Consider the following 288,358-nt stretch of genomic DNA (forward strand, 5'->3'; position numbering starts at 1 on the left):
GGGCTTGAGTCTCCATGTGTCTGTGAAGTTTCAGATTTTTCCAAGCTTGGAAAGCTGAGTTATAAAGATTTGTTTCACATGTGGAAAAGTAATCATCAAAGGCATAATATGAAGGCCCGCCCCCACCATATTTGATTGCGGATCGTCACAAAAATTTGAACAATTGTGCCTCACAGTCAGATAAAACATCACAGCAAATTTGAAGGCGATCGGGTCAAGCGTTTGGGAGAAAAAAGGAGCAGTTCGGGACCTGCAAATGAGCAAAAACGGGCTAAAGGTGCACCTTCAAAAATGCATAACTCTCTTTCTGTACATCTGAGCACATGGCTCGCGCTGACTTTTTTGTAGAGGTCGAGGTCCTACATAAGGCTACAAATTTTTGGAGCTCTAGGTCAAACGGGCCGGGAGTGAGAGGCTATTTTCCACTCATAAGGCCATTTTGGGGCCAATTACAGCCACTTTTTTCATTTTGGCGAGTCATCTGACTTTGAGGTGGCGTGCAGACTACGCCCATTATCGAAAAGTCGAAAATTTTAAAACCTTAATATTCCATGTCTTAATGATATTCTGACCAATTTTCATTTGTTTTACTCAAACAGACTGAGCACAATACATGAAAGTGTAAAAAATAACATTTTAATCAACCACTAGGCGGCGCTAGTAGGTATTTAAAAAAACTTTTTTCAAACGTGTTAAAGACATAAGTTTCCATGTATCTATGAAGTTTTAGATTTTTTTAAGCTAGTACAACAAAGTTATTAAGGTTTATGTCACTCTTGGCGAAGGAAAAATTGAACACATAATTTGAAGCCACGCCCCTATCATATATGTCAGCGGATCTGCACCAAATTTTGCCCACTTGTGCCCCTATGTGTGAATATGGACCACAGCAAATTTGAAGGTGATTGAGTAAAGCGTTTAGGAGAAACAAGGAGCAGTTTGGGACCTGCAAACGTGCAAAAATGGGCCAAAAATGCACATTCAAAAATTCATAACTCTTTTTCTGTACATCTGAGCACATGGCTCGCGCTGACTTTTTTGTAGGTCTCTAGGTCCTACATATGCCTAAAAATTTTCGTAGCTCTAGGTCAAACGGGCCGGGACCAGGTGCACTTTTTCAACCTTAGGTGGCGCTGCAGAGCCATTTTTTTTGCATTGTTTTGGGAAACACGAAAATATCCAATTTTTCACCGGGCCCGACAAATGTGCAAATTTTGGTGACTTTTCGTGCATGTTTAGGCCCTCAAAAATGGAAAAGCGCTGCACATTAAATAATAATAATAATAATAATAATAATAATAATAATAAGAATAATAATCTGGAGAAAAACAAGAGGGCTCTCGCAGCGGTAGCTGCTCGGGCCCTAATAATCTGGAGAAAAACAAGAGGGCTCTCGCAGCGGTAGCTGCTCGGGCCCTAATAATCCGGAGAAAAACAAGAGGGCTCTCGCAGCGGTAGCTGCTCGGGCCCTAATAATAATAAGAATAAGAATAATAATCTGGAGAAAAACAAGAGGGCTCTCGCAGCGGTAGCTGCTCGGGCCCTAATAATAATAATAATAATAATAATAATCCGGAGAAAAACAAGAGGGCTCTCGCAGCGGTAGCTGCTCGGGCCCTAATAATAATAATAATCCGGAGAAAAACAAGAGGGCTCTCGCAGCGGTAGCTGCTCGGGCCCTAATAACCTCCCACTTCAAGGACAGCAAGAATGCACACAGCCTATGGCAGAGCATTCAGGGTATCACAGATTACAAAACTGCCCCACAAAGCTGTGAGAGCAACATCACCCTGCGCAACATCCTAAACAGTTTCTTTCCAGGCTTTGAGGAACAGAACAACACTCGCCCACAGAAAACAGCACCACCTTCGCACGAACAGTCTCTTCGCCTGTCTGCTGCCAGGGTGAGGAGGACACTCTCCGCCATCAACACCCGGAAAGCAGCAGGTCCAGACAACATCCCTGGCAGGGTGCTGAAAGACTGTGCAGAGGAGCTGAAAGATGTTTTTACAAACATCTTCACCACCTGAGGCAAGCCATTGTGCCATCAGGCTTCAAAGCTGCCACCATCATACCCTGAGGCAAGCCATTGTGCCATCAGGCTTCAAAGCTGCCACCATCATACCTGTGCCAAAGATATCCTCCCCATCCTGCTTCAACGACTATCGTCCAGCACTGACGCCCATCATCATGAAGTGCTTTGAACGACTAATCCTGTCACACATAAAATCCATCCTGCCCCCCAGCTTGGACCTGTACCAGTTTGCTTACAAGGCAAAGCGATCCCACCTGGAAAAGAAATACTCATATGTGAGAATGCTGTTCATAGACTTCAGCTCAGCGTTTAACACCATAATACCACAACAACTCACCTGCAAACTGGACAAACTGGGCCTCAGCACCTCATTCTGCAACTGGCTGCTGGGTTTCTTCAGCCAGAGGCCTCAAGCGGTGCGTGTTGGCAACAACATTTCAGGCAGAACAACCCTGAGCACGGGGGGCTGTGTGCTCAGCCCCCTCCTCTTCACCCTATTGACACATGACTGCACAGCAACCCACAGCTCCAACAACCTCGTGAAGTTTACTGACGACACAACACTGGTGGGTCTCATCTCCAACGGCGACGAGACGTACTACAGGAAAGAAGTGGAGCTTCTGACCAGATGGTGCAAAGACAACCTCCTCCTGCTAAACATCAGCAAGACCAAAGAAATGTTCATCAGCTTCCAGAGAGGCCACACCCAACACCCCCCACTGACCATTGACGGTGCTGCAGTGGAGAGGGTGAGCAGCACCAAGTTCCTGTGGGTGCACATCAGCAATGACCTCTCCTGGACCACCAACACTGCATCTCTGGCCAAGAAAGCACAGCGGCGTCTCTACTTTCTGCGCAAACTGAAGCGGGCAAGTGTGGCGCCACCCATCATGACCACATTCTACAAAGGAACCATTGAAAGCATCAACACCAGCTTCATCACCGTGTGGGGCGGGAGCTGCACTGACTATAACAGGAAGGCTCTACAAGGCATCGTGTGGACCGCTGAGGGGCTTATTGGTGCTTCACTCCCCTCCCTGCAAGATCTGTACACCATCCACCTCAGCCGCAAAGCCATCACAATTATCACCGATACAAGCCACCCAGCACACAGTCTGTTCAGCCTCCTGCCCTCCGGAAAGAGGTACAGGAGCCTCCGCTCCCGCACCACCCGACTCAGGAACAGCTTCATCCACCAGGCCGTGAGACTCTCCCCTTTCCCACCCGTGAAACTGATGAACTCTCTCTCTCTCTCCCCTCCCACATTCAGCCCCTGCCAGAAGAAACACCTAGCTGGCAGACGAAGTTTAGGTCATTGGACTCCCCGCACCTAAACTCAAACTTTGCTCATGCACTTGCAAAATTTGCACAGACTTGCTGCTGCCATATTTATCTATAATTATACTTCTATTGCACTACTGATTACACTTAGAACTTTAACAACTACCTCAAATGCACACAGCTGGGACAACCACAGTCAGAGTTGTATTACGTTGTCTCGTCCTGTTGGATTGTCTTGTCATACGCTGCTACTTATGTCTTGTCTTGGGGTACTCTTGCCATACCTGGTTGTCGTTGAAATTCTTCAAAGCTTTTTTTTTTTTTTTTTTTTTTAATCGCCAGACTGCTCATCTCTGTGTGCGCGGTCACCAGAAGTTGTTTACGTAATCACCGAAGAACTCCTTCGCCAATGTTTTCTGCCCGAAACTTAATTAAGACCCTTGCGTTTGCCCCCTGGTGGTAGGATGACTGAAATTGCCTGATTTGACATATACTGTACAGTACTACGTAGCCGCTTTTTAAATGTTATTATCGCCGATTATCATCTTAAATAAAAGTGGCAGCCAATATCGCGATCACGATTAAAATTCAATCATTCGTGCAGCCCTAAGGTGTGACACGCAGGGTGCACATCTCCAGACAGGAAAGCGCTGCAGGGAATGATAAACATCACCGGCCTACCTTAGCAGAGCTATCACCAAGGACTCCTCCCTCCCCAGCAGCCACCTTTTTGAACTCTTACCCTCGGGCCAACGCTATAGGACAAACCGACTGAGGGATAGCGTCCCAAGAGCTGCACTAAATACATCTTAAACCCAAGACTGCTGTAGCAACTTGAAACGTGCAATTGAAAAAAAAGATGCAATATCCCGAAATGTACAATCTTCCGACAGTGAATGGGCACTGTCTCGACCGTGTATGTTCCCCAATCAATAGCATTTCAGTATTTTGTTTCAAATTGGCACTTAATACTTTAGCTCACTCTCACACCTCTCATTTCACTGTTTTAATACAGTAACATTAAAGGTGATTCTGATGTTCTTTTACTACTTTCACGACTGTCGTTTTTATATTCTTTTTTTCTGTATCACCCTTGAGCTGGAAACACGGACCGACAAATCAAAGTTGCCGCAACCATCACCAGGGAAAACTAATATCGTGTGCGGGCACATCTAATGTTCGTCAAAATTTACAACATTTCATCGGTCTTTACCTTTAAAGTCCACAGTCGCCTTACATGCAATAAATAAGTAGACATAGCGACCTTTCCCTTCCTTACGTCCTTTATCCTCCTTAAAAAAAAAAACTCCTCCTCCTTCTTCTTCTTCTTCTTCTTCTTCTTCTTCTTCTTCTTCTTCTTCTTCTTCTTCTTCTTCTTCTTCTTCTTCTTCTTCTTCTTCTTCTTCTTCTTCTTCTTCTTCTTCTTCTTCTTCTTCTTCTTCTTCTTCTTCTTCTTCTTCTTCTTCTTCTTCTTCTTCTTCTGCGTCTGTGTCTTCTTCATCTGAAGGTGGCAATGTGGCGGATCGTTTTTTTCTGTAGTTTTAACGTACAAAAAAGTACAAAATGTATACCAAACAAACAAACATTAGTATAGCATCTCAAAGAACAATACAGAGACAATAAATTCAATATAAAATAAATTGGAGACCAAAAACAACAAAATAGACAAAATTTATTAATAAATAAATAACTCTATAACTATGCTAGGGGTACAAAAAAACTATTTACATACGTTTACTTTTTACAAATCTCTATTGTGTTTGAGCCTTTTGATTATCTAATTAGAAGAATGTTTTGTTTAACCTCGTTACAGAACACATTAAAATGGCGTTATATTTGTTCCACAATTGCGAGCACGCAAAAACATTTTTGGGCGAAGAAAATAAAACTGAGCGAGAGAAAACAGATTTTGAGCACAGGAAAAAAAATTGAAAAGAAGTTGCTCGCTCAAAATTCCCTTCTGCTCGCTCACGATAGCCCACTTTCGCTCAACATCTCGCTCTCGCTTGCGACAGTGCGTCAACACCGACTTGGGCGGGAGAAGGTAGACTTCTTTGGGAACAATGTATGTTCATTACTTTTAATATTATTTTTATTGCTGTATCATATCATTTGACAGAACTATCTTGTGTAGTTTTTGTACTTTAATGATATAAACCCACTTCCTCCTGCCCAAGTCGATGTGACGCACACTCGTTTCCTCGTTCCGGGTGAACACAGCAAGCAATCTCATTGGATACCAAGCCGTCAATCAATGTGCTTTTATAAGATCTGATTGGCTATCTTTGTGGCACAAACGTAACGTGTGAGCAGAACTGAGCGCATGCAGAGGATGTTATGGGTGGTATTTTGTAGTACCACCCATTGGATGTTTAGTATGACTGCACGTTGCCGCTATACTGTGAGCTGAGCCGCAACAGTAAACCGATGCATAAACAAGCTATAAGTATGTTGTGCATTATTAATACAACACACACAAACATGGTGTCAGAAGTGGACGTACTTCGGCGCTAACGGCTGCATGACACTGGCGAGTGAGTTTATCGTGCTCGACTGTGAATGTCTGATACACCGGAGCAGAACCAGGAAATAGGCATGGCCGCAAACATACCCCCATCAACTCCGATGACACTCAACGGCAATCTGAGTGCGAATTGGGACATTTTCCGAGCGGAATATGAGGATTATGCTTTAGCAACGGGGCTGGAAAAGCAAGCCCGAGGAGGTCCAGGCGGCGACTTTGAGGAGCATTATGGGAGCGGAGTGCCGGCATGTCTACAAATACAACCTGACGCTGACTAACGCGGAGCAGGCGGACGTGTCTGTCATCCTGGATTCGCTACATGTTCGGCTGCTGTAAACAGGAGGAAGGTGAGCCAATAGACTGTTTTGTGACTCGACTCAGAGAGAAAGCTGCTACCTGTGATTACGGCGCCTTGAGGGATGAGTTGATCAGAGACAAAATAGTTATCGGCATTGCTAATGAGAGCACACGCAGACGGCTGCTACGGGAGAAGGACTTGACGCACACCAGCGCTATTGAAGCATGTCAAGCAGCTGAGTTGAGTGACCTGCAGTTGAGAGCTATGAAGCAGGAAAGATCTCACTTGGACAGTGTCAACGCCGTAGGAAAACATCCCTTCAAAAGACAATCTAGCACTGCAGAGAGAATGAGTGCTCATCCCAGATTACAGGATGAGAGCCCCTCCACATCTAAGTACTGTGGCACATTGCATGGGTGGGGAAAGGAACACTGCCCAGCATATGGCAAGAATTGTAATGCTTGTGGAACAGCGAATCATTTCGCAAGAGTTTGCAACAAAACTAAGAGAAAGGAAGGAAAACTACACATAGCTGAAGGACTGAACATTGACAAAGATAATTCTGTGATGGAAACAAATGATGTGTATGCTGTGGAAAGCATTGGAGCTGTGAGGACAAAAGGCAGAAAATGGTTTGTCAATCTTCGGCTGAACGGAGCATTACAGAAATGCCAGATTGATTCGGGAGCTACTTGCAACGTCATGAGTCTCAGAGATAAAAAGAGACTGGCTCCAAAAGAAAAACTGAAGCGGAGCAACACCACCCTCAAGCTGTATTCAGACCATGAACTTCCATCATTAGGAGTTTCTACTATGGACTGTGAGGTGCAGGGCCGCACATACAACCTGGAGTTTGAGATTGTCCGGTGGAGGCACTCCCCGGAGAAGTTCACTTTGATCTGGATCCAGCGATTCAGCCAGTGCAGTGCGCGCCACGCAATGTCCCTGTGGCTTTGAAGGACGCTGTGAAAGCTCAGTTGGACAGATATGAAGCAGAGGGCCAAGGGTCAAGTCTGTCAGTGAACCGACGGACTGGATCAGCAACATGGTCATTGTCAGAAGACCAGAAAAGTTGCGTACATGTTTACAGCCGCATCACCTCAACCGCACACTCAAGCGATCGCATTATATCATGCCCACGTTGGAGGATGTGCTTTACAAGCTACCTAAAGCCAGAGTTTTCACACTGGTGGACGCAAGAGATGCCTTTCTGCAGTGTAAGCTGGATGAAGCCAGCAGCTTCATGACCACTTTCTGGACTCCTTGGGGCCGGAAGAGGTGGTTGAAACTTCCATTTGGCGTGTCGGTGGCTCCGGAGGTCTACCAAAGGAGGCAGCATGAGCTGTTGGCAGGGCTTCAAGGAGTGGAGCCTATAACGAATGACATCCTGGTGGTGGGCTGCGGTGACAGCGAAGAGGAGACAGGCAGAGATCATGATGCGAAGCTAGTAGCCCTTCCTGACCGCTGCCGTCAGGTCAAGTTGCGGCTTAGTGTCAGGAAGCTTCAATTCACGGTGTCTGAAGTGCGTTTCCACGGCCACATATTGTCAGCGGTGGGTCTCAAGGCCGACCCAGAGAAAGTAAGGGCTGTTTTGGATATGCCAGCCCCAACACATGTCAAGAGTGTGCAGAGACTCATTGGATTTGTTACGTACCTGGCCAAGTTTCTTCCACAGCTATCAGAGGTTTGTGAGGCTCTGAGGAGACTCACTGACAAGGACACAGTGTGGCACTGGTTGTCAAAACATGATGCAGCTGTCAAAGAAATAAAGATACTTTTGACTATGACTCCAGTGTTGCGTTACTACGATGTCACGAAACCCGTCACAGTGCAGAGTGACTCCAGTCAACATGGCCTGGGCTGCTGTCTGATGCAGGAGGGGCAACCCATTGCATTTGCGTCAAGGGCGCGTACACCCACGGAACAGAACTATGCACAAATGGAGAAGGAGTGCCTCAGCATTGTGTTCGCCTGTCAGCGTTTTCATCATTATCTTTATGGTCGAGATATGGTCACGGGGGAGACAGATCACAAGCCCCTTATACCCATCTTTGGCAAGCCCCTTCTGAATGCCCCCAAGCGCTAGCAGAGCATGCTTCTTGCTCTCCAAGGCTACAACTTGCAAGTTGTTTACAAGCCAAGGCCGGACATGTTTGTGAGTGACACGCTGAGCAGGGCTGTTGCGTCCAGCTCTCATCCCAGGGTTTTGCAGGCGGAGCACAAGGTACGCAGTATAGTGGATGAGCGGCGTGCGATTGAGCACATAAATATGGTTGACTACCTCAACGTCACTGACAAAAGACTGGTGCAGATACAGCGGCACACAGACAAGGACGCACAGCTGCAAGCCGTGAAGGCTATCATTCTGAATGGCTGGCCAGCCATTAAGGACGACACTGAGATGGCAGTGAGAGAATACTGGCCCATCAAAGAGGAGTTGAGTGTTCAAAATGGGGTGTTGTTCAGAGGGCAGAGAGTTGTGATCCCTAAATCACTGTGAGCTGAAATGCTAGCCAGAGTGCACTGCAGTCACATTGGCTGCGACGCCTGCTACATACAGGCACGGGAGACTTTATACTGGCCTGGCATGCAATTTGACATTAAAGACTTTGTTATTATGTGCACAATATGCAATGAGTACGCTGTAGAGCAACAGAAAGAGACAATGCTGAGCCATTAACTGCCTACGCGCCCCTGGCAGATTGTGAGCCTGGATCTGTTTCAGCACGGTGGGAAAGAATTTCTGCTGGGGGTTGAAGAAATCTAGAAAAAGCTTCTTGTCTTAAACTAGTTCCTAGCGTGTTCGTTTTTGTTGAAAGATCGCCCATACCACAACATAGTGAAACAATTGATTTAATCCAGACAGAGTGGGAAAGTACACGAGGCCTCGGGCCAGTCCTGCCACGGGTCTGAGCAGAAAATGGCAACGTTTCACCTTCAACAGTTCTTATACCCTTTTGGGGCAGTGTGGACTGCAAGTGTGTGTGCGTGTGCGTGCACGTGCGTGCGTGCGTGCATGTCGGGGTGTGCGTGTGTGCGTGGGGGTCTGTTTGCGTGGGGATAGTGTTTTCAAAAGTCTTTGTTCTGCCGGCCATTCTTTGAAGCGGGAGGAAGTCTGAGCACCATAAACCCTGACTGATATCTTCTCTTGAAGGCCACACCTAGCCTTTTGCTCCTGGTGGAATGTTGTGTCAGGGGATGCCATCTGTTCCTTTTGGAGGTGCCGACTTGTCTTTATTTCTCCTGGGCCAAGACTATATCTGCTTTATACTGACACTACGTCATCTCAACTTTTGTAAGAATAACACAGTTCCATTTACACACTATTTTACTGATACATTGAATTTGAAAAATATGATTTTCCTTCATGGTTGATCATTAATCAGACTACTGGGAAATTGATGTACTGCCGGACCTCAGTGCGGAGACGACGATTAAGCGATGCAAGGCTCAGTTTGCCCGGTATGGTCAACCCGACAGGGTCATCACTGATATCGGGCCTCAGTTTGCCTGTTCTCAGTTCCGACAGTTCTCAGTGGAGTGGGAGTTTCAGCATGTCACCTCCTCGCTGAGACATCCCAAGGCCAATGGGAAGGCAGAGGCAGCTGTTAAAATCGCTAAGAATCTATGCAAGAAAGCCCTTCGTGAAGGCAAGGATGCCTTGAAAGCAATATTACAGTGGAGAAACACCCCGACAGAGGCGATGGACAGCAGTCCTGCCCAGCGTCTAATGGCACAGCGCCTGAAGTCGGCTTTGCCGGTGGCTTCTGCTCTGCTCAAACCGCGGGTCATTGTGGGCGTGGTTGACAAGTTGCGCCACAGGAAACAAGTCTCCAAACTCATATATGACAGGTCTGCAAAGGACTTGCCTGAGCTCTCAGTGGGTGAGGCGGTTCGATTGAAGCCACTGCCGGGTGACAGAACGGGCATTTGGCACAGGGGGGTGTGTCTGCGGAAAGTCGCTCCACGGTCCTATCTGGTGGAGGTTGAGGGTGCTCTCTATCGCTGCAACCGGGTCGACTTACGTATGGCGGAGCCGTTGTCATCGCAACACCCGGTAACTGGCTTAGAGGAGTCTGGCTTAGAGCAGTCTGCATCTGGAGGCATTGGGGTTCAGAGGGGGGGATGGAAGGGGCGCTGTTTTACTGTTACAATGAAGTTTATTACTTGTCTGGTTCTTTAATGTTATTATAAAAGAGTTTTGAGTTTTGGGTTACTTAAAGAAAAGAGAGATGTTATGGGTGGTATTATAGTACCACCTATTGGATGTTTAGTATAACTACACGTGATGTTAGTCGGGCAACCTCCCGACATGCTTTGCGGTAGCGCCATTGCCGCTATACTGTGAGCTGAGCCGCAACAGTAATCCGATGCATAAACAAGCTATAAGTGTGTTGTGCATTATTAATACAACACACACAAACAGAGGATGACTCGAGCGAACGAGAACTCGATGTTTCGCAAACGCGATGTTGAGCGAGGAAGGGAGGAATATTGCGAGCAAGAGCGAGATGTTGAGCGAGAGAGGGCTATCGTGAGGGAGCAACAAGGAATTTTGAGGGTTTTTTTCCTGCGTTCAAACTCTGTTTTCGCCCACTCAGTTTTATTTTCTTCGCTCAAATTTTTTTTGCGCGCTCGCAATTGTGGCACAAATATAACGCCATATAAAACATGGTTTTCTTCCAATAAATTTGGTGCAATTAATGTGGTATTTTGACAAAAACATTAATTTTATAATATATAAATAGAATAAATTTTCTTAATTATTTTCAACAAAGCCAAACAAAACATTATGCCAAAATAAACTTACAAACAATATCAAAATAAATGTAATAAATAACAGTTTCTGGGGATTTATGACAAAAAGTACGGATCACATCTGTTCTGTCCTCCCAATATGTTAAGGAGGCTTTCATCAAGGTAGACAGACAGTGAACAAAAAATGAGTGCAACCTCTTTTCTTCTGTGTGGTTCTCACTCATTTATATTTTGTAAATCTGCAAAGAAGAATATCCACCAAACATAAGTACACATATGGGAAAATCACATCTTACTAAATGTAGACAACTGTGCAAATTAAATCAACATGGAAATGAAAATATGAAAATGCTAATGAGCTACCACGAAAATGCTAACACGAAAATGCTAACAAGCCATACAAAGGCAGCACTGTATAAACTGCTGATATAAACTAACATTAGCCAGCTTATTATCTCAAATAACACAAATGACCAAGCATGGGCATATTAACGTAAGTAATATTCCATTAAAGAAAACGACTTACAGACAGTCGTGGGCCAGCTCTCATAAGTACAGACAACATCGTGTGGCATCGACATAACTGCTCACAACTGGAACACCCCTCCTCCTCTTTAGAAATGCACCACCAACAGTGACCACAGGTGGCGTCAAAAAACATAAACCAAGGCATAAGTCTAATGCCGCTCAGATGGAACGCGACAACGCGTGTAGTTTACGCTCAACGGGAAGTGCTTCGTCGCAAGGTCAAGATGAAGATCACTTTTGTCACGCGAGACATTGTCACGCTAGGGGAGGGGCTTTGCTGACGCAACAATCCAGCCAGGGCCGCCAGCCATATTGCCATATTAAAAAACAGCTATGGAGGACGACGTTGTTGATACCTTTGCACTATACTGGATTTGGCAGAAACGTGCCAAAGGCCGTCGTGTTTGGATTCATTAAACCATCCAGATGCGGGAACAACTCTGGGAATACCATCGTCTGGTCCTTGAATTGCGTCTGGATGACTACCGTTTCCAGCGCTATATGAGGTTGACAGTTGCCCAATTCGACGACCTGTTGGCTTGCATTTGTTCAAGAGTCACCCGCATGGACATCAATTTCAGGCGTCCCATTTGCACTGCGGAACGCCTGTCTATTTGTCTCGGGTGAGTGGCAAGGTTTTTTTTTTTGTGGAGTCGGACCAATCCTGTTTACAGCGCTAGCTAAAGTAGCTAAACTATGTTGAAACGCATAAACGCCATGATGCTATGATGAACAAACAAAAGTCAATGAAATGGGCAAAATATTTGATCAAACTATGACATCATGGTGATAAAATAATTCAGTCAACGAATGGTGATAGTTGTCAAGTTCAATGTAAGTGGTACATTTACTGTTTTATGTATTGCAGATACCTTGCCACAGGTGACTCCTACTGCACCATTGCCAACAGTTTCCGTGTAGGGGTTTCTACTGTGTCCATGATTGTCCCTGATGTGGCAATAGCAATTTGGGACTGCCTTGTTGGTGAATTCATGGCTGTTCTCACTACAGAGGAGTGGAGGTCCGTTGCAGAAAGATTTGAGGAGCGATGGAATTTTCCTCTTTGCTGTGGAGAACTGGATGGAAAGCATGTTTTCCTCAAAGCCCCTGCCAACTCGGGCTCCCAGTTCTGTAATTACAAAGGAACCTATTCATTGGTTCTTTTGGCTGTTGTAGATGCTGAAAAATGCTTCCGGGTGATTGATGTTGGGGGTTATGGAAGAACCAGCGATGGCGGGATATTGGCCAACTCAGCCTTTGGTCAGGCACTGTGCACTGGAACTCTGCACCTGCCGGCTATTACCAGGAGCTGATGACCTAGGAGTTCACTCACATGTTTTTTGTTGCAGATGAGGCATTTCCACTGCAGCAACATTTAATGAGGCCATTCCCAGGGCGCATCCTCCCGGCACCATGCCGGGCGTTCAATTACAGTCTCTCCAGAGCTTGTCTGGTGGTAGAGAATGCCTTTGACATCCTCTCCGCACAGTGGAGGATGTACAGGCGTGCCATGGAGGAGCGTGTAGAAGTTGCAGAGAAGAGTGTAAAGGCTACATGTCTTCGGCACAACTTTTTGCGGAAAACTGCCCAGGCATCTGCACGAGGCATCCAGGCTGAGGAGGAAGAATCACTGCCATCTTTTGGAAGAGTAGCTTCGAACAACCCATCAAAAGAAGCTATGAGGGTCAGGGAGGCCTTCACCTCTTCTCAGCAGAGGGAATGGTCCCATGGCAGAGCCACCCACATATATTAAGGAGCAAGATTTCAGCAATTCTATGCACCAGATTTATCTTTATATATGAAAATATGCATACAATTAAATGTTATGTATATAAAACATATTAAAATGCTCAAATTCCATGAGGGAACCCTGGATGGATTAATAAAGTATATTTGAATAGAATAAAAAATATATATTATCTGTGCATGTATGATACCATATTATTTGTATTCATATTTTCCCCCTTGATAAGATTATAGGTTTGAATACTATTACATTGTGAGGTACAATGCATTTAGCAAGTAAATAATAGTGATAAATGAATAAATGCTGAATTTAATGACTCCCCTGATCTTAGAACATGACTAGAATGTCAAGTGAGGCATAAAGTAAGGCGCACACACATCCATAATGATATTACCTCAACTGTTTCAATGTAAAGGACAACAAAAAAAAACTAAGAACAAAAAAATATATACAGTATATGTTGTATATATGCAGTATATGTTGTCCTGTTGACATTGAACCCTGATTCTTGCCCTGAAAAGATTGCTACCCAGAGTATTTACTCTGGAATTTGTTCTAAATGTAAAGTAAAACTTTGTGAATCGTATATTAATTTGTGGATTTGCAATTTAATTGATTGTTTATGGTCTTGTGGCAATCTTTTCAAGGCAGGAACCAGGCTTCTCATGAAGAGCTCATCTTCATCATTGGATGGCGGATGGAGCTGGCAGAAAATTAACTCTCTGCTTCAAATATTGAAGCATTGTGTCATTGATGTCTTGTTCAGTTCTTCCGGTGGATCGTTTCCTTTTCTTTCCTGAATACAAACAACATATAAGGGGTTTTGTAACATTTGTACCAAATTACAATCATATCAGCATAAAATGTGCAGTAGTCACAATGACAAGTAAAAAACAATTGTGTGCAGTGTACACAAGTACTATTTAAAGTAGCTTTATTTTGTGGATGTGTACATACTGTATATTGCACCTGCTTAATAAAATGCATCAAACTCATCAGGATATTTGGAGGAAAGAGTGGAAAATATGCCTTTGCACCTCCGCATCTTGTGGAACATAATTACTGTACATACCTCCTGGCATCAACTCTTAAGTACAGGCAAGAGAGTCAGAAGTTCCCTCCTTTTCCAACTGTGCTTGTGGATCATCTGTAATAATTTGAGATTGGAATAAATGCAGTATGCGTGTGTAAAATCCCAGTTGTGTGGGAACAGTGACGTACCTGCCCTCCCACTTGATGCTGGCGATGGTGCAGTGGAACAGAAATCACTAGCGGCAGCTGTATCGCTATACTCTGCGGTTCTGTCTTCGTCACCTTGCTCCATGTTGGTACTAGTATTCCTTGGGGACAAGTAGGGCTCGAGAAAAGACAGAACCGCAGAGTACTTCCATGGTTTTGTCTGAATAGCTCCAGCTCTGCTTTTTTTATTTTCCATTCCTTTCTTTTTCTCGCATGAATATGTGTCCCAAAATGACTTCCATTTCTTTCGGCATTGGTCTGCTGATGAGAAAAACAATTTCAACATCGCAATAAAGTTGCCGACACTATCTATTGAACCTGTGCTACCGTAGCTACGATACGTGCCTATAAATTGTGCTAAAATGATCATTCAGTACATATCAGGTACACCAGTCTCCTCACTGACTACACGCCAAGTCTGCTCCCGCTTGCTTCGGTCTCTGTACAGCTAGCTAAATGTATTGTATAGCTCTGGGTGCTCCAAGACGGCTATTATTAGCTTCTCCTCCATGTTGTTTTGTTTGAGCAGGGAGCTGAATGCGTAACATAGGACTGTCCCGAAGCTGATTGGCTGTCGCGACGCGACACGCGCCAAAAGTTCAGATTTTTTTAACTTCACGCGACAGGCGAAATTACACGCCACGCGGCATCTCACGTCGCTCAATCGCGTCCATTGCGTCGCCGGACGCATCATCGCGCCTGGTCGCGCAAACTCCATTGACTACAATACAAAACCATCCGCTTTTTTGCCTCCATTCCGCTCCATCTGAATGCGGCATAACTGTTTTAACAGTTCCAAAACAACATCTGTTTTAAATCTTTTACTTAAATAACTTTTAGCTGGGTAGAATTTGTGTAATAATTTAAAAGACAAACCTTTTTCAAAAGGAAATAACTTTGGGTAAAGTTGCAATATCTTTTCTTATGAATCTCTCTTGTTATTTACAGGATGATTAATTAAACACACTCTTCCTATAGTTGGAACTATTGAAGTTAATGAAACAGTTGTATATATATCCAAATGTTTTTGATGCTTGAAAAACATGCATACACCAGAAGGAATGACTCCAAATACCTTCACAAAATTTCCAGGTGTCACTGATAGATGATATTTCTTTAAAAACTCCTCATACCAAAATAACAGCCCTTCAACCCATAGAATTTTCTTTTGAAACATTTGAAGAAAAATGTATTTTTATGTGTATGGCTCTATGATCTGTGAGAGGGGTAGGGTGTACAGGTATGTCCACTTCAATATTGTTTTGTCAAAAGTCTTCGATATCAACCAAAAATCAATTCTTGATTCGTTTAACACCGTTTTGTTACTCCATGTAAATGTTCTGTAATTGGGATATTTAACTCTTCATATGTCGTCAACGTTAATTTTTTTTCCTAAATGAAATTAAGTCAGCATTTTCTCTATTTGAAGGACCAGATGGCGATTTATCCATGTGTCATGCTCTTTTGGTTTTTGGGTGTTGGGTATATTTTGAGGGGTTCTGTTCTTTTCTTTTTGCATAGTTCCTGTCATGGTTTGTTGCATTTTGGGTTGTGGGTTTATTTTGAGGGGTTCTGTTTCTTTCTGTTTATGTATATAGTTCCTGTTTCTGCTCCTCTCGTGTCTCCCTGCGTTAGTTTTGATTTAGTCCACCTGTCCGCGTTACCTGCCCCTCGTGTCCTCCAATCCGCTCCCTTTGCCTGTTGTCCCTGCCCAGCTGCCGTGTGTTTGTCTGATTAGAGTTGAATGTATTTAAACCTGGTTTTCGTTACAGCCCGTGTCGGATCATTGTCATTGTCATGTCATGTCATATTGTCTCTGTCGCGTTTTCGTAGTCCCATCTCGCCCTCCGTCCCTCAACTCTGTGTTTACCTGCCAGCCTGCCCGTAGTGTTTGCTTTCGGTTTTGCCAGCCTGCCTGTGCCCTTAGTTCGAGTTTTTTGCTGCCCTGTTTTTCCTGCTTTTGTTTCCGTTCGTTGTGTTAATATGGATTTCATCAACCCCCTGTCCCGACGCTCCCCTGCTTTTGGGTCCTCCTCCTCCGCAACCACGGCGGCCTTCACACCCGCCGCGCACCCCCGTGACAGTTCCTGCTTCTGTTCATCTCGTGACACTTTAAGGAAATGCATATTTTTTTTTTTATGCAATGTGTCAAATAATAAAGTGTGTTCGTGGAACTGTGTTGTTTTAATAAATATTTAGATGACGTAATGTCAGTGTGAATCAGATATAGTCTTGGCCCAGGAGAAATCAAGGCTAGTCGTCACCTTCAAAAGGAACAAAAGGCAACAAATGTACTTTCCCATTCCCTATTGTTCTTCTCCGGATTATTGTGTGAAGGAGGAACCTTCACACTTATGTTTTTCTCCACCTTTATTGTGTGAAGGTGAAACCTTCACACTTATGTTTTTCTCCACCTTTATTATTATTATTATGTGAAGGTGAAACCTTCACACTTATGTTTTTCTCCACCTTTATTATTGTGTGAAGGTGAAACCTTCACACTTATGTTTTTCTCCACCTTTATTGTGTGAAGGTGAAACCTTCACACTTATGTTTTTCTCCACCTTTATTGTGTGAAGGTGAAACCTTCACACTTATGTTTTTCTCCACCTTTATTATTATTATTTTTATTTTTTTTATTCCGACCGTTTTTTAGGTACATTTCAACTCCTTCCCAGTTCATCCAATTCATGCCGTTCAAACTTCATATCATTCCACATATTCATGTTTAGTGCGGGTCTATTTTTCAAGTTTCAACTTTTCATCGTTTTCCTACAATTTAAGTTTTTGTACCGTAAAAATGGCCTAATGTTAAGTGAATGGGCTGGTCTTCGTGCTTTATTTTTAAACTTTAACGTTTTCGATATTTCCCATGTCTCCGCAGCTCATGGGATTTGTGTATCGCATTCGCACTTCATGTTCGTGGGTTCAATCCCAGGCTGCGTCATTTTTTAGTTGTGTGAGTCTTTTTTAGTTAGTGCGGGTCTATTTTTCAAGTTTCAACTTTTCATCGTTTTCCTACAATTTAAGTTTTTGTACCGTAAAAACGGCCTAATGTTAAGTGATTGGAGCGTTCTTCCTACTTCCTTTTAAAGCGTTCACGGTTTCGTCATTTCCCGTGGCTCAGACGTTCTGATGACGTATATCTACTACATGTTCGTGCGTTCGATCCCCGCTGTGTCTTTTCACACATTCAGTGTTTTTTTTCAGTTAATTCAGTATTTTTTTTTTTTTTGGTTTCAATTCCTTCCCAGTTCATCCAATTCATGCCGTTCGAACTTCATATCATTCCACATATTCACGTGAAGTGCTTTTTTATTTTTCAAGGTTCAACTATTCATCGTTTTCCTACAATTTACGTTTTTTATACTATTCATATTTAAAGAATTTAGCCTTTTCAAACTGTTCTTACTTTCATTTCATCTTACTTTTCATTCCACAGTTGAACTTTTTTCAGTTTTTGAACTTTGTATTATTCGTAGTTCTTCATAGATTCACGTTCAAAAATACTTCATTCCCTATATTTCAAGCTTTCCCAGTGTGGTCTTACACTGCCCCCCAGTGGCCCAGTGGTAGAGTTGTCATCTTCAACATGTCCGTGTCCCGGTTCGGGCAAATCGCGTTTCACGTTTACAGTTCAACTTTCAGCTACAATTCAAGTTTTTGTACCGTAAAAATTGTCTAAAGTTACGTGAATGGTGTTGTTAAGAAGTTTCTGATTATACTTAACGATTTCGTGTTTGAATCGTTCTGTTATTACTATTTACGTCTGGACATGTTTCTCCTGTGGTCATGTGATCTTCCTAGCAACCGCCTAGCAACTAATCACAAGTTGTGTTTCATTCCTGCACTACCAATCAGGACTCTGTTTACACTATCATAGGTTGTTTTGCTCTTTCACCGGTAGTCGGCAGGTATCGTTGTAACGGACAGTCATTTTTTCTGCTTTCAATCATTCTGTGTATTATCTCATTCCTTTCATTATTATTCCGTGCGTCCATGAGAATGTAAGTACAGTTTGAATATGTTGTCCGTTCGTGGTTTTGGATACATGTTTACGTTTGCACTGCTTCACTTTGTCCATTAATGTCTAAGTTGTTATTGCACCTAAGTTTGGTATAATTGCTAAAGGCAAATATACCGTACTTTTCATACTTCACTTTTAGTATTCACGTTAAAGTTTCATCCACAAAATGTGCATGTTTGTCGCATGTTTGCCGTGTGTGCCAATGTGATTCTTCCGGCGTAAGGGAGTGACGTCACCGCCCACTCAAATCTATTCGGCTCCATTAACCCTTTCCTACCTAACGCACATTTTGGAACGATTGGGTTGAATTCATTCTTCCTATTGTCATGTGATGAGGGCAATGGCGACACATAGTGGTGAACGCAGGTAGTGCAGCGATGTAATGGAATAATGCGCCATGTTGATGTAACATTGAGCCAAATTGATGTAAAATTACCATGTAAATTATTGGCTTAAGATACCAGTCAGATTTGACCTCGACTGGAATAAAACAAATAAATGAATATAATATAAATATAAATATATTATAAATAAATATATCATAAACAGCAGACACCAAATCATCTCTGAAGACAACCAACATTAAAGAAGTCCATGAAGTCAACTCACAATGAAGACGCATTGTGAGGCCATAAGATCAAAGCAAGCTTTTAGCAATAAGTCATGCTCAATATTACTCTGTAACTGCCATTGGAAAAAGTGTCAATTGATCACAAATGTTAAGACCTATGTTCATGTTTATTCTGTAAATGTGCACATATGATATGTTATTGCCTTTTTTAGCCTGATTTGAAATATGCAATTTGTTATTACCATTTTAAACTGTATCTTTGATCAAGATACAGCTGAATCATATTGGAATGTTCGTGTGTTCAAGTGGAAAGTTACTAAACGGCCAGCACAGACACTGAGCTGCCAGGTCAGCATACCAAAAGAGGAACAAATGCCCATGTATGCTTATTTTTGGTGGAAAGGCTGCTGCCTGGCCTTGAGTTGATATTAGTCATGTCCGATCGTTCGATTAAAAGTGCTCAAAGTGTCACAGTGACACTTTCACTTCCTCCATTTAAGGCTAAGATCGTTCATTAAGGCTAAGATCGTTCAAAGTCCTCCATTTAAGGCTAAGATCGTTCAAAGTATGTTCCATTACGCGTACATCGAGTCATGGGATTGAGGTCCTATAAAAAGGCCAACACCCAAAACTCGTAGCTTCCTTTTTTGCCTTTGCCTGCCAAAAGCGTGAGGATCCTCTCCAGGCTTCGGGTGTAAACCACCAAGTCGGAGTAGGACTCTGTCACTCTCAGAATTGGACACTTTTTAAATTCTTGCGACGTTGTTAGCCTTCGGAGGATTTCAAGCAGCAAACCGGTAAGGAAGTCATTCTAAATTCTAAATCCATCCGATAGCCCAACTAATAATGTCATTAATTCGCAATGTAGGAGAATTGAAACTGATCACTTTGATTCTCTTCCAAAATTGGTATTAGACTTTTTAGAAACTTTCCACTCCTTTCATTATGTTTTAAATTCTTTATTTCATTATACTTGTTTTTGTGCATGGTTTTTCATAGCCTTGGACGAAGTTTTATCTTAATCATTTATTAGCTGAAAGACAAAATGTATTGAATGTGTTTTTGTGTTTTATGTATTAAGAGGGCATGGTAGGCCCAGCCATGTACTTTTTGATACTGTGAATAATTATTTGCTTTGCTTTCGCTAAATAAATACTTCAAAATTTCAATTTTTATTCTATCTCTGTCATTTTTATAGACCAAAATTAGAGAACCTCCTAGTCTTTTGTAAGTGAAATAATGATATTGCCTTTACATCGGCAGGGCCATTCTTGATTAAAGTTTAGTTACTCAGAGTTGGTTGAAGTTAAAACAAACGTACCCGAGTGGTCGTATAAGACTGCTAAACCCTATTCTGGTCTTAACAAGTGCAAATGATCTTTTAGAGTGAGGAGCAGCCAAATATATATATAATTTGCGTGTTTTTTCTACCTTCTCGTCTCAACGGTTACTCGACGAGTCGGCGGATTAAAGTAAGATGGGTAGACGCTTAAAAACTTAAAGGCTGTGAGCACCAGAACGTATCCTCCTCGACACCGGCTTACGCAGATGTCCGTCGCCTGGCGATACAGCGTTAGAGCTGTGCTGGACTAACGGGACGTCTTAACCCTTTACACGGAGAGTCGGTCAGGACTGTTAGTTGTCCTCAGATAGCTGACAGGACTGCGGTAAGAGCAGATCAGTCACTATCATTGTACGGTATGTTTGCCTGTGTTGTTTATGTTATTCTAAGCTAATATAGAGTCATGTGAGCATATGATGTAACATATTGTACAATGTTAGTTATGTTAGTTATCAATGTTTAGTGAATGTTCTCTGCTCTCCTTTGCAGAGACCACACACCCACAATCAAACATAGAACACACACAGAACACACAAACACAGAAACACACACACACCAACCCAGATAAATAAATAGAACATTATATACAAATAAAGAGTGGCATGAGAGTGTGCATCGTCTTTATGTTCTGGCCGGACAACCTGATAAGATTGAGGATCCTCTGAATCAGTCAAGTACAGTCCTTTCAAGGAGGTCACAAGTTTGGACGCTACTCCGACACCTCCATTACAGGTGTGATTCAAAAACATGCAGGATACAAGCCCTCGAGGACTGGAGTTTGACACCTATAGTTTAGTTACACAAAGTAATCCATTTCCCATGTTGCCATCGGGCGGCCATCTTAGACCACTGAAGACTCCAACTCCAATCTGCCCTCATGGGCGGCCATCTTGGATATTTTATTAGACGTCTCATTACCTCTCACTACTGCTTCCACCTAGTACGGCATCTGGCTTGGTTAACTCAGCTTGATTAATACGTTTAAGTTTTTTTCAGTTTTTCAACTCTGTATTATTCACATTTCTTCACTGTTTCACATCAATCCACAATCCACCTCATTCAATCCACCTCATTCAAATGATAAGCTCATTAACAGGAGTTTAAAACTCCAGTCCTCGAGGGCTGATATCCTGCATGTTTTTGAATCACATCATTCACTTAACATTAGGCCTAATGTCACAGATTCACATTATTCCAGTTCAACTGTTCTCAGTTTGTTAACTTTGTAGGATTCATAATTTTTCACAGATTCAAATCATTCTACAGTTCAACTTTTTTTCAGTTTTTCATTCATCTTCAAATTCCACAGTTCAACTTTTTTTCAGTTTTTCAACTTTGTATTCATATTTCTTCACAGATACACACCATTCAATTGTTTCACATCATTCCACTTTTCAACTCCCAAACCTTCAACGGTTTCACCTTCACACGCAATTTCTTCAGAAATTGCACATTTTCTAGTTATTATTATTTTTTTTATTCCGACCGTTTTTTAGGTACGTTTCAACTCATTCCCAGTTCATCCAATTCATGCCGTTCAAACTTCATATCATTCTACATATTCATGTTTAGTGCGGGTCTATTTTTCAAGTTTCAACTTTTCATCGTTTTCCTACAATTTAAGTTTTTGTACCGTAAAAATGGCCTAATGTTAAGTGAATGGGCTGGTCTTCGTGCTTTATTTTTAAACTTTAACGTTTTCGTTATTTCCTATGTTTCCGTGGCTCATGGGATTTGTGTACCGCATTCGCACTTCATGTTCGTGGGTTCAATCCCAGGCTGCGTCATTTTTTAGTTGTGTGAGTCTTTTTTAGTTAGTGCGGGTCTATTTTTCAAGTTTCAACTTTTAATCGTTTTCCTACAATTTAAGTTTTTGTACCGTAAAAACGGCCTAATGTTAAGTGATTATAGCGTTCTTCCTAGTTCCTTTTAAAGCGTTCACGGTTTCGTCATTTCCCGTGGCTCAGACGTTCTGTTGACGTATATCTACTACATGTTCGTGCGTTCGATCCCCGCTGTGTCTTTTCACACATTCAGTGTTTTTTTTCAGTTAATTCAGTATTTTTTTTTGGTTTCAATTCCTTCCCAGTTCATCCAATTCATGCCGTTCGAACTTCATATCATTCCACATATTCACGTGAAGTGCTTTTTTTTTTTTCAAGGTTCAACTATTCATCGTTTTCCTACAATTTACGTTTTTTATACTATTCATATTTAAAGAATTTAGCCTTTTCAGACTGTTCTTACTTTCATTTCATCTTTTCATTCCACAGTTGAACTATTTTCAGTTTTTTAACTTTGTATTATTCGTAGTTCTTCATAGATTCACGTTCAAAAATACTTCATTCCCTATATTTCTAGCTTTCACAGTGTGGTCTTACACTGCCCCCCAGTGGCCCAGTGGTAGAGTTGTCATCTTCAACATGTCCGTGTCCCGGTTCGGGCAAATCGCGTTTCACGTTTACAGTTCAACTTTCAGCTACAATTCAAGTTTTTGTACCGTAAAAATTGTCTAATGTTAAGTGAATGGTGTTGTTAAGAAGTTTCTGATTATACTTAACGATTTCGTGTTTGAATCGTTCTGTTATTACTATTTACGTCTGGACATGTTTCTCCTGTGGTCATGTGATCTTCCTAGCAACCGCCTAGCAACTAATCACAAGTTATGTTTCATTCCTCCACTACCAATCAGGACTCTGTTTACACTATCATAGGTTGTTTTGCTCTTTCACGGGTCAGTCGGCAGGTATCGTTGTAACGGACAGTCATTTTTTCTGCTTTCAATCATTCTGTGGATTATCTCATTCCTTTCATTATTATTCCGTGCGTCCATGAGAATGTAAGTACAGTTTGAATATGTTGTCCGTTCGTGGTTTTGGATACATGTTTACGTTTGCACTGCTTCACTTTGTCCATTAATGTCTTAAGTTGTTATTGCACCTAAGTTTGGTATAATTGCAAAGGCAAATATACCGTACTTTTCATACTTCACTTTTAGTATTCACGTTAAAGTTTCATCCACAAAATGTGCGTGACGTCACCGCCCACTCAAATCTATTGGGCTCCATTAACCCTTTCCTACCTAACATGTTAACATGATACATGTTTACTTTGCACTGCTTCACTTTGTCCATTGATGTCTAAGTTGTTATTGCACCTAAATTTGGTATAATTGCTAATGGCAAATATACCGTACTTTTCATACTTCACTTTTAGTATTCACGTTAAAGTTTCATCCACAAAATGTGCATGTTTGTCGCATGTTTGCCGTGTGTGCCAATGTGATTCTTACTCCAAACTTCACACATTTCACATTCTCAATATTACTCATATTTACATCTTTTGTGTCCGCATTCGTGGAAATGCCTTTTACGAATGACAGTTCAAACCCAGCGAACTACTTCGTGTGTCCTCCACCTGTGTCAATCCAGTCGTACGGGACGGTTCAGGAAGCGTGGAACACCACACTTTTTATTACCGATGCACGCTCATAACAACATTTAGGGCTCGATTGATTTACTTTTTCAGGTGTTTGTTCATTTTGCCCATCACGTCTGTCAACACATCTAAATAATATATTGTTACAAATGTTTTTGCGTAGGTAAACTGCAGCAAAGGGAAAATAAATCCGAATGTCAGTGAAGGTAACATAAATCTAAATGTGCGCGTACTTCCGCTTGCGGATTATTGCCCTTGCGAAGTGTGAGCGGTAAGTCCGGTGCTCTCAAGGTATTTCGATATTAATATTTGTAAATACTTTATCTACACTGCTCTAACAAACTGAAAACAGTAACGTTTTTGTTTTATAAGCACTTTGTTCTTACCGCAATGAGTCATTATCAATTAACTTGGTTCGCTTTAGTTCTCATGCGATAATATACTACTATGCTAAAACCACGTGTGCTAATTTGGTGAAGCGTTTCGACTCGTCGCTGCACTGCCCGTTTTTCATTGGCGTGCACTTTGCAATTCACTTTGCTGTGGTGCGTTTGTGTGCCTAGTTATTTGTTTTAAATACAATTTACATTTTATTATTGTTATTTTCAAGTGTCAAGTCTGGACAACTTGTTTATATCCTGCTGGAATAAAATAAAACCGAATAAATACACGTTGGACGCAAAACGAGTACTGGTGATTTAGAATCTTGAATTGAATCTTGACCAAAATCTTCGTGATCAATATTTTGGGCATAATTGTGAGTGTTTGATATTAGATTTTTTTGGGGAAAATGTGTAATTCATACTGCAAAAGTTTTTGAAAGGTGCATAACAGTATATATATATATATATATATATATATATATATATATATATATATATATATATATATATATATATATATATAACTGTGTTGTGAGTCAAATATTACCAAATGATTATCTTTGCGTCTACAGATTCTGCTGTAGGACTGTTCTTCTGATCCTGAGGTATGTGCAAATTGCCAACCGATTTACTTAGCCTCATTTAATTTTAAAGAATTGTGGCAATTTTGAGATGACATGTCATTGAAAAGCTTCTGCTTTATTAAAAGTAGATTTTGCTCCTACGTTGAATGAGTGTTCAGTATAAAGTACAGATCGGTTTGATGACACCTCGTAAAAGTATGTGTGGTCTCTATTGTATTGATTTGGAAACCGTCAATTATGCAAAGCCTTATGAAATAGCCACACTCGGGACATCTTTTGGTCAAATACAGTCATAGCTTCTAGAATCCTCAAAATAAAATCAAAGTAGTTTTCTACGCGTCAGAATAATTGTGCATTAAAATTATTCTAACAACACTATGGGGTAATGGGGTTGACCATCCATTTAGTTAAGTATATATTATATTTTTTAATAATTGCAGTAAATGTGAAATAAAAATTCACATTTTAAAAATGCTCTTAGTAGCACTTTACATGTGCCACTTTCAATTTTTTTTTAACTCTCATCCTTCATGTAGTACTGGAGTACATATAAAACTATTGGAGAAATAGGAAGCCAAGCATGGTTTGAAAGTTTGGTGCATCATGCATCATCTTTATTTGGACAAGATCAATTAGAGGGTGGATCTGTGCAGTGGTAGAGTGTTTCCTTATCATGGTGATTATGATGAAGCATGCTTGAGCAATACCGTAGCTCCCAACTCCCCCTCACATTTTACAGGATACAAATTACTGGCAAAAAACTATATCAACGTGTACATTTTGTTATTTGTTGTTAGCTGCCTAGTTTAATGTTTTCATGATAATAAAAGCATACAATTGTACATATGAAACTGTATGCATTGAGGACATTGTGACATATATTGTTCACTCCTAGACCCGAGTAAAAAAATCTACATTTGGGTTTTGAGTTGAAATGTTCACTTCATTTCGGTGTTGCTTTTTGTGCCTACAGATCCTGTTGTTGAATCCCGCATCTCTACAAACTTGAGGTGTGTGAAAATTACTTACACATTTTCAAAATAGGCGCATGCCATTTGGAAGAATTGTGGCAACTATGGTGACGTGCCATATAAAGGACCAGCGGTATTCAAAAAAGACATTGGTCATCTCGAATGAGAGTTATGAATGTACTCACTGAGCATAGTTTGGAATGAGCAACATTTGGTGTAGAAAGTGCATTTCTATTACTCCACTTTATTCACTGTTCAATAAACCTCCTGTGTTCAAATGCCTTGCAATAACAATCAGTGTTCACACACTTGAAACCTCCAACCATTTCTGTAGCTGCTTATCCTCACGAGTTTGGGACGCTTGAAACAATGCATATTAATATCCCACCAATGAGTTTGTGCCCGCCACGTGCTGATAATAGATTCTAAGGGTATGTATACATGAGACAATAAAATCTATGAGTCTTTGATAAACCTTGCGCAAAAATATCACAGTATCGAAATTACAGCTGGCATACAATGGAAAAATTACAATCGTATTTGATTTTCCCAAAAGTGTATTGTATATTCAGTACATTGAGAAATGTGTACCATGTTTAATACACAAAAATAAATGCATAAACATTTTAACATACCTGTGTTTGTTCATAGTTTCCCATCAACGGTAAGTTGCACCACACTGCCATTAATGTCCACTCGAAGGCACACTAGTTAAAAAATCGTTCCGTAAAATGAGATTTGTTTTCTAAAAAAAACTGTTGTTACCTATAACACTTCAAATTATACAGAATGCCATTTTGTTTTATTGTCTTGATCATAAATTTGTGGTTTGGATCAAATGTGATCATTTTTGTTTGAGTTTGGGAGGCATCTGAATAAGACGCCCAAACTACCTAAATTGCGTAAAAGTTCAAAATTCAGCATATTTATTGATTACACACACAAATGTGCCATGACCTCCAACGTGCTGTTTGTTTCCTCGTTATCTTCAGTGCTTGTTAACAAGGTCAAACAAAAACTGTTGATTGCCATCAAAGGCGACGTGTTGAGACAACTCTGCAAAAAGCCAATCGTATTCTGCACTGTTTGGGTAAAGATTAACAAACGCTAATTATTGGTAATAGATTGCATTTGCCATTATTGAAACCTCAACTTTTTAACACCGCAGTAAACCTGTCAACATGGTGTTTGGCCCATGCCTACTCGCGCTACTATTATCAGCTGCATTACTGTGTGATTCGGTGCCTGCCTTATGTCCTGTTGTCACACTCTGCAGCACATTGTGAAAGCGGCTGAAGGGATCATCGATGTGTGTCTTTGTGTCTCTCTCCTACTCTGCTGGACATTCACAACACACGTCTCACCCGAAGATGTTAGGATTGGGGGGGGGGGGGGGGGGTGTTCCCCTCTTACCTTTCCCAAAGCCTCTTTCGCCTGCTGCCAATCGTGAAGAAGATCGCATGGTCCCTGGCAGTGTCTGATTTTGTAAATGCAACCCAAATAGTTTAATACATTTTTGAAGCAAACGTAATAGTAATACAAATAATAGAAAATAAATATACAAAGAAATAATAGCAATAGTATATAACTGAAAAACAAGACTACAAGAAAAAAAATGTGGGATATTTCAATAGAAAATTCAACAAAAATAGTTAGAACCGTTATTCAAGTCCCATGCACTTAACTGTTTATTTAAATCACTTACGAGAATTGACAAATGAACAAGATAGTTTTGTCATTATTTTTCATTTTTGTAAATCTGACTGTTACTGTTTTAACGTACTGATAGTTCTGCCATCTTTCAGGATATTAAACTTATCCATCTCCTGACTGTTAATTTCTTAAAGTTTGGCGGCCTGGAATAAAAGCCTAAGCCATGTGGCCCCCGGGCCATAGTTTGCCCACGCCTGATTTAGAACGCTGAACTTTGAATGTTTTACCTAGTTGTTTGGGTTTCATTATTCCGGCACTTTAAATTGTCTCGTAAATGAAATGCACTATGCACATAAACTTGCCTTCAATATTATTAAAACGTGTGTATTTTATTTTCAGAAGACCTTCTCCACCTCACCCCAAACACCCCTCTTTTTTGCTGCTCTACCTTTTTGTCTCTTCCTATTTTCTACCTAATCCCGTCAGTTTAAAAGCATGCCGAGGAAGAACAAAAAATCTTTAGCGGCAAAGTCTTGCTGGCAGCGACGCCGTGGCTCCCAAGCAACTCTTGCACGCTCTGATGATTTTTGTTCTAACGAGGCACCAATATCAGAGATTGATTCATGCCTGGGTGTTTCACCCATTTCAGAGATTGATACATGCCTGGGTGTGTCACCCATATCAGAGATCAATACCTGCCTGAATGAGGCAATTTCAGAGATTGATACATGCCTGGGTGTGTCACCCATATCAGAGATTGTTATCTGCCCAAATGAGGCACCCATATCAGAGATGGCAACATGCCCGACTGAGGCACCCGTGTTCAAGATTGATGACAACTGTGCCGATGAAGCACACGGTGAGTATGGTGGCGGAATGGCTCTCGTGCAACATATGGTAACGTATGTGTTGGCTTCTCACAGCCAAGCGCATTGGAGATATGGTAAATGGAAAAACAGCCAGTGTGTGACCAACTCTGTTATATTTCTGGCATTCCTGCAGGAGTTAGATCACCTGACCAGCTCTCAGCTTGATCTTGTTCTCAAACAAGGCCATGAACTATATGTAAGTATTATAACTACGTTGCAAGCAGAAGGGCGCTTTGTTCACCGTTTCCTGACAATTGATGAGGTTCCAGGCATTGTAAGCGGGTTTGCAAAGCAGCACATGTTGATAAAGGGTCTTCCTTCGTGTGGTATGTTGACCTCTTTCCTTGGTGAAGTGTATTATCTAAATCTTCGAGATAGACTTCAGTGCTTGACTTCAGGTGTAAACTTTGCTCTTTTGATTATGCAATCACTGTGCATAGCTGTTTTTCGAAACCGTGATGGCAGATTTGGGTTTTTTGATCCTCACAGCCGAGGACGTGACGGACTACCTGTTCAAAACGGCACAGCCGTTGTATTGCTTTTTACATGCTTGAATGACCTGACAGATACATTGATTAAATCTTTCACCATGTCAAACGCCAATTGTGATTCTCAGTATGAGATTATACCCCTTAGCTTTGCATCTGTGGATGTTACTGCTGATGACCATGAGATGGTGCCATGTGCAGAGCGTCCTCCATTGACGTTGCAGTTTGAACGCGTCGACACAAGCCGAGCCGTTGCTGAGACCACGACAAGTTCACGTTCAAACGAATCTGTGCCCCACGTCGCAAAACGCCGTCATGATCTGACGGATAACACTGATGGGTTGATTTTCCCAATGTCTAAACCTCTACCAGACTTGTCAAAAATGAGTAAAGCGAGAAGAAGAAAATTTAAAAGACGGATGCATGCACAAGAAAAGATGGCCGTTGATTCCGGAGACAAACCCAGCAAAAGGGAACTGAAGCGAATACGCAAAAACGTAAAAGGTAAAGAAAATTACTGTCAGAACGTAGACTTACGACAAAGGAAAAGGTACTATATAACTACTCGTTACAGACAAGACATAGGTTTTCGTTTGAAACAAAGGTCCTATGTTATACATCGTTACTTGGTCGATGAGGGCTTTAAGAAGAAAATCCTTTCCCGTTTATCACATCTCTATAAGACAGATGATAGCTTTAAGTTGAGACGGCGCTACTACATGACAAAGCGATATCAGAATGATTTTGCTTTTCAGGATAAACAGCGCTTTTACATGAAACGAAGATATCGAGAGGATCCAGAGTTTCAAGCTCGGCAGCGCTCTTACGTCAAACAAAGATATCGGGATGGCCTCGAGTTTCGAGACCGACAGCACCTTTACATTAAGCAAAGGTATCGGAACGACATCGGCTTTAAAGCCCGACAGTGCTTCTACATCACAAACCGTTACCGAAATGATCCTGGATTCAGATCCAAACATAAGGAAATCATGAGACGGGCAATGAAAACAAAGTACGACTCATCGAGAACAAACGTGTTGCGTTGCGCAAATAAAATTTTGAAAAAATACAAAGTGATAAAGCAACTATCGAATGACAGAATCAATTGTGAAATCACTAAAGCTGTGGAGCTCTTCAAAAGGCAAATTACATTTGGACCCACTTTTGTCTGCACTGTTTGTCACCGAGCATTATTCGCGAACCAAGTGCGCATTTGTCGGCGTCGCTCTTTTGAGAAAAACAAACATGTTGTTGAAAGCTGCCTCACGGGAAAATTTCTTCATATTTGTCACCGTGAATGTGATCCATCGTGCAAAGTACCAGAGGAAAGAAAACAAGAGTGGATTTGTCACACTTGCTTCGCACATCTCAAAAGTGGCAAAATGCCAGCGCTAGCAGTCGCTAACAATCTCCAACTGGCAGATATTCCGAATGAACTTTGCGGGTTGAACATATTGGAGAGGCATCTCATATCAAAGTATGTAGTTTTCGCCAAAATTTTTCCTCTTCCAAAAGGTCAGCAACGAGCCATTCGTGGAAATGTTGTGTGTGTTCCATCGGAAGTACAAGAGACAGTCAACGTCTTGCCACGACCCAGGAGAGAATCCCATGTTTTGCGAGTGAAGCTGAAGCGACGGCTTTGCTACAAAGGTCACCAGGTATTTCAAACTGTCACTTGGCCTAACCTAATACGTGCTCTGATTAAACTGAAGCAGGTCCATCCACAATACAGCGACATAATCATTCGCGACGACCCTGACTTTTGTGACCCGACACGCACCGACGATGAAAGTAGCTCTTCTGAAGACGGAATGAATACGAGTGACTTTGATGAGGAAGATCTGGTCCAGATAAACAAATTTGAGAGTGATGCTCTCCGCGAAACAAACGATGACAAAGACAATGGTGAGCGTGACGAACCGCAGCAACGTGCCCAAAATGTGCAAGAAGCAGATGAACCCAGTGGTGGCGTAATATTTGAATCATGTCTCCAACCTAACGATGTATCGGAGGAAATTATGAGTTTCACTGAGGGAATTTACTCCGTTGCTCCCGCAGAAAGGAATAGCCCGGTAAGCTTTTTCAAGACTCCCAAACTTGAGGCCATGGCTTTTCCGGTCCAGTTCCCGACCGGGGAAAACACTCTCGATGAAGAGAGGAAGATTAAACTCACGCCGAGCAAGTATTTCAAAGCCCGACTGTCCTGCGTGGATGAACGTTTTGCCAGAGATGCTAACTACTTGTTCTTTGCTCAGTTTGTGAATGAAATCTACCAGGCCACATCAAGCATAAGAATACAGCTACGCAAAGGTAAACCTTTTACAAGAGACGGTCGACGAATAAACAATGCTATGTTGCAGGATAAACGGGAAGTTGAAAAACTGATACACAGCAAAGACGCCGTCTGCTTCATGGTGCCGTTAAGGGGCACCCCGGCCTATTGGGAGAAATGTCTCAAGGACCTTTTTGCCATGATTCGGCAGCTAGGCACACCCACGTTCTTCTGCACGTTCTCGGCTGCCGAAATGCGTTGGGAAAAAGTCATCACCGCCATCAAAGCGCAGCAAGGTGAACGGGTGATTTTCGCCGACCTCGACTGGGCCGCAAAGTGCGAAATTCTCCGCAGCAATCCGGTGACGACGATGCGCATGTTTGACAAACGTGTGGAAGCTCTGTTTAGAGACCTGCTCCTTTCTCCGGCGCGACCTGTTGGAAAAGTGGTCGATTACTTTTAAGATTGGAGTTTCAGCACAGAGGAAGTCCACACATCCATTGCCTCATTTGGGTTGAAGGCGCCCCCGTTTTTGAGGAGGCCTCAGACCAAGAGATCTGCGATTTCGTGTCGCGCTACGTTTCCTCCGAGCTGCCCGATCCGGAAAAGGAACCCGAACTCCATCGGAAAGTCACAGAGGTTCAGATGCACAGTAAGTCTCATTCAAAGACGTGCGTCAAAGCACCCGGCGCGCAGTGCCGTTTCGGTTTCCCCAAACTGCCGTGCGAGAGAACCATGATCATGAGACGTGAAGAGTGCGATGGAGAAAATCCAGAGACGGAGAAGCGGTCGGCGCCAAATCCCAAGCTTGCAGATTTGCAAAATTTGCTGAACGAACCGGAAACGGCCTCTCTGACTTTGCCGCAGCTACTGGCTAAGTGCCAGCTCACCGATGACGAGTACATGGAATGTTTGTACTCGATTGCCGCAAAGACCTCTGTCGTGCTCAAGCGAGAGCCCAAAGACTGCTGGGTGAACAACTACAATCGACATCTGCTTCTTGCTTGGGACGCGAATATGGACATTCAGTACATTCTGAACGCTTATTCCTGCGTTACCTACATCTGCAGCTACATCAGCAAAGCTGAACACGGCCTGAGCCAGTACCTGAAATCGGTGATCGAGAACTCCCGCTGCGATGTCAACGAGAGCGACGAGATGAAACAAATCATGCAAGCGTACTCCAAGAAAAGAGAGGTGAGCGCGCAAGAGTGCGTTGCGCGCGTATGCGCCCTACACATGAAGCAAGCGTCCCGCAGTGTGGTTTTTGTACAAACCAGTGACAATGCGCTGAAAATGAGTTATCCCCTCTCATACCTCGAGGGCAAAACGCACGAGTCCGTCGAAGTGTGGATGAGCGGCTTGCCGGAAAAGTATAAATGCAGACCTCAAACGGAGGAATTCGAAGCAATGTGCTTGGCTGATTTTGCCTCAACCTGCGGAATCGTGTACGGCAAGCAAGCTAAAGGCGGAAATGTTTTCCCCCTGCTGAACGACATGGGGTATGTCCAAAAAAGAACAGGTAAACACGCCGTCATCAAATACTGTAAATTTTCACAGGAAAAAAATCCATTCTCAAGCTCTATCTGCCTCATCGTGCCGACTGCCAGTTGAAGTCCAGAACCAAAGAGGTAAGAGGTTTTTGAGTTTTGCACATGAGCGCTGCAGAGGTGTTGAAAGGTTCATGCAGTCCTACATACAAGTTGTTTCAAGACCATGCCTTTGTACAGTTGCCGGCTGCTGAGCATCCAGAGGCCGTTGTGCAAATTGTCGACCGGAAGAGAAAGAACGATGAGAAGCACAGCAAAGATGTTGACAACGCCATCCGAGAGGTGGAGGAAAGCGGAATAGTCTTCAACGAGTGGTGTCAGCTAGCGCCCGAAAGAGAACTGCAAAGACTCGAGTGCATCGAGGAAATCAATGCGAGGGATGATCCCGGTGACGCAGAGATGTTGACAACGCCATCCGAGAGGTGGATGAAAGCGGAATAGTCTTCAACGAGTGGTGTCAGCTAGCGCCTGAAAGCGAACTGCAAAGACTCGAGTGCATCGAGGAAATTAATGCGAGGGATGATCCTGGTGACGCGGAGGAAAACGTACCAGACTACAATGTCAGGTCCGAGGTAACGGAAATGTCCATCGCGACGGAAGCCGCCGCATCGATCCGGCTGTTTTGCGCGACATATATCGGACCCTTAACCGAACGCAAGCGTGTGCCTTCTACCTGGTCAGAGATTGGTGCATACGACGTGTGTGTGGCTTAAAACCACGGCAGTTCTTCTATTACATCAATGGTGGCGCCGGAATGGGGAAGTCACATTTAATCAAATGTATTCACGCAGAGGCTACAAAAATACTGCGCAGACTGGCTGAGGAAGCGGACATTTCCAAACAAACGGTCATTCTTGCAGCCTTCACTGGCACCGCGGCCTTCAACATTTCAGGTATGACTTTTTACACTGCCTACTGAAACTGCCAAGAAGCCTCAAACCCCCGTATCATGGCCTGGGCAACAAACTGGACGAAGTGAGAGCGGAGCTATCGCTCGCTGAAATTCTCATCATCGACGAGACTTCCATGGTGTCGAAAGACCTCTTTGCATATGTCGACGCCCGGTTGAAGCAAATCAAAGGAATCAATTTACCATTTGGTGGCATGTCCGTTATCGCTGTCGGGGATTTCTATCAGCTACCTCCTGTGAGACAGTCCAAACCTTTAGGTGTTTACGATCCCACCAGACTGGACCACTGGCGCGACAACTTTGAAATGATCACGCTGACCGAAATCATGAGGCAGAAGGATGACGTTCCGTTCGCCAAACTACTGAACCGACTTCGCGTCAAAAAGAAGTCCCATGAGCTGTCGGAAGTGGACAGAGCTTTGCTGGCTATGACTTACACCGCTGCCCGAAGGAAGTTCTTCATGTTTTTGCCACAAACAAACAGGTAAATGAGCATAACTCTCATATGCTGAATCTGCTTCATGAGGAAATTGTGACCATCGATGCCGACAACTACAAGAAAGACCAAAGGACTGGCACAATGGCGAGACAAGCCGCCCCTGTCCAAGGGGCAAAGAACAAGTTGGCAACGAAATGTGGCAGCGGTGTAGGTATTTGGGTGAAAGAACACATTCCGGCACACAAAACAATCTACATCCAGGGTGTCACTGATATTGAATTTGTTGTGGTCAAACTTGAAGCTCCCATCAATATGTTCATTGCAGCTGTGTACCGGCCTCCGGGACAGAGTCTGCGCTCTTTTTTGCCAAAGTTGGAAAGGTTGTTGTACGCTCTGGAAGTGATGGATCATCATCGGATCTTGGTATGTGGAGATTTCAATGAAGATGCACTCTCAGACTCATACAAGCCCAATATGGAACTGTTAGTCTCTAAGGGTTACACACAGCTCATAAATACAGGTACCACTGACAAGAACACACTGCTTGACCTCATTTTTGTCTCCCGACCTCAGTGTGCTGTTCATTCAGGTGTACTGCGAACATAATATAGCTATCACAACCCTGTCTTCTGTGTTTTACACACTGAAAGGTGAGTCCTATCCAAGTCGCAAATTACGAGTTGTCCCTGTTGTGTGAAGGAGCCCAAATGTTGAGATGTGATGGGATTAAATCAGGGGTGAAGATGATGTAGTGTGTGTGCGATAAGGTGAGTGGGAGGTGAGGAGGTGAGAGTCAAAATTCAGGAAAAAGTAAAAAAAAAAAAAAATGGAGGAATGGAGGGGTCAAGTCGATGGGAGGGAGTGGTGGGATTATATGTTGACATTTGATAGGATGAAATCTGCTGCGAAGACGGTTTAACGTGTGTGTAAGGTGAGTGGAAGGTGAGGAGGAGAGACAATGTACAGAGAAAGTATAAAAATCTTTGGGGAGGGAGGGTCTAGTGGAATTATTTTTGTTCACAATTTTGACAGTGTAATAATCGTCAGCGTGAAATGACAGCAGAAAACAGACCAAGTAAGTCTCTATAAAATATTTTTTTGTCAACTGTAAGTGTTGTCATTTTACTCTCCTCTACTTTAAACAGGTTAGTTGTTCTGAAGAGATGGTAGATTCATCTCATAATAGAGAGCATAGATATGTGTGTACATAATCTTAATGTGCTACCATTGTAGAAAATGAAATGGTTATACTTAAATGTTGGAAAGAGCCAAGCCCATCTCGCCTTTGCAGCATGCGAATTTCTACTCGACACTATTGTATTCCCCTTTTTCTCACAGGGTAGAAGAATGGGTGCCCAAATACATACATCAAGGAGCACTGACTTGTGAACCAAGGTGGCAGCCAAGCAGGACTTCTCTTCATTCCTGTCACGAATAACCCGCGGATCCCAAATGGGAATGGACCCCAACTAGGCACGAGAGGTGAAGTTACTGAGTTTATTAACAAAAGGAGCACGCAAGGCGTGAGAAAAACACAAAAACAGTCCGAAGGCAAAGTAGCAAACCAAAGTCACAAAGTACCAACACAAAGCGAGACGAGAACGTCTGGATCTAAAGTCCACGGGGAAGAAGGGCAGCAAGGAGGACGTGAGTCCACGGGGGATGGCTGCAAACAAAGTAGCAACAGAAATCGTTCACAAGCCGTAAAACATAACACGCACAAAGTACAAACCAAGAAGACTCGAGAAGGTGGGACGTGAGGTCAAGAGCGCTGGGATTCACGGGACGGCAAGCGAGCTTGACGAGGGGATAACCCGGCAAAGGCTTGTTTGTAAGTGCCGGCCAGCTTATAAAGCCCTCTGACGAGATGCGCAACAGGTGTGAGTGTCCGATGGCCCCGCCCAATGCGGAGGAAGGAGACAGTCTGCAAATCAACACAAACTAAAAAGACAAGAAACGTGACAATTCCAGTGTAAGTTACTGTGAACTACTGTATGTCAGTTAAAACCAATTGTAGGTCTGCCTATCTTTTGGAGCAGTCGTCCTCACCACCATCTATTTTGATTATATTTTGTAGATCTGGATTAAACCAAGTCTGTTTTCTGCTCTCTTCAGACTGTCTTCTTTTATTCGTAGGAAAAGGTAAGTCGCTCATCATTCAACCTGTCTTCCTTTGTAAAGCCAGTAAAATAATTTTTGGCCCGTGTATTTTATCAGGATATTTGTTCAGAGGAAATAGACGTCAATACTAGAACAGAAGCCACTTGTGTGCGTTTTTCATGTCACTTTCTGATTGCACGTGCATATGACTGGACATTACGCATGACATATGAATTTAAACGGCATGCCATTGTAGAGATATAAATGGAAAGGATATTTACATATTGTTGGGTTTGAAGTGGGCTTGATACCCCACAAATGACCCGAGGAGAGGTGTAAATAACAACACAGGAGTCAGAGATTAAGTTTTACCACTGCAGTGGGGAGAGCTCGAAAAAGAGCGTGACCATGTCAGCCTCGTTGCAAAGTCTCTCTTCCCTCTCTCTCTCCGAGCTTTCGGACTGCAGTCTTTTTATTAAAAAACTGTTACTGAGGTGTGGGGGTCTCACAATTCAACCGTCACACAACATGAGCATTGTGCACCGTGGCAGAACTTGCAGATAACTTGCGATTCAGGCCTTGACCTTGACATTGTTTTTAACACACACACACATATGAGACAAAGAGGCGCTGTGGTGTCTGAAAAAGTAAGTTAGAATACATGAAGCAAAGCTGTTGTACTAATGAATCAGCCAGAAAAATAGCAATTAGAATACATAAAGCAAAGCTGTTGCACTATTAAATCAGTCAGTTTATCTTACACATATATTGTAAGACAAAGCCAAGTCTGTTTTACTTTTGTATATATATTTATTTATTATTTATATATGTTATATATTTGTACTCAATGGTTCTGAATTCCTTTTTTTTCCCCCCAGATTAAAATGATCGGTGCCCATAAATATACATCGTGGAGCACTGACTTGAAAACCAGGGTGGCAGACAAGCAAGGACTTCTCTTCATTCCAGTGTAAGTTGCCGTGAACTGTGTCAGTTAATGCTTTCAGTGCCATGGACAAGAATTCTACCCTTTAATAATAGTAATCACAATAATAACTAAATAATAAAGTTATAAGTATGTTCTTATGGAGAATACACTCATAATGAGAATACACTCTTGACTACTAATGCTTATCTAAAATAAGTTCTGTAAGCTCTGTTGTGATAAAATGTGACCACTAGATAACAGTGTTTTTACATATAAAACATAACTATTGTCAACTGAACATGCATTCAAAGGAATGGTAGTCAATCTTTCATGTGATATATTCATATTTTCATTTTTTTTTTACATTTACATATTTACATAGACATAGTATCCAATATTCTGTTGGCCGTGAAAGATGATTGAAAATGCAAAATACACTGGCTCTCTCGAGGTTTCCTTTTCCGATAACGCTTGGCACTAAAAGAGTTAAAACAAACTATAGGTTCGCCTCTCTTTTGCAGTTTGTCCTCACCCCCTGAATGTGTTTCTTGTTTGCAGGCCTATGTGTTCCCCATGTTGCCTGTGGCTCCACACATTGCATTCATCCAAAGAAAAGATCACCACCGTGTGCAAGAGTTTGATGACACATCATCAGGCTTGTCCATTGGCAGTTTCCCTCTGGATTAAAACAAGTCTGTTTTTTCCTTCTTTAATTGGTTGGAAAAGCTAAGTAGCTCATCATCTTCTTTTGTAACGACAGTAACTTTTGTCCCATCTACTTCTAACGGGTTCTTTGTTCAGGAGAAAGAGCCAGCAATCAAGCAGGAGTTGTCCTCATTCTGGTGTAAATTGCTGTGATTTATTTCAGTTAAAACTAAAAATGTGCATATCTCTATCAGCTTTTGTTGTCACCTCCTCAGTGTATTTTGTTTCTTTTTTGGAGACCGATGTTTTCCACTTGTTGCCTGTGGCTCCACATGTTGCATTCATCCAAAGAACGAGTGGAAGATCACCACCGCGTCAAAGGCTTTGATGACACATCATCAGGCTTGTCCAGTGGCAGTTCCCCTCTGGATTAAAACACGTCTGTTTTGTGCTTTCTACAGACCATTTTCTTTCTATTGGTAGGAAAAGGTAAGTAGCTCATCATAAGTAATTTTTGTCCCATCTACAGTATTTCTAACAGGTCCTTTGTTCAGGAGAAAGGAGAGAGTTGCCGTAATTTATGTCAATTACAGCTAAAAAAATGTGGATATCTTTCTCAGCTTTTGTTTTCACCCCCTTAACGGATTTGTTTCGTTATTGTAGACTGATGCTGTCCACTTGTTTCCTGTGGCTCCACATTTCATTCATCCAAACAACAGCTGGACGTTTGCCACCAAGTAGAAGATTTTGATGAGCCATTGTACTGCTTGCTCAAGGACCTGTTGTCATCTGGAACATCTCCTCTCTTCAAGGTAAACTGCTAATCATTAAGCCTATCTTTTTTCCTAAAGCCATTAAATGTTGTAAAAATATTTCCTTTCTTTTTTAACAGGCTCTTTGTTCGGGTGCACAAGCAGTTTATAGCAGAATCACAGTAACAAATATGTGAGTGTATTCATGTCACTGGATACTTGATTGGGCATGAGTGTGATATACTAATTTACTGTATTGTAGAAAATGAAAGATGATGTCAGCATCATGGAAGTTTTGCCGTGTGTTCTCCTTTTTCCCCAAGAGACAAAAAAAAAAGTAAAAATGAAGAAGAAAAAGAAAACAAGTGCCAACAACATGAAGACCACGGACAACCAAGCACCACTTCTGCCGATTCATTTGTAAATCGCCAATAGGAGTAGCCAAATTGCTATTAAGTGGTGTTTTAAATGCAGCGTTATCTTTTTACAGCTTTAGTCTTCACCACCTCCTTCATCTTTTCATCATGCGACCTTGCTGAGGAGTTTACAAGGACCATGACGCCATCCTATCCTTAGAATGCAATCTCTTTTCCTGTTCTTACGCTGTTGTCCCTGCATTGAAAAGAACAGTCCTAGTCCCCCAATCCAACCTACATGATCTGTATCCATAGATACATTTTTGCCATCATCTGTGTGCTCTGCAAAGGTTGCTCTATGAAATACCTTTTCACTCATGCATTTGTTTAAATACATTTGTATGTACCATACTCATGATTCCGTTAAATCTCTGAGATCAAACAAGCATTCTGGGAGGCACATCTACCTCAATTTGTTATTGCCTGTGTTAACTTTTACCCTCGCAAATTATATCCATCCATCTATTTGTCGGCGCATAGCCTCACGCGGACCGCTCACTTGCTGGTGTCTATGCCAGCTGTCTTCGGCAGTGGGTGAGGGACACTCTCAACTGGTTGCCAGCCAATCGCAGCCCTAGCAAATTATGGAATGAGAACAAATCAGCTCCAAAATCTAACCACTGCCGTTGATACAGACAATGTTTCATGTAACATCTTAATATTCCATAACATAAATACAATCTCTCACTCTTGACACATGAAGCTATAATGTACTGCTTCACATCACACAACTACAGTGGACCCCCGTGTTACGAACTTAATCCGTTCAGCAGCTATGCTCGTAACTCGAATTGCTCGTATGACGGGAAATCCAAACCTATGTTAATTAGTGAATGCGTGCAACGCGTGCAAAAACCTTAGGTAAAAACATCATGACTTTATACACATATTAAAAAATAGTAACAATCTGCTGTACAGTTAAATTAAACAAATATACAAAGGAAAAATGACATTTACCTTTGGGGCGACGTGACTTGAGCTGGGTGGAGGCGGAGGGGAGCAGAGACCAACCCGCAGAATTTATTTATTTTCTTAAATGAAAACTTTTCTCAAACGAGAACATATCACAGGCGATTTCCTTCACTTTAATCCATAATAGAAGAAGCCTCTCCATTTTGTTGTTGACCGAGGTCCGTCCCCTGGCAAGGAAAGTCTTGCCCTTAGAAGAATGCCGAGCGGTTTCGGCCATACTCACGAGCAAGGTTAACTATGCGTGCGCCTCCGTATTTTTTTATTATCTCCTGCTTCGTTTCTATTGTCATCATCCTCTTATTTCTTCCTTTACCACCACTCGCAATTTTAGAAGCCATGTCTAACAGATAAAGTTTGCAAAGTCTTCACAACACACCGACCGGCTGTGCCATCAAGCTAGATGAAGGCGTTCGGCCAATAGCACATTGGCATTTCTCTGATTGACGTGACGCTGGCCAATAGCATATCCGCATCTCCGTGACTGAGACCAGGACTGTGACCTTAATCGACCAATAGCATATCAGCATCTCCGTGACTGACACCGTGACTGACACAGTGACTGTAACATTGTAAGAGCAATAGCATATCAGCGTTACCGTGACATGTGAGAACAGTTGATTTTGTTGATGCAGCAAAGCGAAAAAAATAGTACGGACACATTGACCGGCATGTTGGGGCATGTTGGATTGTTCGTAAAACGAAAGGTTTGTGCGTAAGAGGGGGACAAAAAACGCCGCGGTCCACGTTCGTAAAATGAAAAGTTTGTAAAAGAGGGAGTTCGTAAACCATTGTATTTGTATTTGTTGGTCTCCTTTTTCAATGGTTTGCACTTAAAATTTTTGACAAGCTTGTTTGATCTTAGAGATTTGTTTCTATTCCTTTAATCCATTTTTTTACATAAGTCTTTGTGCATCTTTTCATCCACTATTTTATCATTACGTCTTCATTAAGAAATCTTAAAGCAGTTATTATGAGATTAAATTCTGTCTTTCCACTGTATGAAAACCCCTCAGCTAAAACAGTGTGATGGACTGATGCAGCACTTCTGTTTTTGGTGTAAGGTGACATTCGAATGTACAGTCATGAAATGAGAAGCCTGTTATAAAAAAAAAAATATATATATATATATATATATATATATATATATATATATATATATATATATATTATATATATATATATATAATGTGTGTGTGTGTGTGTGTACATACACACACACGCACACACCCTCTGCTGTTTTTAAGCCTATTGTATCAACCAATTTCCTCCGAATTGTCTTAGTAACTACTTTTCAGCTGTTGTAACCAACATTCAGTTCAGCATCATTCAGTGTTTCATCAGTTACCGGTTAATGCTGCCAGCATACTTGAGTCCGTTACAGTAATAAAATGAATGAGTCAGACAGTGGAAACACCTTTGATGCTATTTTTTTTGTGCATCAATTCATCTGTTTTATCATTAATTCTTCATTAAGAAATTTTACAGCAGTTAGAATGAGGACTTTCCACTGTTTGATACTGCCTTTACTAAAACACTGTACTTCTTCATATTTAAATGTATAGTTACCCTTTACAGTAAAAAAAAATGGAAGTGCCTTAAAGTGGAAACACCTTTGATGCGATTGGACCAGATTTGTTCCCATTATTTTTTTTTTTTTGTACTACTCTGTGCATCTATTCATCTCCTATTTTATCATTAATTCTCCATTAAGAAATACTATTGTAGTTACAATGAGGACTTTCCACTGTATGATACCCCCTCGACTAAAACAACATTTGTTCATATTTAAATGTTTATTCACCCAATGGGAAACATGTTCAAACTACAGGAAAACAAGACATTGCTCAACCTCTTCCACCGTCTTTTAGCCTATTCTACCATGCAACTTCCTTTGAACTTTGAATTCCGTGTCATTGAATAATACATTGCTTGAGAGTTTATGCTACCAGCATAATTGAATTACCTAAAGCAGGGGTCATCCACGTAGTGGCCGCCAGGCACTGGGTCGCCCCCAAAAATCACATGAATAACCAGCAGACCTGGTCTGCTATAATAGTTATAATAGTTCAAGTGATAGACCATTGTAATTTTCCAGGAATTTTACTAACGATTATGCAAATCACATATACATGACATATTACACTTGATTTACTACAGCTGATCCTTAATTCTTTTGAGAAATCAATCACATGATCAAGGTCTTCACATAAACTGGTTATGCCGGCTTTGTCCAAAAAAAGGGAGAGACACCAAGGTTCTTCGTACTAATGCTTTACTGACTGCACTTGTTTGCAACAGTTCACACCGTAGAACTGACACATACAAAAGAGATGTCAGCTACGGACAACATAATATGCATTTAAACATAAACCAAACTCATACATACCACTTTGGGCCGCTAAACATAGACAAAGCTGGAACACTTTACGTCTTCGGATATACGCGTGCCGTCGCGTCTGACTTGATGACAGCAGCGTGAATGATTTTCCCGGAAGCCCCTTTCGCGACCCTTAATAAACTCTGCTAGCTGACGGATTGAAAATCATCCATAAATTAACACTATTGCTCCAGTGGACTTAGAAATAATATGGAGCCATTTCAACCGAAATACAAAATATAGAAATCGAACAGAACAAAATTAGGTTACGTTTCAATACAACATTGCCCTCTTCCGGCGAATGCACGGTATTTCTTTGCCAACCGCCACCACTGGTAGTCCTTCGTATTACTCAGTACCAAAGAATTGCTCTCGGTTTCAAAAAGTTTGGTGATCCCTGCCCTAAAGTTTGAATAAGAAAAAAAAGTCAATTGGAAATTCTTTGCTGCTGGAACAGATTTGTTTCTATTCCCTTTTTTTTTTTTTTTACATTTCTTATTGTGCAGCTATTCAACTATCTTATCTTGATTTATTTAATAAGACATTAAAAAAAACACTCTCCACTGTTCAGGCATACTCTACCAACTAATTTTGTTCTTAACTTCTTAGGAATTACTTTTCGCGTTTGTTTCTCGCATTCAGTTTAACACCATTCAGTGTTGCATCGATTATGCTGCCAGCATACTTGAGTGCTTAACAGTAAAATTGTGTCATACAGTGGAAACCCCTTTGATGCAAATTAGCCAGATTGTTAAATGCCACAAAATACATTTAATTCTCTGCATATTATAATCATTATAATATCCAGAGAATTAAATGTTTATAATTAAACATTATAATATAATGATATTCAATTTCAGAGAGGTTTTTCTTTTGTGCTTTTACTTGATGCATTTTAGACAAGCTGCTTGTATTTCTCAGTAACTTTATTCCAACAAAATGCTGTATCAAAAGGAATCACACTTTGTCCACATTACCATCTTCAAACCTCATGAGACAACCTGGACAACACCCAGACTGCTCACACTTGTCTACCACAAGAATTTTGGCCGAAGCAGTCAGTCCAGCACAGAAAAACATTTTGCTCGCTCCAAATCCTTCGCTCACGCTTGAGTTGTGTCCTTACGTGCTCAGCGAAAACGCAAAGGTCGCAAACACAGAAAATCAATATATTTTTATGTGCTCAAAAACTGTTCTTGCTCGGTCAAAGTCTTTCGGTCTTAACCATTTCATTTATAAATGGAGGTACTGTGCGGGCCCGTATTGGTGAGTGCAAATACTTTATTTCTTATGTAGTCACGTTTATTAGTTAATAATCAATGGCTGCAAAAATAAAAAGTAAAAGAAAAACTATTGGTTTTGAATGCTCTGGAAATTGAGGGTTGCTTCATTAAATTATTAAGGGTGATGTTATGAATGGTGTGCATTCTCAAGCCCCTGTGTACCTCTAGATGTTATGCTTATTAAGTAGTAATAAATAGGCACATAGTCGGTATGCACAGCCGATTTGAAGCCCGCTACAACTTTAATAAATCACCCCTCTTTTTTTTTCAAGATGACGTACATTACCAAAATCGAATGTTTTTTCCGCTTTCTGCCACTTAGGGGTGGGGCTACTTGGAATAAAAATTCACTTGACATTGACGACGACAGAGAGAGGTAGGCCATTATTTCTCCAACGCGATAGTGGGATGGGTCTATGCTATTTGGAATAAAAAGTCCACCTCACATTGACGACGACAGAGAGAGGTAGGCTATTATTTCCTCTTAAATTCAAACCGAATGTAACACCTTCCCAAAATTATTGTTCTGCGTGTTTCAGTTTTTTCGAGTGAATGTACTTCTGTGACATGTTTTTTTTTATATATATATATTTGGAATATATAAATACTGCAAATTACATTTTGCCGACTGACCCGACTCAAAATGTAAGAAAGTGACAAAAAAACTCGAAAATATTTAATATATAAGGCATGGTTATACACTTCAAAATGTATAGTGTTAGGTTTATTTTCCGTAACGTTGTTTTATGTTCTGTAAATGCCGTTAGAAATCGGTGCAAACCAGTGTGAAAAAAAATTCGGCCTTCTGCCACATATATTAAAAAAAAACCTCTTGGCTAGCAGGTGGAGGAAACATTACCTTGCATTGTGTAACACGTTTTGTGTAAAACTACAAACAGTCGATGAACCATTGGAAATGTCTTTATTTTATGCTCTTCTATTATAGACAGTACATTTCATTATTTCATCGTCAACGTTTTCCCCTTTTTTTTTCTCCAACGCAATAGTGGGGTGGGGTGGGGGGTAAAACTCGATTTAATTATATACACTGCTTTGTCGCCGCTCGTCACAATAAATCCCTCCAGAGTGCTGGAATATGTTAGGGATTTTTATTTTGTTAATGTGCAAAGAAAGTGTCAACTGAAATTTCGTAGTTTGTTTTCCATCACAATGTATATGTGGACGCTTCTGCTAGCACACAGACTCGCCACGTGCGGCTTTAAGCTAGCTTGACCTGTTGCTTTTGTTGCTCAACACTGACACCTGATGGATCTTTAAAATCATTGCTCTCAACTTCATCCACTGACTCATGACATTTTATTTCGTTACAAATACAGGAATTGTTGCATTATTTGGTTTTGTTGTACATAATACTATCTTTAAATGCAGTCAATAAATGTAATATAATGCTGGTGTGAAAATTTATTTCTTTTTCATGATATTACGCTGACGTTAGAAAAGGCAGACGTTCCTATTTAATTGACATGAAATTATTTAATTGAAATTAAATTGATGCTTTGTGGTTATCCCCTCAACAATTCACTCTTGTGGAAATTGCGTGTCATTATACCACTAAACTTTAAATGATGTTGTGCATATACTAGGTTCGGTACAACTGTACCGTTTTGGCAACTATTTAGAATTTATTTGATGAAATATCACGGTCCTAATAGTGTGGCAACACAGATGCTCATCGCGAAAGCAATAAAAGTAGAAACATGCATCACGGCCAAAAACTGGATTTTTTGCCCTAACGACCGCTAGAGTTGGACGGATTTCATGAAAACAAAGTTGTTGCCCTCTGTGACGGGCAAAGCGTGTACAAACTTGTTCTATTTCCAGATTTGGCTGCCAAAGTCACAGAGGGCAACAACTTTGTCTTTTGTAATTGTGTGGATAGCCGGACCCCAAATGTCCTGCTAAGCAGGAGGGGGATGAAGATTTATTCTGGTCCCCAACTCACCATCTCCCCTGACCTGGAGGCCCAAGCCAAGCTCCTTCTGTGCCCCCCATCGCCACCATCACCCCTCAGGCAATCAAAAATCAGGCGCCTGAGGGCATGGTTTCCCTTGAAGGGCAAGTAACTCATGTAAGTTTATTAGGTCACATATGCACCTATAAGCACTGTCACACACATGCTTGTACATACACTCATCAAAGATAACGTGTGAAAAAAAATCATTTATTCATTAATTATTTTTCTATTATTCTATTTCCATCATGTGTATTACGCCCATTTTTTGTGTTCTAACACGATTACTTGCTTTCTCTTGCAATACTGTATTTGGAATACCTTTCGTTTTTCATTAAGTGTCAACTTGTTTTACGTTCAAAATGTGATTGACTAAAACTCACTATTACTTTGGTTTGTCGAGAGGTTGCCCCAGAAGGACATGAATGCATTTGAAATACAGTTACGTGCAGGTTAACACAATTATTGCAATGAACTGGTTAATACAAGGACACCCGAATGACTTTTTTTTTTCCCTTTCAGTTTCATGGTTGTTTATACACACACATTCTAGGCACGAGCACGCGCGCACACATAATTATGCCTTTGACTTTTATGTTTACCTTGGTCCACTTTAGATGCAGTCAATGCGGATGGTGAGGCAGAGGGGCACCCGGGATGCGCCCATGTGCATAATCACAATTCAAAAAGTAAGTACACAGTTAGTGATTTTCAGTTGTCGAACTTCAAACAACACATACAGAGCATTTTTAAACTACTACAGGATGAAGCATCTGTGAAGATCACCCTCTGGAGGGAGGCCACCCTCAATAATGTTTCTGTGGGGATCAACTATCGCTTCACCCATTTGAGTGTACGAGGCAATGACTACGGTGTCACCATGCACACAACGCAGTACACCAAAGTAGATGTGAGTAATTAATTGCTTCTATGTCAGTGGTACTCAAAAATTGCCTGTGTTCAAGGTATTTTAATATTTATCAAGCAACATCAAGACAAAAACAATGCAGTACTCAAAGTACTTCTGTCTCAGTCACGCTCTTGCTGCCATTTATAGCATGTGAACTACAATCTCACAACACATTTCAGTCAAGACAGAACCATTGACGTAGCTTGGCTATTCTGATTGAACCATACACGTGACACGTGTGTTTGGATTAATAAAATGAATACAACACACCTGTGAATCCAAATGAAAGTCAACTTAGGTTTGGCCTCTTAATTCCAATTGAGGTGTTAATATGAAGCATTTTCATAACTATGAGTCATTCATATCTATTCTAATTGGAATAAATGGTATTAATTAAACACATGAGTCAACCCAGTCACCATCCCTCTGGCTGTGTGGGAAGCCACATTTGATGAGCGCCCACTTATACCTGCCGGTGGCCTGTGCCTCACACTTTTGTTCATGAGTCATTCATATCTATTCTAATTGGAATAAATGGAATAAATTAGACACTCAGCCATGGTTGAACTTAAAATTGCACAAATCCTGTGAATTCCGACTTTTAATGGTAATTACTATAAGAGTTCTGTAGTCCTCTTTCATTAAACGCAAAATGATAAGGTTTTGTGTTAAAAACTGAAAGTTAAGTATAATGATGACCATCTCGCGCGTGCGTGTGCCTGGAATGTGTGTATGTAAACAACCAGTAATTTTGTTTTGAATTTCATCCATTATGACACTTCATTTTATCATTCCACTCAACAGATCTGCGAGTCAAGCAAAAACATCACCATCGTGTTGATTACTTGGTGGACATAGTGGAGGTGGTGGAGGACTCGAGGAACCCAGTCACTATCCCCCTGGCCATGTGGGAAGCCACATTTGATGAGCGCCCACTTATACCTGCCGGTGGCCTGCGCCTCCCACTTTTGTTCAGCACAGAGGGGGAAGTCATGAGACTCCATACAGAATAGTTTTTTACATCGTTTCTTTTTTTCTTTCTAATGTTAATAATCCAGCCTGTTGGCATAAGTTTCATTTTTTTATACTCGTTTTTTATTTTGTAATGAGTGAGTGGCAACAACACACTATAGCTTCCTACTTTTACTTTCAGTTTTGCGTTGGAGTTGTGGAGAAGAAATTTAGCACTAAATCGGTCTAGTAAATACTGTATTTTTTATTTATTTCATTTTGCAGATGCAAGAGCGGATTTGATGTGGCAACGTTACCTGTCCAGATGTAAATTAATTATGTTTAAAAAGAATTACGAGACTGACCGTTCATAATACGTCACAGAATAAAGGCGATGTCTGGTGAGAGCCCTGGTGGGGACCCTCGGCCAATGTTAATCTCTTCTAGGGCGATCGAAGTATTTTTCTATTCTGCACTGACTAAAGGAACGACGAAGCTAAGATGCTAATGTAAACTGAAAGCCATGTCGTTTTCCGCCGAATGCCATTGCATTGCTCGCAAAAAAGTATTCTTGTATGTTCTAAAACTATCTCGTTGCATATTGCAATGCTTGTTAGGCACGATAATTTTTGTTCATTTACAATGAGCTCATTCGTTATTTTGAATACGTTATAATAAATTTATAGTACTGTAGTTCTTAATTTAAAATGATTATTTAATAATTTACATAAATTCTTTTTATACTATATAAGTATCTCTTATTTACCTAATTTTAAAATATATGTGATGCCTTAAATGCAGTCCAAATATGAAATATGAAATGTAATGTAATAATAATACAAAACTATTTATTATACTATTTATTTTAGTGCAAAAGTGACATTTGAAATGGAAGCCTTCCTTGCTGCTTAAATGGGTGCTTTGCGGCTGTGCTTCACCTGATGGCTAAATTTCACATTGAGGTTGTGTAGATACGAGCTTCTGTTGTACTTTATGCAGTTTCAGTGACTCTCTTGAAACAATTAGAATATATCAAATCAAAAACCGTGTTTTTGGCTTTCTCTTTCAGAATGGCAACAGCATTGCTCCATTGTTAAGGTGGTTGCAGAACACATAAGTGTCAAGGCAAAACCTGTGTCCTCACCTTGCGTCCAAAGACACAAGAGCATCGATTTTGTGTTTGTCAATGAGCAGAAGGGCCACAAAAATTCATGTCGAGCCCCAACTACAATTACCAGAGGAAAAGGAGGCCCAAACCAGAGAGCTGCTCTGTGCCTCATCTGTGCCATCAACACCAGCCCACGTAAAACAAAAGCTGCCTGAGGGTACGGTGACTGTGGATGGACAATTCATCCATGTAAGTTTGTTGAGTCACAAACGTATACACACACACTCACAACAGGGCTCCATCCAGAATATTTATTTTACTAGGAGCATGGTATCTGCTAATCAGAAATTTAAGAGGTTATTCAAAGTAATATGCAAATATATGAAAATAAATATTCATTATTTTGAGATTTTTCTAAATATTTATGTATTTTTTGCACTGGTTCATCTGCAATATTTATATTTTTCACAAATTACATACATACTGTACAAACATACATACAAATACACATACATGCGCACCACATATTATACATACCTACTGTACTGTACACACTCATGCGTACAGTGTACATACATGCATACACAATGTACATACTGTACAGTACATACTATACATACATACATACATACATACATACATACATACATACCTACCTAAAATAGGTACCTAAAATATATTTTCATATGCCTGCAACTCCAAAAAATAGGAACCAATGTGACAGAAATTATTTTATTTTTGAAAAAAAAAATATGTAAAACACATAAATACCGATTCCAGTGTTTGAAGCATTTTATATACCTATTCATCCATCCATTTTCTATCTATATATATTATATACCTATCCATCCATTGATCCATCCATTTTCTGTCTTCCAGCAAGCCAGCGATCCTTGTGAGGACAAGGATCGCAGGCTTGCTGGTACCTATCCCACCTTACTTCAGGCAGTAGATGAAGCACGCCCTGAACTGGTTGCCAACCAACTGCAACAAGGTACCATCACAGTATCTTGTTGCACAAGTATTTCTTTTTTTTTGTTTTCTAAGAATGTTACAATAGTTTCTTGTATTTTTATTATACATTGCCCAAATGTCAAATGGAAATGCAATGTGGTTTTATCAAAAATATGTCACCATACTGAATTGTGTCAAATGCTTTGAAACTCTGACCCATTTTGACACAACTGTCCCATTGATGCAGTGTTTCAGGAAGCAGTCGTGATGCTCAACATGGATTCATGTGAGTGCGTCGCGATACTGACCCATTTCAACACAGTTGCTTCAGACGGATTCAGTGGATCAAAAAGCTTTGATTTCTACAACACTAGATTTCATTTGACCCGGCAAAAATTTCAGTCCGTCGAAAAAAGCGAGTCTGTAGTTCATCTCTATCAAAAGTTTTGATTTTTAAAAGAAATCAAAACAAATGCTCCCTTCCGCATTGTTACTTCCGCAAATATGAAAAAATCCCTCACGTCCAGTGTATTAAAAATAAAATTAATCTGGTTTCATGCAAAAGACGATTAATATTAATATGATATAACTTAATCTTACTGGCCATGCGCTGCTATAACGTTTTATTTTTTGTTTCAAAGTAGTATGACAATCAAGGCCAAAAAACTAAATAATCATAGCTTCCACTTCGGTTTGTTAGTGTGGTGAGTTGGTTCAGGAGTAAAATTGCATTCAGTCAACTGTTAAAATAAAGCCGTTGTTAACACATTCACCACCAAACACAAAAACATATTTTTTTCTAATGCAATCGTTTGTGAATATATGTGTTTTGCTTAGAACAGATCTCTTGTCATCCGTGATTACGATAGGTATGTAGGATAGGCTACAAATGTAGGCTAATGATAAAACATAGTTCTGGGAAACAAAGCTAGAGTTGACATTTTTTTACTGATCCACCTGAGAACAGAAGGTGTAGATCCGGCCCCAGAGCCAAAATGAGTTTTGACATATATCGAATACAAAAAAAAAAACAACGTCAATAGTTTTTGCTTTTCTCTTTCAGAATGGATACAACATTGTTCATCGCTAAGGTGGTTGCAGAACACATGACTCTAAGTAAAAACTGCATCCAAAGTCTAAAAGAGGGCAGCAGTTTCGTGTTTGTCAATAAGTAGAAGGGCCACAAAATTGCTGTCGGGCCCCAACTGCAATTACCAGAGGAAAAGGAGGCCCCAGCCAGAGAGAGCTCCTCTATGCCTCATCTGTGCCGTCAATGCTATCCGTCATGAAACAAAAACTGCATGAGGAGACGGTGACCGTGGATGGACAATTCATCCATGTAAGTGACGAACGAATACACACACTCATGCGCACACACAACAGGGCTCCATCCAGAATTTTTATTTTACTAGGAGAATGGTAACTACGAACCAGAAAATTGAGAGTTTACTAAAAATATTATGAAGAAAATAGTGTTAAAGAACTATTCATCATTTTCAGTATTTCCTTGTATCTTCTACATTATTTGACTCATTCAAAATGTTCCAACTTTAATCGATTTCCCCGAAGCCCGCTGTTCCATGAATTCCATTTTCCTCTTCACACAATTCAAAATGTTCCCACAATTCCTAATGTTTTGTTTTTTTCTTTTATCTTCTACAAAGATAGGCCTATTTAAAACAATGCCAACTTTGTATATTTCACATGATGTCACAGGTTCAAGCACTTCAACATTCAACATAACTCCAGCATGCAACACCTCTCCCTTCAACTGTTTGCCCTTCACACGCAATTTTTTGAGGAATTGTACATAATCTAGTTGTAGAATGATGTTTGCCAAGAAGGGTCAAAATGTGCTTCACTCGGGCTGAAAACGCTGTTTTGGCCATTTCATTAATGTTGTCTGTAAAATAAAAACTAAATATATTTCAACAGAAAAGATTAATGTTATCCTAAATATTCTTGCTTCTAAAGCATAACCAAGCAGAAATTTCATTGTAGAATGATGTCTGCCAAATAGGGTCAAAATGTCCTCCACTCGGGCTGAAAACACTGTTTTGGTCATTTCATTAACGTTGGCTGTAAAACATAAACTAAACGTAGTTCAGCAAAAATGATGAATGTTATCCTGAATATTCTTGCTTCTAAAAAGCATAACCAAGCAGAAATTTCATTTTCGAATAATGTCAAGTGTTTTAACTTTTTTGCTGTGCTTCTCCCACACTTGAAGGGTTAGTACCAAAACTGAGCTTCTAACTGGGTTCCACTCAATGACCAGACTCTTGTTTTTCCTTTTTTATTTCCTTTTTTATTTTGATTTTCTTCAATCCTTGTTATGTTGGTCACAGGTAAAAAACCCTAAACAAAAAACATTAACTCTTTTCACATTCCTTATAAAACCCGATACACAATATTACATAATCAAAATACACAGTACGTGTTTGACATTAAACTAGCAGTGCCTTAAAATTAGACTACCTACTTTTAAATTACGCGAATACAACAAAGAATAAATTTCAGCAAGCCATTAACTACAATACACACGCCGAATGATTTAGGCCAACCCCTAAACCACCTCGGTAATGCTGTCCAGCCCGTAGCAAACAAGCTGGTGGGATCTCAGGGTTCCTCTTGGAGTTGAAACCCGGATCTTTAGCAGGTACCGCTTGGTCTCCACAGTCACTTGCATCCCGCCGACTCCATGGACTACAAGAGTCACATCCTCACTCCTCAAGTTCAGCTTACTCATGAGTTATGTAGTTTGTGTCAGAGGCCAAGTCTATCAGAGTCCCAATCTTCTGGCCAGCATTTGCGGTGACTTCCAGGATCATCATAATGACAGGGAACTCTTCAAGGCCTTTCTCTGCCAGCAGACTCCTCTTCGGCACAGTCTACTTGCCCATATATCTTCTTTTGATTTTTAAGGAACTTAATGAGCATGTCGAACCTGTCCTCAGGGGAGGGATCTTCCTCTTCTGACACATGGACTAGCCACTCTTTCTTTAAATCCTTCGGCAGCTTACTTTCCAGGGACTTTGTGACGAGTGGATTTTTCAGGGCACCGGTGTTCCCTAGTCCACTGAGGTCATACTGAGGTGGAATAGGGCCTATTCCACAATTTGTATTAAGTCCACAATCTTCCTGGGATGGTGACTTTTAACTGGTGGCAGTGCCTGTAGCTCCTCCATGATTTCCAGCACAATTGCCATTTTGTTTCCGAACATGTTTTCGAGGACCCGAAAGATCTCATCCGCCGTCCCGTATGTTGACAGGCGAAGGTCCCTCACGACTTTGTCCTCCAGGCTACCCAGCAGTTGGATCTTTTTGACCTCCCTGGACCCGGTCGGTTCCCCTTGCCTTTGGAGTGCCTCCCACTCTTTCCTCCAGGGGTAGAAGTCTCGTTTGTTGCCGTAGAACTGTGGTAGTGCCTTTGGTTTGAGTGTAATGGCAGGTGACTGGTGTAGCACTTCCTCTGAGGAACTACTTTCCAGCTTTACTAGCAGTAGGGTAGCTTTTTCTGAGGTTAACTCCAGTAGCGAGCCCTCCACATTCCTGATGTCAGGCCGTTCCTCTTCTGGGACCCATCGAGTCCACTGGTGCAAGGATTCCTTTGCCTTTTTCACCAACCCTTCAAGGTTGCTGAGCATTAGTTCATACACCTCCAGCTTAAGGCCGGATTTCCTTGCCAGGCGCCTACAGTCTTTTTCGGCTGCCTCCACAGCAAATGAGAGTTCGGAGCAGCCAAAACTTCGCCACAGCACCTCCTGTACAATAGTTTCCACTTCCTCAAGCTTCTGTTCGCAGTCTTCTGTCGTCTTCCTCAGATCCACATTGATGTTCTCTTTAGCAGTAGTGATGTCCTCTTAAGCAGTAGATTCAAGCTCCGCTTCCTCAATGAAAGCTTCCACTTCCTCATTTGCCTCCAATATCTTCTCAGCCTCGAATGTCACCTTGCTGAAGGCTCCCATTAGTTCTTCTGCCGACATTTTCTTGCAAGACTTTAGCAGTGACTTTGCTTGTCGGGTAAACCGCTGTTTGGCGGTCAATCTCTCTCTCTTCAACTGTTGCAGAGACTTCGACTCGGCCATCCTGGGCTTTGGTAACAACGTTAGCTTACTGAGCTTGGCGGGAGCGGGCAAGATGTGGGCTCAGCAGCAGGAGCGGGCTGGCCTGGACGCAATGCTGGTTTGGTATGCTTCTTCAACCAGCAACTGCTCAGTTTTTTACTGTCAAGTGTTTTTTTTTTTGCTGTGCTTCTCTCACACTTGAAGGGGTAGTACAAGAGCTGAGCTTCTAACTGGGTTCCACTCAATGACCAGATTCTTGTTTTTCCTTTTTTTTTTTCTCCTTTTTTATTTTGATTTTCTTCAATCCTTGTTATGTTGGTCACAGGTAAAAAACAAACAAAAAACATTAACTCTTTTCACATTCCTTATAAAACCAGATACACAATATTACATAATCAAAATACACAGTACGCGTTTGACATAAACTAGCAGTGCCTTAAAATTAGACTACCTACTTTTAAATTAATTAACGCGCGAATACAACAAAGAATAAACTTCAGCAAGCCACTAAATACAATGCACACACCGAATGATGTAGCCCCCCCCCCCTCCGTGCCTATTTCCGCCACCGCACAACCATCGCATGCGCAACGCGGAGGAACAAACGGGGCTTACCGGCTGTCTGCTCAATTCTTCCTTCGGATCCACAGCTATAGTAATTTAATGTCTGCGCCTAAAATCACCTTGCAGAAATGATGAATGTAGTCCTCTTAATTCTTGCTTCTAAAGCATACCCAAGCATAAATTTTATTGTACAATGATGGTTTTTAAAAAGGGTCAAAATGTGCTCCACTCGGGCTGAAAACGCTGTTTTGGCCATTTCATTAATGTTGACTAAAAATCCTAAATTAAGCATTTTTCAGCAGAAATGATGAATGTAGTCCTCTTAATTCTTGCTGCTAAAGCATACGCAAGCAGAAATTTCATTGTACAATGATGTTTTTTAAAAAGGGTCAAAATGTGCTCCACTCGGGCTGAAAACGATGTTTTGGCCATTTCATTAATGTTGACTATAAATCTTAAATTAAGGTTTTTTCAGAAAAAATGATGACTAGTCCTCCTAATTCTTGCTTCTAAAGCATATGCAAGCAGAAATTTTATTGTACAATGATGGTTTTTAAAAAGGGTCAAAATGTGCTCCACTCGGGCTGAAAACGCTGTTTTGGCCATTTCTTAATGTTGACTATAAATCTTAAATTAAGCATTTTTCAACAAAAACGATGAATGTAGTCCTCCTAATTCTTGCTTCTAAAGCATACGCAAGCAGAAATTTTATTGTACAATGATGGTTTTTAAAAAGGGTCAAAATGTGCTCCACTCGGGCTGAAAACGCTGTTTTGGCCATTTCATTAATGTTGACTATAAATCTTAAATTAAGCATTTTTCAACAAAAACGATGAATGTAGTCCTCTTAATTCTTGCTTCTAAAGCATACTCAAGCAGAAATTTTATCGTACAATGATGGTTTTTAAAAAGGGTCAAAATGTGCTCCACTCGGGCTGAAAACGCTGTTGGGGACATTTCATTAATGTTGACTATAAATCATAAACTAAGCATTTTTCAGCTGAAATAATGAATGTAGTCCTCTTAATTCTTGCTTCTAAAGCATTAGCAAGCAGAAATTTCAATGTACAATGATGTTTTTAAAAAAACAGTCAAAATGTGCTCCACTCGGGCTGAAAACGCTTGTTTGGGACATTACATTAATGTTGACTATAAATCATAAACTAAGCATTTTTCAGCTGAAATAATGAATGTAGTCCTCTTAATTCTTGCTTCTAAAGCATACGCAAACAGAAATTTCAATGTACAATGATGTTTTTAAAAAAACGGTCAAAATGTGCTCCACTCGAGCTGAAAACGCTTGTTTGGGACATTACATTAATGTTGACTATAAATCATAAACTAAGCATTTTTCAGCTGAAATAATGAATGTAGTCCTCTTAATTCTTGCTTCTAAAGAATACGCAAGCAGAAATTTCAATGTACAATGATGTTTTTAAAAAAACGGTCAAAATGTGCTCCACTCGGGCTGAAAACGCTTGTTTGGGACATTTCATTAATGTTGACTATAAATCATAAACTAAGCATTTTTCAGCTGAAATAATGAATGCAGTCCTCTTAATTCTTGCTTCTAAAGCATACGCAAGCAGAAATTTCAATGTACAATGATGTTTTTAAAAAGACAGTCAAAATGTGCTCCACTTCGGGCTGAAATCGCTGTTGGGAACATTTCATTAATGTTGACTATAAATCATAAACTAAGCATTTTTCAGCTGAAATAATGAATGTAGTCCTCCTAATTCTTGCTTCTAAAGCATACGCAAACAGAAATTTCAATGTACAATGATTTTTTTAAAAAAACGGTCAAAATGTGCTCCACTCGGGCTGAAAACGCTTGTTTGGGACATTACATTAATGTTGACTATAAATCATAAACTAAGCATTTTTCAGCTGAAATAATGAATGTAGTCCTCTTAATTCTTGCTTCTAAAGAATACGCAAGCAGAAATTTCAATGTACAATGATGTTTTTAAAAAAACGGTCAAAATGTGCTCCACTCGGGCTGAAAACGCTTGTTTGGGACATTTCATTAATGTTGACTATAAATCATAAACTAAGCATTTTTCAGCTGAAATAATGAATGTAGTCCTCCTAATTCTTGCTTCTAAAGCATACGCAAGTAGAAATTTCAATGTACAATGATGTTTTTAAAAAAACGGTCAAAATGTGCTCCACTCGGGCTGAAAACGCTTGTTTGGGACATTACATTAATGTTGACTATAAATCATAAACTAAGCATTTTTCAGCTGAAATAATGAACGTAGTCCTCTTAATTCTTGCTTCTAAAGCATACGCAAGCAGAAATTTCAATGTACAATGATGTTTTTAAAAAAACAGTCAAAATGTGCTCCACTCGGGCTGAAAACGCTGTTGGGGACATTTCATTAATGTTGACTATAAATCATAAACTAAGCATCTTTCAGCTGAAATAATGAATGTAGTCCTCTTAATTCTTGCTTCTAAAGCATACGCAAACAGAAATTTCAATGTACAATGATGTTTTTAAAAAAACAGTCAAAATGTGCTCCACTCGGGCTGAAAACGCTGTTGGGGACATTTCATTAATGTTGACTATAAATCATAAACTAAGCATTTTTCAGCTGAAATAATGAATGCAGTCCTCTTAATTCTTGCTTCTAAAGCATACGCAAGCAGAAATTTCAATGTACAATGATGTTTTAAAAAAACAGTCAAAATGTGCTCCACTTCGGGCTGAAAACGCTGTTTGGAACATTTCATTAATGTTGACTATAAATCATAAATTAAGCATTTTTCAGCTGAAATAATGAATGTAGTCCTCTTAATTCTTGCTTCTAAAGCATACGCAAGCAGAAATTTCAATGTACAATGATGTTTTTAAAAAAACAGTCAAAATGTGCTCCACTCGGGCTGAAAACGCTGTTGGGGACATTTCATTAATGTTGACTATAAATCAAAAACTAAGCATTTTTCAGCTGAAATAATGAATGTAGTCCTCTTAATTCTTGCTTCTAAAGCATACGCAAGCAGAAATTTCAATGTACAATGATGTTTTTAAAAAAACAGTCAAAATGTGCTCCACTCGGGCTGAAAACGCTGTTGGGGACATTTCATTAATGTTGACTATAAATCAAAAACTAAGCATTTTTCAGCTGAAATAATGAATGTAGTCCTCTTAATTCTTGCTTCTAAAGCATACGCAAGCAGAAATTTCAATGTACAATGATGTTTTTAAAAAAACAGTCAAAATGTGCTCCACTCGGGCTGAAAACGCTTGTTTGGAACATTTCATTAATGTTGACTATAATTCATAAACTAAGCATTTTTCAGCTGAAATAATGAATGTAGTCCTCTTAATTCTTGCTTCTAAAGCATACGCAAGCAGAAATTTCAATGTACAATGATGTTTTTAAAAAAAACAGTCAAAATGTGCTCCACTCGGGCTGAAAACGCTGTTGGGGACATTTCATTAATGTTGACTATAAATCAAAAACCAAGCATTTTTCAGCTGAAATAATGAATGTAGTCCTCTTAATTCTTGCTTCTAAAGCATACGCAAGCAGAAATTTCAATGTACAATGATGTTTTTAAAGAAACAGTCAAAATGTGCTCCACTCGGCCTGAAAACGCTGTTGGGGACATTTCATTAATGTTGACTATAAATCATAAACTAAGCATTTTTCAGCTGAAATAATGAATGTAGTCCTCTTAATTCTTGCTTCTAAAGCATACGCAAACAGAAATTTCAATGTACAATGATGTTTTTAAAAAAACGGTCAAAATGTGCTCCACTCGGGCTGAAAACGCTTGTTTGGGACATTTCATTAATGTTGACTATAAATCATAAACTAAGCATTTTTCAGCTGAAATAATGAATGTAGTCCTCTTAATTCTTGCTTCTAAAGCATACGCAAGCAGAAATTTCAATGTACAATGATGTTTTTAAAAAAACAGTCAAAATGTGCTCCACTCGGGCTGAAAACGCTTGTTTGGGACATTACATTAATGTTGACTATAAATCATAAACTAAGCATTTTTCAGCTGAAATAATGAATGTAGTCCTCTTAATTCTTGCTTCTAAAGCATACGCAAACAGAAATTTCAATGTACAATGATGTTTTTAAAAAAACGGTCAAAATGTGCTCCACTCGGGCTGAAAACGCTTGTTTGGGACATTTCATTAATGTTGACTATAAATCATAAACTAAGCATTTTTCAGCTGAAATAATGAATGTAGTCCTCCTAATTCTTGCTTCTAAAGCATACGCAAGTAGAAATTTCAATGTACAATGATGTTTTTAAAAAAACGGTCAAAATGTGCTCCACTCGGGCTGAAAACGCTTGTTTGGGACATTACATTAATGTTGACTATAAATCATAAACTAAGCATTTTTCAGCTGAAATAATGAACGTAGTCCTCTTAATTCTTGCTTCTAAAGCATACGCAAGCAGAAATTTCAATGTACAATGATGTTTTTAAAAAAACAGTCAAAATGTGCTCCACTCGGGCTGAAAACGCTGTTGGGGACATTTCATTAATGTTGACTATAAATCATAAACTAAGCATCTTTCAGCTGAAATAATGAATGTAGTCCTCTTAATTCTTGCTTCTAAAGCATACGCAAACAGAAATTTCAATGTACAATGATGTTTTTAAAAAAACAGTCAAAATGTGCTCCACTCGGGCTGAAAACGCTGTTGGGGACATTTCATTAATGTTGACTATAAATCATAAACTAAGCATTTTTCAGCTGAAATAATGAATGCAGTCCTCTTAATTCTTGCTTCTAAAGCATACGCAAGCAGAAATTTCAATGTACAATGATGTTTTAAAAAAACAGTCAAAATGTGCTCCACTTCGGGCTGAAAACGCTGTTTGGAACATTTCATTAATGTTGACTATAAATCATAAATTAAGCATTTTTCAGCTGAAATAATGAATGTAGTCCTCTTAATTCTTGCTTCTAAAGCATACGCAAGCAGAAATTTCAATGTACAATGATGTTTTTAAAAAAACAGTCAAAATGTGCTCCACTCGGGCTGAAAACGCTGTTGGGGACATTTCATTAATGTTGACTATAAATCAAAAACTAAGCATTTTTCAGCTGAAATAATGAATGTAGTCCTCTTAATTCTTGCTTCTAAAGCATACGCAAGCAGAAATTTCAATGTACAATGATGTTTTTAAAAAAACAGTCAAAATGTGCTCCACTCGGGCTGAAAACGCTGTTGGGGACATTTCATTAATGTTGACTATAAATCAAAAACTAAGCATTTTTCAGCTGAAATAATGAATGTAGTCCTCTTAATTCTTGCTTCTAAAGCATACGCAAGCAGAAATTTCAATGTACAATGATGTTTTTAAAAAAACAGTCAAAATGTGCTCCACTCGGGCTGAAAACGCTTGTTTGGAACATTTCATTAATGTTGACTATAATTCATAAACTAAGCATTTTTCAGCTGAAATAATGAATGTAGTCCTCTTAATTCTTGCTTCTAAAGCATACGCAAGCAGAAATTTCAATGTACAATGATGTTTTTAAAAAAAACAGTCAAAATGTGCTCCACTCGGGCTGAAAACGCTGTTGGGGACATTTCATTAATGTTGACTATAAATCAAAAACCAAGCATTTTTCAGCTGAAATAATGAATGTAGTCCTCTTAATTCTTGCTTCTAAAGCATACGCAAGCAGAAATTTCAATGTACAATGATGTTTTTAAAGAAACAGTCAAAATGTGCTCCACTCGGCCTGAAAACGCTGTTGGGGACATTTCATTAATGTTGACTATAAATCATAAACTAAGCATTTTTCAGCTGAAATAATGAATGTAGTCCTCTTAATTCTTGCTTCTAAAGCATACGCAAACAGAAATTTCAATGTACAATGATGTTTTTAAAAAAACGGTCAAAATGTGCTCCACTCGGGCTGAAAACGCTTGTTTGGGACATTTCATTAATGTTGACTATAAATCATAAACTAAGCATTTTTCAGCTGAAATAATGAATGTAGTCCTCTTAATTCTTGCTTCTAAAGCATACGCAAGCAGAAATTTCAATGTACAATGATGTTTTTAAAAAAACAGTCAAAATGTGCTCCACTCGGGCTGAAAACGCTTGTTTGGGACATTACATTAATGTTGACTATAAATCATAAACTAAGCATTTTTCAGCTGAAATAATGAATGTAGTCCTCTTAATTCTTGCTTCTAAAGCATACGCAAACAGAAATTTCAATGTACAATGATGTTTTTAAAAAAACGGTCAAAATGTGCTCCACTCGGGCTGAAAACGCTTGTTTGGGACATTACATTAATGTTGACTATAAATCATAAACTAAGCATTTTTCAGCTGAAATAATGAATGTAGTCCTCTTAATTCTTGCTTCTAAAGCATACGCAAACAGAAATTTCAATGTACAATGATGTTTTTAAAAAAACGGTCAAAATGTGCTCCACTCGGGCTGAAAACGCTTGTTTGGAACATTTCATTAATGTTGACTATAAATCATAAACTAAGCATTTTTCAGCTGAAATAATGAATGTAGTCCTCTTAATTCTTGCTTCTAAAGCATACGCAAGCAGAAATTTCAATGTACAATGATGTTTTTAAAAAAACAGTCAAAATGTGCTCCACTCGGGCTGAAAACGCTGTTGGGGACATTTCATTAATGTTGACTATAAATCAAAAACTAAGCATTTTTCAGCTGAAATAATGAATGTAGTCCTCTTAATTCTTGCTTCTAAAGCATACGCAAGCAGAAATTTCAATGTACAATGATGTTTTTAAAAAAACAGTCAAAATGTGCTCCACTCGGGCTGAAAACGCTTGTTTGGAACATTTCATTAATGTTGACTATAATTCATAAACTAAGCATTTTTCAGCTGAAATAATGAATGTAGTCCTCTTAATTCTTGCTTCTAAAGCATACGCAAGCAGAAATTTTAATGTACAATGATGTTTTTAAAAAAAACAGTCAAAATGTGCTCCACTCGGGCTGAAAACGCTGTTGGGGACATTTCATTAATGTTGACTATAAATCAAAAACTAAGCATTTTTCAGCTGAAATAATGAATGTAGTCCTCTTAATTCTTGCTTCTAAAGCATACGCAAGCAGAAATTTCAATGTACAATGATGTTTTTAAAAAAACAGTCAAAATGTGCTCCACTCGGGCTGAAAACGCTGTTGGGGACATTTCATTAATGTTGACTATAAATCAAAAACTAAGCATTTTTCAGCTGAAATAATGAATGTAGTCCTCTTAATTCTTGCTTCTAAAGCATACGCAAGCAGAAATTTCAATGTACAATGATGTTTTTAAAAATAAACAGTCAAAATGTGCTCCACTCGGGCTGAAAACGCTGTTGGGGACATTTCATTAATGTTGACTATAAATCATAAACTAAGCATTTTTCAGCTGAAATAATGAATGTAGTCCTCTTAATTCTTGCTTCTAAAGCATACGCAAACAGAAATTTCAATGTACAATGATGTTTTTAAAAAAACAGTCAAAATGTGCTCCACTCGGGCTGAAAACGCTTGTTTGGAACATTTCATTAATGTTGACTATAATTCATAAACTAAGCATTTTTCAGCTGAAATAATGAATGTAGTCCTCTTAATTCTTGCTTCTAAAGCATACGCAAGCAGAAATTTCAATGTACAATGATGTTTTTAAAAAAAACAGTCAAAATGTGCTCCACTCGGGCTGAAAACGCTGTTGGGGACATTTCATTAATGTTGACTATAAATCAAAAACTAAGCATTTTTCAGCTGAAATAATGAATGTAGTCCTCTTAATTCTTGCTTCTAAAGCATACGCAAGCAGAAATTTTAATGTACAATGATGTTTTTAAAAAAAACAGTCAAAATGTGCTCCACTCGGGCTGAAAACGCTGTTGGGGACATTTCATTAATGTTGACTATAAATCAAAAACTAAGCATTTTTCAGCTGAAATAATGAATGTAGTCCTCTTAATTCTTGCTTCTAAAGCATACGCAAGCAGAAATTTCAATGTACAATGATGTTTTTAAAAAAACAGTCAAAATGTGCTCCACTCGGGCTGAAAACGCTGTTGGGGACATTTCATTAATTTTGACTATAAATCATAAACTAAGCATTTTTCAGCTGAAATAATGAATGTAGTCCTCTTAATTCTTGCTTCTAAAGCATACGCAAGCAGAAATTTCAATGTACAATGATGTTTTTAAAAATAAACAGTCAAAATGTGCTCCACTCGGGCTGAAAACGCTGTTGGGGACATTTCATTAATGTTGACTATAAATCATAAACTAAGCATTTTTCAGCTGAAATAATGAATGTAGTCCTCTTAATTCTTGCTTCTAAAGCATACGCAAACAGAAATTTCAATGTACAATGATGTTTTTAAAAAAACGGTCAAAATGTGCTCCACTCGGGCTGAAAACGCTTGTTTGGAACATTTCATTAATGTTGACTATAATTCATAAACTAAGCATTTTTCAGCTGAAATAATGAATGTAGTCCTCTTAATTCTTGCTTCTAAAGCATACGCAAGCAGAAATTTCAATGTACAATGATGTTTTTAAAAAAAACAGTCAAAATGTGCTCCACTCGGGCTGAAAACGCTGTAGGGGACATTTCATTAATGTTGACTATAAATCAAAAACTAAGCATTTTTCAGCTGAAATAATGAATGTAGTCCTCTTAATTCTTGCTTCTAAAGCATACGCAAGCAGAAATTTCAATGTACAATGATGTTTTTAAAAAAACAGTCAAAATGTGCTCCACTCGGGCTGAAAACGCTGTTGGGGACATTTCATTAATGTTGACTATAAATCATAAACTAAGCATTTTTCAGCTGAAATAATGAATGTAGTCCTCTTAATTCTTGCTTCTAAAGCATACGCAAGCAGAAATTTCAATGTACAATGATGTTTTTAAAAATAAACAGTCAAAATGTGCTCCACTCGGGCTGAAAACGCTGTTGGGGACATTTCATTATTGTTGACTATAAATCATAAACTAAGCATTTTTCAGCTGAAATAATGAATGTAGTCCTCTTAATTCTTGCTTCTAAAGCATACGCAAGCAGAAATTTCAATGTACAATGATGTTTTTAAAAAAACAGTCAAAATGTGCTCCACTCGGGCTGAAAACGCTTGTTTGGAACATTTCATTAATGTTGACTATAAATCATAAACTAAGCATTTTTCAGCTGAAATAATGAATGTAGTCCTCTTAATTCTTGCTTCTAAAGCATACGCAAGCAGAAATTTCAATGTACAGTGATGTTTTTAAAAAAACAGTCAAAATGTGCTCCACTCGGGCTGAAAATGCTGTTGGGGACATTTCATTAATGTTGACTATAAATCAAAAACTAAGCATTTTTCAGCTGAAATAATGAATGTAGTCCTCTTAATTCTTGCTTCTAAAGCATACGCAAGCAGAAATTTCAATGTACAATGATGTTTTTAAAAAAACAGTCAAAATGTGCTCCACTCGGGCTGAAAACGCTGTTGGGGACATTTCATTAATGTTGACTATAAATCATAAACTAAGCATTTTTCAGCTAAAATAATGAATGTAGTCCTCTTAATTCTTGCTTCTAAAGCATACGCAAGCAGAAATTTCAATGTACAATGATGTTTTTAAAAAAACAGTCAAAATGTGCTCCACTCGGGCTGAAAACGCTTGTTTGGGACATTACATTATGTTGACTATAAATCATAAACTAAGCATTTTTCAGCTGAAATAATGAATGTAGTCCTCTTAATTCTTGCTTCTAAAGCATACGCAAACAGAAATTTCAATGTACAATGATGTTTTTAAAAAAACGGTCAAAATGTGCTCCACTCGGGCTGAAAACGCTTGTTTGGAACATTTCATTAATGTTGACTATAATTCATAAACTAAGCATTTTTCAGCTGAAATAATGAATGTAGTCCTCTTAATTCTTGCTTCTAAAGCATACGCAAGCAGAAATTTCAATGTACTATGATGTTTTTAAAAAAAACAGTCAAAATGTGCTCCACTCGGGCTGAAAACGCTGTTGGGGACATTTCATTAATGTTGACTATAAATCAAAAACTAAGCATTTTTCAGCTGAAATAATGAATGTAGTCCTCTCAATTCTTGCTTCTAAAGCATACGCAAGCAGAAATTTAAATGTACAATGATGTTTTTAAAAAAACAGTCAAAATGTGCTCCACTCGGGCTGAAAACGCTTGTTTGGAACATTTCATTAATGTTGACTATAATTCATAAACTAAGCATTTTTCAGCTGAAATAATGAATGTAGTCCTCTTAATTCTTGCTTCTAAAGCATACGCAAGCAGAAATTTCAATGTACAATGATGTTTTTAAAAAAAACAGTCAAAATGTGCTCCACTCGGGCTAAAAACGCTGTTGGGGACATTTCATTAATGTTGACTATAAATCAAAAACTAAGCATTTTTCAGCTGAAATAATGAATGTAGTCCTCTTAATTCTTGCTTCTAAAGCATACGCAAGCAGAAATTTCAATGTACAATGATGCTTTTAAAAAAACAGTCAAAATGTGCTCCACTCGGGCTGAAAACGCTGTTGGGGACATTTCATTAATGTTGACTATAAATCAAAAACTAAGCATTTTTCAGCTGAAATAATGAATGTAGTCCTCTTAATTCTTGCTTCTAAAGCATACGCAAGCAGAAATTTCAATGTACAATGATGTTTTTAAAAAAACAGTCAAAATGTGCTCCACTCGGGCTGAAAACGCTTGTTGGGGACATTACATTAATCTTGACTATAAATCATAAACTAAGCATTTTTCAGCTGAAATAATAAATGTAGTCCTCTTAATTCTTGCTTCTAAAGCATACGCAAACAGAAATTTCAATGTACAATGATGTTTTTAAAAAAACGGTCAAAATGTGCTCCACTCGGGCTGAAAACGCTTGTTTGGAACATTTCATTAATGTTGACTATAATTCATAAACTAAGCATTTTTCAGCTGAAATAATGAATGTAGTCCTCTTAATTCTTGCTTCTAAAGCATACGCAAGCAGAAATTTCAATGTACAATGATGTTTTTAAAAAAACAGTCAAAATGTGCTCCACTCGGGCTGAAAACGCTGTTGGGGACATTTCATTAATGTTGACTATAAATCAAAAACTAAGCATTTTTCAGCTGAAATAATGAATGTAGTCCTCTTAATTCTTGCTTCTAAAGCATACGCAAGCAGAAATTTCAATGTACAATGATGTTTTTAAAAAAACAGTCAAAATGTGCTCCACTCGGGCTGAAAACGCTTGTTTGGGACATTACATTAATGGTGACTATAAATCATAAACTAAGCATTTTTCAGCTGAAATAATGAATGTAGTCCTCTTAATTCTTGCTTCTAAAGCATACGCAAACAGAAATTTCAATGTACAATGATGTTTTTAAAAAAACGGTCAAAATGTGCTCCACTCGGGCTGAAAACGCTTGTTTGGAACATTTCATTAATGTTGACTATAATTCATAAACTAAGCATTTTTCAGCTGAAATAATGAATGTAGTCCTCTTAATTCTTGCTTCTAAAGCATACGCAAGCAGAAATTTCAATGTACAATGATGTTTTTAAAAAAAAACAGTCAAAATGTGCTCCACTCGGGCTGAAAACGCTGTTGGGGACATTTCATTAATGTTGACTATAAATCAAAAACTAAGCATTTTTCAGCTGAAATAATGAATGTAGTCCTCTTAATTCTTGCTTCTAAAGCATACGCAAGCAGAAATTTCAATGTACAATGATGTTTTTAAAAAAACAGTCAAAATGTGCTCCACTCGGGCTGAAAACGCTTGTTTGGAACATTTCATTAATGTTGACTATAATTCAAAAACTAAGCATTTTTCAGCTGAAATAATGAATGTAGTCCTCTTAATTCTTGCTTCTAAAGCATACGCAAACAGAAATTTCAATGTACAATGATGTTTTTAAAAAAACGGTCAAAATGTGCTCCACTCGGGCTGAAAACGCTTGTTTGGAACATTTCATTAATGTTGACTATAATTCATAAACTAAGCATTTTTCAGCTGAAATAATGAATGTAGTCCTCTTAATTCTTGCTTCTAAAGCATACGCAAACAGAAATTTCAATGTACAATGATGTTTTTAAAAAAACGGTCAAAATGTGCTCCACTCGGGCTGAAAACGCTTGTTTGGAACATTTCATTAATGTTGACTATAAATCTTAAACTAAGCATTTTTCAGCTGAAATAATGAATGTAGTCCTCTTAATTCTTGCTTCTAAAGCATACGCAAGCAGAAATTTCAATGTACAATGATGTTTTTAAAAAAACAGTCAAAATGTGCTCCACTCGGGCTGAAAACGCTGTTGGGGACATTTCATTAATGTTGACTATAAATCAAAAACTAAGCATTTTTCAGCTGAAATAATGAATGTAGTCCTCTTAATTCTTGCTTCTAAAGCATACACAAGCAGAAATTTCAATATACAATGATGTTTTTAAAAAAACAGTCAAAATGTGCTCCACTCGGGCTGAAAACGCTGTTGGGGACATTTTATTAATGTTGACTATAAATCATTAACTAAGCATTTTTCAGCTGAAATAATGAATGTAGTCCTCTTAATTCTTGCTTCTAAAGCATACGCAAGCAGAAATTTCAATGTACAATGATGTTTTTAAAAAAACGGTCAAAATGTGCTCCACTCGGGCTGAAAATGCTTGTTTGGGACATTACATTAATGTTGACTATAAATCATAAACTAAGCATTTTTCAGCTGAAATAATGAATGTAGTCCTCTTAATTCTTGCTTCTAAAGCATACGCAAACAGAAATTTCAATGTACAATGATGTTTTTAAAAAAACGGTCAAAATGTGCTCCACTCGGGCTGAAAACGCTTGTTTGGAACATTTCATTAATGTTGACTATAATTCATAAACTAAGCATTTTTCAGCTGAAATAATGAATGTAGTCCTCTTAATTCTTGCTTCTAAAGCATACGCAAGCAGAAATTTCAATGTACAATGATGTTTTTAAAAAAAAACAGTCAAAATGTGCTCCACTCGGGCTGAAAACGCTGTTGGGGACATTTCATTAATGTTGACTATAAATCAAAAACTAAGCATTTTTCAGCTGAAATAATGAATGTAGTCCTCTTAATTCTTGCTTCTAAAGCATACGCAAGCAGAAATTTCAATGTACAATGATGTTTTTAAAAAAACAGTCAAAATGTGCTCCACTCGGGCTGAAAACGCTTGTTTGGAACATTTCATTAATGTTGACTATAATTCAAAAACTAAGCATTTTTCAGCTGAAATAATGAATGTAGTCCTCTTAATTCTTGCTTCTAAAGCATACGCAAACAGAAATTTCAATGTACAATGATGTTTTTAAAAAAACGGTCAAAATGTGCTCCACTCGGGCTGAAAACGCTTGTTTGGAACATTTCATTAATGTTGACTATAATTCATAAACTAAGCATTTTTCAGCTGAAATAATGAATGTAGTCCTCTTAATTCTTGCTTCTAAAGCATACGCAAACAGAAATTTCAATGTACAATGATGTTTTTAAAAAAACGGTCAAAATGTGCTCCACTCGGGCTGAAAACGCTTGTTTGGAACATTTCATTAATGTTGACTATAAATCTTAAACTAAGCATTTTTCAGCTGAAATAATGAATGTAGTCCTCTTAATTCTTGCTTCTAAAGCATACGCAAGCAGAAATTTCAATGTACAATGATGTTTTTAAAAAAACAGTCAAAATGTGCTCCACTCGGGCTGAAAACGCTGTTGGGGACATTTCATTAATGTTGACTATAAATCAAAAACTAAGCATTTTTCAGCTGAAATAATGAATGTAGTCCTCTTAATTCTTGCTTCTAAAGCATACACAAGCAGAAATTTCAATATACAATGATGTTTTTAAAAAAACAGTCAAAATGTGCTCCACTCGGGCTGAAAACGCTGTTGGGGACATTTTATTAATGTTGACTATAAATCATTAACTAAGCATTTTTCAGCTGAAATAATGAATGTAGTCCTCTTAATTCTTGCTTCTAAAGCATACGCAAGCAGAAATTTCAATGTACAATGATGTTTTTAAAAAAACAGTCAAAATGTGCTCCACTCGGGCTGAAAACGCTTGTTTGGAACATTTCATTAATGTTGACTATAATTCATAAACTAAGCATTTTTCAGCTGAAATAATGAATGTAGTCCTCTTAATTCTTGCTTCTAAAGCATACGCAAGCAGAAATTTCAATGTACAATGATGTTTTTAAAAAAACAGTCAAAATGTGCTCCACTCGGGCTGAAAACGCTGTTGGGGACATTTCATTAATGTTGACTATAAATCAAAAACTAAGCATTTTTCAGCTGAAATAATGAATGTAGTCCTCTTAATTCTTGCTTCTAAAGCATACGCAAGCAGAAATTTCAATGTACAATGATGTTTTTAAAAAAACAGTCAAAATGTGCTCCACTCGGGCTGAAAACGCTGTTGGGGACATTTCATTAATGTTGACTATAAATCATAAACTAAGCATTTTTCAGCTGAAATAATGAATGTAGTCCTCTTAATTCTTGCTTCTAAAGCATACGCAAGCAGAAATTTCAATGTACAATGATGTTTTTAAAAATAAACAGTCAAAATGTGCTCCACTCGGGCTGAAAACGCTGTTGGGGACATTTCATTATTGTTGACTATAAATCATAAACTAAGCATTTTTCAGCTGAAATAATGAATGTAGTCCTCTTAATTCTTGCTTCTAAAGCATACGCAAGCAGAAATTTCAATGTACAATGATGTTTTTAAAAAAACAGTCAAAATGTGCTCCACTCGGGCTGAAAACGCTTGTTTGGGACATTACATTAATGTTGACTATAAATCATAAACTAAGCATTTTTCAGCTGAAATAATGAATGTAGTCCTCTTAATTCTTGCTTCTAAAGCATACGCAAACAGAAATTTCAATGTACAATGATGTTTTTAAAAAAACATTCAAAATGTGCTCCACTCGGGCTGAAAACGCTTGTTTGGAACATTTCATTAATGTTGACTATAAATCATAAACTAAGCATTTTTCAGCTGAAATAATGAATGTAGTCCTCTTAATTCTTGCTTCTAAAGCATACGCAAGCAGAAATTTCAATGTACAATGATGTTTTTAAAAAAAACAGTCAAAATGTGCTCCACTCGGGCTAAAAATGCTGTTGGGGACATTTCATTAATGTTGACTATAAATCAAAAACTAAGCATTTTTCAGCTGAAATAATGAATGTAGTCCTCTTAATTCTTGCTTCTAAAGCATACGCAAGCAGAAATTTCAATGTACAATGATGCTTTTAAAAAAACAGTCAAAATGTGCTCCACTCGGGCTGAAAACGCTGTTGGGGACATTTCATTAATGTTGACTATAAATCAAAAACTAAGCATTTTTCAGCTGAAATAATGAATGTAGTCCTCTTAATTCTTGCTTCTAAAGCATACGCAAGCAGAAATTTCAATGTACAATGATGTTTTTAAAAAAACAGTCAAAATGTGCTCCACTCGGGCTGAAAACGCTTGTTGGGGACATTACATTAATCTTGACTATAAATCATAAACTAAGCATTTTTCAGCTGAAATAATAAATGTAGTCCTCTTAATTCTTGCTTCTAAAGCATACGCAAACAGAAATTTCAATGTACAATGATGTTTTTAAAAAAACGGTCAAAATGTGCTCCACTCGGGCTGAAAACGCTTGTTTGGAACATTTCATTAATGTTGACTATAATTCATAAACTAAGCATTTTTCAGCTGAAATAATGAATGTAGTCCTCTTAATTCTTGCTTCTAAAGCATACGCAAGCAGAAATTTCAATGTACAATGATGTTTTTAAAAAAACAGTCAAAATGTGCTCCACTCGGGCTGAAAACGCTGTTGGGGACATTTCATTAATGTTGACTATAAATCAAAAACTAAGCATTTTTCAGCTGAAATAATGAATGTAGTCCTCTTAATTCTTGCTTCTAAAGCATACGCAAGCAGAAATTTCAATGTACAATGATGTTTTTAAAAAAACAGTCAAAATGTGCTCCACTCGGGCTGAAAACGCTTGTTTGGGACATTACATTAATGGTGACTATAAATCATAAACTAAGCATTTTTCAGCTGAAATAATGAATGTAGTCCTCTTAATTCTTGCTTCTAAAGCATACGCAAACAGAAATTTCAATGTACAATGATGTTTTTAAAAAAACGGTCAAAATGTGCTCCACTCAGGCTGAAAACGCTTGTTTGGAACATTTCATTAATGTTGACTATAATTCATAAACTAAGCATTTTTCAGCTGAAATAATGAATGTAGTCCTCTTAATTCTTGCTTCTAAAGCATACGCAAGCAGAAATTTCAATGTACAATGATGTTTTTAAAAAAAAACAGTCAAAATGTGCTCCACTCGGGCTGAAAACGCTGTTGGGGACATTTCATTAATGTTGACTATAAATCAAAAACTAAGCATTTTTCAGCTGAAATAATGAATGTAGTCCTCTTAATTCTTGCTTCTAAAGCATACGCAAGCAGAAATTTCAATGTACAATGATGTTTTTAAAAAAACAGTCAAAATGTGCTCCACTCGGGCTGAAAACGCTTGTTTGGAACATTTCATTAATGTTGACTATAATTCAAAAACTAAGCATTTTTCAGCTGAAATAATGAATGTAGTCCTCTTAATTCTTGCTTCTAAAGCATACGCAAACAGAAATTTCAATGTACAATGATGTTTTTAAAAAAAACGGTCAAAATGTGCTCCACTCGGGCTGAAAACGCTTGTTTGGAACATTTCATTAATGTTGACTATAATTCATAAACTAAGCATTTTTCAGCTGAAATAATGAATGTAGTCCTCTTAATTCTTGCTTCTAAAGCATACGCAAACAGAAATTTCAATGTACAATGATGTTTTTAAAAAAACGGTCAAAATGTGCTCCACTCGGGCTGAAAACGCTTGTTTGGAACATTTCATTAATGTTGACTATAAATCTTAAACTAAGCATTTTTCAGCTGAAATAATGAATGTAGTCCTCTTAATTCTTGCTTCTAAAGCTTACGCAAGCAGAAATTTCAATGTACAATGATGTTTTTAAAAAAACAGTCAAAATGTGCTCCACTCGGGCTGAAAACGCTGTTGGGGACATTTCATTAATGTTGACTATAAATCAAAAACTAAGCATTTTTCAGCTGAAATAATGAATGTAGTCCTCTTAATTCTTGCTTCTAAAGCATACACAAGCAGAAATTTCAATATACAATGATGTTTTTAAAAAAACAGTCAAAATGTGCTCCACTCGGGCTGAAAACGCTGTTGGGGACATTTTATTAATGTTGACTATAAATCATTAACTAAGCATTTTTCAGCTGAAATAATGAATGTAGTCCTCTTAATTCTTGCTTCTAAAGCATACGCAAGCAGAAATTTCAATGTACAATGATGTTTTTAAAAAAACGGTCAAAATGTGCTCCACTCGGGCTGAAAATGCTTGTTTGGGACATTACATTAATGTTGACTATAAATCATAAACTAAGCATTTTTCAGCTGAAATAATGAATGTAGTCCTCTTAATTCTTGCTTCTAAAGCATACGCAAACAGAAATTTCAATGTACAATGATGTTTTTAAAAAAACGGTCAAAATGTGCTCCACTCGGGCTGAAAACGCTTGTTTGGAACATTTCATTAATGTTGACTATAATTCATAAACTAAGCATTTTTCAGCTGAAATAATGAATGTAGTCCTCTTAATTCTTGCTTCTAAAGCATACGCAAGCAGAAATTTCAATGTACAATGATGTTTTTAAAAAAAAACAGTCAAAATGTGCTCCACTCGGGCTGAAAACGCTGTTGGGGACATTTCATTAATGTTGACTATAAATCAAAAACTAAGCATTTTTCAGCTGAAATAATGAATGTAGTCCTCTTAATTCTTGCTTCTAAAGCATACGCAAGCAGAAATTTCAATGTACAATGATGTTTTTAAAAAAACAGTCAAAATGTGCTCCACTCGGGCTGAAAACGCTTGTTTGGAACATTTCATTAATGTTGACTATAATTCAAAAACTAAGCATTTTTCAGCTGAAATAATGAATGTAGTCCTCTTAATTCTTGCTTCTAAAGCATACGCAAACAGAAATTTCAATGTACAATGATGTTTTTAAAAAAACGGTCAAAATGTGCTCCACTCGGGCTGAAAACGCTTGTTTGGAACATTTCATTAATGTTGACTATAATTCATAAACTAAGCATTTTTCAGCTGAAATAATGAATGTAGTCCTCTTAATTCTTGCTTCTAAAGCATACGCAAACAGAAATTTCAATGTACAATGATGTTTTTAAAAAAACGGTCAAAATGTGCTCCACTCGGGCTGAAAACGCTTGTTTGGAACATTTCATTAATGTTGACTATAAATCTTAAACTAAGCATTTTTCAGCTGAAATAATGAATGTAGTCCTCTTAATTCTTGCTTCTAAAGCATACGCAAACAGAAATTTCAATGTACAATGATGTTTTTAAAAAAACGGTCAAAATGTGCTCCACTCGGGCTGAAAACGCTTGTTTGGAACATTTCATTAATGTTGACTATAAATCATAAACTAAGCATTTTTCAGCTGAAATAATGAATGTAGTCCTCTTAATTCTTGCTTCTAAAGCATACGCAAGCAGAAATTTCAATGTACAATGATGTTTTTAAAAAAACAGTCAAAATGTGCTCCACTCGGGCTGAAAACGCTGTTGGGGACATTTCATTAATGTTGACTATAAATCAAAAACTAAGCATTTTTCAGCTGAAATAATGAATGTAGTCCTCTTAATTCTTGCTTCTAAAGCATACGCAAGCAGAAATTTCAATGTACAATGATGTTTTTAAAAAAACGGTCAAAATGTGCTCCACTCGGGCTGAAAACGCTTGTTTGGAACATTTCATTAATGTTGACTATAATTCATAAACTAAGCATTTTTCAGCTGAAATAATGAATGTAGTCCTCTTAATTCTTGCTTCTAAAGCATACGCAAGCAGAAATTTCAATGTACAATGATGTTTTTAAAAAAACAGTCAAAATGTGCTCCACTCGGGCTGAAAACGCTGTTGGGGACATTTCATTAATGTTGACTATAAATCAAAAACTAAGCATTTTTCAGCTGAAATAATGAATGTAGTCCTCTTAATTCTTGCTTCTAAAGCATACGCAAGCAGAAATTTCAATGTACAATGATGTTTTTAAAAAAACAGTCAAAATGTGCTCCACTCGGGCTGAAAACGCTTGTTTGGGACATTACATTAATGGTGACTATAAATCATAAACTAAGCATTTTTCAGCTGAAATAATGAATGTAGTCCTCTTAATTCTTGCTTCTAAAGCATACGCAAACAGAAATTTCAATGTACAATGATGTTTTTAAAAAAACGGTCAAAATGTGCTCCACTCGGGCTGAAAACGCTTGTTTGGAACATTTCATTAATGTTGACTATAAATCATAAACTAAGCATTTTTCAGCTGAAATAATGAATGTAGTCCTCTTAATTCTTGCTTCTAAAGCATACACAAGCAGAAATTTCAATGTACAATGATGTTTTTAAAAAAAACAGTCAAAATGTGCTCCACTCGGGCTGAAAACGCTGTTGGGGACATTTCATTAATGTTGACTATAAATCATAAACTAAGCATTTTTCAGCTGAAATAATGAATGTAGTCCTCTTAATTCTTGCTTCTAAAGCATACGCAAGCAGAAATTTCAATGTACAATGATGTTTTTAAAAAAACAGTCAAAATGTGCTCCACTCGGGCTGAAAACGCTTGTTTGGGACATTACATTAATGTTGACTATAAATCATAAACTAAGCATTTTTCAGCTGAAATAATGAATGTAGTCCTCTTAATTCTTGCTTCTAAAGCATACGCAAACAGAAATTTCAATGTACAATGATGTTTTTAAAAAAACGGTCAAAATGTGCTCCACTCGGGCTGAAAACGCTTGTTTGGAACATTTCATTAATGTTGACTATAAATCATAAACTAAGCATTTTTCAGCTGAAATAATGAATGTAGTCCTCTTAATTCTTGCTACTAAAGCATACGCAAGCAGACATTTCAATGTACAATGATGTTTTTAAAAAAACAGTCAAAATGTGCTCCACTCGGGCTGAAAACGCTGTTGGGGACATTTCATTAATGTTGACTATAAATCATAAACTAAGCATTTTTCAGCTGAAATAATGAATGTAGTCCTCTTAATTCTTGCTTCTAAAGCATACGCAAGCAGAAATTTCAATGTACAATGATGTTTTTAAAAAAAACAGTCAAAATGTGCTCCACTCGGGCTGAAAACGCTTGTTTGGGACATTACATTAATGTTGACTATAAATCATAAACTAAGCATTTTTCAGCTGAAATAATGAATGTAGTCCTCTTAATATCTTGCTTTTAAAGCATACGCAAGTAGAAATTTCAATGTACAATGATGTTTTTAAAAAAACAGTCAAAATGTGCTCCACTCGGGCTGAAAACGCTGTTGGGGACATTTCATTAATGTTGACTATAAATCATAAACTAAGCATTTTTCAGCTGAAATAATGAATGTAGTCCTCTTAATTCTTGCTTCTAAAGCATACGCAAGCAGAAATTTCAATGTACAATGATGTTTTTAAAAAAACAGTCAAAATGTGCTCCACTCGGGCTGAAAACGCTGTTGGGGACATTTCATTAATGTTGACTATAAATCATAAACTAAGCATTTTTCAGCCGAAATAATGAATGTAGTCCTCTTAATTCTTGCTTCTAAAGCATACGCAAGCAGAAATTTCAATGTACAATGATGTTTTTAAAAAAACAGTCAAAATGTGCTCTACTCGGGCTGAAAACTCTTGTTTGGGACATTACATTAATGTTGACTATAAATCATAAACTAAGCATTTTTCAGCTGAAATAATGAATGTAGTCCTCTTAATTCTTGCTTCTAAAGCATACGCAAACAGAAATTTCAATGTACAATGATGTTTTTAAAAAAACGGTCAAAATGTGCTCCACTCGGGCTGAAAACGCTTGTTTGGGACATTTCATTAATGTTGACTATAAATCATAAACTAAGCATTTTTCAGCTGAAATAATGAATGTAGTCCTCTTAATTCTTGCTTCTAAAGCATACGCAAGCAGAAATTTCAATGTACAATGATGTTTTTAAAAAAACAGTCAAAATGTGCTCCACTCGGGCTGAAAACGCTTGTTTGGGACATTACATTAATGTTGACTATAAATCATAAACTAAGCATTTTTCAGCTGAAATAATGAATGTAGTCCTCTTAATTCTTGCTTCTAAAGCATACGCAAACAGAAATTTCAATGTACAATGATGTTTTTAAAAAAACGGTCAAAATGTGCTCCACTCGGGCTGAAAACGCTTGTTTGGGACATTACATTAATGTTGACTATAAATCATAAACTAAGCATTTTTCAGCTGAAATAATGAATGTAGTCCTCTTAATTCTTGCTTCTAAAGCATACGCAAACAGAAATTTCAATGTACAATGATGTTTTTAAAAAAACGGTCAAAATGTGCTCCACTCGGGCTGAAAACGCTTGTTTGGAACATTTCATTAATGTTGACTATAAATCATAAACTAAGCATTTTTCAGCTGAAATAATGAATGTAGTCCTCTTAATTCTTGCTTCTAAAGCATACGCAAGCAGAAATTTCAATGTACAATGATGTTTTTAAAAAAACAGTCAAAATGTGCTCCACTCGGGCTGAAAACGCTGTTGGGGACATTTCATTAATGTTGACTATAAATCAAAAACTAAGCATTTTTCAGCTGAAATAATGAATGTAGTCCTCTTAATTCTTGCTTCTAAAGCATACGCAAGCAGAAATTTCAATGTACAATGATGTTTTTAAAAAAACAGTCAAAATGTGCTCCACTCGGGCTGAAAACGCTTGTTTGGAACATTTCATTAATGTTGACTATAATTCATAAACTAAGCATTTTTCAGCTGAAATAATGAATGTAGTCCTCTTAATTCTTGCTTCTAAAGCATACGCAAGCAGAAATTTTAATGTACAATGATGTTTTTAAAAAAAACAGTCAAAATGTGCTCCACTCGGGCTGAAAACGCTGTTGGGGACATTTCATTAATGTTGACTATAAATCAAAAACTAAGCATTTTTCAGCTGAAATAATGAATGTAGTCCTCTTAATTCTTGCTTCTAAAGCATACGCAAGCAGAAATTTCAATGTACAATGATGTTTTTAAAAAAACAGTCAAAATGTGCTCCACTCGGGCTGAAAACGCTGTTGGGGACATTTCATTAATGTTGACTATAAATCAAAAACTAAGCATTTTTCAGCTGAAATAATGAATGTAGTCCTCTTAATTCTTGCTTCTAAAGCATACGCAAGCAGAAATTTCAATGTACAATGATGTTTTTAAAAAAACAGTCAAAATGTGCTCCACTCGGGCTGAAAACGCTTGTTTGGAACATTTCATTAATGTTGACTATAATTCATAAACTAAGCATTTTTCAGCTGAAATAATGAATGTAGTCCTCTTAATTCTTGCTTCTAAAGCATACGCAAGCAGAAATTTTAATGTACAATGATGTTTTTAAAAAAAACAGTCAAAATGTGCTCCACTCGGGCTGAAAACGCTGTTGGGGACATTTCATTAATGTTGACTATAAATCAAAAACTAAGCATTTTTCAGCTGAAATAATGAATGTAGTCCTCTTAATTCTTGCTTCTAAAGCATACGCAAGCAGAAATTTCAATGTACAATGATGTTTTTAAAAAAACAGTCAAAATGTGCTCCACTCGGGCTGAAAACGCTGTTGGGGACATTTCATTAATGTTGACTATAAATCAAAAACTAAGCATTTTTCAGCTGAAATAATGAATGTAGTCCTCTTAATTCTTGCTTCTAAAGCATACGCAAGCAGAAATTTCAATGTACAATGATGTTTTTAAAAATAAACAGTCAAAATGTGCTCCACTCGGGCTGAAAACGCTGTTGGGGACATTTCATTAATGTTGACTATAAATCATAAACTAAGCATTTTTCAGCTGAAATAATGAATGTAGTCCTCTTAATTCTTGCTTCTAAAGCATACGCAAACAGAAATTTCAATGTACAATGATGTTTTTAAAAAAACAGTCAAAATGTGCTCCACTCGGGCTGAAAACGCTGTTGGGGACATTTCATTAATGTTGACTATAAATCATAAACTAAGCATTTTTCAGCTGAAATAATGAATGTAGTCCTCTTAATTCTTGCTTCTAAAGCATACGCAAGCAGAAATTTCAATGTACAATGATGTTTTTAAAAAAACAGTCAAAATGTGCTCCACTCGGGCTGAAAACGCTTGTTTGGGACATTACATTAATGTTGACTATAAATCATAAACTAAGCATTTTTCAGCTGAAATAATGAATGTAGTCCTCTTAATATCTTGCTTTTAAAGCATACGCAAGTAGAAATTTCAATGTACAATGATGTTTTTAAAAAAACAGTCAAAATGTGCTCCACTCGGGCTGAAAACGCTGTTGGGGACATTTCATTAATGTTGACTATAAATCATAAACTAAGCATTTTTCAGCTGAAATAATGAATGTAGTCCTCTTAATTCTTGCTTCTAAAGCATACGCAAGCAGAAATTTCAATGTACAATGATGTTTTTAAAAAAACAGTCAAAATGTGCTCCACTCGGGCTGAAAACGCTGTTGGGGACATTTCATTAATGTTGACTATAAATCATAAACTAAGCATTTTTCAGCCGAAAAAATGAATGTAGTCCTCTTAATTCTTGCTTCTAAAGCATACGCAAGCAGAAATTTCAATGTACAATGATGTTTTTAAAAAAACAGTCAAAATGTGCTCTACTCGGGCTGAAAACTCTTGTTTGGGACATTACATTAATGTTGACTATAAATCATAAACTAAGCATTTTTCAGCTGAAATAATGAATGTAGTCCTCTTAATTCTTGCTTCTAAAGCATACGCAAACAGAAATTTCAATGTACAATGATGTTTTTAAAAAAACGGTCAAAATGTGCTCCACTCGGGCTGAAAACGCTTGTTTGGAACATTTCATTAATGTTGACTATAAATCATAAACTAAGCATTTTTCAGCTGAAATAATGAATGTAGTCCTCTTAATTCTTGCTTCTAAAGCATACGCAAGCAGAAATTTCAATGTACAATGATGTTTTTAAAAAAACAGTCAAAATGTGCTCCACTCGGGCTGAAAACGCTGTTGGGGACATTTCATTAATGTTGACTATAAATCAAAAACTAAGCATTTTTCAGCTGAAATAATGAATGTAGTCCTCTTAATTCTTGCTTCTAAAGCATACGCAAGCAGAAATTTCAATGTACAATGATGTTTTTAAAAAAACAGTCAAAATGTGCTCCACTCGGGCTGAAAACGCTTGTTTGGAACATTTCATTAATGTTGACTATAATTCATAAACTAAGCATTTTTCAGCTGAAATAATGAATGTAGTCCTCTTAATTCTTGCTTCTAAAGCATACGCAAGCAGAAATTTTAATGTACAATGATGTTTTTAAAAAAAACAGTCAAAATGTGCTCCACTCGGGCTGAAAACGCTGTTGGGGACATTTCATTAATGTTGACTATAAATCAAAAACTAAGCATTTTTCAGCTGAAATAATGAATGTAGTCCTCTTAATTCTTGCTTCTAAAGCATACGCAAGCAGAAATTTCAATGTACAATGATGTTTTTAAAAAAACAGTCAAAATGTGCTCCACTCGGGCTGAAAACGCTGTTGGGGACATTTCATTAATGTTGACTATAAATCAAAAACTAAGCATTTTTCAGCTGAAATAATGAATGTAGTCCTCTTAATTCTTGCTTCTAAAGCATACGCAAGCAGAAATTTCAATGTACAATGATGTTTTTAAAAAAACAGTCAAAATGTGCTCCACTCGGGCTGAAAACGCTTGTTTGGAACATTTCATTAATGTTGACTATAATTCATAAACTAAGCATTTTTCAGCTGAAATAATGAATGTAGTCCTCTTAATTCTTGCTTCTAAAGCATACGCAAGCAGAAATTTTAATGTACAATGATGTTTTTAAAAAAAACAGTCAAAATGTGCTCCACTCGGGCTGAAAACGCTGTTGGGGACATTTCATTAATGTTGACTATAAATCAAAAACTAAGCATTTTTCAGCTGAAATAATGAATGTAGTCCTCTTAATTCTTGCTTCTAAAGCATACGCAAGCAGAAATTTCAATGTACAATGATGTTTTTAAAAAAACAGTCAAAATGTGCTCCACTCGGGCTGAAAACGCTGTTGGGGACATTTCATTAATGTTGACTATAAATCAAAAACTAAGCATTTTTCAGCTGAAATAATGAATGTAGTCCTCTTAATTCTTGCTTCTAAAGCATACGCAAGCAGAAATTTCAATGTACAATGATGTTTTTAAAAATAAACAGTCAAAATGTGCTCCACTCGGGCTGAAAACGCTGTTGGGGACATTTCATTAATGTTGACTATAAATCATAAACTAAGCATTTTTCAGCTGAAATAATGAATGTAGTCCTCTTAATTCTTGCTTCTAAAGCATACGCAAACAGAAATTTCAATGTACAATGATGTTTTTAAAAAAACAGTCAAAATGTGCTCCACTCGGGCTGAAAACGCTTGTTTGGAACATTTCATTAATGTTGACTATAATTCATAAACTAAGCATTTTTCAGCTGAAATAATGAATGTAGTCCTCTTAATTCTTGCTTCTAAAGCATACGCAAGCAGAAATTTCAATGTACAATGATGTTTTTAAAAAAAACAGTCAAAATGTGCTCCACTCGGGCTGAAAACGCTGTTGGGGACATTTCATTAATGTTGACTATAAATCAAAAACTAAGCATTTTTCAGCTGAAATAATGAATGTAGTCCTCTTAATTCTTGCTTCTAAAGCATACGCAAGCAGAAATTTTAATGTACAATGATGTTTTTAAAAAAAACAGTCAAAATGTGCTCCACTCGGGCTGAAAACGCTGTTGGGGACATTTCATTAATGTTGACTATAAATCAAAAACTAAGCATTTTTCAGCTGAAATAATGAATGTAGTCCTCTTAATTCTTGCTTCTAAAGCATACGCAAGCAGAAATTTCAATGTACAATGATGTTTTTAAAAAAACAGTCAAAATGTGCTCCACTCGGGCTGAAAACGCTGTTGGGGACATTTCATTAATTTTGACTATAAATCATAAACTAAGCATTTTTCAGCTGAAATAATGAATGTAGTCCTCTTAATTCTTGCTTCTAAAGCATACGCAAGCAGAAATTTCAATGTACAATGATGTTTTTAAAAATAAACAGTCAAAATGTGCTCCACTCGGGCTGAAAACGCTGTTGGGGACATTTCATTAATGTTGACTATAAATCATAAACTAAGCATTTTTCAGCTGAAATAATGAATGTAGTCCTCTTAATTCTTGCTTCTAAAGCATACGCAAACAGAAATTTCAATGTACAATGATGTTTTTAAAAAAACGGTCAAAATGTGCTCCACTCGGGCTGAAAACGCTTGTTTGGAACATTTCATTAATGTTGACTATAATTCATAAACTAAGCATTTTTCAGCTGAAATAATGAATGTAGTCCTCTTAATTCTTGCTTCTAAAGCATACGCAAGCAGAAATTTCAATGTACAATGATGTTTTTAAAAAAAACAGTCAAAATGTGCTCCACTCGGGCTGAAAACGCTGTAGGGGACATTTCATTAATGTTGACTATAAATCAAAAACTAAGCATTTTTCAGCTGAAATAATGAATGTAGTCCTCTTAATTCTTGCTTCTAAAGCATACGCAAGCAGAAATTTCAATGTACAATGATGTTTTTAAAAAAACAGTCAAAATGTGCTCCACTCGGGCTGAAAACGCTGTTGGGGACATTTCATTAATGTTGACTATAAATCATAAACTAAGCATTTTTCAGCTGAAATAATGAATGTAGTCCTCTTAATTCTTGCTTCTAAAGCATACGCAAGCAGAAATTTCAATGTACAATGATGTTTTTAAAAATAAACAGTCAAAATGTGCTCCACTCGGGCTGAAAACGCTGTTGGGGACATTTCATTATTGTTGACTATAAATCATAAACTAAGCATTTTTCAGCTGAAATAATGAATGTAGTCCTCTTAATTCTTGCTTCTAAAGCATACGCAAGCAGAAATTTCAATGTACAATGATGTTTTTAAAAAAACAGTCAAAATGTGCTCCACTCGGGCTGAAAACGCTTGTTTGGGACATTACATTAATGTTGACTATAAATAATAAACTAAGCATTTTTCAGCTGAAATAATGAATGTAGTCCTCTTAATTCTTGCTTCTAAAGCATACGCAAACAGAAATTTCAATGTACAATGATGTTTTTAAAAAAACAGTCAAAATGTGCTCCACTCGGGCTGAAAACGCTTGTTTGGAACATTTCATTAATGTTGACTATAAATCATAAACTAAGCATTTTTCAGCTGAAATAATGAATGTAGTCCTCTTAATTCTTGCTTCTAAAGCATACGCAAGCAGAAATTTCAATGTACAATGATGTTTTTAAAAAAACAGTCAAAATGTGCTCCACTCGGGCTGAAAATGCTGTTGGGGACATTTCATTAATGTTGACTATAAATCAAAAACTAAGCATTTTTCAGCTGAAATAATGAATGTAGTCCTCTTAATTCTTGCTTCTAAAGCATACGCAAGCAGAAATTTCAATGTACAATGATGTTTTTAAAAAAACAGTCAAAATGTGCTCCACTCGGGCTGAAAACGCTGTTGGGGACATTTCATTAATGTTGACTATAAATCATAAACTAAGCATTTTTCAGCTGAAATAATGAATGTAGTCCTCTTAATTCTTGCTTCTAAAGCATACGCAAGCAGAAATTTCAATGTACAATGATGTTTTTAAAAAAACAGTCAAAATGTGCTCCACTCGGGCTGAAAACGCTTGTTTGGGACATTACATTATGTTGACTATAAATCATAAACTAAGCATTTTTCAGCTGAAATAATGAATGTAGTCCTCTTAATTCTTGCTTCTAAAGCATACGCAAACAGAAATTTCAATGTACAATGATGTTTTTAAAAAAACGGTCAAAATGTGCTCCACTCGGGCTGAAAACGCTTGTTTGGAACATTTCATTAATGTTGACTATAATTCATAAACTAAGCATTTTTCAGCTGAAATAATGAATGTAGTCCTCTTAATTCTTGCTTCTAAAGCATACGCAAGCAGAAATTTCAATGTACTATGATGTTTTTAAAAAAAACAGTCAAAATGTGCTCCACTCGGGCTGAAAACGCTGTTGGGGACATTTCATTAATGTTGACTATAAATCAAAAACTAAGCATTTTTCAGCTGAAATAATGAATGTAGTCCTCTTAATTCTTGCTTCTAAAGCATACGCAAGCAGAAATTTAAATGTACAATGATGTTTTTAAAAAAACAGTCAAAATGTGCTCCACTCGGGCTGAAAACGCTTGTTTGGAACATTTCATTAATGTTGACTATAATTCATAAACTAAGCATTTTTCAGCTGAAATAATGAATGTAGTCCTCTTAATTCTTGCTTCTAAAGCATACGCAAGCAGAAATTTCAATGTACAATGATGTTTTTAAAAAAAACAGTCAAAATGTGCTCCACTCGGGCTAAAAACGCTGTTGGGGACATTTCATTAATGTTGACTATAAATCAAAAACTAAGCATTTTTCAGCTGAAATAATGAATGTAGTCCTCTTAATTCTTGCTTCTAAAGCATACGCAAGCAGAAATTTCAATGTACAATGATGCTTTTAAAAAAACAGTCAAAATGTGCTCCACTCGGGCTGAAAACGCTGTTGGGGACATTTCATTAATGTTGACTATAAATCAAAAACTAAGCATTTTTCAGCTGAAATAATGAATGTAGTCCTCTTAATTCTTGCTTCTAAAGCATACGCAAGCAGAAATTTCAATGTACAATGATGTTTTTAAAAAAACAGTCAAAATGTGCTCCACTCGGGCTGAAAACGCTTGTTGGGGACATTACATTAATGTTGACTATAAATCATAAACTAAGCATTTTTCAGCTGAAATAATAAATGTAGTCCTCTTAATTCTTGCTTCTAAAGCATACGCAAACAGAAATTTCAATGTACAATGATGTTTTTAAAAAAACGGTCAAAATGTGCTCCACTCGGGCTGAAAACGCTTGTTTGGAACATTTCATTAATGTTGACTATAATTCATAAACTAAGCATTTTTCAGCTGAAATAATGAATGTAGTCCTCTTAATTCTTGCTTCTAAAGCATACGCAAGCAGAAATTTCAATGTACAATGATGTTTTTAAAAAAACAGTCAAAATGTGCTCCACTCGGGCTGAAAACGCTGTTGGGGACATTTCATTAATGTTGACTATAAATCAAAAACTAAGCATTTTTCAGCTGAAATAATGAATGTAGTCCTCTTAATTCTTGCTTCTAAAGCATACGCAAGCAGAAATTTAAATGTACAATGATGTTTTTAAAAAAACAGTCAAAATGTGCTCCACTCGGGCTGAAAACGCTTGTTTGGAACATTTCATTAATGTTGACTATAATTCATAAACTAAGCATTTTTCAGCTGAAATAATGAATGTAGTCCTCTTAATTCTTGCTTCTAAAGCATACGCAAGCAGAAATTTCAATGTACAATGATGTTTTTAAAAAAACAGTCAAAATGTGCTCCACTCGGGCTAAAAACGCTGTTGGGGACATTTCATTAATGTTGACTATAAATCAAAAACTAAGCATTTTTCAGCTGAAATAATAAATGTAGTCCTCTTAATTCTTGCTTCTAAAGCATACGCAAACAGAAATTTCAATGTACAATGATGTTTTTAAAAAAACGGTCAAAATGTGCTCCACTCGGGCTGAAAACGCTTGTTTGGAACATTTCATTAATGTTGACTATAATTCATAAACTAAGCATTTTTCAGCTGAAATAATGAATGTAGTCCTCTTAATTCTTGCTTCTAAAGCATACGCAAGCAGAAATTTCAATGTACAATGATGTTTTTAAAAAAACAGTCAAAATGTGCTCCACTCGGGCTGAAAACGCTGTTGGGGACATTTCATTAATGTTGACTATAAATCAAAAACTAAGCATTTTTCAGCTGAAATAATGAATGTAGTCCTCTTAATTCTTGCTTCTAAAGCATACGCAAGCAGAAATTTCAATGTACAATGATGTTTTTAAAAAAACAGTCAAAATGTGCTCCACTCGGGCTGAAAACGCTTGTTTGGGACATTACATTAATGGTGACTATAAATCATAAACTAAGCATTTTTCAGCTGAAATAATGAATGTAGTCCTCTTAATTCTTGCTTCTAAAGCATACGCAAACAGAAATTTCAATGTACAATGATGTTTTTAAAAAAACGGTCAAAATGTGCTCCACTCGGGCTGAAAACGCTTGTTTGGAACATTTCATTAATGTTGACTATAAATCATAAACTAAGCATTTTTCAGCTGAAATAATGAATGTAGTCCTCTTAATTCTTGCTTCTAAAGCATACGCAAGCAGAAATTTCAATGTACAATGATGTTTTTAAAAAAACAGTCAAAATGTGCTCCACTCGGGCTGAAAACGCTGTTGGGGACATTTCATTAATGTTGACTATAAATCAAAAACTAAGCATTTTTCAGCTGAAATAATGAATGTAGTCCTCTTAATTCTTGCTTCTAAAGCATACGCAAGCAGAAATTTCAATGTACAATGATGTTTTTAAAAAAACAGTCAAAATGTGCTCCACTCGGGCTGAAAACGCTGTTGGGGACATTTCATTAATGTTGACTATAAATCATAAACTAAGCATTTTTCAGCTGAAATAATGAATGTAGTCCTCTTAATTCTTGCTTCTAAAGCATACGCTAGCAGAAATTTCAATGTACAATGATGTTTTTAAAAAAACAGTCAAAATGTGCTCCACTCGGGCTGAAAACGCTTGTTTGGGACATTACATTAATGTTGACTATAAATCATAAACTAAGCATTTTTCAGCTGAAATAATGAATGTAGTCCTCTTAATTCTTGCTTCTAAAGCATACGCAAACAGAAATTTCAATGTACAATGATGTTTTTAAAAAAACGGTCAAAATGTGCTCCACTCGGGCTGAAAACGCTTGTTTGGAACATTTCATTAATGTTGACTATAATTCATAAACTAAGCATTTTTCAGCTGAAATAATGAATGTAGTCCTCTTAATTCTTGCTTCTAAAGCATACGCAAGCAGAAATTTCAATGTACAATGATGTTTTTAAAAAAAAACAGTCAAAATGTGCTCCACTCGGGCTGAAAACGCTGTTGGGGAAATTTCATTAATGTTGACTATAAATCAAAAACTAAGCATTTTTCAGCTGAAATAATGAATGTAGTCCTCTTAATTCTTGCTTCTAAAGCATACGCAAGCAGAAATTTCAATGTACAATGATGTTTTTAAAAAAACAGTCAAAATGTGCTCCACTCGGGCTGAAAACGCTTGTTTGGAACATTTCATTAATGTTGACTATAATTCATAAACTAAGCATTTTTCAGCTGAAATAATGAATGTAGTCCTCTTAATTCTTGCTTCTAAAGCATACGCAAACAGAAATTTCAATGTACAATGATGTTTTTAAAAAAACGGTCAAAATGTGCTCCACTCGGGCTGAAAACGCTTGTTTGGAACATTTCATTAATGTTGACTATAATTCATAAACTAAGCATTTTTCAGCTGAAATAATGAATGTAGTCCTCTTAATTCTTGCTTCTAAAGCATACGCAAACAGAAATTTCAATGTACAATGATGTTTTTAAAAAAACGGTCAAAATGTGCTCCACTCGGGCTGAAAACGCTTGTTTGGAACATTTCATTAATGTTGACTATAAATCTTAAACTAAGCATTTTTCAGCTGAAATAATGAATGTAGTCCTCTTAATTCTTGCTTCTAAAGCATACGCAAGCAGAAATTTCAATGTACAATGATGTTTTTAAAAAAACAGTCAAAATGTGCTCCACTCGGGCTGAAAACGCTGTTGGGGACATTTCATTAATGTTGACTATAAATCAAAAACTAAGCATTTTTCAGCTGAAATAATGAATGTAGTCCTCTTAATTCTTGCTTCTAAAGCATACACAAGCAGAAATTTCAATATACAATGATGTTTTTAAAAAAACAGTCAAATGTGCTCCACTCGGGCTGAAAACGCTGTTGGGGACATTTTATTAATGTTGACTATAAATCATTAACTAAGCATTTTTCAGCTGAAATAATGAATGTAGTCCTCTTAATTCTTGCTTCTAAAGCATACGCAAGCAGAAATTTCAATGTACAATGATGTTTTTAAAAAAACTGTCAAAATGTGCTCCACTCGGGCTGAAAACGCTTGTTTGGAACATTTCATTAATGTTGACTATAATTCATAAACTAAGCATTTTTCAGCTGAAATAATGAATGTAGTCCTCTTAATTCTTGCTTCTAAAGCATACGCAAGCAGAAATTTCAATGTACAATGATGTTTTTAAAAAAACAGTCAAAATGTGCTCCACTCGGGCTGAAAACGCTGTTGGGGACATTTCATTAATGTTGACTATAAATCAAAAACTAAGCATTTTTCAGCTGAAATAATGAATGTAGTCCTCTTAATTCTTGCTTCTAAAGCATACGCAAGCAGAAATTTCAATGTACAATGATGTTTTTAAAAAAACAGTCAAAATGTGCTCCACTCGGGCTGAAAACGCTTGTTTGGGACATTACATTAATGGTGACTATAAATCATAAACTAAGCATTTTTCAGCTGAAATAATGAATGTAGTCCTCTTAATTCTTGCTTCTAAAGCATACGCAAACAGAAATTTCAATGTACAATGATGTTTTTAAAAAAACGGTCAAAATGTGCTCCACTCGGGCTGAAAACGCTTGTTTGGAACATTTCATTAATGTTGACTATAAATCATAAACTAAGCATTTTTCAGCTGAAATAATGAATGTAGTCCTCTTAATTCTTGCTTCTAAAGCATACGCAAGCAGAAATTTCAATGTACAATGATGTTTTTAAAAAAACAGTCAAAATGTGCTCCACTCGGGCTGAAAACGCTGTTGGGGACATTTCATTAATGTTGACTATAAATCAAAAACTAAGCATTTTTCAGCTGAAATAATGAATGTAGTCCTCTTAATTCTTGCTTCTAAAGCATACGCAAGCAGAAATTTCAATGTACAATGATGTTTTTAAAAAAACAGTCAAAATGTGCTCCACTCGGGCTGAAAACGCTTGTTTGGGACATTACATTAATGGTGACTATAAATCATAAACTAAGCATTTTTCAGCTGAAATAATGAATGTAGTCCTCTTAATTCTTGCTTCTAAAGCATACGCAAACAGAAATTTCAATGTACAATGATGTTTTTAAAAAAACGGTCAAAATGTGCTCCACTCGGGCTGAAAACGCTTGTTTGGAACATTTCATTAATGTTGACTATAAATCATAAACTAAGCATTTTTCAGCTGAAATAATGAATGTAGTCCTCTTAATTCTTGCTTCTAAAGCATACGCAAGCAGAAATTTCAATGTACAATGATGTTTTTAAAAAAAACAGTCAAAATGTGCTCCACTCGGGCTGAAAACGCTGTTGGGGACATTTCATTAATGTTGACTATAAATCATAAACTAAGCATTTTTCAGCTGAAATAATGAATGTAGTCCTCTTAATTCTTGCTTCTAAAGCATACGCAAGCAGAAATTTCAATGTACAATGATGTTTTTAAAAAAACAGTCAAAATGTGCTCCACTCGGGCTGAAAACGCTTGTTTGGGACATTACATTAATGTTGACTATAAATCATAAACTAAGCATTTTTCAGCTGAAATAATGAATGTAGTCCTCTTAATTCTTGCTTCTAAAGCATACGCAAACAGAAATTTCAATGTACAATGATGTTTTTAAAAAAACGGTCAAAATGTGCTCCACTCGGGCTGAAAACGCTTGTTTGGAACATTTCATTAATGTTGACTATAAATCATAAACTAAGCATTTTTCAGCTGAAATAATGAATGTAGTCCTCTTAATTCTTGCTTCTAAAGCATACGCAAGCAGACATTTCAATGTACAATGATGTTTTTAAAAAAACAGTCAAAATGTGCTCCACTCGGGCTGAAAACGCTGTTGGGGACATTTCATTAATGTTGACTATAAATCATAAACTAAGCATTTTTCAGCTGAAATAATGAATGTAGTCCTCTTAATTCTTGCTTCTAAAGCATACGCAAGCAGAAATTTCAATGTACAATGATGTTTTTAAAAAAACAGTCAAAATGTGCTCCACTCGGGCTGAAAACGCTTGTTTGGGAAATTACATTAATGTTGACTATAAATCATAAACTAAGCATTTTTCAGCTGAAATAATGAATGTAGTCCTCTTAATATCTTGCTTTTAAAGCATACGCAAGCAGAAATTTCAATGTACAATGATGTTTTTAAAAAAACAGTCAAAATGTGCTCCACTCGGGCTGAAAACGCTGTTGGGGACATTTCATTAATGTTGACTATAAATCATAAACTAAGTATTTTTCAGCTGAAATAATGAATGTAGTCCTCTTAATTCTTGCTTCTAAAGCATACGCAAGCAGAAATTTCAATGTACAATGATGTTTTTAAAAAAACAGTCAAAATGTGCTCCACTCGGGCTGAAAACGCTGTTGGGGACATTTCATTAATGTTGACTATAAATCATAAACTAAGCATTTTTCAGTCGAAATAATGAATGTAGTCCTCTTAATTCTTGCTTCTAAAGCATACGCAAGCAGAAATTTCAATGTACAATGATGTTTTTAAAAAAACAGTCAAAATGTGCTCTACTCGGGCTGAAAACGCTTGTTTGGGACATTACATTAATGTTGACGATAAATCATAAACTAAGCATTTTTTAGCTGAAATAATGAATGTACTCCTCTTAATTCTTGCTTCTAAAGCATACGCAAACAGAAATTTCAATGTACAATGATGTTTTTGAAAAAACGGTCAAAATGTGCTCCACTCGGGCTGAAAACGCTTGTTTGGGACATTTCATTAATGTTGACTATAAATCATAAACTAAGCATTTTTCAGCTGAAATAATGAATGTAGTCCTCTTAATTCTTGCTTCTAAAGCATACGCAAGCAGAAATTTCAATGTACAATGATGTTTTTAAAAAAACAGTCAAAATGTGCTCCACTCGGGCTGAAAACGCTTGTTTGGGACATTACATTAATGTTGACTATAAATCATAAACTAAGCATTTTTCAGCTGAAATAATGAATGTAGTCCTCTTAATTCTTGCTTCTAAAGCATACGCAAACAGAAATTTCAATGTACAATGATGTTTTTAAAAAAACGGTCAAAATGTGCTCCACTCGGGCTGAAAACGCTTGTTTGGAACATTTCATTAATGTTGACTATAAATCATAAACTAAGCATTTTTCAGCTGAAATAATGAATGTAGTCCTCTTAATTCTTGCTTCTAAAGCATACGCAAGCAGAAATTTCAATGTACAATGATGTTTTTAAAAAAAACAGTCAAAATGTGCTCCACTCGGGCTGAAAACGCTGTTGGGGACATTTCATTAATGTTGACTATAAATCATAAACTAAGCATTTTTCAGCTGAAATAATGAATGTAGTCCTCTTAATTCTTGCTTCTAAAGCATACGCAAGCAGAAATTTCAATGTACAATGATGTTTTTAAAAAAACAGTCAAAATGTGCTCCACTCGGGCTGAAAACGCTTGTTTGGGACATTACATTAATGTTGACTATAAATCATAAACTAAGCATTTTTCAGCTGAAATAATGAATGTAGTCCTCTTAATTCTTGCTTCTAAAGCATACGCAAGCAGAAATTTCAATGTACAATGATGTTTTTAAAAAAACAGTCAAAATGTGCTCCACTCGGGCTGAAAACGCTGTTGGGGACATTTCATTAATGTTGACTATAAATCAAAAACTAAGCATTTTTCAGCTGAAAAAATGAATGTAGTCCTCTTAATTCTTGCTTCTAAAGCATACGCAAGCAGAAATTTCAATGTACAATGATGTTTTTAAAAAAACAGTCAAAATGTGCTCCACTCGGGCTGAAAACGCTGTTGGGGACATTTCATTAATGTTGACTATAAATCATAAACTAAGCATTTTTCAGCTGAAATAATGAATGTAGTCCTCTTAATTCTTGCTTCTAAAGCATACGCAAGCAGAAATTTCAATGTACAATGATGTTTTTAAAAAAACAGTCAAAATGTGCTCCACTCGGGCTGAAAACGCTTGTTTGGGACATTACATTAATGTTGACTATAAATCATAAACTAAGCATTTTTCAGCTGAAATAATGAATGTAGTCCTCTTAATTCTTGCTTCTAAAGCATACGCAAACAGAAATTTCAATGTACAATGATGTTTTTAAAAAAACGGTCAAAATGTGCTCCACTCGGGCTGAAAACGCTTGTTTGGAACATTTCATTAATGTTGACTATAAATCATAAACTAAGCATTTTTCAGCTGAAATAATGAATGTAGTCCTCTTAATTCTTGCTTCTAAAGCATACGCAAGCAGAAATTTCAATGTACAATGATGTTTTTAAAAAAACAGTCAAAATGTGCTCCACTCGGGCTGAAAACGCTTGTTTGGGACATTTCATTAATGTTGACTAGAAATCATAAACTAAGCATTTTTCAGCTGAAATAATGAATGTAGTCCTCTTAATTCTTGCTTCTAAAGCATATGCAAGCAGAAATTTCAATGTACAATGATGTTTTTAAAAAAACAGTCAAAATGTGCTCCACTCGGGCAGAAAACGCTGTTGGGGACATTTCATTAATGTTGACTATAAATCATAAACTAAGCATTTTTCAGCTGAAATAATGAATGTAGTCCTCTTAATTCTTGCTTCTAAAGCATACGCAAACAGAAATTTCAATGTACAATGATGTTTTTAAAAAAACGGTCAAAATGTGCTCCACTCGGGCTGAAAACGCTTGTTTGGAACATTTCATTAATGTTGACTAGAAATCATAAACTAAGCATTTTTCAGCTGAAATAATGAATGTAGTCCTCTTAATTCTTGCTTCTAAAGCATATGCAAGCAGAAATTTCAATGTACAATGATGTTTTTAAAAAAACAGTCAAAATGTGCTCCACTCGGGCAGAAAACGCTGTTGGGGACATTTCATTAATGTTGACTATAAATCATAAACTAAGCATTTTTCAGCTGAAATAATGAATGTAGTCCTCTTAATTCTTGCTTCTAAAGCATACGCAAACAGAAATTTCAATGTACAATGATGTTTTTAAAAAAACGGTCAAAATGTGCTCCACTCGGGCTGAAAACGCTTGTTTGGAACATTTCATTAATGTTGACTATAAATCATAAACTAAGCATTTTTCAGCTGAAATAATGAATGTAGTCCTCTTAATTCTTGCTTCTAAAGCATACGCAAGCAGAAATTTCAATGTACAATGATGTTTTTAAAAAAACAGTCAAAATGTGCTCCACTCGGGCTGAAAACGCTTGTTTGGGACATTACATTAATGTTGACTATAAATCATAAACTAAGCATTTTTCAGCTGAAATAATGAATGTAGTCCTCTTAATTCTTGCTTCTAAAGCATACGCAAACAGAAATTTCAATGTACAATGATGTTTTTAAAAAAACGGTCAAAATGTGCTCCACTCGGGCTGAAAACGCTTGTTTGGAACATTTCATTAATGTTGACTATAATTCATAAACTAAGCATTTTTCAGCTGAAATAATGAATGTAGTCCTCTTAATTCTTGCTTCTAAAGCATACGCAAGCAGAAATTTCAATGTACAATGATGTTTTTAAAAAAACAGTCAAAATGTGCTCCACTCGGGCTGAAAACGCTTGTTTGGGACATTACATTAATGGTGACTATAAATCATAAACTAAGCATTTTTCAGCTGAAATAATGAATGTAGTCCTCTTAATTCTTGCTTCTAAAGCATACGCAAACAGAAATTTCAATGTACAATGATGTTTTTAAAAAAACGGTCAAAATGTGCTCCACTCGGGCTGAAAACGCTTGTTTGGAACATTTCATTAATGTTGACTATAAATCATAAACTAAGCATTTTTCAGCTGAAATAATGAATGTAGTCCTCTTAATTCTTGCTTCTAAAGCATACGCAAGCAGAAATTTCAATGTACAATGATGTTTTTAAAAAAACAGTCAAAATGTGCTCCACTCGGGCTGAAAACGCTTGTTTGGGACATTACATTAATGTTGACTATAAATCATAAACTAAGCATTTTTCAGCTGAAATAATGAATGTAGTCCTCTTAATTCTTGCTTCTGAAGCATACGCAAACAGAAATTTCCATGTACAATGATGTTTTTAAAAAAACGGTCAAAATGTGCTCCACTCGGGCTGAAAACGCTTGTTTGGGACATTACATTAATGTTGACTATAAATCATAAACTAAGCATTTTTCAGCTGAAATAATGAATGTAGTCCTCTTAATTCTTGCTTCTAAAGCATACGCAAACAGAAATTTCAATGTACAATGATGTTTTTAAAAAAACGGTCAAAATGTGCTCCACTCGGGCTGAAAACGCTTGTTTGGGACATTACATTAATGTTGACTATAATTCATAAACTAAGCATTTTTCAGCTGAAATAATGAATGTAGTCCTCTTAATTCTTGCTTCTAAAGCATACGCAAACAGAAATTTCAATGTACAATGATGTTTTTAAAAAAACAGTCAAAATGTGCTCCACTCGGGCTGAAAACGCTTGTTTGGAACATTTCATTAATGTTGACTATAAATCATAAACTAAGCATTTTTCAGCTGAAATAATGAATGTAGTCCTCTTAATTCTTGCTTCTAAAGCATACGCAAGCAGAAATTTCAATGTACAATGATGTTTTTAAAAAAACAGTCAAAATGTGCTCCACTCGGGCTGAAAACGCTGTTGGGGACATTTCATTAATGTTGACTATAAATCATAAACTAAGCATTTTTCAGCTGAAATAATGAATGTAGTCCTCTTAATTCTTGCTTCTAAAGCATACGCAAGCAGAAATTTCAATGTACAATGATGTTTTTAAAAAAACAGTCAAAATGTGCTCCACTCGGGCTGAAAACGCTTGTTTGGGACATTACATTAATGTTGACTATAAATCATAAACTAAGCATTTTTCAGCTGAAATAATGAATGTAGTCCTCTTAATTCTTGCTTCTAAAGCATACGCAAACAGAAATTTCAATGTACAATGATGTTTTTAAAAAAACGGTCAAAATGTGCTCCACTCGGGCTGAAAACGCTTGTTTGGAACATTTCATTAATGTTGACTATAAATCATAAACTAAGCATTTTTCAGCTGAAATAATGAATGTAGTCCTCTTAATTCTTGCTTCTAAAGCATACGCAAGCAGAAATTTCAATGTACAATGATGTTTTTAAAAAAACAGTCAAAATGTGCTCCACTCGGGCTGAAAACGCTGTTGGGGACATTTCATTAATGTTGACTATAAATCAAAAACTAAGCATTTTTCAGCTGAAAAAATGAATGTAGTCCTCTTAATTCTTGCTTCTAAAGCATACGCAAGCAGAAATTTCAATGTACAATGATGTTTTTAAAAAAACAGTCAAAATGTGCTCCACTCGGGCTGAAAACGCTGTTGGGGACATTTCATTAATGTTGACTATAAATCATAAACTAAGCATTTTTCAGCTGAAATAATGAATGTAGTCCTCTTAATTCTTGCTTCTAAAGCATACGCAAACAGAAATTTCAATGTACAATGATGTTTTTAAAAAAACAGTCAAAATGTGCTCCACTCGGGCTGAAAACGCTTGTTTGGGACATTTCATTAATGTTGACTATAAATCATAAACTAAGCATTTTTCAGCTGAAATAATGAATGTAGTCCTCTTAATTCTTGCTTCTAAAGCATACGCAAGCAGAAATTTCAATGTACAATGATGTTTTTAAAAAAACAGTCAAAATGTGCTCCACTCGGGCTGAAAACGCTGTTGGGGACATTTCATTAATGTTGACTATAAATCATAAACTAAGCATTTTTCAGCTGAAATAATGAATGTAGTCCTCTTAATTCTTGCTTCTAAAGCATACGCAAGCAGAAATTTCAATGTACAATGATGTTTTTAAAAAAACAGTCAAAATGTGCTCCACTCGGGCTGAAAACGCTTGTTTGGGACATTACATTAATGTTGACTATAAATCATAAACTAAGCATTTTTCAGCTGAAATAATGAATGTAGTCCTCTTAATTCTTGCTTCTAAAGCATACGCAAACAGAAATTTCAATGTACAATGATGTTTTTAAAAAAACGGTCAAAATGTGCTCCACTCGGGCTGAAAACGCTTGTTTGGAACATTTCATTAATGTTGACTATAAATCATAAACTAAGCATTTTTCAGCTGAAATAATGAATGTAGTCCTCTTAATTCTTGCTTCTAAAGCATACGCAAGCAGAAATTTCAATGTACAATGATGTTTTTAAAAAAACAGTCAAAATGTGCTCCACTCGGGCTGAAAACGCTGTTGGGGACATTTCATTAATGTTGACTATAAATCAAAAACTAAGCATTTTTCAGCTGAAAAAATGAATGTAGTCCTCTTAATTCTTGCTTCTAAAGCATACGCAAGCAGAAATTTCAATGTACAATGATGTTTTTAAAAAAACAGTCAAAATGTGCTCCACTCGGGCTGAAAACGCTGTTGGGGACATTTCATTAATGTTGACTATAAATCATAAACTAAGCATTTTTCAGCTGAAATAATGAATGTAGTCCTCTTAATTCTTGCTTCTAAAGCATACGCAAGCAGAAATTTCAATGTACAATGATGTTTTTAAAAAAACAGTCAAAATGTGCTCCACTCGGGCTGAAAACGCTTGTTTGGGACATTACATTAATGTTGACTATAAATCATAAACTAAGCATTTTTCAGCTGAAATAATGAATGTAGTCCTCTTAATTCTTGCTTCTAAAGCATACGCAAACAGAAATTTCAATGTACAATGATGTTTTTAAAAAAACGGTCAAAATGTGCTCCACTCGGGCTGAAAACGCTTGTTTGGAACATTTCATTAATGTTGACTATAAATCATAAACTAAGCATTTTTCAGCTGAAATAATGAATGTAGTCCTCTTAAATCTTGCTTCTAAAGCATACGCAAGCAGAAATTTCAATGTACAATGATGTTTTTAAAAAAACAGTCAAAATGTGCTCCACTCGGGCTGAAAACGCTGTTGGGGACATTTCATTAATGTTGACTATAAATCATAAACTAAGCATTTTTCAGCTGAAATAATGAATGTAGTCCTCTTAATTCTTGCTTCTAAAGCATACGCAAACAGAAATTTCAATGTACAATGATGTTTTTAAAAAAACGGTCAAAATGTGCTCCACTCGGGCTGAAAACGCTTGTTTGGAACATTTCATTAATGTTGACTATAAATCATAAACTAAGCATTTTTCAGCTGAAATAATGAATGTAGTCCTCTTAATTCTTGCTTCTAAAGCATACGCAAACAGAAATTTCAATGTACAATGATGTTTTTAAAAAAAACAGTCAAAATGTGCTCCACTCGGGCTGAAAACGCTGTTGGGGACATTTCATTAATGTTGACTATAAATCATAAACTAAGCATTTTTCAGCTGAAATAATGAATGTAGTCCTCTTAATTCTTGCTTCTAAAGCATACGCAAGCAGAAATTTCAATGTACAATGATGTTTTTAAAAAAAACAGTCAAAATGTGCTCCACTCGGGCTGAAAACGCTGTTGGGGACATTTCATTAATGTTGACTATAAATCATAAACTAAGCATTTTTCAGCTGAAATAATGAATGTAGTCCTCTTAATTCTTGCTTCTAAAGCATACGCAAGCAGAAATTTCAATGTACAATGATGTTTTTAAAAAAACAGTCAAAATGTGCTCCACTCGGGCTGAAAACGCTGTTGGGGACATTTCATTAATGTTGACTATAAATCATAAACTAAGCATTTTTCAGCTGAAATAATGAATGTAGTCCTCTTAATTCTTGCTTCTAAAGCATACGCAAACAGAAATTTCAATGTACAATGATGTTTTTAAAAAAACGGTCAAAATGTGCTCCACTCGGGCTGAAAACGCTTGTTTGGAACATTTCATTAATGTTGACTATAAATCATAAACTAAGCATTTTTCAGCTGAAATAATGAATGTAGTCCTCTTAATTCTTGCTTCTAAAGCATACGCAAGCAGAAATTTCAATGTACAATGATGTTTTTAAAAAAACAGTTAAAATGTGCTCCACTCGGGCTGAAAACGCTGTTGGGGACATTTCATTAATGTTGACTATAAATCAAAAACTAAGCATTTTTCAGCTGAAAAAATGAATGTAGTCCTCTTAATTCTTGCTTCTAAAGCATACGCAAGCAGAAATTTCAATGTACAATGATGTTTTTAAAAAAACAGTCAAAATGTGCTCCACTCGGGCTGAAAACGCTGTTGGGGACATTTCATTAATGTTGACTATAAATTATAAACTAAGCATTTTTCAGCTGAAATAATGAATGTAGTCCTCTTAATTCTTGCTTCTAAAGCATACGCAAGCAGAAATTTCAATGTACAATGATGTTTTTAAAAAAACAGTCAAAATGTGCTCCACTCGGGCTGAAAACGCTTGTTTGGGACATTACATTAATGTTGACTATAAATCATAAACTAAGCATTTTTCAGCTGAAATAATGAATGTAGTCCTCTTAATTCTTGCTTCTAAAGCATACGCAAACAGAAATTTCAATGTACAATGATGTTTTTAAAAAAACGGTCAAAATGTGCTCCACTCGGGCTGAAAACGCTTGTTTGGAACATTTCATTAATGTTGACTATAAATCATAAACTAAGCATTTTTCAGCTGAAATAATGAATGTAGTCCTCTTAATTCTTGCTTCTAAAGCATACGCAAGCAGAAATTTCAATGTACAATGATGTTTTTAAAAAAACAGTCAAAATGTGCTCCACTCGGGCTGAAAACGCTTGTTTGGGACATTACATTAATGTTGACTATAAATCATAAACTAAGCATTTTTCAGCTGAAATAATGAATGTAGTCCTCTTAATTCTTGCTTCTAAAGCATACGCAAACAGAAATTTCAATGTACAATGATGTTTTTAAAAAAACGGTCAAAATGTGCTCCACTCGGGCTGAAAACGCTTGTTTGGAACATTTCATTAATGTTGACTATAAATCATAAACTAAGCATTTTTCAGCTGAAATAATGAATGTAGTCCTCTTAATTCTTGCTTCTAAAGCATACGCAAACAGAAATTTCAATGTACAATGATGTTTTTAAAAAAAACAGTCAAAATGTGCTCCACTCGGGCTGAAAACGCTGTTGGGGACATTTCATTAATGTTGACTATAAATCATAAACTAAGCATTTTTCAGCTGAAATAATGAATGTAGTCCTCTTAATTCTTGCTTCTAAAGCATACGCAAGCAGAAATTTCAATGTACAATGATGTTTTTAAAAAAAACAGTCAAAATGTGCTCCACTCGGGCTGAAAACGCTGTTGGGGACATTTCATTAATGTTGACTATAAATCATAAACTAAGCATTTTTCAGCTGAAATAATGAATGTAGTCCTCTTAATTCTTGCTTCTAAAGCATATGCAAGCAGAAATTTCAATGTACAATGATGTTTTTAAAAAAACAGTCAAAATGTGCTCCACTCGGGCAGAAAACGCTGTTGGGGACATTTCATTAATGTTGACTATAAATCATAAACTAAGCATTTTTCAGCTGAAATAATGAATGTAGTCCTCTTAATTCTTGCTTCTAAAGCATACGCAAACAGAAATTTCAATGTACAATGATGTTTTTAAAAAAACGGTCAAAATGTGCTCCATTCGGGCTGAAAACGCTTGTTTGGAACATTTCATTAATGTTGACTATAAATCATAAACTAAGCATTTTTCAGCTGAAATAATGAATGTAGTCCTCTTAATTCTTGCTTCTAAAGCATACGCAAACAGAAATTTCAATGTACAATGATGTTTTTAAAAAAACGGTCAAAATGTGCTCCACTCGGGCTGAAAACGCTTGTTTGGGACATTACATTAATGTTGACTATAAATCATAAACTAAGCATTTTTCAGCTGAAATAATGAATGTAGTCCTCTTAATTCTTGCTTCTAAAGCATATGCAAGCAGAAATTTCAATGTACAATGATGTTTTTAAAAAAACAGTCAAAATGTGCTCCACTCGGGCAGAAAACGCTGTTGGGGACATTTCATTAATGTTGACTATAAATCATAAACTAAGCATTTTTCAGCTGAAATAATGAATGTAGTCCTCTTAATTCTTGCTTCTAAAGCATACGCAAACAGAAATTTCAATGTACAATGATGTTTTTAAAAAAACGGTCAAAATGTGCTCCATTCGGGCTGAAAACGCTTGTTTGGAACATTTCATTAATGTTGACTATAAATCATAAACTAAGCATTTTTCAGCTGAAATAATGAATGTAGTCCTCTTAATTCTTGCTTCTAAAGCATACGCAAACAGAAATTTCAATGTACAATGATGTTTTTAAAAAAACGGTCAAAATGTGCTCCACTCGGGCTGAAAACGCTTGTTTGGGACATTACATTAATGTTGACTATAAATCATAAACTAAGCATTTTTCAGCTGAAATAATGAATGTAGTCCTCTTAATTCTTGCTTCTAAAGCATACGCAAGCAGAAATTTCAATGTACAATGATGTTTTTAAAAAAACAGTCAAAATGTGCTCCACTCGGGCTGAAAACGCTTGTTTGGGACATTACATTAATGTTGACTATAAATCATAAACTAAGCATTTTTCAGCTGAAATAATGAATGTAGTCCTCTTAATTCTTGCTTCTAAAGCATACGCAAACAGAAATTTCAATGTACAATGATGTTTTTAAAAAAACGGTCAAAATGTGCTCCACTCGGGCTGAAAACGCTTGTTTGGAACATTTCATTAATGTTGACTATAAATCATAAACTAAGCATTTTTCAGCTGAAATAATGAATGTAGTCCTCTTAATTCTTGCTTCTAAAGCATACGCAAGCAGAAATTTCAATGTACAATGATGTTTTTAAAAAAACAGTCAAAATGTGCTCCACTCGGGCTGAAAACGCTGTTGGGGACATTTCATTAATGTTGACTATAAATCATAAACTAAGCATTTTTCAGCTGAAATAATGAATGTAGTCCTCTTAATTCTTGCTTCTAAAGCATACGCAAGCAGAAATTTCAATGTACAATGATGTTTTTAAAAAAACAGTCAAAATGTGCTCCACTCGGGCTGAAAACGCTGTTGGGGACATTTCATTAATGTTGACTATAAATCATAAACTAAGCATTTTTCAGCTGAAATAATGAATGTAGTCCTCTTAATTCTTGCTTCTAAAGCATACGCAAACAGAAATTTCAATGTACAATGATGTTTTTAAAAAAACGGTCAAAATGTGCTCCACTCGGGCTGAAAACGCTTGTTTGGAACATTTCATTAATGTTGACTATAAATCATAAACTAAGCATTTTTCAGCTGAAATAATGAATGTAGTCCTCTTAATTCTTGCTTCTAAAGCATACGCAAGCAGAAATTTCAATGTACAATGATGTTTTTAAAAAAACAGTCAAAATGTGCTCCACTCGGGCTGAAAACGCTGTTGGGGACATTTCATTAATGTTGACTATAAATCAAAAACTAAGCATTTTTCAGCTGAAAAAATGAATGTAGTCCTCTTAATTCTTGCTTCTAAAGCATACGCAAGCAGAAATTTCAATGTACAATGATGTTTTTAAAAAAACAGTCAAAATGTGCTCCACTCGGGCTGAAAACGCTGTTGGGGACATTTCATTAATGTTGACTATAAATCATAAACTAAGAATTTTTCAGCTGAAATAATGAATGTAGTCCTCTTAATTCTTGCTTCTAAAGCATACGCAAGCAGAAATTTCAATGTACAATGATGTTTTTAAAAAAACAGTCAAAATGTGCTCCACTCGGGCTGAAAACGCTTGTTTGGGACATTACATTAATGTTGACTATAAATCATAAACTAAGCATTTTTCAGCTGAAATAATGAATGTAGTCCTCTTAATTCTTGCTTCTAAAGCATACGCAAACAGAAATTTCAATGTACAATGATGTTTTTAAAAAAACGGTCAAAATGTGCTCCACTCGGGCTGAAAACGCTTGTTTGGAACATTTCATTAATGTTGACTATAAATCATAAACTAAGCATTTTTCAGCTGAAATAATGAATGTAGTCCTCTTAAATCTTGCTTCTAAAGCATACGCAAGCAGAAATTTCAATGTACAATGATGTTTTTAAAAAAACAGTCAAAATGTGCTCCACTCGGGCTGAAAAAGCTGTTGGGGACATTTCATTAATGTTGACTATAAATCATAAACTAAGCATTTTTCAGCTGAAATAATGAATGTAGTCCTCTTAATTCTTGCTTCTAAAGCATACGCAAGCAGAAATTTCAATGTACAATGATGTTTTTAAAAAAACAGTCAAAATGTGCTCCACTCGGGCTGAAAACGCTGTTGGGGACATTTCATTAATGTTGACTATAAATCATAAACTAAGCATTTTTCAGCTGAAATAATGAATGTAGTCCTCTTAATTCTTGCTTCTAAAGCATACGCAAACAGAAATTTCAATGTACAATGATGTTTTTAAAAAAACGGTCAAAATGTGCTCCACTCGGGCTGAAAACGCTTGTTTGGAACATTTCATTAATGTTGACTATAAATCATAAACTAAGCATTTTTCAGCTGAAATAATGAATGTAGTCCTCTTAATTCTTGCTTCTAAAGCATACGCAAGCAGAAATTTCAATGTACAATGATGTTTTTAAAAAAACAGTCAAAATGTGCTCCACTCGGGCTGAAAACGCTGTTGGGGACATTTCATTAATGTTGACTATAAATCAAAAACTAAGCATTTTTCAGCTGAAAAAATGAATGTAGTCCTCTTAATTCTTGCTTCTAAAGCATACGCAAGCAGAAATTTCAATGTACAATGATGTTTTTAAAAAAACAGTCAAAATGTGCTCCACTCGGGCTGAAAACGCTGTTGGGGACATTTCATTAATGTTGACTATAAATCATAAACTAAGAATTTTTCAGCTGAAATAATGAATGTAGTCCTCTTAATTCTTGCTTCTAAAGCATACGCAAGCAGAAATTTCAATGTACAATGATGTTTTTAAAAAAACAGTCAAAATGTGCTCCACTCGGGCTGAAAACGCTTGTTTGGGACATTACATTAATGTTGACTATAAATCATAAACTAAGCATTTTTCAGCTGAAATAATGAATGTAGTCCTCTTAATTCTTGCTTCTAAAGCATACGCAAACAGAAATTTCAATGTACAATGATGTTTTTAAAAAAACGGTCAAAATGTGCTCCACTCGGGCTGAAAACGCTTGTTTGGAACATTTCATTAATGTTGACTATAAATCATAAACTAAGCATTTTTCAGCTGAAATAATGAATGTAGTCCTCTTAAATCTTGCTTCTAAAGCATACGCAAGCAGAAATTTCAATGTACAATGATGTTTTTAAAAAAACAGTCAAAATGTGCTCCACTCGGGCTGAAAAAGCTGTTGGGGACATTTCATTAATGTTGACTATAAATCATAAACTAAGCATTTTTCAGCTGAAATAATGAATGTAGTCCTCTTAATTCTTGCTTCTAAAGCATACGCAAACAGAAATTTCAATGTACAATGATGTTTTTAAAAAAACGGTCAAAATGTGCTCCACTCGGGCTGAAAACGCTTGTTTGGAACATTTCATTAATGTTGACTATAAATCATAAACTAAGCATTTTTCAGCTGAAATAATGAATGTAGTCCTCTTAATTCTTGCTTCTAAAGCATACGCAAACAGAAATTTCAATGTACAATGATGTTTTTAAAAAAAACAGTCAAAATGTGCTCCACTCGGGCTGAAAACGCTGTTGGGGACATTTCATTAATGTTGACTATAAATCATAAACTAAGCATTTTTCAGCTGAAATAATGAATGTAGTCCTCTTAATTCTTGCTTCTAAAGCATACGCAAGCAGAAATTTCAATGTACAATGATGTTTTTAAAAAAAACAGTCAAAATGTGCTCCACTCGGGCTGAAAACGCTGTTGGGGACATTTCATTAATGTTGACTATAAATCATAAACTAAGCATTTTTCAGCTGAAATAATGAATGTAGTCCTCTTAATTCTTGCTTCTAAAGCATACGCAAGCAGAAATTTCAATGTACAATGATGTTTTTAAAAAAACAGTCAAAATGTGCTCCACTCGGGCTGAAAACGCTGTTGGGGACATTTCATTAATGTTGACTATAAATCATAAACTAAGCATTTTTCAGCTGAAATAATGAATGTAGTCCTCTTAATTCTTGCTTCTAAAGCATACGCAAACAGAAATTTCAATGTACAATGATGTTTTTAAAAAAACGGTCAAAATGTGCTCCACTCGGGCTGAAAACGCTTGTTTGGAACATTTCATTAATGTTGACTATAAATCATAAACTAAGCATTTTTCAGCTGAAATAATGAATGTAGTCCTCTTAATTCTTGCTTCTAAACCATACGCAAGCAGAAATTTCAATGTACAATGATGTTTTTAAAAAAACAGTTAAAATGTGCTCCACTCGGGCTGAAAACGCTGTTGGGGACATTTCATTAATGTTGACTATAAATCAAAAACTAAGCATTTTTCAGCTGAAAAAATGAATGTAGTCCTCTTAATTCTTGCTTCTAAAGCATACGAGAGCAGAAATTTCAATGTACAATGATGTTTTTAAAAAAACAGTCAAAATGTGCTCCACTCGGGCTGAAAACGCTTGTTTGGGACATTACATTAATGTTGACTATAAATCATAAACTAAGCATTTTTCAGCTGAAATAATGAATGTAGTCCTCTTAATTCTTGCTTCTAAAGCATACGCAAACAGAAATTTCAATGTACAATGATGTTTTTAAAAAAACGGTCAAAATGTGCTCCACTCGGGCTGAAAACGCTTGTTTGGAACATTTCATTAATGTTGACTATAAATCATAAACTAAGCATTTTTCAGCTGAAATAATGAATGTAGTCCTCTTAATTCTTGCTTCTAAAGCATACGCAAGCAGAAATTTCAATGTACAATGATGTTTTTAAAAAAACAGTCAAAATGTGCTCCACTCGGGCTGAAAACGCTTGTTTGGGACATTACATTAATGTTGACTATAAATCATAAACTAAGCATTTTTCAGCTGAAATAATGAATGTAGTCCTCTTAATTCTTGCTTCTAAAGCATACGCAAACAGAAATTTCAATGTACAATGATGTTTTTAAAAAAACGGTCAAAATGTGCTCCACTCGGGCTGAAAACGCTTGTTTGGAACATTTCATTAATGTTGACTATAAATCATAAACTAAGCATTTTTCAGCTGAAATAATGAATGTAGTCCTCTTAATTCTTGCTTCTAAAGCATACGCAAACAGAAATTTCAATGTACAATGATGTTTTTAAAAAAAACAGTCAAAATGTGCTCCACTCGGGCTGAAAACGCTGTTGGGGACATTTCATTAATGTTGACTATAAATCATAAACTAAGCATTTTTCAGCTGAAATAATGAATGTAGTCCTCTTAATTCTTGCTTCTAAAGCATACGCAAGCAGAAATTTCAATGTACAATGATGTTTTTAAAAAAAACAGTCAAAATGTGCTCCACTCGGGCTGAAAACGCTGTTGGGGACATTTCATTAATGTTGACTATAAATCATAAACTAAGCATTTTTCAGCTGAAATAATGAATGTAGTCCTCTTAATTCTTGCTTCTAAAGCATATGCAAGCAGAAATTTCAATGTACAATGATGTTTTTAAAAAAACAGTCAAAATGTGCTCCACTCGGGCAGAAAACGCTGTTGGGGACATTTCATTAATGTTGACTATAAATCATAAACTAAGCATTTTTCAGCTGAAATAATGAATGTAGTCCTCTTAATTCTTGCTTCTAAAGCATACGCAAACAGAAATTTCAATGTACAATGATGTTTTTAAAAAAACGGTCAAAATGTGCTCCACTCGGGCTGAAAACGCTTGTTTGGAACATTTCATTAATGTTGACTATAAATCAAAAACTAAGCATTTTTCAGCTGAAATAATGAATGTAGTCCTCTTAATTCTTGCTTCTAAAGCATACGAGAGCAGAAATTTCAATGTACAATGATGTTTTTAAAAAAACAGTCAAAATGTGCTCCACTCGGGCTGAAAACGCTTGTTTGGGACATTACATTAATGTTGACTATAAATCATAAACTAAGCATTTTTCAGCTGAAATAATGAATGTAGTCCTCTTAATTCTTGCTTCTAAAGCATACGCAAACAGAAATTTCAATGTACAATGATGTTTTTAAAAAAACGGTCAAAATGTGCTCCACTCGGGCTGAAAACGCTTGTTTGGAACATTTCATTAATGTTGACTATAAATCATAAACTAAGCATTTTTCAGCTGAAATAATGAATGTAGTCCTCTTAATTCTTGCTTCTAAAGCATACGCAAGCAGAAATTTCAATGTACAATGATGTTTTTAAAAAAACAGTCAAAATGTGCTCCACTCGGGCTGAAAACGCTTGTTTGGGACATTACATTAATGTTGACTATAAATCATAAACTAAGCATTTTTCAGCTGAAATAATGAATGTAGTCCTCTTAATTCTTGCTTCTAAAGCATACGCAAACAGAAATTTCAATGTACAATGATGTTTTTAAAAAAACGGTCAAAATGTGCTCCACTCGGGCTGAAAACGCTTGTTTGGAACATTTCATTAATGTTGACTATAAATCATAAACTAAGCATTTTTCAGCTGAAATAATGAATGTAGTCCTCTTAATTCTTGCTTCTAAAGCATACGCAAACAGAAATTTCAATGTACAATGATGTTTTTAAAAAAAACAGTCAAAATGTGCTCCACTCGGGCTGAAAACGCTGTTGGGGACATTTCATTAATGTTGACTATAAATCATAAACTAAGCATTTTTCAGCTGAAATAATGAATGTAGTCCTCTTAATTCTTGCTTCTAAAGCATACGCAAGCAGAAATTTCAATGTACAATGATGTTTTTAAAAAAAACAGTCAAAATGTGCTCCACTCGGGCTGAAAACGCTGTTGGGGACATTTCATTAATGTTGACTATAAATCATAAACTAAGCATTTTTCAGCTGAAATAATGAATGTAGTCCTCTTAATTCTTGCTTCTAAAGCATATGCAAGCAGAAATTTCAATGTACAATGATGTTTTTAAAAAAACAGTCAAAATGTGCTCCACTCGGGCAGAAAACGCTGTTGGGGACATTTCATTAATGTTGACTATAAATCATAAACTAAGCATTTTTCAGCTGAAATAATGAATGTAGTCCTCTTAATTCTTGCTTCTAAAGCATACGCAAACAGAAATTTCAATGTACAATGATGTTTTTAAAAAAACGGTCAAAATGTGCTCCACTCGGGCTGAAAACGCTTGTTTGGAACATTTCATTAATGTTGACTATAAATCATAAACTAAGCATTTTTCAGCTGAAATAATGAATGTAGTCCTCTTAATTCTTGCTTCTAAAGCATACGCAAGCAGAAATTTCAATGTACAATGATGTTTTTAAAAAAACAGTCAAAATGTGCTCCACTCGGGCTGAAAACGCTGTTGGGGACATTTCATTAATGTTGACTATAAATCATAAACTAAGCATTTTTCAGCTGAAATAATGAATGTAGTCCTCTTAATTCTTGCTTCTAAAGCATACGCAAGCAGAAATTTCAATGTACAATGATGTTTTTAAAAAAACAGTCAAAATGTGCTCCACTCGGGCTGAAAACGCTGTTGGGGACATTTCATTAATGTTGACTATAAATCATAAACTAAGCATTTTTCAGCTGAAATAATGAATGTAGTCCTCTTAATTCTTGCTTCTAAAGCATACGCAAACAGAAATTTCAATGTACAATGATGTTTTTAAAAAAACGGTCAAAATGTGCTCCACTCGGGCTGAAAACGCTTGTTTGGAACATTTCATTAATGTTGACTATAAATCATAAACTAAGCATTTTTCAGCTGAAATAATGAATGTAGTCCTCTTAATTCTTGCTTCTAAAGCATACGCAAGCAGAAATTTCAATGTACAATGATGTTTTTAAAAAAACAGTCAAAATGTGCTCCACTCGGGCTGAAAACGCTGTTGGGGACATTTCATTAATGTTGACTATAAATCAAAAACTAAGCATTTTTCAGCTGAAAAAATGAATGTAGTCCTCTTAATTCTTGCTTCTAAAGCATACGCAAGCAGAAATTTCAATGTACAATGATGTTTTTAAAAAAACAGTCAAAATGTGCTCCACTCGGGCTGAAAACGCTGTTGGGGACATTTCATTAATGTTGACTATAAATCATAAACTAAGCATTTTTCAGCTGAAATAATGAATGTAGTCCTCTTAATTCTTGCTTCTAAAGCATACGCAAGCAGAAATTTCAATGTACAATGATGTTTTTAAAAAAACAGTCAAAATGTGCTCCACTCGGGCTGAAAACGCTTGTTTGGGACATTACATTAATGTTGACTATAAATCATAAACTAAGCATTTTTCAGCTGAAATAATGAATGTAGTCCTCTTAATTCTTGCTTCTAAAGCATACGCAAACAGAAATTTCAATGTACAATGATGTTTTTAAAAAAACGGTCAAAATGTGCTCCACTCGGGCTGAAAACGCTTGTTTGGAACATTTCATTAATGTTGACTATAAATCATAAACTAAGCATTTTTCAGCTGAAATAATGAATGTAGTCCTCTTAATTCTTGCTTCTAAAGCATACGCAAACAGAAATTTCAATGTACAATGATGTTTTTAAAAAAAACAGTCAAAATGTGCTCCACTCGGGCTGAAAACGCTGTTGGGGACATTTCATTAATGTTGACTATAAATCATAAACTAAGCATTTTTCAGCTGAAATAATGAATGTAGTCCTCTTAATTCTTGCTTCTAAAGCATACGCAAGCAGAAATTTCAATGTACAATGATGTTTTTAAAAAAAACAGTCAAAATGTGCTCCACTCGGGCTGAAAACGCTGTTGGGGACATTTCATTAATGTTGACTATAAATCATAAACTAAGCATTTTTCAGCTGAAATAATGAATGTAGTCCTCTTAATTCTTGCTTCTAAAGCATATGCAAGCAGAAATTTCAATGTACAATGATGTTTTTAAAAAAACAGTCAAAATGTGCTCCACTCGGGCAGAAAACGCTGTTGGGGACATTTCATTAATGTTGACTATAAATCATAAACTAAGCATTTTTCAGCTGAAATAATGAATGTAGTCCTCTTAATTCTTGCTTCTAAAGCATACGCAAACAGAAATTTCAATGTACAATGATGTTTTTAAAAAAACGGTCAAAATGTGCTCCACTCGGGCTGAAAACGCTTGTTTGGAACATTTCATTAATGTTGACTATAAATCATAAACTAAGCATTTTTCAGCTGAAATAATGAATGTAGTCCTCTTAATTCTTGCTTCTAAAGCATACGCAAGCAGAAATTTCAATGTACAATGATGTTTTTAAAAAAACAGTCAAAATGTGCTCCACTCGGGCTGAAAACGCTGTTGGGGACATTTCATTAATGTTGACTATAAATCATAAACTAAGCATTTTTCAGCTGAAATAATGAATGTAGTCCTCTTAATTCTTGCTTCTAAAGCATACGCAAGCAGAAATTTCAATGTACAATGATGTTTTTAAAAAAACAGTCAAAATGTGCTCCACTCGGGCTGAAAACGCTGTTGGGGACATTTCATTAATGTTGACTATAAATCATAAACTAAGCATTTTTCAGCTGAAATAATGAATGTAGTCCTCTTAATTCTTGCTTCTAAAGCATACGCAAACAGAAATTTCAATGTACAATGATGTTTTTAAAAAAACGGTCAAAATGTGCTCCACTCGGGCTGAAAACGCTTGTTTGGAACATTTCATTAATGTTGACTATAAATCATAAACTAAGCATTTTTCAGCTGAAATAATGAATGTAGTCCTCTTAATTCTTGCTTCTAAAGCATACGCAAGCAGAAATTTCAATGTACAATGATGTTTTTAAAAAAACAGTCAAAATGTGCTCCACTCGGGCTGAAAACGCTGTTGGGGACATTTCATTAATGTTGACTATAAATCAAAAACTAAGCATTTTTCAGCTGAAAAAATGAATGTAGTCCTCTTAATTCTTGCTTCTAAAGCATACGCAAGCAGAAATTTCAATGTACAATGATGTTTTTAAAAAAACAGTCAAAATGTGCTCCACTCGGGCTGAAAACGCTGTTGGGGACATTTCATTAATGTTGACTATAAATCATAAACTAAGCATTTTTCAGCTGAAATAATGAATGTAGTCCTCTTAATTCTTGCTTCTAAAGCATACGCAAGCAGAAATTTCAATGTACAATGATGTTTTTAAAAAAAACAGTCAAAATGTGCTCCACTCGGGCTGAAAACGCTTGTTTGGGACATTACATTAATGTTGACTATAAATCATAAACTAAGCATTTTTCAGCTGAAATAATGAATGTAGTCCTCTTAATTCTTGCTTCTAAAGCATACGCAAACAGAAATTTCAATGTACAATGATGTTTTTAAAAAAACGGTCAAAATGTGCTCCACTCGGGCTGAAAACGCTTGTTTGGAACATTTCATTAATGTTGACTATAAATCATAAACTAAGCATTTTTCAGCTGAAATAATGAATGTAGTCCTCTTAATTCTTGCTTCTAAAGCATACGCAAGCAGAAATTTCAATGTACAATGATGTTTTTAAAAAAACAGTCAAAATGTGCTCCACTCGGGCTGAAAACGCTTGTTTGGGACATTACATTAATGTTGACTATAAATCATAAACTAAGCATTTTTCAGCTGAAATAATGAATGTAGTCCTCTTAATTCTTGCTTCTAAAGCATACGCAAACAGAAATTTCAATGTACAATGATGTTTTTAAAAAAACGGTCAAAATGTGCTCCACTCGGGCTGAAAACGCTTGTTTGGGACATTACATTAATGTTGACTATAAATCATAAACTAAGCATTTTTCAGCTGAAATAATGAATGTAGTCCTCTTAATTCTTGCTTCTAAAGCATACGCAAACAGAAATTTCAATGTACAATGATGTTTTTAAAAAAACAGTCAAAATGTGCTCCACTCGGGCTGAAAACGCTGTTGGGGACATTTCATTAATATTGACTATAAATCAAAAACTAAGCATTTTTCAGCTGAAATAATGAATGTAGTCCTCTTAATTCTTGCTTCTAAAGCATACGAAAGCAGAAATTTCAATGTACAATGATGTTTTTAAAAAAACAGTCAAAATGTGCTCCACTCGGGCTGAAAACGCTGTTGGGGACATTTCATTAATGTTGACTATAAATCAAAAACTAAGCATTTTTCAGCTGAAATAATGAATGTAGTCCTCTTAATTCTTGCTTCTAAAGCATACGCAAGCAGAAATTTCAATGTACAATGATGTTTTTAAAAAAACAGTCAAAATGTGCTCCACTCGGGCTGAAAACGCTTGTTTGGGACATTACATTAATGTTGACTATAATTCATAAACTAAGCATTTTTCAGCTGAAATAATGAATGTAGTCCTCTTAATTCTTGCTTCTAAAGCATACGCAAGCAGAAATTTCAATGTACAATGATGTTTTTAAAAAAAACAGTCAAAATGTGCTCCACTCGGGCTGAAAACGCTGTTGGGGACATTTCATTAATGTTGACTATAAATCAAAAACTAAGCATTTTTCAGCTGAAATAATGAATGTAGTCCTCTTAATTCTTGCTTCTAAAGCATACGCAAGCAGAAATTTCAATGTACAATGATGTTTTTAAAAAAACAGTCAAAATGTGCTCCACTCGGGCTGAAAACGCTGTTGGGGACATTTCATTAATGTTGACTATAAATCATAAACTAAGCATTTTTCAGCTGAAATAATGAATGTAGTCCTCTTAATTCTTGCTTCTAAAGCATACGCAAGCAGAAATTTCAATGTACAATGATGTTTTTAAAAAAACAGTCAAAATGTGCTCCACTTGGGCTGAAAACGCTTGTTTGGGTCATTTCATTAATGTTGACTATAATTCATAAACTAAGCATTTTTCAGCTGAAATAATGAATGTAGTCCTCTTAATTCTTGCTTCTAAAGCATACGCAAGCAGAAATTTCAATGTACAATGATGTTTTTAAAAAAAACAGTCAAAATGTGCTCCACTCGGGCTGAAAACGCTGTTGGGGACATTTCATTAATGTTGACTATAAATCAAAAACTAAGCATTTTTCAGCTGAAATAATGAATGTAGTCCTCTTTATTCTTGCTTCTAAAGCATACGCAAGCAGAAATTTCAATGTACAATGATGTTTTTAAAAAAACAGTCAAAATGTGCTCCACTCGGGCTGAAAACGCTGTTGGGGACATTTCATTAATGTTGACTATAAATCAAAAACTAAGCATTTTTCAGCTGAAATAATGAATGTAGTCCTCTTAATTCTTGCTTCTAAAGCATACGCAAGCAGAAATTTCAATGTACAATGATGTTTTTAAAAAAACAGTCAGAATGTGCTCCACTGGGGCTGAAAACACTTGTTTGGAACATTTCATTAATGTTGACTATAAATCATAAACTAAGCATTTTTCAGCTGAAATAATGAATGTAGTCCTCTTAATTCTTGCTTCTAAAGCATACGCAAGCAGAAATTTCAATGTACAATGATGTTTTTAAAAAAACAGTCAAAATGTGCTCCACTCGGGCTGAAAACGCTTGTTTGGGACATTACATTAATGTTGACTATAAATCATAAACTAAGCATTTTTCAGCTGAAATAATGAATGTAGTCCTCTTAATTCTTGCTTCTAAAGCATACGCAAGCAGAAATTTCAATGTACAATGATGTTTTTAAAAAAACAGTCAAAATGTGCTCCACTCGGGCTGAAAACGCTGTTGGGGACATTTCATTAATGTTGACTATAAATCATAAACTAAGCATTTTTCAGCCGAAATAATGAATGTAGTCCTCTTAATTCTTGCTTCTAAAGCATACGCAAGCAGAAATTTCAATGTACAATGATGTTTTTAAAAAAACAGTCAAAATGTGCTCTACTCGGGCTGAAAACGCTTGTTTGGGACATTACATTAATGTTGACGATAAATCATAAACTAAGCATTTTTTAGCTGAAATAATGAATGTAGTCCTCTTAATTCTTGCTTCTAAAGCATACGCAAACAGAAATTTCAATGTACAATGATGTTTTTAAAAAAACGGTCAAAATGTGCTCCACTCGGGCTGAAAACGCTTGTTTGGGACATTTCATTAATGTTGACTATAAATCATAAACTAAGCATTTTTCAGCTGAAATAATGAATGTAGTCCTCTTAATTCTTGCTTCTAAAGCATACGCAAGCAGAAATTTCAATGTACAATGATGTTTTTAAAAAAACAGTCAAAATGTGCTCCACTCGGGCTGAAAACGCTTGTTTGGGACATTACATTAATGTTGACTATAAATCATAAACTAAGCATTTTTCAGCTGAAATAATGAATGTAGTCCTCTTAATTCTTGCTTCTAAAGCATACGCAAACAGAAATTTCAATGTACAATGATGTTTTTAAAAAAACGGTCAAAATGTGCTCCACTCGGGCTGAAAACGCTTGTTTGGGACATTACATTAATGTTGACTATAAATCATAAACTAAGCATTTTTCAGCTGAAATAATGAATGTAGTCCTCTTAATTCTTGCTTCTAAAGCATACGCAAACAGAAATTTCAATGTACAATGATGTTTTTAAAAAAACAGTCAAAATGTGCTCCACTCGGGCTGAAAACGCTGTTGGGGACATTTCATTAATATTGACTATAAATCAAAAACTAAGCATTTTTCAGCTGAAATAATGAATGTAGTCCTCTTAATTCTTGCTTCTAAAGCATACGCAAGCAGAAATTTCAATGTACAATGATGTTTTTAAAAAAACAGTCAAAATGTGCTCCACTCGGGCTGAAAACGCTTGTTTGGGACATTACATTAATGTTGACTATAAATCATAAACTAAGCATTTTTCAGCTGAAATAATGAATGTAGTCCTCTTAATTCTTGCTTCTAAAGCATACGCAAACAGAAATTTCAATGTACAATGATGTTTTTAAAAATACGGTCAAAATGTGCTCCACTAGGGCTGAAAACGCTTGTTTGGGACATTACATTAATGTTGACTATAAATCATAAACTAAGCATTTTTCAGCTGAAATAATGAATGTAGTCCTCTTAATTCTTGCTTCTAAAGCATACGCAAACAGAAATTTCAATGTATAATGATGTTTTTAAAAAAACGGTCAAAATGTGCTCCACTCGGGCTGAAAACGCTTGTTTGGAACATTTCATTAATGTTGACTATAAATCATAAACTAAGCATTTTTCAGCTGAAATAATGAATGTAGTCCTCTTAATTCTTGCTTCTAAAGCATACGCAAACAGAAATTTCAATGTACAATGATGTTTTTAAAAAAACGGTCAAAATGTGCTCCACTCGGGCTGAAAACGCTTGTTTGGGACATTACATTAATGTTGACTATAAATCATAAACTAAGCATTTTTCAGCTGAAATAATGAATGTAGTCCTCTTAATTCTTGCTTCTAAAGCATACGCAAACAGAAATTTCAATGTACAATGATGTTTTTAAAAAAACGGTCAAAATGTGCTCCACTCGGGCTGAAAACGCTTGTTTGGAACATTTCATTAATGTTGACTATAAATCATAAACTAAGCATTTTTCAGCTGAAATAATGAATGTAGTCCTCTTAATTCTTGCTTCTAAAGCATACGCAAGCAGAAATTTCAATGTACAATGATGTTTTTAAAAAAACAGTCAAAATGTGCTCCACTCGGGCTGAAAACGCTTGTTTGGGACATTACATTAATGTTGACTATAAATCATAAACTAAGCATTTTTCAGCTGAAATAATGAATGTAGTCCTCTTAATTCTTGCTTCTAAAGCATACGCAAACAGAAATTTCAATGTACAATGATGTTTTTAAAAAAACGGTCAAAATGTGCTCCACTCGGGCTGAAAACGCTTGTTTGGGACATTACATTAATGTTGACTATAAATCATAAACTAAGCATTTTTCAGCTGAAATAATGAATGTAGTCCTCTTAATTCTTGCTTCTAAAGCATACGCAAACAGAAATTTCAATGTACAATGATGTTTTTAAAAAAACAGTCAAAATGTGCTCCACTCGGGCTGAAAACGCTGTTGGGGACATTTCATTAATATTGACTATTAATCAAAAACTAAGCATTTTTCAGCTGAAATAATGAATGTAGTCCTCTTAATTCTTGCTTCTAAAGCATACGAAAGCAGAAATTTCAATGTACAATGATGTTTTTAAAAAAACAGTCAAAATGTGCTCCACTCGGGCTGAAAACGCTGTTGGGGACATTTCATTAATGTTGACTATAAATCAAAAACTAAGCATTTTTCAGCTGAAATAATGAATGTAGTCCTCTTAATTCTTGCTTCTAAAGCATACGCAAGCAGAAATTTCAATGTACAATGATGTTTTTAAAAAAACAGTCAAAATGTGCTCCACTCGGGCTGAAAACGCTTGTTTGGGACATTACATTAATGTTGACTATAAATCATAAACTAAGCATTTTTCAGCTGAAATAATGAATGTAGTCCTCTTAATTCTTGCTTCTAAAGCATACGCAAACAGAAATTTCAATGTACAATGATGTTTTTAAAAAAACGGTCAAAATGTGCTCCACTCGGGCTGAAAACGCTTGTTTGGAACATTTCATTAATGTCTACTATAATTCATAAACTAAGCATTTTTCAGCTGAAATAATGAATGTAGTCCTCTTAATTCTTGCTTCTAAAGCATACGCAAGCAGAAATTTCAATGTACAATGATGTTTTTAAAAAAAACAGTCAAAATGTGCTCCACTCGGGCTGAAAACGCTGTTGGGGACATTTCATTAATGTTGACTATAAATCAAAAACTAAGCATTTTTCAGCTGAAATAATGAATGTAGTCCTCTTAATTCTTGCTTCTAAAGCATACGCAAGCAGAAATTTCAATGTACAATGATGTTTTTAAAAAAACAGTCAAAATGTGCTCCACTCGGGCTGAAAACGCTGTTGGGGACATTTCATTAATGTTGACTATAAATCATAAACTAAGCATTTTTCAGCTGAAATAATGAATGTAGTCCTCTTAATTCTTGCTTCTAAAGCATACGCAAGCAGAAATTTCAATGTACAATGATGTTTTTAAAAAAACAGTCAAAATGTGCTCCACTTGGGCTGAAAACGCTTGTGTGGGACATTACATTAATGTTGACTATAAATCATAAACTAAGCATTTTTCAGCTGAAATAATGAATGTAGTCCTCTTAATTCTTGCTTCTAAAGCATACGCAAACAGAAATTTCAATGTACAATGATGTTTTTAAAAAAACGGTCAAAATGTGCTCCACTCGGGCTGAAAACGCTTGTTTGGAACATTTCATTAATGTTGACTATAATTCATAAACTAAGCATTTTTCAGCTGAAATAATGAATGTAGTCCTCTTAATTCTTGCTTCTAAAGCATACGCAAGCAGAAATTTCAATGTACAATGATGTTTTTAAAAAAAACAGTCAAAATGTGCTCCACTCGGGCTGAAAACGCTGTTGGGGACATTTCATTAATGTTGACTATAAATCAAAAACTAAGCATTTTTCAGCTGAAATAATGAATGTAGTCCTCTTAATTCTTGCTTCTAAAGCATACGCAAGCAGAAATTTCAATGTACAATGATGTTTTTAAAAAAACAGTCAAAATGTGCTCCACTCGGGCTGAAAACGCTTGTTTGGGACATTACATTAATGTTGACTATAAATCATAAACTAAGCATTTTTCAGGTGAAATAATGAATGTAGTCCTCTTAATTCTTGCTTCTAAAGCATACGCAAACAGAAATTTCAATGTACAATGATGTTTTTAAAAAAACGGTCAAAATGTGCTCCACTCGGGCTGAAAACGCTTGTTTGGAACATTTCATTAATGTTGACTATAAATCATAAACTAAGCATTTTTCAGCTGAAATAATGAATGTAGTCCTCTTAACTCTTGCTTCTAAAGCATACGCAAGCAGAAATTTCAATGTACAATGATGTTTTTAAAAAAAACAGTCAAAATGTGCTCTACTCGGGCTGAAAACGCTGTTGGGGACATTTCATTAATGTTGACTATAAATCATAAACTAAGCATTTTTCAGCTGAAATAATGAATGTAGTCCTCTTAATTCTTGCTTCTAAAGCATACGCAAGCAGAAATTTCAATGTACAATGATGTTTTTAAAAAAACAGTCAAAATGTGCTCCACTCGGGCTGAAAACGCTTGTTTGGGACATTACATTAATGTTGACTATAATTCATAAACTAAGCATTTTTCAGCTGAAATAATGAATGTAGTCCTCTTAATTCTTGCTTCTAAAGCATACGCAAGCAGAAATTTCAATGTACAATGATGTTTTTAAAAAAAACAGTCAAAATGTGCTCCACTCGGGCTGAAAACGCTGTTGGGGACATTTCATTAATGTTGACTATAAATCAAAAACTAAGCATTTTTCAGCTGAAATAATGAATGTAGTCCTCTTAATTCTTGCTTCTAAAGCATACGCAAGCAGAAATTTCAATGTACAATGATGTTTTTAAAAAAACAGTCAAAATGTGCTCCACTCGGGCTGAAAACGCTGTTGGGGACATTTCATTAATGTTGACTATAAATCATAAACTAAGCATTTTTCAGCTGAAATAATGAATGTAGTCCTCTTAATTCTTGCTTCTAAAGCATACGCAAACAGAAATTTCAATGTACAATGATGTTTTTAAAAAAACGGTCAAAATGTGCTCCACTCGGGCTGAAAACGCTTGTTTGGAACATTTCATTAATGTTGACTATAATTCATAAACTAAGCATTTTTCAGCTGAAATAATGAATGTAGTCCTCTTAATTCTTGCTTCTAAAGCATACGCAAGCAGAAATTTCAATGTACAATGATGTTTTTAAAAAAAACAGTCAAAATGTGCTCCACTCGGGCTGAAAACGCTGTTGGGGACATTTCATTAATGTTGACTATAAATCAAAAACTAAGCATTTTTCAGCTGAAATAATGAATGTAGTCCTCTTAATTCTTGCTTCTAAAGCATACGCAAGCAGAAATTTCAATGTACAATGATGTTTTTAAAAAAACAGTCAAAATGTGCTCCACTCGGGCTGAAAACGCTTGTTTGGGACATTACATTAATGTTGACTATAAATCATAAACTAAGCATTTTTCAGGTGAAATAATGAATGTAGTCCTCTTAATTCTTGCTTCTAAAGCATACGCAAACAGAAATTTCAATGTACAATGATGTTTTTAAAAAAACGGTCAAAATGTGCTCCACTCGGGCTGAAAACGCTTGTTTGGAACATTTCATTAATGTTGACTATAAATCATAAACTAAGCATTTTTCAGCTGAAATAATGAATGTAGTCCTCTTAACTCTTGCTTCTAAAGCATACGCAAGCAGAAATTTCAATGTACAATGATGTTTTTAAAAAAAACAGTCAAAATGTGCTCTACTCGGGCTGAAAACGCTGTTGGGGACATTTCATTAATGTTGACTATAAATCATAAACTAAGCATTTTTCAGCTGAAATAATGAATGTAGTCCTCTTAATTCTTGCTTCTAAAGCATACGCAAACAGAAATTTCAATGTACAATGATGTTTTTAAAAAAACAGTCAAAATGTGCTCCACTCGGGCTGAAAACGCTTGTTTGGGACATTACATTAATGTTGACTATAATTCATAAACTAAGCATTTTTCAGCTGAAATAATGAATGTAGTCCTCTTAATTCTTGCTTCTAAAGCATACGCAAGCAGAAATTTCAATGTACAATGATGTTTTTAAAAAAAACAGTCAAAATGTGCTCCACTCGGGCTGAAAACGCTGTTGGGGACATTTCATTAATGTTGACTATAAATCAAAAACTAAGCATTTTTCAGCTGAAATAATGAATGTAGTCCTCTTAATTCTTGCTTCTAAAGCATACGCAAGCAGAAATTTCAATGTACAATGATGTTTTTAAAAAAACAGTCAAAATGTGCTCCACTCGGGCTGAAAACGCTGTTGGGGACATTTCATTAATGTTGACTATAAATCATAAACTAAGCATTTTTCAGCTGAAATAATGAATGTAGTCCTCTTAATTCTTGCTTCTAAAGCATACGCAAGCAGAAATTTCAATGTACAATGATGTTTTTAAAAAAACAGTCAAAATGTGCTCCACTTGGGCTGAAAACGCTTGTTTGGGACATTTCATTAATGTTGACTATAATTCATAAACTAAGCATTTTTCAGCTGAAATAATGAATGTAGTCCTCTTAATTCTTGCTTCTAAAGCATACGCAAGCAGAAATTTCAATGTACAATGATGTTTTTAAAAAAAACAGTCAAAATGTGCTCCACTCGGGCTGAAAACGCTGTTGGGGACATTTCATTAATGTTGACTATAAATCAAAAACTAAGCATTTTTCAGCTGAAATAATGAATGTAGTCCTCTTAATTCTTGCTTCTAAAGCATACGCAAGCAGAAATTTCAATGTACAATGATGTTTTTAAAAAAACAGTCAAAATGTGCTCCACTCGGGCTGAAAACGCTGTTGGGGACATTTCATTAATGTTGACTATAAATCATAAACTAAGCATTTTTCAGCTGAAATAATGAATGTAGTCCTCTTAATTCTTGCTTCTAAAGCATACGCAAGCAGAAATTTCAATGTACAATGATGTTTTTAAAAAAACAGTCAAAATGTGCTCCACTCGGGCTGAAAACGCTTGTTTGGGACATTACATTAATGTTGACTATAAATCATAAACTAAGCATTTTTCAGCTGAAATAATGAATGTAGTCCTCTTAATTCTTGCTTCTAAAGCATACGCAAACAGAAATTTCAATGTACAATGATGTTTTTAAAAAAACGGTCAAAATGTGCTCCACTCGGGCTGAAAACGCTTGTTTGGAACATTTCATTAATGTTGACTATAAATCATAAACTAAGCATTTTTCAGCTGAAATAATGAATGTAGTCCTCTTAATTCTTGCTTCTAAAGCATACGCAAACAGAAATTTCAATGTACAATGATGTTTTTAAAAAAAACAGTCAAAATGTGCTCCACTCGGGCTGAAAACGCTGTTGGGGACATTTCATTAATGTTGACTATAAATCATAAACTAAGCATTTTTCAGCTGAAATAATGAATGTAGTCCTCTTAATTCTTGCTTCTAAAGCATACGCAAGCAGAAATTTCAATGTACAATGATGTTTTTAAAAAAAACAGTCAAAATGTGCTCCACTCGGGCTGAAAACGCTGTTGGGGACATTTCATTAATGTTGACTATAAATCATAAACTAAGCATTTTTCAGCTGAAATAATGAATGTAGTCCTCTTAATTCTTGCTTCTAAAGCATATGCAAGCAGAAATTTCAATGTACAATGATGTTTTTAAAAAAACAGTCAAAATGTGCTCCACTCGGGCAGAAAACGCTGTTGGGGACATTTCATTAATGTTGACTATAAATCATAAACTAAGCATTTTTCAGCTGAAATAATGAATGTAGTCCTCTTAATTCTTGCTTCTAAAGCATACGCAAACAGAAATTTCAATGTACAATGATGTTTTTAAAAAAACGGTCAAAATGTGCTCCACTCGGGCTGAAAACGCTTGTTTGGAACATTTCATTAATGTTGACTATAAATCATAAACTAAGCATTTTTCAGCTGAAATAATGAATGTAGTCCTCTTAATTCTTGCTTCTAAAGCATACGCAAACAGAAATTTCAATGTACAATGATGTTTTTAAAAAAACGGTCAAAATGTGCTCCACTCGGGCTGAAAACGCTTGTTTGGGACATTACATTAATGTTGACTATAATTCATAAACTAAGCATTTTTCAGCTGAAATAATGAATGTAGTCCTCTTAATTCTTGCTTCTAAAGCATACGCAAACAGAAATTTCAATGTACAATGATGTTTTTAAAAAAACAGTCAAAATGTGCTCCACTCGGGCTGAAAACGCTTGTTTGGAACATTTCATTAATGTTGACTATAAATCATAAACTAAGCATTTTTCAGCTGAAATAATGAATGTAGTCCTCTTAATTCTTGCTTCTAAAGCATACGCAAGCAGAAATTTCAATGTACAATGATGTTTTTAAAAAAACAGTCAAAATGTGCTCCACTCGGGCTGAAAACGCTGTTGGGGACATTTCATTAATGTTGACTATAAATCATAAACTAAGCATTTTTCAGCTGAAATAATGAATGTAGTCCTCTTAATTCTTGCTTCTAAAGCATACGCAAGCAGAAATTTCAATGTACAATGATGTTTTTAAAAAAACAGTCAAAATGTGCTCCACTCGGGCTGAAAACGCTTGTTTGGGACATTACATTAATGTTGACTATAAATCATAAACTAAGCATTTTTCAGCTGAAATAATGAATGTAGTCCTCTTAATTCTTGCTTCTAAAGCATACGCAAACAGAAATTTCAATGTACAATGATGTTTTTAAAAAAACGGTCAAAATGTGCTCCACTCGGGCTGAAAACGCTTGTTTGGAACATTTCATTAATGTTGACTATAAATCATAAACTAAGCATTTTTCAGCTGAAATAATGAATGTAGTCCTCTTAATTCTTGCTTCTAAAGCATACGCAAGCAGAAATTTCAATGTACAATGATGTTTTTAAAAAAACAGTCAAAATGTGCTCCACTCGGGCTGAAAACGCTGTTGGGGACATTTCATTAATGTTGACTATAAATCATAAACTAAGCATTTTTCAGCTGAAATAATGAATGTAGTCCTCTTAATTCTTGCTTCTAAAGCATACGCAAGCAGAAATTTCAATGTACAATGATGTTTTTAAAAAAACAGTCAAAATGTGCTCCACTCGGGCTGAAAACGCTGTTGGGGACATTTCATTAATGTTGACTATAAATCAAAAACTAAGCATTTTTCAGCTGAAAAAATGAATGTAGTCCTCTTAATTCTTGCTTCTAAAGCATACGCAAGCAGAAATTTCAATGTACAATGATGTTTTTAAAAAAACAGTCAAAATGTGCTCCACTCGGGCTGAAAACGCTGTTGGGGACATTTCATTAATGTTGACTATAAATCATAAACTAAGCATTTTTCAGCTGAAATAATGAATGAAGTCCTCTTAATTCTTGCTTCTAAAGCATACGCAAGCAGAAATTTCAATGTACAATGATGTTTTTAAAAAAACAGTCAAAATGTGCTCCACTCGGGCTGAAAACGCTTGTGTGGGACATTACATTAATGTTGACTATAAATCATAAACTAAGCATTTTTCAGCTGAAATAATGAATGTAGTCCTCTTAATTCTTGCTTCTAAAGCATACGCAAGCAGAAATTTCAATGTACAATGATGTTTTTAAAAAAACAGTCAAAATGTGCTCCACTCGGGCTGAAAACGCTTGTTTGGGACATTACATTAATGTTGACTATAAATCATAAACTAAGCATTTTTCAGCTGAAATAATGAATGTAGTCCTCTTAATTCTTGCTTCTAAAGCATACGCAAACAGAAATTTCAATGTACAATGATGTTTTTAAAAAAACGGTCAAAATGTGCTCCACTCGGGCTGAAAACGCTTGTTTGGAACATTTCATTAATGTTGACTATAAATCATAAACTAAGCATTTTTCAGCTGAAATAATGAATGTAGTCCTCTTAATTCTTGCTTCTAAAGCATACGCAAGCAGAAATTTCAATGTACAATGATGTTTTTAAAAAAACAGTCAAAATGTGCTCCACTCGGGCTGAAAACGCTTGTTTGGGACATTACATTAATGTTGACTATAAATCATAAACTAAGCATTTTTCAGCTGAAATAATGAATGTAGTCCTCTTAATTCTTGCTTCTGAAGCATACGCAAACAGAAATTTCCATGTACAATGATGTTTTTAAAAAAACGGTCAAAATGTGCTCCACTCGGGCTGAAAACGCTTGTTTGGGACATTACATTAATGTTGACTATAAATCATAAACTAAGCATTTTTCAGCTGAAATAATGAATGTAGTCCTCTTAATTCTTGCTTCTAAAGCATACGCAAACAGAAATTTCAATGTACAATGATGTTTTTAAAAAAACGGTCAAAATGTGCTCCACTCGGGCTGAAAACGCTTGTTTGGGACATTACATTAATGTTGACTATAATTCATAAACTAAGCATTTTTCAGCTGAAATAATGAATGTAGTCCTCTTAATTCTTGCTTCTAAAGCATACGCAAACAGAAATTTCAATGTACAATGATGTTTTTAAAAAAACAGTCAAAATGTGCTCCACTCGGGCTGAAAACGCTTGTTTGGAACATTTCATTAATGTTGACTATAAATCATAAACTAAGCATTTTTCAGCTGAAATAATGAATGTAGTCCTCTTAATTCTTGCTTCTAAAGCATACGCAAGCAGAAATTTCAATGTACAATGATGTTTTTAAAAAAACAGTCAAAATGTGCTCCACTCGGGCTGAAAACGCTGTTGGGGACATTTCATTAATGTTGACTATAAATCATAAACTAAGCATTTTTCAGCTGAAATAATGAATGTAGTCCTCTTAATTCTTGCTTCTAAAGCATACGCAAGCAGAAATTTCAATGTACAATGATGTTTTTAAAAAAACAGTCAAAATGTGCTCCACTCGGGCTGAAAACGCTTGTTTGGGACATTACATTAATGTTGACTATAAATCATAAACTAAGCATTTTTCAGCTGAAATAATGAATGTAGTCCTCTTAATTCTTGCTTCTAAAGCATACGCAAACAGAAATTTCAATGTACAATGATGTTTTTAAAAAAACGGTCAAAATGTGCTCCACTCGGGCTGAAAACGCTTGTTTGGAACATTTCATTAATGTTGACTATAAATCATAAACTAAGCATTTTTCAGCTGAAATAATGAATGTAGTCCTCTTAATTCTTGCTTCTAAAGCATACGCAAGCAGAAATTTCAATGTACAATGATGTTTTTAAAAAAACAGTCAAAATGTGCTCCACTCGGGCTGAAAACGCTGTTGGGGACATTTCATTAATGTTGACTATAAATCAAAAACTAAGCATTTTTCAGCTGAAAAAATGAATGTAGTCCTCTTAATTCTTGCTTCTAAAGCATACGCAAGCAGAAATTTCAATGTACAATGATGTTTTTAAAAAAACAGTCAAAATGTGCTCCACTCGGGCTGAAAACGCTGTTGGGGACATTTCATTAATGTTGACTATAAATCATAAACTAAGCATTTTTCAGCTGAAATAATGAATGTAGTCCTCTTAATTCTTGCTTCTAAAGCATACGCAAGCAGAAATTTCAATGTACAATGATGTTTTTAAAAAAACAGTCAAAATGTGCTCCACTCGGGCTGAAAACGCTTGTTTGGGACATTACATTAATGTTGACTATAAATCATAAACTAAGCATTTTTCAGCTGAAATAATGAATGTAGTCCTCTTAATTCTTGCTTCTAAAGCATACGCAAACAGAAATTTCAATGTACAATGATGTTTTTAAAAAAACGGTCAAAATGTGCTCCACTCGGGCTGAAAACGCTTGTTTGGAACATTTCATTAATGTTGACTATAAATCATAAACTAAGCATTTTTCAGCTGAAATAATGAATGTAGTCCTCTTATATCTTGCTTCTAAAGCATACGCAAGCAGAAATTTCAATGTACAATGATGTTTTTAAAAAAACAGTCAAAATGTGCTCCACTCGGGCTGAAAACGCTGTTGGGGACATTTCATTAATGTTGACTATAAATCATAAACTAAGCATTTTTCAGCTGAAATAATGAATGTAGTCCTCTTAATTCTTGCTTCTAAAGCATACGCAAACAGAAATTTCAATGTACAATGATGTTTTTAAAAAAACGGTCAAAATGTGCTCCACTCGGGCTGAAAACGCTTGTTTGGAACATTTCATTAATGTTGACTATAAATCATAAACTAAGCATTTTTCAGCTGAAATAATGAATGTAGTCCTCTTAATTCTTGCTTCTAAAGCATACGCAAACAGAAATTTCAATGTACAATGATGTTTTTAAAAAAAACAGTCAAAATGTGCTCCACTCGGGCTGAAAACGCTGTTGGGGACATTTCATTAATGTTGACTATAAATCATAAACTAAGCATTTTTCAGCTGAAATAATGAATGTAGTCCTCTTAATTCTTGCTTCTAAAGCATACGCAAGCAGAAATTTCAATGTACAATGATGTTTTTAAAAAAAACAGTCAAAATGTGCTCCACTCGGGCTGAAAACGCTGTTGGGGACATTTCATTAATGTTGACTATAAATCATAAACTAAGCATTTTTCAGCTGAAATAATGAATGTAGTCCTCTTAAATCTTGCTTCTAAAGCATACGCAAGCAGAAATTTCAATGTACAATGATGTTTTTAAAAAAACAGTCAAAATGTGCTCCACTCGGGCTGAAAACGCTGTTGGGGACATTTCATTAATGTTGACTATAAATCATAAACTAAGCATTTTTCAGCTGAAATAATGAATGTAGTCCTCTTAATTCTTGCTTCTAAAGCATACGCAAACAGAAATTTCAATGTACAATGATGTTTTTAAAAAAACGGTCAAAATGTGCTCCACTCGGGCTGAAAACGCTTGTTTGGAACATTTCATTAATGTTGACTATAAATCATAAACTAAGCATTTTTCAGCTGAAATAATGAATGTAGTCCTCTTAATTCTTGCTTCTAAAGCATACGCAAGCAGAAATTTCAATGTACAATGATGTTTTTAAAAAAACAGTTAAAATGTGCTCCACTCGGGCTGAAAACGCTGTTGGGGACATTTCATTAATGTTGACTATAAATCAAAAACTAAGCATTTTTCAGCTGAAAAAATGAATGTAGTCCTCTTAATTCTTGCTTCTAAAGCATACGCAAGCAGAAATTTCAATGTACAATGATGTTTTTAAAAAAACAGTCAAAATGTGCTCCACTCGGGCTGAAAACGCTGTTGGGGACATTTCATTAATGTTGACTATAAATCATAAACTAAGCATTTTTCAGCTGAAATAATGAATGTAGTCCTCTTAATTCTTGCTTCTAAAGCATACGCAAGCAGAAATTTCAATGTACAATGATGTTTTTAAAAAAACAGTCAAAATGTGCTCCACTCGGGCTGAAAACGCTTGTTTGGGACATTACATTAATGTTGACTATAAATCATAAACTAAGCATTTTTCAGCTGAAATAATGAATGTAGTCCTCTTAATTCTTGCTTCTAAAGCATACGCAAGCAGAAATTTCAATGTACAATGATGTTTTTAAAAAAACGGTCAAAATGTGCTCCACTCGGGCTGAAAACGCTTGTTTGGAACATTTCATTAATGTTGACTATAAATCATAAACTAAGCATTTTTCAGCTGAAATAATGAATGTAGTCCTCTTAATTCTTGCTTCTAAAGCATACGCAAGCAGAAATTTCAATGTACAATGATGTTTTTAAAAAAACAGTCAAAATGTGCTCCACTCGGGCTGAAAACGCTTGTTTGGGACATTACATTAATGTTGACTATAAATCATAAACTAAGCATTTTTCAGCTGAAATAATGAATGTAGTCCTCTTAATTCTTGCTTCTAAAGCATACGCAAACAGAAATTTCAATGTACAATGATGTTTTTAAAAAAACGGTCAAAATGTGCTCCACTCGGGCTGAAAACGCTTGTTTGGAACATTTCATTAATGTTGACTATAAATCATAAACTAAGCATTTTTCAGCTGAAATAATGAATGTAGTCCTCTTAATTCTTGCTTCTAAAGCATACGCAAACAGAAATTTCAATGTACAATGATGTTTTTAAAAAAAACAGTCAAAATGTGCTCCACTCGGGCTGAAAACGCTGTTGGGGACATTTCATTAATGTTGACTATAAATCATAAACTAAGCATTTTTCAGCTGAAATAATGAATGTAGTCCTCTTAATTCTTGCTTCTAAAGCATACGCAAGCAGAAATTTCAATGTACAATGATGTTTTTAAAAAAAACAGTCAAAATGTGCTCCACTCGGGCTGAAAACGCTGTTGGGGACATTTCATTAATGTTGACTATAAATCATAAACTAAGCATTTTTCAGCTGAAATAATGAATGTAGTCCTCTTAATTCTTGCTTCTAAAGCATATGCAAGCAGAAATTTCAATGTACAATGATGTTTTTAAAAAAACAGTCAAAATGTGCTCCACTCGGGCAGAAAACGCTGTTGGGGACATTTCATTAATGTTGACTATAAATCATAAACTAAGCATTTTTCAGCTGAAATAATGAATGTAGTCCTCTTAATTCTTGCTTCTAAAGCATACGCAAACAGAAATTTCAATGTACAATGATGTTTTTAAAAAAACGGTCAAAATGTGCTCCATTCGGGCTGAAAACGCTTGTTTGGAACATTTCATTAATGTTGACTATAAATCATAAACTAAGCATTTTTCAGCTGAAATAATGAATGTAGTCCTCTTAATTCTTGCTTCTAAAGCATACGCAAACAGAAATTTCAATGTACAATGATGTTTTTAAAAAAACGGTCAAAATGTGCTCCACTCGGGCTGAAAACGCTTGTTTGGGACATTACATTAATGTTGACTATAAATCATAAACTAAGCATTTTTCAGCTGAAATAATGAATGTAGTCCTCTTAATTCTTGCTTCTAAAGCATATGCAAGCAGAAATTTCAATGTACAATGATGTTTTTAAAAAAACAGTCAAAATGTGCTCCACTCGGGCAGAAAACGCTGTTGGGGACATTTCATTAATGTTGACTATAAATCATAAACTAAGCATTTTTCAGCTGAAATAATGAATGTAGTCCTCTTAATTCTTGCTTCTAAAGCATACGCAAACAGAAATTTCAATGTACAATGATGTTTTTAAAAAAACGGTCAAAATGTGCTCCATTCGGGCTGAAAACGCTTGTTTGGAACATTTCATTAATGTTGACTATAAATCATAAACTAAGCATTTTTCAGCTGAAATAATGAATGTAGTCCTCTTAATTCTTGCTTCTAAAGCATACGCAAACAGAAATTTCAATGTACAATGATGTTTTTAAAAAAACGGTCAAAATGTGCTCCACTCGGGCTGAAAACGCTTGTTTGGGACATTACATTAATGTTGACTATAAATCATAAACTAAGCATTTTTCAGCTGAAATAATGAATGTAGTCCTCTTAATTCTTGCTTCTAAAGCATACGCAAGCAGAAATTTCAATGTACAATGATGTTTTTAAAAAAACAGTCAAAATGTGCTCCACTCGGGCTGAAAACGCTTGTTTGGGACATTACATTAATGTTGACTATAAATCATAAACTAAGCATTTTTCAGCTGAAATAATGAATGTAGTCCTCTTAATTCTTGCTTCTAAAGCATACGCAAACAGAAATTTCAATGTACAATGATGTTTTTAAAAAAACGGTCAAAATGTGCTCCACTCGGGCTGAAAACGCTTGTTTGGAACATTTCATTAATGTTGACTATAAATCATAAACTAAGCATTTTTCAGCTGAAATAATGAATGTAGTCCTCTTAATTCTTGCTTCTAAAGCATACGCAAGCAGAAATTTCAATGTACAATGATGTTTTTAAAAAAACAGTCAAAATGTGCTCCACTCGGGCTGAAAACGCTGTTGGGGACATTTCATTAATGTTGACTATAAATCATAAACTAAGCATTTTTCAGCTGAAATAATGAATGTAGTCCTCTTAATTCTTGCTTCTAAAGCATACGCAAGCAGAAATTTCAATGTACAATGATGTTTTTAAAAAAACAGTCAAAATGTGCTCCACTCGGGCTGAAAACGCTGTTGGGGACATTTCATTAATGTTGACTATAAATCATAAACTAAGCATTTTTCAGCTGAAATAATGAATGTAGTCCTCTTAATTCTTGCTTCTAAAGCATACGCAAACAGAAATTTCAATGTACAATGATGTTTTTAAAAAAACGGTCAAAATGTGCTCCACTCGGGCTGAAAACGCTTGTTTGGAACATTTCATTAATGTTGACTATAAATCATAAACTAAGCATTTTTCAGCTGAAATAATGAATGTAGTCCTCTTAATTCTTGCTTCTAAAGCATACGCAAGCAGAAATTTCAATGTACAATGATGTTTTTAAAAAAACAGTCAAAATGTGCTCCACTCGGGCTGAAAACGCTGTTGGGGACATTTCATTAATGTTGACTATAAATCATAAACTAAGCATTTTTCAGCTGAAATAATGAATGTAGTCCTCTTAATTCTTGCTTCTAAAGCATACGCAAGCAGAAATTTCAATGTACAATGATGTTTTTAAAAAAAACAGTCAAAATGTGCTCCACTCGGGCTGAAAACGCTGTTGGGGACATTTCATTAATGTTGACTATAAATCATAAACTAAGCATTTTTCAGCTGAAATAATGAATGTAGTCCTCTTAATTCTTGCTTCTAAAGCATACGCAAGCAGAAATTTCAATGTACAATGATGTTTTTAAAAAAACAGTCAAAATGTGCTCCACTCGGGCTGAAAACGCTGTTGGGGACATTTCATTAATGTTGACTATAAATCATAAACTAAGCATTTTTCAGCTGAAATAATGAATGTAGTCCTCTTAATTCTTGCTTCTAAAGCATACGCAAACAGAAATTTCAATGTACAATGATGTTTTTAAAAAAACGGTCAAAATGTGCTCCACTCGGGCTGAAAACGCTTGTTTGGAACATTTCATTAATGTTGACTATAAATCATAAACTAAGCATTTTTCAGCTGAAATAATGAATGTAGTCCTCTTAATTCTTGCTTCTAAAGCATACGCAAGCAGAAATTTCAATGTACAATGATGTTTTTAAAAAAACAGTTAAAATGTGCTCCACTCGGGCTGAAAACGCTGTTGGGGACATTTCATTAATGTTGACTATAAATCAAAAACTAAGCATTTTTCAGCTGAAAAAATGAATGTAGTCCTCTTAATTCTTGCTTCTAAAGCATACGAGAGCAGAAATTTCAATGTACAATGATGTTTTTAAAAAAACAGTCAAAATGTGCTCCACTCGGGCTGAAAACGCTTGTTTGGGACATTACATTAATGTTGACTATAAATCATAAACTAAGCATTTTTCAGCTGAAATAATGAATGTAGTCCTCTTAATTCTTGCTTCTAAAGCATACGCAAACAGAAATTTCAATGTACAATGATGTTTTTAAAAAAACGGTCAAAATGTGCTCCACTCGGGCTGAAAACGCTTGTTTGGAACATTTCATTAATGTTGACTATAAATCATAAACTAAGCATTTTTCAGCTGAAATAATGAATGTAGTCCTCTTAATTCTTGCTTCTAAAGCATACGCAAGCAGAAATTTCAATGTACAATGATGTTTTTAAAAAAACAGTCAAAATGTGCTCCACTCGGGCTGAAAACGCTTGTTTGGGACATTACATTAATGTTGACTATAAATCATAAACTAAGCATTTTTCAGCTGAAATAATGAATGTAGTCCTCTTAATTCTTGCTTCTAAAGCATACGCAAACAGAAATTTCAATGTACAATGATGTTTTTAAAAAAACGGTCAAAATGTGCTCCACTCGGGCTGAAAACGCTTGTTTGGAACATTTCATTAATGTTGACTATAAATCATAAACTAAGCATTTTTCAGCTGAAATAATGAATGTAGTCCTCTTAATTCTTGCTTCTAAAGCATACGCAAACAGAAATTTCAATGTACAATGATGTTTTTAAAAAAAACAGTCAAAATGTGCTCCACTCGGGCTGAAAACGCTGTTGGGGACATTTCATTAATGTTGACTATAAATCATAAACTAAGCATTTTTCAGCTGAAATAATGAATGTAGTCCTCTTAATTCTTGCTTCTAAAGCATACGCAAGCAGAAATTTCAATGTACAATGATGTTTTTAAAAAAAACAGTCAAAATGTGCTCCACTCGGGCTGAAAACGCTGTTGGGGACATTTCATTAATGTTGACTATAAATCATAAACTAAGCATTTTTCAGCTGAAATAATGAATGTAGTCCTCTTAATTCTTGCTTCTAAAGCATATGCAAGCAGAAATTTCAATGTACAATGATGTTTTTAAAAAAACAGTCAAAATGTGCTCCACTCGGGCAGAAAACGCTGTTGGGGACATTTCATTAATGTTGACTATAAATCATAAACTAAGCATTTTTCAGCTGAAATAATGAATGTAGTCCTCTTAATTCTTGCTTCTAAAGCATACGCAAACAGAAATTTCAATGTACAATGATGTTTTTAAAAAAACGGTCAAAATGTGCTCCACTCGGGCTGAAAACGCTTGTTTGGAACATTTCATTAATGTTGACTATAAATCATAAACTAAGCATTTTTCAGCTGAAATAATGAATGTAGTCCTCTTAATTCTTGCTTCTAAAGCATACGCAAGCAGAAATTTCAATGTACAATGATGTTTTTAAAAAAACAGTCAAAATGTGCTCCACTCGGGCTGAAAACGCTGTTGGGGACATTTCATTAATGTTGACTATAAATCATAAACTAAGCATTTTTCAGCTGAAATAATGAATGTAGTCCTCTTAATTCTTGCTTCTAAAGCATACGCAAGCAGAAATTTCAATGTACAATGATGTTTTTAAAAAAACAGTCAAAATGTGCTCCACTCGGGCTGAAAACGCTGTTGGGGACATTTCATTAATGTTGACTATAAATCATAAACTAAGCATTTTTCAGCTGAAATAATGAATGTAGTCCTCTTAATTCTTGCTTCTAAAGCATACGCAAACAGAAATTTCAATGTACAATGATGTTTTTAAAAAAACGGTCAAAATGTGCTCCACTCGGGCTGAAAACGCTTGTTTGGAACATTTCATTAATGTTGACTATAAATCATAAACTAAGCATTTTTCAGCTGAAATAATGAATGTAGTCCTCTTAATTCTTGCTTCTAAAGCATACGCAAGCAGAAATTTCAATGTACAATGATGTTTTTAAAAAAACAGTCAAAATGTGCTCCACTCGGGCTGAAAACGCTGTTGGGGACATTTCATTAATGTTGACTATAAATCAAAAACTAAGCATTTTTCAGCTGAAAAAATGAATGTAGTCCTCTTAATTCTTGCTTCTAAAGCATACGCAAGCAGAAATTTCAATGTACAATGATGTTTTTAAAAAAACAGTCAAAATGTGCTCCACTCGGGCTGAAAACGCTGTTGGGGACATTTCATTAATGTTGACTATAAATCATAAACTAAGCATTTTTCAGCTGAAATAATGAATGTAGTCCTCTTAATTCTTGCTTCTAAACCATACGCAAGCAGAAATTTCAATGTACAATGATGTTTTTAAAAAAACAGTTAAAATGTGCTCCACTCGGGCTGAAAACGCTGTTGGGGACATTTCATTAATGTTGACTATAAATCAAAAACTAAGCATTTTTCAGCTGAAAAAATGAATGTAGTCCTCTTAATTCTTGCTTCTAAAGCATACGAGAGCAGAAATTTCAATGTACAATGATGTTTTTAAAAAAACAGTCAAAATGTGCTCCACTCGGGCTGAAAACGCTTGTTTGGGACATTACATTAATGTTGACTATAAATCATAAACTAAGCATTTTTCAGCTGAAATAATGAATGTAGTCCTCTTAATTCTTGCTTCTAAAGCATACGCAAACAGAAATTTCAATGTACAATGATGTTTTTAAAAAAACGGTCAAAATGTGCTCCACTCGGGCTGAAAACGCTTGTTTGGAACATTTCATTAATGTTGACTATAAATCATAAACTAAGCATTTTTCAGCTGAAATAATGAATGTAGTCCTCTTAATTCTTGCTTCTAAAGCATACGCAAGCAGAAATTTCAATGTACAATGATGTTTTTAAAAAAACAGTCAAAATGTGCTCCACTCGGGCTGAAAACGCTTGTTTGGGACATTACATTAATGTTGACTATAAATCATAAACTAAGCATTTTTCAGCTGAAATAATGAATGTAGTCCTCTTAATTCTTGCTTCTAAAGCATACGCAAACAGAAATTTCAATGTACAATGATGTTTTTAAAAAAACGGTCAAAATGTGCTCCACTCGGGCTGAAAACGCTTGTTTGGAACATTTCATTAATGTTGACTATAAATCATAAACTAAGCATTTTTCAGCTGAAATAATGAATGTAGTCCTCTTAATTCTTGCTTCTAAAGCATACGCAAACAGAAATTTCAATGTACAATGATGTTTTTAAAAAAAACAGTCAAAATGTGCTCCACTCGGGCTGAAAACGCTGTTGGGGACATTTCATTAATGTTGACTATAAATCATAAACTAAGCATTTTTCAGCTGAAATAATGAATGTAGTCCTCTTAATTCTTGCTTCTAAAGCATACGCAAGCAGAAATTTCAATGTACAATGATGTTTTTAAAAAAAACAGTCAAAATGTGCTCCACTCGGGCTGAAAACGCTGTTGGGGACATTTCATTAATGTTGACTATAAATCATAAACTAAGCATTTTTCAGCTGAAATAATGAATGTAGTCCTCTTAATTCTTGCTTCTAAAGCATATGCAAGCAGAAATTTCAATGTACAATGATGTTTTTAAAAAAACAGTCAAAATGTGCTCCACTCGGGCAGAAAACGCTGTTGGGGACATTTCATTAATGTTGACTATAAATCATAAACTAAGCATTTTTCAGCTGAAATAATGAATGTAGTCCTCTTAATTCTTGCTTCTAAAGCATACGCAAACAGAAATTTCAATGTACAATGATGTTTTTAAAAAAACGGTCAAAATGTGCTCCACTCGGGCTGAAAACGCTTGTTTGGAACATTTCATTAATGTTGACTATAAATCATAAACTAAGCATTTTTCAGCTGAAATAATGAATGTAGTCCTCTTAATTCTTGCTTCTAAAGCATACGCAAGCAGAAATTTCAATGTACAATGATGTTTTTAAAAAAACAGTCAAAATGTGCTCCACTCGGGCTGAAAACGCTGTTGGGGACATTTCATTAATGTTGACTATAAATCATAAACTAAGCATTTTTCAGCTGAAATAATGAATGTAGTCCTCTTAATTCTTGCTTCTAAAGCATACGCAAGCAGAAATTTCAATGTACAATGATGTTTTTAAAAAAACAGTCAAAATGTGCTCCACTCGGGCTGAAAACGCTGTTGGGGACATTTCATTAATGTTGACTATAAATCATAAACTAAGCATTTTTCAGCTGAAATAATGAATGTAGTCCTCTTAATTCTTGCTTCTAAAGCATACGCAAACAGAAATTTCAATGTACAATGATGTTTTTAAAAAAACGGTCAAAATGTGCTCCACTCGGGCTGAAAACGCTTGTTTGGAACATTTCATTAATGTTGACTATAAATCATAAACTAAGCATTTTTCAGCTGAAATAATGAATGTAGTCCTCTTAATTCTTGCTTCTAAAGCATACGCAAGCAGAAATTTCAATGTACAATGATGTTTTTAAAAAAACAGTCAAAATGTGCTCCACTCGGGCTGAAAACGCTGTTGGGGACATTTCATTAATGTTGACTATAAATCAAAAACTAAGCATTTTTCAGCTGAAAAAATGAATGTAGTCCTCTTAATTCTTGCTTCTAAAGCATACGCAAGCAGAAATTTCAATGTACAATGATGTTTTTAAAAAAACAGTCAAAATGTGCTCCACTCGGGCTGAAAACGCTGTTGGGGACATTTCATTAATGTTGACTATAAATCATAAACTAAGCATTTTTCAGCTGAAATAATGAATGTAGTCCTCTTAATTCTTGCTTCTAAAGCATACGCAAGCAGAAATTTCAATGTACAATGATGTTTTTAAAAAAACAGTCAAAATGTGCTCCACTCGGGCTGAAAACGCTTGTTTGGGACATTACATTAATGTTGACTATAAATCATAAACTAAGCATTTTTCAGCTGAAATAATGAATGTAGTCCTCTTAATTCTTGCTTCTAAAGCATACGCAAACAGAAATTTCAATGTACAATGATGTTTTTAAAAAAACGGTCAAAATGTGCTCCACTCGGGCTGAAAACGCTTGTTTGGAACATTTCATTAATGTTGACTATAAATCATAAACTAAGCATTTTTCAGCTGAAATAATGAATGTAGTCCTCTTAATTCTTGCTTCTAAAGCATACGCAAGCAGAAATTTCAATGTACAATGATGTTTTTAAAAAAACAGTCAAAATGTGCTCCACTCGGGCTGAAAACGCTTGTTTGAGACATTACATTAATGTTGACTATAAATCATAAACTAAGCATTTTTCAGCTGAAATAATGAATGTAGTCCTCTTAATTCTTGCTTCTAAAGCATACGCAAACAGAAATTTCAATGTACAATGATGTTTTTAAAAAAACGGTCAAAATGTGCTCCACTCGGGCTGAAAACGCTTGTTTGGGACATTACATTAATGTTGACTATAAATCATAAACTAAGCATTTTTCAGCTGAAATAATGAATGTAGTCCTCTTAATTCTTGCTTCTAAAGCATACGCAAACAGAAATTTCAATGTACAATGATGTTTTTAAAAAAACAGTCAAAATGTGCTCCACTCGGGCTGAAAACGCTGTTGGGGACATTTCATTAATATTGACTATAAATCAAAAACTAAGCATTTTTCAGCTGAAATAATGAATGTAGTCCTCTTAATTCTTGCTTCTAAAGCATACGAAAGCAGAAATTTCAATGTACAATGATGTTTTTAAATAAACAGTCAAAATGTGCTCCACTCGGGCTGAAAACGCTGTTGGGGACATTTCATTAATGTTGACTATAAATCAAAAACTAAGCATTTTTCAGCTGAAATAATGAATGTAGTCCTCTTAATTCTTGCTTCTAAAGCATACGCAAGCAGAAATTTCAATGTACAATGATGTTTTTAAAAAAACAGTCAAAATGTGCTCCACTCGGGCTGAAAACGCTTGTTTGGGACATTACATTAATGTTGACTATAATTCATAAACTAAGCATTTTTCAGCTGAAATAATGAATGTAGTCCTCTTAATTCTTGCTTCTAAAGCATACGCAAGCAGAAATTTCAATGTACAATGATGTTTTTAAAAAAAACAGTCAAAATGTGCTCCACTCGGGCTGAAAACGCTGTTGGGGACATTTCATTAATGTTGACTATAAATCAAAAACTAAGCATTTTTCAGCTGAAATAATGAATGTAGTCCTCTTAATTCTTGCTTCTAAAGCATACGCAAGCAGAAATTTCAATGTACAATGATGTTTTTAAAAAAACAGTCAAAATGTGCTCCACTCGGGCTGAAAACGCTGTTGGGGACATTTCATTAATGTTGACTATAAATCATAAACTAAGCATTTTTCAGCTGAAATAATGAATGTAGTCCTCTTAATTCTTGCTTCTAAAGCATACGCAAGCAGAAATTTCAATGTACAATGATGTTTTTAAAAAAACAGTCAAAATGTGCTCCACTTGGGCTGAAAACGCTTGTTTGGGTCATTTCATTAATGTTGACTATAATTCATAAACTAAGCATTTTTCAGCTGAAATAATGAATGTAGTCCTCTTAATTCTTGCTTCTAAAGCATACGCAAGCAGAAATTTCAATGTACAATGATGTTTTTAAAAAAAACAGTCAAAATGTGCTCCACTCGGGCTGAAAACGCTGTTGGGGACATTTCATTAATGTTGACTATAAATCATAAACTAAGCATTTTTCAGCTGAAATAATGAATGTAGTCCTCTTAATTCTTGCTTCTAAAGCATACGCAAGCAGAAATTTCAATGTACAATGATGTTTTTAAAAAAAACAGTCAAAATGTGCTCCACTCGGGCTGAAAACGCTGTTGGGGACATTTCATTAATGTTGACTATAAATCATAAACTAAGCATTTTTCAGCTGAAATAATGAATGTAGTCCTCTTAATTCTTGCTTCTAAAGCATATGCAAGCAGAAATTTCAATGTACAATGATGTTTTTAAAAAAACAGTCAAAATGTGCTCCACTCGGGCAGAAAACGCTGTTGGGGACATTTCATTAATGTTGACTATAAATCATAAACTAAGCATTTTTCAGCTGAAATAATGAATGTAGTCCTCTTAATTCTTGCTTCTAAAGCATACGCAAACAGAAATTTCAATGTACAATGATGTTTTTAAAAAAACGGTCAAAATGTGCTCCACTCGGGCTGAAAACGCTTGTTTGGAACATTTCATTAATGTTGACTATAAATCATAAACTAAGCATTTTTCAGCTGAAATAATGAATGTAGTCCTCTTAATTCTTGCTTCTAAAGCATACGCAAACAGAAATTTCAATGTACAATGATGTTTTTAAAAAAACGGTCAAAATGTGCTCCACTCGGGCTGAAAACGCTTGTTTGGGACATTACATTAATGTTGACTATAATTCATAAACTAAGCATTTTTCAGCTGAAATAATGAATGTAGTCCTCTTAATTCTTGCTTCTAAAGCATACGCAAACAGAAATTTCAATGTACAATGATGTTTTTAAAAAAACAGTCAAAATGTGCTCCACTCGGGCTGAAAACGCTTGTTTGGAACATTTCATTAATGTTGACTATAAATCATAAACTAAGCATTTTTCAGCTGAAATAATGAATGTAGTCCTCTTAATTCTTGCTTCTAAAGCATACGCAAGCAGAAATTTCAATGTACAATGATGTTTTTAAAAAAACAGTCAAAATGTGCTCCACTCGGGCTGAAAACGCTGTTGGGGACATTTCATTAATGTTGACTATAAATCATAAACTAAGCATTTTTCAGCTGAAATAATGAATGTAGTCCTCTTAATTCTTGCTTCTAAAGCATACGCAAGCAGAAATTTCAATGTACAATGATGTTTTTAAAAAAACAGTCAAAATGTGCTCCACTCGGGCTGAAAACGCTTGTTTGGGACATTACATTAATGTTGACTATAAATCATAAACTAAGCATTTTTCAGCTGAAATAATGAATGTAGTCCTCTTAATTCTTGCTTCTAAAGCATACGCAAACAGAAATTTCAATGTACAATGATGTTTTTAAAAAAACGGTCAAAATGTGCTCCACTCGGGCTGAAAACGCTTGTTTGGAACATTTCATTAATGTTGACTATAAATCATAAACTAAGCATTTTTCAGCTGAAATAATGAATGTAGTCCTCTTAATTCTTGCTTCTAAAGCATACGCAAGCAGAAATTTCAATGTACAATGATGTTTTTAAAAAAACAGTCAAAATGTGCTCCACTCGGGCTGAAAACGCTGTTGGGGACATTTCATTAATGTTGACTATAAATCAAAAACTAAGCATTTTTCAGCTGAAAAAATGAATGTAGTCCTCTTAATTCTTGCTTCTAAAGCATACGCAAGCAGAAATTTCAATGTACAATGATGTTTTTAAAAAAACAGTCAAAATGTGCTCCACTCGGGCTGAAAACGCTGTTGGGGACATTTCATTAATGTTGACTATAAATCATAAACTAAGCATTTTTCAGCTGAAATAATGAATGTAGTCCTCTTAATTCTTGCTTCTAAAGCATACGCAAGCAGAAATTTCAATGTACAATGATGTTTTTAAAAAAACAGTCAAAATGTGCTCCACTCGGGCTGAAAACGCTTGTGTGGGACATTACATTAATGTTGACTATAAATCATAAACTAAGCATTTTTCAGCTGAAATAATGAATGTAGTCCTCTTAATTCTTGCTTCTAAAGCATACGCAAGCAGAAATTTCAATGTACAATGATGTTTTTAAAAAAACAGTCAAAATGTGCTCCACTCGGGCTGAAAACGCTGTTGGGGACATTTCATTAATGTTGACTATAAATCAAAAACTAAGCATTTTTCAGCTGAAAAAATGAATGTAGTCCTCTTAATTCTTGCTTCTAAAGCATACGCAAGCAGAAATTTCAATGTACAATGATGTTTTTAAAAAAACAGTCAAAATGTGCTCCACTCGGGCTGAAAACGCTGTTGGGGACATTTCATTAATGTTGACTATAAATCATAAACTAAGCATTTTTCAGCTGAAATAATGAATGTAGTCCTCTTAATTCTTGCTTCTAAAGCATACGCAAGCAGAAATTTCAATGTACAATGATGTTTTTAAAAAAACAGTCAAAATGTGCTCCACTCGGGCTGAAAACGCTGTTGGGGACATTTCATTAATGTTGACTATAAATCAAAAACTAAGCATTTTTCAGCTGAAAAAATGAATGTAGTCCTCTTAATTCTTGCTTCTAAAGCATACGCAAGCAGAAATTTCAATGTACAATGATGTTTTTAAAAAAACAGTCAAAATGTGCTCCACTCGGGCTGAAAACGCTGTTGGGGACATTTCATTAATGTTGACTATAAATCATAAACTAAGCATTTTTCAGCTGAAATAATGAATGTAGTCCTCTTAATTCTTGCTTCTAAAGCATACGCAAGCAGAAATTTCAATGTACAATGATGTTTTTAAAAAAACAGTCAAAATGTGCTCCACTCGGGCTGAAAACGCTTGTTTGAGACATTACATTAATGTTGACTATAAATCATAAACTAAGCATTTTTCAGCTGAAATAATGAATGTAGTCCTCTTAATTCTTGCTTCTAAAGCATACGCAAACAGAAATTTCAATGTACAATGATGTTTTTAAAAAAACGGTCAAAATGTGCTCCACTCGGGCTGAAAACGCTTGTTTGGGACATTACATTAATGTTGACTATAAATCATAAACTAAGCATTTTTCAGCTGAAATAATGAATGTAGTCCTCTTAATTCTTGCTTCTAAAGCATACGCAAACAGAAATTTCAATGTACAATGATGTTTTTAAAAAAACAGTCAAAATGTGGTCCACTCGGGCTGAAAACGCTGTTGGGGACATTTCATTAATATTGACTATAAATCAAAAACTAAGCATTTTTCAGCTGAAATAATGAATGTAGTCCTCTTAATTCTTGCTTCTAAAGCATACGAAAGCAGAAATTTCAATGTACAATGATGTTTTTAAATAAACAGTCAAAATGTGCTCCACTCGGGCTGAAAACGCTGTTGGGGACATTTCATTAATGTTGACTATAAATCAAAAACTAAGCATTTTTCAGCTGAAATAATGAATGTAGTCCTCTTAATTCTTGCTTCTAAAGCATACGCAAGCAGAAATTTCAATGTACAATGATGTTTTTAAAAAAACAGTCAAAATGTGCTCCACTCGGGCTGAAAACGCTTGTTTGGGACATTACATTAATGTTGACTATAATTCATAAACTAAGCATTTTTCAGCTGAAATAATGAATGTAGTCCTCTTAATTCTTGCTTCTAAAGCATACGCAAGCAGAAATTTCAATGTACAATGATGTTTTTAAAAAAAACAGTCAAAATGTGCTCCACTCGGGCTGAAAACGCTGTTGGGGACATTTCATTAATGTTGACTATAAATCAAAAACTAAGCATTTTTCAGCTGAAATAATGAATGTAGTCCTCTTAATTCTTGCTTCTAAAGCATACGCAAGCAGAAATTTCAATGTACAATGATGTTTTTAAAAAAACAGTCAAAATGTGCTCCACTCGGGCTGAAAACGCTGTTGGGGACATTTCATTAATGTTGACTATAAATCATAAACTAAGCATTTTTCAGCTGAAATAATGAATGTAGTCCTCTTAATTCTTGCTTCTAAAGCATACGCAAGCAGAAATTTCAATGTACAATGATGTTTTTAAAAAAACAGTCAAAATGTGCTCCACTTGGGCTGAAAACGCTTGTTTGGGTCATTTCATTAATGTTGACTATAATTCATAAACTAAGCATTTTTCAGCTGAAATAATGAATGTAGTCCTCTTAATTCTTGCTTCTAAAGCATACGCAAGCAGAAATTTCAATGTACAATGATGTTTTTAAAAAAAACAGTCAAAATGTGCTCCACTCGGGCTGAAAACGCTGTTGGGGACATTTCATTAATGTTGACTATAAATCATAAACTAAGCATTTTTCAGCTGAAATAATGAATGTAGTCCTCTTAATTCTTGCTTCTAAAGCATACGCAAGCAGAAATTTCAATGTACAATGATGTTTTTAAAAAAAACAGTCAAAATGTGCTCCACTCGGGCTGAAAACGCTGTTGGGGACATTTCATTAATGTTGACTATAAATCATAAACTAAGCATTTTTCAGCTGAAATAATGAATGTAGTCCTCTTAATTCTTGCTTCTAAAGCATATGCAAGCAGAAATTTCAATGTACAATGATGTTTTTAAAAAAACAGTCAAAATGTGCTCCACTCGGGCAGAAAACGCTGTTGGGGACATTTCATTAATGTTGACTATAAATCATAAACTAAGCATTTTTCAGCTGAAATAATGAATGTAGTCCTCTTAATTCTTGCTTCTAAAGCATACGCAAACAGAAATTTCAATGTACAATGATGTTTTTAAAAAAACGGTCAAAATGTGCTCCACTCGGGCTGAAAACGCTTGTTTGGAACATTTCATTAATGTTGACTATAAATCATAAACTAAGCATTTTTCAGCTGAAATAATGAATGTAGTCCTCTTAATTCTTGCTTCTAAAGCATACGCAAACAGAAATTTCAATGTACAATGATGTTTTTAAAAAAACGGTCAAAATGTGCTCCACTCGGGCTGAAAACGCTTGTTTGGGACATTACATTAATGTTGACTATAATTCATAAACTAAGCATTTTTCAGCTGAAATAATGAATGTAGTCCTCTTAATTCTTGCTTCTAAAGCATACGCAAACAGAAATTTCAATGTACAATGATGTTTTTAAAAAAACAGTCAAAATGTGCTCCACTCGGGCTGAAAACGCTTGTTTGGAACATTTCATTAATGTTGACTATAAATCATAAACTAAGCATTTTTCAGCTGAAATAATGAATGTAGTCCTCTTAATTCTTGCTTCTAAAGCATACGCAAGCAGAAATTTCAATGTACAATGATGTTTTTAAAAAAACAGTCAAAATGTGCTCCACTCGGGCTGAAAACGCTGTTGGGGACATTTCATTAATGTTGACTATAAATCATAAACTAAGCATTTTTCAGCTGAAATAATGAATGTAGTCCTCTTAATTCTTGCTTCTAAAGCATACGCAAGCAGAAATTTCAATGTACAATGATGTTTTTAAAAAAACAGTCAAAATGTGCTCCACTCGGGCTGAAAACGCTTGTTTGGGACATTACATTAATGTTGACTATAAATCATAAACTAAGCATTTTTCAGCTGAAATAATGAATGTAGTCCTCTTAATTCTTGCTTCTAAAGCATACGCAAACAGAAATTTCAATGTACAATGATGTTTTTAAAAAAACGGTCAAAATGTGCTCCACTCGGGCTGAAAACGCTTGTTTGGAACATTTCATTAATGTTGACTATAAATCATAAACTAAGCATTTTTCAGCTGAAATAATGAATGTAGTCCTCTTAATTCTTGCTTCTAAAGCATACGCAAGCAGAAATTTCAATGTACAATGATGTTTTTAAAAAAACAGTCAAAATGTGCTCCACTCGGGCTGAAAACGCTGTTGGGGACATTTCATTAATGTTGACTATAAATCAAAAACTAAGCATTTTTCAGCTGAAAAAATGAATGTAGTCCTCTTAATTCTTGCTTCTAAAGCATACGCAAGCAGAAATTTCAATGTACAATGATGTTTTTAAAAAAACAGTCAAAATGTGCTCCACTCGGGCTGAAAACGCTGTTGGGGACATTTCATTAATGTTGACTATAAATCATAAACTAAGCATTTTTCAGCTGAAATAATGAATGTAGTCCTCTTAATTCTTGCTTCTAAAGCATACGCAAGCAGAAATTTCAATGTACAATGATGTTTTTAAAAAAACAGTCAAAATGTGCTCCACTCGGGCTGAAAACGCTTGTGTGGGACATTACATTAATGTTGACTATAAATCATAAACTAAGCATTTTTCAGCTGAAATAATGAATGTAGTCCTCTTAATTCTTGCTTCTAAAGCATACGCAAGCAGAAATTTCAATGTACAATGATGTTTTTAAAAAAACAGTCAAAATGTGCTCCACTCGGGCTGAAAACGCTGTTGGGGACATTTCATTAATGTTGACTATAAATCAAAAACTAAGCATTTTTCAGCTGAAAAAATGAATGTAGTCCTCTTAATTCTTGCTTCTAAAGCATACGCAAGCAGAAATTTCAATGTACAATGATGTTTTTAAAAAAACAGTCAAAATGTGCTCCACTCGGGCTGAAAACGCTGTTGGGGACATTTCATTAATGTTGACTATAAATCATAAACTAAGCATTTTTCAGCTGAAATAATGAATGTAGTCCTCTTAATTCTTGCTTCTAAAGCATACGCAAGCAGAAATTTCAATGTACAATGATGTTTTTAAAAAAACAGTCAAAATGTGCTCCACTCGGGCTGAAAACGCTGTTGGGGACATTTCATTAATGTTGACTATAAATCAAAAACTAAGCATTTTTCAGCTGAAAAAATGAATGTAGTCCTCTTAATTCTTGCTTCTAAAGCATACGCAAGCAGAAATTTCAATGTACAATGATGTTTTTAAAAAAACAGTCAAAATGTGCTCCACTCGGGCTGAAAACGCTGTTGGGGACATTTCATTAATGTTGACTATAAATCATAAACTAAGCATTTTTCAGCTGAAATAATGAATGAAGTCCTCTTAATTCTTGCTTCTAAAGCATACGCAAGCAGAAATTTCAATGTACAATGATGTTTTTAAAAAAACAGTCAAAATGTGCTCCACTCGGGCTGAAAACGCTTGTGTGGGACATTACATTAATGTTGACTATAAATCATAAACTAAGCATTTTTCAGCTGAAATAATGAATGTAGTCCTCTTAATTCTTGCTTCTAAAGCATACGCAAGCAGAAATTTCAATGTACAATGATGTTTTTAAAAAAACAGTCAAAATGTGCTCCACTCGGGCTGAAAACGCTGTTGGGGACATTTCATTAATGTTGACTATAAATCAAAAACTAAGCATTTTTCAGCTGAAAAAATGAATGTAGTCCTCTTAATTCTTGCTTCTAAAGCATACGCAAGCAGAAATTTCAATGTACAATGATGTTTTTAAAAAAACAGTCAAAATGTGCTCCACTCGGGCTGAAAACGCTGTTGGGGACATTTCATTAATGTTGACTATAAATCATAAACTAAGCATTTTTCAGCTGAAATAATGAATGTAGTCCTCTTAATTCTTGCTTCTAAAGCATACGCAAGCAGAAATTTCAATGTACAATGATGTTTTTAAAAAAACAGTCAAAATGTGCTCCACTCGGGCTGAAAACGCTTGTGTGGGACATTACATTAATGTTGACTATAAATCATAAACTAAGCATTTTTCAGCTGAAATAATGAATGTAGTCCTCTTAATTCTTGCTTCTAAAGCATACGCAAGCAGAAATTTCAATGTACAGTGATGTTTTTAAAAAAACAGTCAAAATGTGCTCCACTCGGGCTGAAAACGCTGTTGGGGACATTTCATTAATGTTGACTATAAATCATAAACTAAGCATTTTTCAGCTGAAATAATGAATGTAGTCCTCTTAATTCTTGCTTCTAAAGCATACGCAAGCAGAAATTTCAATGTACAATGATGTTTTTAAAAAAACAGTCAAAATGTGCTCCACTCGGGCTGAAAACGCTTGTTTGGGACATTACATTAATGTTGACTATAAATCATAAACTAAGCATTTTTCAGCTGAAATAATGAATGTAGTCCTCTTAATTCTTGCTTCTAAAGCATACGCAAACAGAAATTTCAATGTACAATGATGTTTTTAAAAAAACGGTCAAAATGTGCTCCACTCGGGCTGAAAACGCTTGTTTGGAACATTTCATTAATGTTGACTATAAATCATAAACTAAGCATTTTTCAGCTGAAATAATGAATGTAGTCCTCTTAATTCTTGCTTCTAAAGCATACGCAAGCAGAAATTTCAATGTACAATGATGTTTTTAAAAAAACAGTCAAAATGTGCTCCACTCGGGCTGAAAACGCTGTTGGGGACATTTCATTAATGTTGACTATAAATCAAAAACTAAGCATTTTTCAGCTGAAAAAATGAATGTAGTCCTCTTAATTCTTGCTTCTAAAGCATACGCAAGCAGAAATTTCAATGTACAATGATGTTTTTAAAAAAACAGTCAAAATGTGCTCCACTCGGGCTGAAAACGCTGTTGGGGACATTTCATTAATGTTGACTATAAATCATAAACTAAGCATTTTTCAGCTGAAATAATGAATGTAGTCCTCTTAATTCTTGCTTCTAAAGCATATGCAAGCAGAAATTTCAATGTACAATGATGTTTTTAAAAAAACAGTCAAAATGTGCTCCACTCGGGCTGAAAACGCTTGTTTGGGACATTACATTAATGTTGACTATAAATCATAAACTAAGCATTTTTCAGCTGAAATAATGAATGTAGTCCTCTTAATTCTTGCTTCTAAAGCATACGCAAACAGAAATTTCAATGTACAATGATGTTTTTAAAAAAACGGTCAAAATGTGCTCCACTCGGGCTGAAAACGCTTGTTTGGAACATTTCATTAATGTTGACTATAAATCATAAACTAAGCATTTTTCAGCTGAAATAATGAATGTAGTCCTCTTAATTCTTGCTTCTAAAGCATACGCAAGCAGAAATTTCAATGTACAATGATGTTTTTAAAAAAACAGTCAAAATGTGCTCCACTCGGGCTGAAAACGCTGTTGGGGACATTTCATTAATGTTGACTATAAATCATAAACTAAGCATTTTTCAGCTGAAATAATGAATGTAGTCCTCTTAATTCTTGCTTCTAAAGCATACGCAAACAGAAATTTCAATGTACAATGATGTTTTTAAAAAAACGGTCAAAATGTGCTCCACTCGGGCTGAAAACGCTTGTTTGGAACATTTCATTAATGTTGACTATAAATCATAAACTAAGCATTTTTCAGCTGAAATAATGAATGTAGTCCTCTTAATTCTTGCTTCTAAAGCATACGCAAACAGAAATTTCAATGTACAATGATGTTTTTAAAAAAAAGAGTCAAAATGTGCTCCACTCGGGTTGAAAACGCTGTTGGGGACATTTCATTAATGTTGACTATAAATCATAAACTAAGCATTTTTCAGCTGAAATAATGAATGTAGTCCTCTTAATTCTTGCTTCTAAAGCATACGCAAGCAGAAATTTCAATGTACAATGATGTTTTTAAAAAAAACAGTCAAAATGTGCTCCACTCGGGCTGAAAACGCTGTTGGGGACATTTCATTAATGTTGACTATAAATCATAAACTAAGCATTTTTCAGCTGAAATAATGAATGTAGACCTCTTAATTCTTGCTTCTAAAGCATACGCAAGCAGAAATTTCAATGTACAATGATGTTTTTAAAAAAACAGTCAAAATGTGCTCCACTCGGGCTGAAAACGCTGTTGGGGACATTTCATTAATGTTGACTATAAATCATAAACTAAGCATTTTTCAGCTGAAATAATGAATGTAGTCCTCTTAATTCTTGCTTCTAAAGCATACGCAAACAGAAATTTCAATGTACAATGATGTTTTTAAAAAAACGGTCAAAATGTGCTCCACTCGGGCTGAAAACGCTTGTTTGGAACATTTCATTAATGTTGAATATAAATCATAAACTAAGCATTTTTCAGCTGAAATAATGAATGTAGTCCTCTTAATTCTTGCTTCTAAAGCATACGCAAGCAGAAATTTCAATGTACAATGATGTTTTTAAAAAAACAGTTAAAATGTGCTCCACTCGGGCTGAAAACGCTGTTGGGGACATTTCATTAATGTTGACTATAAATCAAAAACTAAGCATTTTTCAGCTGAAAAAATGAATGTAGTCCTCTTAATTCTTGCTTCTAAAGCATACGCAAGCAGAAATTTCAATGTACAATGATGTTTTTAAAAAAACAGTCAAAATGTGCTCCACTCGGGCTGAAAACGCTGTTGGGGACATTTCATTAATGTTGACTATAAATCATAAACTAAGCATTTTTCAGCTGAAATAATGAATGTAGTCCTCTTAATTCTTGCTTCTAAAGCATACGCAAGCAGAAATTTCAATGTACAATGATGTTTTTAAAAAAACAGTCAAAATGTGCTCCACTCGGGCTGAAAACGCTTGTTTGGGACATTACATTAATGTTGACTATAAATCATAAACTAAGCATTTTTCAGCTGAAATAATGAATGTAGTCCTCTTAATTCTTGCTTCTAAAGCATACGCAAACAGAAATTTCAATGTACAATGATGTTTTTAAAAAAACGGTCAAAATGTGCTCCACTCGGGCTGAAAACGCTTGTTTGGAACATTTCATTAATGTTGACTATAAATCATAAACTAAGCATTTTTCAGCTGAAATAATGAATGTAGTCCTCTTAATTCTTGCTTCTAAAGCATACGCAAGCAGAAATTTCAATGTACAATGATGTTTTTAAAAAAACAGTCAAAATGTGCTCCACTCGGGCTGAAAACGCTTGTTTGGGACATTACATTAATGTTGACTATAAATCATAAACTAAGCATTTTTCAGCTGAAATAATGAATGTAGTCCTCTTAATTCTTGCTTCTAAAGCATACGCAAACAGAAATTTCAATGTACAATGATGTTTTTAAAAAAACGGTCAAAATGTGCTCCACTCGGGCTGAAAACGCTTGTTTGGAACATTTCATTAATGTTGACTATAAATCATAAACTAAGCATTTTTCAGCTGAAATAATGAATGTAGTCCTCTTAATTCTTGCTTCTAAAGCATACGCAAACAGAAATTTCAATGTACAATGATGTTTTTAAAAAAACAGTCAAAATGTGCTCCACTCGGGCTGAAAACGCTGTTGGGGACATTTCATTAATGTTGACTATAAATCATAAACTAAGCATTTTTCAGCTGAAATAATGAATGTAGTCCTCTTAATTCTTGCTTCTAAAGCATACGCAAGCAGAAATTTCAATGTACAATGATGTTTTTAAAAAAAACAGTCAAAATGTGCTCCACTCGGGCTGAAAACGCTGTTGGGGACATTTCATTAATGTTGACTATAAATCATAAACTAAGCATTTTTCAGCTGAAATAATGAATGTAGTCCTCTTAATTCTTGCTTCTAAAGCATACGCAAGCAGAAATTTCAATGTACAATGATGTTTTTAAAAAAACAGTCAAAATGTGCTCCACTCGGGCTGAAAACGCTGTTGGGGACATTTCATTAATGTTGACTATAAATCATAAACTAAGCATTTTTCAGCTGAAATAATGAATGTAGTCCTCTTAATTCTTGCTTCTAAAGCATACGCAAACAGAAATTTCAATGTACAATGATGTTTTTAAAAAAACGGTCAAAATGTGCTCCACTCGGGCTGAAAACGCTTGTTTGGAACATTTCATTAATGTTGACTATAAATCATAAACTAAGCATTTTTCAGCTGAAATAATGAATGTAGTCCTCTTAATTCTTGCTTCTAAAGCATACGCAAGCAGAAATTTCAATGTACAATGATGTTTTTAAAAAAACAGTCAAAATGTGCTCCACTCGGGCTGAAAACGCTGTTGGGGACATTTCATTAATGTTGACTATAAATCAAAAACTAAGCATTTTTCAGCTGAAAAAATGAATGTAGTCCTCTTAATTCTTGCTTCTAAAGCATACGCAAGCAGAAATTTCAATGTACAATGATGTTTTTAAAAAAACAGTCAAAATGTGCTCCACTCGGGCTGAAAACGCTGTTGGGGACATTTCATTAATGTTGACTATAAATCATAAACTAAGCATTTTTCAGCTGAAATAATGAATGTAGTCCTCTTAATTCTTGCTTCTAAAGCATACGCAAGCAGAAATTTCAATGTACAATGATGTTTTTAAAAAAACAGTCAAAATGTGCTCCACTCGGGCTGAAAACGCTTGTTTGGGACATTACATTAATGTTGACTATAAATCATAAACTAAGCATTTTTCAGCTGAAATAATGAATGTAGTCCTCTTAATTCTTGCTTCTAAAGCATACGCAAACAGAAATTTCAATGTACAATGATGTTTTTAAAAAAACGGTCAAAATGTGCTCCACTCGGGCTGAAAACGCTTGTTTGGAACATTTCATTAATGTTGACTATAAATCATAAACTAAGCATTTTTCAGCTGAAATAATGAATGTAGTCCTCTTAATTCTTGCTTCTAAAGCATACGCAAGCAGAAATTTCAATGTACAATGATGTTTTTAAAAAAACAGTCAAAATGTGCTCCACTCGGGCTGAAAACGCTTGTTTGGGACATTACATTAATGTTGACTATAAATCATAAACTAAGCATTTTTCAGCTGAAATAATGAATGTAGTCCTCTTAATTCTTGCTTCTAAAGCATACGCAAACAGAAATTTCAATGTACAATGATGTTTTTAAAAAAACGGTCAAAATGTGCTCCACTCGGGCTGAAAACGCTTGTTTGGGACATTACATTAATGTTGACTATAAATCATAAACTAAGCATTTTTCAGCTGAAATAATGAATGTAGTCCTCTTAATTCTTGCTTCTAAAGCATACGCAAGCAGAAATTTCAATGTACAATGATGTTTTTAAAAAAACAGTCAAAATGTGCTCCACTCGGGCTGAAAACGCTGTTGGGGACATTTCATTAATGTTGACTATAAATCATAAACTAAGCATTTTTCAGCTGAAATAATGAATGTAGTCCTCTTAATTCTTGCTTCTAAAGCATACGCAAACAGAAATTTCAATGTACAATGATGTTTTTAAAAAAACGGTCAAAATGTGCTCCACTCGGGCTGAAAACGCTTGTTTGGAACATTTCATTAATGTTGACTATAAATCATAAACTAAGCATTTTTCAGCTGAAATAATGAATGTAGTCCTCTTAATTCTTGCTTCTAAAGCATACGCAAGCAGAAATTTCAATGTACAATGATGTTTTTAAAAAAACAGTCAAAATGTGCTCCACTCGGGCTGAAAACGCTGTTGGGGACATTTCATTAATGTTGACTATAAATCAAAAACTAAGCATTTTTCAGCTGAAAAAATGAATGTAGTCCTCTTAATTCTTGCTTCTAAAGCATACGCAAGCAGAAATTTCAATGTACAATGATGTTTTTAAAAAAACAGTCAAAATGTGCTCCACTCGGGCTGAAAACGCTGTTGGGGACATTTCATTAATGTTGACTATAAATCATAAACTAAGCATTTTTCAGCTGAAATAATGAATGTAGTCCTCTTAATTCTTGCTTCTAAAGCATACGCAAGCAGAAATTTCAATGTACAATGATGTTTTTAAAAAAACAGTCAAAATGTGCTCCACTCGGGCTGAAAACGCTTGTTTGGGACATTACATTAATGTTGACTATAAATCATAAACTAAGCATTTTTCAGCTGAAATAATGAATGTAGTCCTCTTAATTCTTGCTTCTAAAGCATACGCAAACAGAAATTTCAATGTACAATGATGTTTTTAAAAAAACGGTCAAAATGTGCTCCACTCGGGCTGAAAACGCTTGTTTGGAACATTTCATTAATGTTGACTATAAATCATAAACTAAGCATTTTTCAGCTGAAATAATGAATGTAGTCCTCTTAATTCTTGCTTCTAAAGCATACGCAAGCAGAAATTTCAATGTACAATGATGTTTTTAAAAAAACAGTCAAAATGTGCTCCACTCGGGCTGAAAACGCTTGTTTGGGACATTACATTAATGTTGACTATAAATCATAAACTAAGCATTTTTCAGCTGAAATAATGAATGTAGTCCTCTTAATTCTTGCTTCTAAAGCATACGCAAACAGAAATTTCAATGTACAATGATGTTTTTAAAAAAACAGTCAAAATGTGCTCCACTCGGGCTGAAAACGCTGTTGGGGACATTTCATTAATATTGACTATAAATCAAAAACTAAGCATTTTTCAGCTGAAATAATGAATGTAGTCCTCTTAATTCTTGCTTCTAAAGCATACGAAAGCAGAAATTTCAATGTACAATGATGTTTTTAAAAAAACAGTCAAAATGTGCTCCACTCGGGCTGAAAACGCTGTTGGGGACATTTCATTAATGTTGACTATAAATCAAAAACTAAGCATTTTTCAGCTGAAATAATGAATGTAGTCCTCTTAATTCTTGCTTCTAAAGCATAAGCAAGCAGAAATTTCAATGTACAATGATGTTTTTAAAAAAACAGTCAAAATGTGCTCCACTCGGGCTGAAAACGCTTGTTTGGGACATTACATTAATGTTGACTATAAATCATAAACTAAGCATTTTTCAGCTGAAATAATGAATGTAGTCCTCTTAATTCTTGCTTCTAAAGCATACGCAAACAGAAATTTCAATGTACAATGATGTTTTTAAAAAAACGGTCAAAATGTGCTCCACTCGGGCTGAAAACGCTTGTTTGGAACATTTCATTAATGTCTACTATAATTCATAAACTAAGCATTTTTCAGCTGAAATAATGAATGTAGTCCTCTTAATTCTTGCTTCTAAAGCATACGCAAGCAGAAATTTCAATGTACAATGATGTTTTTAAAAAAAACAGTCAAAATGTGCTCCACTCGGGCTGAAAACGCTGTTGGGGACATTTCATTAATGTTGACTATAAATCAAAAACTAAGCATTTTTCAGCTGAAATAATGAATGTAGTCCTCTTAATTCTTGCTTCTAAAGCATACGCAAGCAGAAATTTCAATGTACAATGATGTTTTTAAAAAAACAGTCAGAATGTGCTCCACTCGGGCTGAAAACGCTTGTTTGGAACATTTCATTAATGTTGACTATAAATCATAAACTAAGCATTTTTCAGCTGAAATAATGAATGTAGTCCTCTTAATTCTTGCTTCTAAAGCATACGCAAGCAGAAATTTCAATGTACAATGATGTTTTTAAAAAAACAGTCAAAATGTGCTCCACTCGGGCTGAAAACGCTTGTTTGGGACATTACATTAATGTTGACTATAAATCATAAACTAAGCATTTTTCAGCTGAAATAATGAATGTAGTCCTCTTAATTCTTGCTTCTAAAGCATACGCAAGCAGAAATTTCAATGTACAATGATGTTTTTAAAAAAACAGTCAAAATGTGCTCCACTCGGGCTGAAAACGCTGTTGGGGACATTTCATTAATGTTGACTATAAATCATAAACTAAGCATTTTTCAGCCGAAATAATGAATGTAGTCCTCTTAATTCTTGCTTCTAAAGCATACGCAAGCAGAAATTTCAATGTACAATGATGTTTTTAAAAAAACAGTCAAAATGTGCTCTACTCGGGCTGAAAACGCTTGTTTGGGACATTACATTAATGTTGACGATAAATCATAAACTAAGCATTTTTCAGCTGAAATAATGAATGTAGTCCTCTTAATTCTTGCTTCTAAAGCATACGCAAACAGAAATTTCAATGTACAATGATGTTTTTAAAAAAACGGTCAAAATGTGCTCCACTCGGGCTGAAAACGCTTGTTTGGGACATTTCATTAATGTTGACTATAAATCATAAACTAAGCATTTTTCAGCTGAAATAATGAATGTAGTCCTCTTAATTCTTGCTTCTAAAGCATACGCAAGCAGAAATTTCAATGTACAATGATGTTTTTAAAAAAACAGTCAAAATGTGCTCCACTCGGGCTGAAAACGCTTGTTTGGGACATTACATTAATGTTGACTATAAATCATAAACTAAGCATTTTTCAGCTGAAATAATGAATGTAATCCTCTTAATTCTTGCTTCTAAAGCATACGCAAACAGAAATTTCAATGTACAATGATGTTTTTAAAAATACGGTCAAAATGTGCTCCACTCGGGCTGAAAACGCTTGTTTGGGACATTACATTAATGTTGACTATAAATCATAAACTAAGCATTTTTCAGCTGAAATAATGAATGTAGTCCTCTTAATTCTTGCTTCTAAAGCATACGCAAACAGAAATTTCAATGTATAATGATGTTTTTAAAAAAACGGTCAAAATGTGCTCCACTCGGGTTGAAAACGCTTGTTTGGAACATTTCATTAATGTTGACTATAAATCATAAACTAAGCATTTTTCAGCTGAAATAATGAATGTAGTCCTCTTAATTCTTGCTTCTAAAGCATACGCAAACAGAAATTTCAATGTACAATGATGTTTTTAAAAAAACGGTCAAAATGTGCTCCACTCGGGCTGAAAACGCTTGTTTGGGACATTACATTAATGTTGACTATAAATCATAAACTAAGCATTTTTCAGCTGAAATAATGAATGTAGTCCTCTTAATTCTTGCTTCTAAAGCATACGCAAACAGAAATTTCAATGTACAATGATGTTTTTAAAAAAACGGTCAAAATGTGCTCCACTCGGGCTGAAAACGCTTGTTTGGAACATTTCATTAATGTTGACTATAAATCATAAACTAAGCATTTTTCAGCTGAAAAATTGAATGTAGTCCTCTTAATTCTTGCTTCTAAAGCATACGCAAACAGAAATTTCAATGTACAATGATGTTTTTAAAAAAACGGTCAAAATGTGCTCCACTCGGGCTGAAAACGCTTGTTTGGAACATTTCATTAATGTTGACTATAAATCATAAACTAAGCATTTTTCAGCTGAAATAATGAATGTAGTCCTCTTAATTCTTGCTTCTAAAGCATACGCAAGCAGAAATTTCAATGTACAATGATGTTTTTAAAAAAACAGTCAAAATGTGCTCCACTCGGGCTGAAAACGCTTGTTTGGGACATTACATTAATGTTGACTATAAATCATAAACTAAGCATTTTTCAGCTGAAATAATGAATGTAGTCCTCTTAATTCTTGCTTCTAAAGCATACGCAAACAGAAATTTCAATGTACAATGATGTTTTTAAAAAAACGGTCAAAATGTGCTCCACTCGGGCTGAAAACGCTTGTTTGGGACATTACATTAATGTTGACTATAAATCATAAACTAAGCATTTTTCAGCTGAAATAATGAATGTAGTCCTCTTAATTCTTGCTTCTAAAGCATACGCAAACAGAAATTTCAATGTACAATGATGTTTTTAAAAAAACAGTCAAAATGTGCTCCACTCGGGCTGAAAACGCTGTTGGGGACATTTCATTAATATTGACTATAAATCAAAAACTAAGCATTTTTCAGCTGAAATAATGAATGTAGTCCTCTTAATTCTTGCTTCTAAAGCATACGCAAGCAGAAATTTCAATGTACAATGATGTTTTTAAAAAAACAGTCAAAATGTGCTCCACTCGGGCTGAAAACGCTTGTTTGGGACATTACATTAATGTTGACTATAAATCATAAACTAAGCATTTTTCAGCTGAAATAATGAATGTAGTCCTCTTAATTCTTGCTTCTAAAGCATACGCAAACAGAAATTTCAATGTACAATGATGTTTTTAAAAATACGGTCAAAATGTGCTCCACTCGGGCTGAAAACGCTTGTTTGGGACATTACATTAATGTTGACTATAAATCATAAACTAAGCATTTTTCAGCTGAAATAATGAATGTAGTCCTCTTAATTCTTGCTTCTAAAGCATACGCAAACAGAAATTTCAATGTATAATGATGTTTTTAAAAAAACGGTCAAAATGTGCTCCACTCGGGCTGAAAACGCTTGTTTGGAACATTTCATTAATGTTGACTATAAATCATAAACTAAGCATTTTTTCAGCTGAAATAATGAATGTAGTCCTCTTAATTCTTGCTTCTAAAGCATACGCAAACAGAAATTTCAATGTACAATGATGTTTTTAAAAAAACGGTCAAAATGTGCTCCACTCGGGCTGAAAACGCTTGTTTGGGACATTACATTAATGTTGACTATAAATCATAAACTAAGCATTTTTCAGCTGAAATAATGAATGTAGTCCTCTTAATTCTTGCTTCTAAAGCATACGCAAACAGAAATTTCAATGTACAATGATGTTTTTAAAAAAACAGTCAAAATGTGCTCCACTCGGGCTGAAAACGCTGTTGGGGACATTTCATTAATATTGACTATAAATCAAAAACTAAGCATTTTTCAGCTGAAATAATGAATGTAGTCCTCTTAATTCTTGCTTCTAAAGCATACGAAAGCAGAAATTTCAATGTACAATGATGTTTTTAAAAAAACAGTCAAAATGTGCTCCACTCGGGCTGAAAACGCTGTTGGGGACATTTCATTAATGTTGACTATAAATCAAAAACTAAGCATTTTTCAGCTGAAATAATGAATGTAGTCCTCTTAATTCTTGCTTCTAAAGCATACGCAAGCAGAAATTTCAATGTACAATGATGTTTTTAAAAAAACAGTCAAAATGTGCTCCACTCGGGCTGAAAACGCTTGTTTGGGACATTACATTAATGTTGACTATAAATCATAAACTAAGCATTTTTCAGCTGAAATAATGAATGTAGTCCTCTTAATTCTTGCTTCTAAAGCATACGCAAGCAGAAATTTCAATGTACAATGATGTTTTTAAAAAAACAGTCAAAATGTGCTCCACTCGGGCTGAAAACGCTGTTGGGGACATTTCATTAATGTTGACTATAAATCATAAACTAAGCATTTTTCAGCTGAAATAATGAATGTAGTCCTCTTAATTCTTGCTTCTAAAGCATACGCAAGCAGAAATTTCAATGTACAATGATGTTTTTAAAAAAACAGTCAAAATGTGCTCCACTCGGGCTGAAAACGCTTGTTTGGGACATTACATTAATGTTGACTATAAATCATAAACTAAGCATTTTTCAGCTGAAATAATGAATGTAGTCCTCTTAATTCTTGCTTCTAAAGCATACGCAAACAGAAATTTCAATGTACAATGATGTTTTTAAAAAAACGGTCAAAATGTGCTCCACTCGGGCTGAAAACGCTTGTTTGGGACATTACATTAATGTTGACTATAAATCATAAACTAAGCATTTTTCAGCTGAAATAATGAATGTAGTCCTCTTAATTCTTGCTTCTAAAGCATACGCAAACAGAAATTTCAATGTACAATGATGTTTTTAAAAAAACAGTCAAAATGTGCTCCACTCGGGCTGAAAACGCTGTTGGGGACATTTCATTAATATTGACTATAAATCAAAAACTAAGCATTTTTCAGCTGAAATAATGAATGTAGTCCTCTTAATTCTTGCTTCTAAAGCATACGCAAGCAGAAATTTCAATGTACAATGATGTTTTTAAAAAAACAGTCAAAATGTGCTCCACTCGGGCTGAAAACGCTTGTTTGGGACATTACATTAATGTTGACTATAAATCATAAACTAAGCATTTTTCAGCTGAAATAATGAATGTAGTCCTCTTAATTCTTGCTTCTAAAGCATACGCAAACAGAAATTTCAATGTACAATGATGTTTTTAAAAATACGGTCAAAATGTGCTCCACTCGGGCTGAAAACGCTTGTTTGGGACATTACATTAATGTTGACTATAAATCATAAACTAAGCATTTTTCAGCTGAAATAATGAATGTAGTCCTCTTAATTCTTGCTTCTAAAGCATACGCAAACAGAAATTTCAATGTATAATGATGTTTTTAAAAAAACGGTCAAAATGTGCTCCACTCGGGCTGAAAACGCTTGTTTGGAACATTTCATTAATGTTGACTATAAATCATAAACTAAGCATTTTTCAGCTGAAATAATGAATGTAGTCCTCTTAATTCTTGCTTCTAAAGCATACGCAAACAGAAATTTCAATGTACAATGATGTTTTTAAAAAAACGGTCAAAATGTGCTCCACTCGGGCTGAAAACGCTTGTTTGGGACATTACATTAATGTTGACTATAAATCATAAACTAAGCATTTTTCAGCTGAAATAATGAATGTAGTCCTCTTAATTCTTGCTTCTAAAGCATACGCAAACAGAAATTTCAATGTACAATGATGTTTTTAAAAAAACGGTCAAAATGTGCTCCACTCGGGCTGAAAACGCTTGTTTGGAACATTTCATTAATGTTGACTATAAATCATAAACTAAGCATTTTTCAGCTGAAATAATGAATGTAGTCCTCTTAATTCTTGCTTCTAAAGCATACGCAAGCAGAAATTTCAATGTACAATGATGTTTTTAAAAAAACAGTCAAAATGTGCTCCACTCGGGCTGAAAACGCTTGTTTGGGACATTACATTAATGTTGACTATAAATCATAAACTAAGCATTTTTCAGCTGAAATAATGAATGTAGTCCTCTTAATTCTTGCTTCTAAAGCATACGCAAACAGAAATTTCAATGTACAATGATGTTTTTAAAAAAGCGGTCAAAATGTGCTCCACTCGGGCTGAAAACGCTTGTTTGGGACATTACATTAATGTTGACTATAAATCATAAACTAAGCATTTTTCAGCTGAAATAATGAATGTAGTCCTCTTAATTCTTGCTTCTAAAGCATACGCAAACAGAAATTTCAATGTACAATGATGTTTTTAAAAAAACAGTCAAAATGTGCTCCACTCAGGCTGAAAACGCTGTTGGGGACATTTCATTAATATTGACTATTAATCAAAAACTAAGCATTTTTCAGCTGAAATAATGAATGTAGTCCTCTTAATTCTTGCTTCTAAAGCATACGAAAGCAGAAATTTCAATGTACAATGATGTTTTTAAAAAAACAGTCAAAATGTGCTCCACTCGGGCTGAAAACGCTGTTGGGGACATTTCATTAATGTTGACTATAAATCAAAAACTAAGCATTTTTCAGCTGAAATAATGAATGTAGTCCTCTTAATTCTTGCTTCTAAAGCATACGCAAGCAGAAATTTCAATGTACAATGATGTTTTTAAAAAAACAGTCAGAATGTGCTCCACTCGGGCTGAAAACGCTGTTGGGGACATTTCATTAATGTTGACTATAAATCATAAACTAAGCATTTTTCAGCTGAAATAATGAATGTAGTCCTCTTAATTCTTGCTTCTAAAGCATACGCAAACAGAAATTTCAATGTACAATGATGTTTTTAAAAAAACGGTCAAAATGTGCTCCACTCGGGCTGAAAACGCTTGTTTGGAACATTTCATTAATGTTGACTATAATTCATAAACTAAGCATTTTTCAGCTGAAATAATGAATGTAGTCCTCTTAATTCTTGCTTCTAAAGCATACGCAAGCAGAAATTTCAATGTACAATGATGTTTTTAAAAAAAACAGTCAAAATGTGCTCCACTCGGGCTGAAAACGCTGTTGGGGACATTTCATTAATGTTGACTATAAATCAAAAACTAAGCATTTTTCAGCTGAAATAATGAATGTAGTCCTCTTAACTCTTGCTTCTAAAGCATACGCAAGCAGAAATTTCAATGTACAATGATGTTTTTAAAAAAACAGTCAAAATGTGCTCCACTCGGGCTGAAAACGCTTGTTTGGGACATTACATTAATGTTGACTATAAATCATAAACTAAGCATTTTTCAGGTGAAATAATGAATGTAGTCCTCTTAATTCTTGCTTCTAAAGCATACGCAAACAGAAATTTCAATGTACAATGATGTTTTTAAAAAAACGGTCAAAATGTGCTCCACTCGGGCTGAAAACGCTTGTTTGGAACATTTCATTAATGTTGACTATAAATCATAAACTAAGCATTTTTCAGCTGAAATAATGAATGTAGTCCTCTTAACTCTTGCTTCTAAAGCATACGCAAGCAGAAATTTCAATGTACAATGATGTTTTTAAAAAAAACAGTCAAAATGTGCTCTACTCGGGCTGAAAACGCTGTTGGGGACATTTCATTAATGTTGACTATAAATCATAAACTAAGCATTTTTCAGCTGAAATAATGAATGTAGTCCTCTTAATTCTTGCTTCTAAAGCATACGCAAGCAGAAATTTCAATGTACAATGATGTTTTTAAAAAAACAGTCAAAATGTGCTCCACTCGGGCTGAAAACGCTTGTTTGGGACATTACATTAATGTTGACTATAATTCATAAACTAAGCATTTTTCAGCTGAAATAATGAATGTAGTCCTCTTAATTCTTGCTTCTAAAGCATACGCAAGCAGAAATTTCAATGTACAATGATGTTTTTAAAAAAAACAGTCAAAATGTGCTCCACTCGGGCTGAAAACGCTGTTGGGGACATTTCATTAATGTTGACTATAAATCAAAAACTAAGCATTTTTCAGCTGAAATAATGAATGTAGTCCTCTTAATTCTTGCTTCTAAAGCATACGCAAGCAGAAATTTCAATGTACAATGATGTTTTTAAAAAAACAGTCAAAATGTGCTCCACTCGGGCTGAAAACGCTGTTGGGGACATTTCATTAATGTTGACTATAAATCATAAACTAAGCATTTTTCAGCTGAAATAATGAATGTAGTCCTCTTAATTCTTGCTTCTAAAGCATACGCAAGCAGAAATTTCAATGTACAATGATGTTTTTAAAAAAACAGTCAAAATGTGCTCCACTTGGGCTGAAAACGCTTGTTTGGGACATTTCATTAATGTTGACTATAATTCATAAACTAAGCATTTTTCAGCTGAAATAATGAATGTAGTCCTCTTAATTCTTGCTTCTAAAGCATACGCAAACAGAAATTTCAATGTACAATGATGTTTTTAAAAAAAACAGTCAAAATGTGCTCCACTCGGGCTGAAAACGCTGTTGGGGACATTTCATTAATGTTGACTATAAATCAAAAACTAAGCATTTTTCAGCTGAAATAATGAATGTAGTCCTCTTAATTCTTGCTTCTAAAGCATACGCAAGCAGAAATTTCAATGTACAATGATGTTTTTAAAAAAACAGTCAAAATGTGCTCCACTCGGGCTGAAAACGCTGTTGGGGACATTTCATTAATGTTGACTATAAATCATAAACTAAGCATTTTTCAGCTGAAATAATGAATGTAGTCCTCTTAATTCTTGCTTCTAAAGCATACGCAAGCAGAAATTTCAATGTACAATGATGTTTTTAAAAAAACAGTCAAAATGTGCTCCACTCGGGCTGAAAACGCTTGTTTGGGACATTACATTAATGTTGACTATAAATCATAAACTAAGCATTTTTCAGCTGAAATAATGAATGTAGTCCTCTTAATTCTTGCTTCTAAAGCATACGCAAACAGAAATTTCAATGTACAATGATGTTTTTAAAAAAACGGTCAAAATGTGCTCCACTCGGGCTGAAAACGCTTGTTTGGAACATTTCATTAATGTTGACTATAAATCATAAACTAAGCATTTTTCAGCTGAAATAATGAATGTAGTCCTCTTAATTCTTGCTTCTAAAGCATACGCAAGCAGAAATTTCAATGTACAATGATGTTTTTAAAAAAAACAGTCAAAATGTGCTCCACTCGGGCTGAAAACGCTGTTGGGGACATTTCATTAATGTTGACTATAAATCATAAACTAAGCATTTTTCAGCTGAAATAATGAATGTAGTCCTCTTAATTCTTGCTTCTAAAGCATACGCAAGCAGAAATTTCAATGTACAATGATGTTTTTAAAAAAACAGTGTCATGTGATGAGGGCAATGGCGACACATAGTGGTGAACGCAGGTAGTGCAGCGATGTGATGGAATAATGCGCCATGTTGATGTAACATTGAGCCAAATTGATGTAAAATTATCATGTAAATTATTGGCTTAAGATACCAGTCAGAATTGACCTCGACTGGAATAAAACAAATAAATGAATATAATATAAATATAAATATATTATAAATAAATATATCATAAACAGCAGACACCAAATCATCTCTGAAGACAACCAACATTAAAGAAGTCCATGAAGTCAACTCACAATGTAGACACATTGTGAGGCCATAAGATCAAAGCAAGCTTTTAGCAATAAGTCATGCTCAATATTACTCTGTAACTGCCATTGGAAAAAGTGTCAATTGATCACAAATGTTAAGACCTATGTTCATGTTTATTCTGTAAATGTGCACATATGATATGTTATTGCCTTTTTTAGCCTGATTTGAAATATGCAACTTGTTATTACCATTTTAAACTGTATCTTTGATCAAGATACAGCTGAATCATATCGGAATGTTCGTGTGTTCAAGTGGAAAGTTACTAAACGGCCAGCACAGACACTGAGCTGCCAGGTCAGCATACCAAAAGAGGAACAAATGCCCATGTATGCTTATTTTTGGTGGAAAGGCTGCTGCCTGGCCTTGAGTTGATATTAGTCATGTCCGATCGTTCGATTAAAAGTGCTCAAAGTGTCACAGTGACACTTTCACTTCCTCCATTTAAGGCTAAGATCGTTCATTAAGGCTAAGATCGTTCAAAGTCCTCCATTTAAGGCTAAGATCGTTCAAAGTATGTTCCATTACGCGTACATCGAGTCATGGGATTGAGGTCCTATAAAAAGGCCAACACCCAAAACTCGTGGCTTCTCTTTTTGCCTTTGCCTGCCAAAAGCGTGAGGATCCTCTCCAGGCTTCGGGTGTAAACCACCAAGTCGGAGTAGGACTCTGTCACTCTCAGAATTGGACACTTTTTAAATTCTTGCGACGTTGTTAGCCTTCGGAGGATTTCAAGCAGCAAACCGGTAAGGAAGTCATTCTAAATTCTAAATCCATCCGATAGCCCAACTAATAATGTCATTAATTCGCAATGTAGGAGGATTGAAACTGATCACTTTGATCCTCTTTCAAAATTGGTATTAGACTTTTTAGAAACTTTCCACTCCTTTCATTATGTTTTAAAATCTTTATTTCATTATACTTGTTTTTGTGCATGGTTTTTCATAGCCTTGGACGAAGTTTTATCTTAATCATTTATTAGCTGAAAGACAAAATGTATTGAATGTGTTTTTGTGTTTTATGTATTAAGAGGGCATGGTAGGCCCAGCCATGTACTTTTTGATACTGTGAATAATTATTTGCTTTGCTTTCGCTAAATAAATACTTCAAAATTTCATTCTTTATTCTATCTCTGTCATTTTTATAGACCAAAATTAGAGAACCTCCTAGTCTTTTGTAAGTGAAATAATGATATTGCCTTTACATCGGCAGTGCCATTCTTGATTAAAGTTTAGTTACTCAGAGTTGGTTGAAGTTAAAACAAACGTACCCGAGTGGTCGTATAAGACTGCTAAACCCTATTCTGGTCTTAACAAGTGCAAATGATCAGCCATATATAATTTGCGTGTTTTTTCTACCTTCTCGTCTCAACGGTTACTCGACGAGTCGGCGGATTAAAGTAAGATGGGTAGACGCTTAAAAACTTAAAGGCTGTGAGCACCAGAACGTATCCTCCTCGACACCGGCTTACGCAGATGTCCGTCGCCTGGCGATACAGCGTTAGAGCTGTGCTGGACTAACGGGACGTCTTAACCCTTTACACGGAGAGTCGGTCAGGACTGTTAGTTGTCCTCAGATAGCTGACAGGACTGCGGTAAGAGCAGATCAGTCATGTGGCACCCCAGGATGGGACCCGATTAACAGATATTGCGTAAAAACGAGTATTTGAATCCACGGTTCCGAAAAATAGAAGTCGGTTTTATAGACGTTTTCTTCCCAAAACGTTGCGAGCGCGACTTAACCTTGAATAATTTCATGACTGAAAGCTTAAATTGATACATGATAGTATCTTTAAGGAATAGCCCGTCCTAGAAAAGAACTTTTCAAAGCGAAACTAGTGCGGTCTTGCGGCGAAAAGAATAAGACTGTCTTGTATCAAAGTGAGACAACGGCGACCAGTTTCCTCATTGTGTATGTGCCTAGTGTGGCTGATGTGCCTAGTGTGGCTGAAATGCGCTGCCAATTGCTGCTTTGGTGCGCAGTAAAATTAATGTTAATGTATTTAGCCGAAAGAGCGGCTGAAAATGCTATAGTCAGAGGAACTGTGTCATGGGATTGCGTAATCTATCGATTGGCAGAAGAAAAAGAGAAAACTGGAAGTCAGAAGAACTCAAAGAGTTTTAGACCAAAGCTTCCCTTTTTTTGATTTTTTTGGGTTCCTAGATGAGAACAGCAATCATCTGAGGAACAAGATTTTTAATGAACACTTGTTGCAGTGGTTGGCAATACTCTGTTGAATACAGACTTCCAGGAATTGCAAGCCTACACGGGACCAGTTGGTCCCTTGGGTTCTATTGCCTGTGGATCCTAGTGACTTGCAGCGTGGAATTCGCCTACCAGCGTGCACAAGTAAAAGTGACTTTTGAATGAAGACACTCTAGAACCATCGACAAGAAAACATCCCACCGTTGAAGACATCCAACGAAGAGACGACGAGCTTAAGTTGGAAGTCTTGGAAAAGTTTGAAGCAACGCTATAGAAAGTGAAGCTGAGTAACCAGAAACTGTAGTACGTCCCTGCCCCAAGGCGCAAAGGGGAGGCTTCGGAAAACGACAGTTTCACTCCTACAACATAAGAAGAAATTGCTAGGGAAGACAATGGCCACTAGCAGCAAGACGACAGAAAACCGTCTATTCTCCCTTGAAGAGGGAGCCATGAAAGAGGCACCAACACCTCAAGATTTTGGACAACATGACCTACCAGTACAGCTTGTGCTGTACGGAGGGGGCTTGCAGTATTGGCCCCAAGAAGAAAAGAGAACACTCGAACTGTTGAATCCATCCACCAAACCAGAAGACCTGGACAAAAAAGTGGAAGAAGCCGTCAGAACAAGCGGAATCTTCTACACCCAGCTCACTGGCGTTGGAGGCCAGCTGATCCTAGTGACAGGACACCCCACAGTGAAGTATTCCAAGGACGAAGCCGAGGGGTGGCTCAAATGGTGGATTGGAATGCTGGAAAAATACAATGTGATAACATTATCAAGCACTGCGCAAGTCTGGGACGCCGTAGTGAAGATGTTGGCCGCTGAAGCAAGAATTTCCAGTGAGCTGATCGGCCCAAAAGAGACGAAAGCGTCACCCCGTTACACCGAGCATCAGAAGTTCTACAACAAGATAGCTCAAATAGTTCAGAAGAAAAAAGGAAAAGTCGCACCCCTGCCCGAAAGAAACGACTCGGACATGGAAATCTTGATCAGGAGGAAGATCAAGACCAGGTGGTGACAGGCACCGAAGGAAGTTCCCGAGAACCTCCCAAGAGACAGAGCTACTTATCACAATTCAGCCCTCTCGTGAGGACAGAATCTCTGCCACCTATACCGTCTTCCAAGAGAACCTACATGGGAAACGGAATCACCCTGTACCAGTACTATGGTAGTATCTGGGACATAGTAGGGGATGCCCTCATCATGATCACGGATGAGACCCTATTCCCTTATGACAAGAAATTCCGAACGGAATTGTTAAGTGAAGGGGCAGAAGATTACAGAAGAGAAAGAATAGACTTCCTGGACCAAGACACCGGAGATCGCTTCATCGTGTTGAGCGGCGGAGCCTCCAATCATTATCTTTTGATACATGTTCGCTTCCCGAAGTGGGGAATCGAAGTGGAACAGAAAAACTACCTAGAGGAAATGGCCCAAAGCCTTGCCACTGCAGTAGACATGGCATTGGAAAGAGGAGCCAGAAGAGTAGCCATTGATGTAAATGGAATCAAGTCCGGACGGATGTCATGGAAAATTGCTGAAGACATCGCAGCCGGAGCCCTCAAGGTACATGTGTCTTCTTTGACTGCCAGAGAAAACGTAGAGTTTGTCATAGGGATATCTACGGGGCAGAAAAAAGAAAGAGAACAGGAAGCCATGAGAGTTAACTTGGAACAAGCTCTCAAGAAAGCTGAGCAACAGCTACAAGAAGCTCAACAACAGCAGGAAATGAGACAACCTGCGAGGCTGAAACCACCCAGCGTGGCTTCATCCATTTTGACCTCCACGCCAAGGAGTGTCACACCATCGCCTGTACCCAAACCAAGAACCAAAACAGTACCTGTACGAAATGAAGAAGTAGAGATAGCAGATGAAGCAGAACGAATGGTTAACGTGAGCGGAGGAGCACCAACCCCCAGCGGGATACCTGCGACTCCAGGAAAAAATAGCTCGCCCCGAGAGGAGCAAGCAAAGAAGAAAAGACGTCAGACCACTGTGGTAACATTTGACCCTGCAGCCGCAACACCACCGGAGTCAACGGACTCCTATTGCCCTCTACCACCGCGAACCCCTCGTGTCGAAGTTTTAGAAGCACTAAGAGCAGCACCTCAGAGCGCAGACAACAACACTGACGACGAAGGCATGGCTGCGTTCCCTGAACCAGTACCAGAGGTCCCGCAGAGTGAGGAAGAAAACCTCAGCAATGATGAGAACGAAACATCCGAAGATGAGCAGTGCCCGAAACAGCAGGCACTGACGGAGGGACTTCTGCTGAGGAAGAGGATCGACAGTCCGTAATATCATCGGCCTCCCCCGTAAGTACGGGGAGTCAGGCTCTGAAGGTGATTAGGGGAGCTACTCGCAAGGGCATTAAAAAGCCGCAGCCAATTTTGGACATCCACCGTGCGTCTGAACGAATGGCTAAAAATCCTGAGATAGGATGTCTCATGACCAAGGATGGGAGGAAGACTTTCATACCCGAAGTAGGACAAAGAGAGTACTTGCATCCCATGTTTTGGTTGGAAAGAAAAGAAGAAAAGGTGACCATAAATGTGAGGATCACCTACAGTGATGCCATGAATCTGCTGATACTGCCAACATACCACAATCTAGTGAGATGCACAGACCTAACCAAGAACTTCAGAGAGGGATTCGTGACTATCTTGTATGACGTAATGGGCAGAGTTTTGAAGCAGGCCGTTTATGATCATGCTAAAGCGGCGCTCAAAGCTTATGAAGAGTTGGATCAAGACGATGAGCCTACAACAACTGCTCCCGCACCGCTCGAAACAACACCACGAGTAGTGACTTTGTCAAAAAGGGGAATCAAGGCCACGGTTGACCAACCTGTCCAGAACGTGGGATATGGAATTGTGCACGAAAACCCTGAGAAGGACATGAAAGCCTTCAAGGCCCTGAAAACAATGGTTAGACCCAAGTACCAAAGAGAGACAACAAGAGAATACTTGTATGCAATATGGCCCCTGGTCCGAGATGCACCATGGGGAGAAGTGGCAAAGAAGATGTGGCTCCAATTCGTCACCGGAGATCCCGTCGGCCCGGAAGAAACTGCAGACGAGGTCTACAAAAGATGGGTGGATGACGAAGAGGAGGATGAAGATACCTACATCGACAGAGCCAAAGACCAACTGAAACAAGGGGTAACACTACTGAATGTGTGGTACAAGTTGAAACAAGTCATAACCCCTACTAGATACGTCAAAGTGTTAAGAAGAATTACAGAAGAAAGAGGAAGTGATACAACTTTCATAAGGATGGGTCCAGATGCAACTTTAAACAAAATTGAGGCGTCAATCAAGCAATGGGACCGGCTGGCCAAGCACTACAGTGAGAAGAGGAAGGCCTCGGCCACCCCTAATCGCTCGCGAGGGAATGAACAAACGCCAGCGCCGAGACCACAGCAACAACAACAACAACAACAACAAAAGCAAGCCTACAGTAAGCCTCAACAACAATCAAGGTCGAACTACTCAAAGGATCGACAGCAGAAACCAGCTGAAGACCAAGGACAAAGTTCAAACAGCAACTTAAAGCAGGTCTACAAAAAGACAGGACCTGGAGCATATGTCTCAAAAGAAGAATATTTGAAAATGACACCAGAAGAAAAGAAGGCTCTCCATGAAGCTCGTAAAGAAGCGAGCTCTGGAGAGCCCCAGCAATGATGGCAGACGAGGCACGGGTCATTCTGTTGAAAGGTGCCTACCGAAGAGGAGACTGTCTCTATGCTGACATCGAGGGAGTACCCTACTTGGTGGACACAGGAGAACAGGTGTCGATGACCCGTAGAGCCTTAAAGCCACTAGGACACCTATCAGTAATAGTTGCAAATGGACGAAGAGAACAAATGAAATATGGAATATGGCTAGGAATTGTTTGGATCCTTGGCCCTTACAATTTATTGTCATTAAGAGATTTGGAAGAAATGCAAAGACCCAAAAACAAGCGACAATCAATGCAGAAGAGATTGAAAAGACTGAAGATGAAAGCAATACGAGTAGGTCCAACAGGAATCGCACCACCGCAAGAATGGTACAAACCAGTGGACGTGCCCGCTGTAAGAGAACAACAAGTACAAGATAGCGATTTGTCGCCTGAAGGAAAAGAAAAATTGGCCAAGATCTTGGACAAAGCAGTTGTGGCACACTTCAAGAACGACTGCGGAGACCTTGGACCAAGGTATGTGCACACAATCGAAGGAGGAGTGCACCCACCAGTGAGACAGTACCCAATCAATCCGGGAGCTGTAACAGAAATGGACACAATAGTGAGAGAACTATTGGCACTTGACATAATCAGAAGAGAAGAAAATCCCATCACAAACAGCCCAATACAAGCCGTGAAGAAACCAGATGCAGTTGGAGGAGGATGGAGGCCAGTGATCAACTTTAAGGCTCTCAATCGCCGGACAGTAGCGAATCGAGCTAGCCTCATCAACCCCCAAGCTTCACTGAAGACTCTGACAGTAAGAAAATACAAATCGTGCATTGACCTTGCAAATGGATTTTTCTCCATGAGACTAGCCAAAGCTTCGCAAGGAAAAACAGCCTTCACCCACAAAGGCAAAGCCTATGTGTGGCAAAGATTGCCACAAGGCTACAAGAATTCACCCAACGTGTTCCAGACAGCAGTTTTGGAAGTGCTGGATGGACTGGATGTCACAGTGTACATTGACGATGTGTTCATTGCCAGTGACACGGAAGAAGAACATCTGGACACGCTGCAAAAGGTGATTGAAAGAGTCTCAGTCGCAGGTCTCAAACTCAATCTGAAGAAATGCCAACTTGCAAGATTCCAAGTGGACTACTTGGGTTTTCAAGTGACTGAGGACCTGGGACTATCAGAAGGATATCGGAACAAGATTGAAGCAATCCAGCCACCGAAATCCGAGAATGACCTGCAGAAAATATTGGGATTGTGCAACTACGTCAGAGATCATGTTCCCTACTACCAGAGAAATGCACGACCGCTGTACGCCAAGCTGAGGAAAACAGCGGATGATCAGAAACTATGGACATGGTCAGCAAAAGACCAACAAAACTTGGAAAACCTGAAACAAGCAGTCAGGGAAGCTGTGCGACTAGAAACAAGAATCTTAACAGCAAGATTAGTTGCTGTTATACTCTGCGAGGGAGAAGAGGCAATGGTAAGCGTCAGCAATGAAGGAGCAGGACTAGTTGCCTTGTGGACCTACACACTGGATGATGTGGAGAAGAAGTTTCCACAAGAAGAAAGGGAGCTAGCAATAATTGCCAAGTATTGGAGCTCTTTGAAAGACTTGGCCCAAGGACAAGGCATCAAGGTGGTCACTCAAAGCAATGTCCACCGATTCCTGAGAAAAGCAACCCTCGAGAGCACCAAAGCCACTAACGTCCGATGGGGAAGATGGGAAGACATCCTGTTGGACCCCGACCTGGAAATCGGACCTGACAAGGCTGGCAAAAAGCCAAAGGTGGAAGAAAAAGAAAAAGAGAAGCCCTACGACTGGGTTCTTTACACCGATGGCTCGAAGAAAGCCGAAGATCAAAAAGCCCATTGGGGCTTCATACTCAAAGAAAACGGGGAAGAACGAATAAGACGCAAAGGAAAAACATCCGGCAGTGCACAAGCAGGAGAAGCTACAGCAGTGCTGGAAGGACTTTTGGAAGTCATGACAAGAAACATAAAACGAGTGAGACTCATAACTGACAGCCACTATTGTGCCCAAGCTCTCATGGAAGATCTGACCATCTGGGAAGAGAATGGTTACGAGAGCGCAAAAGGGAAACCTATTGCACATAGTGAGCTATGGAAAAAGATAGCCGAGATAAGGTTATACCTGAACATTGATGTTGTCCACCAGAGAGCCCACGTCAAGGAGGGGGCTCACTGGAAAGGTAATGATGAAGTTGACCGATACGTCCAAGAGAGAAAAGTTGTAGTTGTAGGAGCAACAAGCTGGGACAAGACCCCGCGTGGAAGAGTGGTCCCAGAAGAGTTCGTGAGGGAAGTGGTTACGGCCGTACATGAAGCGCTAGGCCACGGAGGCCCTTTGCCCACACGAAAAGAGTTGGAAAAGTTGGAACTTTGGATTCCCGACAAGAAAATCCGCGAAGTTCTACGCGACTGCGTACCATGTAACCAATACAACGCAGGACGACGAGGACAGCGGGCGGATGGACTGACAATCAAGAGCACTGTTCCCTGGGGATCAATCTGCATGGACGTAGCAGGACCCATGGGAGTAAACGGCACTAAAGGTGAGAAGTACCTTATTGTGCTTGTGGACTCAATGTCAGGACACTTTGGCGTGAACGCAGTGAGAAAAGCTAACGCCAATAGTGTCATAAAAACCCTGAATGAGGGATGCAAATGGCTTGGCATACCAAAGGAACTAAGAACAGACAATGGGACTCATTTCAAGAACGCTCAAGTGGACAAATGGTGTCAAAAGTGGGGAGTGACAAGGATCTACTCGCCCCCTTACACACCACAAGCCAACGGCGTTGCTGAAAGGACCATTGGCCTAGTCAAAAATTGGCTAGGAAAAAATGCAAATGGAAAAGAATGGAGTGAAAAATTGGTGGAACTGGGCGTCAACCTGAACGGGAGAAGTCGAACTGACAGACCCTCCCCTTCGGAAGAATTGAACCAACGGCCTTTCGTTGCCCAAGAGGCGGGGCGAACATCAGATATAAAGACTCAACCAGCAAGAAAATGCCCATTTCGTGTTGGTCAGCGAGTCTGGATCAAGTCCCGAGAAGCGCCAAGCCATCTTGCAGTAAAAGCTAAGTATGACCGAACTGACATTGTTGAAGAAATATTAGACAGAAATACAGTGCGTCTAAAGAAGCGAGGAATTCAAGGAGTGGAGCAGCTCAAACCACTATCAGCTGATTCAGCTCCAACCAAGAGTAACTAAAACAAAAGAAGAAATGGCATCAGAATTTGTACCACCCTATGTCCGCATTGCCGCGGTCAGAGGAGCGGTCGTCACACGAAGAACCGCAGGAGGAATTTATGTTGGAAGAGCGCTCATGAATTTGAGCAATGCCAAGAAAGGATATCTGCTGAAGGATGCAGATGAACACTTCGAATGGACACTGGATCAAGAAGCCTGTGTCATTTGCCTGAGACCAAACGCCCTGCGCACTCTGTTCTCCGGAGCCAGCTACTTGAAGCCAACGGATCTTGAGTTGAGCCCGGAGGAGCAGATTGAAGCGGAGGGAGGCTATGGCCTGGAAGGAAGAATCTCTCCGGCCAAAGTATTAGACTCATATGTATGTGAGCTATGCAGAATGAATCCACTACCAAGGATCAAGTTCTTCGCTCAGTGGAGCCTGGATCTCAGGAAAGCTGACCCAACTGACGGGAAGTGCCGTTGTGTGTGGGACGGCTTTGAGGTGAGATTCTGTGACCAGTGCTTGGAAAACATAACGGCAGGAAAACTTGTCCAACTGAATGAAGCAACTGGAGGAGAACTGACAAGAGCAGTAAGCCCGCTGATTCCGTTGCCACCTCTCCTTACACACGGGGTGGGCAACGGCCAGTGGAGTAAACAGTTGGAGGTGCTGATAGCCCAGAATTGGCCTGAAGCTCCTTCTTCTGTTCCGGCGTGGCTCCGACGACTGGTGGAGCCTGTATCAAGTGTGATGTATGTGGAAAGCTACGGAGAAGATCCACAAATCAACAAAGTGAGGAGAAAATTGGAAAACGCAACACAAGGCCTGTGGACACTGACAACCTGGGCTAGACTGTTGAAAGAAATGATTCACTCCGGAGCGACCCAGGAATGGGAAGATGGACCAAAAGCACCCGAAGAGATCATTGGAGCGGACAGTGCACTACACACCTATGTCACTGCCCTAGATCTCACAGAAAAAGAATTGCAGTACAAGAAGAAGGTAATTTGTTACCACCTGGCGCCGTACACCAGCAGTGGAAGCAGGACACCCAGAGAAGAAGAATTTGGAAAACTCTGGTACCGACCACGTCCTGGGAGAATACGACACCCGGAACAAGCCGTCATAATCAAAATCGCTTTCCAAGTCACGATGATACCTTATGATGGGATCTATGCCTTGGCCATAAAGCTGGGGGTGGGGACCGCCGAAAATTACCTAGAAAAACCAATAGGTGGAAATTCAGCGGAATCCGGTGAAGAAACTGAAACAGCGGATGAAGAGATAAATGATGACAAAGCAGAAGAATCCAAAAAAGGGCAGTCCCCAGAAGAGGAGGAACCAACTGAGGCTCCGCCCCCCAAGCTTAAAAAGCCCAGCCTGACCGACAAGCTTCCAATCTTGACTAGACATCTGAGCAAAGAGTCAGCAGAGAAGGAACTCTCCAGGCTGTGGAAGAGACCGTCAACCAAGACCGAGGGAACCGAGAACCGCCTGGCCATACTTGGTGAAGCATGCAGCCGGCAATTGGAACCCAAAACGACCTCAGTGGAGGGAGAAACAACAGAAACAGAGCAATGATCCATGGTGCGCTCTACAAGGATCATGACTACGTGCATATTGACCACACGACTGAAACGGACAAAGAGAAGAAGAAACTGGAAAACGAAGTTTTGATACAATCTATTGGAGAAGAGAAGGCGAAAATATACACAAATTACCATGCTTTGAATGACTTGATAAGAGAACGTGCAGGTAAGAAATTTCCTTTTATGCTTAGAGGACGCCTGGACTACTCACATTCATGCATCGGTAAGATGTCTCATAATTATCTCATTGAAACCGACATCACTTTCCGCAACGGAGATTACTCCGAACCCAAGAAAACCAAAGAACAGCTGCAGGAGGACTGGGGCTCAATGCCAAATCTGTTTAGCAACCCGCAGTGGTGCTATGCGGAAGCAATACTCAAGTATCCTACGCCTCGACAAGGAACTGAGCTTTGGAGAACAAAATTCCCCCCTGGATTGCCTTGGGTGCTGAATGCCCACCAGGATGAAGACATACTTGTCAGATGGGGACCAAACTACTATGATAATGTACAACCGCCTTACATCGAGATCTCCAGGACCACCAAGGAGGACAAAGAACTCCTGTGGACAAACGATAGAGCCATGTTTTTGGAAATCAAGAAAAGAGAAGCTGAAGAAGCAGTTGGGACCTACAACAACTTCAAACAAGTGCTGATTGTGAAAGTTGTAGGAGAAGACTTCTGCCGAGACAACCCACCGACTTTTTCATGCTTAAGAAACCATGAGTCCAGCAGAAACTCTTATTGGAAATTGACCTCACTGTTGGATGAATGGAGGCAACCTGTGTACGAAGAATTGATACAGGTATTGCAAATAAGACCAATTAGAGCTTGGAGCAGAGAGGAACACAAGAACCGCGCAGCGGGAGTTAAGGAACTGCCAGGAGAAGGGCGGGACCAAGAGGTTGAAGGCCCCTCCCCCAAACCAGGCGTGGTCCAAGTCACTGCGTGGAAGTGGGCGATGGCTGAAGACTACAAGAGGATTAGAGGAGCGAAGGGTCAGAAGTGGCAGACATCCAGCAAGAGAGCATCGAAGAAGACCTCTTGGAGAGCGGTCTCCACTTAGAAGACCCCATGGACAACGAACCAGAACCGGGCTCCTACCTCCACCAAACATCCCCGCAATTGATTTATGCCAACATTGAACCGATATACAAGAACACAGAACTCCTCAACGATCCAAGCTCTCCTCAAAGTGATGCACCTGAAGACCCATCTAAAGTGGTGCACCACTATGAGGAACCAGTGGTTGTAAGCCAACAACCACAGTCAATGGAAGAAATAGAATTGGTGCCTATTGAAGAAGCTGAACCTCCGATGATATCTACCCAGGATTTCAGCCCCAGCAGAGGCTTCCCTTTATACAAGCCATCCATCTTGCCTTTGGATGAGATACCTTGGGAAAAATATGTTTGCCGAATACTGTTTACTTGTTGTACGATAATCTTAGTAGCAGTATGGCTCAACTGCTGGTTCGGTGACATACGAAGCTGCAGAAAAATTGTCAAGCCTGACCCGCTAGAAATGACAAAATTCGAATATGGAACAAGCAAAGAATACAACCAGACCTGTTGGAAAACCCGAAGCAAGAAGATCAAGATACAATGGACCTACCCATACCCACTGATTGATTCTGGGGGGCTCGAAGGACTTATCAGAAAAGTTAAGGACGATTTGAAACCCAGAGTCAAGACAGGGATTGAACTCCTGAAGAATGCAACAACGTTTCGAGACCACAAAGAAGACTTTGAATTCACAGTCCATGATGTGTGGATGCTTGCTGGAAAATTGGACACTCTAGCTGAAATCATTTTGTTGATAAAGAAAGAAACTAGGTTAGTTAGAAGAAATTGGATTAAAATAGGGAATGAAACAGGAAAATGGCACTATTCGTCATATTGCTCTCCCCTTCCCGGGCGTGATGACGGAGAATGGATCGAGGGGACCAATTGGGTAAGAGACGCTCCAAAACCTAATAACACTTGTATTGATTTCCGCCCTAAGTGGGAACCTTGTTGGAGTTGTTTGAAATTAAATTGTGTGCCTGAAAAATTGTTAACCACTCCGGCACCAGTCCCCGCTAACCGTCATGCGCCGTTTAGAGCTAGAAATAAGAAAAGATTGGGGAGATCTATAAAAGTTCTAGCTAAACACAAACTTGACATAACAAAGCATCAGGTCACAAATGTATGTCTTTTGGCACAAAAACTTTCAAAGTGTTATTGGAATGTTGGCAGTAAATGTACTGAACAATTCCAGGTTTTAGTAGCCACAAGCATTTCTAACCCTGAATTTGAGGTAGCAAACCTCTGGGTAGACTCCCCCATCCAACCAATAACTAAAGTAGATTATGAACATTGGTTGAATGTGTCTCTCCCCTGGCTATGGGAGAAAAGACTTGACCTCTGGTATGAATATAGAACCACCCAAGGCTCTCACCATTTTTTCAAAACGCCTCAGAACATGTGGGTTCAGCGACTCCCAAACCCAGATGATCTGATGTCTGTACCACAAAATGATTTTGACAAAATTGATAAATGCGTAGCAGATAGAATCTACGACGCTCTGCACCAACAACAATGGTCTGTAGGGAACTCACCAAGGTGCCCCCTATACGAAGTTCAAAAGCTAATTTCGGTGCAATGGTTATATAATTGTTCTGGCCTAAAAACCAACAAAACTGTGAAGGGAATCTTACAGCAATGGAAAGAATTCCACACCAGAGATCTCACAAGAACATGGTGGGGTTTTTGGAAAACTGAAATGAAACAATATGTAATGCCTTGCCTAAATGTGTCGACCAACTACTGGGTCAAGTATCAGTATGTTGCAACTGTCTACTCCAAAGAACAGGACATTTGGCCCTCGTACACTCCGTACTTGTATGCCACTCCTAGACCTTGGAGGATGATTTGTAACAAAGAAAAGACTCAATGTTCAGTTACTTTGGCCCGACGACCTTGCAACACTTGGCCCCAGTGGAAAGATTATTGTCAAGAGAACTTTCCTGATGACGGTTCTACTGACGATGAAGGAGCCCTTTGGACAAAGCAGTCCGACGGGACATGGAAACGCAATCGACACGGAAATGAGACTTTCTGCCAGAAATGGATGAAAGACTACCAACTGTTCATCGCAAGACATCGGACTGCACCCTCCAGATACAGGCCTAATCAACCTCATCCCCTTCGCCAAATCATTGAAGGACACGCGCTCAGAAGGAGCCTGTGCTGGGGACAGGAAGTGATTGGCTACGACTGGGTGGGCCCGAATAAAATCTACAACAACGGGACTTGTCACTCCCCCGCTGAACACTGGCTGCAGTGTGGCAGCGGCACTGACCTCCATGATTGCGCATGGTACGAAGTGGTTGGCCTGGCCTTTGTCAAAACCACCAAGGCAGCCATTAGAACCAGCGTTGAGATTGTGGGGGAAGGGATGTCTGCTGTTGGAGATTGGATGGCTGAAGCAATTGGAGGACTGTGGAGATGGATTCTGCTGGCGATCGGAATCATCGCCGTTGCAGGATGTATCTACCTCATCACCAAGGGCGGAGTCCAGCGATTCATCTCACCGAGGGGACGACCCAAGACAACCTCCGATGACGCAAAAGCCAGCCCACGAAATGAAACCGCGCCCGAGGGGTGGAGCCAAACTGCCTATAAGAGCCGCGGCTCAGCGGCACGCTAGTCACTTGGTCTCTCGGGTCCAAGCTGAGCACTCAAAGGTGGAAAGGTAACCTTGCTGAACCATGGCAAACAATCTTAATGATACTACTTACGGACGACCTGGCACCGTCACTGAAGTAAGTAATGAAATTGAATTTTGGATAATTTTTGCTATTTGGATAGGATATAGCTGCACTGGCTATTGGGATTGGCGACAATTTACTCGACCTTTAATTCTAATTGTTTCTATATCCAAAGTTTTGGTATTAAGGCTGCTGTTCCGTACTTACACGTATGGCATGGGCCTTTTTCTTGTGTACATGCATGGGCGAGTGAAAATCAACCTCAACACAGCTGTGGGGATAGCGGAAACTGTCCTGCTGCTCTGCTGGCTGGTGTTAGACGTTGTGTCTGCCTTTTTCTTCCCTCTAGTCTACGGGGCTACTATTCTTGAAGGTGTGCTAGCCATGGCTCTGGCTTTGTATGTTATGGGCCTGGTGACACGGCTTAAGTGCCGCACCAGCTCCAGCCAAGTCTGGGTTATACGCACAGTCAAGCTAGTACTATGGGGCATAGTATGGGGAATAATCTCCCTGTTACTATGGCTTGGTATAGTTAGTCAATTGGTTTTAATAGCCTGGTTCTTTACTTATTCTGCATTTTTTACCCTTCCACCTCGGAATGCCAATCACGATGATAATTTGCCTAGACTTCATACATACACACCCCAAACACCCACATCACCAAGACGCACTCACACTGATCCACCACATGCACCCATACCACAACAGCACCCTTACACTGATACTCCACCGGTTATACCAAATTATACCGGACACAACCTTTCCAATTCTACTTCTTATGTTGCTAGAATCGCGCTCCCTAGTCCTCACCAGTCTCTGGAGATTATATCACCAGTGATTGCTGGACGACCTGGAGCTCCCAAGTAATACAGTTCTTCTGTATCTCGGTCGAAGCGAGCGGCAAAAAAGGGCAACCAAAAAATGTACAAAAAAATTAAGGAAGCTCCTGCCGAATAGGAGCAATTCGGTTTTTTGATCTTGTGGTTATGAAAATTATAGGTGAGCCTCCCTTCCTGTCTCCTGTGCGGGACCGAACGAGTGTGCTTCGCCTGGGTCGTGGGGAAGTCCTTCATGGGTTCCTGTTGCTTCCCTCCACCCTACTGTTCGGGGCCAAACTGGTTCCTGCCTGATGGTGTCTATATCAGAAATGATGCATGTCTGCTTTCAGAGCTTCGGCTGTCCCTGGAAGGATTTACAGGGCTAATATTCGGAGCCAAACTGGTTAAGATGACCCGAGGCAGTTCACGTTTGCCTCCATCTCTTGTCCAGGATGGAAGTACTGCGCTCGGTTTTGTTCATTCTTTGACTCATTTAACTTGGCGTTTTCCTGATTCCAGTCGCTGTATTACCTCTCACCTTAACAGTGGTCTTTGTGTCGCTACAAGCCCTAGAAGGATGCCCAAGCCGAGTCCTCCGGTGGCTGACGCCGGAGTCCCTGAGTCGGCTCCCGCTGTTACCACTGAGGCCCCCTTGAGCATCCCAGTACAACCTAAGAGCCCGGTAATTGTACCGGTCTCGCCTATGTGGTCAGGAGCAACCTCCCCTCCGACCCTGTCACCCCAGGTTCGCTCGCCCATGGTGTGCGATTGCGGAGACCTTAATGATGGGGATACCCATGGGGATTCGGAGGAGGACGTTGTGGATGATGATGACCTGGCTCCCCCCACTGATGCCCCTCCTCGAGCTGACTCGCCCCTGCTATCTCTGCATGCTGCATTGCATGTATCCACATTGGCTATGATGACTGACTTTTCGCAGTCATCCAACACTGGGGTTGAGGATCTGCTCGACGAGATTAGGCGGGAACATCAGTTGGACTACGACTTCTGAGGGTTCTCCGGGATGGCCATGCCAAGGCTGCCTGGTACTGAATCCAAGGAGGGGGTGTCATGTGATGAGGGCAATGGCGACACATAGTGGTGAACGCAGGTAGTGCAGCGATGTGATGGAATAATGCGCCATGTTGATGTAACATTGAGCCAAATTGATGTAAAATTATCATGTAAATTATTGGCTTAAGATACCAGTCAGAATTGACCTCGACTGGAATAAAACAAATAAATGAATATAATATAAATATAAATATATTATAAATAAATATATCATAAACAGCAGACACCAAATCATCTCTGAAGACAACCAACATTAAAGAAGTCCATGAAGTCAACTCACAATGTAGACACATTGTGAGGCCATAAGATCAAAGCAAGCTTTTAGCAATAAGTCATGCTCAATATTACTCTGTAACTGCCATTGGAAAAAGTGTCAATTGATCACAAATGTTAAGACCTATGTTCATGTTTATTCTGTAAATGTGCACATATGATATGTTATTGCCTTTTTTAGCCTGATTTGAAATATGCAACTTGTTATTACCATTTTAAACTGTATCTTTGATCAAGATACAGCTGAATCATATCGGAATGTTCGTGTGTTCAAGTGGAAAGTTACTAAACGGCCAGCACAGACACTGAGCTGCCAGGTCAGCATACCAAAAGAGGAACAAATGCCCATGTATGCTTATTTTTGGTGGAAAGGCTGCTGCCTGGCCTTGAGTTGATATTAGTCATGTCCGATCGTTCGATTAAAAGTGCTCAAAGTGTCACAGTGACACTTTCACTTCCTCCATTTAAGGCTAAGATCGTTCATTAAGGCTAAGATCGTTCAAAGTCCTCCATTTAAGGCTAAGATCGTTCAAAGTATGTTCCATTACGCGTACATCGAGTCATGGGATTGAGGTCCTATAAAAAGGCCAACACCCAAAACTCGTGGCTTCTCTTTTTGCCTTTGCCTGCCAAAAGCGTGAGGATCCTCTCCAGGCTTCGGGTGTAAACCACCAAGTCGGAGTAGGACTCTGTCACTCTCAGAATTGGACACTTTTTAAATTCTTGCGACGTTGTTAGCCTTCGGAGGATTTCAAGCAGCAAACCGGTAAGGAAGTCATTCTAAATTCTAAATCCATCCGATAGCCCAACTAATAATGTCATTAATTCGCAATGTAGGAGGATTGAAACTGATCACTTTGATCCTCTTTCAAAATTGGTATTAGACTTTTTAGAAACTTTCCACTCCTTTCATTATGTTTTAAAATCTTTATTTCATTATACTTGTTTTTGTGCATGGTTTTTCATAGCCTTGGACGAAGTTTTATCTTAATCATTTATTAGCTGAAAGACAAAATGTATTGAATGTGTTTTTGTGTTTTATGTATTAAGAGGGCATGGTAGGCCCAGCCATGTACTTTTTGATACTGTGAATAATTATTTGCTTTGCTTTCGCTAAATAAATACTTCAAAATTTCATTCTTTATTCTATCTCTGTCATTTTTATAGACCAAAATTAGAGAACCTCCTAGTCTTTTGTAAGTGAAATAATGATATTGCCTTTACATCGGCAGTGCCATTCTTGATTAAAGTTTAGTTACTCAGAGTTGGTTGAAGTTAAAACAAACGTACCCGAGTGGTCGTATAAGACTGCTAAACCCTATTCTGGTCTTAACAAGTGCAAATGATCAGCCATATATAATTTGCGTGTTTTTTCTACCTTCTCGTCTCAACGGTTACTCGACGAGTCGGCGGATTAAAGTAAGATGGGTAGACGCTTAAAAACTTAAAGGCTGTGAGCACCAGAACGTATCCTCCTCGACACCGGCTTACGCAGATGTCCGTCGCCTGGCGATACAGCGTTAGAGCTGTGCTGGACTAACGGGACGTCTTAACCCTTTACACGGAGAGTCGGTCAGGACTGTTAGTTGTCCTCAGATAGCGGACAGGACTGTGGTAAGAGCAGATCAGTCAACAGTCAAAATGTGCTCCACTCGGGCTGAAAACGCTTGTTTGGGACATTACATTAATGTTGACTATAATTCATAAACTAAGCATTTTTCAGCTGAAATAATGAATGTAGTCCTCTTAATTCTTGCTTCTAAAGCATACGCAAGCAGAAATTTCAATGTACAATGATGTTTTTAAAAAAAACAGTCAAAATGTGCTCCACTCGGGCTGAAAACGCTGTTGGGGACATTTCATTAATGTTGACTATAAATCATAAACTAAGCATTTTTCAGCTGAAATAATGAATGTAGTCCTCTTAATTCTTGCTTCTAAAGCATACGCAAGCAGAAATTTCAATGTACAATGATGTTTTTAAAAAAACAGTCAAAATGTGCTCCACTCGGGCTGAAAACGCTTGTTTGGGACATTACATTAATGTTGACTATAAATCATAAACTAAGCATTTTTCAGCTGAAATAATGAATGTAGTCCTCTTAATTCTTGCTTCTAAAGCATACGCAAACAGAAATTTCAATGTACAATGATGTTTTTAAAAAAACGGTCAAAATGTGCTCCACTCGGGCTGAAAACGCTTGTTTGGGACATTACATTAATGGTGACTATAAATCATAAACTAAGCATTTTTCAGCTGAAATAATGAATGTAGTCCTCTTAATTCTTGCTTCTAAAGCATACGCAAGCAGAAATTTCAATGTACAATGATGTTTTTAAAAAAACAGTCAAAATGTGCTCCACTCGGGCTGAAAACGCTTGTTTGGGACATTACATTAATGTTGACTATAAATCATAAACTAAGCATTTTTCAGCTGAAATAATGAATGTAGTCCTCTTAATTCTTGCTTCTAAAGCATACGCAAACAGAAATTTCAATGTACAATGATGTTTTTAAAAAAACGGTCAAAATGTGCTCCACTCGGGCTGAAAACGCTTGTTTGGAACATTTCATTAATGTCTACTATAATTCATAAACTAAGCATTTTTCAGCTGAAATAATGAATGTAGTCCTCTTAATTCTTGCTTCTAAAGCATACGCAAGCAGAAATTTCAATGTACAATGATGTTTTTAAAAAAAACAGTCAAAATGTGCTCCACTCGGGCTGAAAACGCTGTTGGGGACATTTCATTAATGGTGACTATAAATAAAAAACTAAGCATTTTTCAGCTGAAATAATGAATGTAGTCCTCTTAATTCTTGCTTCTAAAGCATACGCAAGCAGAAATTTCAATGTACAATGATGTTTTTAAAAAAAAACAGTCAAAATGTGCTCCACTTGGGCTGAAAACGCTTGTTTGGGACATTACATTAATGTTGACTATAAATCATAAACTAAGCATTTTTCAGCTTAAATAATGAATGTAGTCCTCTTAATTCTTGCTTCTAAAGCATACGCAAGCAGAAATTTCAATGTACAATGATGTTTTTAAAAAAACAGTCAAAATGTGCTCCACTCGGGCTGAAAACGCTTGTTTGGGACATTACATTAATGTTGACTATAATTCATAAACTAAGCATTTTTCAGCTGAAATAATGAATGTAGTCCTCTTAATTCTTGCTTCTAAAGCATACGCAAGCAGAAATTTCAATGTACAATGATGTTTTTAAAAAAAACAGTCAAAATGTGCTCCACTCGGGCTGAAAACGCTGTTGGGGACATTTCATTAATGTTGACTATAAATCAAAAACTAAGCATTTTTCAGCTGAAATAATGAATGTAGTCCTCTTAATTCTTGCTTCTAAAGCATACGCAAGCAGAAATTTCAATGTACAATGATGTTTTTAAAAAAACAGTCAAAATGTGCTCCACTCGGGCTGAAAACGCTGTTGGGGACATTTCATTAATGTTGACTATAAATCATAAACTAAGCATTTTTCAGCTGAAATAATGAATGTAGTCCTCTTAATTCTTGCTTCTAAAGCATACGCAAGCAGAAATTTCAATGTACAATGATGTTTTTAAAAAAACAGTCAAAATGTGCTCCACTTGGGCTGAAAACGCTTGTTTGGGACATTACATTAATGTTGACTATAAATCATAAACTAAGCATTTTTCAGCTGAAATAATGAATGTAGTCCTCTTAATTCTTGCTTCTAAAGCATACGCAAACAGAAATTTCAATGTACAATGATGTTTTTAAAAAAAACAGTCAAAATGTGCTCCACTCGGGCTGAAAACGCTGTTGGGGACATTTCATTAATGTTGACTATAAATCAAAAACTAAGCATTTTTCAGCTGAAATAATGAATGTAGTCCTCTTAATTCTTACTTCTAAAGCATACGCAAGCAGAAATTTCAATGTACAATGATGTTTTTAAAAAAACAGTCAAAATGTGCTCCACTCGGGCTGAAAACGCTGTTGGGGACATTTCATTAATGTTGACTATAAATCATAAACTAAGCATTTTTCAGCTGAAATAATGAATGTAGTCCTCTTAATTCTTGCTTCTAAAGCATACGCAAGCAGAAATTTCAATGTACAATGATGTTTTTAAAAAAACAGTCAAAATGTGCTCCACTCGGGCTGAAAACGCTTGTTTGGGACATTACATTAATGTTGACTATAAATCATAAACTAAGCATTTTTCAGCTGAAATAATGAATGTAGTCCTCTTAATTCTTGCTTCTAAAGCATACGCAAACAGAAATTTCAATGTACAATGATGTTTTTAAAAAAACGGTCAAAATGTGCTCCACTCGGGCTGAAAACGCTTGTTTGGAACATTTCATTAATGTTGACTATAAATCATAAACTAAGCATTTTTCAGCTGAAATAATGAATGTAGTCCTCTTAACTCTTGCTTCTAAAGCATACGCAAGCAGAAATTTCAATGTACAATGATGTTTTTAAAAAAACAGTCAAAATGTGCTCCACTCGGGCTGAAAACGCTGTTGGGGACATTTCATTAATGTTGACTATAAATCATAAACTAAGCATTTTTCAGCTGAAATAATGAATGTAGTCCTCTTAATTCTTGCTTCTAAAGCATACGCAAGCAGAAATTTCAATGTACAATGATGTTTTTAAAAAAACAGTCAAAATGTGCTCCACTCGGGCTGAAAACGCTTGTTTGGGACATTACATTAATGTTGACTATAAATCATAAACTAAGCATTTTTCAGCTGAAATAATGAATGTAGTCCTCTTAATTCTTGCTTCTAAAGCATACGCAAACAGAAATTTCAATGTACAATGATGTTTTTAAAAAAACGGTCAAAATGTGCTCCACTCGGGCTAAAAACGCTTGTTTGGAACATTTCATTAATGTTGACTATAAATCATAAACTAAGCATTTTTCAGCTGAAATAATGAATGTAGTCCTCTTAATTCTTGCTTCTAAAGCATACGCAAGCAGAAATTTCAATGTACAATGATGTTTTTAAAAAAACAGTCAAAATGTGCTCCACTCGGGCTGAAAACGCTTGTTTGGGACATTACATTAATGTTGACTATAAATCATAAACTAAGCATTTTTCAGCTGAAATAATGAATGTAGTCCTCTTAATTCTTGCTTCTAAAGCATACGCAAACAGAAATTTCAATGTACAATGATGTTTTTAAAAAAACGGTCAAAATGTGCTCCACTCGGGCTGAAAACGCTTGTTTGGAACATTTCATTAATGTTGACTATAAATCATAAACTAAGCATTTTTCAGCTGAAAAATTGAATGTAGTCCTCTTAATTCTTGCTTCTAAAGCATACGCAAGCAGAAATTTCAATGTACAATGATGTTTTTAAAAAAAACAGTCAAAATGTGCTCCACTCGGGCTGAAAACACTGTTGGGGACATTTCATTAATGTTGACTATAAATCAAAAACTAAGCATTTTTCAGCTGAAATAATGAATGTAGTCCTCTTAAATCTTGCTTCTAAAGCATACGCAAGCAGAAATTTCAATGTACAATGATGTTTTTAAAAAAACAGTCAAAATGTGCTCCACTCGGGCTGAAAACGCTGTTGGGGACATTTCATTAATGTTGACTATAAATCATAAACTAAGCATTTTTCAGCTGAAATAATGAATGTAGTCCTCTTAATTCTTGCTTCTAAAGCATACGCAAACAGAAATTTCAATGTACAATGATGTTTTTAAAAAAACGGTCAAAATGTGCTCCACTCGGGCTGAAAACGCTTGTTTGGAACATTTCATTAATGTTGACTATAAATCATAAACTAAGCATTTTTCAGCTGAAATAATGAATGTAGTCCTCTTAATTCTTGCTTCTAAAGCATACGCAAGCAGAAATTTCAATGTACAATGATGTTTTTAAAAAAAACAGTCAAAATGTGCTCCACTCGGGCTGAAAACGCTGTTGGGGACATTTCATTAATGTTGACTATAAATCATAAACTAAGCATTTTTCAGCTGAAATAATGAATGTAGTCCTCTTAATTCTTGCTTCTAAAGCATACGCAAGCAGAAATTTCAATGTACAATGATGTTTTTAAAAAAACAGTCAAAATGTGCTCCACTCGGGCTGAAAACGCGTGTTTGGGACATTACATTAATGTTGACTATAAATCATAAACTAAGCATTTTTCAGCTGAAATAATGAATATAGTCCTCTTAATTCTTGCTTCTAAAGCATACGCAAACAGAAATTTCAATGTACAATGATGTTTTTATAAAAACGGTCAAAATGTGCTCCACTCGGGCTGAAAACGCTTGTTTGGAACATTTCATTAATGTTGACTATAAATCATAAACTAAGCATTTTTCAGCTGAAATAATGAATGTAGTCCTCTTAACTCTTGCTTCTAAAGCATACGCAAGCAGAAATTTCAATGTACAATGATGTTTTTAAAAAAAACAGTCAAAATGTGCTCTACTCGGGCTGAAAACGCTGTTGGGGACATTTCAATAATGTTGACTATTAATCATAAACTAAGCATTTTTCAGCTGAAATAATGAATGTAGTCCTCTTAATTCTTGCTTCTAAAGCATACGCAAGCAGAAATTTCAATGTACAATGATGTTTTTAAAAAAACAGTCAAAATGTGCTCCACTCGGGCTGAAAACGCTTGTTTGGGACATTACATTAATGTTGACTATAATTCATAAACTAAGCATTTTTCAGCTGAAATAATGAATGTAGTCCTCTTAATTCTTGCTTCTAAAGCATACGCAAAAAGAAATTTCAATGTACAATGATGTTTTTAAAAAAACGGTCAAAATGTGCTCCACTCGGGCTGAAAACGCTTGTTTGGAACATTTCATTAATGTCTACTATAATTCATAAACTAAGCATTTTTCAGCTGAAATAATGAATGTAGTCCTCTTAATTCTTGCTTCTAAAGCATACGCAAGCAGAAATTTCAATGTACAATGATGTTTTTAAAAAAACGGTCAAAATGTGCTCCACTCGGGCTGAAAACGCTTGTTTGGGACATTACATTAATGGTGACTATAAATCATAAACTAAGCATTTTTCAGCTGAAATAATGAATGTAGTCCTCTTAATTCTTGCTTCTAAAGCATACGCAAGCAGAAATTTCAATGTACAATGATGTTTTTAAAAAAACAGTCAAAATGTGCTCCACTCGGGCTGAAAACGCTTGTTTGGGACATTACATTAATGTTGACTATAAATCATAAACTAAGCATTTTTCAGCTGAAATAATGAATGTAGTCCTCTTAATTCTTGCTTCTAAAGCATACGCAAACAGAAATTTCAATGTACAATGATGTTTTTAAAAAAACGGTCAAAATGTGCTCCACTCGGGCTGAAAACGCTTGTTTGGAACATTTCATTAATGTCTACTATAATTCATAAACTAAGCATTTTTCAGCTGAAATAATGAATGTAGTCCTCTTAATTCTTGCTTCTAAAGCATACGCAAGCAGAAATTTCAATGTACAATGATGTTTTTAAAAAAAACAGTCAAAATGTGCTCCACTCGGGCTGAAAACGCTGTTGGGGACATTTCATTAATGTTGACTATAAATCAAAAACTAAGCATTTTTCAGCTGAAATAATGAATGTAGTCCTCTTAATTCTTACTTCTAAAGCATACGCAAGCAGAAATTTCAATGTACAATGATGTTTTTAAAAAAACAGTCAAAATGTGCTCCACTCGGGCTGAAAACGCTGTTGGGGACATTTCATTAATGTTGACTATAAATCATAAACTAAGCATTTTTCAGCTGAAATAATGAATGTAGTCCTCTTAATTCTTGCTTCTAAAGCATACGCAAGCAGAAATTTCAATGTACAATGATGTTTTTAAAAAAACAGTCAAAATGTGCTCCACTCGGGCTGAAAACGCTTGTTTGGGACATTACATTAATGTTGACTATAAATCATAAACTAAGCATTTTTCAGCTGAAATAATGAATGTAGTCCTCTTAATTCTTGCTTCTAAAGCATACGCAAACAGAAATTTCAATGTACAATGATGTTTTTAAAAAAACGGTCAAAATGTGCTCCACTCGGGCTGAAAACGCTTGTTTGGAACATTTCATTAATGTTGACTATAAATCATAAACTAAGCATTTTTCAGCTGAAATAATGAATGTAGTCCTCTTAACTCTTGCTTCTAAAGCATACGCAAGCAGAAATTTCAATGTACAATGATGTTTTTAAAAAAACAGTCAAAATGTGCTCCACTCGGGCTGAAAACGCTGTTGGGGACATTTCATTAATGTTGACTATAAATCATAAACTAAGCATTTTTCAGCTGAAATAATGAATGTAGTCCTCTTAATTCTTGCTTCTAAAGCATACGCAAACAGAAATTTCAATGTACAATGATGTTTTTAAAAAAACGGTCAAAATGTGCTCCACTCGGGCTGAAAACGCTTGTTTGGAACATTTCATTAATGTTGACTATAAATCATAAACTAAGCATTTTTCAGCTGAAATAATGAATGTAGTCCTCTTAACTCTTGCTTCTAAAGCATACGCAAGCAGAAATTTCAATGTACAATGATGTTTTTAAAAAAACAGTCAAAATGTGCTCCACTCGGGCTGAAAACGCTGTTGGGGACATTTCATTAATGTTGACTATAAATCATAAACTAAGCATTTTTCAGCTGAAATAATGAATGTAGTCCTCTTAATTCTTGCTTCTAAAGCATACGCAAGCAGAAATTTCAATGTACAATGATGTTTTTAAAAAAACAGTCAAAATGTGCTCCACTCGGGCTGAAAACGCTTGTTTGGGACATTACATTAATGTTGACTATAAATCATAAACTAAGCATTTTTCAGCTGAAATAATGAATGTAGTCCTCTTAATTCTTGCTTCTAAAGCATACGCAAACAGAAATTTCAATGTACAATGATGTTTTTAAAAAAACGGTCAAAATGTGCTCCACTCGGGCTGAAAACGCTTGTTTGGGACATTACATTAATGTTGACTATAAATCATAAACTAAGCATTTTTCAGCTGAAATAATGAATGTAGTCCTCTTAATTCTTGCTTCTAAAGCATACGCAAACAGAAATTTCAATGTACAATGATGTTTTTAAAAAAACGGTCAAAATGTGCTCCACTCGGGCTGAAAACGCTTGTTTGGAACATTTCATTAATGTTGACTATAAATCATAAACTAAGCATTTTTCAGCTGAAATAATGAATGTAGTCCTCTTAATTCTTGCTTCTAAAGCATACGCAAGCAGAAATTTCAATGTACAATGATGTTTTTAAAAAAAACAGTCAAAATGTGCTCCACTCGGGCTGAAAACGCTGTTGGGGACATTTCATTAATGTTGACTATAAATCATAAACTAAGCATTTTTCAGCTGAAATAATGAATGTAGTCCTCTTAATTCTTGCTTCTAAAGCATACGCAAGCAGAAATTTCAATGTACAATGATGTTTTTAAAAAAACAGTCAAAATGTGCTCCATTCGGGCTGAAAACGCGTGTTTGGGACATTACATTAATGTTGACTATAAATCATAAACTAAGCATTTTTCAGCTGAAATAATGAATATAGTCCTCTTAATTCTTGCTTCTAAAGCATACGCAAACAGAAATTTCAATGTACAATGATGTTTTTAAAAAAACGGTCAAAATGTGCTCCACTCGGGCTGAAAACGCTTGTTTGGAACATTTCATTAATGTTGACTATAAATCATAAACTAAGCATTTTTCAGCTGAAATAATGAATGTAGTCCTCTTAACTCTTGCTTCTAAAGCATACGCAAGCAGAAATTTCAATGTACAATGATGTTTTTAAAAAAAACAGTCAAAATGTGCTCTACTCGGGCTGAAAACGCTGTTGGGGACATTTCATTAATGTTGAGTATTAATCATAAACTAAGCATTTTTCAGCTGAAATAATGAATGTAGTCCTCTTAATTCTTGCTTCTAAAGCATACGCAAGCAGAAATTTCAATGTACAATGATGTTTTTAAAAAAACAGTCAAAATGTGCTCCACTCGGGCTGAAAACGCTTGTTTGGGACATTACATTAATGTTGACTATAATTCATAAACTAAGCATTTTTCAGCTGAAATAATGAATGTAGTCCTCTTAATTCTTGCTTCTAAAGCATACGCAAAAAGAAATTTCAATGTACAATGATGTTTTTAAAAAAACGGTCAAAATGTGCTCCACTCGGGCTGAAAACGCTTGTTTGGAACATTTCATTAATGTCTACTATAATTCATAAACTAAGCATTTTTCAGCTGAAATAATGAATGTAGTCCTCTTAATTCTTGCTTCTAAAGCATACGCAAGCAGAAATTTCAATGTACAATGATGTTTTTAAAAAAAACAGTCAAAATGTGCTCCACTCGGGCTGAAAACGCTGTTGGGGACATTTCATTAATGTTGACTATAAATCAAAAACTAAGCATTTTTCAGCTGAAATAATGAATGTAGTCCTCTTAATTCTTGCTTCTAAAGCATACGCAAGCAGAAATTTCAATGTACAATGATGTTTTTAAAAAAACAGTCAAAATGTGCTCCACTCGGGCTGAAAACGCTGTTGGGGACATTTCATTAATGTTGACTATAAATCATAAACTAAGCATTTTTCAGCTGAAATAATGAATGTAGTCCTCTTAATTCTTGCTTCTAAAGCATACGCAAGCAGAAATTTCAATGTACAATGATGTTTTTAAAAAAACAGTCAAAATGTGCTCCACTTGGGCTGAAAACGCTTGTTTGGGACATTACATTAATGTTGACTATAAATCATAAACTAAGCATTTTTCAGCTGAAATAATGAATGTAGTCCTCTTAATTCTTGCTTCTAAAGCATATGCAAGCAGAAATTTCAATGTACAATGATGTTTTTAAAAAAACGGTCAAAATGTGCTCCACTCGGGCTGAAAACGCTTGTTTGGAACATTTCATTAATGTTGACTATAATTCATAAACTAAGCATTTTTCAGCTGAAATAGTGAATGTAGTCCTCTTAATTCTTGCTTCTAAAGCATACGCAAGCAGAAATTTCAATGTACAATGATGTTTTTAAAAAAAACAGTCAAAATGTGCTCCACTCGGGCTGAAAACGCTGTTGGGGACATTTCATTAATGTTGACTATAAATCAAAAACTAAGCATTTTTCAGCTGAAATAATGAATGTAGTCCTCTTAATTCTTGCTTCTAAAGCATACGCAAGCAGAAATTTCAATGTACAATGATGTTTTTAAAAAAACAGTCAAAATGTTATCCACTCGGGCTGAAAACGCTTGTTTGGGACATTACATTAATGTTGACTATAAATCATAAACTAAGCATTTTTCAGCTGAAATAATGAATGTAGTCCTCTTAATTCTTGCTTCTAAAGCATACGCAAACAGAAATTTCAATGTACAATGATGTTTTTAAAAAAACGGTCAAAATGTGCTCCACTCGGGCTGAAAACGCTTGTTTGGAACATTTCATTAATGTTGACTATAAATCATAAACTAAGCATTTTTCAGCTGAAATAATGAATGTAGTCCTCTTAACTCTTGCTTCTAAAGCATACGCAAGCAGAAATTTCAATGTACAATGATGTTTTTAAAAAAAACAGTCAAAATGTGCTCTACTCGGGCTGAAAACGCTGTTGGGGACATTTCATTAATGTTGACTATAAATCATAAACTAAGCATTTTTCAGCTGAAATAATGAATGTAGTCCTCTTAATTCTTGCTTCTAAAGCATACGCAAGCAGAAATTTCAATGTACAATGATGTTTTTAAAAAAACAGTCAAAATGTGCTCCACTCGGGCTGAAAACGCTTGTTTGGGACATTACATTAATGTTGACTATAAATCATAAACTAAGCAATTTTCAGCTGAAATAATGAATGTAGTCCTCTTAATTCTTGCTTCTAAAGCATACGCAAACAGAAATTTCAATGTACAATGATGTTTTTAAAAAAACAGTCAAAATGTGCTCCACTCGGGCTGAAAACGCTTGTTTGGGACATTACATTAATGTTGACTATAAATCATAAACTAAGCATTTTTCAGCTGAAATAATGAATGTAGTCCTCTTAATTCTTGCTTCTAAAGCATACGCAAGCAGAAATTTCAATGTACAATGATGTTTTTAAAAAAACAGTCAAAATGTGCTCCACTCGGGCTGAAAACGCTGTTGGGGACATTTCATTAATGTTGACTATAAATCATAAACTAAGCATTTTTCAGCTGAAATAATGAATGTAGTCCTCTTAATTCTTGCTTCTAAAGCATACGCAAGCAGAAATTTCAATGTACAATGATGTTTTTAAAAAAACAGTCAAAATGTGCTCCACTCGGGCTGAAAACGCTTGTTTGGAACATTACATTAATGGTGACTATAAATCATAAACTAAGCATTTTTCAGCTGAAATAATGAATGTATTCCTCTTAATTCTTGCTTCTAAAGCATACGCAAGCAGAAATTTCAATGTACAATGATGTTTTTAAAAAAACAGTAAAAATGTGCTCCACTCGGGCTGAAAACGCTTGTTTGGGACATTACATTAATGTTGACTATAAATCATAAACTAAGCATTTTTCAGCTGAAATAATGAATGTAGTCCTCTTAATTCTTGCTTCTAAAGCATACGCAAACAGAAATTTCAATGTACAATGATGTTTTTAAAAAAACGGTCAAAATGTGCTCCACTCGGGCTGAAAACGCTTGTTTGGAACATTTCATTAATGTTGACTATAATTCATAAACTAAGCATTTTTCAGCTGAAATAATGAATGTAGTCCTCTTAATTCTTGCTTCTAAAGCATACGCAAGCAGAAATTTCAATGTACAATGATGTTTTTAAAAAAAACAGTCAAAATGTGCTCCACTCGGGCTGAAAACGCTGTTGGGGACATTTCATTAATGTTGACTATAAATCAAAAACTAATCATTTTTCAGCTGAAATAATGAATGTAGTCCTCTTAATTCTTGCTTCTAAAGCATACGCAAGCAGAAATTTCAATGTACAATGATGTTTTTAAAAAAACAGTCAAAATGTGCTCCACTCGGGCTGAAAACGCTGTTGGGGACATTTCATTAATGTTGACTATAAATCATAAACTAAGCATTTTTCAGCTGAAATAATGAATGTAGTCCTCTTAATTCTTGCTTCTAAAGCATACGCAAGCAGAAATTTCAATGTACAATGATGTTTTTAAAAAAACAGTCAAAATGTGCTCCACTCGGGCTGAAAACGCTTGTTTGGGACATTACATTAATGTTGACTATAAATCATAAACTAAGCATTTTTCAGCTGAAATAATGAATGTAGTCCTCTTAATTCTTGCTTCTAAAGCATACGCAAGCAGAAATTTCAATGTACAATGATGTTTTTAAAAAAACAGTCAAAATGTGCTCCACTCGGGCTGAAAACGCTGTTGGGGACATTTCATTAATGTTGACTATAAATCATAAACTAAGCATTTTTCAGCTGAAATAATGAATGTAGTCCTCTTAATTCTTGCTTCTAAAGCATACGCAAGCAGAAATTTCAATGTACAATGATGTTTTTAAAAAAACAGTCAAAATGTGCTCCACTCGGGCTGAAAACGCTTGTTTGGGACATTACATTAATGGTGACTATAAATCATAAACTAAGCATTTTTCAGCTGAAATAATGAATGTAGTCCTCTTAATTCTTGCTTCTAAAGCATACGCAAGCAGAAATTTCAATGTACAATGATGTTTTTAAAAAAACAGTCAAAATGTGCTCCACTCGGGCTGAAAACGCTTGTTTGGGACATTACATTAATGTCTACTATAATTCATAAACTAAGCATTTTTCAGCTGAAATAATGAATGTAGTCCTCTTAATTCTTGCTTCTAAAGCATACGCAAGCAGAAATTTCAATGTACAATGATGTTTTTAAAAAAAAACAGTCAAAATGTGCTCCACTCGGGCTGAAAACGCTGTTGGGGACATTTCATTAATGTTGACTATAAATCAAAAACTAAGCATTTTTCAGCTGAAATAATGAATGTAGTCCTCTTAATTCTTGCTTCTAAAGCATACGCAAGCAGAAATTTCAATGTACAATGATGTTTTTAAAAAAACAGTCAAAATGTGCTCCACTCGGGCTGAAAACGCTTGTTTGGGACATTACATTAATGTTGACTATAAATCATAAACTAAGCATTTTTCAGCTGAAACAATGAATGTAGTCCTCTTAATTCTTGCTTCTAAAGCATACGCAAACAGAAATTTCAATGTACAATGATGTTTTTAAAAAAACGGTCAAAATGTGCTCCACTCGGGCTGAAAACGCTTGTTTGGAACATTTCATTAATGTCTACTATAATTCATAAACTAAGCATTTTTCAGCTGAAATAATGAATGTAGTCCTCTTAATTCTTGCTTCTAAAGCATACGCAAGCAGAAATTTCAATGTACAATGATGTTTTTAAAAAAACGGTCAAAATGTGCTCCACTCGGGCTGAAAACGCTTGTTTGGGACATTACATTAATGGTGACTATAAATCATAAACTAAGCATTTTTCAGCTGAAATAATGAATGTAGTCCTCTTAATTCTTGCTTCTAAAGCATACGCAAGCAGAAATTTCAATGTACAATGATGTTTTTATAAAAACGGTCAAAATGTGCTCCACTCGGGCTGAAAACGCTTGTTTGGAACATTTCATTAATGTTGACTATAAATCATAAACTAAGCATTTTTCAGCTGAAATAATGAATGTAGTCCTCTTAACTCTTGCTTCTAAAGCATACGCAAGCAGAAATTTCAATGTACAATGATGTTTTTAAAAAAAACAGTCAAAATGTGCTCTACTCGGGCTGAAAACGCTGTTGGGGACATTTCAATAATGTTGACTATTAATCATAAACTAAGCATTTTTCAGCTGAAATAATGAATGTAGTCCTCTTAATTCTTGCTTCTAAAGCATACGCAAGCAGAAATTTCAATGTACAATGATGTTTTTAAAAAAACAGTCAAAATGTGCTCCACTCGGGCTGAAAACGCTTGTTTGGGACATTACATTAATGTTGACTATAATTCATAAACTAAGCATTTTTCAGCTGAAATAATGAATGTAGTCCTCTTAATTCTTGCTTCTAAAGCATACGCAAAAAGAAATTTCAATGTACAATGATGTTTTTAAAAAAACGGTCAAAATGTGCTCCACTCGGGCTGAAAACGCTTGTTTGGAACATTTCATTAATGTCTACTATAATTCATAAACTAAGCATTTTTCAGCTGAAATAATGAATGTAGTCCTCTTAATTCTTGCTTCTAAAGCATACGCAAGCAGAAATTTCAATGTACAATGATGTTTTTAAAAAAACGGTCAAAATGTGCTCCACTCGGGCTGAAAACGCTTGTTTGGGACATTACATTAATGGTGACTATAAATCATAAACTAAGCATTTTTCAGCTGAAATAATGAATGTAGTCCTCTTAATTCTTGCTTCTAAAGCATACGCAAGCAGAAATTTCAATGTACAATGATGTTTTTAAAAAAACAGTCAAAATGTGCTCCACTCGGGCTGAAAACGCTTGTTTGGGACATTACATTAATGTTGACTATAAATCATAAACTAAGCATTTTTCAGCTGAAATAATGAATGTAGTCCTCTTAATTCTTGCTTCTAAAGCATACGCAAACAGAAATTTCAATGTACAATGATGTTTTTAAAAAAACGGTCAAAATGTGCTCCACTCGGGCTGAAAACGCTTGTTTGGAACATTTCATTAATGTCTACTATAATTCATAAACTAAGCATTTTTCAGCTGAAATAATGAATGTAGTCCTCTTAATTCTTGCTTCTAAAGCATACGCAAGCAGAAATTTCAATGTACAATGATGTTTTTAAAAAAAACAGTCAAAATGTGCTCCACTCGGGCTGAAAACGCTGTTGGGGACATTTCATTAATGTTGACTATAAATCAAAAACTAAGCATTTTTCAGCTGAAATAATGAATGTAGTCCTCTTAATTCTTACTTCTAAAGCATACGCAAGCAGAAATTTCAATGTACAATGATGTTTTTAAAAAAACAGTCAAAATGTGCTCCACTCGGGCTGAAAACGCTGTTGGGGACATTTCATTAATGTTGACTATAAATCATAAACTAAGCATTTTTCAGCTGAAATAATGAATGTAGTCCTCTTAATTCTTGCTTCTAAAGCATACGCAAGCAGAAATTTCAATGTACAATGATGTTTTTAAAAAAACAGTCAAAATGTGCTCCACTCGGGCTGAAAACGCTTGTTTGGGACATTACATTAATGTTGACTATAAATCATAAACTAAGCATTTTTCAGCTGAAATAATGAATGTAGTCCTCTTAATTCTTGCTTCTAAAGCATACGCAAACAGAAATTTCAATGTACAATGATGTTTTTAAAAAAACGGTCAAAATGTGCTCCACTCGGGCTGAAAACGCTTGTTTGGAACATTTCATTAATGTTGACTATAAATCATAAACTAAGCATTTTTCAGCTGAAATAATGAATGTAGTCCTCTTAACTCTTGCTTCTAAAGCATACGCAAGCAGAAATTTCAATGTACAATGATGTTTTTAAAAAAACAGTCAAAATGTGCTCCACTCGGGCTGAAAACGCTGTTGGGGACATTTCATTAATGTTGACTATAAATCATAAACTAAGCATTTTTCAGCTGAAATAATGAATGTAGTCCTCTTAATTCTTGCTTCTAAAGCATACGCAAGCAGAAATTTCAATGTACAATGATGTTTTTAAAAAAACAGTCAAAATGTGCTCCACTCGGGCTGAAAACGCTTGTTTGGAACATTTCATTAATGTTGACTATAAATCATAAACTAAGCATTTTTCAGCTGAAATAATGAATGTAGTCCTCTTAATTCTTGCTTCTAAAGCATACGCAAGCAGAAATTTCAATGTACAATGATGTTTTTAAAAAAACAGTCAAAATGTGCTCCACTCGGGCTGAAAACGCTTGTTTGGGACATTACATTAATGTTGACTATAAATCATAAACTAAGCATTTTTCAGCTGAAATAATGAATGTAGTCCTCTTAATTCTTGCTTCTAAAGCATACGCAAACAGAAATTTCAATGTACAATGATGTTTTTAAAAAAACGGTCAAAATGTGCTCCACTCGGGCTGAAAACGCTTGTTTGGAACATTTCATTAATGTTGACTATAAATCATAAACTAAGCATTTTTCAGCTGAAATAATGAATGTAGTCCTCTTAATTCTTGCTTCTAAAGCATACGCAAGCAGAAATTTCAATGTACAATGATGTTTTTAAAAAAAACAGTCAAAATGTGCTCCACTCGGGCTGAAAACGCTGTTGGGGACATTTCATTAATGTTGACTATAAATCATAAACTAAGCATTTTTCAGCTGAAATAATGAATGTAGTCCTCTTAATTCTTGCTTCTAAAGCATACGCAAGCAGAAATTTCAATGTACAATGATGTTTTTAAAAAAACAGTCAAAATGTGCTCCATTCGGGCTGAAAACGCGTGTTTGGGACATTACATTAATGTTGACTATAAATCATAAACTAAGCATTTTTCAGCTGAAATAATGAATATAGTCCTCTTAATTCTTGCTTCTAAAGCATACGCAAACAGAAATTTCAATGTACAATGATGTTTTTAAAAAAACGGTCAAAATGTGCTCCACTCGGGCTGAAAACGCTTGTTTGGAACATTTCATTAATGTTGACTATAAATCATAAACTAAGCATTTTTCAGCTGAAATAATGAATGTAGTCCTCTTAACTCTTGCTTCTAAAGCATACGCAAGCAGAAATTTCAATGTACAATGATGTTTTTAAAAAAAACAGTCAAAATGTGCTCTACTCGGGCTGAAAACGCTGTTGGGGACATTTCATTAATGTTGAGTATTAATCATAAACTAAGCATTTTTCAGCTGAAATAATGAATGTAGTCCTCTTAATTCTTGCTTCTAAAGCATACGCAAGCAGAAATTTCAATGTACAATGATGTTTTTAAAAAAACAGTCAAAATGTGCTCCACTCGGGCTGAAAACGCTTGTTTGGGACATTACATTAATGTTGACTATAATTCATAAACTAAGCATTTTTCAGCTGAAATAATGAATGTAGTCCTCTTAATTCTTGCTTCTAAAGCATACGCAAAAAGAAATTTCAATGTACAATGATGTTTTTAAAAAAACGGTCAAAATGTGCTCCACTCGGGCTGAAAACGCTTGTTTGGAACATTTCATTAATGTCTACTATAATTCATAAACTAAGCATTTTTCAGCTGAAATAATGAATGTAGTCCTCTTAATTCTTGCTTCTAAAGCATACGCAAGCAGAAATTTCAATGTACAATGATGTTTTTAAAAAAAACAGTCAAAATGTGCTCCACTCGGGCTGAAAACGCTGTTGGGGACATTTCATTAATGTTGACTATAAATCAAAAACTAAGCATTTTTCAGCTGAAATAATGAATGTAGTCCTCTTAATTCTTGCTTCTAAAGCATACGCAAGCAGAAATTTCAATGTACAATGATGTTTTTAAAAAAACAGTCAAAATGTGCTCCACTCGGGCTGAAAACGCTGTTGGGGACATTTCATTAATGTTGACTATAAATCATAAACTAAGCATTTTTCAGCTGAAATAATGAATGTAGTCCTCTTAATTCTTGCTTCTAAAGCATACGCAAGCAGAAATTTCAATGTACAATGATGTTTTTAAAAAAACAGTCAAAATGTGCTCCACTTGGGCTGAAAACGCTTGTTTGGGACATTACATTAATGTTGACTATAAATCATAAACTAAGCATTTTTCAGCTGAAATAATGAATGTAGTCCTCTTAATTCTTGCTTCTAAAGCATATGCAAGCAGAAATTTCAATGTACAATGATGTTTTTAAAAAAACGGTCAAAATGTGCTCCACTCGGGCTGAAAACGCTTGTTTGGAACATTTCATTAATGTTGACTATAATTCATAAACTAAGCATTTTTCAGCTGAAATAGTGAATGTAGTCCTCTTAATTCTTGCTTCTAAAGCATACGCAAGCAGAAATTTCAATGTACAATGATGTTTTTAAAAAAAACAGTCAAAATGTGCTCCACTCGGGCTGAAAACGCTGTTGGGGACATTTCATTAATGTTGACTATAAATCAAAAACTAAGCATTTTTCAGCTGAAATAATGAATGTAGTCCTCTTAATTCTTGCTTCTAAAGCATACGCAAGCAGAAATTTCAATGTACAATGATGTTTTTAAAAAAACAGTCAAAATGTTATCCACTCGGGCTGAAAACGCTTGTTTGGGACATTACATTAATGTTGACTATAAATCATAAACTAAGCATTTTTCAGCTGAAATAATGAATGTAGTCCTCTTAATTCTTGCTTCTAAAGCATACGCAAACAGAAATTTCAATGTACAATGATGTTTTTAAAAAAACGGTCAAAATGTGCTCCACTCGGGCTGAAAACGCTTGTTTGGAACATTTCATTAATGTTGACTATAAATCATAAACTAAGCATTTTTCAGCTGAAATAATGAATGTAGTCCTCTTAACTCTTGCTTCTAAAGCATACGCAAGCAGAAATTTCAATGTACAATGATGTTTTTAAAAAAAACAGTCAAAATGTGCTCTACTCGGGCTGAAAACGCTGTTGGGGACATTTCATTAATGTTGACTATAAATCATAAACTAAGCATTTTTCAGCTGAAATAATGAATGTAGTCCTCTTAATTCTTGCTTCTAAAGCATACGCAAGCAGAAATTTCAATGTACAATGATGTTTTTAAAAAAACAGTCAAAATGTGCTCCACTCGGGCTGAAAACGCTTGTTTGGGACATTACATTAATGTTGACTATAAATCATAAACTAAGCAATTTTCAGCTGAAATAATGAATGTAGTCCTCTTAATTCTTGCTTCTAAAGCATACGCAAACAGAAATTTCAATGTACAATGATGTTTTTAAAAAAACAGTCAAAATGTGCTCCACTCGGGCTGAAAACGCTTGTTTGGGACATTACATTAATGTTGACTATAAATCATAAACTAAGCATTTTTCAGCTGAAATAATGAATGTAGTCCTCTTAATTCTTGCTTCTAAAGCATACGCAAGCAGAAATTTCAATGTACAATGATGTTTTTAAAAAAACAGTCAAAATGTGCTCCACTCGGGCTGAAAACGCTGTTGGGGACATTTCATTAATGTTGACTATAAATCATAAACTAAGCATTTTTCAGCTGAAATAATGAATGTAGTCCTCTTAATTCTTGCTTCTAAAGCATACGCAAGCAGAAATTTCAATGTACAATGATGTTTTTAAAAAAACAGTCAAAATGTGCTCCACTCGGGCTGAAAACGCTTGTTTGGAACATTACATTAATGGTGACTATAAATCATAAACTAAGCATTTTTCAGCTGAAATAATGAATGTATTCCTCTTAATTCTTGCTTCTAAAGCATACGCAAGCAGAAATTTCAATGTACAATGATGTTTTTAAAAAAACAGTAAAAATGTGCTCCACTCGGGCTGAAAACGCTTGTTTGGGACATTACATTAATGTTGACTATAAATCATAAACTAAGCATTTTTCAGCTGAAATAATGAATGTAGTCCTCTTAATTCTTGCTTCTAAAGCATACGCAAACAGAAATTTCAATGTACAATGATGTTTTTAAAAAAACGGTCAAAATGTGCTCCACTCGGGCTGAAAACGCTTGTTTGGAACATTTCATTAATGTTGACTATAATTCATAAACTAAGCATTTTTCAGCTGAAATAATGAATGTAGTCCTCTTAATTCTTGCTTCTAAAGCATACGCAAGCAGAAATTTCAATGTACAATGATGTTTTTAAAAAAAACAGTCAAAATGTGCTCCACTCGGGCTGAAAACGCTGTTGGGGACATTTCATTAATGTTGACTATAAATCAAAAACTACGCATTTTTCAGCTGAAATAATGAATGTAGTCCTCTTAATTCTTGCTTCTAAAGCATACGCAAGCAGAAATTTCAATGTACAATGATGTTTTTAAAAAAACAGTCAAAATGTGCTCCACTCGGGCTGAAAACGCTGTTGGGGACATTTCATTAATGTTGACTATAAATCATAAACTAAGCATTTTTCAGCTGAAATAATGAATGTAGTCCTCTTAATTCTTGCTTCTAAAGCATACGCAAGCAGAAATTTCAATGTACAATGATGTTTTTAAAAAAACAGTCAAAATGTGCTCCACTCGGGCTGAAAACGCTTGTTTGGGACATTACATTAATGTTGACTATAAATCATAAACTAAGCATTTTTCAGCTGAAATAATGAATGTAGTCCTCTTAATTCTTGCTTCTAAAGCATACGCAAGCAGAAATTTCAATGTACAATGATGTTTTTAAAAAAACAGTCAAAATGTGCTCCACTCGGGCTGAAAACGCTGTTGGGGACATTTCATTAATGTTGACTATAAATCATAAACTAAGCATTTTTCAGCTGAAATAATGAATGTAGTCCTCTTAATTCTTGCTTCTAAAGCATACGCAAGCAGAAATTTCAATGTACAATGATGTTTTTAAAAAAACAGTCAAAATGTGCTCCACTCGGGCTGAAAACGCTTGTTTGGGACATTACATTAATGGTGACTATAAATCATAAACTAAGCATTTTTCAGCTGAAATAATGAATGTAGTCCTCTTAATTCTTGCTTCTAAAGCATACGCAAGCAGAAATTTCAATGTACAATGATGTTTTTAAAAAAACAGTCAAAATGTGCTCCACTCGGGCTGAAAACGCTTGTTTGGGACATTACATTAATGTCTACTATAATTCATAAACTAAGCATTTTTCAGCTGAAATAATGAATGTAGTCCTCTTAATTCTTGCTTCTAAAGCATACGCAAGCAGAAATTTCAATGTACAATGATGTTTTTAAAAAAAAACAGTCAAAATGTGCTCCACTCGGGCTGAAAACGCTGTTGGGGACATTTCATTAATGTTGACTATAAATCAAAAACTAAGCATTTTTCAGCTGAAATAATGAATGTAGTCCTCTTAATTCTTGCTTCTAAAGCATACGCAAGCAGAAATTTCAATGTACAATGATGTTTTTAAAAAAACAGTCAAAATGTGCTCCACTCGGGCTGAAAACGCTTGTTTGGGACATTACATTAATGTTGACTATAAATCATAAACTAAGCATTTTTCAGCTGAAACAATGAATGTAGTCCTCTTAATTCTTGCTTCTAAAGCATACGCAAACAGAAATTTCAATGTACAATGATGTTTTTAAAAAAACGGTCAAAATGTGCTCCACTCGGGCTGAAAACGCTTGTTTGGAACATTTCATTAATGTCTACTATAATTCATAAACTAAGCATTTTTCAGCTGAAATAATGAATGTAGTCCTCTTAATTCTTGCTTCTAAAGCATACGCAAGCAGAAATTTCAATGTACAATGATGTTTTTAAAAAAACGGTCAAAATGTGCTCCACTCGGGCTGAAAACGCTTGTTTGGGACATTACATTAATGGTGACTATAAATCATAAACTAAGCATTTTTCAGCTGAAATAATGAATGTAGTCCTCTTAATTCTTGCTTCTAAAGCATACGCAAGCAGAAATTTCAATGTACAATGATGTTTTTAAAAAAACAGTCAAAATGTGCTCCACTCGGGCTGAAAACGCTTGTTTGGGACATTACATTAATGTTGACTATAAATCATAAACTAAGCATTTTTCAGCTGAAATAATGAATGTAGTCCTCTTAATTCTTGCTTCTAAAGCATACGCAAACAGAAATTTCAATGTACAATGATGTTTTTAAAAAAACGGTCAAAATGTGCTCCACTCGGGCTGAAAACGCTTGTTTGGAACATTTCATTAATGTTGACTATAAATCATAAACTAAGCATTTTTCAGCTGAAATAATGAATGTAGTCCTCTTAACTCTTGCTTCTAAAGCATACGCAAGCAGAAATTTCAATGTACAATGATGTTTTTAAAAAAAACAGTCAAAATGTGCTCTACTCGGGCTGAAAACGCTGTTGGGGACATTTCATTAATGTTGAGTATTAATCATAAACTAAGCATTTTTCAGCTGAAATAATGAATGTAGTCCTCTTAATTCTTGCTTCTAAAGCATACGCAAGCAGAAATTTCAATGTACAATGATGTTTTTAAAAAAAACAGTCAAAATGTGCTCCACTCGGGCTGAAAACGCTGTTGGGGACATTTCATTAATGTTGACTATAAATCAAAAACTAAGCATTTTTCAGCTGAAATAATGAATGTAGTCCTCTTAATTCTTGCTTCTAAAGCATACGCAAGCAGAAATTTCAATGTACAATGATGTTTTTAAAAAAACAGTCAAAATGTGCTCCACTCGGGCTGAAAACGCTGTTGGGGACATTTCATTAATGTTGACTATAAATCATAAACTAAGCATTTTTCAGCTGAAATAATGAATGTAGTCCTCTTAATTCTTGCTTCTAAAGCATACGCAAGCAGAAATTTCAATGTACAATGATGTTTTTAAAAAAAACAGTCAAAATGTGCTCCACTCGGGCTGAAAACGCTGTTGGGGACATTTCATTAATGTTGACTATAAATCAAAAACTAACCATTTTTCAGCTGAAATAATGAATGTAGTCCTCTTAATTCTTGCTTCTAAAGCATACGCAAGCAGAAATTTCAATGTACAATGATGTTTTTAAAAAAACAGTCAAAATGTGCTCCACTCGGGCTGAAAACGCTGTTGGGGACATTTCATTAATGTTGACTATAAATCATAAACTAAGCATTTTTCAGCTGAAATAATGAATGTAGTCCTCTTAATTCTTGCTTCTAAAGCATACGCAAGCAGAAATTTCAATGTACAATGATGTTTTTAAAAAAACAGTCAAAATGTGCTCCACTTGGGCTGAAAACGCTTGTTTGGGACATTACATTAATGTTGACTATAAATCATAAACTAAGCATTTTTCAGCTGAAATAATGAATGTAGTCCTCTTAATTCTTGCTTCTAAAGCATACGCAAACAGAAATTTCAATGTACAATGATGTTTTTAAAAAAACGGTCAAAATGTGCTCCACTCGGGCTGAAAACGCTTGTTTGGAACATTTCATTAATGTTGACTATAATTCATAAACTAAGCATTTTTCAGCTGAAATAGTGAATGTAGTCCTCTTAATTCTTGCTTCTAAAGCATACGCAAGCAGAAATTTCAATGTACAATGATGTTTTTAAAAAAAACAGTCAAAATGTGCTCCACTCGGGCTGAAAACGCTGTTGGGGACATTTCATTAATGTTGACTATAAATCAAAAACTAAGCATTTTTCAGCTGAAATAATGAATGTAGTCCTCTTAATTCTTGCTTCTAAAGCATACGCAAGCAGAAATTTCAATGTACAATGATGTTTTTAAAAAAACAGTCAAAATGTTATCCACTCGGGCTGAAAACGCTTGTTTGGGACATTACATTAATGTTGACTATAAATCATAAACTAAGCATTTTTCAGCTGAAATAATGAATGTAGTCCTCTTAATTCTTGCTTCTAAAGCATACGCAAACAGAAATTTCAATGTACAATGATGTTTTTAAAAAAACGGTCAAAATGTGCTCCACTCGGGCTGAAAACGCTTGTTTGGAACATTTCATTAATGTTGACTATAAATCATAAACTAAGCATTTTTCAGCTGAAATAATGAATGTAGTCCTCTTAACTCTTGCTTCTAAAGCATACGCAAGCAGAAATTTCAATGTACAATGATGTTTTTAAAAAAAACAGTCAAAATGTGCTCTACTCGGGCTGAAAACGCTGTTGGGGACATTTCATTAATGTTGACTATAAATCATAAACTAAGCATTTTTCAGCTGAAATAATGAATGTAGTCCTCTTAATTCTTGCTTCTAAAGCATACGCAAGCAGAAATTTCAATGTACAATGATGTTTTTAAAAAAACAGTCAAAATGTGCTCCACTCGGGCTGAAAACGCTTGTTTGGGACATTACATTAATGTTGACTATAAATCATAAACTAAGCAATTTTCAGCTGAAATAATGAATGTAGTCCTCTTAATTCTTGCTTCTAAAGCATACGCAAACAGAAATTTCAATGTACAATGATGTTTTTAAAAAAACAGTCAAAATGTGCTCCACTCGGGCTGAAAACGCTGTTGGGGACATTTCATTAATGTTGACTATAAATCATAAACTAAGCATTTTTCAGCTGAAATAATGAATGTAGTCCTCTTAATTCTTGCTTCTAAAGCATACGCAAGCAGAAATTTCAATGTACAATGATGTTTTTAAAAAAACAGTCAAAATGTGCTCCACTTGGGCTGAAAACGCTTGTTTGGGACATTACATTAATGTTGACTATAAATCATAAACTAAGCATTTTTCAGCTGAAATAATGAATGTAGTCCTCTTAATTCTTGCTTCTAAAGCATACGCAAACAGAAATTTCAATGTACAATGATGTTTTTAAAAAAACGGTCAAAATGTGCTCCACTCGGGCTGAAAACGCTTGTTTGGAACATTTCATTAATGTTGACTATAATTCATAAACTAAGCATTTTTCAGCTGAAATAGTGAATGTAGTCCTCTTAATTCTTGCTTCTAAAGCATACGCAAGCAGAAATTTCAATGTACAATGATGTTTTTAAAAAAAACAGTCAAAATGTGCTCCACTCGGGCTGAAAACGCTGTTGGGGACATTTCATTAATGTTGACTATAAATCAAAAACTAAGCATTTTTCAGCTGAAATAATGAATGTAGTCCTCTTAATTCTTGCTTCTAAAGCATACGCAAGCAGAAATTTCAATGTACAATGATGTTTTTAAAAAAACAGTCAAAATGTTATCCACTCGGGCTGAAAACGCTTGTTTGGGACATTACATTAATGTTGACTATAAATCATAAACTAAGCATTTTTCAGCTGAAATAATGAATGTAGTCCTCTTAATTCTTGCTTCTAAAGCATACGCAAACAGAAATTTCAATGTACAATGATGTTTTTAAAAAAACGGTCAAAATGTGCTCCACTCGGGCTGAAAACGCTTGTTTGGAACATTTCATTAATGTTGACTATAAATCATAAACTAAGCATTTTTCAGCTGAAATAATGAATGTAGTCCTCTTAACTCTTGCTTCTAAAGCATACGCAAGCAGAAATTTCAATGTACAATGATGTTTTTAAAAAAAACAGTCAAAATGTGCTCTACTCGGGCTGAAAACGCTGTTGGGGACATTTCATTAATGTTGACTATAAATCATAAACTAAGCATTTTTCAGCTGAAATAATGAATGTAGTCCTCTTAATTCTTGCTTCTAAAGCATACGCAAGCAGAAATTTCAATGTACAATGATGTTTTTAAAAAAACAGTCAAAATGTGCTCCACTCGGGCTGAAAACGCTTGTTTGGGACATTACATTAATGTTGACTATAAATCATAAACTAAGCAATTTTCAGCTGAAATAATGAATGTAGTCCTCTTAATTCTTGCTTCTAAAGCATACGCAAACAGAAATTTCAATGTACAATGATGTTTTTAAAAAAACAGTCAAAATGTGCTCCACTCGGGCTGAAAACGCTTGTTTGGGACATTACATTAATGTTGACTATAAATCATAAACTAAGCATTTTTCAGCTGAAATAATGAATGTAGTCCTCTTAATTCTTGCTTCTAAAGCATACGCAAGCAGAAATTTCAATGTACAATGATGTTTTTAAAAAAACAGTCAAAATGTGCTCCACTCGGGCTGAAAACGCTGTTGGGGACATTTCATTAATGTTGACTATAAATCATAAACTAAGCATTTTTCAGCTGAAATAATGAATGTAGTCCTCTTAATTCTTGCTTCTAAAGCATACGCAAGCAGAAATTTCAATGTACAATGATGTTTTTAAAAAAACAGTCAAAATGTGCTCCACTCGGGCTGAAAACGCTTGTTTGGAACATTACATTAATGGTGACTATAAATCATAAACTAAGCATTTTTCAGCTGAAATAATGAATGTAGTCCTCTTAATTCTTGCTTCTAAAGCATACGCAAGCAGAAATTTCAATGTACAATGATGTTTTTAAAAAAACAGTAAAAATGTGCTCCACTCGGGCTGAAAACGCTTGTTTGGGACATTACATTAATGTTGACTATAAATCATAAACTAAGCATTTTTCAGCTGAAATAATGAATGTAGTCCTCTTAATTCTTGCTTCTAAAGCATACGCAAACAGAAATTTCAATGTACAATGATGTTTTTAAAAAAACGGTCAAAATGTGCTCCACTCGGGCTGAAAACGCTTGTTTGGAACATTTCATTAATGTTGACTATAATTCATAAACTAAGCATTTTTCAGCTGAAATAATGAATGTAGTCCTCTTAATTCTTGCTTCTAAAGCATACGCAAGCAGAAATTTCAATGTACAATGATGTTTTTAAAAAAAACAGTCAAAATGTGCTCCACTCGGGCTGAAAACGCTGTTGGGGACATTTCATTAATGTTGACTATAAATCAAAAACTAAGCATTTTTCAGCTGAAATAATGAATGTAGTCCTCTTAATTCTTGCTTCTAAAGCATACGCAAGCAGAAATTTCAATGTACAATGATGTTTTTAAAAAAACAGTCAAAATGTGCTCCACTCGGGCTGAAAACGCTGTTGGGGACATTTCATTAATGTTGACTATAAATCATAAACTAAGCATTTTTCAGCTGAAATAATGAATGTAGTCCTCTTAATTCTTGCTTCTAAAGCATACGCAAGCAGAAATTTCAATGTACAATGATGTTTTTAAAAAAACAGTCAAAATGTGCTCCACTCGGGCTGAAAACGCTTGTTTGGGACATTACATTAATGTTGACTATAAATCATAAACTAAGCATTTTTCAGCTGAAATAATGAATGTAGTCCTCTTAATTCTTGCTTCTAAAGCATACGCAAACAGAAATTTCAATGTACAATGATGTTTTTAAAAAAACGGTCAAAATGTGCTCCACTCGGGCTGAAAACGCTTGTTTGGAACATTTCATTAATGTTGACTATAAATCATAAACTAAGCATTTTTCAGCTGAAATAATGAATGTAGTCCTCTTAATTCTTGCTTCTAAAGCATACGCAAGCAGAAATTTCAATGTACAATGATGTTTTTAAAAAAAACAGTCAAAATGTGCTCCACTCGGGCTGAAAACGCTGTTGGGGACATTTCATTAATGTTGACTATAAATCATAAACTAAGCATTTTTCAGCTGAAATAATGAATGTAGTCCTCTTAATTCTTGCTTCTAAAGCATACGCAAGCAGAAATTTCAATGTACAATGATGTTTTTAAAAAAACAGTCAAAATGTGCTCCACTCGGGCTGAAAACGCGTGTTTGGGACATTACATTAATGTTGACTATAAATCATAAACTAAGCATTTTTCAGCTGAAATAATGAATATAGTCCTCTTAATTCTTGCTTCTAAAGCATACGCAAACAGAAATTTCAATGTACAATGATGTTTTTAAAAAAACGGTCAAAATGTGCTCCACTCGGGCTGAAAACGCTTGTTTGGAACATTTCATTAATGTTGACTATAAATCATAAACTAAGCATTTTTCAGCTGAAATAATGAATGTAGTCCTCTTAACTCTTGCTTCTAAAGCATACGCAAGCAGAAATTTCAATGTACAATGATGTTTTTAAAAAAAACAGTCAAAATGTGCTCTACTCGGGCTGAAAACGCTGTTGGGGACATTTCATTAATGTTGAGTATTAATCATAAACTAAGCATTTTTCAGCTGAAATAATGAATGTAGTCCTCTTAATTCTTGCTTCTAAAGCATACGCAAGCAGAAATTTCAATGTACAATGATGTTTTTAAAAAAACAGTCAAAATGTGCTCCACTCGGGCTGAAAACGCTTGTTTGGGACATTACATTAATGTTGACTATAATTCATAAACTAAGCATTTTTCAGCTGAAATAATGAATGTAGTCCTCTTAATTCTTGCTTCTAAAGCATACGCAAAAAGAAATTTCAATGTACAATGATGTTTTTAAAAAAACGGTCAAAATGTGCTCCACTCGGGCTGAAAACGCTTGTTTGGAACATTTCATTAATGTCTACTATAATTCATAAACTAAGCATTTTTCAGCTGAAATAATGAATGTAGTCCTCTTAATTCTTGCTTCTAAAGCATACGCAAGCAGAAATTTCAATGTACAATGATGTTTTTAAAAAAAACAGTCAAAATGTGCTCCACTCGGGCTGAAAACGCTGTTGGGGACATTTCATTAATGTTGACTATAAATCAAAAACTAAGCATTTTTCAGCTGAAATAATGAATGTAGTCCTCTTAATTCTTGCTTCTAAAGCATACGCAAGCAGAAATTTCAATGTACAATGATGTTTTTAAAAAAACAGTCAAAATGTGCTCCACTCGGGCTGAAAACGCTGTTGGGGACATTTCATTAATGTTGACTATAAATCATAAACTAAGCATTTTTCAGCTGAAATAATGAATGTAGTCCTCTTAATTCTTGCTTCTAAAGCATACGCAAGCAGAAATTTCAATGTACAATGATGTTTTTAAAAAAACAGTCAAAATGTGCTCCACTTGGGCTGAAAACGCTTGTTTGGGACATTACATTAATGTTGACTATAAATCATAAACTAAGCATTTTTCAGCTGAAATAATGAATGTAGTCCTCTTAATTCTTGCTTCTAAAGCATACGCAAACAGAAATTTCAATGTACAATGATGTTTTTAAAAAAACGGTCAAAATGTGCTCCACTCGGGCTGAAAACGCTTGTTTGGAACATTTCATCAATGTTGACTATAATTCATAAACTAAGCATTTTTCAGCTGAAATAGTGAATGTAGTCCTCTTAATTCTTGCTTCTAAAGCATACGCAAGCAGAAATTTCAATGTACAATGATGTTTTTAAAAAAAACAGTCAAAATGTGCTCCACTCGGGCTGAAAACGCTGTTGGGGACATTTCATTAATGTTGACTATAAATCAAAAACTAAGCATTTTTCAGCTGAAATAATGAATGTAGTCCTCTTAATTCTTGCTTCTAAAGCATACGCAAGCAGAAATTTCAATGTACAATGATGTTTTTAAAAAAACAGTCAAAATGTGCTCCACTCGGGCTGAAAACGCTGTTGGGGACATTTCATTAATGTTGACTATAAATCATAAACTAAGCATTTTTCAGCTGAAATAATGAATGTAGTCCTCTTAATTCTTGCTTCTAAAGCATACGCAAGCAGAAATTTCAATGTACAATGATGTTTTTAAAAAAACAGTCAAAATGTGCTCCACTCGGGCTGAAAACGCTTGTTTGGAACATTACATTAATGGTGACTATAAATCATAAACTAAGCATTTTTCAGCTGAAATAATGAATGTATTCCTCTTAATTCTTGCTTCTAAAGCATACGCAAGCAGAAATTTCAATGTACAATGATGTTTTTAAAAAAACAGTAAAAATGTGCTCCACTCGGGCTGAAAACGCTTGTTTGGGACATTACATTAATGTTGACTATAAATCATAAACTAAGCATTTTTCAGCTGAAATAATGAATGTAGTCCTCTTAATTCTTGCTTCTAAAGCATACGCAAACAGAAATTTCAATGTACAATGATGTTTTTAAAAAAACGGTCAAAATGTGCTCCACTCGGGCTGAAAACGCTTGTTTGGAACATTTCATTAATGTTGACTATAATTCATAAACTAAGCATTTTTCAGCTGAAATAATGAATGTAGTCCTCTTAATTCTTGCTTCTAAAGCACACGCAAGCAGAAATTTCAATGTACAATGATGTTTTTAAAAAAAACAGTCAAAATGTGCTCCACTCGGGCTGAAAACGCTGTTGGGGACATTTCATTAATGTTGACTATAAATCAAAAACTAAGCATTTTTCAGCTGAAATAATGAATGTAGTCCTCTTAATTCTTGCTTCTAAAGCATACGCAAGCAGAAATTTCAATGTACAATGATGTTTTTAAAAAAACAGTCAAAATGTGCTCCACTCGGGCTGAAAACGCTGTTGGGGACATTTCATTAATGTTGACTATAAATCATAAACTAAGCATTTTTCAGCTGAAATAATGAATGTAGTCCTCTTAATTCTTGCTTCTAAAGCATACGCAAGCAGAAATTTCAATGTACAATGATGTTTTTAAAAAAACAGTCAAAATGTGCTCCACTCGGGCTGAAAACGCTTGTTTGGGACATTACATTAATGTTGACTATAAATCATAAACTAAGCATTTTTCAGCTGAAATAATGAATGTAGTCCTCTTAATTCTTGCTTCTAAAGCATACGCAAGCAGAAATTTCAATGTACAATGATGTTTTTAAAAAAACAGTCAAAATGTGCTCCACTCGGGCTGAAAACGCTGTTGGGGACATTTCATTAATGTTGACTATAAATCATAAACTAAGCATTTTTCAGCTGAAATAATGAATGTAGTCCTCTTAATTCTTGCTTCTAAAGCATACGCAAGCAGAAATTTCAATGTACAATGATGTTTTTAAAAAAACAGTCAAAATGTGCTCCACTCGGGCTGAAAACGCTTGTTTGGGACATTACATTAATGGTGACTATAAATCATAAACTAAGCATTTTTCAGCTGAAATAATGAATGTAGTCCTCTTAATTCTTGCTTCTAAAGCATACGCAAGCAGAAATTTCAATGTACAATGATGTTTTTAAAAAAACAGTCAAAATGTGCTCCACTCGGGCTGAAAACGCTTGTTTGGGACATTACATTAATGTCTACTATAATTCATAAACTAAGCATTTTTCAGCTGAAATAATGAATGTAGTCCTCTTAATTCTTGCTTCTAAAGCATACGCAAGCAGAAATTTCAATGTACAATGATGTTTTTAAAAAAAAACAGTCAAAATGTGCTCCACTCGGGCTGAAAACGCTGTTGGGGACATTTCATTAATGTTGACTATAAATCAAAAACTAAGCATTTTTCAGCTGAAATAATGAATGTAGTCCTCTTAATTCTTGCTTCTAAAGCATACGCAAGCAGAAATTTCAATGTACAATGATGTTTTTAAAAAAACAGTCAAAATGTGCTCCACTCGGGCTGAAAACGCTTGTTTGGGACATTACATTAATGTTGACTATAAATCATAAACTAAGCATTTTTCAGCTGAAACAATGAATGTAGTCCTCTTAATTCTTGCTTCTAAAGCATACGCAAACAGAAATTTCAATGTACAATGATGTTTTTAAAAAAACGGTCAAAATGTGCTCCACTCGGGCTGAAAACGCTTGTTTGGAACATTTCATTAATGTCTACTATAATTCATAAACTAAGCATTTTTCAGCTGAAATAATGAATGTAGTCCTCTTAATTCTTGCTTCTAAAGCATACGCAAGCAGAAATTTCAATGTACAATGATGTTTTTAAAAAAACGGTCAAAATGTGCTCCACTCGGGCTGAAAACGCTTGTTTGGGACATTACATTAATGGTGACTATAAATCATAAACTAAGCATTTTTCAGCTGAAATAATGAATGTAGTCCTCTTAATTCTTGCTTCTAAAGCATACGCAAGCAGAAATTTCAATGTACAATGATGTTTTTAAAAAAACAGTCAAAATGTGCTCCACTCGGGCTGAAAACGCTTGTTTGGGACATTACATTAATGTTGACTATAAATCATAAACTAAGCATTTTTCAGCTGAAATAATGAATGTAGTCCTCTTAATTCTTGCTTCTAAAGCATACGCAAACAGAAATTTCAATGTACAATGATGTTTTTAAAAAAACGGTCAAAATGTGCTCCACTCGGGCTGAAAACGCTTGTTTGGAACATTTCATTAATGTTGACTATAAATCATAAACTAAGCATTTTTCAGCTGAAATAATGAATGTAGTCCTCTTAACTCTTGCTTCTAAAGCATACGCAAGCAGAAATTTCAATGTACAATGATGTTTTTAAAAAAAACAGTCAAAATGTGCTCTACTCGGGCTGAAAACGCTGTTGGGGACATTTCATTAATGTTGAGTATTAATCATAAACTAAGCATTTTTCAGCTGAAATAATGAATGTAGTCCTCTTAATTCTTGCTTCTAAAGCATACGCAAGCAGAAATTTCAATGTACAATGATGTTTTTAAAAAAAACAGTCAAAATGTGCTCCACTCGGGCTGAAAACGCTGTTGGGGACATTTCATTAATGTTGACTATAAATCAAAAACTAAGCATTTTTCAGCTGAAATAATGAATGTAGTCCTCTTAATTCTTGCTTCTAAAGCATACGCAAGCAGAAATTTCAATGTACAATGATGTTTTTAAAAAAACAGTCAAAATGTGCTCCACTCGGGCTGAAAACGCTGTTGGGGACATTTCATTAATGTTGACTATAAATCATAAACTAAGCATTTTTCAGCTGAAATAATGAATGTAGTCCTCTTAATTCTTGCTTCTAAAGCATACGCAAGCAGAAATTTCAATGTACAATGATGTTTTTAAAAAAAACAGTCAAAATGTGCTCCACTCGGGCTGAAAACGCTGTTGGGGACATTTCATTAATGTTGACTATAAATCATAAACTAAGCATTTTTCAGCTGAAATAATGAATGTAGTCCTCTTAATTCTTGCTTCTAAAGCATACGCAAGCAGAAATTTCAATGTACAATGATGTTTTTAAAAAAACAGTCAAAATGTGCTCCACTCGGGCTGAAAACGCTGTTGGGGACATTTCATTAATGTTGACTATAAATCATAAACTAAGCATTTTTCAGCTGAAATAATGAATGTAGTCCTCTTAATTCTTGCTTCTAAAGCATACGCAAGCAGAAATTTCAATGTACAATGATGTTTTTAAAAAAACAGTCAAAATGTGCTCCACTTGGGCTGAAAACGCTTGTTTGGGACATTACATTAATGTTGACTATAAATCATAAACTAAGCATTTTTCAGCTGAAATAATGAATGTAGTCCTCTTAATTCTTGCTTCTAAAGCATACGCAAACAGAAATTTCAATGTACAATGATGTTTTTAAAAAAACGGTCAAAATGTGCTCCACTCGGGCTGAAAACGCTTGTTTGGAACATTTCATTAATGTTGACTATAATTCATAAACTAAGCATTTTTCAGCTGAAATAGTGAATGTAGTCCTCTTAATTCTTGCTTCTAAAGCATACGCAAGCAGAAATTTCAATGTACAATGATGTTTTTAAAAAAAACAGTCAAAATGTGCTCCACTCGGGCTGAAAACGCTGTTGGGGACATTTCATTAATGTTGACTATAAATCAAAAACTAAGCATTTTTCAGCTGAAATAATGAATGTAGTCCTCTTAATTCTTGCTTCTAAAGCATACGCAAGCAGAAATTTCAATGTACAATGATGTTTTTAAAAAAACAGTCAAAATGTTATCCACTCGGGCTGAAAACGCTTGTTTGGGACATTACATTAATGTTGACTATAAATCATAAACTAAGCATTTTTCAGCTGAAATAATGAATGTAGTCCTCTTAATTCTTGCTTCTAAAGCATACGCAAACAGAAATTTCAATGTACAATGATGTTTTTAAAAAAACGGTCAAAATGTGCTCCACTCGGGCTGAAAACGCTTGTTTGGAACATTTCATTAATGTTGACTATAAATCATAAACTAAGCATTTTTCAGCTGAAATAATGAATGTAGTCCTCTTAACTCTTGCTTCTAAAGCATACGCAAGCAGAAATTTCAATGTACAATGATGTTTTTAAAAAAAACAGTCAAAATGTGCTCTACTCGGGCTGAAAACGCTGTTGGGGACATTTCATTAATGTTGACTATAAATCATAAACTAAGCATTTTTCAGCTGAAATAATGAATGTAGTCCTCTTAATTCTTGCTTCTAAAGCATACGCAAGCAGAAATTTCAATGTACAATGATGTTTTTAAAAAAACAGTCAAAATGTGCTCCACTCGGGCTGAAAACGCTTGTTTGGGACATTACATTAATGTTGACTATAAATCATAAACTAAGCAATTTTCAGCTGAAATAATGAATGTAGTCCTCTTAATTCTTGCTTCTAAAGCATACGCAAACAGAAATTTCAATGTACAATGATGTTTTTAAAAAAACAGTCAAAATGTGCTCCACTCGGGCTGAAAACGCTTGTTTGGGACATTACATTAATGTTGACTATAAATCATAAACTAAGCATTTTTCAGCTGAAATAATGAATGTAGTCCTCTTAATTCTTGCTTCTAAAGCATACGCAAGCAGAAATTTCAATGTACAATGATGTTTTTAAAAAAACAGTCAAAATGTGCTCCACTCGGGCTGAAAACGCTGTTGGGGACATTTCATTAATGTTGACTATAAATCATAAACTAAGCATTTTTCAGCTGAAATAATGAATGTAGTCCTCTTAATTCTTGCTTCTAAAGCATACGCAAGCAGAAATTTCAATGTACAATGATGTTTTTAAAAAAACAGTCAAAATGTGCTCCACTCGGGCTGAAAACGCTTGTTTGGAACATTACATTAATGGTGACTATAAATCATAAACTAAGCATTTTTCAGCTGAAATAATGAATGTAGTCCTCTTAATTCTTGCTTCTAAAGCATACGCAAGCAGAAATTTCAATGTACAATGATGTTTTTAAAAAAACAGTAAAAATGTGCTCCACTCGGGCTGAAAACGCTTGTTTGGGACATTACATTAATGTTGACTATAAATCATAAACTAAGCATTTTTCAGCTGAAATAATGAATGTAGTCCTCTTAATTCTTGCTTCTAAAGCATACGCAAACAGAAATTTCAATGTACAATGATGTTTTTAAAAAAACGGTCAAAATGTGCTCCACTCGGGCTGAAAACGCTTGTTTGGAACATTTCATTAATGTTGACTATAATTCATAAACTAAGCATTTTTCAGCTGAAATAATGAATGTAGTCCTCTTAATTCTTGCTTCTAAAGCATACGCAAGCAGAAATTTCAATGTACAATGATGTTTTTAAAAAAAACAGTCAAAATGTGCTCCACTCGGGCTGAAAACGCTGTTGGGGACATTTCATTAATGTTGACTATAAATCATAAACTAAGCATTTTTCAGCTGAAATAATGAATGTAGTCCTCTTAATTCTTGCTTCTAAAGCATACGCAAGCAGAAATTTCAATGTACAATGATGTTTTTAAAAAAACAGTCAAAATGTGCTCCACTCGGGCTGAAAACGCTTGTTTGGGACATTACATTAATGTTGACTATAAATCATAAACTAAGCATTTTTCAGCTGAAATAATGAATGTAGTCCTCTTAATTCTTGCTTCTAAAGCATACGCAAAAAGAAATTTCAATGTACAATGATGTTTTTAAAAAAACGGTCAAAATGTGCTCCACTCGGGCTGAAAACGCTTGTTTGGAACATTTCATTAATGTCTACTATAATTCATAAACTAAGCATTTTTCAGCTGAAATAATGAATGTAGTCCTCTTAATTCTTGCTTCTAAAGCATACGCAAGCAGAAATTTCAATGTACAATGATGTTTTTAAAAAAAACAGTCAAAATGTGCTCCACTCGGGCTGAAAACGCTGTTGGGGACATTTCATTAATGTTGACTATAAATCAAAAACTAAGCATTTTTCAGCTGAAATAATGAATGTAGTCCTCTTAATTCTTGCTTCTAAAGCATACGCAAGCAGAAATTTCAATGTACAATGATGTTTTTAAAAAAACAGTCAAAATGTGCTCCACTCGGGCTGAAAACGCTGTTGGGGACATTTCATTAATGTTGACTATAAATCATAAACTAAGCATTTTTCAGCTGAAATAATGAATGTAGTCCTCTTAATTCTTGCTTCTAAAGCATACGCAAGCAGAAATTTCAATGTACAATGATGTTTTTAAAAAAACAGTCAAAATGTGCTCCACTTGGGCTGAAAACGCTTGTTTGGGACATTACATTAATGTTGACTATAAATCATAAACTAAGCATTTTTCAGCTGAAATAATGAATGTAGTCCTCTTAATTCTTGCTTCTAAAGCATACGCAAACAGAAATTTCAATGTACAATGATGTTTTTAAAAAAACGGTCAAAATGTGCTCCACTCGGGCTGAAAACGCTTGTTTGGAACATTTCATCAATGTTGACTATAATTCATAAACTAAGCATTTTTCAGCTGAAATAGTGAATGTAGTCCTCTTAATTCTTGCTTCTAAAGCATACGCAAGCAGAAATTTCAATGTACAATGATGTTTTTAAAAAAAACAGTCAAAATGTGCTCCACTCGGGCTGAAAACGCTGTTGGGGACATTTCATTAATGTTGACTATAAATCAAAAACTAAGCATTTTTCAGCTGAAATAATGAATGTAGTCCTCTTAATTCTTGCTTCTAAAGCATACGCAAGCAGAAATTTCAATGTACAATGATGTTTTTAAAAAAACAGTCAAAATGTTATCCACTCGGGCTGAAAACGCTTGTTTGGGACATTACATTAATGTTGACTATAAATCATAAACTAAGCATTTTTCAGCTGAAATAATGAATGTAGTCCTCTTAATTCTTGCTTCTAAAGCATACGCAAACAGAAATTTCAATGTACAATGATGTTTTTAAAAAAACGGTCAAAATGTGCTCCACTCGGGCTGAAAACGCTTGTTTGGAACATTTCATTAATGTTGACTATAAATCATAAACTAAGCATTTTTCAGCTGAAATAATGAATGTAGTCCTCTTAACTCTTGCTTCTAAAGCATACGCAAGCAGAAATTTCAATGTACAATGATGTTTTTAAAAAAAACAGTCAAAATGTGCTCTACTCGGGCTGAAAACGCTGTTGGGGACATTTCATTAATGTTGACTATAAATCATAAACTAAGCATTTTTCAGCTGAAATAATGAATGTAGTCCTCTTAATTCTTGCTTCTAAAGCATACGCAAGCAGAAATTTCAATGTACAATGATGTTTTTAAAAAAACAGTCAAAATGTGCTCCACTCGGGCTGAAAACGCTTGTTTGGGACATTACATTAATGTTGACTATAAATCATAAACTAAGCAATTTTCAGCTGAAATAATGAATGTAGTCCTCTTAATTCTTGCTTCTAAAGCATACGCAAACAGAAATTTCAATGTACAATGATGTTTTTAAAAAAACAGTCAAAATGTGCTCCACTCGGGCTGAAAACGCTTGTTTGGGACATTACATTAATGTTGACTATAAATCATAAACTAAGCATTTTTCAGCTGAAATAATGAATGTAGTCCTCTTAATTCTTGCTTCTAAAGCATACGCAAGCAGAAATTTCAATGTACAATGATGTTTTTAAAAAAACAGTCAAAATGTGCTCCACTCGGGCTGAAAACGCTGTTGGGGACATTTCATTAATGTTGACTATAAATCATAAACTAAGCATTTTTCAGCTGAAATAATGAATGTAGTCCTCTTAATTCTTGCTTCTAAAGCATACGCAAGCAGAAATTTCAATGTACAATGATGTTTTTAAAAAAACAGTCAAAATGTGCTCCACTCGGGCTGAAAACGCTTGTTTGGAACATTACATTAATGGTGACTATAAATCATAAACTAAGCATTTTTCAGCTGAAATAATGAATGTAGTCCTCTTAATTCTTGCTTCTAAAGCATACGCAAGCAGAAATTTCAATGTACAATGATGTTTTTAAAAAAACAGTAAAAATGTGCTCCACTCGGGCTGAAAACGCTTGTTTGGGACATTACATTAATGTTGACTATAAATCATAAACTAAGCATTTTTCAGCTGAAATAATGAATGTAGTCCTCTTAATTCTTGCTTCTAAAGCATACGCAAACAGAAATTTCAATGTACAATGATGTTTTTAAAAAAACGGTCAAAATGTGCTCCACTCGGGCTGAAAACGCTTGTTTGGAACATTTCATTAATGTTGACTATAATTCATAAACTAAGCATTTTTCAGCTGAAATAATGAATGTAGTCCTCTTAATTCTTGCTTCTAAAGCATACGCAAGCAGAAATTTCAATGTACAATGATGTTTTTAAAAAAAACAGTCAAAATGTGCTCCACTCGGGCTGAAAACGCTGTTGGGGACATTTCATTAATGTTGACTATAAATCAAAAACTAAGCATTTTTCAGCTGAAATAATGAATGTAGTCCTCTTAATTCTTGCTTCTAAAGCATACGCAAGCAGAAATTTCAATGTACAATGATGTTTTTAAAAAAACAGTCAAAATGTGCTCCACTCGGGCTGAAAACGCTGTTGGGGACATTTCATTAATGTTGACTATAAATCATAAACTAAGCATTTTTCAGCTGAAATAATGAATGTAGTCCTCTTAATTCTTGCTTCTAAAGCATACGCAAGCAGAAATTTCAATGTACAATGATGTTTTTAAAAAAACAGTCAAAATGTGCTCCACTCGGGCTGAAAACGCTTGTTTGGGACATTACATTAATGTTGACTATAAATCATAAACTAAGCATTTTTCAGCTGAAATAATGAATGTAGTCCTCTTAATTCTTGCTTCTAAAGCATACGCAAGCAGAAATTTCAATGTACAATGATGTTTTTAAAAAAACAGTCAAAATGTGCTCCACTCGGGCTGAAAACGCTGTTGGGGACATTTCATTAATGTTGACTATAAATCATAAACTAAGCATTTTTCAGCTGAAATAATGAATGTAGTCCTCTTAATTCTTGCTTCTAAAGCATACGCAAGCAGAAATTTCAATGTACAATGATGTTTTTAAAAAAACAGTCAAAATGTGCTCCACTCGGGCTGAAAACGCTTGTTTGGGACATTACATTAATGGTGACTATAAATCATAAACTAAGCATTTTTCAGCTGAAATAATGAATGTAGTCCTCTTAATTCTTGCTTCTAAAGCATACGCAAGCAGAAATTTCAATGTACAATGATGTTTTTAAAAAAACAGTCAAAATGTGCTCCACTCGGGCTGAAAACGCTTGTTTGGGACATTACATTAATGTCTACTATAATTCATAAACTAAGCATTTTTCAGCTGAAATAATGAATGTAGTCCTCTTAATTCTTGCTTCTAAAGCATACGCAAGCAGAAATTTCAATGTACAATGATGTTTTTAAAAAAAACAGTCAAAATGTGCTCCACTCGGGCTGAAAACGCTGTTGGGGACATTTCATTAATGTTGACTATAAATCAAAAACTAAGCATTTTTCAGCTGAAATAATGAATGTAGTCCTCTTAATTCTTGCTTCTAAAGCATACGCAAGCAGAAATTTCAATGTACAATGATGTTTTTAAAAAAACAGTCAAAATGTGCTCCACTCGGGCTGAAAACGCTTGTTTGGGACATTACATTAATGTTGACTATAAATCATAAACTAAGCATTTTTCAGCTGAAATAATGAATGTAGTCCTCTTAATTCTTGCTTCTAAAGCATACGCAAACAGAAATTTCAATGTACAATGATGTTTTTAAAAAAACGGTCAAAATGTGCTCCACTCGGGCTGAAAACGCTTGTTTGGAACATTTCATTAATGTCTACTATAATTCATAAACTAAGCATTTTTCAGCTGAAATAATGAATGTAGTCCTCTTAATTCTTGCTTCTAAAGCATACGCAAGCAGAAATTTCAATGTACAATGATGTTTTTAAAAAAAACGGTCAAAATGTGCTCCACTCGGGCTGAAAACGCTTGTTTGGGACATTACATTAATGGTGACTATAAATCATAAACTAAGCATTTTTCAGCTGAAATAATGAATGTAGTCCTCTTAATTCTTGCTTCTAAAGCATACGCAAGCAGAAATTTCAATGTACAATGATGTTTTTAAAAAAACAGTCAAAATGTGCTCCACTCGGGCTGAAAACGCTTGTTTGGGACATTACATTAATGTTGACTATAAATCATAAACTAAGCATTTTTCAGCTGAAATAATGAATGTAGTCCTCTTAATTCTTGCTTCTAAAGCATACGCAAACAGAAATTTCAATGTACAATGATGTTTTTAAAAAAACGGTCAAAATGTGCTCCACTCGGGCTGAAAACGCTTGTTTGGAACATTTCATTAATGTTGACTATAAATCATAAACTAAGCATTTTTCAGCTGAAATAATGAATGTAGTCCTCTTAACTCTTGCTTCTAAAGCATACGCAAGCAGAAATTTCAATGTACAATGATGTTTTTAAAAAAAACAGTCAAAATGTGCTCTACTCGGGCTGAAAACGCTGTTGGGGACATTTCATTAATGTTGAGTATTAATCATAAACTAAGCATTTTTCAGCTGAAATAATGAATGTAGTCCTCTTAATTCTTGCTTCTAAAGCATACGCAAGCAGAAATTTCAATGTACAATGATGTTTTTAAAAAAACAGTCAAAATGTGCTCCACTCGGGCTGAAAACGCTTGTTTGGGACATTACATTAATGTTGACTATAATTCATAAACTAAGCATTTTTCAGCTGAAATAATGAATGTAGTCCTCTTAATTCTTGCTTCTAAAGCATACGCAAAAAGAAATTTCAATGTACAATGATGTTTTTAAAAAAACGGTCAAAATGTGCTCCACTCGGGCTGAAAACGCTTGTTTGGAACATTTCATTAATGTCTACTATAATTCATAAACTAAGCATTTTTCAGCTGAAATAATGAATGTAGTCCTCTTAATTCTTGCTTCTAAAGCATACGCAAGCAGAAATTTCAATGTACAATGATGTTTTTAAAAAAAACAGTCAAAATGTGCTCCACTCGGGCTGAAAACGCTGTTGGGGACATTTCATTAATGTTGACTATAAATCAAAAACTAAGCATTTTTCAGCTGAAATAATGAATGTAGTCCTCTTAATTCTTGCTTCTAAAGCATACGCAAGCAGAAATTTCAATGTACAATGATGTTTTTAAAAAAACAGTCAAAATGTGCTCCACTCGGGCTGAAAACGCTGTTGGGGACATTTCATTAATGTTGACTATAAATCATAAACTAAGCATTTTTCAGCTGAAATAATGAATGTAGTCCTCTTAATTCTTGCTTCTAAAGCATACGCAAGCAGAAATTTCAATGTACAATGATGTTTTTAAAAAAACAGTCAAAATGTGCTCCACTTGGGCTGAAAACGCTTGTTTGGGACATTACATTAATGTTGACTATAAATCATAAACTAAGCATTTTTCAGCTGAAATAATGAATGTAGTCCTCTTAATTCTTGCTTCTAAAGCATACGCAAACAGAAATTTCAATGTACAATGATGTTTTTAAAAAAACGGTCAAAATGTGCTCCACTCGGGCTGAAAACGCTTGTTTGGAACATTTCATTAATGTTGACTATAAATCATAAACTAAGCATTTTTCAGCTGAAATAATGAATGTAGTCCTCTTAATTCTTGCTTCTAAAGCATACGCAAGCAGAAATTTCAATGTACAATGATGTTTTTAAAAAAACAGTCAAAATGTGCTCCACTCGGGCTGAAAACGCTTGTTTGGGACATTACATTAATGTTGACTATAAATCATAAACTAAGCATTTTTCAGCTGAAATAATGAATGTAGTCCTCTTAATTCTTGCTTCTAAAGCATACGCAAACAGAAATTTCAATGTACAATGATGTTTTTAAAAAAACGGTCAAAATGTGCTCCACTCGGGCTGAAAACGCTTGTTTGGAACATTTCATTAATGTTGACTATAAATCATAAACTAAGCATTTTTCAGCTGAAATAATGAATGTAGTCCTCTTAATTCTTGCTTCTAAAGCATACGCAAACAGAAATTTCAATGTACAATGATGTTTTTAAAAAAAACAGTCAAAATGTGCTCCACTCGGGCTGAAAACGCTGTTGGGGACATTTCATTAATGTTGACTATAAATCATAAACTAAGCATTTTTCAGCTGAAATAATGAATGTAGTCCTCTTAATTCTTGCTTCTAAAGCATACGCAAGCAGAAATTTCAATGTACAATGATGTTTTTAAAAAAAACAGTCAAAATGTGCTCCACTCGGGCTGAAAACGCTGTTGGGGACATTTCATTAATGTTGACTATAAATCATAAACTAAGCATTTTTCAGCTGAAATAATGAATGTAGTCCTCTTAATTCTTGCTTCTAAAGCATATGCAAGCAGAAATTTCAATGTACAATGATGTTTTTAAAAAAACAGTCAAAATGTGCTCCACTCGGGCAGAAAACGCTGTTGGGGACATTTCATTAATGTTGACTATAAATCATAAACTAAGCATTTTTCAGCTGAAATAATGAATGTAGTCCTCTTAATTCTTGCTTCTAAAGCATACGCAAACAGAAATTTCAATGTACAATGATGTTTTTAAAAAAACGGTCAAAATGTGCTCCACTCGGGCTGAAAACGCTTGTTTGGAACATTTCATTAATGTTGACTATAAATCATAAACTAAGCATTTTTCAGCTGAAATAATGAATGTAGTCCTCTTAACTCTTGCTTCTAAAGCATACGCAAGCAGAAATTTCAATGTACAATGATGTTTTTAAAAAAAACAGTCAAAATGTGCTCTACTCGGGCTGAAAACGCTGTTGGGGACATTTCATTAATGTTGAGTATTAATCATAAACTAAGCATTTTTCAGCTGAAATAATGAATGTAGTCCTCTTAATTCTTGCTTCTAAAGCATACGCAAGCAGAAATTTCAATGTACAATGATGTTTTTAAAAAAACAGTCAAAATGTGCTCCACTCGGGCTGAAAACGCTTGTTTGGGACATTACATTAATGTTGACTATAATTCATAAACTAAGCATTTTTCAGCTGAAATAATGAATGTAGTCCTCTTAATTCTTGCTTCTAAAGCATACGCAAAAAGAAATTTCAATGTACAATGATGTTTTTAAAAAAACGGTCAAAATGTGCTCCACTCGGGCTGAAAACGCTTGTTTGGAACATTTCATTAATGTTGACTATAAATCATAAACTAAGCATTTTTCAGCTGAAATAATGAATGTAGTCCTCTTAATTCTTGCTTCTAAAGCATATGCAAGCAGAAATTTCAATGTACAATGATGTTTTTAAAAAAAACAGTCAAAATGTGCTCCACTCGGGCTGAAAACGCTGTTGGGGACATTTCATTAATGTTGACTATAAATCATAAACTAAGCATTTTTCAGCTGAAATAATGAATGTAGTCCTCTTAATTCTTGCTTCTAAAGCATACGCAAGCAGAAATTTCAATGTACAATGATGTTTTTAAAAAAACAGTCAAAATGTGCTCCACTTGGGCTGAAAACGCTTGTTTGGGACATTACATTAATGTTGACTATAAATCATAAACTAAGCATTTTTCAGCTGAAATAATGAATGTAGTCCTCTTAATTCTTGCTTCTAAAGCATACGCAAACAGAAATTTCAATGTACAATGATGTTTTTAAAAAAACGGTCAAAATGTGCTCCACTCGGGCTGAAAACGCTTGTTTGGAACATTTCATTAATGTTGACTATAATTCATAAACTAAGCATTTTTCAGCTGAAATAGTGAATGTAGTCCTCTTAATTCTTGCTTCTAAAGCATACGCAAGCAGAAATTTCAATGTACAATGATGTTTTTAAAAAAAACAGTCAAAATGTGCTCCACTCGGGCTGAAAACGCTGTTGGGGACATTTCATTAATGTTGACTATAAATCAAAAACTAAGCATTTTTCAGCTGAAATAATGAATGTAGTCCTCTTAATTCTTGCTTCTAAAGCATACGCAAGCAGAAATTTCAATGTACAATGATGTTTTTAAAAAAACAGTCAAAATGTTATCCACTCGGGCTGAAAACGCTTGTTTGGCACATTACATTAATGTTGACTATAAATCATAAACTAAGCATTTTTCAGCTGAAATAATGAATGTAGTCCTCTTAATTCTTGCTTCTAAAGCATACGCAAACAGAAATTTCAATGTACAATGATGTTTTTAAAAAAACGGTCAAAATGTGCTCCACTCGGGCTGAAAACGCTTGTTTGGAACATTTCATTAATGTTGACTATAAATCATAAACTAAGCATTTTTCAGCTGAAATAATGAATGTAGTCCTCTTAACTCTTGCTTCTAAAGCATACGCAAGCAGAAATTTCAATGTACAATGATGTTTTTAAAAAAAACAGTCAAAATGTGCTCTACTCGGGCTGAAAACGCTGTTGGGGACATTTCATTAATGTTGACTATAAATCATAAACTAAGCATTTTTCAGCTGAAATAATGAATGTAGTCCTCTTAATTCTTGCTTCTAAAGCATACGCAAGCAGAAATTTCAATGTACAATGATGTTTTTAAAAAAACAGTCAAAATGTGCTCCACTCGGGCTGAAAACGCTTGTTTGGGACATTACATTAATGTTGACTATAAATCATAAACTAAGCAATTTTCAGCTGAAATAATGAATGTAGTCCTCTTAATTCTTGCTTCTAAAGCATACGCAAACAGAAATTTCAATGTACAATGATGTTTTTAAAAAAACAGTCAAAATGTGCTCCACTCGGGCTGAAAACGCTTGTTTGGGACATTACATTAATGTTGACTATAAATCATAAACTAAGCATTTTTCAGCTGAAATAATGAATGTAGTCCTCTTAATTCTTGCTTCTAAAGCATACGCAAGCAGAAATTTCAATGTACAATGATGTTTTTAAAAAAACAGTCAAAATGTGCTCCACTCGGGCTGAAAACGCTGTTGGGGACATTTCATTAATGTTGACTATAAATCATAAACTAAGCATTTTTCAGCTGAAATAATGAATGTAGTCCTCTTAATTCTTGCTTCTAAAGCATACGCAAGCAGAAATTTCAATGTACAATGATGTTTTTAAAAAAACAGTCAAAATGTGCTCCACTCGGGCTGAAAACGCTTGTTTGGAACATTACATTAATGGTGACTATAAATCATAAACTAAGCATTTTTCAGCTGAAATAATGAATGTAGTCCTCTTAATTCTTGCTTCTAAAGCATACGCAAGCAGAAATTTCAATGTACAATGATGTTTTTAAAAAAACAGTAAAAATGTGCTCCACTCGGGCTGAAAACGCTTGTTTGGGACATTACATTAATGTTGACTATAAATCATAAACTAAGCATTTTTCAGCTGAAATAATGAATGTAGTCCTCTTAATTCTTGCTTCTAAAGCATACGCAAACAGAAATTTCAATGTACAATGATGTTTTTAAAAAAACGGTCAAAATGTGCTCCACTCGGGCTGAAAACGCTTGTTTGGAACATTTCATTAATGTTGACTATAATTCATAAACTAAGCATTTTTCAGCTGAAATAATGAATGTAGTCCTCTTAATTCTTGCTTCTAAAGCATACGCAAGCAGAAATTTCAATGTACAATGATGTTTTTAAAAAAAACAGTCAAAATGTGCTCCACTCGGGCTGAAAACGCTGTTGGGGACATTTCATTAATGTTGACTATAAATCAAAAACTAAGCATTTTTCAGCTGAAATAATGAATGTAGTCCTCTTAATTCTTGCTTCTAAAGCATACGCAAGCAGAAATTTCAATGTACAATGATGTTTTTAAAAAAACAGTCAAAATGTGCTCCACTCGGGCTGAAAACGCTGTTGGGGACATTTCATTAATGTTGACTATAAATCATAAACTAAGCATTTTTCAGCTGAAATAATGAATGTAGTCCTCTTAATTCTTGCTTCTAAAGCATACGCAAGCAGAAATTTCAATGTACAATGATGTTTTTAAAAAAACAGTCAAAATGTGCTCCACTCGGGCTGAAAACGCTTGTTTGGGACATTACATTAATGTTGACTATAAATCATAAACTAAGCATTTTTCAGCTGAAATAATGAATGTAGTCCTCTTAATTCTTGCTTCTAAAGCATACGCAAGCAGAAATTTCAATGTACAATGATGTTTTTAAAAAAACAGTCAAAATGTGCTCCACTCGGGCTGAAAACGCTTGTTTGGAACATTACATTAATGGTGACTATAAATCATAAACTAAGCATTTTTCAGCTGAAATAATGAATGTAGTCCTCTTAATTCTTGCTTCTAAAGCATACGCAAACAGAAATTTCAATGTACAATGATGTTTTTAAAAAAACGGTCAAAATGTGCTCCACTCGGGCTGAAAACGCTTGTTTGGAACATTTCATTAATGTTGACTATAAATCATAAACTAAGCATTTTTCAGCTGAAATAATGAATGTAGTCCTCTTAACTCTTGCTTCTAAAGCATACGCAAGCAGAAATTTCAATGTACAATGATGTTTTTAAAAAAAACAGTCAAAATGTGCTCTACTCGGGCTGAAAACGCTGTTGGGGACATTTCATTAATGTTGACTATAAATCATAAACTAAGCATTTTTCAGCTGAAATAATGAATGTAGTCCTCTTAATTCTTGCTTCTAAAGCATACGCAAGCAGAAATTTCAATGTACAATGATGTTTTTAAAAAAACAGTCAAAATGTGCTCCACTCGGGCTGAAAACGCTTGTTTGGGACATTACATTAATGTTGACTATAAATCATAAACTAAGCAATTTTCAGCTGAAATAATGAATGTAGTCCTCTTAATTCTTGCTTCTAAAGCATACGCAAACAGAAATTTCAATGTACAATGATGTTTTTAAAAAAACAGTCAAAATGTGCTCCACTCGGGCTGAAAACGCTTGTTTGGGACATTACATTAATGTTGACTATAAATCATAAACTAAGCATTTTTCAGCTGAAATAATGAATGTAGTCCTCTTAATTCTTGCTTCTAAAGCATACGCAAGCAGAAATTTCAATGTACAATGATGTTTTTAAAAAAACAGTCAAAATGTGCTCCACTCGGGCTGAAAACGCTGTTGGGGACATTTCATTAATGTTGACTATAAATCATAAACTAAGCATTTTTCAGCTGAAATAATGAATGTAGTCCTCTTAATTCTTGCTTCTAAAGCATACGCAAGCAGAAATTTCAATGTACAATGATGTTTTTAAAAAAACAGTCAAAATGTGCTCCACTCGGGCTGAAAACGCTTGTTTGGAACATTACATTAATGGTGACTATAAATCATAAACTAAGCATTTTTCAGCTGAAATAATGAATGTAGTCCTCTTAATTCTTGCTTCTAAAGCATACGCAAGCAGAAATTTCAATGTACAATGATGTTTTTAAAAAAACAGTAAAAATGTGCTCCACTCGGGCTGGAAACGCTTGTTTGGGACATTACATTAATGTTGACTATAAATCATAAACTAAGCATTTTTCAGCTGAAATAATGAATGTAGTCCTCTTAATTCTTGCTTCTAAAGCATACGCAAACAGAAATTTCAATGTACAATGATGTTTTTAAAAAAACGGTCAAAATGTGCTCCACTCGGGCTGAAAACGCTTGTTTGGAACATTTCATTAATGTTGACTATAATTCATAAACTAAGCATTTTTCAGCTGAAATAATGAATGTAGTCCTCTTAATTCTTGCTTCTAAAGCATACGCAAGCAGAAATTTCAATGTACAATGATGTTTTTAAAAAAAACAGTCAAAATGTGCTCCACTCGGGCTGAAAACGCTGTTGGGGACATTTCATTAATGTTGACTATAAATCAAAAACTAAGCATTTTTCAGCTGAAATAATGAATGTAGTCCTCTTAATTCTTGCTTCTAAAGCATACGCAAGCAGAAATTTCAATGTACAATGATGTTTTTAAAAAAACAGTCAAAATGTGCTCCACTCGGGCTGAAAACGCTGTTGGGGACATTTCATTAATGTTGACTATAAATCATAAACTAAGCATTTTTCAGCTGAAATAATGAATGTAGTCCTCTTAATTCTTGCTTCTAAAGCATACGCAAGCAGAAATTTCAATGTACAATGATGTTTTTAAAAAAACAGTCAAAATGTGCTCCACTCGGGCTGAAAACGCTTGTTTGGGACATTACATTAATGTTGACTATAAATCATAAACTAAGCATTTTTCAGCTGAAATAATGAATGTAGTCCTCTTAATTCTTGCTTCTAAAGCATACGCAAGCAGAAATTTCAATGTACAATGATGTTTTTAAAAAAACAGTCAAAATGTGCTCCACTCGGGCTGAAAACGCTGTTGGGGACATTTCATTAATGTTGACTATAAATCATAAACTAAGCATTTTTCAGCTGAAATAATGAATGTAGTCCTCTTAATTCTTGCTTCTAAAGCATACGCAAACAGAAATTTCAATGTACAATGATGTTTTTAAAAAAACGGTCAAAATGTGCTCCACTCGGGCTGAAAACGCTTGTTTGGAACATTTCATTAATGTTGACTATAAATCATAAACTAAGCATTTTTCAGCTGAAATAATGAATGTAGTCCTCTTAATTCTTGCTTCTAAAGCATACGCAAGCAGAAATTTCAATGTACAATGATGTTTTTAAAAAAAACAGTCAAAATGTGCTCCACTCGGGCTGAAAACGCTGTTGGGGACATTTCATTAATGTTGACTATAAATCATAAACTAAGCATTTTTCAGCTGAAATAATGAATGTAGTCCTCTTAATTCTTGCTTCTAAAGCATACGCAAGCAGAAATTTCAATGTACAATGATGTTTTTAAAAAAACAGTCAAAATGTGCTCCACTCGGGCTGAAAACGCGTGTTTGGGACATTACATTAATGTTGACTATAAATCATAAACTAAGCATTTTTCAGCTGAAATAATGAATATAGTCCTCTTAATTCTTGCTTCTAAAGCATACGCAAACAGAAATTTCAATGTACAATGATGTTTTTAAAAAAACGGTCAAAATGTGCTCCACTCGGGCTGAAAACGCTTGTTTGGAACATTTCATTAATGTCTACTATAATTCATAAACTAAGCATTTTTCAGCTGAAATAATGAATGTAGTCCTCTTAATTCTTGCTTCTAAAGCATACGCAAGCAGAAATTTCAATGTACAATGATGTTTTTAAAAAAAACAGTCAAAATGTGCTCCACTCGGGCTGAAAACGCTGTTGGGGACATTTCATTAATGTTGACTATAAATCAAAAACTAAGCATTTTTCAGCTGAAATAATGAATGTAGTCCTCTTAATTCTTGCTTCTAAAGCATACGCAAGCAGAAATTTCAATGTACAATGATGTTTTTAAAAAAACAGTCAAAATGTGCTCCACTCGGGCTGAAAACGCTGTTGGGGACATTTCATTAATGTTGACTATAAATCATAAACTAAGCATTTTTCAGCTGAAATAATGAATGTAGTCCTCTTAATTCTTGCTTCTAAAGCATACGCAAGCAGAAATTTCAATGTACAATGATGTTTTTAAAAAAACAGTCAAAATGTGCTCCACTTGGGCTGAAAACGCTTGTTTGGGACATTACATTAATGTTGACTATAAATCATAAACTAAGCATTTTTCAGCTGAAATAATGAATGTAGTCCTCTTAATTCTTGCTTCTAAAGCATACGCAAACAGAAATTTCAATGTACAATGATGTTTTTAAAAAAACGGTCAAAATGTGCTCCACTCGGGCTGAAAACGCTTGTTTGGAACATTTCATTAATGTCTACTATAATTCATAAACTAAGCATTTTTCAGCTGAAATAATGAATGTAGTCCTCTTAATTCTTGCTTCTAAAGCATACGCAAGCAGAAATTTCAATGTACAATGATGTTTTTAAAAAAAACAGTCAAAATGTGCTCCACTCGGGCTGAAAACGCTGTTGGGGACATTTCATTAATGGTGACTATAAATCAAAAACTAAGCATTTTTCAGCTGAAATAATGAATGTAGTCCTCTTAATTCTTGCTTCTAAAGCATACGCAAGCAGAAATTTCAATGTACAATGATGTTTTTAAAAAAACAGTCAAAATGTGCTCCACTTGGGCTGAAAACGCTTGTTTGGGACATTACATTAATGTTGACTATAAATCATAAACTAAGCATTTTTCAGCTGAAATAATGAATGTAGTCCTCTTAATTCTTGCTTCTAAAGCATACGCAAGCAGAAATTTCAATGTACAATGATGTTTTTAAAAAAACAGTCAAAATGTGCTCCACTCGGGCTGAAAACGCTTGTTTGGGACATTACATTAATGTTGACTATAATTCATAAACTAAGCATTTTTCAGCTGAAATAATGAATGTAGTCCTCTTAATTCTTGCTTCTAAAGCATACGCAAGCAGAAATTTCAATGTACAATGATGTTTTTAAAAAAAACAGTCAAAATGTGCTCCACTCGGGCTGAAAACGCTGTTGGGGACATTTCATTAATGTTGACTATAAATCAAAAACTAAGCATTTTTCAGCTGAAATAATGAATGTAGTCCTCTTAATTCTTGCTTCTAAAGCATACGCAAGCAGAAATTTCAATGTACAATGATGTTTTTAAAAAAACAGTCAAAATGTGCTCCACTCGGGCTGAAAACGCTGTTGGGGACATTTCATTAATGTTGACTATAAATCATAAACTAAGCATTTTTCAGCTGAAATAATGAATGTAGTCCTCTTAATTCTTGCTTCTAAAGCATACGCAAGCAGAAATTTCAATGTACAATGATGTTTTTAAAAAAACAGTCAAAATGTGCTCCACTTGGGCTGAAAACGCTTGTTTGGGACATTACATTAATGTTGACTATAAATCATAAACTAAGCATTTTTCAGCTGAAATAATGAATGTAGTCCTCTTAATTCTTGCTTCTAAAGCATACGCAAACAGAAATTTCAATGTACAATGATGTTTTTAAAAAAACGGTCAAAATGTGCTCCACTCGGGCTGAAAACGCTTGTTTGGAACATTTCATTAATGTTGACTATAATTCATAAACTAAGCATTTTTCAGCTGAAATAATGAATGTAGTCCTCTTAATTCTTGCTTCTAAAGCATACGCAAGCAGAAATTTCAATGTACAATGATGTTTTTAAAAAAAACAGTCAAAATGTGCTCCACTCGGGCTGAAAACGCTGTTGGGGACATTTCATTAATGTTGACTATAAATCAAAAACTAAGCATTTTTCAGCTGAAATAATGAATGTAGTCCTCTTAATTCTTGCTTCTAAAGCATACGCAAGCAGAAATTTCAATGTACAATGATGTTTTTAAAAAAACAGTCAAAATGTGCTCCACTCGGGCTGAAAACGCTGTTTGGGACATTTCATTAATGTTGACTATAAATCATAAACTAAGCATTTTTCAGCTGAAATAATGAATGTAGTCCTCTTAATTCTTGCTTCTAAAGCATATGCAAGCAGAAATTTCAATGTACAATGATGTTTTTAAAAAAACAGTCAAAATGTGCTCCACTCGGGCTGAAAACGCTTGTTTGGGACATTACATTAATGTTGACTATAAATCATAAACTAAGCATTTTTCAGCTGAAATAATGAATGTAGTCCTCTTAATTCTTGCTTCTAAAGCATACGCAAACAGAAATTTCAATGTACAATGATGTTTTTAAAAAAACGGTCAAAATGTGCTCCACTCGGGCTGAAAACGCTTGTTTGGAACATTTCATTAATGTTGACTATAAATCATAAACTAAGCATTTTTCAGCTGAAATAATGAATGTAGTCCTCTTAACTCTTGCTTCTAAAGCATACGCAAGCAGAAATTTCAATGTACAATGATGTTTTTAAAAAAACAGTCAAAATGTGCTCCACTCGGGCTGAAAACGCTTGTTTGGGACATTACATTAATGTTGACTATAAATCATAAACTAAGCATTTTTCAGCTGAAATAATGAATGTAGTCCTCTTAATTCTTGCTTCTAAAGCATACGCAAACAGAAATTTCAATGTACAATGATGTTTTTAAAAAAACGGTCAAAATGTGCTCCACTCGGGCTGAAAACGCTTGTTTGGAACATTTCATTAATGTCTACTATAATTCATAAACTAAGCATTTTTCAGCTGAAATAATGAATGTAGTCCTCTTAATTCTTGCTTCTAAAGCATACGCAAGCAGAAATTTCAATGTACAATGATGTTTTTAAAAAAAACAGTCAAAATGTGCTCCACTCGGGCTGAAAACGCTGTTGGGGACATTTCATTAATGTTGACTATAAATCAAAAACTAAGCATTTTTCAGCTGAAATAATGAATGTAGTCCTCTTAATTCTTGCTTCTAAAGCATACGCAAGCAGAAATTTCAATGTACAATGATGTTTTTAAAAAAACAGTCAGAATGTGCTCCACTCGGGCTGAAAACGCTTGTTTGGGACATTACATTAATGTTGACTATAAATCATAAACTAAGCATTTTTCAGCTGAAATAATGAATGTAGTCCTCTTAATTCTTGCTTCTAAAGCATACGCAAACAGAAATTTCAATGTACAATGATGTTTTTAAAAAAACGGTCAAAATGTGCTCCACTCGGGCTGAAAACGCTTGTTTGGAACATTTCATTAATGTTGACTATAAATCATAAACTAAGCATTTTTCAGCTGAAATAATGAATGTAGTCCTCTTAACTCTTGCTTCTAAAGCATACGCAAGCAGAAATTTCAATGTACAATGATGTTTTTAAAAAAACAGTCAAAATGTGCTCCACTCGGGCTGAAAACGCTTGTTTGGGACATTACATTAATGTTGACTATAAATCATAAACTAAGCATTTTTCAGCTGAAATAATGAATGTAGTCCTCTTAATTCTTGCTTCTAAAGCATACGCAAACAGAAATTTCAATGTACAATGATGTTTTTAAAAAAACGGTCAAAATGTGCTCCACTCGGGCTGAAAACGCTTGTTTGGAACATTTCATTAATGTCTACTATAATTCATAAACTAAGCATTTTTCAGCTGAAATAATGAATGTAGTCCTCTTAATTCTTGCTTCTAAAGCATACGCAAGCAGAAATTTCAATGTACAATGATGTTTTTAAAAAAACAGTCAAAATGTGCTCCACTCGGGCTGAAAACGCTGTTGGGGACATTTCATTAATGTTGACTATAAATCATAAACTAAGCATTTTTCAGCTGAAATAATGAATGTAGTCCTCTTAATTCTTGCTTCTAAAGCATACGCAAGCAGAAATTTCAATGTACAATGATGTTTTTAAAAAAACAGTCAAAATGTGCTCCACTCGGGCTGAAAACGCTGTTGGGGACATTTCATTAATGTTGACTATAAATCATAAACTAAGCATTTTTCAGCTGAAATAATGAATGTAGTCCTCTTAATTCTTGCTTCTAAAGCATACGCAAGCAGAAATTTCAATGTACAATGATGTTTTTAAAAAAACAGTCAAAATGTGCTCCACTCGGGCTGAAAACGCTTGTTTGGGACATTACATTAATGGTGACTATAAATCATAAACTAAGCATTTTTCAGCTGAAATAATGAATGTAGTCCTCTTAATTCTTGCTTCTAAAGCATACGCAAGCAGAAATTTCAATGTACTATGATGTTTTTAAAAAAACAGTCAAAATGTGCTCCACTCGGGCTGAAAACGCTTGTTTGGGACATTACATTAATGTTGACTATAAATCATAAACTAAGCATTTTTCAGCTGAAATAATGAATGTAGTCCTCTTAATTCTTGCTTCTAAAGCATACGCAAACAGAAATTTCAATGTACAATGATGTTTTTAAAAAAACGGTCAAAATGTGCTCCACTTTGGCTGAAAACGCTTGTTTGGAACATTTCATTAATGTTGACTATAATTCATAAACTAAGCATTTTTCAGCTGAAATAATGAATGTAGTCCTCTTAATTCTTGCTTCTAAAGCATACGCAAGCAGAAATTTCAATGTACAATGATGTTTTTAAAAAAAACAGTCAAAATGTGCTCCACTCGGGCTGAAAACGCTGTTGGGGACATTTCATTAATGTTGACTATAAATCAAAAACTAAGCATTTTTCAGCTGAAATAATGAATGTAGTCCTCTTAATTCTTGCTTCTAAAGCATACGCAAGCAGAAATTTCAATGTACAATGATGTTTTTAAAAAAACAGTCAAAATGTGCTCCACTCGGGCTGAAAACGCTTGTTTGGGACATTACATTAATGTTGACTATAAATCATAAACTAAGCATTTTTCAGCTGAAATAATGAATGTAGTCCTCTTAATTCTTGCTTCTAAAGCATACGCAAACAGAAATTTCAATGTACAATGATGTTTTTAAAAAAACGGTCAAAATGTGCTCCACTCGGGCTGAAAACGCTTGTTTGGAACATTTCATTAATGTCTACTATAATTCATAAACTAAGCATTTTTCAGCTGAAATAATGAATGTAGTCCTCTTAATTCTTGCTTCTAAAGCATACGCAAGCAGAAATTTCAATGTACAATGATGTTTTTAAAAAAAACAGTCAAAATGTGCTCCACTCGGGCTGAAAACGCTGTTGGGGACATTTCATTAATGTTGACTATAAATCAAAAACTAAGCATTTTTCAGCTGAAATAATGAATGTAGTCCTCTTAATTCTTGCTTCTAAAGCATACGCAAGCAGAAATTTCAATGTACAATGATGTTTTTAAAAAAACAGTCAAAATGTGCTCCACTCGGGCTGAAAACGCTGTTGGGGACATTTCATTAATGTTGACTATAAATCATAAACTAAGCATTTTTCAGCTGAAATAATGAATGTAGTCCTCTTAATTCTTGCTTCTAAAGCATACGCAAGCAGAAATTTCAATGTACAATGATGTTTTTAAAAAAACAGTCAAAATGTGCTCCACTCGGGCTGAAAACGCTTGTTTGGGACATTACATTAATGTTGACTATAATTCATAAACTAAGCATTTTTCAGCTGAAATAATAATGTAGTCCTCTTAATTCTTGCTTCTAAAGCATACGCAAAAAGAAATTTCAATGTACAATGATGTTTTTAAAAAAACGGTCAAAATGTGCTCCACTCGGGCTGAAAACGCTTGTTTGGAACATTTCATTAATGTCTACTATAATTCATAAACTAAGCATTTTTCAGCTGAAATAATGAATGTAGTCCTCTTAATTCTTGCTTCTAAAGCATACGCAAGCAGAAATTTCAATGTACAATGATGTTTTTAAAAAAAACAGTCAAAATGTGCTCCACTCGGGCTGAAAACGCTGTTGGGGACATTTCATTAATGTTGACTATAAATCAAAAACTAAGCATTTTTCAGCTGAAATAATGAATGTAGTCCTCTTAATTCTTGCTTCTAAAGCATACGCAAGCAGAAATTTCAATGTACAATGATGTTTTTAAAAAAACAGTCAAAATGTGCTCCACTCGGGCTGAAAACGCTGTTGGGGACATTTCATTAATGTTGACTATAAATCATAAACTAAGCATTTTTCAGCTGAAATAATGAATGTAGTCCTCTTAATTCTTGCTTCTAAAGCATACGCAAGCAGAAATTTCAATGTACAATGATGTTTTTAAAAAAACAGTCAAAATGTGCTCCACTTGGGCTGAAAACGCTTGTTTGGGACATTACATTAATGTTGACTATAAATCATAAACTAAGCATTTTTCAGCTGAAATAATGAATGTAGTCCTCTTAATTCTTGCTTCTAAAGCATACGCAAACAGAAATTTCAATGTACAATGATGTTTTTAAAAAAACGGTCAAAATGTGCTCCACTCGGGCTGAAAACGCTTGTTTGGAACATTTCATCAATGTTGACTATAATTCATAAACTAAGCATTTTTCAGCTGAAATAGTGAATGTAGTCCTCTTAATTCTTGCTTCTAAAGCATACGCAAGCAGAAATTTCAATGTACAATGATGTTTTTAAAAAAAACAGTCAAAATGTGCTCCACTCGGGCTGAAAACGCTGTTGGGGACATTTCATTAATGTTGACTATAAATCAAAAACTAAGCATTTTTCAGCTGAAATAATGAATGTAGTCCTCTTAATTCTTGCTTCTAAAGCATACGCAAGCAGAAATTTCAATGTACAATGATGTTTTTAAAAAAACAGTCAAAATGTGCTCCACTCGGGCTGAAAACGCTGTTGGGGACATTTCATTAATGTTGACTATAAATCATAAACTAAGCATTTTTCAGCTGAAATAATGAATGTAGTCCTCTTAATTCTTGCTTCTAAAGCATACGCAAGCAGAAATTTCAATGTACAATGATGTTTTTAAAAAAACAGTCAAAATGTGCTCCACTCGGGCTGAAAACGCTTGTTTGGAACATTACATTAATGGTGACTATAAATCATAAACTAAGCATTTTTCAGCTGAAATAATGAATGTATTCCTCTTAATTCTTGCTTCTAAAGCATACGCAAGCAGAAATTTCAATGTACAATGATGTTTTTAAAAAAACAGTAAAAATGTGCTCCACTCGGGCTGAAAACGCTTGTTTGGGACATTACATTAATGTTGACTATAAATCATAAACTAAGCATTTTTCAGCTGAAATAATGAATGTAGTCCTCTTAATTCTTGCTTCTAAAGCATACGCAAACAGAAATTTCAATGTACAATGATGTTTTTAAAAAAACGGTCAAAATGTGCTCCACTCGGGCTGAAAACGCTTGTTTGGAACATTTCATTAATGTTGACTATAATTCATAAACTAAGCATTTTTCAGCTGAAATAATGAATGTAGTCCTCTTAATTCTTGCTTCTAAAGCATACGCAAGCAGAAATTTCAATGTACAATGATGTTTTTAAAAAAAACAGTCAAAATGTGCTCCACTCGGGCTGAAAACGCTGTTGGGGACATTTCATTAATGTTGACTATAAATCAAAAACTAAGCATTTTTCAGCTGAAATAATGAATGTAGTCCTCTTAATTCTTGCTTCTAAAGCATACGCAAGCAGAAATTTCAATGTACAATGATGTTTTTAAAAAAACAGTCAAAATGTGCTCCACTCGGGCTGAAAACGCTGTTGGGGACATTTCATTAATGTTGACTATAAATCATAAACTAAGCATTTTTCAGCTGAAATAATGAATGTAGTCCTCTTAATTCTTGCTTCTAAAGCATACGCAAGCAGAAATTTCAATGTACAATGATGTTTTTAAAAAAACAGTCAAAATGTGCTCCACTCGGGCTGAAAACGCTTGTTTGGGACATTACATTAATGTTGACTATAAATCATAAACTAAGCATTTTTCAGCTGAAATAATGAATGTAGTCCTCTTAATTCTTGCTTCTAAAGCATACGCAAGCAGAAATTTCAATGTACAATGATGTTTTTAAAAAAACAGTCAAAATGTGCTCCACTCGGGCTGAAAACGCTGTTGGGGACATTTCATTAATGTTGACTATAAATCATAAACTAAGCATTTTTCAGCTGAAATAATGAATGTAGTCCTCTTAATTCTTGCTTCTAAAGCATACGCAAGCAGAAATTTCAATGTACAATGATGTTTTTAAAAAAACAGTCAAAATGTGCTCCACTCGGGCTGAAAACGCTTGTTTGGGACATTACATTAATGGTGACTATAAATCATAAACTAAGCATTTTTCAGCTGAAATAATGAATGTAGTCCTCTTAATTCTTGCTTCTAAAGCATACGCAAGCAGAAATTTCAATGTACAATGATGTTTTTAAAAAAACAGTCAAAATGTGCTCCACTCGGGCTGAAAACGCTTGTTTGGGACATTACATTAATGTCTACTATAATTCATAAACTAAGCATTTTTCAGCTGAAATAATGAATGTAGTCCTCTTAATTCTTGCTTCTAAAGCATACGCAAGCAGAAATTTCAATGTACAATGATGTTTTTAAAAAAAAACAGTCAAAATGTGCTCCACTCGGGCTGAAAACGCTGTTGGGGACATTTCATTAATGTTGACTATAAATCAAAAACTAAGCATTTTTCAGCTGAAATAATGAATGTAGTCCTCTTAATTCTTGCTTCTAAAGCATACGCAAGCAGAAATTTCAATGTACAATGATGTTTTTAAAAAAACAGTCAAAATGTGCTCCACTCGGGCTGAAAACGCTTGTTTGGGACATTACATTAATGTTGACTATAAATCATAAACTAAGCATTTTTCAGCTGAAACAATGAATGTAGTCCTCTTAATTCTTGCTTCTAAAGCATACGCAAACAGAAATTTCAATGTACAATGATGTTTTTAAAAAAACGGTCAAAATGTGCTCCACTCGGGCTGAAAACGCTTGTTTGGAACATTTCATTAATGTCTACTATAATTCATAAACTAAGCATTTTTCAGCTGAAATAATGAATGTAGTCCTCTTAATTCTTGCTTCTAAAGCATACGCAAGCAGAAATTTCAATGTACAATGATGTTTTTAAAAAAACGGTCAAAATGTGCTCCACTCGGGCTGAAAACGCTTGTTTGGGACATTACATTAATGGTGACTATAAATCATAAACTAAGCATTTTTCAGCTGAAATAATGAATGTAGTCCTCTTAATTCTTGCTTCTAAAGCATACGCAAGCAGAAATTTCAATGTACAATGATGTTTTTAAAAAAACAGTCAAAATGTGCTCCACTCGGGCTGAAAACGCTTGTTTGGGACATTACATTAATGTTGACTATAAATCATAAACTAAGCATTTTTCAGCTGAAATAATGAATGTAGTCCTCTTAATTCTTGCTTCTAAAGCATACGCAAACAGAAATTTCAATGTACAATGATGTTTTTAAAAAAACGGTCAAAATGTGCTCCACTCGGGCTGAAAACGCTTGTTTGGAACATTTCATTAATGTTGACTATAAATCATAAACTAAGCATTTTTCAGCTGAAATAATGAATGTAGTCCTCTTAACTCTTGCTTCTAAAGCATACGCAAGCAGAAATTTCAATGTACAATGATGTTTTTAAAAAAAACAGTCAAAATGTGCTCTACTCGGGCTGAAAACGCTGTTGGGGACATTTCATTAATGTTGAGTATTAATCATAAACTAAGCATTTTTCAGCTGAAATAATGAATGTAGTCCTCTTAATTCTTGCTTCTAAAGCATACGCAAGCAGAAATTTCAATGTACAATGATGTTTTTAAAAAAAACAGTCAAAATGTGCTCCACTCGGGCTGAAAACGCTGTTGGGGACATTTCATTAATGTTGACTATAAATCAAAAACTAAGCATTTTTCAGCTGAAATAATGAATGTAGTCCTCTTAATTCTTGCTTCTAAAGCATACGCAAGCAGAAATTTCAATGTACAATGATGTTTTTAAAAAAACAGTCAAAATGTGCTCCACTCGGGCTGAAAACGCTGTTGGGGACATTTCATTAATGTTGACTATAAATCATAAACTAAGCATTTTTCAGCTGAAATAATGAATGTAGTCCTCTTAATTCTTGCTTCTAAAGCATACGCAAGCAGAAATTTCAATGTACAATGATGTTTTTAAAAAAAACAGTCAAAATGTGCTCCACTCGGGCTGAAAACGCTGTTGGGGACATTTCATTAATGTTGACTATAAATCATAAACTAAGCATTTTTCAGCTGAAATAATGAATGTAGTCCTCTTAATTCTTGCTTCTAAAGCATACGCAAGCAGAAATTTCAATGTACAATGATGTTTTTAAAAAAACAGTCAAAATGTGCTCCACTCGGGCTGAAAACGCTGTTGGGGACATTTCATTAATGTTGACTATAAATCATAAACTAAGCATTTTTCAGCTGAAATAATGAATGTAGTCCTCTTAATTCTTGCTTCTAAAGCATACGCAAGCAGAAATTTCAATGTACAATGATGTTTTTAAAAAAACAGTCAAAATGTGCTCCACTTGGGCTGAAAACGCTTGTTTGGGACATTACATTAATGTTGACTATAAATCATAAACTAAGCATTTTTCAGCTGAAATAATGAATGTAGTCCTCTTAATTCTTGCTTCTAAAGCATACGCAAACAGAAATTTCAATGTACAATGATGTTTTTAAAAAAACGGTCAAAATGTGCTCCACTCGGGCTGAAAACGCTTGTTTGGAACATTTCATTAATGTTGACTATAATTCATAAACTAAGCATTTTTCACCTGAAATAGTGAATGTAGTCCTCTTAATTCTTGCTTCTAAAGCATACGCAAGCAGAAATTTCAATGTACAATGATGTTTTTAAAAAAAACAGTCAAAATGTGCTCCACTCGGGCTGAAAACGCTGTTGGGGACATTTCATTAATGTTGACTATAAATCAAAAACTAAGCATTTTTCAGCTGAAATAATGAATGTAGTCCTCTTAATTCTTGCTTCTAAAGCATACGCAAGCAGAAATTTCAATGTACAATGATGTTTTTAAAAAAACAGTCAAAATGTTATCCACTCGGGCTGAAAACGCTTGTTTGGGACATTACATTAATGTTGACTATAAATCATAAACTAAGCATTTTTCAGCTGAAATAATGAATGTAGTCCTCTTAATTCTTGCTTCTAAAGCATACGCAAACAGAAATTTCAATGTACAATGATGTTTTTAAAAAAACGGTCAAAATGTGCTCCACTCGGGCTGAAAACGCTTGTTTGGAACATTTCATTAATGTTGACTATAAATCATAAACTAAGCATTTTTCAGCTGAAATAATGAATGTAGTCCTCTTAACTCTTGCTTCTAAAGCATACGCAAGCAGAAATTTCAATGTACAATGATGTTTTTAAAAAAAACAGTCAAAATGTGCTCTACTCGGGCTGAAAATGCTGTTGGGGACATTTCATTAATGTTGACTATAAATCATAAACTAAGCATTTTTCAGCTGAAATAATGAATGTAGTCCTCTTAATTCTTGCTTCTAAAGCATACGCAAGCAGAAATTTCAATGTACAATGATGTTTTTAAAAAAACAGTCAAAATGTGCTCCACTCGGGCTGAAAACGCTTGTTTGGGACATTACATTAATGTTGACTATAAATCATAAACTAAGCAATTTTCAGCTGAAATAATGAATGTAGTCCTCTTAATTCTTGCTTCTAAAGCATACGCAAACAGAAATTTCAATGTACAATGATGTTTTTAAAAAAACAGTCAAAATGTGCTCCACTCGGGCTGAAAACGCTTGTTTGGGACATTACATTAATGTTGACTATAAATCATAAACTAAGCATTTTTCAGCTGAAATAATGAATGTAGTCCTCTTAATTCTTGCTTCTAAAGCATACGCAAGCAGAAATTTCAATGTACAATGATGTTTTTAAAAAAACAGTCAAAATGTGCTCCACTCGGGCTGAAAACGCTGTTGGGGACATTTCATTAATGTTGACTATAAATCATAAACTAAGCATTTTTCAGCTGAAATAATGAATGTAGTCCTCTTAATTCTTGCTTCTAAAGCATACGCAAGCAGAAATTTCAATGTACAATGATGTTTTTAAAAAAACAGTCAAAATGTGCTCCACTCGGGCTGAAAACGCTTGTTTGGAACATTACATTAATGGTGACTATAAATCATAAACTAAGCATTTTTCAGCTGAAATAATGAATGTAGTCCTCTTAATTCTTGCTTCTAAAGCATACGCAAGCAGAAATTTCAATGTACAATGATGTTTTTAAAAAAACAGTAAAAATGTGCTCCACTCGGGCTGAAAACGCTTGTTTGGGACATTACATTAATGTTGACTATAAATCATAAACTAAGCATTTTTCAGCTGAAATAATGAATGTAGTCCTCTTAATTCTTGCTTCTAAAGCATACGCAAACAGAAATTTCAATGTACAATGATGTTTTTAAAAAAACGGTCAAAATGTGCTCCACTCGGGCTGAAAACGCTTGTTTGGAACATTTCATTAATGTTGACTATAATTCATAAACTAAGCATTTTTCAGCTGAAATAATGAATGTAGTCCTCTTAATTCTTGCTTCTAAAGCATACGCAAGCAGAAATTTCAATGTACAATGATGTTTTTAAAAAAAACAGTCAAAATGTGCTCCACTCGGGCTGAAAACGCTGTTGGGGACATTTCATTAATGTTGACTATAAATCAAAAACTAAGCATTTTTCAGCTGAAATAATGAATGTAGTCCTCTTAATTCTTGCTTCTAAAGCATACGCAAGCAGAAATTTCAATGTACAATGATGTTTTTAAAAAAACAGTCAAAATGTGCTCCACTCGGGCTGAAAACGCTGTTGGGGACATTTCATTAATGTTGACTATAAATCATAAACTAAGCATTTTTCAGCTGAAATAATGAATGTAGTCCTCTTAATTCTTGCTTCTAAAGCATACGCAAGCAGAAATTTCAATGTACAATGATGTTTTTAAAAAAACAGTCAAAATGTGCTCCACTCGGGCTGAAAACGCTTGTTTGGGACATTACATTAATGTTGACTATAAATCATAAACTAAGCATTTTTCAGCTGAAATAATGAATGTAGTCCTCTTAATTCTTGCTTCTAAAGCATACGCAAACAGAAATTTCAATGTACAATGATGTTTTTAAAAAAACGGTCAAAATGTGCTCCACTCGGGCTGAAAACGCTTGTTTGGAACATTTCATTAATGTTGACTATAAATCATAAACTAAGCATTTTTCAGCTGAAATAATGAATGTAGTCCTCTTAATTCTTGCTTCTAAAGCATACGCAAGCAGAAATTTCAATGTACAATGATGTTTTTAAAAAAAACAGTCAAAATGTGCTCCACTCGGGCTGAAAACGCTGTTGGGGACATTTCATTAATGTTGACTATAAATCATAAACTAAGCATTTTTCAGCTGAAATAATGAATGTAGTCCTCTTAATTCTTGCTTCTAAAGCATACGCAAGCAGAAATTTCAATGTACAATGATGTTTTTAAAAAAACAGTCAAAATGTGCTCCACTCGGGCTGAAAACGCGTGTTTGGGACATTACATTAATGTTGACTATAAATCATAAACTAAGCATTTTTCAGCTGAAATAATGAATATAGTCCTCTTAATTCTTGCTTCTAAAGCATACGCAAACAGAAATTTCAATGTACAATGATGTTTTTAAAAAAACGGTCAAAATGTGCTCCACTCGGGCTGAAAACGCTTGTTTGGAACATTTCATTAATGTTGACTATAAATCATAAACTAAGCATTTTTCAGCTGAAATAATGAATGTAGTCCTCTTAACTCTTGCTTCTAAAGCATACGCAAGCAGAAATTTCAATGTACAATGATGTTTTTAAAAAAAACAGTCAAAATGTGCTCTACTCGGGCTGAAAACGCTGTTGGGGACATTTCATTAATGTTGAGTATTAATCATAAACTAAGCATTTTTCAGCTGAAATAATGAATGTAGTCCTCTTAATTCTTGCTTCTAAAGCATACGCAAGCAGAAATTTCAATGTACAATGATGTTTTTAAAAAAACAGTCAAAATGTGCTCCACTCGGGCTGAAAACGCTTGTTTGGGACATTACATTAATGTTGACTATAATTCATAAACTAAGCATTTTTCAGCTGAAATAATGAATGTAGTCCTCTTAATTCTTGCTTCTAAAGCATACGCAAAAAGAAATTTCAATGTACAATGATGTTTTTAAAAAAACGGTCAAAATGTGCTCCACTCGGGCTGAAAACGCTTGTTTGGAACATTTCATTAATGTCTACTATAATTCATAAACTAAGCATTTTTCAGCTGAAATAATGAATGTAGTCCTCTTAATTCTTGCTTCTAAAGCATACGCAAGCAGAAATTTCAATGTACAATGATGTTTTTAAAAAAAACAGTCAAAATGTGCTCCACTCGGGCTGAAAACGCTGTTGGGGACATTTCATTAATGTTGACTATAAATCAAAAACTAAGCATTTTTCAGCTGAAATAATGAATGTAGTCCTCTTAATTCTTGCTTCTAAAGCATACGCAAGCAGAAATTTCAATGTACAATGATGTTTTTAAAAAAACAGTCAAAATGTGCTCCACTCGGGCTGAAAACGCTGTTGGGGACATTTCATTAATGTTGACTATAAATCATAAACTAAGCATTTTTCAGCTGAAATAATGAATGTAGTCCTCTTAATTCTTGCTTCTAAAGCATACGCAAGCAGAAATTTCAATGTACAATGATGTTTTTAAAAAAACAGTCAAAATGTGCTCCACTTGGGCTGAAAACGCTTGTTTGGGACATTACATTAATGTTGACTATAAATCATAAACTAAGCATTTTTCAGCTGAAATAATGAATGTAGTCCTCTTAATTCTTGCTTCTAAAGCATACGCAAACAGAAATTTCAATGTACAATGATGTTTTTAAAAAAACGGTCAAAATGTGCTCCACTCGGGCTGAAAACGCTTGTTTGGAACATTTCATCAATGTTGACTATAATTCATAAACTAAGCATTTTTCAGCTGAAATAGTGAATGTAGTCCTCTTAATTCTTGCTTCTAAAGCATACGCAAGCAGAAATTTCAATGTACAATGATGTTTTTAAAAAAAACAGTCAAAATGTGCTCCACTCGGGCTGAAAACGCTGTTGGGGACATTTCATTAATGTTGACTATAAATCAAAAACTAAGCATTTTTCAGCTGAAATAATGAATGTAGTCCTCTTAATTCTTGCTTCTAAAGCATACGCAAGCAGAAATTTCAATGTACAATGATGTTTTTAAAAAAACAGTCAAAATGTTATCCACTCGGGCTGAAAACGCTTGTTTGGGACATTACATTAATGTTGACTATAAATCATAAACTAAGCATTTTTCAGCTAAAATAATGAATGTAGTCCTCTTAATTCTTGCTTCTAAAGCATACGCAAACAGAAATTTCAATGTACAATGATGTTTTTAAAAAAACGGTCAAAATGTGCTCCACTCGGGCTGAAAACGCTTGTTTGGAACATTTCATTAATGTTGACTATAAATCATAAACTAAGCATTTTTCAGCTGAAATAATGAATGTAGTCCTCTTAACTCTTGCTTCTAAAGCATACGCAAGCAGAAATTTCAATGTACAATGATGTTTTTAAAAAAAACAGTCAAAATGTGCTCTACTCGGGCTGAAAACGCTGTTGGGGACATTTCATTAATGTTGACTATAAATCATAAACTAAGCATTTTTCAGCTGAAATAATGAATGTAGTCCTCTTAATTCTTGCTTCTAAAGCATACGCAAGCAGAAATTTCAATGTACAATGATGTTTTTAAAAAAACAGTCAAAATGTGCTCCACTCGGGCTGAAAACGCTTGTTTGGGACATTACATTAATGTTGACTATAAATCATAAACTAAGCAATTTTCAGCTGAAATAATGAATGTAGTCCTCTTAATTCTTGCTTCTAAAGCATACGCAAACAGAAATTTCAATGTACAATGATGTTTTTAAAAAAACAGTCAAAATGTGCTCCACTCGGGCTGAAAACGCTTGTTTGGGACATTACATTAATGTTGACTATAAATCATAAACTAAGCATTTTTCAGCTGAAATAATGAATGTAGTCCTCTTAATTCTTGCTTCTAAAGCATACGCAAGCAGAAATTTCAATGTACAATGATGTTTTTAAAAAAACAGTCAAAATGTGCTCCACTCGGGCTGAAAACGCTGTTGGGGACATTTCATTAATGTTGACTATAAATCATAAACTAAGCATTTTTCAGCTGAAATAATGAATGTAGTCCTCTTAATTCTTGCTTCTAAAGCATACGCAAGCAGAAATTTCAATGTACAATGATGTTTTTAAAAAAACAGTCAAAATGTGCTCCACTCGGGCTGAAAACGCTTGTTTGGAACATTACATTAATGGTGACTATAAATCATAAACTAAGCATTTTTCAGCTGAAATAATGAATGTAGTCCTCTTAATTCTTGCTTCTAAAGCATACGCAAGCAGAAATTTCAATGTACAATGATGTTTTTAAAAAAACAGTAAAAATGTGCTCCACTCGGGCTGAAAACGCTTGTTTGGGACATTACATTAATGTTGACTATAAATCATAAACTAAGCATTTTTCAGCTGAAATAATGAATGTAGTCCTCTTAATTCTTGCTTCTAAAGCATACGCAAACAGAAATTTCAATGTACAATGATGTTTTTAAAAAAACGGTCAAAATGTGCTCCACTCGGGCTGAAAACGCTTGTTTGGAACATTTCATTAATGTTGACTATAATTCATAAACTAAGCATTTTTCAGCTGAAATAATGAATGTAGTCCTCTTAATTCTTGCTTCTAAAGCATACGCAAGCAGAAATTTCAATGTACAATGATGTTTTTAAAAAAAACAGTCAAAATGTGCTCCACTCGGGCTGAAAACGCTGTTGGGGACATTTCATTAATGTTGACTATAAATCAAAAACTAAGCATTTTTCAGCTGAAATAATGAATGTAGTCCTCTTAATTCTTGCTTCTAAAGCATACGCAAGCAGAAATTTCAATGTACAATGATGTTTTTAAAAAAACAGTCAAAATGTGCTCCACTCGGGCTGAAAACGCTGTTGGGGACATTTCATTAATGTTGACTATAAATCATAAACTAAGCATTTTTCAGCTGAAATAATGAATGTAGTCCTCTTAATTCTTGCTTCTAAAGCATACGCAAGCAGAAATTTCAATGTACAATGATGTTTTTAAAAAAACAGTCAAAATGTGCTCCACTCGGGCTGAAAACGCTTGTTTGGGACATTACATTAATGTTGACTATAAATCATAAACTAAGCATTTTTCAGCTGAAATAATGAATGTAGTCCTCTTAATTCTTGCTTCTAAAGCATACGCAAGCAGAAATTTCAATGTACAATGATGTTTTTAAAAAAACAGTCAAAATGTGCTCCACTCGGGCTGAAAACGCTGTTGGGGACATTTCATTAATGTTGACTATAAATCATAAACTAAGCATTTTTCAGCTGAAATAATGAATGTAGTCCTCTTAATTCTTGCTTCTAAAGCATACGCAAGCAGAAATTTCAATGTACAATGATGTTTTTAAAAAAACAGTCAAAATGTGCTCCACTCGGGCTGAAAACGCTTGTTTGGGACATTACATTAATGGTGACTATAAATCATAAACTAAGCATTTTTCAGCTGAAATAATGAATGTAGTCCTCTTAATTCTTGCTTCTAAAGCATACGCAAGCAGAAATTTCAATGTACAATGATGTTTTTAAAAAAACAGTCAAAATGTGCTCCACTCGGGCTGAAAACGCTTGTTTGGGACATTACATTAATGTCTACTATAATTCATAAACTAAGCATTTTTCAGCTGAAATAATGAATGTAGTCCTCTTAATTCTTGCTTCTAAAGCATACGCAAGCAGAAATTTCAATGTACAATGATGTTTTTAAAAAAAACAGTCAAAATGTGCTCCACTCGGGCTGAAAACGCTGTTGGGGACATTTCATTAATGTTGACTATAAATCAAAAACTAAGCATTTTTCAGCTGAAATAATGAATGTAGTCCTCTTAATTCTTGCTTCTAAAGCATACGCAAGCAGAAATTTCAATGTACAATGATGTTTTTAAAAAAACAGTCAAAATGTGCTCCACTCGGGCTGAAAACGCTTGTTTGGGACATTACATTAATGTTGACTATAAATCATAAACTAAGCATTTTTCAGCTGAAATAATGAATGTAGTCCTCTTAATTCTTGCTTCTAAAGCATACGCAAACAGAAATTTCAATGTACAATGATGTTTTTAAAAAAACGGTCAAAATGTGCTCCACTCGGGCTGAAAACGCTTGTTTGGAACATTTCATTAATGTCTACTATAATTCATAAACTAAGCATTTTTCAGCTGAAATAATGAATGTAGTCCTCTTAATTCTTGCTTCTAAAGCATACGCAAGCAGAAATTTCAATGTACAATGATGTTTTTAAAAAAAACGGTCAAAATGTGCTCCACTCGGGCTGAAAACGCTTGTTTGGGACATTACATTAATGGTGACTATAAATCATAAACTAAGCATTTTTCAGCTGAAATAATGAATGTAGTCCTCTTAATTCTTGCTTCTAAAGCATACGCAAGCAGAAATTTCAATGTACAATGATGTTTTTAAAAAAACAGTCAAAATGTGCTCCACTCGGGCTGAAAACGCTTGTTTGGGACATTACATTAATGTTGACTATAAATCATAAACTAAGCATTTTTCAGCTGAAATAATGAATGTAGTCCTCTTAATTCTTGCTTCTAAAGCATACGCAAACAGAAATTTCAATGTACAATGATGTTTTTAAAAAAACGGTCAAAATGTGCTCCACTCGGGCTGAAAACGCTTGTTTGGAACATTTCATTAATGTTGACTATAAATCATAAACTAAGCATTTTTCAGCTGAAATAATGAATGTAGTCCTCTTAACTCTTGCTTCTAAAGCATACGCAAGCAGAAATTTCAATGTACAATGATGTTTTTAAAAAAAACAGTCAAAATGTGCTCTACTCGGGCTGAAAACGCTGTTGGGGACATTTCATTAATGTTGAGTATTAATCATAAACTAAGCATTTTTCAGCTGAAATAATGAATGTAGTCCTCTTAATTCTTGCTTCTAAAGCATACGCAAGCAGAAATTTCAATGTACAATGATGTTTTTAAAAAAACAGTCAAAATGTGCTCCACTCGGGCTGAAAACGCTTGTTTGGGACATTACATTAATGTTGACTATAATTCATAAACTAAGCATTTTTCAGCTGAAATAATGAATGTAGTCCTCTTAATTCTTGCTTCTAAAGCATACGCAAAAAGAAATTTCAATGTACAATGATGTTTTTAAAAAAACGGTCAAAATGTGCTCCACTCGGGCTGAAAACGCTTGTTTGGAACATTTCATTAATGTCTACTATAATTCATAAACTAAGCATTTTTCAGCTGAAATAATGAATGTAGTCCTCTTAATTCTTGCTTCTAAAGCATACGCAAGCAGAAATTTCAATGTACAATGATGTTTTTAAAAAAAACAGTCAAAATGTGCTCCACTCGGGCTGAAAACGCTGTTGGGGACATTTCATTAATGTTGACTATAAATCAAAAACTAAGCATTTTTCAGCTGAAATAATGAATGTAGTCCTCTTAATTCTTGCTTCTAAAGCATACGCAAGCAGAAATTTCAATGTACAATGATGTTTTTAAAAAAACAGTCAAAATGTGCTCCACTCGGGCTGAAAACGCTGTTGGGGACATTTCATTAATGTTGACTATAAATCATAAACTAAGCATTTTTCAGCTGAAATAATGAATGTAGTCCTCTTAATTCTTGCTTCTAAAGCATACGCAAGCAGAAATTTCAATGTACAATGATGTTTTTAAAAAAACAGTCAAAATGTGCTCCACTTGGGCTGAAAACGCTTGTTTGGGACATTACATTAATGTTGACTATAAATCATAAACTAAGCATTTTTCAGCTGAAATAATGAATGTAGTCCTCTTAATTCTTGCTTCTAAAGCATACGCAAACAGAAATTTCAATGTACAATGATGTTTTTAAAAAAACGGTCAAAATGTGCTCCACTCGGGCTGAAAACGCTTGTTTGGAACATTTCATTAATGTTGACTATAAATCATAAACTAAGCATTTTTCAGCTGAAATAATGAATGTAGTCCTCTTAATTCTTGCTTCTAAAGCATACGCAAGCAGAAATTTCAATGTACAATGATGTTTTTAAAAAAACAGTCAAAATGTGCTCCACTCGGGCTGAAAACGCTTGTTTGGGACATTACATTAATGTTGACTATAAATCATAAACTAAGCATTTTTCAGCTGAAATAATGAATGTAGTCCTCTTAATTCTTGCTTCTAAAGCATACGCAAACAGAAATTTCAATGTACAATGATGTTTTTAAAAAAACGGTCAAAATGTGCTCCACTCGGGCTGAAAACGCTTGTTTGGAACATTTCATTAATGTTGACTATAAATCATAAACTAAGCATTTTTCAGCTGAAATAATGAATGTAGTCCTCTTAATTCTTGCTTCTAAAGCATACGCAAACAGAAATTTCAATGTACAATGATGTTTTTAAAAAAAACAGTCAAAATGTGCTCCACTCGGGCTGAAAACGCTGTTGGGGACATTTCATTAATGTTGACTATAAATCATAAACTAAGCATTTTTCAGCTGAAATAATGAATGTAGTCCTCTTAATTCTTGCTTCTAAAGCATACGCAAGCAGAAATTTCAATGTACAATGATGTTTTTAAAAAAAACAGTCAAAATGTGCTCCACTCGGGCTGAAAACGCTGTTGGGGACATTTCATTAATGTTGACTATAAATCATAAACTAAGCATTTTTCAGCTGAAATAATGAATGTAGTCCTCTTAATTCTTGCTTCTAAAGCATATGCAAGCAGAAATTTCAATGTACAATGATGTTTTTAAAAAAACAGTCAAAATGTGCTCCACTCGGGCAGAAAACGCTGTTGGGGACATTTCATTAATGTTGACTATAAATCATAAACTAAGCATTTTTCAGCTGAAATAATGAATGTAGTCCTCTTAATTCTTGCTTCTAAAGCATACGCAAACAGAAATTTCAATGTACAATGATGTTTTTAAAAAAACGGTCAAAATGTGCTCCACTCGGGCTGAAAACGCTTGTTTGGAACATTTCATTAATGTTGACTATAAATCATAAACTAAGCATTTTTCAGCTGAAATAATGAATGTAGTCCTCTTAACTCTTGCTTCTAAAGCATACGCAAGCAGAAATTTCAATGTACAATGATGTTTTTAAAAAAAACAGTCAAAATGTGCTCTACTCGGGCTGAAAACGCTGTTGGGGACATTTCATTAATGTTGAGTATTAATCATAAACTAAGCATTTTTCAGCTGAAATAATGAATGTAGTCCTCTTAATTCTTGCTTCTAAAGCATACGCAAGCAGAAATTTCAATGTACAATGATGTTTTTAAAAAAACAGTCAAAATGTGCTCCACTCGGGCTGAAAACGCTTGTTTGGGACATTACATTAATGTTGACTATAATTCATAAACTAAGCATTTTTCAGCTGAAATAATGAATGTAGTCCTCTTAATTCTTGCTTCTAAAGCATACGCAAAAAGAAATTTCAATGTACAATGATGTTTTTAAAAAAACGGTCAAAATGTGCTCCACTCGGGCTGAAAACGCTTGTTTGGAACATTTCATTAATGTCTACTATAATTCATAAACTAAGCATTTTTCAGCTGAAATAATGAATGTAGTCCTCTTAATTCTTGCTTCTAAAGCATACGCAAGCAGAAATTTCAATGTACAATGATGTTTTTAAAAAAAACAGTCAAAATGTGCTCCACTCGGGCTGAAAACGCTGTTGGGGACATTTCATTAATGTTGACTATAAATCAAAAACTAAGCATTTTTCAGCTGAAATAATGAATGTAGTCCTCTTAATTCTTGCTTCTAAAGCATACGCAAGCAGAAATTTCAATGTACAATGATGTTTTTAAAAAAACAGTCAAAATGTGCTCCACTCGGGCTGAAAACGCTGTTGGGGACATTTCATTAATGTTGACTATAAATCATAAACTAAGCATTTTTCAGCTGAAATAATGAATGTAGTCCTCTTAATTCTTGCTTCTAAAGCATACGCAAGCAGAAATTTCAATGTACAATGATGTTTTTAAAAAAACAGTCAAAATGTGCTCCACTTGGGCTGAAAACGCTTGTTTGGGACATTACATTAATGTTGACTATAAATCATAAACTAAGCATTTTTCAGCTGAAATAATGAATGTAGTCCTCTTAATTCTTGCTTCTAAAGCATACGCAAACAGAAATTTCAATGTACAATGATGTTTTTAAAAAAACGGTCAAAATGTGCTCCACTCGGGCTGAAAACGCTTGTTTGGAACATTTCATTAATGTTGACTATAATTCATAAACTAAGCATTTTTCAGCTGAAATAGTGAATGTAGTCCTCTTAATTCTTGCTTCTAAAGCATACGCAAGCAGAAATTTCAATGTACAATGATGTTTTTAAAAAAAACAGTCAAAATGTGCTCCACTCGGGCTGAAAACGCTGTTGGGGACATTTCATTAATGTTGACTATAAATCAAAAACTAAGCATTTTTCAGCTGAAATAATGAATGTAGTCCTCTTAATTCTTGCTTCTAAAGCATACGCAAGCAGAAATTTCAATGTACAATGATGTTTTTAAAAAAACAGTCAAAATGTTATCCACTCGGGCTGAAAACGCTTGTTTGGCACATTACATTAATGTTGACTATAAATCATAAACTAAGCATTTTTCAGCTGAAATAATGAATGTAGTCCTCTTAATTCTTGCTTCTAAAGCATACGCAAACAGAAATTTCAATGTACAATGATGTTTTTAAAAAAACGGTCAAAATGTGCTCCACTCGGGCTGAAAACGCTTGTTTGGAACATTTCATTAATGTTGACTATAAATCATAAACTAAGCATTTTTCAGCTGAAATAATGAATGTAGTCCTCTTAACTCTTGCTTCTAAAGCATACGCAAGCAGAAATTTCAATGTACAATGATGTTTTTAAAAAAAACAGTCAAAATGTGCTCTACTCGGGCTGAAAACGCTGTTGGGGACATTTCATTAATGTTGACTATAAATCATAAACTAAGCATTTTTCAGCTGAAATAATGAATGTAGTCCTCTTAATTCTTGCTTCTAAAGCATACGCAAGCAGAAATTTCAATGTACAATGATGTTTTTAAAAAAACAGTCAAAATGTGCTCCACTCGGGCTGAAAACGCTTGTTTGGGACATTACATTAATGTTGACTATAAATCATAAACTAAGCAATTTTCAGCTGAAATAATGAATGTAGTCCTCTTAATTCTTGCTTCTAAAGCATACGCAAACAGAAATTTCAATGTACAATGATGTTTTTAAAAAAACAGTCAAAATGTGCTCCACTCGGGCTGAAAACGCTTGTTTGGGACATTACATTAATGTTGACTATAAATCATAAACTAAGCATTTTTCAGCTGAAATAATGAATGTAGTCCTCTTAATTCTTGCTTCTAAAGCATACGCAAGCAGAAATTTCAATGTACAATGATGTTTTTAAAAAAACAGTCAAAATGTGCTCCACTCGGGCTGAAAACGCTGTTGGGGACATTTCATTAATGTTGACTATAAATCATAAACTAAGCATTTTTCAGCTGAAATAATGAATGTAGTCCTCTTAATTCTTGCTTCTAAAGCATACGCAAGCAGAAATTTCAATGTACAATGATGTTTTTAAAAAAACAGTCAAAATGTGCTCCACTCGGGCTGAAAACGCTTGTTTGGAACATTACATTAATGGTGACTATAAATCATAAACTAAGCATTTTTCAGCTGAAATAATGAATGTAGTCCTCTTAATTCTTGCTTCTAAAGCATACGCAAGCAGAAATTTCAATGTACAATGATGTTTTTAAAAAAACAGTAAAAATGTGCTCCACTCGGGCTGAAAACGCTTGTTTGGGACATTACATTAATGTTGACTATAAATCATAAACTAAGCATTTTTCAGCTGAAATAATGAATGTAGTCCTCTTAATTCTTGCTTCTAAAGCATACGCAAACAGAAATTTCAATGTACAATGATATTTTTAAAAAAACGGTCAAAATGTGCTCCACTCGGGCTGAAAACGCTTGTTTGGAACATTTCATTAATGTTGACTATAATTCATAAACTAAGCATTTTTCAGCTCAAATAATGAATGTAGTCCTCTTAATTCTTGCTTCTAAAGCATACGCAAGCAGAAATTTCAATGTACAATGATGTTTTTAAAAAAAACAGTCAAAATGTGCTCCACTCGGGCTGAAAACGCTGTTGGGGACATTTCATTAATGTTGACTATAAATCAAAAACTAAGCATTTTTCAGCTGAAATAATGAATGTAGTCCTCTTAATTCTTGCTTCTAAAGCATACGCAAGCAGAAATTTCAATGTACAATGATGTTTTTAAAAAAACAGTCAAAATGTGCTCCACTCGGGCTGAAAACGCTGTTGGGGACATTTCATTAATGTTGACTATAAATCATAAACTAAGCATTTTTCAGCTGAAATAATGAATGTAGTCCTCTTAATTCTTGCTTCTAAAGCATACGCAAGCAGAAATTTCAATGTACAATGATGTTTTTAAAAAAACAGTCAAAATGTGCTCCACTCGGGCTGAAAACGCTTGTTTGGGACATTACATTAATGTTGACTATAAATCATAAACTAAGCATTTTTCAGCTGAAATAATGAATGTAGTCCTCTTAATTCTTGCTTCTAAAGCATACGCAAGCAGAAATTTCAATGTACAATGATGTTTTTAAAAAAACAGTCAAAATGTGCTCCACTCGGGCTGAAAACGCTTGTTTGGAACATTACATTAATGGTGACTATAAATCATAAACTAAGCATTTTTCAGCTGAAATAATGAATGTAGTCCTCTTAATTCTTGCTTCTAAAGCATACGCAAACAGAAATTTCAATGTACAATGATGTTTTTAAAAAAACGGTCAAAATGTGCTCCACTCGGGCTGAAAACGCTTGTTTGGAACATTTCATTAATGTTGACTATAAATCATAAACTAAGCATTTTTCAGCTGAAATAATGAATGTAGTCCTCTTAACTCTTGCTTCTAAAGCATACGCAAGCAGAAATTTCAATGTACAATGATGTTTTTAAAAAAAACAGTCAAAATGTGCTCTACTCGGGCTGAAAACGCTGTTGGGGACATTTCATTAATGTTGACTATAAATCATAAACTAAGCATTTTTCAGCTGAAATAATGAATGTAGTCCTCTTAATTCTTGCTTCTAAAGCATACGCAAGCAGAAATTTCAATGTACAATGATGTTTTTAAAAAAACAGTCAAAATGTGCTCCACTCGGGCTGAAAACGCTTGTTTGGGACATTACATTAATGTTGACTATAAATCATAAACTAAGCAATTTTCAGCTGAAATAATGAATGTAGTCCTCTTAATTCTTGCTTCTAAAGCATACGCAAACAGAAATTTCAATGTACAATGATGTTTTTAAAAAAACAGTCAAAATGTGCTCCACTCGGGCTGAAAACGCTTGTTTGGGACATTACATTAATGTTGACTATAAATCATAAACTAAGCATTTTTCAGCTGAAATAATGAATGTAGTCCTCTTAATTCTTGCTTCTAAAGCATACGCAAGCAGAAATTTCAATGTACAATGATGTTTTTAAAAAAACAGTCAAAATGTGCTCCACTCGGGCTGAAAACGCTGTTGGGGACATTTCATTAATGTTGACTATAAATCATAAACTAAGCATTTTTCAGCTGAAATAATGAATGTAGTCCTCTTAATTCTTGCTTCTAAAGCATACGCAAGCAGAAATTTCAATGTACAATGATGTTTTTAAAAAAACAGTCAAAATGTGCTCCACTCGGGCTGAAAACGCTTGTTTGGAACATTACATTAATGGTGACTATAAATCATAAACTAAGCATTTTTCAGCTGAAATAATGAATGTAGTCCTCTTAATTCTTGCTTCTAAAGCATACGCAAGCAGAAATTTCAATGTACAATGATGTTTTTAAAAAAACAGTAAAAATGTGCTCCACTCGGGCTGAAAACGCTTGTTTGGGACATTACATTAATGTTGACTATAAATCATAAACTAAGCATTTTTCAGCTGAAATAATGAATGTAGTCCTCTTAATTCTTGCTTCTAAAGCATACGCAAACAGAAATTTCAATGTACAATGATGTTTTTAAAAAAACGGTCAAAATGTGCTCCACTCGGGCTGAAAACGCTTGTTTGGAACATTTCATTAATGTTGACTATAATTCATAAACTAAGCATTTTTCAGCTGAAATAATGAATGTAGTCCTCTTAATTCTTGCTTCTAAAGCATACGCAAGCAGAAATTTCAATGTACAATGATGTTTTTAAAAAAAACAGTCAAAATGTGCTCCACTCGGGCTGAAAACGCTGTTGGGGACATTTCATTAATGTTGACTATAAATCAAAAACTAAGCATTTTTCAGCTGAAATAATGAATGTAGTCCTCTTAATTCTTGCTTCTAAAGCATACGCAAGCAGGAATTTCAATGTACAATGATGTTTTTAAAAAAACAGTCAAAATGTGCTCCACTCGGGCTGAAAACGCTGTTGGGGACATTTCATTAATGTTGACTATAAATCATAAACTAAGCATTTTTCAGCTGAAATAATGAATGTAGTCCTCTTAATTCTTGCTTCTAAAGCATACGCAAGCAGAAATTTCAATGTACAATGATGTTTTTAAAAAAACAGTCAAAATGTGCTCCACTCGGGCTGAAAACGCTTGTTTGGGACATTACATTAATGTTGACTATAAATCATAAACTAAGCATTTTTCAGCTGAAATAATGAATGTAGTCCTCTTAATTCTTGCTTCTAAAGCATACGCAAGCAGAAATTTCAATGTACAATGATGTTTTTAAAAAAACAGTCAAAATGTGCTCCACTCGGGCTGAAAACGCTGTTGGGGACATTTCATTAATGTTGACTATAAATCATAAACTAAGCATTTTTCAGCTGAAATAATGAATGTAGTCCTCTTAATTCTTGCTTCTAAAGCATACGCAAACAGAAATTTCAATGTACAATGATGTTTTTAAAAAAACGGTCAAAATGTGCTCCACTCGGGCTGAAAACGCTTGTTTGGAACATTTCATTAATGTTGACTATAAATCATAAACTAAGCATTTTTCAGCTGAAATAATGAATGTAGTCCTCTTAATTCTTGCTTCTAAAGCATACGCAAGCAGAAATTTCAATGTACAATGATGTTTTTAAAAAAAACAGTCAAAATGTGCTCCACTCGGGCTGAAAACGCTGTTGGGGACATTTCATTAATGTTGACTATAAATCATAAACTAAGCATTTTTCAGCTGAAATAATGAATGTAGTCCTCTTAATTCTTGCTTCTAAAGCATACGCAAGCAGAAATTTCAATGTACAATGATGTTTTTAAAAAAACAGTCAAAATGTGCTCCACTCGGGCTGAAAACGCGTGTTTGGGACATTACATTAATGTTGACTATAAATCATAAACTAAGCATTTTTCAGCTGAAATAATGAATATAGTCCTCTTAATTCTTGCTTCTAAAGCATACGCAAACAGAAATTTCAATGTACAATGATGTTTTTAAAAAAACGGTCAAAATGTGCTCCACTCGGGCTGAAAACGCTTGTTTGGAACATTTCATTAATGTTGACTATAAATCATAAACTAAGCATTTTTCAGCTGAAATAATGAATGTAGTCCTCTTAACTCTTGCTTCTAAAGCATACGCAAGCAGAAATTTCAATGTACAATGATGTTTTTAAAAAAAACAGTCAAAATGTGCTCTACTCGGGCTGAAAACGCTGTTGGGGACATTTCATTAATGTTGAGTATTAATCATAAACTAAGCATTTTTCAGCTGAAATAATGAATGTAGTCCTCTTAATTCTTGCTTCTAAAGCATACGCAAGCAGAAATTTCAATGTACAATGATGTTTTTAAAAAAACAGTCAAAATGTGCTCCACTCGGGCTGAAAACGCTTGTTTGGGACATTACATTAATGTTGACTATAATTCATAAACTAAGCATTTTTCAGCTGAAATAATAATGTAGTCCTCTTAATTCTTGCTTCTAAAGCATACGCAAAAAGAAATTTCAATGTACAATGATGTTTTTAAAAAAACGGTCAAAATGTGCTCCACTCGGGCTGAAAACGCTTGTTTGGAACATTTCATTAATGTCTACTATAATTCATAAACTAAGCATTTTTCAGCTGAAATAATGAATGTAGTCCTCTTAATTCTTGCTTCTAAAGCATACGCAAGCAGAAATTTCAATGTACAATGATGTTTTTAAAAAAAACAGTCAAAATGTGCTCCACTCGGGCTGAAAACGCTGTTGGGGACATTTCATTAATGTTGACTATAAATCAAAAACTAAGCATTTTTCAGCTGAAATAATGAATGTAGTCCTCTTAATTCTTGCTTCTAAAGCATACGCAAGCAGAAATTTCAATGTACAATGATGTTTTTAAAAAAACAGTCAAAATGTGCTCCACTCGGGCTGAAAACGCTGTTGGGGACATTTCATTAATGTTGACTATAAATCATAAACTAAGCATTTTTCAGCTGAAATAATGAATGTAGTCCTCTTAATTCTTGCTTCTAAAGCATACGCAAGCAGAAATTTCAATGTACAATGATGTTTTTAAAAAAACAGTCAAAATGTGCTCCACTTGGGCTGAAAACGCTTGTTTGGGACATTACATTAATGTTGACTATAAATCATAAACTAAGCATTTTTCAGCTGAAATAATGAATGTAGTCCTCTTAATTCTTGCTTCTAAAGCATACGCAAACAGAAATTTCAATGTACAATGATGTTTTTAAAAAAACGGTCAAAATGTGCTCCACTCGGGCTGAAAACGCTTGTTTGGAACATTTCATTAATGTCTACTATAATTCATAAACTAAGCATTTTTCAGCTGAAATAATGAATGTAGTCCTCTTAATTCTTGCTTCTAAAGCATACGCAAGCAGAAATTTCAATGTACAATGATGTTTTTAAAAAAAACAGTCAAAATGTGCTCCACTCGGGCTGAAAACGCTGTTGGGGACATTTCATTAATGGTGACTATAAATCAAAAACTAAGCATTTTTCAGCTGAAATAATGAATGTAGTCCTCTTAATTCTTGCTTCTAAAGCATACGCAAGCAGAAATTTCAATGTACAATGATGTTTTTAAAAAAACAGTCAAAATGTGCTCCACTTGGGCTGAAAACGCTTGTTTGGGACATTACATTAATGTTGACTATAAATCATAAACTAAGCATTTTTCAGCTGAAATAATGAATGTAGTCCTCTTAATTCTTGCTTCTAAAGCATACGCAAGCAGAAATTTCAATGTACAATGATGTTTTTAAAAAAACAGTCAAAATGTGCTCCACTCGGGCTGAAAACGCTTGTTTGGGACATTACATTAATGTTGACTATAATTCATAAACTAAGCATTTTTCAGCTGAAATAATGAATGTAGTCCTCTTAATTCTTGCTTCTAAAGCATACGCAAGCAGAAATTTCAATGTACAATGATGTTTTTAAAAAAAACAGTCAAAATGTGCTCCACTCGGGCTGAAAACGCTGTTGGGGACATTTCATTAATGTTGACTATAAATCAAAAACTAAGCATTTTTCAGCTGAAATAATGAATGTAGTCCTCTTAATTCTTGCTTCTAAAGCATACGCAAGCAGAAATTTCAATGTACAATGATGTTTTTAAAAAAACAGTCAAAATGTGCTCCACTCGGGCTGAAAACGCTGTTGGGGACATTTCATTAATGTTGACTATAAATCATAAACTAAGCATTTTTCAGCTGAAATAATGAATGTAGTCCTCTTAATTCTTGCTTCTAAAGCATACGCAAGCAGAAATTTCAATGTACAATGATGTTTTTAAAAAAACAGTCAAAATGTGCTCCACTTGGGCTGAAAACGCTTGTTTGGGACATTACATTAATGTTGACTATAAATCATAAACTAAGCATTTTTCAGCTGAAATAATGAATGTAGTCCTCTTAATTCTTGCTTCTAAAGCATACGCAAACAGAAATTTCAATGTACAATGATGTTTTTAAAAAAACGGTCAAAATGTGCTCCACTCGGGCTGAAAACGCTTGTTTGGAACATTTCATTAATGTTGACTATAATTCATAAACTAAGCATTTTTCAGCTGAAATAATGAATGTAGTCCTCTTAATTCTTGCTTCTAAAGCATACGCAAGCAGAAATTTCAATGTACAATGATGTTTTTAAAAAAAACAGTCAAAATGTGCTCCACTCGGGCTGAAAACGCTGTTGGGGACATTTCATTAATGTTGACTATAAATCAAAAACTAAGCATTTTTCAGCTGAAATAATGAATGTAGTCCTCTTAATTCTTGCTTCTAAAGCATACGCAAGCAGAAATTTCAATGTACAATGATGTTTTTAAAAAAACAGTCAAAATGTGCTCCACTCGGGCTGAAAACGCTGTTTGGGACATTTCATTAATGTTGACTATAAATCATAAACTAAGCATTTTTCAGCTGAAATAATGAATGTAGTCCTCTTAATTCTTGCTTCTAAAGCATATGCAAGCAGAAATTTCAATGTACAATGATGTTTTTAAAAAAACAGTCAAAATGTGCTCCACTCGGGCTGAAAACGCTTGTTTGGGACATTACATTAATGTTGACTATAAATCATAAACTAAGCATTTTTCAGCTGAAATAATGAATGTAGTCCTCTTAATTCTTGCTTCTAAAGCATACGCAAACAGAAATTTCAATGTACAATGATGTTTTTAAAAAAACGGTCAAAATGTGCTCCACTCGGGCTGAAAACGCTTGTTTGGAACATTTCATTAATGTTGACTATAAATCATAAACTAAGCATTTTTCAGCTGAAATAATGAATGTAGTCCTCTTAACTCTTGCTTCTAAAGCATACGCAAGCAGAAATTTCAATGTACAATGATGTTTTTAAAAAAACAGTCAAAATGTGCTCCACTCGGGCTGAAAACGCTTGTTTGGGACATTACATTAATGTTGACTATAAATCATAAACTAAGCATTTTTCAGCTGAAATAATGAATGTAGTCCTCTTAATTCTTGCTTCTAAAGCATACGCAAACAGAAATTTCAATGTACAATGATGTTTTTAAAAAAACGGTCAAAATGTGCTCCACTCGGGCTGAAAACGCTTGTTTGGAACATTTCATTAATGTCTACTATAATTCATAAACTAAGCATTTTTCAGCTGAAATAATGAATGTAGTCCTCTTAATTCTTGCTTCTAAAGCATACGCAAGCAGAAATTTCAATGTACAATGATGTTTTTAAAAAAAACAGTCAAAATGTGCTCCACTCGGGCTGAAAACGCTGTTGGGGACATTTCATTAATGTTGACTATAAATCAAAAACTAAGCATTTTTCAGCTGAAATAATGAATGTAGTCCTCTTAATTCTTGCTTCTAAAGCATACGCAAGCAGAAATTTCAATGTACAATGATGTTTTTAAAAAAACAGTCAGAATGTGCTCCACTCGGGCTGAAAACGCTTGTTTGGGACATTACATTAATGTTGACTATAAATCATAAACTAAGCATTTTTCAGCTGAAATAATGAATGTAGTCCTCTTAATTCTTGCTTCTAAAGCATACGCAAACAGAAATTTCAATGTACAATGATGTTTTTAAAAAAACGGTCAAAATGTGCTCCACTCGGGCTGAAAACGCTTGTTTGGAACATTTCATTAATGTTGACTATAAATCATAAACTAAGCATTTTTCAGCTGAAATAATGAATGTAGTCCTCTTAACTCTTGCTTCTAAAGCATACGCAAGCAGAAATTTCAATGTACAATGATGTTTTTAAAAAAACAGTCAAAATGTGCTCCACTCGGGCTGAAAACGCTTGTTTGGGACATTACATTAATGTTGACTATAAATCATAAACTAAGCATTTTTCAGCTGAAATAATGAATGTAGTCCTCTTAATTCTTGCTTCTAAAGCATACGCAAACAGAAATTTCAATGTACAATGATGTTTTTAAAAAAACGGTCAAAATGTGCTCCACTCGGGCTGAAAACGCTTGTTTGGAACATTTCATTAATGTCTACTATAATTCATAAACTAAGCATTTTTCAGCTGAAATAATGAATGTAGTCCTCTTAATTCTTGCTTCTAAAGCATACGCAAGCAGAAATTTCAATGTACAATGATGTTTTTAAAAAAACAGTCAAAATGTGCTCCACTCGGGCTGAAAACGCTGTTGGGGACATTTCATTAATGTTGACTATAAATCATAAACTAAGCATTTTTCAGCTGAAATAATGAATGTAGTCCTCTTAATTCTTGCTTCTAAAGCATACGCAAGCAGAAATTTCAATGTACAATGATGTTTTTAAAAAAACAGTCAAAATGTGCTCCACTCGGGCTGAAAACGCTGTTGGGGACATTTCATTAATGTTGACTATAAATCATAAACTAAGCATTTTTCAGCTGAAATAATGAATGTAGTCCTCTTAATTCTTGCTTCTAAAGCATACGCAAGCAGAAATTTCAATGTACAATGATGTTTTTAAAAAAACAGTCAAAATGTGCTCCACTCGGGCTGAAAACGCTTGTTTGGGACATTACATTAATGGTGACTATAAATCATAAACTAAGCATTTTTCAGCTGAAATAATGAATGTAGTCCTCTTAATTCTTGCTTCTAAAGCATACGCAAGCAGAAATTTCAATGTACTATGATGTTTTTAAAAAAACAGTCAAAATGTGCTCCACTCGGGCTGAAAACGCTTGTTTGGGACATTACATTAATGTTGACTATAAATCATAAACTAAGCATTTTTCAGCTGAAATAATGAATGTAGTCCTCTTAATTCTTGCTTCTAAAGCATACGCAAACAGAAATTTCAATGTACAATGATGTTTTTAAAAAAACGGTCAAAATGTGCTCCACTTTGGCTGAAAACGCTTGTTTGGAACATTTCATTAATGTTGACTATAATTCATAAACTAAGCATTTTTCAGCTGAAATAATGAATGTAGTCCTCTTAATTCTTGCTTCTAAAGCATACGCAAGCAGAAATTTCAATGTACAATGATGTTTTTAAAAAAAACAGTCAAAATGTGCTCCACTCGGGCTGAAAACGCTGTTGGGGACATTTCATTAATGTTGACTATAAATCAAAAACTAAGCATTTTTCAGCTGAAATAATGAATGTAGTCCTCTTAATTCTTGCTTCTAAAGCATACGCAAGCAGAAATTTCAATGTACAATGATGTTTTTAAAAAAACAGTCAAAATGTGCTCCACTCGGGCTGAAAACGCTTGTTTGGGACATTACATTAATGTTGACTATAAATCATAAACTAAGCATTTTTCAGCTGAAATAATGAATGTAGTCCTCTTAATTCTTGCTTCTAAAGCATACGCAAACAGAAATTTCAATGTACAATGATGTTTTTAAAAAAACGGTCAAAATGTGCTCCACTCGGGCTGAAAACGCTTGTTTGGAACATTTCATTAATGTCTACTATAATTCATAAACTAAGCATTTTTCAGCTGAAATAATGAATGTAGTCCTCTTAATTCTTGCTTCTAAAGCATACGCAAGCAGAAATTTCAATGTACAATGATGTTTTTAAAAAAAACAGTCAAAATGTGCTCCACTCGGGCTGAAAACGCTGTTGGGGACATTTCATTAATGTTGACTATAAATCAAAAACTAAGCATTTTTCAGCTGAAATAATGAATGTAGTCCTCTTAATTCTTGCTTCTAAAGCATACGCAAGCAGAAATTTCAATGTACAATGATGTTTTTAAAAAAACAGTCAAAATGTGCTCCACTCGGGCTGAAAACGCTGTTGGGGACATTTCATTAATGTTGACTATAAATCATAAACTAAGCATTTTTCAGCTGAAATAATGAATGTAGTCCTCTTAATTCTTGCTTCTAAAGCATACGCAAGCAGAAATTTCAATGTACAATGATGTTTTTAAAAAAACAGTCAAAATGTGCTCCACTCGGGCTGAAAACGCTTGTTTGGGACATTACATTAATGTTGACTATAATTCATAAACTAAGCATTTTTCAGCTGAAATAATAATGTAGTCCTCTTAATTCTTGCTTCTAAAGCATACGCAAAAAGAAATTTCAATGTACAATGATGTTTTTAAAAAAACGGTCAAAATGTGCTCCACTCGGGCTGAAAACGCTTGTTTGGAACATTTCATTAATGTCTACTATAATTCATAAACTAAGCATTTTTCAGCTGAAATAATGAATGTAGTCCTCTTAATTCTTGCTTCTAAAGCATACGCAAGCAGAAATTTCAATGTACAATGATGTTTTTAAAAAAAACAGTCAAAATGTGCTCCACTCGGGCTGAAAACGCTGTTGGGGACATTTCATTAATGTTGACTATAAATCAAAAACTAAGCATTTTTCAGCTGAAATAATGAATGTAGTCCTCTTAATTCTTGCTTCTAAAGCATACGCAAGCAGAAATTTCAATGTACAATGATGTTTTTAAAAAAACAGTCAAAATGTGCTCCACTCGGGCTGAAAACGCTGTTGGGGACATTTCATTAATGTTGACTATAAATCATAAACTAAGCATTTTTCAGCTGAAATAATGAATGTAGTCCTCTTAATTCTTGCTTCTAAAGCATACGCAAGCAGAAATTTCAATGTACAATGATGTTTTTAAAAAAACAGTCAAAATGTGCTCCACTTGGGCTGAAAACGCTTGTTTGGGACATTACATTAATGTTGACTATAAATCATAAACTAAGCATTTTTCAGCTGAAATAATGAATGTAGTCCTCTTAATTCTTGCTTCTAAAGCATACGCAAACAGAAATTTCAATGTACAATGATGTTTTTAAAAAAACGGTCAAAATGTGCTCCACTCGGGCTGAAAACGCTTGTTTGGAACATTTCATTAATGTCTACTATAATTCATAAACTAAGCATTTTTCAGCTGAAATAATGAATGTAGTCCTCTTAATTCTTGCTTCTAAAGCATACGCAAGCAGAAATTTCAATGTACAATGATGTTTTTAAAAAAAACAGTCAAAATGTGCTCCACTCGGGCTGAAAACGCTGTTGGGGACATTTCATTAATGGTGACTATAAATCAAAAACTAAGCATTTTTCAGCTGAAATAATGAATGTAGTCCTCTTAATTCTTGCTTCTAAAGCATACGCAAGCAGAAATTTCAATGTACAATGATGTTTTTAAAAAAACAGTCAAAATGTGCTCCACTTGGGCTGAAAACGCTTGTTTGGGACATTACATTAATGTTGACTATAAATCATAAACTAAGCATTTTTCAGCTGAAATAATGAATGTAGTCCTCTTAATTCTTGCTTCTAAAGCATACGCAAGCAGAAATTTCAATGTACAATGATGTTTTTAAAAAAACAGTCAAAATGTGCTCCACTCGGGCTGAAAACGCTTGTTTGGGACATTACATTAATGTTGACTATAATTCATAAACTAAGCATTTTTCAGCTGAAATAATGAATGTAGTCCTCTTAATTCTTGCTTCTAAAGCATACGCAAGCAGAAATTTCAATGTACAATGATGTTTTTAAAAAAAACAGTCAAAATGTGCTCCACTCGGGCTGAAAACGCTGTTGGGGACATTTCATTAATGTTGACTATAAATCAAAAACTAAGCATTTTTCAGCTGAAATAATGAATGTAGTCCTCTTAATTCTTGCTTCTAAAGCATACGCAAGCAGAAATTTCAATGTACAATGATGTTTTTAAAAAAACAGTCAAAATGTGCTCCACTCGGGCTGAAAACGCTGTTGGGGACATTTCATTAATGTTGACTATAAATCATAAACTAAGCATTTTTCAGCTGAAATAATGAATGTAGTCCTCTTAATTCTTGCTTCTAAAGCATACGCAAGCAGAAATTTCAATGTACAATGATGTTTTTAAAAAAACAGTCAAAATGTGCTCCACTTGGGCTGAAAACGCTTGTTTGGGACATTACATTAATGTTGACTATAAATCATAAACTAAGCATTTTTCAGCTGAAATAATGAATGTAGTCCTCTTAATTCTTGCTTCTAAAGCATACGCAAACAGAAATTTCAATGTACAATGATGTTTTTAAAAAAACGGTCAAAATGTGCTCCACTCGGGCTGAAAACGCTTGTTTGGAACATTTCATTAATGTTGACTATAATTCATAAACTAAGCATTTTTCAGCTGAAATAATGAATGTAGTCCTCTTAATTCTTGCTTCTAAAGCATACGCAAGCAGAAATTTCAATGTACAATGATGTTTTTAAAAAAAACAGTCAAAATGTGCTCCACTCGGGCTGAAAACGCTGTTGGGGACATTTCATTAATGTTGACTATAAATCAAAAACTAAGCATTTTTCAGCTGAAATAATGAATGTAGTCCTCTTAATTCTTGCTTCTAAAGCATACGCAAGCAGAAATTTCAATGTACAATGATGTTTTTAAAAAAACAGTCAAAATGTGCTCCACTCGGGCTGAAAACGCTGTTTGGGACATTTCATTAATGTTGACTATAAATCATAAACTAAGCATTTTTCAGCTGAAATAATGAATGTAGTCCTCTTAATTCTTGCTTCTAAAGCATATGCAAGCAGAAATTTCAATGTACAATGATGTTTTTAAAAAAACAGTCAAAATGTGCTCCACTCGGGCTGAAAACGCTTGTTTGGGACATTACATTAATGTTGACTATAAATCATAAACTAAGCATTTTTCAGCTGAAATAATGAATGTAGTCCTCTTAATTCTTGCTTCTAAAGCATACGCAAACAGAAATTTCAATGTACAATGATGTTTTTAAAAAAACGGTCAAAATGTGCTCCACTCGGGCTGAAAACGCTTGTTTGGAACATTTCATTAATGTTGACTATAAATCATAAACTAAGCATTTTTCAGCTGAAATAATGAATGTAGTCCTCTTAACTCTTGCTTCTAAAGCATACGCAAGCAGAAATTTCAATGTACAATGATGTTTTTAAAAAAACAGTCAAAATGTGCTCCACTCGGGCTGAAAACGCTTGTTTGGGACATTACATTAATGTTGACTATAAATCATAAACTAAGCATTTTTCAGCTGAAATAATGAATGTAGTCCTCTTAATTCTTGCTTCTAAAGCATACGCAAACAGAAATTTCAATGTACAATGATGTTTTTAAAAAAACGGTCAAAATGTGCTCCACTCGGGCTGAAAACGCTTGTTTGGAACATTTCATTAATGTCTACTATAATTCATAAACTAAGCATTTTTCAGCTGAAATAATGAATGTAGTCCTCTTAATTCTTGCTTCTAAAGCATACGCAAGCAGAAATTTCAATGTACAATGATGTTTTTAAAAAAAACAGTCAAAATGTGCTCCACTCGGGCTGAAAACGCTGTTGGGGACATTTCATTAATGTTGACTATAAATCAAAAACTAAGCATTTTTCAGCTGAAATAATGAATGTAGTCCTCTTAATTCTTGCTTCTAAAGCATACGCAAGCAGAAATTTCAATGTACAATGATGTTTTTAAAAAAACAGTCAGAATGTGCTCCACTCGGGCTGAAAACGCTTGTTTGGGACATTACATTAATGTTGACTATAAATCATAAACTAAGCATTTTTCAGCTGAAATAATGAATGTAGTCCTCTTAATTCTTGCTTCTAAAGCATACGCAAACAGAAATTTCAATGTACAATGATGTTTTTAAAAAAACGGTCAAAATGTGCTCCACTCGGGCTGAAAACGCTTGTTTGGAACATTTCATTAATGTTGACTATAAATCATAAACTAAGCATTTTTCAGCTGAAATAATGAATGTAGTCCTCTTAACTCTTGCTTCTAAAGCATACGCAAGCAGAAATTTCAATGTACAATGATGTTTTTAAAAAAACAGTCAAAATGTGCTCCACTCGGGCTGAAAACGCTTGTTTGGGACATTACATTAATGTTGACTATAAATCATAAACTAAGCATTTTTCAGCTGAAATAATGAATGTAGTCCTCTTAATTCTTGCTTCTAAAGCATACGCAAACAGAAATTTCAATGTACAATGATGTTTTTAAAAAAACGGTCAAAATGTGCTCCACTCGGGCTGAAAACGCTTGTTTGGAACATTTCATTAATGTCTACTATAATTCATAAACTAAGCATTTTTCAGCTGAAATAATGAATGTAGTCCTCTTAATTCTTGCTTCTAAAGCATACGCAAGCAGAAATTTCAATGTACAATGATGTTTTTAAAAAAACAGTCAAAATGTGCTCCACTCGGGCTGAAAACGCTGTTGGGGACATTTCATTAATGTTGACTATAAATCATAAACTAAGCATTTTTCAGCTGAAATAATGAATGTAGTCCTCTTAATTCTTGCTTCTAAAGCATACGCAAGCAGAAATTTCAATGTACAATGATGTTTTTAAAAAAACAGTCAAAATGTGCTCCACTCGGGCTGAAAACGCTGTTGGGGACATTTCATTAATGTTGACTATAAATCATAAACTAAGCATTTTTCAGCTGAAATAATGAATGTAGTCCTCTTAATTCTTGCTTCTAAAGCATACGCAAGCAGAAATTTCAATGTACAATGATGTTTTTAAAAAAACAGTCAAAATGTGCTCCACTCGGGCTGAAAACGCTTGTTTGGGACATTACATTAATGGTGACTATAAATCATAAACTAAGCATTTTTCAGCTGAAATAATGAATGTAGTCCTCTTAATTCTTGCTTCTAAAGCATACGCAAGCAGAAATTTCAATGTACTATGATGTTTTTAAAAAAACAGTCAAAATGTGCTCCACTCGGGCTGAAAACGCTTGTTTGGGACATTACATTAATGTTGACTATAAATCATAAACTAAGCATTTTTCAGCTGAAATAATGAATGTAGTCCTCTTAATTCTTGCTTCTAAAGCATACGCAAACAGAAATTTCAATGTACAATGATGTTTTTAAAAAAACGGTCAAAATGTGCTCCACTCGGGCTGAAAACGCTTGTTTGGAACATTTCATTAATGTTGACTATAATTCATAAACTAAGCATTTTTCAGCTGAAATAATGAATGTAGTCCTCTTAATTCTTGCTTCTAAAGCATACGCAAGCAGAAATTTCAATGTACAATGATGTTTTTAAAAAAAACAGTCAAAATGTGCTCCACTCGGGCTGAAAACGCTGTTGGGGACATTTCATTAATGTTGACTATAAATCAAAAACTAAGCATTTTTCAGCTGAAATAATGAATGTAGTCCTCTTAATTCTTGCTTCTAAAGCATACGCAAGCAGAAATTTCAATGTACAATGATGTTTTTAAAAAAACAGTCAAAATGTGCTCCACTCGGGCTGAAAACGCTTGTTTGGGACATTACATTAATGTTGACTATAAATCATAAACTAAGCATTTTTCAGCTGAAATAATGAATGTAGTCCTCTTAATTCTTGCTTCTAAAGCATACGCAAACAGAAATTTCAATGTACAATGATGTTTTTAAAAAAACGGTCAAAATGTGCTCCACTCGGGCTGAAAACGCTTGTTTGGAACATTTCATTAATGTCTACTATAATTCATAAACTAAGCATTTTTCAGCTGAAATAATGAATGTAGTCCTCTTAATTCTTGCTTCTAAAGCATACGCAAGCAGAAATTTCAATGTACAATGATGTTTTTAAAAAAAACAGTCAAAATGTGCTCCACTCGGGCTGAAAACGCTGTTGGGGACATTTCATTAATGTTGACTATAAATCAAAAACTAAGCATTTTTCAGCTGAAATAATGAATGTAGTCCTCTTAATTCTTGCTTCTAAAGCATACGCAAGCAGAAATTTCAATGTACAATGATGTTTTTAAAAAAACAGTCAAAATGTGCTCCACTCGGGCTGAAAACGCTGTTGGGGACATTTCATTAATGTTGACTATAAATCATAAACTAAGCATTTTTCAGCTGAAATAATGAATGTAGTCCTCTTAATTCTTGCTTCTAAAGCATACGCAAGCAGAAATTTCAATGTACAATGATGTTTTTAAAAAAACAGTCAAAATGTGCTCCACTCGGGCTGAAAACGCTTGTTTGGGACATTACATTAATGTTGACTATAAATCATAAACTAAGCATTTTTCAGCTGAAATAATGAATGTAGTCCTCTTAATTCTTGCTTCTAAAGCATACGCAAACAGAAATTTCAATGTACAATGATGTTTTTAAAAAAACGGTCAAAATGTGCTCCACTCGGGCTGAAAACGCTTGTTTGGAACATTTCATTAATGTTGACTATAAATCATAAACTAAGCATTTTTCAGCTGAAATAATGAATGTAGTCCTCTTAACTCTTGCTTCTAAAGCATACGCAAGCAGAAATTTCAATGTACAATGATGTTTTTAAAAAAACAGTCAAAATGTGCTCCACTCGGGCTGAAAACGCTTGTTTGGGACATTACATTAATGTTGACTATAAATCATAAACTAAGCATTTTTCAGCTGAAATAATGAATGTAGTCCTCTTAATTCTTGCTTCTAAAGCATACGCAAACAGAAATTTCAATGTACAATGATGTTTTTAAAAAAACGGTCAAAATGTGCTCCACTCGGGCTGAAAACGCTTGTTTGGAACATTTCATTAATGTCTACTATAATTCATAAACTAAGCATTTTTCAGCTGAAATAATGAATGTAGTCCTCTTAATTCTTGCTTCTAAAGCATACGCAAGCAGAAATTTCAATGTACAATGATGTTTTTAAAAAAAACAGTCAAAATGTGCTCCACTCGGGCTGAAAACGCTGTTGGGGACATTTCATTAATGTTGACTATAAATCATAAACTAAGCATTTTTCAGCTGAAATAATGAATGTAGTCCTCTTAATTCTTGCTTCTAAAGCATACGCAAACAGAAATTTCAATGTACAATGATGTTTTTAAAAAAACGGTCAAAATGTGCTCCACTCGGGCTGAAAACGCTTGTTTGGAACATTTCATTAATGTTGACTATAAATCATAAACTAAGCATTTTTCAGCTGAAATAATGAATGTAGTCCTCTTAATTCTTGCTTCTAAAGCATACGCAAGCAGAAATTTCAATGTACAATGATGTTTTTAAAAAAACAGTCAAAATGTGCTCCACTCGGGCTGAAAACGCTGTTGGGGACATTTCATTAATGTTGACTATAAATCATAAACTAAGCATTTTTCAGCTGAAATAATGAATGTAGTCCTCTTAATTCTTGCTTCTTAAGCATACGCAAGCAGAAATTTCAATGTACAATGATGTTTTTAAAAAAACAGTCAAAATGTGCTCCACTCGGGCTGAAAACGCTTGTTGGGGACATTTCATTAATGTTGACTATAAATCATAAACTAAGCATTTTTCAGCTGAAATAATGAATGTAGTCCTCTTAATTCTTGCTTCTAAAGCATACGCAAACAGAAATTTCAATGTACAATGATGTTTTTAAAAAAACGGTCAAAATGTGCTCCACTCGGGCTGAAAACGCTTGTTTGGGACATTTCATTAATGTTGACTATAAATCATAAACTAAGCATTTTTCAGCTGAAATAATGAATGTAGTCCTCTTAATTCTTGCTTCTAAAGCATACGCAAACAGAAATTTCAATGTACAATGATGTTTTTAAAAAAAACAGTCAAAATGTGCTCCACTCGGGCTGAAAACGCTGTTGGGGACATTTCATTAATGTTGACTATAAATCATAAACTAAGCATTTTTCAGCTGAAATAATGAATGTAGTCCTCTTAAATCTTGCTTCTAAAGCATACGCAAACAGAAATTTCAATGTACAATGATGTTTTTAAAAAAACAGTCAAAATGTGCTCCACTCGGGCTGAAAACGCTTGTTTGGAACATTTCATTAATGTTGACTATAAATCATAAACTAAGCATTTTTCAGCTGAAATAATAAATGTAGTCCTCTTAATTCTTGCTTCTAAAGCATACGCAAGCAGAAATTTCAATGTACAATGATGTTTTTAAAAAAACAGTCAAAATGTGCTCCACTCGGGCTGAAAACGCTGTTGGGGACATTTCATTAATGTTGACTATAAATCATAAACTAAGCATTTTTCAGCTGAAATAATGAATGTAGTCCTCTTAATTCTTGCTTCTAAAGCATACGCAAACAGAAATTTCAATGTACAATGATGTTTTTAAAAAAACGGTCAAAATGTGCTCCACTCGGGCTGAAAACGCTTGTTTGGAACATTTCATTAATGTTGACTATAAATCATAAACTAAGCATTTTTCAGCTGAAATAATGAATGTAGTCCTCTTAATTCTTGCTTCTAAAGCATACGCAAGCAGAAATTTCAATGTACAATGATGTTTTTAAAAAAACAGTCAAAATGTGCTCCACTCGGGCTGAAAACGCTGTTGGGGACATTTCATTAATGTTGACTATAAATCAAAAACTAAGCATTTTTCAGCTGAAAAAATGAATGTAGTCCTCTTAATTCTTGCTTCTAAAGCATACGCAAGCAGAAATTTCAATGTACAATGATGTTTTTAAAAAAACAGTCAAAATGTGCTCCACTCGGGCTGAAAACGCTGTTGGGGACATTTCATTAATGTTGACTATAAATCATAAACTAAGCATTTTTCAGCTGAAATAATGAATGTAGTCCTCTTAATTCTTGCTTCTAAAGCATACGCAAGCAGAAATTTCAATGTACAATGATGTTTTTAAAAAAAACAGTCAAAATGTGCTCCACTCGGGCTGAAAACGCTGTTGGGGACATTTCATTAATGTTGACTATAAATCATAAACTAAGCATTTTTCAGCTGAAATAATGAATGTAGTCCTCTTAATTCTTGTTTCTAAAGCATACGCAAGCAGAAATTTCAATGTACAATGATGTTTTTAAAAAAACAGTCAAAATGTGCTCCACTCGGGCTGAAAACGCTTGTTTGGGACATTACATTAATGTTGACTATAAATCATAAACTAAGCATTTTTCAGCTGAAATAATGAATGTAGTCCTCTTAATTCTTGCTTCTAAAGCATACGCAAACAGAAATTTCAATGTACAATGATGTTTTTAAAAAAACGGTCAAAATGTGCTCCACTCGGGCTGAAAACGCTTGTTTGGAACATTTCATTAATGTTGACTATAAATCATAAACTAAGCATTTTTCAGCTGAAATAATGAATGTAGTCCTCTTAATTCTTGCTTCTAAAGCATACGCAAACAGAAATTTCAATGTACAATGATGTTTTTAAAAAAACAGTCAAAATGTGCTCCACTCGGGCTGAAAACGCTTGTTTGGAACATTTCATTAATGTTGACTATAAATCATAAACTAAGCATTTTTCAGCTGAAATAATGAATGTAGTCCTCTTAATTCTTGCTTCTAAAGCATACGCAAGCAGAAATTTCAATGTACAATGATGTTTTTAAAAAAACAGTCAAAATGTGCTCCACTCGGGCTGAAAACGCTGTTGGGGACATTTCATTAATGTTGACTATAAATCATAAACTAAGCATTTTTCAGCTGAAATAATGAATGTAGTCCTCTTAATTCTTGCTTCTAAAGCATACGCAAGCAGAAATTTCAATGTACAATGATGTTTTTAAAAAAACAGTCAAAATGTGCTCCACTCGGGCTGAAAACGCTTGTTTGGGACATTACATTAATGTTGACTATAAATCATAAACTAAGCATTTTTCAGCTGAAATAATGAATGTAGTCCTCTTAATTCTTGCTTCTAAAGCATACGCAAACAGAAATTTCAATGTACAATGATGTTTTTAAAAAAACGGTCAAAATGTGCTCCACTCGGGCTGAAAACGCTTGTTTGGAACATTTCATTAATGTTGACTATAAATCATAAACTAAGCATTTTTCAGCTGAAATAATGAATGTAGTCCTCTTAATTCTTGCTTCTAAAGCATACGCAAGCAGAAATTTCAATGTACAATGATGTTTTTAAAAAAACAGTCAAAATGTGCTCCACTCGGGCTGAAAACGCTGTTGGGGACATTTCATTAATGTTGACTATAAATCATAAACTAAGCATTTTTCAGCTGAAATAATGAATGTAGTCCTCTTAATTCTTGCTTCTTAAGCATACGCAAGCAGAAATTTCAATGTACAATGATGTTTTTAAAAAAACAGTCAAAATGTGCTCCACTCGGGCTGAAAACGCTTGTTGGGGACATTTCATTAATGTTGACTATAAATCATAAACTAAGCATTTTTCAGCTGAAATAATGAATGTAGTCCTCTTAATTCTTGCTTCTAAAGCATACGCAAACAGAAATTTCAATGTACAATGATGTTTTTAAAAAAACGGTCAAAATGTGCTCCACTCGGGCTGAAAACGCTTGTTTGGAACATTTCATTAATGTTGACTATAAATCATAAACTAAGCATTTTTCAGCTGAAATAATGAATGTAGTCCTCTTAATTCTTGCTTCTAAAGCATACGCAAACAGAAATTTCAATGTACAATGATGTTTTTAAAAAAAACAGTCAAAATGTGCTCCACTCGGGCTGAAAACGCTGTTGGGGACATTTCATTAATGTTGACTATAAATCATAAACTAAGCATTTTTCAGCTGAAATAATGAATGTAGTCCTCTTAAATCTTGCTTCTAAAGCATACGCAAACAGAAATTTCAATGTACAATGATGTTTTTAAAAAAACAGTCAAAATGTGCTCCACTCGGGCTGAAAACGCTTGTTTGGAACATTTCATTAATGTTGACTATAAATCATAAACTAAGCATTTTTCAGCTGAAATAATAAATGTAGTCCTCTTAATTCTTGCTTCTAAAGCATACGCAAGCAGAAATTTCAATGTACAATGATGTTTTTAAAAAAACAGTCAAAATGTGCTCCACTCGGGCTGAAAACGCTGTTGGGGACATTTCATTAATGTTGACTATAAATCATAAACTAAGCATTTTTCAGCTGAAATAATGAATGTAGTCCTCTTAATTCTTGCTTCTAAAGCATACGCAAACAGAAATTTCAATGTACAATGATGTTTTTAAAAAAACGGTCAAAATGTGCTCCACTCGGGCTGAAAACGCTTGTTTGGAACATTTCATTAATGTTGACTATAAATCATAAACTAAGCATTTTTCAGCTGAAATAATGAATGTAGTCCTCTTAATTCTTGCTTCTAAAGCATACGCAAGCAGAAATTTCAATGTACAATGATGTTTTTAAAAAAACAGTCAAAATGTGCTCCACTCGGGCTGAAAACGCTGTTGGGGACATTTCATTAATGTTGACTATAAATTAAAAAACTAAGCATTTTTCAGCTGAAAAAATGAATGTAGTCCTCTTAATTCTTGATTCTAAAGCATACGCAAGCAGAAATTTCAATGTACAATGATGTTTTTAAAAAAACAGTCAAAATGTGCTCCACTCGGGCTGAAAACGCTGTTGGGGACATTTCATTAATGTTGACTATAAATCATAAACTAAGCATTTTTCAGCTGAAATAATGAATGTAGTCCTCTTAATTCTTGCTTCTAAAGCATACGCAAGCAGAAATTTCAATGTACAATGATGTTTTTAAAAAAAACAGTCAAAATGTGCTCCACTCGGGCTGAAAACGCTGTTGGGGACATTTCATTAATGTTGACTATAAATCATAAACTAAGCATTTTTCAGCTGAAATAATGAATGTAGTCCTCTTAATTCTTGTTTCTAAAGCATACGCAAGCAGAAATTTCAATGTACAATGATGTTTTTAAAAAAACAGTCAAAATGTGCTCCACTCGGGCTGAAAACGCTTGTTTGGGACATTACATTAATGTTGACTATAAATCATAAACTAAGCATTTTTCAGCTGAAATAATGAATGTAGTCCTCTTAATTCTTGCTTCTAAAGCATACGCAAACAGAAATTTCAATGTACAATGATGTTTTTAAAAAAACGGTCAAAATGTGCTCCACTCGGGCTGAAAACGCTTGTTTGGAACATTTCATTAATGTTGACTATAAATCATAAACTAAGCATTTTTCAGCTGAAATAATGAATGTAGTCCTCTTAATTCTTGCTTCTAAAGCATACGCAAACAGAAATTTCAATGTACAATGATGTTTTTAAAAAAACAGTCAAAATGTGCTCCACTCGGGCTGAAAACGCTTGTTTGGAACATTTCATTAATGTTGACTATAAATCATAAACTAAGCATTTTTCAGCTGAAATAATGAATGTAGTCCTCTTAATTCTTGCTTCTAAAGCATACGCAAGCAGAAATTTCAATGTACAATGATGTTTTTAAAAAAACAGTCAAAATGTGCTCCACTCGGGCTGAAAACGCTGTTGGGGACATTTCATTAATGTTGACTATAAATCATAAACTAAGCATTTTTCAGCTGAAATAATGAATGTAGTCCTCTTAATTCTTGCTTCTAAAGCATACGCAAGCAGAAATTTCAATGTACAATGATGTTTTTAAAAAAACAGTCAAAATGTGCTCCACTCGGGCTGAAAACGCTTGTTTGGGACATTACATTAATGTTGACTATAAATCATAAACTAAGCATTTTTCAGCTGAAATAATGAATGTAGTCCTCTTAATTCTTGCTTCTAAAGCATACGCAAACAGAAATTTCAATGTACAATGATGTTTTTAAAAAAACGGTCAAAATGTGCTCCACTCGGGCTGAAAACGCTTGTTTGGAACATTTCATTAATGTTGACTATAAATCATAAACTAAGCATTTTTCAGCTGAAATAATGAATGTAGTCCTCTTAATTCTTGCTTCTAAAGCATACGCAAGCAGAAATTTCAATGTACAATGATGTTTTTAAAAAAACAGTCAAAATGTGCTCCACTCGGGCTGAAAACGCTGTTGGGGACATTTCATTAATGTTGACTATAAATCATAAACTAAGCATTTTTCAGCTGAAATAATGAATGTAGTCCTCTTAATTCTTGCTTCTTAAGCATACGCAAGCAGAAATTTCAATGTACAATGATGTTTTTAAAAAAACAGTCAAAATGTGCTCCACTCGGGCTGAAAACGCTTGTTTGGGACATTACATTAATGTTGACTATAAATCATAAACTAAGCATTTTTCAGCTGAAATAATGAATGTAGTCCTCTTAATTCTTGCTTCTAAAGCATACGCAAACAGAAATTTCAATGTACAATGATGTTTTTAAAAAAACGGTCAAAATGTGCTCCACTCGGGCTGAAAACGCTTGTTTGGAACATTTCATTAATGTTGACTATAATTCATAAACTAAGCATTTTTCAGCTGAAATAATGAATGTAGTCCTCTTAATTCTTGCTTCTAAAGCATACGCAAGCAGAAATTTCAATGTACAATGATGTTTTTAAAAAAACAGTCAAAATGTGCTCCACTCGGGCTGAAAACGCTTGTTTGGGACATTACATTAATGTTGACTATAAATCATAAACTAAGCATTTTTCAGCTGAAATAATGAATGTAGTCCTCTTAATTCTTGCTTCTAAAGCATACGCAAACAGAAATTTCAATGTACAATGATGTTTTTAAAAAAACGGTCAAAATGTGCTCCACTCGGGCTGAAAACGCTTGTTTGGAACATTTCATTAATATTGACTATAAATCATAAACTAAGCATTTTTCAGCTGAAATAATGAATGTAGTCCTCTTAATTCTTGCTTCTAAAGCATACGCAAACAGAAATTTCAATGTACAATGATGTTTTTAAAAAAAACAGTCAAAATGTGCTCCACTCGGGCTGAAAACGCTGTTGGGGACATTTCATTAATGTTGACTATAAATCATAAACTAAGCATTTTTCAGCTGAAATAATGAATGTAGTCCTCTTAATTCTTGCTTCTAAAGCATACGCAAGCAGAAATTTCAATGTACTATGATGTTTTTAAAAAAACAGTCAAAATGTGCTCCACTCGGGCTGAAAACGCTTGTTTGGGACATTACATTAATGTTGACTATAAATCATAAACTAAGCATTTTTCAGCTGAAATAATGAATGTAGTCCTCTTAATTCTTGCTTCTAAAGCATACGCAAACAGAAATTTCAATGTACAATGATGTTTTTAAAAAAACGGTCAAAATGTGCTCCACTCGGGCTGAAAACGCTGTTGGGGACATTTCATTAATGTTGACTATAAATCAAAAACTAAGCATTTTTCAGCTGAAATAATGAATGTAGTCCTCTTAATTCTTGCTTCTAAAGCATACGCAAGCAGAAATTTCAATGTACAATGATGTTTTTAAAAAAACAGTCAAAATGTGCTCCACTCGGGCTGAAAACGCTGTTGGGGACATTTCATTAATGTTGACTATAAATCATAAACTAAGCATTTTTCAGCTGAAATAATGAATGTAGTCCTCTTAATTCTTGCTTCTAAAGCATACGCAAGCAGAAATTTCAATGTACAATGATGTTTTTAAAAAAACAGTCAAAATGTGCTCCACTCGGGCTGAAAACGCTTGTTTGGGACATTACATTAATGGTGACTATAAATCATAAACTAAGCATTTTTCAGCTGAAATAATGAATGTAGTCCTCTTAATTCTTGCTTCTAAAGCATACGCAAGCAGAAATTTCAATGTACTATGATGTTTTTAAAAAAACAGTCAAAATGTGCTCCACTCGGGCTGAAAACGCTTGTTTGGAACATTTCATTAATGTTGACTATAAATCATAAACTAAGCATTTTTCAGCTGAAATAATGAATGTAGTCCTCTTAACTCTTGCTTCTAAAGCATACGCAAGCAGAAATTTCAATGTACAATGATGTTTTTAAAAAAACAGTCAAAATGTGCTCCACTCGGGCTGAAAACGCTTGTTTGGGACATTACATTAATGTTGACTATAAATCATAAACTAAGCATTTTTCAGCTGAAATAATGAATGTAGTCCTCTTAATTCTTGCTTCTAAAGCATACGCAAACAGAAATTTCAATGTACAATGATGTTTTTAAAAAAACGGTCAAAATGTGCTCCACTCGGGCTGAAAACGCTTGTTTGGAACATTTCATTAATGTCTACTATAATTCATAAACTAAGCATTTTTCAGCTGAAATAATGAATGTAGTCCTCTTAATTCTTGCTTCTAAAGCATACGCAAGCAGAAATTTCAATGTACAATGATGTTTTTAAAAAAAACAGTCAAAATGTGCTCCACTCGGGCTGAAAACGCTGTTGGGGACATTTCATTAATGTTGACTATAAATCAAAAACTAAGCATTTTTCAGCTGAAATAATGAATGTAGTCCTCTTAATTCTTGCTTCTAAAGCATACGCAAGCAGAAATTTCAATGTACAATGATGTTTTTAAAAAAACAGTCAGAATGTGCTCCACTCGGGCTGAAAACGCTTGTTTGGGACATTACATTAATGTTGACTATAAATCATAAACTAAGCATTTTTCAGCTGAAATAATGAATGTAGTCCTCTTAATTCTTGCTTCTAAAGCATACGCAAACAGAAATTTCAATGTACAATGATGTTTTTAAAAAAACGGTCAAAATGTGCTCCACTCGGGCTGAAAACGCTTGTTTGGAACATTTCATTAATGTTGACTATAAATCATAAACTAAGCATTTTTCAGCTGAAATAATGAATGTAGTCCTCTTAACTCTTGCTTCTAAAGCATACGCAAGCAGAAATTTCAATGTACAATGATGTTTTTAAAAAAACAGTCAAAATGTGCTCCACTCGGGCTGAAAACGCTTGTTTGGGACATTACATTAATGTTGACTATAAATCATAAACTAAGCATTTTTCAGCTGAAATAATGAATGTAGTCCTCTTAATTCTTGCTTCTAAAGCATACGCAAACAGAAATTTCAATGTACAATGATGTTTTTAAAAAAACGGTCAAAATGTGCTCCACTCGGGCTGAAAACGCTTGTTTGGAACATTTCATTAATGTCTACTATAATTCATAAACTAAGCATTTTTCAGCTGAAATAATGAATGTAGTCCTCTTAATTCTTGCTTCTAAAGCATACGCAAGCAGAAATTTCAATGTACAATGATGTTTTTAAAAAAAACAGTCAAAATGTGCTCCACTCGGGCTGAAAACGCTGTTGGGGACATTTCATTAATGTTGACTATAAATCATAAACTAAGCATTTTTCAGCTGAAATAATGAATGTAGTCCTCTTAATTCTTGCTTCTAAAGCATACGCAAGCAGAAATTTCAATGTACAATGATGTTTTTAAAAAAACAGTCAAAATGTGCTCCACTCGGGCTGAAAACGCTGTTGGGGACATTTCATTAATGTTGACTATAAATCATAAACTAAGCATTTTTCAGCTGAAATAATGAATGTAGTCCTCTTAATTCTTGCTTCTAAAGCATACGCAAGCAGAAATTTCAATGTACAATGATGTTTTTAAAAAAACAGTCAAAATGTGCTCCACTCGGGCTGAAAACGCTTGTTTGGGACATTACATTAATGGTGACTATAAATCATAAACTAAGCATTTTTCAGCTGAAATAATGAATGTAGTCCTCTTAATTCTTGCTTCTAAAGCATACGCAAGCAGAAATTTCAATGTACTATGATGTTTTTAAAAAAACAGTCAAAATGTGCTCCACTCGGGCTGAAAACGCTTGTTTGGGACATTACATTAATGTTGACTATAAATCATAAACTAAGCATTTTTCAGCTGAAATAATGAATGTAGTCCTCTTAATTCTTGCTTCTAAAGCATACGCAAACAGAAATTTCAATGTACAATGATGTTTTTAAAAAAACGGTCAAAATGTGCTCCACTCGGGCTGAAAACGCTTGTTTGGAACATTTCATTAATGTTGACTATAATTCATAAACTAAGCATTTTTCAGCTGAAATAATGAATGTAGTCCTCTTAATTCTTGCTTCTAAAGCATACGCAAGCAGAAATTTCAATGTACAATGATGTTTTTAAAAAAAACACTCAAAATGTGCTCCACTCGGGCTGAAAACGCTGTTGGGGACATTTCATTAATGTTGACTATAAATCAAAAACTAAGCATTTTTCAGCTGAAATAATGAATGTAGTCCTCTTAATTCTTGCTTCTAAAGCATACGCAAGCAGAAATTTCAATGTACAATGATGTTTTAAAAAAAACAGTCAAAATGTGCTCCACTCGGGCTGAAAACGCTGTTGGGGACATTTCATTAATGTTGACTATAAATCAAAAACTAAGCATTTTTCAGCTGAAATAATGAATGTAGTCCTCTTAATTCTTGCTTCTAAAGCATACGCAAGCAGAAATTTCAATGTACAATGATGTTTTTAAAAAAACAGTCAAAATGTGCTCCACTCGGGCTGAAAACGCTTGTTTGGGACATTACATTAATGTTGACTATAAATCATAAACTAAGCATTTTTCAGCTGAAATAATGAATGTAGTCCTCTTAATTCTTGCTTCTAAAGCATACGCAAACAGAAATTTCAATGTACAATGATGTTTTTAAAAAAACGGTCAAAATGTGCTCCACTCGGGCTGAAAACGCTTGTTTGGAACATTTCATTAATGTTGACTATAAATCATAAACTAAGCATTTTTCAGCTGAAATAATGAATGTAGTCCTCTTAACTCTTGCTTCTAAAGCATACGCAAGCAGAAATTTCAATGTACAATGATGTTTTTAAAAAAACAGTCAAAATGTGCTCCACTCGGGCTGAAAACGCTTGTTTGGGACATTACATTAATGTTGACTATAAATCATAAACTAAGCATTTTTCAGCTGAAATAATGAATGTAGTCCTCTTAATTCTTGCTTCTAAAGCATACGCAAACAGAAATTTCAATGTACAATGATGTTTTTAAAAAAACGGTCAAAATGTGCTCCACTCGGGCTGAAAACGCTTGTTTGGAACATTTCATTAATGTCTACTATAATTCATAAACTAAGCATTTTTCAGCTGAAATAATGAATGTAGTCCTCTTAATTCTTGCTTCTAAAGCATACGCAAGCAGAAATTTCAATGTACAATGATGTTTTTAAAAAAAACAGTCAAAATGTGCTCCACTCGGGCTGAAAACGCTGTTGGGGACATTTCATTAATGTTGACTATAAATCAAAAACTAAGCATTTTTCAGCTGAAATAATGAATGTAGTCCTCTTAATTCTTGCTTCTAAAGCATACGCAAGCAGAAATTTCAATGTACAATGATGTTTTTAAAAAAACAGTCAAAATGTGCTCCACTCGGGCTGAAAACGCTTGTTTGGGACATTACATTAATGTTGACTATAAATCATAAACTAAGCATTTTTCAGCTGAAATAATGAATGTAGTCCTCTTAATTCTTGCTTCTAAAGCATACGCAAACAGAAATTTCAATGTACAATGATGTTTTTAAAAAAACGGTCAAAATGTGCTCCACTCGGGCTGAAAACGCTTGTTTGGAACATTTCATTAATGTCTACTATAATTCATAAACTAAGCATTTTTCAGCTGAAATAATGAATGTAGTCCTCTTAACTCTTGCTTCTAAAGCATACGCAAGCAGAAATTTCAATGTACAATGATGTTTTTAAAAAAACAGTCAAAATGTGCTCCACTCGGGCTGAAAACGCTTGTTTGGGACATTACATTAATGTTGACTATAAATCATAAACTAAGCATTTTTCAGCTGAAATAATGAATGTAGTCCTCTTAATTCTTGCTTCTAAAGCATACGCAAACAGAAATTTCAATGTACAATGATGTTTTTAAAAAAACGGTCAAAATGTGCTCCACTCGGGCTGAAAACGCTTGTTTGGAACATTTCATTAATGTCTACTATAATTCATAAACTAAGCATTTTTCAGCTGAAATAATGAATGTAGTCCTCTTAATTCTTGCTTCTAAAGCATACGCAAGCAGAAATTTCAATGTACAATGATGTTTTTAAAAAAAACAGTCAAAATGTGCTCCACTCGGGCTGAAAACGCTGTTGGGGACATTTCATTAATGTTGACTATAAATCAAAAACTAAGCATTTTTCAGCTGAAATAATGAATGTAGTCCTCTTAATTCTTGCTTCTAAAGCATACGCAAGCAGAAATTTCAATGTACAATGATGTTTTTAAAAAAACAGTCAAAATGTGCTCCACTCGGGCTGAAAACGCTTGTTTGGGACATTACATTAATGTTGACTATAAATCATAAACTAAGCATTTTTCAGCTGAAATAATGAATGTAGTCCTCTTAATTCTTGCTTCTAAAGCATACGCAAACAGAAATTTCAATGTACAATGATGTTTTTAAAAAAACGGTCAAAATGTGCTCCACTCGGGCTGAAAACGCTTGTTTGGAACATTTCATTAATGTCTACTATAATTCATAAACTAAGCATTTTTCAGCTGAAATAATGAATGTAGTCCTCTTAATTCTTGCTTCTAAAGCATACGCAAGCAGAAATTTCAATGTACAATGATGTTTTTAAAAAAAACAGTCAAAATGTGCTCCACTCGGGCTGAAAACGCTGTTGGGGACATTTCATTAATGTTGACTATAAATCAAAAACTAAGCATTTTTCAGCTGAAATAATGAATGTAGTCCTCTTAATTCTTGCTTCTAAAGCATACGCAAGCAGAAATTTCAATGTACAATGATGTTTTTAAAAAAACAGTCAAAATGTGCTCCACTCGGGCTGAAAACGCTGTTGGGGACATTTCATTAATGTTGACTATAAATCATAAACTAAGCATTTTTCAGCTGAAATAATGAATGTAGTCCTCTTAATTCTTGCTTCTAAAGCATACGCAAGCAGAAATTTCAATGTACAATGATGTTTTTAAAAAAACAGTCAAAATGTGCTCCACTCGGGCTGAAAACGCTTGTTTGGGACATTACATTAATGGTGACTATAAATCATAAACTAAGCATTTTTCAGCTGAAATAATGAATGTAGTCCTCTTAATTCTTGCTTCTAAAGCATACGCAAGCAGAAATTTCAATGTACTATGATGTTTTTAAAAAAACAGTCAAAATGTGCTCCACTCGGGCTGAAAACGCTTGTTTGGGACATTACATTAATGTTGACTATAAATCATAAACTAAGCATTTTTCAGCTGAAATAATGAATGTAGTCCTCTTAATTCTTGCTTCTAAAGCATACGCAAGCAGAAATTTCAATGTACAATGATGTTTTTAAAAAAACAGTCAAAATGTGCTCCACTCGGGCTGAAAACGCTTGTTTGGGACATTACATTAATGTTGACTATAAATCATAAACTAAGCATTTTTCAGCTGAAATAATGAATGTAGTCCTCTTAATTCTTGCTTCTAAAGCATACGCAAACAGAAATTTCAATGTACAATGATGTTTTTAAAAAAACGGTCAAAATGTGCTCCACTCGGGCTGAAAACGCTTGTTTGGAACATTTCATTAATGTCTACTATAATTCATAAACTAAGCATTTTTCAGCTGAAATAATGAATGTAGTCCTCTTAATTCTTGCTTCTAAAGCATACGCAAGCAGAAATTTCAATGTACAATGATGTTTTTAAAAAAAACAGTCAAAATGTGCTCCACTCGGGCTGAAAACGCTGTTGGGGACATTTCATTAATGTTGACTATAAATCAAAAACTAAGCATTTTTCAGCTGAAATAATGAATGTAGTCCTCTTAATTCTTGCTTCTAAAGCATACGCAAGCAGAAATTTCAATGTACAATGATGTTTTTAAAAAAACAGTCAAAATGTGCTCCACTCGGGCTGAAAACGCTTGTTTGGGACATTACATTAATGTTGACTATAAATCATAAACTAAGCATTTTTCAGCTGAAATAATGAATGTAGTCCTCTTAATTCTTGCTTCTAAAGCATACGCAAACAGAAATTTCAATGTACAATGATGTTTTTAAAAAAACGGTCAAAATGTGCTCCACTCGGGCTGAAAACGCTTGTTTGGAACATTTCATTGATGTCTACTATAATTCATAAACTAAGCATTTTTCAGCTGAAATAATGAATGTAGTCCTCTTAATTCTTGCTTCTAAAGCATACGCAAGCAGAAATTTCAATGTACAATGATGTTTTTAAAAAAAACAGTCAAAATGTGCTCCACTCGGGCTGAAAACGCTGTTGGGGACATTTCATTAATGTTGACTATAAATCAAAAACTAAGCATTTTTCAGCTGAAATAATGAATGTAGTCCTCTTAATTCTTGCTTCTAAAGCATACGCAAGCAGAAATTTCAATGTACAATGATGTTTTTAAAAAAACAGTCAAAATGTGCTCCACTCGGGCTGAAAACGCTGTTGGGGACATTTCATTAATGTTGACTATAAATCATAAACTAAGCATTTTTCAGCTGAAATAATGAATGTAGTACTCTTAATTCTTGCTTCTAAAGCATACGCAAGCAGAAATTTCAATGTACAATGATGTTTTTAAAAAAACAGTCAAAATGTGCTCCACTCGGGCTGAAAACGCTTGTTTGGGACATTACATTAATGGTGACTATAAATCATAAACTAAGCATTTTTCAGCTGAAATAATGAATGTAGTCCTCTTAATTCTTGCTTCTAAAGCATACGCAAGCAGAAATTTCAATGTACTATGATGTTTTTAAAAAAACAGTCAAAATGTGCTCCACTCGGGCTGAAAACGCTTGTTTGGGACATTACATTAATGTTGACTATAAATCATAAACTAAGCATTTTTCAGCTGAAATAATGAATGTAGTCCTCTTAATTCTTGCTTCTAAAGCATACGCAAACAGAAATTTCAATGTACAATGATGTTTTTAAAAAAACGGTCAAAATGTGCTCCACTCGGGCTGAAAACGCTTGTTTGGAACATTTCATTAATGTCTACTATAATTCATAAACTAAGCATTTTTCAGCTGAAATAATGAATGTAGTCCTCTTAATTCTTGCTTCTAAAGCATACGCAAGCAGAAATTTCAATGTACAATGATGTTTTTAAAAAAAACAGTCAAAATGTGCTCCACTCGGGCTGAAAACGCTGTTGGGGACATTTCATTAATGTTGACTATAAATCAAAAACTAAGCATTTTTCAGCTGAAATAATGAATGTAGTCCTCTTAATTCTTGCTTCTAAAGCATACGCAAGCAGAAATTTCAATGTACAATGATGTTTTTAAAAAAACAGTCAGAATGTGCTCCACTCGGGCTGAAAACGCTTGTTTGGGACATTACATTAATGTTGACTATAAATCATAAACTAAGCATTTTTCAGCTGAAATAATGAATGTAGTCCTCTTAATTCTTGCTTCTAAAGCATACGCAAACAGAAATTTCAATGTACAATGATGTTTTTAAAAAAACGGTCAAAATGTGCTCCACTCGGGCTGAAAACGCTTGTTTGGAACATTTCATTAATGTTGACTATAAATCATAAACTAAGCATTTTTCAGCTGAAATAATGAATGTAGTCCTCTTAACTCTTGCTTCTAAAGCATACGCAAGCAGAAATTTCAATGTACAATGATGTTTTTAAAAAAACAGTCAAAATGTGCTCCACTCGGGCTGAAAACGCTTGTTTGGGACATTACATTAATGTTGACTATAAATCATAAACTAAGCATTTTTCAGCTGAAATAATGAATGTAGTCCTCTTAATTCTTGCTTCTAAAGCATACGCAAACAGAAATTTCAATGTACAATGATGTTTTTAAAAAAACGGTCAAAATGTGCTCCACTCGGGCTGAAAACGCTTGTTTGGAACATTTCATTAATGTCTACTATAATTCATAAACTAAGCATTTTTCAGCTGAAATAATGAATGTAGTCCTCTTAATTCTTGCTTCTAAAGCATACGCAAGCAGAAATTTCAATGTACAATGATGTTTTTAAAAAAAACAGTCAAAATGTGCTCCACTCGGGCTGAAAACGCTGTTGGGGACATTTCATTAATGTTGACTATAAATCATAAACTAAGCATTTTTCAGCTGAAATAATGAATGTAGTCCTCTTAATTCTTGCTTCTAAAGCATACGCAAGCAGAAATTTCAATGTACAATGATGTTTTTAAAAAAACAGTCAAAATGTGCTCCACTCGGGCTGAAAACGCTGTTGGGGACATTTCATTAATGTTGACTATAAATCATAAACTAAGCATTTTTCAGCTGAAATAATGAATGTAGTCCTCTTAATTCTTGCTTCTAAAGCATACGCAAGCAGAAATTTCAATGTACAATGATGTTTTTAAAAAAACAGTCAAAATGTGCTCCACTCGGGCTGAAAACGCTTGTTTGGGACATTACATTAATGGTGACTATAAATCATAAACTAAGCATTTTTCAGCTGAAATAATGAATGTAGTCCTCTTAATTCTTGCTTCTAAAGCATACGCAAACAGAAATTTCAATGTACAATGATGTTTTTAAAAAAACGGTCAAAATGTGCTCCACTCGGGCTGAAAACGCTTGTTTGGAAGATTTCATTAATGTTGACTATAAATCATAAACTAAGCATTTTTCAGCTGAAATAATGAATGTAGTCCTCTTAACTCTTGCTTCTAAAGCATACGCAAGCAGAAATTTCAATGTACAATGATGTTTTTAAAAAAACAGTCAAAATGTGCTCCACTCGGGCTGAAAACGCTTGTTTGGGACATTACATTAATGTTGACTATAAATCATAAACTAAGCATTTTTCAGCTGAAATAATGAATGTAGTCCTCTTAATTCTTGCTTCTAAAGCATACGCAAACAGAAATTTCAATGTACAATGATGTTTTTAAAAAAACGGTCAAAATGTGCTCCACTCGGGCTGAAAACGCTTGTTTGGAACATTTCATTAATGTCTACTATAATTCATAAACTAAGCATTTTTCAGCTGAAATAATGAATGTAGTCCTCTTAATTCTTGCTTCTAAAGCATACGCAAGCAGAAATTTCAATGTACAATGATGTTTTTAAAAAAAACAGTCAAAATGTGCTCCACTCGGGCTGAAAACGCTGTTGGGGACATTTCATTAATGTTGACTATAAATCATAAACTAAGCATTTTTCAGCTGAAATAATGAATGTAGTCCTCTTAATTCTTGCTTCTAAAGCATACGCAAGCAGAAATTTCAATGTACAATGATGTTTTTAAAAAAACAGTCAAAATGTGCTCCACTCGGGCTGAAAACGCTGTTGGGGACATTTCATTAATGTTGACTATAAATCATAAACTAAGCATTTTTCAGCTGAAATAATGAATGTAGTCCTCTTAATTCTTGCTTCTAAAGCATACGCAAGCAGAAATTTCAATGTACAATGATGTTTTTAAAAAAACAGTCAAAATGTGCTCCACTCGGGCTGAAAACGCTTGTTTGGGACATTACATTAATGGTGACTATAAATCATAAACTAAGCATTTTTCAGCTGAAATAATGAATGTAGTCCTCTTAATTCTTGCTTCTAAAGCATACGCAAGCAGAAATTTCAATGTACTATGATGTTTTTAAAAAAACAGTCAAAATGTGCTCCACTCGGGCTGAAAACGCTTGTTTGGGACATTACATTAATGTTGACTATAAATCATAAACTAAGCATTTTTCAGCTGAAATAATGAATGTAGTCCTCTTAATTCTTGCTTCTAAAGCATACGCAAACAGAAATTTCAATGTACAATGATGTTTTTAAAAAAACGGTCAAAATGTGCTCCACTCGGGCTGAAAACGCTTGTTTGGAACATTTCATTAATGTCTACTATAATTCATAAACTAAGCATTTTTCAGCTGAAATAATGAATGTAGTCCTCTTAATTCTTGCTTCTAAAGCATACGCAAGCAGAAATTTCAATGTACAATGATGTTTTTAAAAAAAACAGTCAAAATGTGCTCCACTCGGGCTGAAAACGCTGTTGGGGACATTTCATTAATGTTGACTATAAATCAAAAACTAAGCATTTTTCAGCTGAAATAATGAATGTAGTCCTCTTAATTCTTGCTTCTAAAGCATACGCAAGCAGAAATTTCAATGTACAATGATGTTTTTAAAAAAACAGTCAGAATGTGCTCCACTCGGGCTGAAAACGCTTGTTTGGGACATTACATTAATGTTGACTATAAATCATAAACTAAGCATTTTTCAGCTGAAATAATGAATGTAGTCCTCTTAATTCTTGCTTCTAAAGCATACGCAAACAGAAATTTCAATGTACAATGATGTTTTTAAAAAAACGGTCAAAATGTGCTCCACTCGGGCTGAAAACGCTTGTTTGGAACATTTCATTAATGTTGACTATAAATCATAAACTAAGCATTTTTCAGCTGAAATAATGAATGTAGTCCTCTTAACTCTTGCTTCTAAAGCATACGCAAGCAGAAATTTCAATTTACAATGATGTTTTTAAAAAAACAGTCAAAATGTGCTCCACTCGGGCTGAAAACGCTTGTTTGGGACATTACATTAATGTTGACTATAAATCATAAACTAAGCATTTTTCAGCTGAAATAATGAATGTAGTCCTCTTAATTCTTGCTTCTAAAGCATACGCAAACAGAAATTTCAATGTACAATGATGTTTTTAAAAAAACGGTCAAAATGTGCTCCACTCGGGCTGAAAACGCTTGTTTGGAACATTTCATTAATGTCTACTATAATTCATAAACTAAGCATTTTTCAGCTGAAATAATGAATGTAGTCCTCTTAATTCTTGCTTCTAAAGCATACGCAAGCAGAAATTTCAATGTACAATGATGTTTTTAAAAAAAACAGTCAAAATGTGCTCCACTCGGGCTGAAAACGCTGTTGGGGACATTTCATTAATGTTGACTATAAATCATAAACTAAGCATTTTTCAGCTGAAATAATGAATGTAGTCCTCTTAATTCTTGCTTCTAAAGCATACGCAAGCAGAAATTTCAATGTACAATGATGTTTTTAAAAAAACAGTCAAAATGTGCTCCACTCGGGCTGAAAACGCTGTTGGGGACATTTCATTAATGTTGACTATAAATCATAAACTAAGCATTTTTCAGCTGAAATAATGAATGTAGTCCTCTTAATTCTTGCTTCTAAAGCATACGCAAGCAGAAATTTCAATGTACAATGATGTTTTTAAAAAAACAGTCAAAATGTGCTCCACTCGGGCTGAAAACGCTTGTTTGGGACATTACATTAATGGTGACTATAAATCATAAACTAAGCATTTTTCAGCTGAAATAATGAATGTAGTCCTCTTAATTCTTGCTTCTAAAGCATACGCAAACAGAAATTTCAATGTACAATGATGTTTTTAAAAAAACGGTCAAAATGTGCTCCACTCGGGCTGAAAACGCTTGTTTGGAAGATTTCATTAATGTTGACTATAAATCATAAACTAAGCATTTTTCAGCTGAAATAATGAATGTAGTCCTCTTAACTCTTGCTTCTAAAGCATACGCAAGCAGAAATTTCAATGTACAATGATGTTTTTAAAAAAACAGTCAAAATGTGCTCCACTCGGGCTGAAAACGCTTGTTTGGGACATTACATTAATGTTGACTATAAATCATAAACTAAGCATTTTTCAGCTGAAATAATGAATGTAGTCCTCTTAATTCTTGCTTCTAAAGCATACGCAAACAGAAATTTCAATGTACAATGATGTTTTTAAAAAAACGGTCAAAATGTGCTCCACTCGGGCTGAAAACGCTTGTTTGGAACATTTCATTAATGTCTACTATAATTCATAAACTAAGCATTTTTCAGCTGAAATAATGAATGTAGTCCTCTTAATTCTTGCTTCTAAAGCATACGCAAGCAGAAATTTCAATGTACAATGATGTTTTTAAAAAAAACAGTCAAAATGTGCTCCACTCGGGCTGAAAACGCTGTTGGGGACATTTCATTAATGTTGACTATAAATCATAAACTAAGCATTTTTCAGCTGAAATAATGAATGTAGTCCTCTTAATTCTTGCTTCTAAAGCATACGCAAGCAGAAATTTCAATGTACAATGATGTTTTTAAAAAAACAGTCAAAATGTGCTCCACTCGGGCTGAAAACGCTGTTGGGGACATTTCATTAATGTTGACTATAAATCATAAACTAAGCATTTTTCAGCTGAAATAATGAATGTAGTCCTCTTAATTCTTGCTTCTAAAGCATACGCAAGCAGAAATTTCAATGTACAATGATGTTTTTAAAAAAACAGTCAAAATGTGCTCCACTCGGGCTGAAAACGCTTGTTTGGGACATTACATTAATGGTGACTATAAATCATAAACTAAGCATTTTTCAGCTGAAATAATGAATGTAGTCCTCTTAATTCTTGCTTCTAAAGCATACGCAAGCAGAAATTTCAATGTACTATGATGTTTTTAAAAAAACAGTCAAAATGTGCTCCACTCGGGCTGAAAACGCTTGTTTGGGACATTACATTAATGTTGACTATAAATCATAAACTAAGCATTTTTCAGCTGAAATAATGAATGTAGTCCTCTTAATTCTTGCTTCTAAAGCATACGCAAACAGAAATTTCAATGTACAATGATGTTTTTAAAAAAACAGTCAAAATGTGCTCCACTCGGGCTGAAAACGCTGTTGGGGACATTTCATTAATGTTGACTATAAATCATAAACTAAGCATTTTTCAGCTGAAATAATGAATGTAGTCCTCTTAATTCTTGCTTCTAAAGCATACGCAAGCAGAAATTTCAATGTACAATGATGTTTTTAAAAAAACAGTCAAAATGTGCTCCACTCGGGCTGAAAACGCTTGTTTGGGACATTACATTAATGGTGACTATAAATCATAAACTAAGCATTTTTCAGCTGAAATAATGAATGTAGTCCTCTTAATTCTTGCTTCTAAAGCATACGCAAGCAGAAATTTCAATGTACTATGATGTTTTTAAAAAAACAGTCAAAATGTGCTCCACTCGGGCTGAAAACGCTTGTTTGGGACATTACATTAATGTTGACTATAAATCATAAACTAAGCATTTTTCAGCTGAAATAATGAATGTAGTCCTCTTAATTCTTGCTTCTAAAGCATACGCAAACAGAAATTTCAATGTACAATGATGTTTTTAAAAAAACGGTCAAAATGTGCTCCACTCGGGCTGAAAACGCTTGTTTGGAACATTTCATTAATGTTGACTATAATTCATAAACTAAGCATTTTTCAGCTGAAATAATGAATGTAGTCCTCTTAATTCTTGCTTCTAAAGCATACGCAAGCAGAAATTTCAATGTACAATGATGTTTTTAAAAAAAACACTCAAAATGTGCTCCACTCGGGCTGAAAACGCTGTTGGGGACATTTCATTAATGTTGACTATAAATCAAAAACTAAGCATTTTTCAGCTGAAATAATGAATGTAGTCCTCTTAATTCTTGCTTCTAAAGCATACGCAAGCAGAAATTTCAATGTACAATGATGTTTTAAAAAAAACAGTCAAAATGTGCTCCACTCGGGCTGAAAACGCTGTTGGGGACATTTCATTAATGTTGACTATAAATCAAAAACTAAGCATTTTTCAGCTGAAATAATGAATGTAGTCCTCTTAATTCTTGCTTCTAAAGCATACGCAAACAGAAATTTCAATGTACAATGATGTTTTTAAAAAAACAGTCAAAATGTGCTCCACTCGGGCTGAAAACGCTTGTTTGGGACATTACATTAATGTTGACTATAAATCATAAACTAAGCATTTTTCAGCTGAAATAATGAATGTAGTCCTCTTAATTCTTGCTTCTAAAGCATACGCAAACAGAAATTTCAATGTACAATGATGTTTTTAAAAAAACGGTCAAAATGTGCTCCACTCGGGCTGAAAACGCTTGTTTGGAACATTTCATTAATGTTGAC

At 35.1% G+C, this 288,358-nt stretch overlaps 3 protein-coding genes across 25 annotated transcripts; all 3 read left to right on the forward strand.

The window, feature by feature from the left end:
• The first annotated feature begins 23,072 nt into the window (after window positions 1–23,072).
• On the forward strand, window positions 23,073–176,711 carry LOC148423274 (uncharacterized). Of its 10 annotated transcripts, none has more exons than XR_015865748.1 (7): window positions 47,223–48,175; window positions 48,283–48,311; window positions 48,408–48,570; window positions 49,201–49,315; window positions 49,523–49,561; window positions 50,339–50,614; window positions 50,992–51,281. XR_015865748.1 is itself a non-coding variant. In XM_088415788.1 (7 exons), exons 6-7 carry the CDS (start codon window positions 50,549–50,551, stop codon window positions 175,171–175,173), a joined length of 897 nt encoding a protein of 298 aa, XP_088271914.1. In that variant the 5' UTR covers window positions 47,223–48,175; window positions 48,283–48,311; window positions 48,408–48,570; window positions 49,201–49,315; window positions 49,523–49,561; window positions 50,339–50,548; the 3' UTR covers window positions 175,174–176,711. The 10 variants fall into 10 exon arrangements, 9 of the variants coding, with proteins under 9 accessions (XP_088271910.1, XP_088271916.1, XP_088271914.1 ...); XM_088415788.1 differs by lacking the exon at window positions 50,992–51,281 and adding an exon at window positions 174,343–176,711; XM_088415787.1 differs by lacking the exon at window positions 50,992–51,281 and adding an exon at window positions 174,343–176,711 and having other exon boundaries at window positions 47,223–47,614; window positions 48,083–48,175; window positions 48,283–48,570.
• Window positions 32,424–40,762, forward strand: LOC148423275 (uncharacterized). Of its 11 annotated transcripts, XM_088414584.1 has the most exons (10): window positions 32,424–32,530; window positions 32,619–32,639; window positions 32,739–35,879; window positions 35,985–36,049; window positions 36,886–36,977; window positions 37,494–37,627; window positions 37,737–37,779; window positions 37,879–38,069; window positions 38,244–38,392; window positions 38,473–38,525. In XM_088414584.1, the coding sequence occupies exons 5-8, from the start codon at window positions 36,892–36,894 to the stop codon at window positions 38,012–38,014; spliced, it is 399 nt and encodes a 132-aa protein (XP_088270710.1). In that variant the 5' UTR covers window positions 32,424–32,530; window positions 32,619–32,639; window positions 32,739–35,879; window positions 35,985–36,049; window positions 36,886–36,891; the 3' UTR covers window positions 38,015–38,069; window positions 38,244–38,392; window positions 38,473–38,525. The 11 variants fall into 11 exon arrangements, 4 of the variants coding, with proteins under 4 accessions (XP_088270710.1, XP_088270709.1, XP_088270708.1 ...); XR_015865580.1 differs by adding exons at window positions 38,656–38,752; window positions 38,823–40,762 and having other exon boundaries at window positions 37,494–38,392; XR_015865582.1 differs by adding an exon at window positions 38,656–40,762 and having other exon boundaries at window positions 37,494–37,779; window positions 37,879–38,392.
• On the forward strand, window positions 43,370–47,162 carry LOC148423276 (uncharacterized). Of its 4 annotated transcripts, XM_088414586.1 has the most exons (5): window positions 43,370–43,846; window positions 45,223–45,469; window positions 45,970–46,041; window positions 46,116–46,262; window positions 47,067–47,162. In XM_088414586.1, exons 2-5 carry the CDS (start codon window positions 45,440–45,442, stop codon window positions 47,118–47,120), a joined length of 303 nt encoding a protein of 100 aa, XP_088270712.1. In that variant the 5' UTR covers window positions 43,370–43,846; window positions 45,223–45,439; the 3' UTR covers window positions 47,121–47,162. The 4 variants fall into 4 exon arrangements, 2 of the variants coding, with proteins under 2 accessions (XP_088270712.1, XP_088270713.1); XR_015865584.1 differs by lacking the exon at window positions 46,116–46,262 and having other exon boundaries at window positions 47,067–47,110; XR_015865585.1 differs by lacking the exon at window positions 46,116–46,262 and having other exon boundaries at window positions 45,281–45,469; window positions 47,067–47,110.
• Window positions 176,712–288,358: the final 111,647 nt, after the last annotated feature.

The sequence above is a fragment of the Hippichthys cyanospilos genome, chromosome 5 (genome assembly GCF_059441005.1).
Source record: "Hippichthys cyanospilos isolate Australia breed blue-spotted pipefish chromosome 5, RoL_Hcya_1.0, whole genome shotgun sequence".
NCBI classification, from domain to species: Eukaryota; Metazoa; Chordata; class Actinopteri; order Syngnathiformes; family Syngnathidae; genus Hippichthys; species Hippichthys cyanospilos.

Bases quoted from the DNA above. Each gene is read 5' to 3' on its own strand.
- LOC148423274 (XM_088415784.1), top strand. From the start codon at position 28,083: ATGAGGCAATTTCAGAGATTGATACATGCCTGGGTGTGTCACCCATAT. The intron at 28,239-28,381 runs GTGAGTATGGTG...GCATTCCTGCAG, and splicing joins CTGTGCCGATGAAGCACACG to GAGTTAGATCACCTGACCAG.
- LOC148423275 (XM_088414582.1), top strand. From the start codon at position 33,585: ATGGTGTCGAAAGACCTCTTTGCATATGTCGACGCCCGGTTGAAGCAA. The intron at 33,953-34,232 runs GTAAATGAGCAT...TGTTCATTGCAG, and splicing joins TTTTTGCCACAAACAAACAG to CTGTGTACCGGCCTCCGGGA.
- LOC148423276 (XM_088414586.1), top strand. From the start codon at position 45,440: ATGGTTTCCCTTGAAGGGCAAGTAACTCAT. The intron at 46,042-46,115 runs GTAAGTACACAG...AAACTACTACAG, and splicing joins GCATAATCACAATTCAAAAA to GATGAAGCATCTGTGAAGAT. The intron at 46,263-47,066 runs GTGAGTAATTAA...TCCACTCAACAG, and splicing joins CGCAGTACACCAAAGTAGAT to ATCTGCGAGTCAAGCAAAAA.